The sequence below is a fragment of the Schistocerca nitens genome, chromosome 12 (genome assembly GCF_023898315.1).
Source record: "Schistocerca nitens isolate TAMUIC-IGC-003100 chromosome 12, iqSchNite1.1, whole genome shotgun sequence".
In the NCBI taxonomy this organism is placed as follows: domain Eukaryota; kingdom Metazoa; phylum Arthropoda; class Insecta; order Orthoptera; family Acrididae; genus Schistocerca; species Schistocerca nitens.
In genome coordinates, this window is record NC_064625.1 from 94,687,567 (window position 1) to 94,975,924 (window position 288,358).

Here is a 288,358-nt window from a genome sequence, read left to right on the forward strand (position 1 = left end):
ATTTTGTCAGTCGAACAGTAGCGTTTGCGCGCCTTAGCCGACAACTGCCGCTGGAGAGCACTGCAATAGCAAATGGTGATGAGGAGCACGTTACGTGTGATGAAGCACTTCTTTTCTAAGCGTGCATCAGCCACGGTGTAGACCACGCCTTGACGCGTGTAACTACGAGAAACACGTCCCGTGAGAGCACGGCTTTACGGAAGTAGCAGCGCCCTGAAGTGCAGACACACGCCTGCAGGCGGCGTCTTGTGAGAATCTGAGTGAGCCGGCGCATCCACATCCACACTAGAGTCGAGCAAACTCGTTCATCCTTGGGAACTAGTTCACTGCTGATCGTTCTTTTTTGGGACCCGTTCATTTTTACTCGTTCACCGTTCATTTGTGCTTGGCATATGGTTCTTACGAAAAACTGAAAACTAGTAGTGTAGGTGACTGAAGGATGGAGGGCACCAAGAGGGGACACTTGCCTCCCCCCTGGAGTATAGAGTTTTTATTCATTACAGAATTCTTACACACTTTTAGAAGTAATTTCTGTGATTCTGCAGAACCTCTCGTTTAGCCAACCGTAGCCTTGTGTGGCTGATCGCAGGGAAATAATATAGGGTGGCGCACGGGAAACCGGCCCCGAGTACCGCTCGCCAATTACGGACGATGTATTACCCGTTACGAGCAGATACAACAAACAGACATACATGTAATAATCAGGCAGTGAAGAAATAACAAGCTAATGCAAGCAACAATTGCGAAACAATCGATGACAGATGTGTAGAGAGCTGGAGAAGAGAACATGGAAATCTCACGGGACGCGCATGGGCTATAGTTCACGTAGTCTTGTAAACCTGTTGGTGGCTGTTTCCCAACTTCATAGACCACAAATGTCTTGTATAAAATTCTTCGTTTCGACTTCCACTACATAGCTATGCAACGTTGTAAACAATAATCGTTTACACCCTATATATACTTCACGTTGTCTCTGAGTTCGTAGGCGAAATAGAGACTTCATGGAAGCATAAAATAAAATGTGGTTTTCTCATACTTGCGTCACACGCTTAATGAAAATTAGGTTTTTATGTTGCATTATTAAATATTATTAATAATATTAATAATAATAATAATAATAATAATTAAGTTCGCAGTAATAAAGTTCGAAACAACCAAACTTAAAAATAATTAGAACCTTCCTAAATGTAATATTTTATATATGAAAGATACACGAAAATCGTTTTATATGAATTTTCTTACACTAAAAATTAAGCAAATTATTGGAAGTTAGCTGCTAAATCAAGTCGATGAAACCAAAAAATATATGAATAACAAAAAAAAAAAAACTTGCCTTCTTATAAGTATGCATTCTGCTGTTCATCGATATAATAAAGTGAGTTAATATGCCCTTTTGTTACCTGAAAAGACGTACCTATTACATACAACGTAATTTTTATGTAATTTACGTAATTGTAAAATACGTTTTGATTACCGGTCGTGGACGCTGAATAGCCAGAACTAAATGCAAGAACAGTTTGGAACACATGTAAAATGGGCGAGCGCAGTGAACGAAACGAATAACTGGATGCTGAACTAACTAGGAGCAGTCGGCAGTGGAACTGAGACAGGTGGTCATGCGAAGAACGACGAGTGCGGCCGAGGGAGACCGAGACAGACGAGCACGCGACCGAGGCTGGAACGAGAACTGCCGAAGTGCCCGCCGAGACCGACGTGAACTAGTGAACTATGAACCGATCGTTCCTGGTTCCCGGGAACTGTAAGTAGACCGCCGCGACCGAAGTGAACTACGAACCGATCGTTCCTCGTTCCTGGGAACTGTAAGTAGAGCGCCGCGACTGAACTATGAACCGATCGTTCCTTGGAATTCGTTCCTCGGTCCTTTCGTTCATCTTGGTGAACCGTTCCTTTGCACCCGCTCGTTCGCGAACTACCCATCTCTAATCAACACCTGTATCCAGATTGTAATGGATGGAGTCGTCGGGTCGGCACGGTGCCAGCTAGATGCCCGGACTCAAAATCGTCCCGTTGAGCCACGTGGGTTGCTTTGTCTATAAATAACACAGATGTGTCCTCCAGCTGCGCCATGCGTCAGACTTTTACGATGTCCTGTGCCTGCGGAAGACTCTTCGAAGCCATTCCATCAACCGTACATCAACTACGAAAGCCACAGTACAGGGTGATTCAAAAAGAATACCACAACTTTAAAAATGTGTATTTAATGAAAGAAACATAATATAACCTTCTGTTATACATCATTACAAAGAGTATTTAAAAAGGTCTTTTTTCACTCAAAAACAAGTTCAGAGATGTTCAATATGGCCCCCTCCAGACACTCGAGCAATATCAACCCGATACTCCAACTCGTTCCACACTCTCTGTAGCATATGCCGGCCGAAGTGGCCGTGCGGTTAAAGGCGCTGCAGTCTGGAACCGCAAGACCGCTACGGTCGCAGGTTCTAATCCTGCCTCGGGCATGGATGTTTGTGATGTCCTTAGGTTAGTTAGGTTTAACTAGTTCTAAGTTCTAGGGGACTAATGACCTCAGCAGTTGAGTCCCATAGTGCTCAGAGCCATTTGAACCATTTCTCTGTAGCATATCAGGCGTAACAGTTTGGATAGCTGCTGTTATTTCTCGTTTCAAATCATCAATGGTGGCTGGGAGAGGTGGCCGAAACACCATATCCTTAACATACCCCCATAAGAAAAAATCGCAGGGGGTAAGATCAGGGCTTCTTGGAGGCCAGTGATGAAGTGCTCTGTCACGGGCTGCCTGGCGGTCGATCCATCGCCTCGGGTAGTTGACGTTCAGGTAGTTACGGACAGATAAGTGCCAATGTGGTGGCGCTCCATCCTGCTGAAATATGAATTGTTGTGCTTCTTGTTCGAGCTGAGGGAACAGCCAATTCTCTAACATCTCCAGATACTGTAGTCCAGTTACAGTAGCACCTTCGAAGAAAAAGGGACCAAAAACTTTATTGGCTGAAATGGCACAGAAAACGTTCACCTTAGGCGAGTCACGTTCATACTGAGTCGTTTGCCGCGGATTCTCAGTGCCCCATATACAGACATTGTGACGGTTGACTTTCCCGTTAGTGTGGAAAGTTGCTTCATCACTAAACACCATCTTTGAAACGAAAGATTAATCTGTTTCCATTTGAGCAAGGATAAAATCACAGAAATCGATTCTTTTAATCTTATCAGCTGCAGACAGTGCTTGAACCAATTTCAGACGATAAGGTTTCATAACTAACCTTTTTCGTAGGACTCTCCATACAGTTGATTGTGGAATTTGCAGCTCTCTGCTAGCTCTGGGAGTCGATTTTCCTGGGCTGCGAACAAATGCTTGCTGGATGCGTGCTAGATTTTCATCACTCGTTCTCGGCCGTCCAGAACTTTTCCCTTTGCACAAACACCCATCCTCTGTAAACTGTTTATACCAACGTTTAATACACCACCTATCAGGAGGTTTAACACCATACTTCGTTCGAAATGCACGCTGAACAACTGTCGTCGATTCACTTCTGCCGTACTCAATAACACAAAAAGCTTTCTGTTGAGCGGTCGCCATCTTAGCATCAACTGACGCTGACGCCTAGTCAACAGCGCCTCAAGCGAACAAATGTACAACTAAATGAAACTTTATAGATCCCTTAATTCGCCGACAGATAGTGCTTAGCTCTGCCTTTTGTCGTTGCAGAGTTTTAAATTCCTAAAGTTGTGGTATTCTTTTTGAATGACCCTGTATTGTGTGTAACAGATGGTACACCACTGTAACTTAGAAAGTGGGGATGAGGCGGTACATTTACGATGGAAAGTCAAGGCCCCTGTAATGTCACTCCTTAGACGACAACTACCAAATTCATTGTTGATTCAAACTGGAAAGACAATCAACTTGGCCACCTTTTATAAAATATCACAGATATCTTGTTTCTCATTCAAGATAACGCCATGTAGCGCTCTGTATGAAAATCACTCGCTGTGCTGTGTGCAGTCTGTGGCTGGTTGGTATTGTTGGAATATTCGCTAGTGTAGTGTTGGGCAGTTGGATGTGAATAGCGCATAGCGTTGCGCAGTTGGAGGTGAGCCGCCAGCAGTGGTGGATATGGGGAGGGAGATGGCGGAGTTTTGAGAGCGGATGATCTGGACGTGTGTCCATCAGAGAGAGTAAATATATTATGACTTTTGAACACTATTAAGGTAAACACATTGTTTGTTCTCTATCAAAATCTTTCATTTGCTAACTATGCCTATCAGTAATTAGTGCCTTCAGTAGTGGCAGTGGTGGCGCTTACTGTATTGCAGTAGTTCGAGTAACGAAGATTTTTGTGAGGTAAGTGATTTGTGGAAGGTATAGGTTAATGTCAGTCAGGGCCATTCTTTTGTAGGGATTATTGAAAGTCAGATTGCGTTGCGCTAAAATTTTTGTGTGTCAGTTTAGTGTTGATCAGAATAAGTAAAGAGAGAAATGTCTGAGTACGTTCAGTTCTGCTCAGCTGTTTAAAGATCAAATAATGTAAGAGGTTTATCAGCAGAGTAATTCACTAAATTTTTCTAAGGGGACGTTTCAAAGACAGCAGATAACAATAACCAACAGACTTAAAGAGATGACCCACAGAGATTGCAAATAAATTACAGTCTGATGCTGATTTAAAGAAATGACACAATTTTTTTTTTTAAGTTTACAATATGAAGGTGATTTACGAAAAGCATCAGTTCGTTTAGTACACCCAAAGTCAATCAGCACAACACGTGACTATAATTACAATTCATTCTCAACTAATTTAAAACTTTTTTCTAAAAAAAAACAATACATGAAATAAGTTAAATTTTTATCAAACGGGCAGTGACCTCATGCTGCCCTGGGCAAAGGTGACTTAAATGCCTGAAGGAGCAGTAGCCGGCCGGGGTGGCCGAGCGGTTCTAGGCGCTACAGTCTGAAACCGCGCGACTGCTACGGTGGCAGGTTCGAATCCTGCCTCGGGCATGGATGTGTGTGATGTCCTTAGGTTAGTTAGGTTTAAGTAGTTCTACGTCTAGGGGACTGATGACCTCAGATTTAAAGTCCCATAGTGCTCAGAGCCATTTGAACCATTTTTGAAGCAGCAGACCAGCCGTCCAAGCAACACCTTAACTCCGGGGCCCAACCGGGAGTCACTTCCCATTAGACGACACGTCACAGCTTCTGTGCACCGAAGCAGAATGTGGCGCCACACCCTCACACCCCAACTAGCAGAAACTGGAATACAAATAGACCGCAGAAGACATGGCAAACACCAACCAAACATCAATCAATATACGTCAAGAAATGGATGAACAATAAAATACACAAACCAACTACTGTTGAGTGAGTGCATTCAATAAGTGCACGTACATACGGAAGTACATATAAATGACTAGCTTTACAAAATACAAGTTTTACTAATAACAGAATAACTGGTTGCAATAATTTTTTTTTTTAATACCAGGTACGTCGCTTGATGGCAATAACCCAAAATCACACGCACGCCTACGTGCTAATCTGCTTCCTAATAGTACTCCAACCAGCGGATTTTAAACGTAGTAGTAGTAACTGCTGGTCTCCTTAATAAGTTCACGCATACTAAGAAGTACATATAGATGACTAGCTTTACCAAATACAAGTTTTACTACACTACTGGCCATTAAAATTGCTACACCACGGAGATGACATGCTACAGACGCCAAATTTAACCGACATGAAGAAGATTCTGTGATATACAAATGATTAGCTTTTCAGAGCATTCACACAAGGTTGACGCCGGTGGCGACACCTACAACGTGCTGACATGAGGAAAGTTTCCAACTGATTTCTCATACACAAACAGCAGTTGACCGGCGTTGTCTGGTGAAACGTTGTTGTGATGCGTCGTGTAAGGAGGAGAAATGCGTACCATCACGGTTCCGCCTATCTCGACATTGCTCCTCGCGTTGGTCGAGATACAATGACTGTTAGCAGAATATGGAATCGGTGGGTTCAGGAAGGTAATACGGAACGCCGTGTTGGATCAAAACGGCCTCGTATCACTAGCAATCGAGATGACAGGCACCTTATCCGCATGGCTGTAACGGATCGTGCAGCCACGTGTCGATCCCTGAGTTAAATGATGGGGACGTTCGGAAGACAACAACCATCTGCAAGAACAGTTCGACGACGTTTGCAGCAGCGTGGATTATCAGCTCAAAGACCATGGCTGCGATTACCATTGACGCTGCATCATAGACAGGAGCGCCTGCGAAGGTGTACTCAACAACGAACCTGGGTGCACGAATGGCAAAACGTTATTTTTTCGAATGAATCCTGGTGCTGTTTACAGCATCATGATGGTCGCATCAGTGTTTGGCGACATGGCGGTGAACGCACATTGGAAGAGTGTATTCGTCATCGCCATACTGGCGTATCACCCGGCGTGATGGTATGGGGTGCCATTGGTTACACGTCTCGGTCACCTCTTGTTCGCATTGACGGCACTTTGAACAGTGGACGTTACATTTCATATGTGTTTCGACCCGTGGCTCTCCCCTTCATTCGATCCCTGCGAAACATTTTATATCCTCTCTACTTCCACCATCATCAGTTATTTTGCTTCGCAAACAGCAAAACTGCTTTACTACTTTAAGTGTCTCATTTCCTAATCTAATTCCCTCAGCATCACCCGACTTAATTCGACTACATTCCATAACTCTCGTTTTGCTCTCGTTGATGTTCATCTTATACCCTTCTTTCAAGACACTGTCCATTCCGTTCAACTGCTCTTCTAAGTCCCTTGCTGTCTCTTACAGAATTACAATGTCACCGGCAAACATCAAAGTTTTTATTTCTTCTCCATGGCTTTTAATACCTACTCCGAATTTTTCTTTTGTTTTCTTTACTGCTTGCTCAATATACAGATTGAAAAACATCGGGGAGGGGCTACAACCCTGTCTCACTCCATTCCCAACCCCTGCTTCCCTTTCATGTCCCTCGACTCTTATAACTGCCATCTGCTTTCTGTACAAATTGTAAATAGCCTTTCGCTCCCTGTGTTTCAGTCCTGCCACCTTCAGAATACCACATAAGCACTGAAAATTGTTCGTGTACTGTGTAACATACTGGTCAGTCTCCACAATCAGCGAGCCGATATGTCTCTGACTCGACTCGCTCCGGCCGTGGCTACTCGCGGGAAGATCTTACGGCACTCGGCTTCCCCCCTGTAAGTAACGCCCATATCGACATTCATGGCAGGTCCGTAGTCGCCTGCCCTGACAAATGCCGGCGATCGCGCGCGGTGACCGATGGGAGTTGTGCGAGGGAGGGAGGGACAGAGGAGCCAGCACAGCACAGGGAGGGTGGGGGAGGGTCTGGCCGGCCCTGATGGATCGCCGCCCACGTGGCTCCATCTCCACGTGTCCCAGCGACTATCGTTGCAATTTGTCCTGTGAGTCGCCCCCACGACACAGCATCACGCGATACGTCGCCACGACCGCTCTTAAACTGCGGCATCCGACTTCCTAACCTAGCGTTCTCCGGCACAGCACTTTCTGTTACGTCCAGGGGCACTGAACACGGCTCGCAGCCGAGGAATGCGTTTTTGGGTCGCCCTTGATCAACGTCACTTCTAAAAAACCGGACAAGAGGGTGAGGACGCACGCTCTGAATGTTCCGTACAAACTTATTCTATACGTATAAAAGGCCATGTCCCCACTGATTGACCCACTCACTAACTAATTACTGCCCAGCAGTGATCGCTAAGGATATAAACTTGAAATTTGCAAAGGGTGTTGATCATGAACGAGATTTTCACTCTGCAGCGGAGTGTGCGCTGATATGAAACTTCCTGGCGGATTAAAACTGTGTGCCGGACCGAGACTCGAACTCGGGACCTTTGCCTTTCGCGGGCAAGTGCTCTACCAAGTCAGCTACCCAAGCACGACTCACGCTCCGTCCTCTCAGCTTTGCTTCTGCCAGTATCTCGTCTCCTATGCTGCAGAGTGGAAATGTCATTCAGGAAACATCCCCCAGGCTGTGGCTAAGCCATGTCTCCGCAATACCCTTTCTTTCAGGAGTGCGAGTTTTGCAAGGTTCGCAGGAGAGCTTCTGTAAAGTTTGGAAGGTAGGAGACGAGATACTGGCAGAAGTAAGGCTGTGAGGACCGGGCGTGAGTCGTGCTTGGGTAGCTCAGTTGGTAGAGCACTTGCCCGCGAAAGGCAAAGGTCCCGAGTTCGAGTCTCGGTCCGGCACACAGTTTTAATCTGCCGGGAAGTTTCGATGTTGATATTATCCGTAGCCGTCGTTTAACAAGGGTAGTTGGAACGCCCTACCCCTCAGTGTTAAATTTAGTAACTTGGCTTCCCTGATTTCTGGAACCAATGTAGCCATTGCATGAAACTTCTACAAGACATTAAACTGTATGTTCTGAGTCTGCTGAACTACAGTAACTGCATTTCAGCCACTGCTTTCGGAATTACAGTTTTTTAATTACACAGTTTAAAAAATGGTTCAAATGGCTATGAGCACTATGGGACTTAACATCTCAGGTCAGCAGTCCCCTAGAACTTAGCACTAATTAAACCTAACTAACCTAAGGACATCACACACATCCATGCCCGAGGCAGGATTCGAACCTGCGACCGTAGCGGTCTCGCAGTTCCAGGCTGCAGCGCCTAGAACCGCACGGCCACTTCGGCTGGCAGTGTTTGGACAAAACACCATTCTTTCGTGTGAGTAATTCTCACTACGTTCAATAGAAAACGGCTGAAGAAAAAAATGCGGTGCATTACCTTCTGGTCAACACTTGTGTATAGATCCTGCTATGGATATTTTGCCTTGAGAATCTTATCGGTTTCCTTAAGACGTTAAGATGCTCTGACATTTCAAAATGGCTCTGAGCACTATGGGACTAACACCTAAGCTCATCAGTCACCTAGAACTTAGAACTACTTAAATCTAACCAACCTAAGGACATCACACACAACTATGGCCGAGGCAAGATTCGAATATGCGACCGTAGCGGTTGCGCAGTTCCAGACTGAAGCGCCTAGAACCGCTCGGCCACAACGTACCGGTCCCAGACTCAAACCCAAAAGCCTGTCTCATCGGTTAAGCTACCCACACACGATTCGCGACCTGAGCTCACAACTTTATTTCCGCCACTATCTCATCTCCTACCTGCTAAAATTCACAGAAGTTCTCTTTGATACCTTGAAGGACTAAGCGCGCCTAGAAGAAATGATGTCGCTGACAAATTGCGTAACCACTGCATGGGGAATAGTTTCCAGATCGAAATTTTGACTATATAGCGAGATGTGGGCTGCTTTAAAGAAAAGCTGGGAAAAACTCATCGATTCTGATTAACCGGTATTTTTCGGTATTTATTTGGTCTCGGTTACGATAATTTTTTTAAATTTTTTAAAATTAATAACCGGGTACAAAAAGTGGCATATCAATTTGCCACACCTTCAGAGCTACAATTTTTAGTTTTTTTAATAAATTGTTTTTAAACGGGTAATGTTTGCTGATAATATTTCTATTGCATTGAAATGTTGGGCTATAATAAAAAATGGGAAAGGCGAACAGCGCAATTTTGATTACAGCGCCGACCGTCATAAACTAGGAATAATGTTATGACGTAATGACTAGTGCTGCATAAAATGTGTCTGCTGCGGTGTGGGTTAACCTATTAGACGGTACGTGAGCACGTGCAATGAGCTAGACTTGTCTCCACCTGGTCTATACGGCAGTATCTAGATATTATTCTCAGACATCGGCTGTATTACAGAATGGCACCATCGCAATTTTGGAAATATTTTACGATGTGTGGTAGCAATGAAGTACTGTACTCCATTTACTTTAAAAGAACGGGACGAGGTGTAACAAACCTGCAACTCATGTAAGGAGGAAACATCCCCACTGTTCCCTGGCGAAGACTAACTGATATACCTCTGTTAACTTGGGGTAATAAATTCTCTGTCCGAAAAGGCATCGGAAGGCCCAACGAAACCGACCGACCGCCATGTCATCCTTAGGCGATAGGTGTTATTGGATGCTTATATGGAGGGGCACGCGGTTAGCACATCGCTCTCCAAGCCGTTGTCAGTTTCAGTGACCGGAGGCGCTGCTTCTCTACCAAGTAGTTGGCCTCAAAGGGCTGAGTGCACTCATTTTGCCTACATCATTCAGCGGAGTCGGACGGTCACCCATCCAAGTGCTAGCCAAACCCGAAAGCGCTTAACTTCTGTGGTCTGACGGGATCCGGTGTAAATCACTGTGGCACGACCGTAGGCAACGAGTGATAATAAATCAACCATTAATTTTGGTGTTGCTTCAGGGTGAAGAATTGTTACGTTTCCAAAGAGACGATGCAGGAAAATCATCAACTTGAGAGCTTCCGCCCTCGTTCTCGCCGCAACCATTTCCTTCACCTTCGTCAGCCTCGACCCCATATTGGTCGAGATCTTTTGCTAAATCGCTTTGATCAGAATTTTTCAGTATTTATTCGAAATCTAGGTTTCATACTTTGGTGTGTAGAATATGAGTCTGGCGATATACCATCTGACTTTCGGAAAAGCATCATCCACACAATTCCGAAGACGGCAAGAGCTGACAAGTGCGAGAATCATCGCACAATCAGCTTAACAGCTCATGCATCGAAGCTGCTTACAAGAACAATATACAGAAGAATGGAAAAGAAAATTGAGAATGCGCTAGGTGACGATCAGTTTGGCTTTAGGAAAAGTAAAGGGACGAGAAAGGCAATTCTGACGTTACGGCTAATAATGGAAGCAAGGCTAAAGACAAATAAAGACACTTTCATAGGATTTGTCGACCTGGAAAAAGTGTTCGACAATATAAAATGGTGCAAGCTGTTTGAGATTCTGAAAGAAGTAGGGGTAAGCTATAGGGAGAGACGGGTCATATACAAAATGTACAACAACCAAGAGGGAATAATAAGAGTGGAAGATCAAGAACGAAGTGCTCGTATTAAGAAGGGTGTAAGACAAGGCAGTAGCCTTTCGCCCCTACTATTCAATCCGTACATCAAGGAAGCAATGATGGAAATAAAAGAAAGGTTCAGGAGTGGAATTAAAATACAAGGTGAAAGGATATTAATGATACGATTCGCTGATGACATTGCTATCCTGAGTGAAAATGAAGAAGAATTAAATGATCTGCTGAACAAAATGAACAGTCTAATGAGTACACAGTATGGTTTGAGAGTAAATCGGATAAAGACGAAGGTAATGAGAAGTAGTAGAAATGAGAACAGCGAGAAACTTAACATCAGGATTGATGGTCACGAAGTCAATGAAGTTAAGGAATTCTGCTACCTAGGCAGTAAAATAACCAATGACGGACGGAGCAAGGAGGACATCAAAAGCAGACTCGCTATGGCAAAAAAGGCATTTCTGGCCAAGAGAAGTCTACTAATATCAAATACCGTCCTTAATTTGAGGAAGAAATTTCTGAGGATGTACGTCTGGAGTACAGCATTATATGGTAGTGAAACATGGACTGTGGGAAAACCGGAACAGAAGAGAATCGAAGCATTTGAGATGTGGTGCTATAGACGAATGTTGAAAATTAGGCGGACTGATAAGGTAAGGAATGAGGAGGTTCTACGCAAAATCGGAGAGGAAAGGAATATGTGGAAAACACTGATAAGGAGAAGGGACAGGATGATAGGACATCTGCTAAGACATGAGGCAATGACTTCCATGGTACTAGAGGGAGCTGTAGAGGGCAAAAACTGTAGAGGAAGACAGAGATTGGAATACGTCAAGCAAATAATTGAGGACGTAGGTTGCAAGTGCTACTCTGAGATGAAGAGGTTAGCACAGGAAAGGAATTCGTGGCGGGCCGCATCAAACCAGTCAGAAGACTAATGAAAAAAAAAAAAAAAGGTTTCATACTGGAAATAGCAGCAATTAAAATACCGAAAAATCGGGTATTTCAGAAACCGGTTGTATTGAGCGGTTTTTACTATCAGGTTAAACTGGAGACATAAGAAACCGGTACAACCGAAAACCGGTTATTTCAGAGATAACTGCCACAGCTACTTTGAAGCTTGTGCTGGAAGCTTTGTGCTGGAGCAGGATTCAAACCTGGCACTTTTCTCGTCACTCGTCCTCAGGGGTTCACTTCCGCCAGTACGCTTTGCATACTTCACAGGTAACTTCACCAGCATACCTTGCGGGACTAGCGCTCCTGTACGGCATCTACATCTGTACTTACATCAACATGAATACTCTGCAATCAGCAGTTAATCACAAGCAGACGGCTTATCGCACCACCTTCAAACTATGTCTCTTCCACTCTCGAACAGCGCGCGGCAGAATCTCCGTGCAAGCTCTGCTTCCTTTTATTTTATTACTCTGAACCGCCAAAGAAACTGGTATAGGCACGCGTACTGAAATACAGAGGTATGTAAACAGGCAGAATACGGAGCTGCGGTCGGCAACGCCTGTATAAACAAGTGTCTAGCGCAGTTGTCAGATCGGTTACTTCTGCTGCAACGGCAGTTTATCAAGATTTAAATATTACAGTTGGAGCACGAGCGATGGGACACAGCATCTCCGAGGTAGCGATCGAGTAGGGATTTTCCCGTACAACCATTTCACGGGTGTACCGTGAGTATCAGAATTCCCATATAACACAAATCTCCGACGTCGCTGCGGCCGGAAAAAGATCCAGCAAGAACGCGATCATCGACGACTGAAGAGAATCGTTCGACGTGATGGAAGTGCAACCCTTCCGCAAACTGCTGCAGATTTGAGCTTTGCGCCGAGCGTCAGCGTGCGAACCATTCAACGGAACATCATCGATATGGGCTTTCGGAGCCGAAGGTCCAATCGTGTATGCTTGATGACTGCACGGCACAAAGCTTTACGCCTCGCTTGGGCCCGTCAACACCGATATTACACTGTCGATAACTGGAAACTTGTTGCCTGCTCGGAAAAGTCCCGTTTCAAATTGTACCGAGCGGTTGGACGTGTACAGGTATGGAGACAGCGTCATGAATTCATGGACCCTGCGTGTCAGCAGAGCACTGTTCGAGCTGGTGAAGGCTCTGTAATGGTTTCGGGCGTGTGCAGTTGGAGTGATATGGGACCTCTGATACGTCTAGATACGACTCTGACAGGGCCGGTCGCGGTGGCCGTGCGGTTCTGGCGCTGCAGTCCGGAACCGCGGGACTGCTACGGCCGCAGGTTCGAATCCTGCCTCGGGCATGGGTGTGTGTGATGACCTTAGGTTAGTTAGGTTTAAGTAGTTCTAAGTTCTAGGGGACTTATGACCTAAGATGTTGAGTCCCATAGTGCTCAGAGCCATTTGAACCATTTTTGACTCTGACAGGTGACACGTGTGTAACCATCCTGTCTGATCACCTGCATCCATTCATGTCCATTGTGCATTCCGACGGACTTGGGCAATTACAGCAGGACAACAGTCCAGAATTGCTTGAGAGTGGCTCCAGGAACACTATTCTGATTTTAAACACATTCGCTGACCACCAAAGTTCAGGAAAGCTAACTGGCCGAAGTTTACAGAAACGCTGGACGCTGCAGTTCTCAATATTGAACCTTCACCTGACTCGTATGATACTTTTGTGAGGGCTGTAAAGAGGTGCTTCAGAATTGCAATTCCTCGGGGTTGTCGAACATCATACATTTCTGGTCTAACGGCAGAACTCAGTGCTCAATTTACAGAGTATAAGGTACTATTCGAAGAAGATCCATTCGGCGAGACAACGCAATCGGCTAGGAATAAACTTATTGCATCTCTGAAAGAATCCAAAAGGAACTCTTGAGTTAAAACTGTGGAAGAACTTGATCTCACCAGAAACAGTCATAAAGCGTGGAGGTTACTGAGACGCCTCAATAATGACCCAACCAGATCCACAGCACACTGCAACATTAGTGCAGATCAGATAGCACACCAACTGCTCATGAATGGGAAAGGAAGCCATAGAATCAAACTTCCAAAAGTACAGCAAGAGGCCCAAGAACAAACGAGGGATCTGACTCTCCCATTCGAGATATCTGAATTAAACAAGGCTATTAAGGAGAGTAAAAATGGTAAAGCATCCGGTCTAGATGACATCCGCATGGAGCAAATCAAGACTTTCGGCCCAGAAACAAGGGTGGATCCTGCAGCCTTTCAACAACTGCATGAACCAGTGCCAAATACCAAAGATCTGGCGAAAGAGAAGGGTGATAGCTCTTCTGAAACCTGGAAAGGAAGCAAATCATCCAAAGAATTTCAGACCAGTTAGCCTTTTGAGTCACCTTTATAAACCGTTCGAACGTTGTTGTTGTTGTTGTTGTGGTCTTCAGTCCTGAGACTGGTTTGATGCAGCTCTCCATGCCACTCTATCCTGTGCAAGCCTCTTCATCTCCCAGTACCTACTGCAACCTACATCCTTCTGAATCTGCTTAGTGTATTGATCTCTTGGTCTCCCTCTACGATTTTTACCCTCCACGCTGCCCTCCAATGCTAAATTTGTGATCCCTTGATGCCTCAAAACATGTCCTACCAACCGATCCCTTCTTCTAGTCAAGTTGTGCCACAAACTTCTCTTCTCCCCAATCCTATTCAATACCTCCTCATTAGTTACGTGATCTACCCACCTTATCTTCAGCATTCTTCTGTAGCACCACATTTCGAAAGCTTCTATTCTCTTCTTGTCCTTCGGCCGAAGTGGCCGTGCGGTTAAAGGCGCTGCAGTCTGGAACCGCAAGACCGCTACGGTCGCAGGTTCGAATCCTGCCTCGGGCATGGATGTTTGTGATGTCCTTAGGTTAGTTAGGTTTAACTAGTTCTAAGTTCTAGGGGACTAATGACCTCAGCAGTTGAGTCCCATAGTGCTCAGAGCCTCTTCTTGTCCAAACTATTTATCGTCCATGTTTCACTTCCATACATGGCTACACTCCATACAAATACTTTCGGAAACGACTTCCTGACACTTAAATCTATACTAGATTTCTCTTCATCAGAAACGATTTCCTTGCCATTGCCAGTCTACATTTTATATCCTCTCTACTTCGACCATCATCAGTTTTATTACTCTCTTTACTACTTTAAGTGCCTCATTTCCTAATCTAATTCCCTCAGCATCACCCGATTTAATTTGACTACATTTCATTATCCTCGTTTTGCTTTTGTTGATGTTCATCTTATATCCTCCTTTCAAGACACTGTCCATTCCGTTCAACTGCTCTTCCAAGTCCTTTGCTGTCTCTGACAGAATTACAATGTCATCGGCGAACCTCAAAGTTTTTACTTCTTCTCCATGAATTATAATACCTACTCCGAATTTTTCTTTTGTTTCCTTTACTGCTTGCTCAATATACAGATTGAATAACATCGGGGAGAGGCTACAACCCTGTCTCACTCCTTTCCCAACCACTGCTTCCCTTTCATGCCCCTCGACTCTTATAACTGCCATCTGGTTTCTGTACAAATTGTAAATAGCCTTTCGCTCCGTGTATTTTACCCCTGCCACCTTCAGAATTTGAAAGAGAGTATTCCAGTTAACGTTGTCAAAAGCTTTCTCTAAGTCTACAAATGCTAGAAACGTAGGTTTGCCTTTTCTTAATCTTTCTTCTAAGATAAGTCGTAAGGTTAGTATTGCCTCACGTGTTCCAACATTTCTACGGAATCCAAACTGATCTTCCCCGAGGTCCGCTTCTACCAGTTTTTCCATTCGTCTGTAAAGAATTCGCGTTAGTATTTTGCAGCTGTGACTTATTAAACTGATAGTTCGGTAATTTTCACATCTGTCAACACCTGCTTTCTTTGGGATTGGAATTATTATATTCTTCTTGAAGTCTGTGGGTATTTCGCCTGTCTCATACATCTTGCTCACCAGATGGTAGAGTTTTGTGATGACTGGCTCTCCCAAGGCCATCAGTAGTTCTAATGGAATGTTGTCTACTACCGGGGCCTTGTTTCGACTCAGGTCTTTCAGTGCTCTGTCAAACTCTTCACGCAGTATCTTATCTCCCATTTCACCTTCATCTACATCCTCTTCCATTTCCATAATATTGTCCTCAAGTACATCGCCCTTGTATAAACCCTCTATATACTCCTTCCACCTTTCTGCCTTCCCTTCTTTGCTTAGAACTGGGTTGCCATCTGAGCTCTTGATATTCATACAAGTGGTTCTCTTCTCTCCAAAGGTCTCTTTAATTTTCCTGTTGGCAGTATCTATCTTACCCCTTGTGAGATAAGCCTCTACATCCTTACATTTGTCCTCTAGCCATCCCTGCTTAGCCATTTTGCACTTCCTGTCGATCTCATTTTTAAAACGTATGTATTCCTTTTTGCCTGCTTCATTTACTGCATTTTTATATTTTCTCCTTTCATCAATTAAATTCAATATTTCTTCTGTTACCCAAGGATTTCTATTAGCCCGCATCTTTTTACCTACTTGATCCTCTGCTGCCTTCACTACTTCATCCCTCAGAGCTACCCATTCTTCTTCTACTGTATTTCTTTCCCCCATTCCTGTCAATTGTTCCCTTATGCTCTCCCTGAAACTCTCTACAACCTCTGGTTCTTTCAGTTTATCCAGGTCCCATCTCCTTAAATTCCCACCTTTTTGCAGTTTCTTCATTTTCAATCTGCAGTTCATAACTAATAGATTGTGGTCAGAATCCACATCTGCCCCTGGAAATGTCTTACAATTTAAAACCTGGTTCCTAAATCTCTGTCTTACCATTATATAATCTATCTGATACCTTTTAGTATCTCCAGGATTCTTCCAGGTATACAACCTTCTTTTATGATTCTTGAACCAAGTGTTAGCTATGATTAAGTTATGCTCTGTGCAAAATTCTACAAGGCGGCTTCCTCTTTCATTTCTTCCCCCCAATCCATATTCACCTACTATGTTTTCTTCTCTCCCTATTCCTACTGACGAATTCCAGTCACCCATGACTATCAAATTTTCGTCTCCCTTCACTACCTGAATAATTTCTTTTACCTCGTCGTACATTTCATCAATTTCTTCATCATCTGCAGAGCTAGTTGGCATATAAACTTGTACTACTGTAGTAGGTGTGGGCTTTGTGTCTATCTTGGCCACAAGAACGTATGATTCTGAATAGAATCCTACCTGTAATAGACCCTCTTCTCATACCCGAACAAGCAGGATTTCGACCAAACAGAAGCTGCACAGGGCAACTTCTGAATCTCACTCAGTTTATAGAGGATGGTTTTGAAACCCGTCAAGTAACGGGCGTGGTCTTCGTGGATCTCACAGCAGCGTATGATACTGTCCATCAGCGGTTACTCCATGCCAAAGTATACAATATGATCAACAACGCCCACCTCGTTAGACTATTCAGCACCCTCCTCCAAAACCGCAGGTTTTTTGTTAAATTTCAAGGACAACGCAGTCGCTCGAGAGCGCAGAAAAATGGTCTACCTCAGGGAAGCGTCTTGGCTCCACTTCTTTTCAACATCAATACCAACGACCAGCCATTGACCCCAGGCACAAGGAGATTCTTATATGCACATGACCTAGCCCTTGCTACACAGAGCTCATGCTTTGAAAGAGTGGAAAGAAACCTGACAACAGCACTTAGAACACCACCAAAGTCCCCAGAAATGAGAACATAATTGACTACATCTGGGATGCCTTGCAACGTGCTGTTCATAAGTGATCTCCACCCCGTCCTACTCTTACGGATTTATGGACAGCGCTGCTGGATTCGTGGTATCAGTTCCCTCCAGCACGACTTCAGGCATTAGTTGAGACTACGCTACGTCCTGTTGCGGCACTTCTGCGAGCTGGCTGTTGCCCTGAACTACACTCCTGGAAATTGAAATAAGAACACCGTGAATTCATTGTCCCAGGAAGGGGAAACTTTATTGACACATTCCTGGGGTCAGATACATCACATGATCACACTGACAGAACCACAGGCACATAGACACAGGCAACAGAGCATGCACAATGTCGGCACTAGTACAGTGTATATCCACCTTTCGCAGCAATGCAGGCTGCTATTCTCCCATGGAGACGATCGTAGAGATGCTGGATGTAGTCCTGTGGAACGGCTTGCCATGCCATTTCCACCTGGCGCCTCAGTTGGACCAGCGTCCGTGCTGGACGTGCAGACCGCGTGAGACGACGCTTCATCCAGTCCCAAACATGCTCAATGGGGGATCCGGAGATCTTGCTGGCCAGGGTAGTTGACTTACACCTTCTAGAGCACGTTGGGTGGCACGGGATACATGCGGACGTGCATTGTCCTGTTGGAACAGCAAGTTCCCTTGGCGGTCTAGGAATGGTAGAACGATGGGTTCGATGACGGTTTGGATGTACCGTGCACTATTCAGTGTCCCCTCGACGATCACCAGTGGTGTACGGCCAGTGTAGGAGATCGCTCCCCACACCATGATGCCGGGTGTTGGCCCTGTGTGCCTCGGTCGTATGCAGTCCTGATTGTGGCGCTCACCTGCACGGCGCCAAACACGCATACGACCATCATTGGCACCAAGGCAGAAGCGACTCTCATCGCTGAAGACGACACGTCTCCATTCGTCCCTCCATTCACGCCTGTCAAATGGTTCAAATGGCTCTGAGCACTATGGGACTCAACTGCTGAGGTCATTAGTCCCCTAGAACTTAGAACTAGTTAAACCGAACTAACCTAAGGACATCACAAACATCCATGCCCGAGGCAGGATTCGAACCTGCGACCGTAGCGGTCCTGCGGTTCCAGACTGCAGCGCCTTTAACCGCACGGCCACTTCGGCCGGCTCACGCCTGTCGCGACACCACTAGAGGAGGGCTGCACGATGTTGGGGCGTGAGCGGAAGACGGCCTAACGGTGTGCGGGACCGTAGCCCAGCTTCATGGAGACGGTTGCGAATGGTCCTCGCCGATACCCCAGGAGCAACAGTGTCCCTAATTTGCTGGGAAGTGGCGGTGCGGTCCCCTACGGCACTGCGTAGGATCCTACGGTCTTGGTGTGCATCCGTGCGTCGCTGCAGTCCGGTCCCAGGTCGACGGGCACGTGCACCTTCCGCCGACCACTGGCGACAACATCGATGTACTGTGGAGACCTCACGCCCCACGTGTTGAGCAATTCGGCGGTACGTCCACCCGGCCTCCCGCATGCCCACTATACGCCCTCGCTCAAAGTCCGTCAACTGCACATACGGTTCTTTTTTCCATTTCCAGGAGTGTATATTAGGCAGGTGGAGCAGCTCTTCAGTGTATTTGGAACACGTACCTATACGAGGTGCATTCAAGTTCTAAGGCCTCCGATTTTTTTTCTCCGAACTGGAAAGAGATAGAAACATGCGCATTGTTTTAAAATGAGCCCGCGTTCATTGTCAATACGTCCCAGAGATGGCAGCACCGTACGGCAGATGGAATTTTACCGCCAGCGGCGAGAATGAGAACTGTTTTAAATACTTAAAATGGCGACGTTTTCCTTACTTGAACAGCGTGCAATCATTCGTTTTCTGAATTTGCGTAGTGTGAAACCAATTGAAATTCATCGACAGTTGAAGGAGACATGTGGTGATGGAGTTATGGATGTGTCGAAAGTGCGTTCGTGGGTGCGACAGTTTAATGGAGGCAGAACATCGTGTGACAACAAACCGAAACAACCTCGCACAAACCGGTCTGACGACATGATCGAGAAAGTGGAGAGAATTGTTTTGGGGGATCGCCGAACGACTGTTGAACAGATCGCCTCCAGAGCTGGCATTTCTGTGGGTTCTGTGCATGCAATCCTGCATGACGACCTGAAAATGCGAAGAGTGTCATCCAGGTGGGTGCCACGAATGCTGACAGACGACCACACGGCTGCCAAGCAATGTTGACGCGCAACGACGGCACGAATGGGACTTTCTTTTCGTCGGTTGTGACAATGGATGAGTTGTGGATGCCATTTTTCAATCCATAAACAAAGCGCCAGTCAGCTCAATGGAAGCACACAGATTCACCGCCACCAAAAAAATTCCGGGTAACCGCCAGTGCTGAAAAAATGATGGTGTCCATGTTCTGGGACAGCGAGGGCGTAATCCTTACCCATTGCGTTCCAAAGGGCACTACGGTAACAGGTGCATCCTACGAAAATGTTTTGAAGAACAAATTCCTTCCTGCAGTGCAACAAAAACGTCCGGGAAGGGCTGCTCATGTGCTGTTTCACCAAGACAACGCACCCACACATCGAGCTAACGTTACGCAACAGTTTCTTCGTGATAACAACTTTGAAGTGATTCCTCACGCTCCCTACTCACCTGACCTGACTCCTATTGACTTTTGGCTTTCTCCAACAATGAAAGACACTCTCCGTGGCCGCACATTCACCAGCCGTGCTGCTATTGCCTCAGCGATTTTCCAGTGGTCAAAACAGACTCCTAAAGAAGCCTTCGCCGCTGCCATGGAATCATGGCGTCAGCGTTGTGAAAAATGTGTACCTCTGCAGGGCGATTACGTCGAGAAGTAACGCCCGTTTCATCGATTTCGGGTGAGTAGTTAATTAGAAAAAAAAAATCGGAGGCCTTAGAGCTACACTCCTAGAAATGGAAAAAAGAACACATTGACACTGGTGTGTCAGACCCACCATACGTGCTCCGGACATTGCGAGAGGGCTGTACAAGCAAAGATCACACGCACGGCACAGCGGACACACCAGGAACCGCGGTGTTGGCCGTCGAATGGCGCTAGCTGCGCAGCATTTGTGCTCCGCCGCCGTCAGTGTCAGCCAGTTTGCCGTGGCATACGGAGCTCCATCGCAGTCTTGAACACTGGTAGCATGCCGCGACAGCGTGGACGTGAACCGTATGTGCAGTTGACGGACTTTGAGCGAGGGCGTATAGTGGGCATGCGGGAGGCCGGGTGGACGTACCGCCGAATTGCTCAACACGTGGGGCGTGAGGTCTCCACAGTACATCGATGTTGTCGCCAGTGGTCGGCGGAAGGTGCACGTGCCCGTCGACCTGGGACCGGACCGCAGCGACGCACGGATGCACGCCAAGACCGTAGGATCCTACGCAGTGCCGTAGGGGACCGCACCGCCACTTCCCAGCAAATTAGGGACACTGTTGCTCCTGGGGTATCGGCGAGGACCATTCGCAACCGTCTCCATGAAGCTGGGCTACGGTCCCGCACACCGTTAGGCCGTCTTCCGCTCACGCCCCAACATCGTGCAGCCCGCCTCCAGTGGTGTCGCGACAGGCGTGAATGGAGGGACGAATGGAGACGTGTCGTCTTCAGCGATGAGAGTCGCTTCTGCCTTGGTGCCAATGATGGTCGTATGCGTGTGTGGCGCCGTGCAGGTGAGCGCCACAATCAGGACTGCATACGACCGAGGCACACAGGGCCAACACCCGGCGTCATGGTGTGGGGAGCGATCTCCTACACTGGCCGTACACCACTGGTGATCGTCGAGGGGACACTGAATAGTGCACGGTACATCCAAACCGTCATCGAACCCATCGTTCTACCATTCCTAGACCGCCAAGGGAACTTGCTGTTCCAACAGGACAATGCACGTCCGCATGTATCCCGTGCCACCCAACGTGCTATAGAAGGTGTAAGTCAACTACCCTGGCCAGCAAGATCTCCGGATCTGTCCCCCATTGAGCATGTTTGGGACTGGATGACGCGTCGTCTCACGCGGTCTGCACGTCCAGCACGAACGCTGGTCCAACTGAGGCGCCAGGTGGAAATGGCATGGCAAGCCGTTCCACAGGACTACATCCAGCATCTCTACGATCGTCTCCATGGGAGAATAGCAGCCTGCATTGCTGCGAAAGGTGGATATACACTGTACTAGTGCCGACATTGTGCATGCTCTGTTGCCTGTGTCTATGTGCCTGTGGTTCTGTCAGTGTGATCATGTGAAGTATCTGACCCCAGGAATGTGTCAATGAATTCACGGTGTTCTTATTTCAATTTCCACGAGTGTAGAATGAACCTCGTATGTCCATACGTTATGAACAGCCCTAGTTCTGGGTTCGAGGCCCCAGTGTGAATCTGCTAGCATGTTCCAGAACGGGGCACAGTGCGCCTCAGAGAGGCAGATTCACTCTCGATTCAGACACTTTGTTTCGCGCGCCTGGGCCGTCTCAGACAGCCCCACTTGCTGGAGGAGACGTCAGCGAGGAAACTGGGCGCCGTCAGAAGCGGCGTCCTCCGCGCTGATAAATGATGCGCAGGCACCCTCCGCCAGGCACCGGCGCAGCCTTTGGAAGGCCCGGCTGGCGTCATCTGAATTTCTAATGCCCGGCCTTCCTTCCACTGCTCCGGGCGCTGAGTCATCCCCGCGCGGGCTGCTCAGCTCCTCAGCCGCCAACAGACTGCACCGGCGGACGGCCACCTACAACGGCGCGCTCATCCAGCCGCCAACCCCCGGCCGGCTCTTAATTTGTCATCGCGCGCGCAGTCAAAGGGGGCGACAGCGCGGCCACTACTGTTGGCCAGGTCCTTTTCTCCTGGAGATCTGTCCCAGACAGTACCGAGAAAAACAGTCCCCTGGCAGAAGCGGTACGTCTTTGATGTGGACCTGTCCCAAAACAAATCGGGGCGTCTATGAAACTTGACGCTAGGGGTAAGCTATAGGGAGAGACGGGTCATATACAATATGTACAACAACCAAGAGGGAATAATAAGAGTGGACGATCAAGAACGAAGTGCTCGTATTAAGAAGGGTGTAAGACAAGGCTGTAGCCTTTCGCCCCTACTCTTCAATCTGTACATCGAGGAAGCAATGAAGGAAATAAAAGAAAGGTTCAGGAGTGGAATTAAAATACAAGGTGAAAGGATATCAATGATACGATTCGCTGATGACATTGCTATCCTGAGTGAAAGTGAAGAAGAATTAAATGATATGCTGAACGGAATGAACAGTCTAATGAGTACACAGTATGGTTTGAGAGTAAATCGGATAAAGACGAAGGTAATGAGAAGTAGTAGAAATGAGAACAGCGAGAAACTTAAGATAAGGATTGATGGTCACGAAGTCAATGAAGTGAAGGAATTCTGCTACCTAGGCAGTAAAATAACCAATGACGGACGGAGCAAGGAGGACATCAAAAGCAGACTCGCTATGGCAAAAAAGGCATTTCTGGCCAAGAGAAGTCTACTAATATCAAATACCGGCCTTAATTTGAGGAAGAAATTTCTGAGAATGTACGTCTGGAGTACAGCATTGTATGGTAGTGAAACATGGACTGTGGGAAAACCGGAACAGAAGAGAATTGAAGCATTTGAGATGTGGTGCTATAGACGAATGTTGAAAATTAGGTGGACTCATAAGGTAAGGAATGAGGAGGTTCTACGCAGAATCAGAGAGGAAAGGAATATGTGGAAAACACTGATAAGGAGAAGGGGCAGGATGATAGGACATCTGCTAAGACATGAGGGAATGACTTCCATGGTACTAGAGGGAGTTGTAGAGGGCAAAAACTGTAGAGGAAGACAGAGATTGGAATACGTCAAGCAAATAATTGAGGACGTAGGTTGCAAGTGCTACTCTGAGATGAAGAGGTTAGCACAGGAAAGGAATTCGTGGCGGGCCGCATCAAACCAGTCAGTAGACTGATGACCAAAAAAAAAAAAAAAAAAAATGAAACTTGAGCGTTTCTCGACTGCAGAAATGTGTTTTCCTGGTGTATGTCCGCTGGATATCGTGCTACGTCACAGAACAGCGTTGTAGTGGGAGGGGGGGAGGGGAGGCGGGGGCTGGAGGAGTGGCGTGGACAACATGATCGTGCGTACTGGATCACAAGGACTCATATTACAAAAAAAAGTCGCGAACCAAGACTAGTGGCACGCTAACTGGGGCACTGGAAGTACTGCAAGCCGACTGTACAATACAAGGTACGATTGTTGACTGAAAAGTAGTGCCTCCACCTTCGTAACTGTTCAACAGTTGGCAGCATTTATATGTGGCAGGTACTGGCTTGTTCCGTAGCCTCTTCTCTACAGCTCCAGTTCGCGGGAAGCCTTAGCATTGAACGGTTATGTTGTTACAAATGGCTCTGAGCACTATGCGACTCAACTGCTGAGGTCATCAGTCGCCTAGAACTTAGAACTACTTAAACCTAACTAACCTAAGGACATCACACACATCCATGCCCCAGGGAGGATTCGAACGTGCGATCTTAGCGGTCGCGCGGTTCCAGACTGTAGCGCCTAGAACCGCACGGCCACTCCGGCCGTCATATGTTGTTACAGTGTAATGTATGGAACCCTGCTCAGACGGTCGGTCTATGAGATTTAAGCAACGTGCCGTCACTGAATTCTTGACAGGAGAAGGTGTTACCCCAAAGGAGATTCACCAGAGAATGAAGGCAGTTTATCGTGACTGAGTTGATGTGAGTACTGTGCATCGTTGGGCGAGTAAGTTTAAAGATGTTGAGGCGGGACATCTGACCTGCGTGACAAAGAGTTGGACGTCCTGTGACAGCAACCACCGAGGTTCACAAGCAGAATGATGCATTTAGGACGATCGTCGTATCACTCAGAGAGAAACTGCAAGCACAATCGGCATTTCAGAAGAGCGTGTGGGTCACATTATTGCTTTGCTTGGCTATCGGAAGATCTGTGCACGATGGGTACCCCGGATGCTGACTCCTGAAATGAAAGCGCACATACTTGAAATTTGCCAGGAACTCCTTTCGCGTTACCAGAATGAAGATGACGCCTTCCTCCGTTCATTTGTGACAGGAGACGAAACGTGGGTACACCATTACGAATCGGAGACGAAACGGCAGTCTATGGAATATCGACACAAAGATTCGCCCCAGAAAAAGAAATTCGAGACGCAGCCCTCAGCTGGAATAATCATGGCCGCTGTGTTCTGGGACGCAGATGGTGTTATCCATGTTGATTTCCTTGGTCGTGGAACAACAATAAATTCAGAGCGTTACATCACTACACTGCGAATTCTGAAACGACGGCTAACAAGGGCCCGAAAAGCAAATGGAAATGTTTTCCTGCAGCATGACAATGCCAAACCACACACTTCACGTGAAGACGAAAGTGAAGACCCGAGGACGAGTTGTAAGGTGTCAGGCAAATCCAACACCTTCCATGAAAACCCTGACATGATAAGCAAATCCAGTAGTATGTCACATAGCTCCGAATAAATCGTGACATTAAATTAACCAAAGTAATACGAGTAACAAGTGAGCAAATGGAATACCACAGACTAACACAAGAATGCCTAAATGCATGTTATACCTTCCCACCGTGAGACAGACGCAGTTCCGAGGGGAGAAACGAGAACAGAAGCCGAGAGCAGAACCGTGTTAAGCTGGAAGGTCCTACGATAAGGGACGGACGGACACCCACGTCGCCAGCTAACTGCTAGGACCACACCACCCGCAAGTTTTAGCGTGAGACTTTTTCGCGTCTCTGTTACATTAGGACCACCCCCCAGCCCATGTTAAAAGGTAGAGCCCTCCAGAAGAACAGTATAGATCTTACGATAACACAAAAATGGCTACACCACCCGCAAGTTTTAGCGTGAGACTTTTTCGCGTCTCTGTTACGTTAGGACCACCCCACAGCCCATGTTAAAAGATAGAGCCCTCCAGAAGAACAGTATAGATCTTACGATAACGCTAAAAGGACCACACCAGCTGCAAGTTTTAGCGTGAGGCTTTTTCGCTTCTCTGTTACGTTGCAAACTTTAAAAACATTGCCCCACCACGAAAAGTATAACGTTTCTCATTGGATAGACAGAATTTTTGTAGGCGGAGCTTAAGGTTAACATTGAGACCCTGATTGGTCAGATGAAAACACAGCCAGACAGTTTTTTTTAAACCAACTTCGGTAAATTGTAGTAAGGAGAACTTAGAAAGAGAGTCGCTTCGGAGACGGTGAGCTGTAGGGAGCTGCGCCGGCCGCCGCCCCCTGACGAACACCGACAAGGTAATGAACGCACGCGATGCCGCATTTTTGAGCGCATGAGGCTTCACTCAGAACTGCAGAAGTCTCATCTGTTACACCCCCTTTTTGCGTAACACGTGAAGACGAATGTGAAAAAAATGGTTCAAAAGGCTCTGAGCACTATGGGACTTAACTTCTAAGGTCATCAATCCCCTAGAACTTAGAACTACTTAAACCTAATTAACCTAAGGACATCACACACATCCATGCCCGAGGCAGGATTCGAACCTGCGACCGTAGCGGTCACGCGGTTCCAGACTGTAGCGCCTTTAACCGCTTGGCCACACCGGCCGGCACGAAAGTGAAGACCTGAGGACGAGTGGACGAGTAAAGGTCAAGTTCCAGGTTTGAATGCTGCTCCAGCACAAAGATTGCATCTGAAAGGAAGCTTCAAAGTAGCTGTGGCAGTTATCTCTGAAACCGGTTTTCGGTTATACCGGTTTCTTACGTCTCCAGTTTAACCTGATCGTAAAAACCGCTCAAAACAACCGATTTCTGAAATATCCGGTTTTTCGGTTTTTTATTGCTGTGATTTCCAGTATGTAACCTAGATTTCGAATAAAGACTGAAAAAATCTGATGAAAGCGAATTAGCAGAAGATCTCGAACAATACGTAATCGAGGCTGTGACAGAACTCTGTCTCATTGTCCACAGCAAAGCTGACGAACGTGAAGGAAATGGTTGCGTCGAGAACGAGGGCGGAAGCTCACAAGTTGATGACTTCCCTGCATCGACTCTTTGGAAACGTAACAATTCTTCACCCTGAAGCAACCGCAAAATTAATGGTTGATTTATTATCACTCGTTGCCAACGGTCGTGCCACAGTGATTTACACCGGATCCCGTCAGACCACAGAAGTTAAGCGCTTTCGGGCTTGTCTAACACTTGGATGGGTGACCGTCCGACTCCGCTGAATGATGTAGGCAAAATGAGTGCACTCAGCCCTTTGAGGCCAACTACTTGGTTGAGAAGCAGCGCCTCCGGTCACTGAAACTGACAACGGCTTGGAGAGCGATGTGCTAACCGCGTGCCCCTCCATATAAGCATCCAATAACACCTATCGCCTAAGGATGACATGGCGGTCGGTCGGTTTCGTTGGGCCTTCCGATGCCTTTTCGGACAGAGAATTTATTACCCCAAGTTAACAGAGGTATACCAGTTAGTCTTCGCCAGGGAACAGTGGGGATGTTTCCTCCTTACATGAGTTGGAGGTTTGTTAGACCGCGTCCCGTTCTTTTAAAGCAAATGGAGTACAGTACTTCATTGCTACCACACATTGTAAAATATTTCCAAAATTGGGATGGTGCCATTCTGTAATACAGCCGATGTCTGAGGATGATATCGAGAAACTGCCGTATAGACCAGGTGGAGACAAGTATTGCTCATTGCACGTACTCACGTACTGTCTAATAGGTTAACCCACACCGCAGCAGACACATTTTATGCAGCACTAGGTATTATGTCATGACAATGTTCCTAGTTTCTGACGGTCGGCGCTGTAATCAACATTGCGCTGTTCACTGTTCCCATTTTTTATTGTAGCCCAACATTTCGATGCAGTGGAAATATTATCAACAAACATTACTCGTTTAAAAACAATTTATTCAAAAACTAAAAATTTTAGTTCTGAAGGTGTGGCAAATTGATATGCCAGTTTTTGACCCGGTTATTAATTTTTAAAAATTTAAAAATCTATTATAACTGAGACCAAATAAATACCGAAAAATACCGGTTATTCAGAACTACAATACCGGTATCGGTTTTAAGCGATGAGTTTTTTCCCAGCCCTACTTTAAAGCAGCCCACATCTCGCTACATAACCATAATTTCGACCTAGAAACTATTCCCTATGCTGTGGCTACGCCATTTGTCAGCGACATAATTTCTTCTAGGCGCTCTTAGTCCGTCAAGATATGAAAAAGAACTGTGAATTTTGGTAAGTAGGAGATGATATAGTGGCGGAAATAAATTTGGGAGTTCAGGTCGCGAATCGTGTGTAGGTTGCTAAATCTATGAGACAGACTTTTGGGTTTGAGTGTGGGACTGGTACGCAGTTTTAATTCGCGAGGAAATGTCAGAGAGCCGGCCGTTGTGACCGAGCGGTTCTAGGCGTTTCAGTCTGGAACCGCGCTACCGCTACGGTCGCAGGTTCGAATCCTGCCTGGGGCATGGATGTGTGTGATGTCCTTAGGTTAGTTAGGTTTAAGTAGTTCTAAGTTCTAGGGGACTGATGACCTCGGATGGTAAGTCCCATAGTGCTCAGAGCCATTTTGAAATGTCAGAGCATCTGAACGTCTTAAGGAAACCGATAAGATTCTCAAGACAAAAATGACCATAATAGGATCTACATACGAGGGTTGCCCAGAAAGTAATGCAGCGCATTTTTTCCTTCAACGGTTTTCTATTTAACTTTGTGAGACTTACTCACACGAGAGAATGGTGATCTACACACCCAATTTCTCCACGTTATCTCTATCCTGTTCTATGGCCTTCCTCCAGCGCGTAACAAGGGCGTGTATTCCCTGTCGGTACCAATCCTTCTCCAGGTGGCGGAGCCAGTGCTTCACTGTGTCAATCACTTCCTCATCGTCCTCAAAATGTGTTCCACGAATGGCATCCTTTAATGGCCCAAACAAGTAGAAGTCGAGGGGGCTAGGTAAGGGCTGTAGGGTTGATGGGGTAACACTGTCCAACGCTGTTTTGCGATGTGTTCAGCAGTCCTCAGACTTAGGTGGGGCCGAGCGTTATCGTGTTGGAGCAAAACATCTCCTGGGTTGCTGTGGCGCAGAAGTCGCCGGAAGCGCGTCTTTTGTTAATGTGTTGAATTAATGGTACCGCCTTTGGCATCACATCAATGAGAATCACACGTTCAGAGTCCCAGAACACTGTGAGCATGACCTTACCGGTGGAAGCAGTTGCTTTGAATGTTTTTTTCTGTTTTGATTAGGAATGGCGCTATTCCATCAACTGTCGTTTTGTTTCGGGCTCAAAATGGCGAACCCAGGTTTCATCCCCTGTCACAATCCGGGACAAGAAGACCTCCCCCTCAGCTTCAGAACGTTGCAACAAATCAAAACACACGTTTTTTCTGTGTGATTTCTGATCCACCGTTAGGCACCGCGCGACTCATCTTACACACACTTTTGAATATCCATTAATGCGGATAATTACACTCCTGGAAATTGAAATAAGAACACCGTGAATTCATTGTCCCAGGAAGGGGAAACTTTATTGACACATTCCTGGGGTCAGATACATCACATGATCACACTGACAGAACCACAGGCACATAGACACAGGCAACAGAGCATGCACAATGTCGGCACTAGTACAGTGTATATCCACCTTTCGCAGCAATGCAGGCTGCTATTCTCCCATGGAGACGATCGTAGAGATGCTGGATGTAGTCCTGTGGAACGGCTTGCCATGCCATTTCCACCTGGCGCTTCAGTTGGACCAGCGTTCGTGCTGGACGTGCAGACCGCGTGAGACGACGCTTCATCCAGTCCCAAACATGCTCAATGGGGGACAGATCCGGAGATCTTGCTGGCCAGGGTAGTTGACTTACACCTTCTAGAGCACGTTGGGTGGCACGGGATACATGCGGACGTGCATTGTCCTGTTGGAACAGCAAGTTCCCTTGCCGGTCTAGGAATGGTAGAACGATGGGTTCGATGACGGTTTGGATGTACCGTGCACTATTCAGTGTCCCCTCGACGATCACCAGTGGTGTACGGCCAGTGTAGGAGATCGCTCCCCACACCATGATGCCGGGTGTTGGCCCTGTGTGCCTCGGTCGTATGCAGTCCTGATTGTGGCGCTCACCTGCACGGCGCCAAACACGCATACGACCATCATTGGCACCAAGGCAGAAGCGACTCTCATCGCTGAAGACGACACGTCTCCATTCGTCCCTCCATTCACGCCTGTCGCGACACCACTGGAGGCGGGCTGCACGATGTTGGGGCGTGAGCGGAAGACGGCCTAACGGTGTGCGGGACCGTAGCCCAGCTTCATGGAGACGGTTGCGAATGGTCCTCGCCGATACCCCAGGAGCAACAGTGTCCCTAATTTGCTGGGAAGTGGCGGTGCGGTCCCCTACGGCACTGCGTAGGATCCTACGGTCTTGGCGTGCATCCGTGCGTTGCTGCGGTTCGGTCCCAGGTCGACGGGCACGTGCACCTTCCGCCGACCACTGGCGACAACATCGATGTACTGTGGACACCTCACGCCCCACGTGTTGAGCAATTCGGCGGTACGTCCACCCGGCCTCCCGCATGCCCACTATACGCCCTCGCTGAAAGTCCGTCAACTGCACATACGGTTCACGTCCACGCTGTCGCGGCATGTTACCAGTGTTAAAGACTGCGATGGAGCTCCGTATGCCACGGCAAACTGGCTGACACTGACGGCGGCGGTGCACAAATGCTGCGCAGCTAGCGCCATTCGACGGCCAACACCGCGGTTCCTGGTGTGTCCGCTGTGCCGTGCGTGTGATCATTGCTTGTACAGCCCTCTCGCAGTGTCCGGAGCAAGTATGGTGGGTCTGACACACCAGTGTCAATGTGTTCTTTTTCCATTTCCAGGAGTGTACATCACCTACAGGTGCTACTTGAAACTGTCCTGCAGCTGCGCTATCTGTCGGAAGTGGCGGAAACTTGGTGCGCTCACTGAGGAGACTTCAGATAATACGAGGCGGGTTTTTAAGTAAGGTCTGTTTGAACGAAAGGTTATTTCAGAAAAGTAAATTTATTTTCAGAAAGTACAGCCGGCCGGAGTGGGCGTGCGGTTCTAGGCGCTGCAGTCTGGAGCCGAGCGACCGCTACGGTCGCAGGTTCCAGGCCAGGTCTAAGTTCTACGCGACTGATGATCTCAGAAGTTAAGTCGCATAGTGCTCAGAGCCATTTGAACCATTTTCAGAAAGTACATACTTCACTCTGTTTTTCGACGTAGTTGCCAAATTTGTTCAAACACGTATCACACCTCTCAACCAATTTTAAAATACCGTCTTCATAAAAACTTGCCGCCTGCTCCGATAACCAAGATTTCACTGCCGTTTCCACGTCGTCGTCATCATTGTAACGGTTGCCACTGAGGTGATGTTTGAGGTGGAGGAACAGATGGTAATCGCTCGGCGCAAGATCAGGACCGTAAGGTGGGTGGTCTAAAACTTCCCAGCCAAAACTGTCCAATAAATAGCCGGTCTGATCTTCAGTGTGAGGTCTTGCATTGTCATGGAGAAGGACAACTCCCACTGCCAGCATGCCACGTCTTTTGTTTTGAATCGCTCTGTGTAGCTTTCTCAGGCTTTGGCAGTATGCTTCTGCACTGATAGTGGTTCCTAGTTGCATGAAGTCGACCAACAAAACACCATGCCTATCCGAAAACACCGACGCCAAGATTTTGCGCTGGGACAGAGTCTGTTTGGCCTTCACCTTTACGGGCGAGTGTGTGTGTGTCTCTGTGGTGTCACTGCCAGACACCACACTTGCTAGGTGGTAGCTTAAATCGGCCGCGGTCCATTAGTACATGTCGGACCCGCGTGTCGCCACTGTGTGATCGCAGACCGAGCGCCACCACACGGCAGGTCTCGAGAGACGTACGAGAACTCGCCCCAGTTGTACGACGACGTTGCTAGCGACTGTACGGACGAAGCCATTTCTCTCATTTGCCGAGAGACAGTTAGAATAGCCTTCAGCTAAGTTAATGGCTACGACTTAGCAAGGCGCCATTAGCCTTAAATAGCTTGTATCTAAAGAGCCTCACTTGTATCGCTACAATCTCCAGATGTCTCATCAAGAACGATGTATACAAAGGATGGATTAAAGTGAAGTATTCGAGAAGCTACGTACTTTTCTTTATAGCATTCATTACGTATCCTGTTTCAGACCTCACTCCATCCTTCGTGAGTTAGCGCGTGCATCTTGGCCGCCTCTTTCAATTAGTGTACGTAGTGTTGGCAAGTCTGCCGACACAACATATTCCATGCTCTGTTGCTTCGATTCGAGCGTGATATGCGAAACCCATGTTTCGTCGCCAGTTACGATCTGACTCAAGAAGCCGTCACCTTCTTCGTGATAACGAGTCAAGAACTTCATCGCACACTCAAGTCTTTGGTTTATGTGGTCCTCTGTTAGGAGTTTCGGGACCCAACGGGAGCATAGTTTCCTAAACTTTAGGTGTTCAGAAACAATGTTGTAAAGCACGGATCTCGACACATCAGGAAATTCGTTTGAGAGACCTGTTACTGTGAAGCGCCTGTTCTTACGAATTCTCGCTTCAACTGAAGCCACCAAATCGTCTGTAATCAAAGAAGGGCGACCGGAGCGGTCCTCATCATGAACGTTGTCACCGCCATCTTTCAATTCTCGCACCCACTTACGCACTTTGCTTTCACTCATAACAGGCCGCGCGGGATTAGCCGAGCAGTCTTAGGCCCTGCAGTCATGGAATGTGAGGCTGGTCCCGGCGGAGGTTTGAGTCGTCCCTCGGGCATGAGTGTCTGTGTTTGTCCCTAGGATAATTTAGGTTAAGTAGTGTGTAAGCTTCGGCACTGATGACCTTAGCAGTTAAGTCCCACAAGATTTCACACACATTTGAACATTTTTTTTTCACTCGTAGCAGTATCACCGTACATTCCGCAAATCTGTCGATGAATTTCTGTAGCAGACAGGTTAAAAAAGAAATGGTTCAAATGGCTCTGAGCACTATGGGACTTAACATCTGAGGTCATCAGTCCCCTAGACTTAGAACTACTTAACCTTAACTATGGACATCACACACATTCATGCCCGAGGCAGGATTCGAACCTGCGTCCGTGGCGGTCACGCGGTTCCGGACTGAAGCGCCTAGAACCGCACGGCCACACCGGCCGGCTCGCTACGTCCACTACCCAATGAAAAGTATCCGTGCAGTTATTAATAGGGTAAGCCTGGATTCAGCTGCCAGAGACTGTTGCCATGTGTATGTGAGTTGCGTTTGCGCTGAGTGTGGGTGTGTGGATCTGTTGCTTATTTTTGGCATATGCCTTGTTGGCCGAAAGCTTATTGTGTGACAGCCTTTTAGTCGTGCCTAACTGCGACTCAGCATCTGCGCTACATGGTGAGTAGCAACTATCCTCTTCAACATATTGTTACATTCCATCCTGGATTTCCCATTGCTTAAAATGAAATAAAGTTTCGTTATATCACTCTGTTAATGACCAACTCACAGCATTAAACAGCGCGGATGAATCGCGTCCCAGACTCGATTACTTTCTATCTCGTGGGAAACTGCCTCATTATGGGATTGTGCCGCTAGCTCGTAATGTGAGTCCATTTCTTTCAGGGATTGTAATTTTTTTTCTCAGCTAGGCAGCTGTTTATTTTGTATTACTGCTGCTCACTTGGACGTATGACCACATAATTTATCATTCTATTAGCTGAAGCAGTAATGAAGGAATAGTTATGGGTTCGCAGTTGTGAAACAACAGTAGAATGTTTCAAAAAAAATTATTTCTGTTTGGCGCACTTTATACATAGACAGGCTCGCTCGAAGGTTAAATGAAAATTCTTTTCACACAATATTTTTTTTATAGTATTGACTGGTTGCATCCTAATATAAGTACTCTAACGTCAGTTGTTTGCGGGGCAAAGCTACATAAAGTTTACAAATTGTAAGTTAGAGAAACCTGAATCAAAGATTTCACAAGGTCTGTATAAGGCCTTACCTTCTGTGGATGAACTAGTGCAATCATACGTACCATACTCCTCTTTACCCTCAAGAAATTGATTTGCTTGTCTTCTTTGGTTAATCTGATTTTCAAACTGAGTAGCAATAATGTCAGCTGCAACAATTCTCCTGTTGCCGATTTCTTTTAATTTCGAGAGTATGTAAGCTCCTGGATCAAATCCTAGCCCCTGTAGAATTATTAGTCTGCCAAGATTATTAAAGTGTAGCAATTAACGCCTTACTGGACGAGGAATGCTGCAGATCGTAATAATAGAACTATTCACAACTTTCGTCAAGTTTATTCCTTTGCAACTATACTACTGGCCATTAAAATTGCTACACCAAGAAGAAATGCAGATGATAACGGGTATTCATTGGTTCAAATCGCTCTGAGCACTATGGGACGTAACATCTGAGGTCATCAGTCCGCTAGAACTTAGAACTACTTAAACCTAACTAACCTAAGGACATCACACACATCCATACCCGAGGCAGGATTCGAACCTGCGACCGTAGCGGTCTCGCGGTTCCAGACTGAAGCGCCTAGAACCGCACGGTCACAACAGCCGGCGGGTATTAATTGGACAAATATATTATACTAGAACTGACATGTGTTTACATTTTCACGCAATTTGGGTGCATAGATCCTGAGAAATCAGTACGCAGAACAACCACCTCTGGCCATAATAACGACCTTGATATGGTTGGGCATTTAGTCAAACAGAGCTCAAATGGCGTGTACAGGTACAGTTGCCCATGCAGCTTCAACACGATACCACAGTTCATCAACAGTAGTGACTGGCGTATTGTGACGAGCCATTTTCTCGGCCACCATTGACCAGACGTTTTCAGTTGGTGAGAGATCTGAAGAATGTGCTGGCAACGGCAGCAGTCGAACATTTTCTGTATGCAGAAAGGCCCGTACCGGACCTAAAACACGCGATCGTGCATTATCCTGCTGAAATGTAGGGTTTCGCAGGGATCGAATGAAGGGTAGAGCCACGGGTCATAACACATATGAAATGTAACGTCCACTGTTCAAAGTGCCGTCAGTGCGAACAAGAGGTGACCGAGACGTGTTACCAATGGCACCCCATACCATCGCGCCGGGTGGTACGCCCGTATGGCGATGACGAATACACGTTTCCAATTTACGTTCACAGCGATGTCGCCAAACACGGATGCCACCATCATGATGCTATACACAGAAACTGGATTCATCCGCAAAAAATTACGTTTTGACATTCGTGCACCCAGGTTCGTCATTGAGTACACCATCGCAGTCACTCCTGTCTGTGATGCAGCATCAAGGGTAATCGCAGCCACGGTCTCCGAGCTGATAGTCCCTGCTGTAGCAAACGTCGTCGAACTTTTCGTGCAGATATTTGTTGTCTTGGAAACGTCCCCATCTGTGGTCTCAGGGATCGAGACGTGGTAGCACGATCCGTTACAGCCATGCGGATAAGATGCCTGTCATCTCGACTGCTAGTGATACAAGGCCGTTGGGATCCAGCACGGCGTTCCGTAAAACCCTCCTGTACCCACAGATTCCAGATTCTGCTAACAATCATTCGATCTCGACCAACGCGAGCAGCAATGTCGCGATATGATAAACCACAATCGCAATACGCTACAATCCAACCTTTATCAAAGTCGTGATGGTACGCATTTCTCCTCCTTACACGAGGCATCACAACAATGTTTCAACAGGCAACGCCGCTCAATGGCTGTTTGTGTATGAGAAATCGGTTGGAAACTTTCCTCATGTCAGCACGTTGTAAATGTCGCCACCGGCGCCAACCTTGTGTGAATGCTCTGAAAAGCTAATCATTTGCATATCACAGCATCTTCTTCCTGTCGAGTAAATTTCGCGTCTGTAGCACGTCATCTTCGTGGTGTAGCAATTTTAATGGCCAGTAGCGTAATAATACATCGATTCACAACTTTCGTTAACTTTACTCCTTTGCAACTACTTGTAAACAAACACCGTAAACCATATAATACAAAGTCACTGTCAGTGACGCCATACAACAACCTTCTTGGTATACTTCACTAACCTTCCCTGCATGGTGCATGCATAAAACTAGAAGAAAATGCCACAGGTATCGGCAATACCTGGAAATACGGAACAAGTAAAGGGCGTGGGCCCATGCAAGCTTTTGCCAATCATTATTTTTGTCACATTAGAGTTGGAACGTAATAGTTCAAAAAATGGTTCAAATGGCTCTGAGTACTATGGGACTTAACATCTATGGTCATCAGTCCCCTAGAACTTAGAACTACTTAAACCTAACCAACCTAAGGACATCACACAACACCCAGCCATCACGAGGCAGAGAAAATACCTGACCCCGCCGGGAATCGAACCCGGGAACCCGCGCGTAATAGTCATGAATTGGAATTTCAGTACTGTGGAGATAATGAAGAGCCCGTTGCAGCGGGACGTTATGCGGAATCAGCTGGGGCGAGCGAAAATGTGTACCGCACCGGGATTCGAACGCGGGATCTCCTGATTACTAGGCTAGTGCGTTCACTGGTGCGCCATCCGAGACAGGGCGTTGTCGCAACTGTGCGGGCTGTCACAGCTGATCCACATTCCCACCGAAGGCCACGTAGCTACAGTCCCTCTCCATTTTGGTCGCTTTCACATGCAAACCCCCCCCCCCAACCATATTTGGACCAACCAATTTTTAGAGTCAGAGTTCCGCGTAATGTTACGAGGGTGAGTCAAATGAAAACCTTAAATTTGTAGTAACAAATCGAAATTTCGCGCCGTTGTCCTTTAAGTTGGTAAGCGTGCTACAAACAGCGTGCATAATGACCCGCAGGTGGCATCATAGTGCAGATGCACACATACCGTCGCATTATCAGTATAAATAAGGCCGCCCCACTTGCGACTTGCACCAGGGAAGAACGGCGTTCTGTTATTCGGTTTTTGCGTATTGATGGTGTGAAACCTACTGAAATTAATCGACGAATGAAGGTTCAGTACGGTGATGCATGTTTGTCACAGCAGCATGTCTACGAATGGAGCAGGAAGTTCGCAAATGCTGTGACTTCAGTGGAAGATGCTCCTCGTCCAGGTCAGGCACAACGAGTTGTGACTCCACAGAACATTTCAGCAGTTGAAGCCATAGTGAAGGAAAACCGCCAGTGACACTGAATGACACTCCAGCATGTTTACAGATTAGTCATGGGTCAGCACACCAACTTGTGCATGATGTGCTCCAGTTTCACAAAGTGTCTGCAAGATGGGTGCCACGGCAGCTGACTCCTGAAATGAGAGAACGACGTGTTGATGCTTGTGAAGAACTTCTTCGGCGCTTTGAACGAGAAGTTGATGGCTTCCTTGCAATAATAGTTACTGGGGTCGAAACCTGGATTTACTACCACCAACCGGAAACGAAGGGAGCGAGCAAGGAATGGCGCCATTCCTCATCACCAAAACCAAAGAAGTTTCGAACAGAACCATCAGCAGGGATGGTTATGCTTACTCTCTTTTGGGACGAAAAAGGCGTCATTTTGGAGCATTACATGCCTAGAGGGATGACTGTCACCAGTGCATCACACACAGATCTCCTAAAAAATCATCTGCGGCCTGCAATCAAATCAAAGCGACGTGGATTGCTGTGAGCAGGTGTCATTTTGCAACATGACAATGCAAGGCCCCACACTGCCCGTACAACAGTTGCAACAATATCAGACCTGCATTTTGAGTGTCTTCCGTATCCACCATACTCACCAGACCTTGCCACAAGTGATTTCCATGTGTTTGGATCACTCAGAGATGCAATGGGAGGAAGACGTTCCATTCTGATGAAGAGGCACCCCACGCGGTGCATGAGTGGTTGCGCGGACTACCAAAATAATTTTTTTCTAAAGGAATTTATCCACTTTGTAAGCGCTGGAAGACTTGCATTGAGCATGGGAGAGATTATGTTGAAAAGTGGTACAGATTTGTACCACTTCTGCTCAATAAATTATATTTCAAAAAATATTCAAGGTTTTGATTTGATTCACCCTCGTATAAGTGCTGCAACTTTATTGGGAGTAACACCTAATGAGACGAAAAGTAGTGGATACTGCCCAAGGAGTGAATGGCATAAACAAAAGAGTGGTCCATATGTCGTTCCTTAGGGAACTACACTGGTCGGATGGCGGCGTAGGCGACGGCGACCTCTTTATCCAGTCGCTTCAAGGGTTTTATTAACTCGCCTCTTCAGCCGCGGACGAAGTGTTGACAGCGTGCTATTAAGGGGCGAGTTAGTGTCGCCAAAGTTCTCCACTTGGGACGGCGCGAAATATGCGGTGGCGACGCGGCAGTTGCGGTACAAAATATTTGCTCTCCCGGCTCGCGGGCGGAGGGAAGACGCTGCACGAGTAAACGATGATCCCAACTCGGCCATTTTTTTTCCTCCTCCCCATCCTGCATATGAATACATTGAAATTCTCTGGCAGAGAAAGGAGCCCGAGGCCAGAAAGATGCCGTGTGCAGGCGGGTAGCGGTGGGTAGGGTTGGGAGGGGGGGGGGAGGAGCGGGGGAGGAAGCGCGGAGGCGGATGTCACCGAAAGGGGGTGAGGTCTGCGTGGAGCAGAAGGATGGCACCGGCGCACAGTAGCAGAGATATGAAGAGGAATGTTATTTGTGCGCGCCCCGTCCGCGAGATGGAGATGGATACGTCCCGCATGCACGGCGCCGCTATCAGATGATGATGATGATGATGATGCTCCCGTGTTTATATTCCGCCGGCGGGGCTACTGTGTGCGTAGCGCGCCGCGGTCGACGTCTGAAATTGTGCGTACGGGCTCGCTCGGCTGCAATCTCCGCGTCACAGATATTACGTCTCTTATTTACTTTGGCGCCACTGATGCCTCCCGAGTCGGGGGTTCCCCTCACTGTGGAGACGCGCGCGCGAGTCGCGGTCGGGGGTTCCCCTCACTCGGCCAGGACGCATCGTGAGTCGCGAACCCGCGGGTGGTTTGCATGTTCGCCGACCGAGTACTGCGCTGGGCTACTTACTTTTTTGTTTTGTTGTTTCAAGGAATGAAATAAGAAGTATTATATATTATATAAGAAAAGGGCCCTTCTTCGAGGGGAGTGTGTGATACACATCTAGTTCCCTAACAAAATGCCGAATATTGTGCACTGGGGCCACCTCAAGGGCCGGCCGCTGTGACCGAGCGGTTCTAGACGGGTCCGGAACCGCGCTGCTGCTCCGGTCGCAGGTTCGACTCCTGTATCGGGCATGGATGTGTGTGATGTCCTTAGGCTAGTTAGGTTCAGCTAGTTTTAAGTCTAGGAGACTGATGACCTCAGATGTTAAGTCCCGTAATCCTCAGAGCCATTTGAACCATTTTTGAACCACCTCAAGGGACTTTCCTGTTTCTCTGCTAACTAGGGAACCTCCCCATCGCACCCCCCTCAGATTTAGTTATAAGTTGGCACAGTGGATAGGCCTTGAAAAATTGAACACAGATCAATCGAGAAAACAGGAAGAACTTGTGTGGAACTATGAAAAAATAAGCAAAATATACAAATTGAGTAGTCCATGCGCTAGATAGGCAACATCAAGGAGAATGTGAGCTCAGGAGCGCCGTGGTCCCGTGGTTTGCGAGAGCAGCTGCGGAACGAGAGGTCCTTGGTTCAAGTCTTCCCTCGAGTGAAAAGTTTACGTTCTTTATTTTCGCGAAGTTATGATCTGTCTGTTCGTCCATTGACGTCTCTGTTCACTGTAATAAGTTTAGTGTGTGTGTTTTGCGACCGCACCGCAAAACCGCGCGATTAGTAGACGAAAGGACGTGCCTCTCCTATGGGAATCGAAAATATTTGATCGCAAGGTCATAGGTCAACCGATTCCTCCACAGGAAAACACGTCTGATATACTCTGTACGACACTGGTGACGGCATGTGCGTCACATGACAGGAAAATGTTGTCGACCCACCTAACTTGTACACTTGGCGAATGAGTAAAAAGATTCTTCTACCTTGCCCGATTTAGGTTTTCTTGTGGACGTGATAATCACTCCCAAAAAAGTGATGAAAACATAAGAGTTTGTCACATAAATTGAAAATAAAAAATTAAACATTTCACTCGAGGGAAGACTTGAACCGCGCACCTCTCGTTCCGCAGCTGCTCACGCTAACCACGGGACCACGGCGCTCCTGAGGGCACATTCTCCTTGATGTTACTTATCTTGCACATGGACTACTCAGTTTATATATTTTGCTTATTTTTTCGTAGTTCCACACAACTTCTTCCTTTTTTCTCGATTCATCTGTGTTCAGGTTTTCAAGGCCTATCCACTGTGCCAAGTTTCAACTAAATCTGAGGGGGGTGCGATGGGGAGGTTCCGTTGTAAGTAAAGGTACAATTGGCTTCTGATAAGAGCACGACAGTTTTATTACTAGTCTATTGGAGGTGATATATTTCTGCGTTTCCCTCCGATCGATCTTACTTAACTAACCAGATGTTGAGGTACCCAACATTTTCCTGGATAACATTTACGAGGGACATCGTCTCTTGGTTGACATAAGCGTACAACAACATACTTCAATCGATAAAATGATGACAATTCTTGGTTTTATCACAGCTCATTCCCATTTTTTCGCAGTTCCACATTGGATGACGGCCGGAGTGGCCGAGCGGTTCTAGGCGCTACAGTCTGGAACCGCGTGACCGCTACGGTCGCAGGTTCGAATCCTGCCTCGGGCATGGATCTGTGTGATGTCCTTAGGTTAGTTGGGTTTAAGTAGTTCTAAGTTATAGGGGATTGATGACCTCAGATGTTAAGTCGCATAGAGGTCAGAGCCATTTGAACCATTTTTTTGACTGTAGCCATCTCTTTTTCAATTTACTTACTGCTTCACTGCTTTTTAGCCAAGTATCATATTCTGATTCCTGATAACTTTCCTTCGCCTTTATAGACTGGATATTCACCTTTGACGACGGTTTTCCCAATTGAGGAAGGCTGAAAACCTTGACTAGCCACGCCAACTTTTATTCTGCGCCGTTCTATAATAGCTCCCTATACCAAATGACATACCATGTTAAGTGCCCATCTTTTGGTCTGAAATTACAAGTATTATATAAGAAAAGGGCCCTTCTTCGCGGGGAGTGTGTGATCCACATCTAGTTTCCTGCCCGCATCTCGTGGTCGTGCGGTAGCGTTCTCGCTTCCCACGCCCGGGTTCCCGGGTTCGATTCCCGGCGGGGTCAGGGATTTTCTCTGCCTCGTGATGGCTGGGTGTTGTGTGCTGTCCTTAGGTTAGTTAGGTTTAAGTAGTTCTAAGTTCTAGGGGACTTATGACCACAGCAGTTGAGTCCCATAGTGCTCAGAGCCATTTCATTTTTCTAGTTTCCTATCAAAATGCCTAATATTTTCTTCCTTGTATAATTGTAATCACTCAGTAGTTTCAGATACCTCAGACAACTTCATTTCCCCAGTATGAAAGTATTAATATGTAAAAAATTTCTGTACAGATGTTGTTGTTGTTGTGGTCTTCAGTCCTGAGACTGGTTTGATGGTTCAAATGGCTCTGAGTACTATGGGACTTAACATCTATGGTCATCAGTCCCCTAGAACTTAGAACTACTTAAACCTAACTAACCTAAGGACATCACACAACACCCAGTCATCATGAGGCAGAGGAAATCCCTGACCCGCCGGGAATCGAACCCGGGAACCCGGGCGTGGGAAGCGACTGGTTTGATGCAGCTCTCCATGCTGCTCTTTCCTGTGCAAGCTTCTTCATCCCCCAGTACTTACTGCAACCTATATCCTTCTGAATCTGCTTAGCGTATTCATCTCTTGGTCTCCCTCTACGATTTTTAGCCTCTACGCCGCCCTACAGTGCTAAATTTGTGATCCCCTGATGGCTCAGAACAAGTCGTACCAACCGGTCCCTTCTTCTTGTCAAGTTGTGCCACAAACTCCTCTTCTCCCCAACTCTATTCAATACCTCCTCATTAGTTATGTGATCTACCCATCTAATCTTCAGCATTCTTCTGTAGCACCACATTTCGAAAGCTTCTATTCTCTTCTTGTCCAAACTATTTATCGTCCATGTTTCACTTCCATACATGGCTACACTCTATACGAATACTTTCAGAAACGACTTCCTGACACGTAAATCAATACTCGATGTTAACAAATTTCTCTTCTTCAGAAACGCTTTCCTTGCCATTGCCAGTCTACATTTTATATCCTCTCTACTTCGACCATAGTCCCCGCCCGGAGATCCGAATGGGAGACTATTTTACCTCCGGAATATTTTACCCAAGAGGACACCATCACCATTTCATCATACAGTAAAGCTACATGCCCTCGGGAAAAATTACGGCTGTAGTTTCCCCTTGCTTTCAGCCGTTCGCAGTACCACAACAGCAAGGCCGTTTTGGTTAGTGTTACAAGGCCAGATCAGATGCATATATACCACAAGTTGAAACTTAAAAGTTGCAAACCTGATTGTGTGAGCGGCTAATCGACTTCGGTAAATACAGCGAGTGCGGACTATTGAACTTTTTCATTATACCTTAATGTAAACATCTGTTATTTTGTAAGAATTGCTCAGTCAATTATTTACCTATGGAGGGGACTACTGTTTAACGTGGAGTACGTACTACTGCATAACTCGGCATTTTTGACAGTAAGAAACATTGCCAGATACGAGATGAGTGTGGACATAACATTACTAGGACTGGCCATGGATCCAATCCCACATTTTTGGACCTCAACTCGGGCGCATTACCAGTGACTAACACTTCTGATTCCTGATCATTTCCACTCTCAGACGTCTTACAGACGATACATTTATGTGCGATGAAATGTCAGAAAAATGGACAAATGTAGAGTTGTGCGGAAAACTTAATAGTGAGAGTGCTCAAATTGTTCAAATGGCTCTGAGCACTATGAGACTTAACATCTGAGGTCATCAGTCCCCTATAACTTAGAACTATTTAAACCTAACTAACCTCTTCTTTTGTGGTGAATAAGGATGATGCCACTCCATGGACTGCCTTTCTGTTTTCGGCGCAAAGTGATGCAGCCAGCTTTCGTCCCCCGTAACGATCCGTGACAGAAAGGCCTCTCCTTCGGTCTCAAAACGAATCATTCAGATAAAATGGCCTTTCTTTGAATCTTGTTGTCCGCTGTGAACAATCGTCGAACGCACGATTCAGCAGTAGCTGTGACAGGACGTTCCGAGCGTGGCTGATCATGGAGCTCTGTTTCTGCATTTCCTGAGGCTGTAACTTTCTTTACCCACCACCCAACTGTACTATCAACTGCAGCATCGCCATACCCTGTAGACAATCGTTTATGGATGTGCACCACGGTTTCTTTTGCTGCACACAAGAATTCGATAACAGCACACTGCTTGTAACGTGAGTCGTATGTAGACACCATTTTGACGCTGTGCTACGTCGGTCAGAGGAGAAAGTACAAACTGGATCGGACTAGGAAAAAGGGTGAGACAAGGATGCTGTCGATCACCTACTCTTTTCAACCTCTACTTGGAAAATATGATTGACCAATGCTCATCAGATGACAAAGGCGTAGAAATTGGAGGAAGAAGAGTAGGGTGTTTGAGGTTTGCTGATGACATGGTCCTTCTAGCCACAGGGGAAGAAGAATTACAGGATTTGGTGGACACCATTGAAACTAATGGAAAAAAAAATATGGAATGAAAATTAACACAAAAAAAGCAAAAGTATTGGCACTAGGAGGAAATAAGGAAATAAAAATTATGCTGAATGGAGAAATAGTAGAACAGGTGGAAAATTTTAAGTATCTTGGAAGCAGGATAGACACCGATTGGAAGTGCACCACAGAAATTAAAACAAGGATAGCAACGGCAAAAGAGGCGTTTTATAAGAAAAGGAGAATTTTCTGCAGCGGTCTGGGCAGAGAACAAAGGAAGAGACTCATAAAATGTCTTGTGCGGAGTGTTATTCTAAATGGCGCTGAAACATGGACTATGAGGAAGAAAGACAGAGAAAGGCTGGAGGTTTTTGAGATCTGGACATGGCGGAGGATGGACAGCGTAAAAAATGAGGAGGTATTCAGAAGAGTGGCAGAGAAAAGACAGGTACTAGATGTAATAAAGGGAAGAAAAAGGAACTGGAATGGGCATATATTAAGAAAGAATGACGGACTGATAAAAACAGTTTTAGAAGGTTATGTAGAAGGGAAAAGGAAGTGAGGAAGGAAGAGATTCCAGATACTGGATGACATGATGGACGGTACAACATACAGCAGCCTTAAGAAGGAAGCAATGGATCGCAGAAAATGGAGAGGCAAAGGACGTGCTAATATAGCAGATAACTGACGTTGACTACGGCTATGCTATCGGCCAGAAGGGTTCGAAACTTCACCGACACACAGAACGAACATCAAATGTCTATGTGTAGGGTGGCGCACGAAATATGTTACCATTTTGTTTTTGAATATAAACTTTATTGTCAATACAATCTGAAAGGAACATATACTACAATGAAGAGCCGTCCATGGAGATTTGTTCTAACTCAGCACATGCTCAATATGTCCACCATTTCGTTTCCTAATTTCCTTCAAACGAACACTGAAGTTAGTGATTACCCTACGGCACATGTCTTCCATAATTTCACTGCAAGCTTGAAGAATAAGTCTTCTGAACTCCATTAAATCACGTAGACGTTTCGGGAATTTTTTTTCCTTTAGGTACCCCCAAAGAAAAAAGTCACATGGATTAAAGTCTGGACTATTGGGGGGCCCATTTTGTCCGTCATTGAAGCAACCTGCAAACCTGAGTGAAATGATACGCATGCCGAAATGCTCGTGTAAAAACTCCAACACAGTGTTTCCAGTATGTGGCCTTGCTCCATCTTGCATGAACCACTGCGTGTTGAAGGGCAAGGCAGTAGCAAGAAGCTGTGGAATGAAGCTATTGCGAAGCATGCCCAAATAATGCTCGCTGTTCACAGTTTCTTCAAAGAAAAAGGGACCAATAAGTCCATAACTGGAAATTGCTGCCCACGCTGTAATGTTGTCGTTCATGAAGCACTTGTGGGTTTTCAGTGGCCCAAAAGCGTACATTTTGTTTGTTAACCACACCGTCTAAATGAAAAGGCGCCTCGTCTCAAAACCAAACGTTGTTGAGAGTTTCTTCCCTATCCTCCGTCCACTGAGCAAACAGTAGTCTCTGCTGCTTGTGTTCTTCAGTGGGCTTCTGTGCACAGGTCATCTTGTATGGGTACATATGGAGGTCGCTTTTAAGAATGCGTTGAACGGAGCGTCTGGGTATTTCCAGTTGCACTGTTGCCTTTCTACACGATTTCCCGGGACTTCTCTGTACAGCAACTCGTACCGCTTCAATATTCTCCGGCGAACAAACAAACTTTGGCCGACGTCGCTTCGCTTCCAATACTGTTCCTTCCTGTACAAATTTATCGTACAACCGGTGGATGGTCTTCTTGCATGGGACCCAGCGTGTGTTAAACGCCTCTGAGTCACAAGGCTTTTCGTTTCATGAAAAAGTAACACAATTGCCGATCGTTGCTGTGTCGTCAGTCTTCCATTGTCAGCCACTGCTGCTTACTAGTCTCCTAGCGGCAGTATGGTGAATTACACGTCATTTCGTAACTCATTTGTTTTTCCAAGCTCTGCTGGAACTGCTGTAGAGATTAGTGATGGGGAGCTCGTGAATGAGTCGTTCAAATGAACGCTTCACTCCAGTGAAGTGTGAACTATCCACTCAATTTCAATGAACTGGTACTTCAAACTCTTCACAGATAGCACACTCCACACTTTTTTCTAGTTCACTCACTCTCTTCCCCTCTCCCACTACATCGGCGCTACGTCACTCATTCTCCCTTCACTTCAGTCCTCCCTCTACTGCCTGTCGACGAATCGCGCGGCGAAATACTCTTAGAACAACAGTTGCACTTTGCTTTCCCAACACCTAAATCGGCGAAGAAACCCCAAATTTCACTACTTTTACGCGATCGCGAGTTGCTAGCCATTGTATAAGCGCGAATAAACACAAAAACTGCTTTCCGAATAAAATAAAGAGGGACTTTACCTGAAATAGTACCAATGACTACAGGTGACAGTTTACGTTTTGAATTTTGAGGGTTATTACTCTCAACAAAAATAAAATCTACGGGAAAACTTCTGAATAATTACTTAACGTAGGTGTATAGACTTTGTGACAGTGGTAAACATACTCATTCTATTTTGTAGTTTTCAGTCCATGAATACAAAAATAAGGTTTCACTTGGCAGATAAAGACTTTTTTGGGTGCTTCGTGAGAAAATGTCGAGCTTAATTAAACGTAATACCTTCTTTATATGTGACAGGCTTCTCTGTTTATCTTTCCTTTGTCCTCTTCGACCATGCTCTGTTTAAGTTAACTCAGACGCTGTAAGTGTGTAAAACGTTGCGTGCACGTTACTGCATAGTTCGGCCATCTGTTGGTAAACTTATGAAGTATTACGAAGCTTTATTGTACGAGCGAGGCGATGCCAGCGTAGCTCCGCCTGAGCGGCGAACTGGGCAACTTCGCCAGGCTTCCGTACTTCATGAATGAACTACTTCATTTGAACGCTTCACGGCAAAGAGTGAAATGAATGAAGTAGTTCACGGGAATGAACAAGTTCGACCCATCTCTAGTAGAGATCCCAGCGGGATATCTAAAGTGCGCCGTAAATTGTGAAAGAAACAATTGGTAACACATTTCGTGCGCCACCCTGTATTTTAATGGATTTTTAAAAAAAACGTGCGGCATTATTTATTGAACGACCATCGTAGTTCCAGTGTCGGGAAGTTTCCGTATCTGACACCGCCAACAATGACCGCAACAAAGCCGTCGAGTCACGTTGATGGTACGTGTGCGGCTACCTATGCAGACTGCAGCAACCACCTGCTGTACAAGAATCGCGAGCGAGTCAACCACCGGAGGAGGACGCCCCCGCGTCCCCACCGAACGACAAAAACAACCGGCGCGGCGCGTGAGAAGACGGAACAACCGATAATTGAAGTTGTTTTTCCGGCGGCGCGGGCCGCTCTGGTCGGCTTTATTCCTCGTCCCGCGGCGGCGTCTCCTTTTATAATTTACATTTTAATCCGACCTGCAGCGCTGGTGAGTCGGCGCTCACGCCACAGTGGGTGCACGCCGGCCGGCTCCGGCGCGACACAAAGGCGTCTGAGGAAGCCGACAGAAATAATAAGGGGCCGCCACAATGGGCCGACTCTCGCGCTAGCCAGCGGCCGTTTTAATTTATTCTGTTTGCCAGCGTCCAGCGGCGGAACTTTTCACGGGAATACAGAGGGGGAGGAGGGGAGAGGGGGGCGGAGGGGCGGGAGTAGGAATGGCACCTCTCCCCCCACCCCCCTCCAAGAACCCACAATACGACGGTACAGACGCAGTCACACGAATTCTGTCGGCGGGCTGTGTTGAAACAGTATAGCGGCGCCCGCAGTGGTGAGCTGGAGAAATGCTTCCTTTTCATTTTATTTCACTTTTTTTTCGTGATCCATGCCGAGCCCCGGATAGAACCAAAACTCCGGCGTTTTGTGAGTCGCAGGCTGCCCGATTGTGACTTGTAGCCAGTCTTTAATCCGGTGTTTTCTTTCTCTAGAGCGGGGTCTTTGGCAGTCGTGCTCTCTTTTTATTTGGCTCTTTGTAACTCGGGCGTCTGCCTGCCGCTTTTGTGCCTAACGCAGTGACTCGTCGAGACACACACACACACACACACACTGTTACAAGTGAGGGTGCCCTCCAGCGGTTCGTCGCTAGCTTCAAAGCCTACACGGTGGATAAGCGTTGTACTACGCTAATCAATTTCATGTAAATTGTCTTAGGACAACAACGAGTCTATCGTCGCTCCGTCCATCTGGTTTGCCTCTCAGTTCTTCATGTAGCATTTCATTAGTCGCTGCACACAGGTTCCTTCAATTAAAGTCGTAGATTAAAAAAGTAATTAGATGAAGAATACTTTTTCCCATTGTATTGCTTATAAAATGAAGTGGAGCTTTTATTTCGCCTTTTTCTCATAGATGACTGGTGATCACCTAAAATCCTTACCTTTCTTCCTTTTCTTCACGTGACAGTCACACTGCAAAAAGCAATTCTGGTACGTGCTGCACACTAGGCACGTTGCTGTGCAGAACTTAAGGGCGAAAGTAACTTACGAAACACGTGTCACTGTCAAGACATAATGTTACAATGGCATACTGACCTCCAATCACCGGTGAAAGTTATATGACACTATTCTCGTTCCACTTACGCGGCTTTTCAGGGGTCCATTCGGCCCTGTCTTCAGGTTTATGGATGACTACGCGCCTATCTCTTCGAAAAGCGCAGGTGGAGGATCACTTCAAATAACAGGATATTCGGTGAATGGACTGGACTGCCCGGCCCCTCGACTTAAACCCATCGAGCACCTTCGGTATGCGTGGATGGGAAAACGAAATGCTCTCTCGTAAGAACTTCTTACAAATCTTGTGAGCGAGCGAGGCGGTGCAAGGGTTAGCACACTGGACTCGCATTCGAAAGGTCGACGGTTCAAACCCGCGTCCAGCTATCCTGATTTAGCTTTTCCGTGATTTCCCTAAATCGCTTCAGACAAATGCTGGGATGGTTCCTGTTAAGGGCACGGCCGACTTCCTTCCCTAATACGATGGGAACGATGACGTCGCTGTTTGGTCCCTGTCCCCCAAACCAACCATCCAACCAACCATTAGCCCAACCTCGTGGTCAGCCAACCACACATCCAGTTAAAAACTGTCCGCTTTTTCAGATGTTCATGGGACGATAATGAACCGCGGTGATTTCAGAGGAGTTATCGTCTGAATAAAAGCGTCATTTCTGTTCATCGCATTACGTGTTTCTTTCAGTGGTCTTCTGTACTGTAGTATAGCAGTTCCTTCTATGTACGGTCCAAGTTTCATCGTGGTGCGTTACTGGGCAACAACACATTACGTTAAAGTTACTTTAGCCCTTACTATCAGCACTCCTAACATTTGTATTAGTACTCCTTGGATACCACTTCGACGTTTTTAACAACGTACAGCACCACATTTTCATAATATGGTACAGCATTAATAACGATTTTGAACAGCTGACCTTATTTATTGCTTTGCAAATACATTGCTGCAAAAATGTAATACCAAGCAACTAACGCAGCTCATTAATTATTGCTAGTTATGAAACCGACTGCGAGAAACGTCACTGCTCACATTGTTCACCAATAAATCCCCGATTCTTGACGCTTTGTATGCGGAAACAATGTTCCACTTCTGAAATAAACAGCTACAACAATGGACATTTTTATGCAACAGCCGATTGTTAGCATTCTTTCGTCAGTACTGCAGTTTATTTCATCAGTGAAGTTAGACGTTTCTCTTTGCAGTTTGCAAAATCACTTTTTCGATAGAAGAAAGAATTGAAATTGTGGAAGCATATGCGAAAACAGGTTCGATTATGGGAACTCCCGAACTTTTGTGGGTCAAGTGTCCGGATAGAGCAAAGAGAGCAATACCAAGTCTGTATAAAAATTGGCGCACCTACGGCCGTGTGCAAAATGTAAAACGGCAAAGAATTCCTTCAGTTCTCACACATGAAGTTATTGTAAACATTCGCCGAATAATTATTCAGAGCTCAAAGAAGCCTACACGAAACTAACACAACAGGCGCATATAAGTAGGAGCAGTTGCCAGCGGGAGTAAAAAGTATTAATTTGAAACCATAACTTGTGACAGTTGTGGAGCAATTACAGGAGGATGAGAGCCGGAAACTTGTAGATTACTGCACGTTGCTTTTGGATAGCATCGACTATGTTTTGTTAGACCCTTTCCATTACATCATGAGTGATGAAGCATGGTTTCATCTTTATGGTCATATGAATTCACAAAACATGAGGTACTGAGCAACGGAGAACACCTAACATTGTGTGTCAGCAACCGATTGATGCGGTGTAATAGGGACGTTTGTCATTGTACCGATCTTTATTGACACTGACCTCTACACGGTTGCATGAATGGAAATCTTTGATAAGTTTTGAGCTCAACTCAGACAATAGTGCTTCATCCACAAAGATGGGACACCATGCCACACGTCTAAGGTTTCCCTGGAACCAGTCAATGATGTCTTCACTGAGGAACGAAATGTCGGCAATATGGCCATCACATACGCCAGAATCTAACATCATGTGATTTTTACCTGTGGGGACACTTGAAGAGCAATGTCAAGGACACCAATCCGCTCGCACACAATACCAGAATAGTAAGTCAACATTAGCCACAAAGTTACCGCCATCGATATCGGAACTTTACGCCGGGCGTATCTGAATATACTTAGGCGTGCACAGTTGTGTATTGATGTTGCAGGGGGGGTAACTTTCAACATCTTCTGTAAATCCATTTTCCACTGTATTTTTCAGTTTGAATAAATGGTACGTTTGTGTAAATTCACAGAATTTTCTTTATACTTACACGAGCTACTTTATCTTTGCTGCCGTGTACAAAACAGCTAAAATTGTCTGGGTGCTTCACAGATAAAGGTGTTACATACAGGGTGTTTCAAAAATGACCGGTATATTTGAAACGGCAATAAAAACTAAACGAGCAACGATAGAAATACACCGTTTGTTGCAATATGCTTGGGACAACAGTACATTTTCAGGCAGACAAACTTTCGAAATTACAGTAGTTACAATTTTCAACAACAGATGACGCTGCCGTCTGGGAAACTCTATAGTACGATATTTTCCACATATCCACCATGCATAGCAATAATATGGCGTAGTCTCTGAATGAAATTACGCGAAACCTTTGACAACGTGTCTGGCGGAATGGCTTCACATGCAGATGAGATGTACTGCTTCAGTTGTTTAATTGTTTCTGGATTCTGGCGGTACACCTGGTCTTTCAAGTGTCCCCACAGAAAGAAGTCACAGGGGTTCATGTCTGGCGAATAGGGAGGCCAATCCACGCCGCCTCCTGTATGTTTCGGATAGCCCAAAGCAATCACACGATCATCAAAATATTCATTCAGGAAATTAAAGACGTCGGCCGTGCGATGTGGCCGGGCACTATCTTGCATAAACCACGAGGTGTTCGCAGTGTCGTCTAAGGCAGTTTGTACCGCCACAAATTCACGAAGAATCTCCAGATAGCGTGATGCAGTAATCGTTTCGGATCTGAAAAATGGGCCAATGATTCCTTTGGAAGAAATGGCGGCCCAGACCAGTACTTTTTGAGGATGCAGGGACGATGGGACTGCAACATGGGGCTTTTCGGTTCCCCATATGCGCCAGTTCTGTTTATTGACGAAGCCGTCCAGGTAAAAATAAGCTTCGTCAGTAAACCAAATGCTGCCCACATCAATCGCCGTCATCAATCCTGTGCACTATATCGTTAGTGAATGTCTCTCGTGCGGCAATGGTAGCGGCGCTGAGGGGTTGCCGCGTTTGAATTTTGTATGGATAGAGGTGTAAACTCTAGCGCATGAGACGATACGTGGACGTTGGCGTCATTTGGACAGCAGCTGCAACACGGCGAACGGAAACCCGAGGCCGCTGTTGGATCACCTGCTGCACTAGCTGCGCGTTGCCCTCTGTGGTTGCCGTACGCGGTCGCCCTACCTTTCCAGCACGTTCATCCGTCACGTTCCCAGTCCGTTGAAATTGTTCAAACAGATCCTTTATTGTATCGCTTTTCGGTCCTTTGGTTACATTAAACCTCCGTTGAAAACTTCGTCTTGTTGCAACAACACTGTGTTCTAGGCGGTGGAATTCCAACACCAGAAAAATCCTCTGTTCTAAGAAATAAACCATGTTGTCTACAGCACACTTGCACGTTGTGAACAGCACACGCTTACAGCAGAAAGACGACGTACAGAATGGCGCACCCACAGACTGCGTTGTCTTCTATATCTTTCACATCACTTGCAGCGCCATCTGTTGTTGAAAATTGTAACTACTGTAATTTCGAAAGTTTGTCCGCCTGAAAATGTACTGTTGTCCCAAGCATATTGCAACAAACGGTGTATTTCTATCGCTGCTCGTTTAGTTTTTATTGCCGTTTCAAATATACCGGTCATTTTTGAAACACCCTGTACTTGCCGTTAAGCACATAAGCGGGAAAAATGTAGAGGAAGTTTGAAATTGAGTTACAAGTTTGTTAGATGTCGTTAATTGTCAAATACTGAATGAGTACGGTTTTTGATAATGAGTATAGTATCTGATACACTTAGCGACTTCCAACCAACTTGTAGCACAATTTCAAACCACTCCTAAACTTTCGCACTCTGTTTTAAGCAAACTCTAGCTTTTTTAAGGCATATCATAGTTCAAGACGCGACGCCCGCTGAACTATGCGTTGTACAGTGATATAACGTTGCTGGTATGTATAGCGATCCGTGTGCATCCTGAGTGCAAAATGTATTGCGAATATAGTAGTAATCCACACAGATTATAAAAACACTACACATCTCCGCCGAAAACAATGGATCGATTTCAACCAAACTTGGTACACATATACCTTACCGTCAGGGAACAATCGCTGTGGGGTTAGAACCTCCTATCTATCATAGGTCATAGGATATGATGTCGTAAATGCTGAGATGCGTGAAAAACACTACATCATGCATGAAGTTTCAATTCATTTATTCTTTACAACTAAGACACTCCTGCAGTCGAATCAGCTTAAGGGGCTCCGGAAAGGCTCAAAATCATGAAAAGTTCAATTTTTACTTTTTGCGTTTTAATAGATATATAATTTATTCAATTCCGAAGACTACAACTATTTTTAAATTTTTTTTTAAATGTGTTCTACATGGGCGTGACCCACTGTGGCGCTGTTAAACTGCTGTCAAATGGTGTTATTATTAACGTCCGTGTTCATCAGGTACATTTTAGTGATGTGAGATAAAGTATGTGTTGTGGCTAACCTGTGATGGTTCAATATATATCGCTGGTGTGATTGTCGATTGTTTCATGTTTATTTACTCTGTCGTTATCTCGAAAATATTCGTAATTAATTCTGTTTCTTGAGTCTCTGTTTTGTTGAAGTATAATAATGAGTAAAAGTAAAGTTATTAGAAATCCTCTGAAGGCTTTTAAGAAAAGGAGAAATGTTGGAAAGCCAAAGGTATGTGTTATTACTGTAAACAATAAAGACGATGAAAATCCCCAACATAGCTTGTGTCCCAAAGAAGGAGACAGTTGGTGTAAATATAACAAAGGATTGCTAACTGGTGAAGTGTACACTCATAAGCATAGTCTGCCTCATGCAATAATGGAGGTGATAAAACCTATTTTCAGAGACTTAGCAGCACCTGAACTGTTGAAAAAGTGTATTCAAGGAAAAACTCAAAACCCCAATGAAAGTGTAAATAGTGTTATATGGTCGAGAATCCCCAAGACTGTATTTGTTGGAATAGAAACTCTTCACTTTGGTGTGTATGATGCTGTTGCGACTTTCAATGATGGCAACGTTGTAAGGTGCAAGGTATTTAGAAATATGGGAATGAAGATAGGTTCTAACATGGTACGAGCGATGCTTGCTTTAGACAAGGAACGCCTTCGGGCTGCAGACAGGGCTGTAAAGAGTCTAGAAATACAAGCAAGAGTAAACAGGAGGAGGAACAAGAGGAAGCTGGAGGAGGAGTTTGCAGAGGATGAAGATAATCCATCCTATGGACCTGGAATGCACTAAAAAGTTAATCCAATCTTTGTCGCTCGATTTCCAAAACTTTTATTTTCTCATACTAATTACATGTTTTCTAAGGATCTTCCAAACATATTTGTTTCAAACTTTCAGTAAATGTTACACAGTACCTTCTGCATAATTTAACACAGCCGTTTTCCAAAAAACTGTATATTTTTGAATATATAAATAAAAAATTGCAAAAAAAATGTTGTGAATTTTCATTACAATTGAAAAAAAATCATCTACAATAACTGAACTAAAATTTTGTAAAATCCCTGTGTTAAGTTGTAGCCCATATTCCAATAAATAATCTATAAAAAGTTCAACTTCCTACCTCAAATACTTTGTGAGGAAAGATGTAATTTATAAGCGTTATTTTAACATTGCAAGTATAGGGCGTTCCGGAGCCCCTGAAGGAAATCCCTGACACGTGGCAGCGCTTTAAACAGCTTTCACCCGCGAAGCGCAAACGGCTGTAAGAGAAAACAGTAGTTGTCTATAAAGCTATGAAGAGTCGTTGCCAGAGAGGCGTTTACAAAATCGCGTTGTGGTTACGCGAAGCAGTTGCGCTGAGCGTGTAGAAACTGTCCGGGATCATCGTACCCCGAGTTTACTGCGTAATTTCAAAGGTGTTTCCAGGAATGCAGGAAATGAAAGTTTCTTGATATTACACTACAGAGTTCATTTTTTTGTTTTAGTTTCTAACAGAAATTCGGCGAAATGAATACCTGGGCAATGCTGGGTTTGTCAGCTAGTTGTGCATACAATTTTCACTTTCTGAAACGTATGATGTATTTTAACCTAGAAGATGACATTTATGCAGATATGCTGTGGTAAAAACCTATAGGTCTAATGCTTGACTTTTAGATGACTGAAATGTTCATTCGAAACAGTTTCTCTCGTTAGGAATGACTGGGCTGTCAGGTACTTACGACACAACCGAATGTCCTTGACATTCCGTAAAAATGCGTGCTAGAATGCACATGGTTCGCCTTGCGTTGTTATGCCGCAGTGTAGGGATGTAGTACGTTTCAAGATGTTCTGCCATATCGGCTGCACGGAATACAAAAAATGTAGTGCTGGCAGACCTATTCCATTTACATCTACATCTTCATCTACGCCTGTTGTCTACAAACTATTTTGAAGTGAATGTGGCAGAGGGTGGTTCTCATTATTTCAGTTATTAGTGCATCTTCCCGCTCGGTTCACGTACGGATGGAAGCAACAATGATTGCTCCAACGCATGTGTGCGCTCTATAATGTGTGTGTGAATTACTATGGGACCAAACTGCTGAGGTCATCGATCCCTAGACTTACACACTACCTAAACTAACTTACACTAACTTATGCGAAGAACACACACCAACCAATGCCCAAGGGAGGACTCGAACCTCCGGTGGGAGAGGCCGCGCAACTCGTGATATGGCGCTTGTAACCGAAGTACGTATTTTGAATATTTATCTGTTTATTTACTTGAAACCAAAACTTTTAGCATTTAACGTGGAGTTTTGGTTGGTTTTAAAACGATAATAACTGGTGTGGATTTTTGGTTGGGTTTAAAACGATAATAACTGGTGCTACAGTATAAATTTATGCTTAAATAAATGAAAAATTAGTTTTCGATTTAAATTTATTCAAACTCTGTCCCTCTCTTCCTATTGCTTTGCACCCATCTCGATCATTCTCTTCAGGTAACTACCGAGGTTTTTTCTTTACCATTTGGTGACTTATCACCTGCTCTTTAAGTGCATTCTGTGTCTCGTCGGAATCATTTTATTTATTTATTTTTGAGAAATGTTATTTTTCATCGTTTGTTATTTTCATTTTAATTTCTTCAATTAATGGTAGCTTCAAAATACGAATCATCTTTGCAGATATTGCGTTGAATTTATCGTGGGGATCACTTTTCATCCAGTAATAGTTCCAGTCCACGTCCATTCCATCGTTCCGACATACTGATCGAGACACAGATTTCACTATTAAGGAAAGTTCTATTCACGAATATAGAGGAAAAACTGAACTAAAAGCGACTTATTTGCACTCAATAAAAAGGAAATATCGGAAGGCCAATAACACTGACGACAGGTGACAACAGACAGCTCTCAACAATAACGATTTAACAACGCCCAAACAATGAAGCGCAATGCGTCGACTGTTCTCATACGGTTCAAAAATGGTTCAAATGGCTCTGAGCACTATGGGACTTAACATCTACGGTCATCAGTCCCCTAGAACTACTTAAACCCAGCTAAGAACATCACACAACACCCAGTCATCGCGAGGCAGAGAAAATCCCTGACCCCGCCGGGAATCGAACCCGGGCGTGGGAAGCGAGAACGCTACCGCACGACCACGAGCTGCGGACCTCATACGGTTGTTGCAACAGACTGTTTCCACTCGAAAACGGATAGGTAAAACTACAACTGCCTGACTCGAATGTTTTTTTATTTCGTTCCTCCCACACACTGGTTTCACTGAAAAGAATGAAAGAATAGTCCAACCGATACTTAATACTACAACCGAATGAGTCGATAGTTTACCAACAACTGACTTAACTGTTTTCATTGGGTTGTTCCCTTCGTTCTGCCCTTCTCTGTATGCGTTCCATATCGCCTTTTAATCCAATCTGCTGTGGACCCACACAGTTGAGCAGTATTCTAATATGGATCGCACGAATGTATTTTTAAGCAATCTTCTGTGTAGGGAGTTTGCAATCTTCTAGCGTTTACTACCGAACCAAAGTGTATTACAAGGTTTATCTACAGGGTGTTTCAAAAATGACCGGTATATTTGAAACGGCAATAAAAACTAAACGAGCAGCGATAGAAATACACCGTTTGTTGCAGTATGCTTGGGACAACAGTACATTTTCAGGCAGACAAACTTTCGAAATTACAGTAGTTACAATTGTCAACAACAGATGGCGCTGCGGTCTGGGAAAGTCTATAGTACGATATTTTCCACATATCCACCATGCGTAGCAATAATATGGCGTAGTCTCTGAATGAAATTACCCGAAACCTTTGACAACGTGTCTGGCGGAATGGCTTCACATGCAGATGAGATGTACTGCTTCAGCTGTTCAATTGTTTCTGGATTCTGGCGGTACACCTGGTCTTTCAAGTGTCCCCACAGAAAGAAGTCACAGGGGTTCATGTCTGGCGAATAGGGAGGCCAATCCACGCCGCCTCCTGTATGTTTCGGATAGCCCAAAGCAATCACACGATCATCGAAATATTCATTCAGGAAATTAAAGACGTCGGCCGTGCGATGTGGCCGGGCACCATCTTGCATAAACCACGAGGTGTTCGCAGTGTCGTCTAAGGCAGTTTGTACCGCCACAAATTCACGAAGAATCTCCAGATAGCGTGATGCAGTAATCGTTTCGGATCTGAAAAATGGGCCAATGATCCCTTTGGAAGACATGGCGGCCCAGACCAGTACTTTTTAAGGATGCAGGGACGATGGGCCTGCAACATGGGGCTTTTCGGTTCCCCATATGCGCCAGTTCTGTTTATTGACGAAGCCGTCCAGGTAAAAATAAGCTTCGTCAGTAAACCAAATGCTGCCCACATGCATATCGCCGTCATCAATCCTGTGCACTATATCGTTAGCGAATGTCTCTCGTGCAGCAATGGTAGCGGCGCTGAGGGGTTGCCGCGTTTGAATTTTGTATGGATAGAGGTGTAAACTCTGGCGCATGAGACGATACGTGGACGTTGGCGTCATTTGGACCGCAGTTTCAACACGGCGAACGGAAACCCGAGGCCGCTGTTGGATCACCTGCTGCACTAGCTGCGCGTTGCCCTCTGTGGTTGCCGTACGCAGTCGCCCTACCTTTCCAACACGTTCATCCGTCACGTTCCCAGTCCGTTGAAATTTTTCAAACAGATCCTTTATTGTATCGCTTTTCGGTCCTTTGGTTACATTAAACCTCCGTTGAAAACTTCGTCGTGTTCCAACAACACTGTGTTCTAGGCGGTGGAATTCCAACACCAGAAAAATCCTCTGTTCTAAGGAATAAACCATGTTGTCTACAGCACACTTGCACGTTGTGAACAGCACACGCTTACAACAGAAAGACGACGTACAGAATGGCGCACCCACAGACTGCGTTGTCTTCTATATCTTTCACATCACTTGCAGCGCCATCTGTTGTTGAAAATTGTAACTACTGTAATTTCGAAAGTTTGTCCGCCTGAAAATGTACTGTTGTCTAAAGTATATTGCAACAAACGGTGTATTTCTATCGCTGCTCGTTTAGTTTTTATTGCCGTTTCAAATATACCGGTCATTTTTGAAACATCCTGTACTATGCTGTCGTTACAATTTCATATCCCTACAAAATGTTACACCCAGGTATTTGTACGAGTGAACCGACGCATTGACGTCGTACTCGTACGATTCTATAGCTGTTCGTCGTGAAAGTGTACAGTTTTACATATCCGAATACTGGAAGCTAGTTGTCATTCTTTACACAACTTTTGGGACTGGGAAAACCATCCTGTTGAAACCGATGTCGGTAGTTTAGCCCTGAATAACCGGTATTTTTCTGTGTTTGGTTGCTCTCGGTTATAACAGTCGCTTTTCATTTTTGCTAACAACCGAATAAAGAAAACGGAAATATCGGTTGGCATAGCAGCAGTGATAAAATTTTTCTTTTTTTAAATAAACCTTCTTTTTAAAAAGCAGGAGTAGTTTTTATCTGTAAAATTGGTTTGAAATATCGCGATATCATAGAAAAAGGGAAAAACGAGCAGTGCTATGTTTATAGCAATGCCAACAGAAACGAACAGCTAATACACGGCGTACCAACTGATATAGCATTGCTGAGACAATAACGCCGGCCGGTGTGGCCGTGTGGTTCTGGGCGCTTCAGTCTGGAACCGCGTGACCGCTACGGTCGCAGGTTCGAATCCTGCTTCGGGCATGGATGTGTGTGATGTCCTTAGGTTAGTTAGGTTTAAGTAGTTCTAAGTTCTAGGCGACTGATGACCTCAGAAGTTAAGTCGCATAGTGCTCATTTGAACCATTTGAGACAATAACGTACCTATTTCCGTGTGTCGTGGCTTAAGGGGCTCCGGAACGCCCTATACTTGCAGTGTTAAAATAACGCTTATAAATTACATCTTTCCTCACAAAGTATTTGAGGTAGGAAGTTGAACTTTTTACAGATTATTTATTGGAATATGGGCTACAACTTAACACAGTGATTTTACAAAATTTTAGTTCAGTTATTAAAGATGATTTTTTTTTTCAATTGTAATGAAAATTCACATTTTTTTGCAATTTTTTATTTATATATTCAAAAATATACAGTTTTTTGGAAAACGGCTGTGTTAAATTATGCAGAAGGTACTGTGTAACATTTACTGAAAGTTTGAAACAAATATGTTTGGAAGATCCTTAGAAAACATGTAATTAGTATGAGAAAATAAAAGTTTTGGGAATCGAGCGACAAAGATTGGATTAACTTTTTAGTGCATTCCAGGTCCATAGGATGGATTATCTTCATCCTCTGCAAACTCCTCCTCCAGCTTCCTCTTGTTCCTCCTCCTGTTTACTCTTGCTTGTATTTCTAGACTCTTTACAGCCCTGTCTGCAGCCCGAAGGCGTTCCTTGTCTAAAGCAAGCATCGCTCGTACCATGTTAGAACCTATCTTCATTCCCACATTTCTAAATACCTTGCACCTTACAATGTTGCCATCATCGAAAGTCGCAACAGCATCATACACACCAAAGTGAAGAGTTTCTATTCCAACAAATACAGTCTTGGGGATTCTCGACCATATAACACTATTTACACTTTCATTGGGGTTTTGAGTTTTTCCTTGAATACACTTTTTCAACAGTTCAGGTGCTGCTAAGTCTCTGAAAATAGGTTTTATCACCTCCATTATTGCATGAGGCAGACTATGCTTATGAGTGTACACTTCACCAGTTAGCAATCCTTTGTTATATTTACACCAACTGTCTTCTTATTTGGGACACAAGCTATGTTGGGGATTTTCATCGTCTTTATTGTTTCCAGTAATAACACATACCTTTGGCTTTCCAACATTTCTCCTTTTCTTAAAAGCCTTCAGAGGATTTCTAATAACTTTACTTTTACTCATTATTATACTTCAACAAAACAGAGACTCAAGAAACAGAATTAATTACGAATATTTTCGAGATAACGACAGAGTAAATAAACATGAAACAATCGACAATCACACCAGCGATATATATTGAACCATCACAGGTTAGCCACAACACATACTTTATCTCACATGACTAAAATGTACCTGATGAACACGGACGTTAATAATATCATTTCACAGCAGTTTAACAGCGCCACAGTGGGTCACGCCCATTTAGAAGACATTTCAAAAAAAAATTTAAAAATAGTTGTAGTCTTCGGAATTGAAAAAATTATATATCTATTAAAAGGTAATAGTCTGCAGATTCAGAAAACGCAAAAAAGTAAATATTGAACTTTTCATGATTTTGAGCCTTTCCGGAGCCCCTTCAGGTACGCTTGTAGGTACAGTGTGCAGCACTTGCCCCCACCTGGTCTCTACGGAAGTTTCTCGCCGGACAACCGTTGTAATGCGAAATGGCATTAACCCTAGTCTGGAAATATGTTTGCGAAGTAACGTAGCAAGGAAGTAAAACGCTTCGTTTGGTTTAAAAGATAAAAAGATTTATCTGTCATTTCTGTAAATTATTAAATGAGGGAGAAAATTAATGTAACAGTAATAAATTAAAAACTTTACAACAGTTCATTCATAGTACGCAATAAAAATAGAATGAAGCTCACCTGCTAAATGTGTCTATGTAATACGCTTTTGTATACTTGTAGTCCTCGAAAACGGACAAATTAACACGAAAATGGAGTTCCTCAACCACAGTGCTCACCATTTAGCACCAACTATTCGTGATGCCCAAATAGTGGTACGATCCCCGACTACAACATGATTTTTGGGCAGAGTTTCAAAAAATTAGAATCGATAGGGGAATTCTGGTGATTCTTTTTCTTTTTTGTAGTAGTTAACCGCTTGTCAGTTTCAGAGAAAAGCAGCGAACGCTGGTCGGACTAACTTTTCTTTTATTTGTCCATTTAATATATCGTCCGCCCCTGGCAGCTGAATGGACAGCGCGACGGAATGTTATACCTAACGGCCCGGGTTCGATTCTCGGCTGGTTCGGAGACTTTCTCCGCTCAGGGACTGGGTGTTGTGTAGTCCTTATCGTCATCATTTCATCCCCATCGACACACACGTCGCCGAAGTGGCGTCAACTCGAAAGACTTGCACCAGGAGAACGGTCTACCCGACGGGAGGCCTCAGCCACATGGAATTTCATTTATTTAATATATCGACTTTGTTTGTTGTTGTTGTGGTCTTCAGTCCTGAGACTGGTTTGATGCAGCTCTCCATGCTACTCTATCCTGTGCAAGCTTCTTCATCTCCCAGTACCTACTGCAACCTACATCCTTCTGAATCTGCTTAGTGTATTCATCTCTTGGTCTCCCTCTACGATTTTTACCCTCCACGCTGCCCTCCAATACTAAATTGGTGATCCCTTGATGCCTCAGAACATGTCCTACCAACTGTTCCCTTTCTTCTAGTCAAGTTGTGCCGCAAATTCCTCTTCTCCCCAATTCTATTCAATACCCCCTCATTAGTTATGTGACCTACCCATCTAATCTTCAGCATTCTTTTGTAGCACCACATTTCGAAAGCTTCTATTCTCTTCTTGTCTAAACTATTTATCGTCCACGTTTCACTTCCATACATGGCTGCACTCCATACAAATACTTTCAGAAATGACTTCCTGATACTTAAATCTAAACTCGATGCTAACAAATTTCTCTTCTTCAGAAACGCTTTCCTTGCCATTGCCAGTCTACATTTTATATCCGCTCTACTTCGACCATCGTCAGTTATTTTGCTCCCCAAATAGCAGAACTCCTTTACTACTTTAAGTGTCTCATTTCCTAATCTAATTCCCTCAGCATCACCCGACTTAATTCGACTACATTCCATTATCCTAGTTTTGCTTTTGTTGATGTTCATCTTATACCCTCCTTTCAAGTCACTGTCCATTCCGTTTAACTGCTCTTCCAAGTCCTTTGCTGTCTCTGACAGAATTACAATGTCATCGGCGAACCTCAAAGTTTTTATTTCTTCTCCATGGATTTTAATTCCTACTCCGAACTTTTCTTTTGTTTCCTTTATTGCTTGCTCAATATACAGATTGAATAACATCGGGGATAGGCTACAACCCTGTCTCACTCCTTTCCCAACCACTGCTTCCCTTTCATGCCCCTCGACTCTTATAACTGCCATCTGGTTTCTGTACAAATTGTAAATAGCTTTTCGCTCCCTGTATTTTACCCCTGCCACCTTCAGAATTTGAAAGAGACTATTCCAATCAACATTGTCAAAAGCTTTCTCTAAGTCTACAAATGCTAGAAACGTAGATTTGCCTTTCCTTAATCTTTCTTCTAAGATAAGTCATAGGGTCAGTATTGCCTCACGTGTTCCAACGTTTCTACGGAATCCAAACTGATCTTCCCCGAGGTCGGCTTCTATCAGTTTTTCCATTCGTCTGTAAAGAATTCGCATTAGTATTATGCAGCTCTGACTTATTAACCCGATAGTTCGGTAATTTTCACGTCTGTCAACACCTGATTTCTTTGGAATTGGAATTATTATATTCTTCTTGAAGTCTGAGGGTATTTCGCCTGTCTCATACATCTTGCTCACCAGATGGTAGAGTTTTGTCAGGACTGGCTCTCCCAAGGCTGTCAGTAGTTCTAATGGAATGTTGTGTACTCCGGGGGCCTTGTTTCGACTCAGGTCTTTCAGTGCTCTGTCAGACTCTTCACGCAGTATCATATCCCCCATTTCATCTTCATCTACATCCTCTTCCATTTCCATAATATTGTCCTCAAGTACATCGCCCTTGTATAGACCCTCTACATACTCCTTCCACCTTTCTGCTTTCCCTTCTTTGCTTAGAACTGGGTTTCCATCGACTTTATGTACCTTGAAACACTGTGAGTCAAAATTTTCCACTCCCCTACATTTACTACAGGGGACAATAGGGATAAGAAACCGAAATTGCGTTATTTCCGAAACAGGTTATTTTGAGCAGCTTTAACAGCCAGGTTAAACTGGAAAAAAAAGCAATATAACCGCTACACCTCCCACCTGGAGGAGGTAATTTTAGCTAGGCTGTGTATTGGGCACAGCCTTTTTAGCCATCGTCATTTGATAAGTGGCGCTATCCCACCACTTTGTACACATTGCGCCCAAGTTTTTACTATCCCACCACGTCCTGACGGAACGCCCATTTTTTAACCGTTTACGGTCCCTCTTGGGTTTACCATCTGAGTTATCGGCCGTTTTAGCAAATGACGCACGAGCTGTCGAACGCGTTTTACTCTTTATCCGCCAAAGCAATATGGCGAAACCCATTTAATTTTTAGTTTTGGACCCGTTTCTGTATAGTGTCTTTTATAGACCTTTTCTCCACGTCCCTGTTTTTAGCTGTCTTCTCTTCTGTCAGTTGCTACTAACGTGCAGTCGTTTTTTAACTCCTCTCTGTCTTCGTGTTCTATAGTTTTGACTTGGGCGCGTATGACCCCCGTTGGTATTTTCGCCCTAAGGCAAAACGAAACCAAACCTACACCACTTTGAGGCAACGGCCTTGCTGCAATGGATACACAAGTTCCCTTGTGATCAGCGAAGTTAAGCGCTGTCGGGCGTGGTCGGCACTTGGATGGGTGACCATCCAGGCCGCCATGCGCTGTTGTCATTTTTCGGGTTGCACTCAGCCTCGTAATGCCAATTGAGGAGCTACTCGACCGAATAGTAGCGGCTTTGGTCAAGAAAACCATCATAACGACCGGGAGAGCGGTGTGCTGACCCCACGCCCCTCCTATCCGCATCCTCCTCTGAGGATGACACGGCGGACGGATGGTTCCGGTAGGCCACTCGTGGCCTGAAGACGGAGTGCTTACACCACTTTGAAATATTATCATGATTTGACTGAAAATTTTTGCAGTTTTTTTTTTTTTTAAAGCGAAAAGCGAGTATGAGTGACTGGTAACATTGTCTACAGGATCATGTACATCAAGGGTAGCAATACACTTCCCTGGGGCAAACCTGAAAGTAGTACATTTGTCGATGACTCTCCATCCAAGATAACATTCTGCGTTTTGCCCACCAACAAATCCGCAGTCCATTCACCAATTTCGTCTCGTATGCAATACGATAATACTTTCGATCGACAGCTGCGGTGTAGTTCTCAGAATTTAAGAAATACTGCCTCTACTGGACTGCCTTGATCCATGGCTTTCAGTTTGTCATGAGCGAAAGGGGCAAGTTAGGTATCACATGAACCGTTGTTTCGCAATGCCTGCCCGTTGGCATTGAGGTCATTCTATTCTCGATACCTCATTATCTATCACCACTGAGATGACAAAAGTCGTGGGGTACCTACTAATATCTTGTCGGACCTCCTTTTCCCGACATAGTGCCGCAACTCGACTAGTTGTTTACTCAATCAGTCTTTCGAAGTCCTCTGCAGAAATATTGTGCCATGCTGACTCTATAATTGACAAAGTGTTGTCGGTGCAAGATGTTTTGCAAGAACTGAGCTCTCGATTATGTCCCATAAATGATCCATGAGCTTCATGTTGAGCAATCAAATCATTCGCTCGAATTGTTGCAAATGTTTTTCAATCCAACTGCGAACAATTGTAGCCCGGTGGCATGGCGCATTGACACCCATAAAAATTCCATCGTTGTTCGGGATCATAAAGTTCATGAATAGCTGCAAACGACCTCGGATTAGCCGAACATAACCATTCCCACTCAACAGAGAAAAGTCCATTGGGCCTGAAGGGATACCAATTCGATTCTACACAGAGTGCGCGAAACAACTTGTCCCCCTTCTAACAGCCGTGTACCGTAAGTCTCTAGAGGAACGGAATGTTCCAAATGATTGGAAAAGAGCACAGGTTCTTCAAGAAGGGTCGTCGAGCAGTTGCGAAAAACTAGGTCTATATCTCTGACGTGGATCTTTTGTAGAATTTTAGAACATGTTTTCTGCTCGCGTATTGTCATTTCTGGAAACCCAGAATCTACTCTGTAGGAACCAACGTGGATTCCGGAAACAGCGATCGTGTGAGACCCAGCTCGCTTTATTTGTTCATGAGACCCAGAAAATATTAGATACAGGCTTCCAGGTAGATGCCATTTACCTTGACTTCCGGAAGGCGTTCGATACGGTTCCGCACTGTCACAAAGCAAGAGCCTACGGAATATCAGACCAGCTGTGTGGCTGGATTGAAGAGTTTTTAGCAAACAGAACACAGCATGTTGTTATCAATGGAGAGACATCTACAGACGTTAAAGTAACCTCTGGCGTGCCACAGGGGAGTGTTATGGGACCATTGCTTTTCACAATATACACTCCTGGAAATGGAAAAAAGAACACATTGACACCGGTGTGTCAGACCCACCATACTTGCTCCGGACACTGCGAGAGGGCTGTACAAGCAATGATCACACGCACGGCACAGCGGACACACCAGGAACCGCGGTGTTGGCCGTCGAATGGCGCTAGCTGCGCAGCATTTGTGCACCGCCGCCGTCAGTGTCAGCCAGTTTGCCGTGGCATACGGAGCTCCATCGCAGTCTTTAACACTGGTAGTATGCCGCGACAGCGTGGACGTGAACCGTATGTGCAGTTGACGGACTTTGAGCGAGGGCGTATAGTGGGCATGCGGGAGGCCGGGTGGACGTCCCGCCGAATTGCTCAACACGTGGGGCGTGAGGCCTCCACAGTACATCGATGTTGTCGCCAGTGGTCGGCGGAAGGTGCACGTGCCCGTCGACCTGGGACCGGACCGCAGCGACGCACGGATGCACGCCAAGACCGTAGGATCCTACGCAGTGCCGTAGGGGACCGCACCGCCACTTCCCAGCAAATTAGGGACACTGTTGCTCCTGGGGTATCGGCGAGGACCATTCGCAACCGTCTCCATGAAGCTGGGCTACGGTCCCGCACACCGTTAGGCCGTCTTCCGCTCACGCCCCAACATCGTGCAGCCCGCCTCCAGTGGTGTCGCGACAGGCGTGAATGGAGGGACGAATGGAGACGTGTCGTCTTCAGCGATGAGAGTCGCTTCTGCCTTGGTGCCAATGATGGTCATATGCGTGTTTGGCGCCGTGCAGGTGAGCGCCACAATCAGGACTGCATACGACCGAGGCACACAGGGCCAACACCCGGCATCATGGTGTGGGGAGCGATCTCCTACACTGGCCGTACGCCACTGGTGATCGTCGAGGGGACACTGAATAGTGCACGGTACATCCAAACCGACATCGAACCCATCGTTCTACCATTCCTAGACCGGCAAGGGAACTTGCTGTTCCAACAGGACAATGCACGTCCGCATGTATCCCGTGCCACCCAACGTGCTCTAGAAGGTGTAAGTCAACTACCCTGGCCAGAAAGATCTCCGGATCTGTCCCCCATTGAGCATGTTTGGGACTGGATGAAGCGTCGTCTCACGCGGTCTGCACGTCCAGCACGAACGCTGGTCCAACTGAGGCGCCAGGTGGAAATGGCATGGCAAGCCGTTCCACAGGACTACATCCAGCATCTCTACGATCGTCTCCATGGGAGAATAGCAGCCTGCATTGCTGCGAAAGGTGGATATACACTGTACTAGTGCCGACATTGTGCATGCTCTGTTGCCTGTGTCTATGTGCCTGTGGTTCTGTCGGTGTGATCATGTGATGTATCTGACCCCAGGAATGTGTCAATAAAGTTTCCCCTTCCTGGGACAATGAATTCACGGTGTTCTTATTTCAGTTTCCAGGAGTGTATATAAATGACCTAGTAGATAGTGTCGGAAGTTCCATGCGGCTTTTCGCGGATGATGCTGCAGTATACAGAGAAGTTGCGGCATTAGAAAATTGTAGCGAAATGCAGGAAGATCTGTAGCGGATAGGCACTTGGTGCAGCGAGTGGCAACTGACCCTTAACATAGAGAAATGTCATGTATTGCGAATACATAGAAAGAAGGATGCTTTATTGTATGGTTATACGATAGCAGAACAAAGACTGGTAGCAGTTACTTCAGTAAAATATCTGGGAGTATGCGTACGGAACGATTTGAAGTGGAATGATCATATAAAATTAATTGTAGGTAAGGCGGGTGCCAGGTTGAGTGAGATTCATTGGGAGAGTCCTTAGAAATTGTAGTCCATCAACAAAGAAGATGGCTTACAAAACACTCGTTCGACCTATACTTGAGTATTGCTCATCAGTGTGGGATCCGTACCAGGTCGGGTTGACAGAGGAGATAGAGAAGATCCAAAGAAGAGCGGCGCGTTTCGTCACAGGGTTATTTGGTAAGCGTGATAGCGTTACGGAGATGTTTAGCAAACTCAAGTGGCAGACTCTGCAAGAGAGGCGCTCTGCATCGCGGTGTAGCTTGCTCGCCGGGTTTCGAGAGGGTGCGTTCCTGGATGAGGTATCGAATATATTGCTTCCCCCTACTTATACCTCCCGAGGAGATCACGAATGTAAGATTAGAGAGATTCATGCGCGCACGGAGGCTTTCCGGCAGTCGTTCCTCCTGCGAACCATACGCGACTGGAACAGGAAAGGGAGGTAATGACAGCAGCGGCACGTGAAGTGCCCTCCGCTACACACCGTTAGGTGGGTTGAGGAGTATAAATGTAGATGTAGATGTAGAATGGTCGCGCGGGTAGAGGCGCCACGTCACGAATCGCGGGGCCCCTTCCGCCGGAGGTTTCAGTCCTCCCTTGGGCATGTGTTTGTGTGTGTGTATGTGTGTGTGTGTGTGTGTGTGTGTGTGTGTTGTTCTTAGCATAAGTGAGTTTAAGTAGTGTGTAAGTCTAGGGAGCGATGACCCCAGCAGTTTGTGCCCTTAGGAGTTCACACACATTTGAACAATATTGACTTCCGTAACCATTTCGAAATGGGATGTGCCATTCGTAGTATATTAATGCCCGTCGTGTAGGCATGATCACATGAACCACCTGAGTATAAATGGCAGCTTGAAAATGTTCTGTTTTTGATGGTTTTTTACGCGAAACTACCGTCACCTGTATATGTGGGTACCGCACGACTTGGGTCACGTCAGTGAAATTTTAATAAAAAATTACTTCGGGCCTTTCAGGCTCTCATAAGTCCACGAAGCGAATGATCTGCAATATTAAAGGCTCGGTACAGTATGAGGGATAGTGTCACGTAGGAATGTTATTACCTGACTGAGAAAGACGTGGTTCCAGAACATGAAGTAGTAAAGCTTTGTAATCATCTGACACCCTTAAGTTTACTACAACAAAAAAAGAGAACATTCTCTTATTAAATCACACAGCTTCTACCCTCGGAGTAATTCACTAATAGGTTAAAATTCGTCACTATTTATGCCAAATAACATCAATCAGTAAGTAAGTTCTCGTCTGGGTTGATGGTTTACTCTCTCACTTCCACACCTATACTGCTCTTGGCAGTATACGTATATTCCCGACAAGCTGACCATTTAAGTATTTACAGTCGTTCTTCCGTTGCAAACCAACTGCTTCTGCTCACAAATAACCATCGATCGAAATGAAGCCAGGTATGAACAAACTGAAAACGAAGTTTCAACTGTCTTACGGTATGTTCTTCTGAATCAGTTTTGACAGTAAAGTTTGAACATTGCTACTCTTTCATTGTATTTTTACTAAATTCAGATTCACAGTTCTCGGGTCTGTAGAACAGTGGTGTTGTGGTCTTCAGTCCGAAAAGTGGTTTGATGTAGCTCTCTACTCTATCCTGTGCAAACCTCTTCATCTCCGAATAACTACTGCAAAATATATTCATATGAACCTGCTTACTGGAGTCACAAGCCCTGGTCTCCCTCTACAGCTTCCACTCCCCACACTTCCACTTCCCTTCATTTCTAAACTGAGGAATCAAAATGGTGTCTGTTCTTTCAGCCATGTCCGAAAGAATTCATTCATATGTGTTCTTTCGACTATGTCCTAAAGAACACACACACACACATATATATATATATATATATATATACTCCTGGAAATTGAAATAAGAACACCGTGAATTCATTGTCCCAGGAAGGGGAAACTTTATTGACACATTCCTGGGGTCAGATACATCACATGATCACACTGACAAAACCACAGGCACATAGACACAGGCAACAGAGCATGCACAAGGTCGGCACTAGTACAGTGTATATCCACCTTTCGCAGCAATGCAGGCTGCTATTCTCCCATGGAGACGATCGTAGAGATGCTGGATGTAGTCCTGTGGAACGGCTTGCCATGCCATTTCCACCTGGCACCTCAGTTGGACCAGCGTTCGTACTGGACGTGCAGACCGCGTGAGACGACGCTTCATCCAGTCCCAAACATGCTCAATGGGGGACAGATCCGGAGATCTTGCTGGCCAGGGTAGTTGACTTACACCTTCTAGAGCACGTTGGGTGGCACGGGATACATGCGGACGTGCATTGTCCTGTTGGAACAGCAAGTTCCCTTGCCGGTCTAGGAATGGTAGAACGATGGGTTCGATGACGGTTTGGATGTACCGTGCACTATTCAGTGTCCCCTCGACGATCACCAGTCGTGTACGGCCAGTGTAGGAGATCGCTCCCCACACCATGATGCCGGGTGTTGGCCCTGTGTGCCTCGACCGTATGCAGTCCTTATTGTGGCGCTCACCTGCACGGCGCCAAACACGCATACGACCATCATTGGCACCAAGGCAGAAGCGACTCTCATCGCTGAAGACTACACGTCTCCATTCGTCCCTCCATTCACGCCTGTCGCGACACCACTGGAGGCGGGCTGCACGATGTTGGGGCGTGAGCGGAAGACGGCCTAACGGTGTGCGGGACCGTAGCCCAGCTTCATGGAGACGGTTGCGAATGGTCCTCGCCGATACCCCAGGAGCAACAGTGTCCCTAATTTGTTGGGAAGTGGCGGTGCGGTCCCCTACGGCACTGCGTAGGATCCTACGGTCTTGGCGTGCATCCGTGCGTCACTGCGGTCCGGTCCCAGGTCGACGGGCACGTGCACCTTCCGCCGACCACTGGCGACAACATCGATGTACTGTGGAGACCTCACGCCCCACGTGTTGAGCAATTCGGCGGTACGTCCACCCGGCCTCCCTCCCGCATGCCCACTATACGCCCTCGCTCAAAGTCCGTCAACTGCACATACGGTTCACGTCCACGCTGTCGCGGCATGCTACCAGTGTTAAAGACTGCGATGGAGCTCCGTATGCCACGGCAAACTGGCTGACACTGACGGCGGCGGTGCACAAATGCTGCGCAGCTAGCGCCATTCGACGGCCAACACCGCGGTTCCTGGTGTGTCCGCTGTGCCGTGCGTGTGATCATTGCTTGTACAGCCCTCTCGCAGTGTCCGGAGCAAGTATGGTGGGTCTGACACACCGGTGTCAATGTGTTCTTTTTTCCATTTCCAGGAGTATATATATATATATATATATATATATATATATATATATATATATATATATATATATATATATATGCGATGATTTCTACAGTGTGCTAGTGGGGATAATGGGGGAGGGACATTCCATTGGTAGTGTGTGGATAAATTGAGAATTTGGATCTGACAGGAGGCGTGCGGTTCTGATGAGCACTGTGTCCTGATATCCAGAAGACCCGAACTCGAATCCCGGTCCAGCAAAAGTGTTTAATTTTCCCCATTGTTTCAGTCAATGACCACTAGCCGTCGATGTCTTTAATTAATTTGTGTTTAGCCTTCCTTCACGTTCGTGTTATTAGGTAAGTAGTGAATGATCATAGAGTAAAATGATGGAGAAAAGAAACTTACGGCAGAATATGACCAAGAGAAGGGATCGGTTGACTGCACTCTGATGCATTAAGGAACAGTCAACCTAGCAGTCGAGGTAACTATGCGAAGTTTGTAGAAGATGGGCAACACTTAGGTACAATAAGCAGCTTCAAATGGATGTAGGCTGCAGTAAAAGAGAGCACATCAAACTAGTCTTCGGTCAGAAGACCACAACAACGATATCTTCTAACCTCTTTCAAGACATTAATCATTTCGTTCAGCTGATCTTCCAAGTACTTTCGCATCTCAGAGAGACCTATGTTGTCAATGACGTCCTGAAAAAGTTTTACAAGCAACAGTTCGAAGTCCTCCCACATACTCTTCTCGATATTCATTTCTTTAGTTTTCTGTTTATTACGTGGAAACAATTGACGGATAATATGAAAGTGCTCCCTCGCCTTTTGGCCAATACAGTAACGAAGCGTTTGGTCATCACCACTTGAAAGGCATGTTAATGGCATTGCCGTCCAATAAAACAGGCCACCACAAGCTGCTATCAAGGCGAGTGCTGACAAAAATTTGTTCTCGAAAGAGGCCTCAGAAAGGCGGGGCTCATTTCCGGTGCGCCTGGAAATGAAAAGCGGCTCTCTTTAGGCGGTCCCAGCTCCTTTATCGGTCGCCGAAGCGGCCGCGGCGCTCAACAATCCCGCAGAGATCAAACGTGCCGCCCGCGGCCACACCCGCTGTGATGGCGACCGTGACAGGACTCGCACTTCGAAGCAAGGCAGTTGAATCGTCACAGGTACATCCTTACAACACTGGACAGACACAAGTTTCCTTTTCCAAAGCAATGTTAGATAGTCAGAAGATATATCTTTCCCCTCCAACCACACGTATAAAAAAATCTCTGCAAACAGAACTTTCATCGTGCTCAGGCAAAAAGATGTATCAATTCAGTATAAATTTTTTTAAATTGAATGAATGCATGGTTTCGGGGCTATATGAATAATAAAATTTTCTCGGGCTTCCAGTCGCGTCGGGTGGTTAAAATTCCACGAGCTTTCGACCGAGCACTCCTAGGTCATTGTCAAGTGGTAAGACTGACTGCTGTGTCGCCGTGGCCGTGTCGTCATATAGCCGCACTGCTGGGGGTGACGTCACTGGTGCTCTCGTCCTCGCCATATACGGTAATGTTTTCATTCCGCGTCCGTCGCCCCCGTTTTAACCTCGCGATGGCCGGGTCCCAGGCTGTGCTGAGCTGCAAACCGCCATCCTTGTTGATGGTATTCCCAGAGGTTTTTATTTCAATAGCTTCTTTTATGACGCTATCCCAAAATCTCGTCGTCCTCATAACGAGAGATGTTTCGTCGAATAGAATTCGGTGTCCATTTTCTAAGGCATGTTCTGCCACGGTTTGCAGCTCAGCACAGCCTGGGACCCGGCTATCGCGAGGTTAAAACGGGCGCGACGTACGTGGGATGAAAACATTACCATATACGGCCAGGCAGATTACTGCTGGCTCTTAGTTATGAGCTCAGTATATATTGTTTGTTGCTAAAGTACCATCAGTAAACGCTAAATGGTATGAGATAGTGCCGATTTTCTTGTGCTTCAAATGGCGAACATGTTGCGATTTGTAATTGTATACGAAAACGTGTGTTAAATCAGGCCGTGCAAAATGTATCAATATCATTTAACTGAAAACTGATCGGTATTTTCAACTATACCATGTGTGTTACTCGATTAATTTTCAAAACAGACCACAGATTAGTTTCTTGTTCACTTGTATATATCTGCAACTACATTAATATTTCTGAGGTCATGTGCATAATTTCTCTGTCTCGGGTTTATTTTGACCATTGGTCATTATTACCTCAGGGATACAAGTACATAATTTATTTAACAGTGTTCATGCCGATGACACTGTGGAACCAAAGAATACACATATTAACCATCGAAATAGAGACGAAGGCTCATTTGTAATTGTTAACGTCTCTACAACTAAGAGAACAAATGTCAGTCATGTATTGCTCAACTTGCAAGCTTCACGCAATGATTCAGGTACAGCATGTAATGCCAAATGTCTACAGAAACAAGGAATGAAGTTTGGTTGGTGAAAAGTTCAGAAAAAAGGGTTCAAATGGCTCTGAGCACTATGGGACTCAACTGCTGTGGTCATAAGTCCCCTAGAACCTAGAACTACTTAAACGTAACTAACCTAAGGACATCACACACATCCATGCCCGAGGCAGGATTCGAACCTGCGACCGTAGCGGTCGTGCGGTTCCAGACTGTAGCGCCTTTAACCGCTCGGCCACTCCGGCCGGCAAAAGTTCAGATAATGCCTCGATAAATGAAGAGCAGATAACGTCAGTTCTAATTGTAAAGGATTTTTTGAAACGAGGATTTAGGTCTAAGATGAACAAAACTGAAGGTATTTGTCTTTTGGATCTGCAGCTCGTTTTCCTTTCCGTTTTTGTAGTTCAATTATACGATATAGGTTCCACCCTTTATGCTAAAAACACTGCCTTTTTTTTTCTTTCTACCCAAACATGTTTAGGCATATCAGTGAGTTTTGTTTATTGAAAAATGCAAAAAGTGAGCATATTTTAGGTTGTAACTGACTCAACAAAGTGAAGCCTAAAGAAAGTTTTTGTTCGTTTTTCTTTCCACCGTGATTTTACATTATATGGTTTTGCAGGACCATCTGTACTGTTTCCTGCACTAATTGCTTGTCATCAGCAAACAAAACGATGTAAATGTGAATTTCATCGGCGAGTTAGCACATCCCTTGATTTTTTAAAAAAACGTGTTTTTGGCGTGATAAAATTCAATGGCATCATATTTAAAAATATGAAATCCAGTCACAGCCTATACCACATAATGGAAGAGAATTTTCGCGTAAGGAAGACAACCGCAAAAGGCAATGAAGTTTTAGTGAAAACACTATACTCTGTAAAGGCGCTCATGTAACACATTAAAGGAACTTTACAGAAAAGGCAACACAAACAGCTAAAGTAGCTTACACACACACACACACACTCAGTAAGAGTGGAAAAGTAAACAAAATTCAAGTTCGACGCCAAACTCTCTCGGGAACAAATGAACGCCGACACGGTCAGGAAACACAACAGCATAGGGCACACCGCTTTTTGTGAAGTGAAAAGGCGTTTATAAAAAACAAAATTACACAAAGTACATAAATATGTGTGTGCAGTGCCCTCAGAGCGCAAAATAAGGATGAGTCACAACAAAACTTGAGTAATAACGAATATATAGACAAAACATTTTGCCACGCCAAAATCAATATTTTTCTAAAGTCAAGGGATGTTTTAAGTTGGCAATGAAATTCACATTTGCATCGTTTGGTTTGCAGATGAGAAGCTATCAGTGCAGGACACCATACAGATGGTCCTGCAAAACCATATAATGTAAAATCGCGGTAAGAAGACAAACAAACAAAAGCTTTCTTTAGGCCGCGCTTTGATAGATCGATTACAACCTAAAATATATTCACTTTTCGCAGTTTTTCAATAAACAAAGCCCACCGGCCGTGGTATAGAGGTACCAAAACATGTTCGGGTAAAAAGAAGAAAACAATTATTTGCATGAAAAGCGAACTGAAGGTGTTACACACAAATAAATTTGGAGCTATTATGTGGTACTCCATCTTAGTACCTCTCATTATACCTGTAATTTTGAAGAGGGATCACAGTGTTTGATTTATGTACTGTACCAGGCTTTTTTGTTGTTTTTGTAGGCTTGATAAGGCACTTAATAAAGCTCTGGATTAATGTATTTTTTGCGGATCGTCAGACTCCCATTGTGTTTTTGAAATATTGACCACAAATGGAATGGTAGCTGTCAGTTGTGGTGAAAATGTAGGTTGGTTGACGTTTTCTCAAACCTATGCTAAGTTTGACACCAACGTTTTTCCATTACTTCCTCGGCATTTTAGAAAATATGTTTGTATTAATTAGCATGTAATCCTTTCCTAAGAGCTCCTCTGTTCACTAACAAGAATATCGCGGAAGTTAAAAAAATGTCGCGATAATCACATTTGAATTTGAAAATCAGTCAACGTACACCCCTGTTCACGGTATTTTCTTCTGTGAGCGACTAAGATTTGCTTGCGTTTTAGACGGGTCAAGTTTCAAACCTATGTTCTGTACCCCCCCCCCCCCCGCCCCCTCTGATAAGGCAAGTAAATCAGTATTAGTATGCTACATGGCTGTGGATGCATTGTTGGGCTTGCCCTTGAATATAACCGAATGTCATCAGCTTATAGTTATTGTCACCTACCAGAATCGGTGCGTGGTCCATCTTTAGATGGGCTGCAGGTCTCTGGGTCCATTTGCCAGACTAGCCTTGGCAAGGTCGTAGCAGTGTAGTGTTTCATGACGAGTCATTTCTTTTCAGCACGTGCAGCATCATCTCCACTTTCACTTACTCCTCGAGGACTGCGAGTCTGAATGACGTTACGCCTGACCGAATGAACAGCAGATTATATGTCGGCCACAGTCAGAGCTATATGGGCCACGGCATGAATGTCCCCTGTAGCGTCATTTTGCATCCGTAGAGTAGATTCCAGGGGATGAAATACACTCCTGGAAATTGAAATAAGAACACCGTGAATTCATTGTCCCAGGAAGGGGAAACTTTATTGACACATTCCTGGGGTCAGATACATCACATGATCACACTGACAGAACCACAGGCACATAGACACAGGCAACAGAGCATGCACAATGTCGGCACTAGTACAGTGTATATCCACCTTTCGCAGCAATGCAGGCTGCTATTCTCCCACGGAGACGATCGTAGAGATGCTGGATGTAGTCCTGTGGAACGACTTGCCATGCCATTTCTAGCTGGCGCCTCAGTTGGACCAGCGTTCGTGCTGGACGTGCAGACCGCGTGAGACGACGCTTCATCCAGTCCCAAACATGCTCAATGGGGGACAGATCCGGAGATCTTGCTGGCCAGGGTAGTTGACTTACACCTTCTAGAGCACGTTGGGTGGCACGGGATACATGCGGACGTGCATTGTCCTGTTGGAACAGCAAGTTCCCTTGCCGGTCTAGGAATGGTAGAACGATGGGTTCGATGACGGTTTGGATGTACCGTGCACTATTCAGTGTCCCCTCGACGTTCACCAGTGGTGTACGACCAGTGTAGGAGATCGCTCCCCACACCATGATGCCGGGTGTTGGCCCTGTGTGCCTCGGTCGTATGCAGTCCTGATTGTGGCGCTCACCTGCACGGCGCCAAACACGCATACGACCATCATTGGCACCAAGGCAGAAGCGACTCTCATCGCTGAAGACGACACGTCTCCATTCGTCCCTCCATTCACGCCTGTCGCGACACCACTGGAGGCGGGCTGCACGATGTTGGGGCGTGAGCGGAAGACGGCCTAACGGTGTGCGGGACCGTAGCCCAGCTTCATGGAGACGGTTGCGAATGGTCCTCGCCGATACCCCAGGAGCAACAGTGTCCCTAATTTGCTGGGAAGTGGCGGTGCGGTCCCCTACGGCACAGCGTAGGATCCTACGGTCTCGGCGTGGATCCGTGCGTCGCTGCGGTCCGGTCCCAGGTCGACGGGCACGTGCACCTTCCGCCGACCACTGGCGACAACATCGATGTACTGTGGAGACCTCACGCCCCACGTGTTGAGCAATTCGGCGGTACGTCCACCCGGCCTCCCGCATGCCCACTATACGCCCTCGCTCAAAGTCCGTCAACTGCACATACGGTTCACGTCCACGCTGTCGTGGCATGCTACCAGTGTTAAAGACTGCGATGGAGCTCCGTATGCCACGGCAAACTGGCTGACACTGACGGCGGCGGTGCACAAATGCTGCGCAGCTAGCGCCATTCGACGGCCAACACCGCGGTTCCTGGTGTGTCCGCTGTGCCGTGCGTGTGATCATTGCTTGTACAGCCCTCTCGCAGTGTCCGGAGCAAGTATGGTGGGTCTGACACACCGGTGTCAATGTGTTCTTTTTTCCATTTCCAGGAGTGTATAAACCTTTGACGATATTACTGGCCAGGTCGACCGCTTTTTCGGTCGTGCTGAATAATTCAAACAGTGTCTGAGAGGTACAAAATTTTAGTGACTGGGGTAAAAAATCAGTAAGTAAGTCCCACCGGGATCAGTTCTGGGTCCACTACTATTCGTTATACTTACGTGAAGTAGCTAAGCGCCTTCTGCTTCGCTCGCGTAGACTGTATGACCTGCAGATTTTTAGTTTTTGTTTTTGTTTAATGGAATTTCTATGTTGTTCACAAACTGCAACGCCTTCTCAGCTTTTCACGCTAATTAAGCCATGTAAGCGTCGTCTTTTCCGAATTTACTTCTGACGAAAAAGAGATTCTGCTAGCTGGTTTCAAAGGCTTCTGTTAACATGCCTTTTGCGTTCTTGCGTATTTCGATAGCAACTTTCTTCTCCTAATAAGTATTTCTGTGTATCTAACCGAGAAGTGAAATGCTAGTTTTCATAAATTTAGCTAGAATTTTTTTTAGTGTAATTGTCTTTAAAATTTTCATCCCCTATTGCACTCTCTTAGGTGTTGAATTTCAAAAAAAAACTGAAACACGTTTTTTTTTTTTTGTTTCTAACCTGGAAGCCAAATACCAATTGTCGTAGATGTAACTTTAAAAATTCTTTAGTAGTTCTTTAGTAATTATTAATTTATTTAAAAACACGTTCACCCACTATTTTACCCTCTTAGTGGTTGAATTTCCAAAAATGCTGAAACACGTATTTATTATTTTATGATCAAGACACCAAATACCAGTTTTCATAGGACTAGCTTCAAAACTACTTTAATATCGACATACTTTCTAAAAACATTTCATACCCTATTTCACCCCCTTAGGAGTGGAATTTCGAAAATTCCCTTGTTAAACGACGCTTACAGTATAAGATCCTTAGTGGTTTGGGCTATTCGATGATGTCAGTCAGGACTTTGCCTTTATATGTAGGAATGACCTCCCACTTAACATTCAAGAAGCAAAATTCGTACTTTTTCAGAAGGTAATAGTGCTATTATAAATTCCATTAGAGAAAAAGACATTTTGCAACTGTTTGTTAAGTGGTTCTCTGAAATTAGATTCTCCCTTAATTTTGAAAAAAAAAACACACTGTATTCAGTTTTGTTAAAAAAATAGTCATTGCAACAATGAGAAGGAGTCAATAAGTAGGGTAGAATGCTCCAAATTTTTGGGTGCATACACTGATGAAAACTTGAACTGGAATAATCATATTACTGAGTTTCTCAAACAGTTACGTTCATACGCTGTTTCTCTTCGTATAATTGCTAATCTTGGAAACAAACTTTTCTTCCTCCTGCCATATTTTGCATATTTCCACTCAACAACGTCGAATGGGATAATTTTCTGGGGTAAGTAATCACTTACAAGGAAAGTATTGATTGCATAATAGTGAGCAGTAAGAATAATACACCCTGTGTGGTGTTCACCCACCGACGTCATGTAGGTACTTCTTCAAGGAGCTTGGTATTTTAACTGCACCGTCACAGTACATATAACCCCTAGTGAAATTCGTCATAAATAATCCATCACAATTATTTTAGACGAACAGTGATGTACCTACCTACAACACTAGAGGGAATAATGACCGTTATTACCCGTTGTTAAAGCTGTCAGTGGCTGAGAGAGAAGATCAATATGCAGCGACGAAAATTTTTCGTCTTTTGGCCAATAACATAAATTGTCTGGCAAGTGGCGAAGCAAGTTGTAAATCTAATTACGTAAAAATAATTTCTCTTGGACAACTGCTTCTATTTCATTGACGGTTTTCTACTTAAAAATTGACATGCAGTGAGAAAAAATAAAATAAAGAAATAAAAGGTTTTTTTAAAAAATGAAGTTACATGAGTAGGAACAAAATGATAATGTGTTCGTGAATGTTAACACTGATCATGTACACACAACCTGTAAACTGACTCGTTCCACATCATTTCGGTAACAGAATCGTTCAAATGATCTACAGAACCCGTAAGTAACGAAATAACTAACGGACATAGCCCCAGCATAGTTACCACGCCTTAAGTAACGGAAGCCATACGAGAAGCACCGATTTTTCGCAGTCTACATGTGCCAGAGGGTACTTCTGGATCCATTGTCAGCGGCTCCCTTTCTCGTTTCAGTCGCGAATGGTTGGCGCGAAAAACTATTGTCGTCGGTAACATGTCGTATTAACTCGAATCTCTTCTGATTTTACCTTCATGGTTGTTCCACGATATACGTGGTATAAATTAACTCGAAAAATAAGCTTCACACGAAAAAATGTGTAGGATACAAAGGTGATTATTTTGGAGGAGGACATCTGCTGGTGCTAAAATTAGCCCGCTACCCCAGCCCCCTGGAGTTGGGGCGGGAGGCAACTTTAAAATTTCAAATGGGAACCCCCACTTTTTATTGCAAAATCAGATTCTACATAAAAAGCTACGTACATTTTGTCTTGCTTGTTTTGATTCTTGGCAGTTAGCGCTGTAATTCAAGAACATGTTCTCATTTTTGAATGGAAAATGGTTAGGGATAAATAAAAAATACTTATTTACTTCGTATATTTTGATTCGCTAAAACCAAAACTCGCCCTCTCTCCCCTTAGGGTGGGGTTCGAGAGAGAGGAAGTAGGGTTTTACAAATGTTGACCCTCATATCAATTTTTTCCGCAGATTCGGATATGTTTTGTTTGTTTCGTGGTCATGAGGCCACACAACTTTTAACTATCAAACAAATCATCTGACTAGCTAACTAACCAATCATTCCTTTTCAGGACCACCAAATCTTACGGGAATACGTTCATCTCTTGCAGAGCGAGTGGGTCAGTCTTCTCTTTTACTTTGTTAACTCTGTTATTTAATGAGTTCATGTTCGGTTAGTTAGTTAGCTAGTCAGATGATTTGTTTGATAATTAAAAGTTGTGTGGCCTCATGACCACGAACCAAACAGAACTTACACGAATCTGCAGAAAAAATTAATGTGTGGGTCAACATTTGTAAAACTCTAATTTCTCTTTCTCAAACCACACCCTAAGGGGAATGAGGGAGCGTTTTAGTTTTAGCGAACCAAAATTTACGATGTAAATAAGTATTTTTTATTCATCCGTAACCATTTTACACGCAAAAATGAGAACATGGATTTTCTTGAATTACAGCGCCAACTACCAAGAATCAAAACAAATTTTTAAGACAAAATGTACGTAGTTTTTTTTTATGTAGTATCTGATTCTGCAATAAAAAATGGTGGTTCCCGTTTGAAATTTAAAGTTGCCTCCTGCCCCACCCCCAGGGGGCTGGGGTGGTGGGCTAATTTTAGCACCAGCAGATGTCCCCCTCGAAAATAATCAACTTTGGACTCTACACATTTTTTCGTGTGAAGCTCATTTTTCGAGTTATTCTGGTTTGTCAACTTAATATTTACACCCTGTATACACCGGGGGAAACATGTTCGTTGCCTCCTCTAAGTATGTACCGTATGCTCTCGGAATCTTAAAAGTAAACCTCACCGTGTTACACCACGCCTCTCTTGTAGTACTTGCCATTGTAGTTTGCTGAGCATTTCCGCAACGCTCCCGTGCGTCCTAAAAGAACCAGTGGGGAAACGCACCGCTCTTCTTTGGATCTTCGATACTCCCTCTCTTTTGACGTTTCTCGGCGTGGATGCCACAATAATCAGCTTCACGAAGAATCGACCCCTAGGAAACTATATCCATACTAATTATAAAAATGCATATATGCATATGCATATGGGTGTTCCGCATCTCGTCCTAAACAACTTGAATTATCCCTTACTGTCAGACAATCACTGTGGGGGTAAGAACTACCTACCTATTATAGTTCACGATATATGACGTCACAAACATATGTGTGAAAAAAATGTCGCACTGTGCAAGACATTAAATTTCTACTACGTCTAGTCGTAACATATTTCGCAAGCAGTACCGACACATACCGCTGAATGTACCAACAAAATGACATCATAGAATGACACATACAGCAGGAGATATGACGTCATAAATTCTGAGACGCGTGAAAAACTGCCGTTTCAATGCGAATATTTAGTTTCCAAACACCATTTTGTATACAAGCACAATATGACAGTTTACAGGTGATGTGTCACGACAGAGTAATGAATCAATGATCACTGGAGACAGTGCCATACTGAAACATGCTAATCCACCTGATGATGGAGGTTTCAATCTTCGAAACGGGTCGTGGATATAAATAAACAGTGACTGGTAGCAGTAAACTTGTATTTCCATTCGAAAAACTGCCGTATCATGCATGAGGCTTAAATTTATTACTTCATAATTTAGATTCATACATAATTTGTACATTTTTACATTAAGAATAAATGGAAATGAATTTTTTTCGAACTTCATGACAAAGTCATTTCTTTTTTGTTGTCGTGTATCTAAAAGAAAATTGGCAAAATGAATATCTGGGCAATGCTGAGCTTGTCAGCTAGTGCATTATAAAAATGGATGTACATATTTATGTATGTTGTTCTACATCTGTTCCTAAAGCAGTGTATCGATTTCAACCGAACTTGGTACACATATTACTTATTATCCCCAAAGAAGCAATACGGGGTTTAGAACCAGCTACCTCCGAGGGTGGAGGTTGAAAAGGGGAGTGACACAGACGAATAACTCGGAAACGCCTGGAGCAATTTTGATAAAATTTTGTACGTACGAACTTCATTATTTTTATTATTTTTTCATTTGTATAAAAATACTGTTAAGGTAATTTATCAGGTGGTTGTGAGAAGCGGCGAGGTGTTTCGACAACGGCCGATATTAGCATGAAATCAATAGTTTTCTAGGTCTCTAGACTCATTGTTGACAATCCTGATGACGTTGCAATCCTAGAAGTGGGGAGAGAGGATGCAAATACAATGATCTGTCAACATATATCATTAATACTTGAAGCAGTTTATAACACATGTGGCACTCGCATCACTTAATAACTGAAAAAATTACTATGACATCAAGACACCCATAACAAGCTGTGAGTTATGGTGGCGTTGAAAAGGGATGGTATAAAAGCACATTGGTACACACCTAACTCATTGTATATAGAAAAATGCTGTTGCTGTAAGAATCCCATACTACCCCTGTGGGCGGGATCGTCATGATAAGGACTGACGTATAAAAATGTTCGGAAGCCACCTATTGGTATTTCTTTCCTGTGTTCAGTTGACTTGTAATGAATCTAAAGTATGAAGCGCAGTTGATATCCGTTTGACCTATGGCAGCGCCATCTGGCGGGCCAACCATAACGCCACCTGGCTTCGTCCTTCAAGCTAGACGAGTTTCGTTCTTTGTAGTTTTTTTGTTTCATGATTATTTCGGGAGATATTTGGCCCGGTCACTATCAATGGACCACCCTGTATAGTCGCAGCGTTTAAATTGCCGATAAATAAAAGACAAAAGTGAACTAATGAGGTAAAGAAATAATAAAGACTAACAATCACCCTTTGTGGATCGTGTCACACGTGTTACCTACCGCCTTGACCAGTGCGTGGTGTGGTCCGCCGCAGGGCAGAAAACTTTTGTGTCGGACCCAGCGCAGCCGGCGTGGTCGGGGCGCCTGATGACGGGGATTTTTCATCCCCTTCCCCCTCCCCCGCCCCCTTTCTGCTGGCCCCGACCCCACTGCCGACCCCAGCTAGCGACCGTCTTCCGGTTTTTACCGCCATCCGTCTCCTTCCGGGCTGCCTGCGTCCTCCGCCTTGTCTGCTGTCTGCTGTCCCACGCGGAAGCTCGCCTGCTGGAAACCTTTTGTGTAGCCGCAAAGAGATTCCTTCCTTGCGGATGGAAACATTCTGACACGGGCCTGATACAGTGTACTCATCTGGGTACAGAAGTTCCAAAAAAAAATCTGCTGCTATCAGTACGAACCGGAATACAAGCGACAGTCAGTGGTGCGGTTTTCATCTTCTTCCCCTCCTACCTCGAGTAAAAATTCATGATGGACGAAGCATTTGCTACCGAAAAAGGCGATCAACATCTTCTTGCGCTTGGACTTTGTCAGGTGACTCTTTCTGGGAGGCGAGGAATTCGGATAAACACCATGCCACCGACTGTCGCTTCGTCTCCATTAGGGTCCACATCACTTCTCCGTAGTACTCGCATGTTGATCAAGTCAACCTGTAGAAAAACCTAGCGGCCTGCCTTTAAATTGCTTCGATGTCTACCTTTAATCCGACCTGGTGGGAAACTCTGACGCACTAGCGGTACTGAAGTAGCGATGCCACTAAGGCCCGTACCAGGTCGGGTTGACAGAGGAGGTAGAGAAGATCCAAAGAAGAGCGGCGCGTTTCGTCACAGCGTTATTTGGTAACCGTGATAGCGTTACGGAGATGTTCAGCAAACTCAAGTGGCAGACTCTGCAAGAGATGCGCAATGCATCGCGGTGTAGCTTGCTGTCCAGGATCCGAGAGGGTGCGTTTCTGAATGAGGTATCGAATATATTGCTTCCTGCTACTTATACCTCCCGAGGAGATCACGAATGTAGAGAGATTCGAGCGCGCTCGGAGGCTTTCCGGCAGTCGTTCTTCCCGCGAAACATACGCGACTAGAATAGGAAATGGAGGTAATGAAAGTGGCACGTAAAGTACCCTCCGCCACACACCATTGCATGGCTTGCGGAGTATAAATGTAGATGTAGATGTAGATACGGTGAAGAGCCAAACAAACTGGTACACCTGCGTAATATGGTGTGGAGCCCCCGCGAGCACGCAGAAGTGCTGCAACACGACGTGGCATGGACTCGATGAATGTCTGGAGTAGTGCTGGAGGGAACTGACACAATGAATCCTGCAGGTCTGTCCCGTAAGACTACGAGGGGGTGCAGATTCCAACACTCTCTGGGTTTGCGCGGCAAGCTCAATCGAACGCACGCCGAAGGAAGAAACGCGACGCAAATTGCTCGCTGTCAATAGCTGCATGCAGAAATCCGCAGCTCATAGTGAGAACAGGTTACGCAAATTGACGGAAACCGGAAGAATTGGCAAAATCAATTAGAATGAGTTATGTAGGATTCTTTCTTGAACTAAAGGAGAAGGGTCAATAACGGTGTAGACAACGGCGCTTAGGTTGATGTATTCCTCGACGTCTGGAATACATTTGAGACCCTCCAGCATTGCCGTTTAGTGAAAAAAATAAAAATAAAAAAACGGGCTTACCGAATGCCGAACCAGATCAGCGACTTGATGTAAGACTTCTTTGCAGACAGAACTCAAATCGACACATGTAAAGGTAATTTCGAGGGTACCCCATGGAAATGTGATGGGACCGTTACTGTTTGCGACCTACAGGGTGTTTCAAAACTGACCGGTATATTTGAAACGGCAATAAAAACTAAACGAGCAGCGATAGAAATACACCGTTTGTTGCAATATGCTTGGGACAACAGTACATTTTCAGGCGGACAAACTTTCGAAATTACAGTAGTTACAATTTTCAACAACAGATGGCGCTGCAAGTGATGTGAAAGATATAGAAGACAACGCAGTCTGTGGGTGCGCCATTCTGTACGTCGTCTTTCTGCTGTAAGCGTGTGCTGTTCACAACGTGCAAGTGTGCTGTAGACAACATGGTTTATTCCTTAGAACAGAGGATTTTTCTGGCGTTGGAATTTCACCGCCTAGAACACAGTGTTGTTGCAACAAGACGAAGTTTTCAACGGAGGTTTAATGTAACCAAAGGACCGAAAAGCGATACAATAAAGGATCTGTTTGAAAAATTTCAACGGACTGGGAACGTGACGGATGAACGTGCTGGAAACGTAGGGCGACCGCATACGGCAACCACAGAGGGCAACGCGCAGCTAGTGCAGCAGGTGATCCAACAGCGGCCTCGGGTTTCCGTTCGCCGTGTTGCAGCTGCGGTCCAAATGACGCCAACGTCCACGTATCGTCTCATGCACCAGAGTTTACACCTCTATCCATACAAAATTCAAACGCGGCAACCCCTCAGCGCCGCTACCATTGCTGCACGAGAGACATTCGCTAACGATATAGTGCACAGGATTGATGACGGCGATATGCATGTGGGCAGCATTTGGTTTACTGACGAAGGTTATTTTTACCTGGACGGCTTCGTCAATAAACAGAACTGGCGCATATGGGGAACCGAAAAGCCCCATGTTGCAGTCCCATCGTCCCTGCATCCTCAAAAAGTACTGGTCTGGGCCGCCATTTCTTCCAAAGGAATCATTGGCCCATTTTTCAGATCCGAAACGATTACTGCATCACGCTATCTGGACATTCTTCGTCAATTTGTGGCGGTACAAACTGCGTTAGACGACACTGCGAACACCTCGTGGCTTATGCAAGATGGTGCCCGGCCACATCGCACGGCCGACGTCTTTAATTTCCTGAATGAATATTTCGACGATCGTGTGATTGCTTTGGGCTATCCGAAACATACAGGAGGCGGCGTGGATTGGCCTCCCTATTCGCCAGACATGAACCCCTGTGACTTCTTTCTGTGGGGACACTTGAAAGACCAGGTGTACCGCCAGAATCCAGAAACAATTGAACAGCTGAAGCAGTACATCTCATCTGCATGTGAAGCCATTCCGCCAGACACGTTGTCAAAGGTTTCGGGTAATTTCATTCAGAGACTACGCCATATTATTGCTACGCATGGTGGATATGTGGAAAATATCGTACTATAGAGTTTCCCAGACCGCAGCGCCATCTGTTGTTGAAAATTGTAACTACTGTAATTTCGAAAGTTTGTCTGCCTGAAAATGTACTGTTGTCCCAAGCATATTGCAACAAACGGTGTATTTCTATCGCTGCTCGTTTAGTTTTTATTGCCGTTTCAAATATACCGGTCATTTTTGAAACACCCTGTATATAAACGGCCCCTTATAGTGCCCCAGAAGGTCTGTAAAGCTGTTCGCAGGTGATACGGTTGTCTGCAGGACGGTAGAAAATGAGGAAAATTTGATAAAATTCTATTTTGTCCGTATCAGTTACATGAAAATACAGTTTATTGCTTCAGTGGTGACCGGTTTCGGGTTCACTCGCCCATTCTGAAACCACAGACCTTTTTATTATCAGCCTTTTGGGTTGATGCTTAAGTTCGTAGCGCTTTTTCATAAGTTTAATGTAAATGTAAATGTCATGTGAGTAGGGCCTCCCGTCAGGTAGACCGTTCGCCTGGTGCAAGCCTTTTGATTTGACGCCACATCGGCGACCTGCGCGTCGATTGGGATGAAATGATGATGATTAGGACAACACAACACCCAGTCCCTGAGCGGCGAAAATCTCAGACGCAGCTGGAAATCGAACCCAGGCTCTTAGGATTAACTTCTGTCTCGCTGACCACTCAGCTACTGGGGGCGGACGTAAGTTAAATAAACATAAAAGATACACATAGCAGATACTTTAGTCACCAATAATCTATTCTCCTTCTCTGTTTGCAGCAGTCTGCCAATACTGCGGAAACTTTTCAATTTCGTGACTGTGAAAATTACGTTGTTTTGAGGCGGAGGACATGTCGAGCGATATTCGGGGCGCAGTTTCATCCGGAAAGACAGTTACTTGAAGGTTTTCCGATAGAGAACTGAAAAGGTGAAAATCTGAGGGTGCAAGAACAGGTGAATAAGGTGGATGCAGAATGACCTTCCAACCCAGCTCCTGTATGATGGGGTGAATTTACGTCAGTTTATCAGAAAACGGGCGGGAGTTATCGTGCATTAGCGTCACTTCACGCAGTCTTCCTGGTCGTTGTTCTTGGACTGCGTCTGCAAGACGTCTCAGTTGCTGACAGCAACCACCGTAAAATACACTCCTGGAAATTGAAATAAGAACACCGTGAATTCATTGTCCCAGGAAGGGGAAACTTTATTGACACATTCCTGGGGTCAGATCACATGATCACACTGACAGAACCACAGGCACATAGACACAGGCAACAGAGCATGCATAATGTCGGCACTAGTACAGTGTATATCCACCCTTCGCAGCAATGCAGGCTGCTATTCTCCCATGGAGACGATCGTAGAGATGCTGGATGTAGTCCTGTGGAACGGCGTGCCATGCCATTTCCACCTGGCGCCTCAGTTGGACCAGCGTTCGTGCTGGACGTGCAGACCGCGTGAGACGACGCTTCATCCAGTCCCAAACATGCTCAATGGGGGACAGATCCGAAGATCTTGCTGGCCAGGGTAGTTGACTTACACCTTCTAGAGCACGTTGGGTGGCACGGGATACATGCGGACGTGCATTGTCCTGTTGGAACAGCAAGTTCCCTTGCCGGTCTAGGAATTGTAGAACGATGGGTTCGATGACGGTTTGGATGTACCGTGCACTATTCAGTGTCCCCTCGACGATCAACAGTGGTGTACGGCCAGTGTAGGAGATCGCTCCCCACACCATGATGCCGGGTGTTGGCCCTGTGTGCCTCGGTCGTATGCAGTCCTGATTGTGGCGCTCACCTGCACGGCGCCAAACACGCATACGACCATCATTGGCACCAAGGCAGAAGCGACTCTCATCGCTGAAGACGACACGTCTCCATTCGTCCCTCCATTCACGCCTGTCGCGACACCACTGGAGGCGGGCTGCACTATGTTGGGGCGTGAGCGGAAGACGGCCTAACGGTGTGCGGGACCGTAGCCCAGCTTCATGGTGACGGTTGCGAATGGTCCTCGCCGATACCCCAGGAGCAACAGTGTCCCTAATTTGCTGGGAAGTGGCGGTGCAGTCCCCTACGGCACTGCGTAGGATCCTACGGTCTTGGCGTGCATCCGTGCGTCGCTGCGGTCCGGTCCCAGGTCGACGGGCACGTGCACCTTCCGCCGACCACTGGCGACAACATCGATGTACTGTGGAGACCTCACGCCCCACGTGTTGAGCAATTCGGCGGTACGTCCACCCGGCCTCCCGCATGCCCACTATACGCCCTCGCTCAAAGTCCGTCAACTGCACATACGGTTCACGTCCACGCTGTCGCGGCATGCTACCAGTGTTAAAGACTGCGATGGAGCTCCGTATGCCATGGCAACACGGCAACACCGCGGTTCCTGGTGTGTCCGCTGTGCCGTGCGTGTGATCATTGCTTGTACAGCCCTCTCGCAGTGTCCGGAGCAAGTATGGTGGGTCTGACACACCGGTGTCAATGTGTTCTTTTTTCCATTTCCAGGAGTGTATCTAGGAGTATATGGAGCGACCTTAAGTAGAATTATCACATAAAACAAACAGTAGTAGAAGCAGATGTGAGAATGAAATTCATAGGGAGAAACTTAAGAAAATGAAACTTCCTGGCAGATTAAAACTGTGTGCCGGACCGAGACTCGAACTCGGGACCTTTGCCTTTCGCGGGCAAGTGCTCTACCAACTGAGCTACCCAAGCACGACTCACGCCCCCACCTCACAGCCTTACTTCTGCCAGTACCTCGTCTCCTTCCTTCCAAACTTTACAGAAGCTCTCCTGCGAACCAGTCTCGGTCCGGCACACAGTTTTAATCTGCCAGGAAGTTTCATACCAGCGCACACTCCGCTGCAGAGTGAAAATCTCATTTTGGAAACTTAAGAAAATGTTTTTCACTCACTGCAGAAGTGGCTTACAAGGCGCTTGTTCGACCGATTCTTGAGTGTTGTGTATCAGTCTGCATCCCTTCCTGTCCTGACATGACGAAACTACAATCCTCTAGTCACGACTGTGTGTTCTTTGATTGTTCTACAGCCGGCCGCGGTGGTCTAGCGGTTCTGGCGCTGCAGTCCGGAACCGCGGGACTGCTACGGTCGCAGGTTCGGATCCTGCCTCGGGCATGGGTGTGTGTGATGTCCTTAGGTTAGTTAGGTTTAAGTAGTTCTAAGTTCTAGGGGACTTATGACCTAAGATGTTGAGTCCCATAGTGCTCAGAGCCATTTGAACCATTTGATTGTTCTACAATATACCTGATTGGAACTACAACATACGAAAAACTAGTTCGCTTTATTAGAAGAATGACAAAAAGTTTTACTTAACTCTATACAGTCCATTGACACATGAATGTGTGAAATATTTGCAGCTGTCCTTCAACAGTAACGCACTACTTGATGCACACAATTAGAAACTCTTCTCTTGAAAAGTAAGTTGAACCTTTAGAAAAGTACAGTTCCATCTGAGACTTGAATACCACTGGTGTTCTAACTAGTTGATGTTGACTGCTTCATCGGAGGTTCCGAACTGGGGAAGAGCGAGCCTATGCTTGGCTGAATATTGACATCCGTACGATGGCGCTGCGGTGCTGACTAAGGTACGTTGTCCAAGACGCGACGCACACTAGCGACTGCGACGGGTCGCTACGTGACGTCAGAAGTTGCCTGCTGGCGCATGCGCAGTTCGAGTTTGGGATGCGACGCGCGACTGTTGCGGCAGCTGTCGCAGCACTGCACCAGTGAGCAGTGTTGCGACGGAAGTCGCACGACACAAAGACGTACGGCTGCCAGAAAGCCACTCAAGGAAAACTGAAATGAGCCACTCACAGGATGTGATGCTCTGTGAGCTGGTCTCGCAACATCCTTGCCTTTACGATTTGAAGAACCCTAAATATAGAGACTATGTTCAGAGACAGAATTTGGGAAGAAATTGGTGCACAGTTGAAACTGGCAGGTGAGTGAAATATATAATATTTTCCCATTAATGCAAATTTTTCAGGCCTGTTATGAAAATCATATAATCCATGCAGATGTAGAATTAGAATGATGAAAATGAAGGTCAATTTTCGCATTACTCTTTTTTGTGACGATAAAAATTGAAAACGGCAAGTACATTATAAAATGAACAATCTAAAGTATAACGAGAAAGTTACATTTTACAATACCTTCACTTCGAAAGTAAACGGTAGATTGGTGTCTTGATGATACCTTCTAGTTGTGAAAAACCACCACCAGATTGTTGTACAGCTTTCTGTAATCAATAGATGTTCGTTTTTGAGGAAGGCGTTTCTCAACAGATTGCGCAAACAGTTTGCTGCAATAAGTAATTTGTCACATTCACTTCAATTCATTGGTAGAAGGTGGTGCTCAAAAAACTTGTGCCAAAAGTGCACTACTGTTTTACAAGGCCCTTCTGGTCTGACGCAGTTCACAATTGAAATTCGTCTTTTGTAAATCCTGGAGTCATCTTTTGAGTGCAGCTTGGCAAGATTAAATGTTCATGTCATCCATAACGATGTATGCTGTCAGAATATAAGAATATGGAAGTTCATTTGGATGGGAATAAAGAGTCAGTCGGCTATGAAAATTGCCTTAGCTTGTTCCAAAAGTTTCTGCATGGGAGAAACTGACAAGTATAATTTGGGGAAATTTTGTGAACAAGCACGGACATTATTTCTTCCACATTTCTGCTAGTGTATACTGTAGACGTTCAGAATGAAAATTCTAGAGATGTTTAAGTTGAAACCCTATCTTGTTGTCAAGAACTTGAAACAATGCAATGACGCTAGCGTGCGCTTATTGTTAATAAACTTATCTTTCATTGGAATTTTAGGTGAAATGTGCAAAAACACATGGAGGAATATTCGGGACTCGTATCAGAGAAATAAACGAGAAAGAAAGCTTGGAACAGGTTCAGATGCCTCAGCAAAACCAAGAAAATGGGTTCTGCTTGATCACTTGGCTTTAAGAAACCTACATTTCGTGGCATTTTAAATGAAATTGTCAAAAGCATATGGAGAAATATTAGTAACTCATACCGGAGAAATATATGACGTAAAATCGTTTCATTAGGTCCAAATGTGTCAGCGAAACAAAACAAATGCATTCTCTATCGTGTGATGACCACACGATTCTCGTTGCGCGTCGACAGAACTGGCGGCTAGTCGCGACGCTCCCGGAGATATATGAGCCCAAATCTCGGAAACGGAGATCGATATCATTCTGATCTCAACTTTAAAAATAATTTCGATATGTTAGCTTCTTTTCATCGGCAACGATGTATGACCTAACGTGAACCATACGTAAAGTAGCCAGCGACCACATTTTTCACTGTACACAATTCCAATTTTATGCAGTAGGTTACTTGTAAATTAAGTATCGGAATAACTGTGACGAATATCGGAAAAATAGACACCTCATTATCAAGCTGTGATGTGAAACTGTAAGATACGCAAACATCAATTTTTTGTGCCTTTTACTTTCCTCACAATTGATAGAGAAGTAATATACAGCGAAAAAAACACGCAAAACCGGAAGAGATACTTTTCAATTTTTTAAAGTAAAAGGAGAATCTGTATCGAAAAAGTAACTCTGGGAGCCGATGTAACTTTGTTGCATTTACATACAGTATTTTTTACAGCAAGAAAATCGGAATTCTTATTTTTCTTATGTATTAGAATCCGCCGCCGCCGACCGGAGCTTGGGAAACGGCGACGACTCCAGTCGTGTTGCGGCCGTGTCGCCGTCTGCCAGGGTGGGAAAAGAGGAGGGGGCAGCGTCGCAGTCGCAGCCAACTGTCGCGTCTTGCACAACGTAACTTTTTTAAGAGGGCATGTCTTCAGTAGCACGTCCCATTCTTCATTGCGGATTGCTGCGCGACATTGCTAATGTTTGTGGTATAGGTGCGCGTTGCGGACTTTGGTGTGACAGCACGATCTTTGGACGCTACACCCAGGTAGAACTAATACAAGGGATGAAGACAATCCGAAGAAAAGCAGCGGGTTTATTCACAGGATCGTTTACTTGGCGGGAGAGCGTTGGAGAGATGCTAAACAAATTCCAGCGATGGGGGCTACAAGAGAGGCATCGTGCATCGTGGAGTCGTTTACTATTGACATTCGTAGGCGTACATTGTAGCAGGACTGTTGATATTGTTAAAAATATCGGCAGTCCGATATCTCAATATTTAAAGAAATATCATTATTGGTCTAGATTATATCTACACCCGGAACGCTGAAACATGTCACATCAAGGTCACTCCCCAAGCGCCGTAGAGTTCGTAGTATAACTAAAAGCCCCTGGGAAGAAACTGTGTTTTTAAGTACTCGGACAAGAAAAAAAAGCCTCGTCCTGTTACAGATATATATTCTTTCCAATCCGATGCAATTCGACAGCACTTATACGGATACTATAAAAGGAAAGAATACCCCACAATACCGAAGTTGCTAATTTTAAAGTGAACTTTTCTCAGGGGGGAAAACGTCACTTAAGATGATATTAAAAAGTATGGGCTTCCGTTTTAAAAAGTTATATGGACGAAAACTAGAAAAAGCTGGTGTCATTGCAGCTCGTACCATTTTCTTACACAAAATTGTAGGAAAGGACATACACTCACTCATATGGTTAGACGAAACCTGGGTCAACGCTGGAGAATCAATTGACAAATGCTGGACAGATGATACTCCGAGCCGGCCGAGGTGGCCGTGCGGTTCTAGGCGCTGCAGTCTGGAACCGCGAGACCGCTACAGTCGCAGGTTCGAATCCTGCCTCGGGCATGGATGTGTGTGACGTCCTTAGGTTAGTTAGGTTTAACTAGTTCTAAGTTCTAGGGAACTAATGACCTCAGCAGTTGAGTCCCATAGTGCTCAGAGCCATTTGAACCATTTTTTTTTTATTTTTTTATTTTTTTTTTTTTTTTTATACTCCGAACAGAAGCGGTCATCAGCCAACAGGAAGAGGATCCCGATTAATGGTGGCCCATGCAGGATCTTCAAACGGCCTTGTGCCTGAAAGACTTCTACTTTTTCGATCGAAAAAAACCGGTGACTATCATGAGAATATGGACCACCCACGGTTTCTACAGTGGTTTAAAAATTTGTTGCTCCAGTTTAGTGTTCCGACAGTGTTTGTGATGGACAATGCACCGTATCATTCCGTGATTTTAGATAAAGCTCCCACCACTAGTGACCGTAAAGAAACTATGGTGCAGTGGTTGCAGGCGAGAGACTTTGCTGCGGACATGAGAATGACAAAGCTGCTGTTATACAGGCTCGTGAAACAAAATAAGCCTTTGACCCCTAAATACGTTGTACATGAAAGTGCAAGCGAAAAGGGTCATTTGGTAATTAGGCTACCACCTTATCACTGCCGTTTTAATCCAATTGAATTGGTTTGGAGTGAAGCCAAGGCGTACATCAGAAGTAACAACAAGACTTTTACTGTAACAGGTCTTGCTACTGTAGACGCTACCTTATGGAGGAAAAAGGTAGACCAAGTTGCTAAGCTGATACGAGAAGCACAGTCTATAGATGGGATTATAAATGAAAACGAACAATTAATGATTTCCCTTGATGATGATGATGATGATGATGATGACGACGAAGATAACGGTTTTGGCACCGATTCCTATGATAGTGAAGGATAACTGGATGGAATTACGCCATTGACATCGTAAATTGGTGAATGTAAATGTATACAGAATTAATTCCTTTTCTCTCTGCAATCGGGGAGGCTATGCTTGTTTTGCTTTATTTCTTTCTATGAGTGTGGATAGCGTGTTATTTGGTATGCTTAGATTTACATTATTATACGACGTTTTACATGCAGCTATTACTGTAACAATTTGGAACGACGTTTCATATATATTGTTATTAACTTCGGGTGTTTTTATATCCCGGTTTCATATACTATCAAACACTTAAGTCTCCTTCGTCGTTCTCTCCATTGTTAGAAAAACATACTTTGTTGCACTTCCGTATAAACGTTGATTGTAGCTTACGTTTACAAAACGTACTTCGAGTTGGGGGCGTGTGCGGTGGCAGCTATTGCAACCTCGCAATCGCAGTTTAGCCAACCATACGCGAGCTGTCAAGTGACATGTCTCACCGGCCAGGGTATAAAACTGTATAGATATATTGACGAAAGAAATGCCGACGCACCGACCTATAAAAATATCGGCTGCACGTTATAAATATACTGCCAGTTTCAGAGCTGTATATTTAAGTGTTGGTTTATAATAATAAACGAATATTCTGTACATCGAGAAACTTTGCAGCCTGCCAATCTCCCTTAGAGCAAGAATTGAAAGGAAGACGAAGAACGTTCACTCTTTACGATAGCCACTTTGCTAACAATGGTCATTGCATGTAAGTGGCACAATAAAACATGTCCGACGGACCCGTCGCACGGTTTCGTCAAGTATCTGCTTTGTCCAGAACACTTCCACGTCGACTTCACTGTTTCTTTCATTTCTGCAAACGCCAGCGATCTCGCAGTTGTAGTGTCAAACCTGCGTGGTGAAGTTAAAAGTTGCAGTTTTGTGTTGGTAGCGCCAAGCGCCGATTACGCCAGTATTTCGCCTCACACGTAACCGCCCACCGCAAAGACCAGTCTTGCCAGTTAGATTTTTGTTCATCATTTTCCAATCCCAAAGAAAGCAGGTGTTGACAGATGTGAAAATTACCGAACTATCAGTTTAATAAGTCACAGCTGCAAAATACTAACACGAATTCTTTACAGACGAATGGAAAAACTAGTAGAAGCCGACCTCGGGGAAGATCAGTTTGGATTCCGTAGAAATACTGGAACACGTGAGGCAATACTGACCTTACGACTTATCTTAGAAGAAAGATTAAGGAAAGGCAAACCTACGTTTCTAGCATTTGTAGACATAGAGAAAGCTTTTGACAATGTTGACTGGAATACTCTCTTTCAAATTCTAAAGGTGGCAGGGGTAAAATACAGGGAGCGAAAGGCTATTTACAGTTTGTACAGAAACCAGATGGCAGTTATAAGAGTCGAGGGGCATGAAAGGGAAGCAGTGGTTGGGAAGGGAGTGAGACAGGGTTGTAGCCTCTCCCCGATGTTATTCAATCTGTATATTGGGCAAGCAGTAAAGGAAACAAATGAAAAATTCGGAGTAGGTATTAAAATTCATGGACAAGAAGTAAAAAATTTGAGGTTCGCCGATGACATTGTAATTCTGTCAGAGACAGCAAAGGACTTGGAAGAGCAGTTGAACGGAATGGAAGGAGGATATAAGATGAACATCAACAAAAGCAAAACGAGGATAATGGAATGTAGTGAAATTAAGTCGGGTGGTGCTGAGGGAATTAGATTAGGAAAAGAGACACTTAAAGTAGTAAAGAAGTTTTGCTATTTGGGGAGTAAAATAACTGATGATGGTCGAAGTAGAGAGGATATAAGATGTAGACTGGCAATGGCAAGGGAAGCGTTTCTCAAGAAGAGAAATTTGTTAACATCGAGTATAGATTTAAGTGTCAGGAAGTCGTTTCTGAAAGTATTTGTATGGAGTGTAGCCATGTATGGAAGTGAAACATGGACGATAACTAGTTTGGACGAGAAGAGAATAGAAGCTTTCGAAATGTGGTGCTACAGAAGAATGCTGAAGATAAGGTGGGTAGATCACGTAACTAATGAGGAGGTATTGAATAGGATTGGGGAGAAGAGAAGTTTGTGGCACAACTTGACCAGAAGAAGGGATCGGTTGGTAGGACATGTTTTGAGGTATCAAGGGATCACAAATTTAGCATTGGAGGGCAGCGTGGAGGGTAAAAATCGTAGAGGGAGACCAAGAGATGAATACACTAAGCAGATTCAGAAGGATGTAGGTTGCAGTATGTACTGGGAGATGAAGAAGCTTGCACAGGATAGAGTAGCATGGAGAACTGCATCAAACCAGTCTCTGGACTGAAGACCACAACAACAACAACATTTTCAGCAACTGTTTTTGAGGAACGCCGATGTGAAGAATACTATTTGCGTTAAAATTGTTTTTTAACGCAACTTGTGTGCTCTTTCTTCACATCGGAAATCTTGTTATTTTATCGTAACCTCCCCTCTCCCCCCAAGTGCAATCGGACTTGCTCCACACAGTGAAAGAGAAAGATTAACATGATGAAAGCCCAATTCACATGTTGAAAGTAAAATTACGTTATACTTCAATTTCAAAGAACAGTTACAAATATTTACCGAAAATTGCGAAAAAAATAAAATAAAAATATCGGCACCCGATGTTGCCGTTTCATATCGATAAATAGTTATATCAGGGAGGAAGTTATCGTCGTCATACATCGACATTTTTTGGCAAAGTCGTTTATGTGTGAATATATCGCTGTTTTATCAACAGCCCTACTTTCTGGAAAGGGTTGGGCAAGATGCAGTCGACACCGTTTACAGGGACATCCCTTTAAACGACATATTGGCTATAACAGCGAAATCTAGCAGTTCCATCTAAATTCCGCGCAAACGCTACATTTGAAAAATCGCTGTATACTGCATTAGCGGGTTATCATATAAAACAACGTATTTTTCATTAAATTTTCGGACAAATATATAGGCTATAGTGGCCAGTATTTAGGGATTATTGTCAAGAATATAACACTAATTTTCAAACTACTGTTTTTTACAGATTGTTGGTTTCAAATTAGGCGTTAAAACGAGTTCGTCGTCAACTGCAAAATGCGAACATACATCTTAAATGCAAAAAGTGAGTAAAGAAAACTGATTACTTAAAGTAGGGCGGTATACTGTGATATGCGTTACTGTATTGTACTACATAGTTAAAGCAACTGGTTAAAAAACTAAACAACACCGTCTTTCTTTAGAGTGTAGAAAAGTAGAAAATTAATTTCCAATTTGTGTTATTTTTGAAAAATACGGGAGTGAGATACTAGTGTATTCGTTATTGATGTTTTGTTGCTATGTGTGTTAGATACAGCAGAATGGTAGAAGGAAGTGACGGGCATCGTGTAATTTATGTATAGTTTACTGCCTTTTCATTTTGTTACTGTTGGATAATTTTTGTGATGCAGTGATGGAGTTGTGTCATTCATGACTATTACACTATACAGCATTTACAGTAAGTTTTTAACGTGCTCAACATTTTACCTCATCCATTATCTGAGACTATGTTCGGCATCACCGAACAGTTTAGACGGCTGCTGCTTCTTTTTTCACTTAATACGGGCTTTTACATTTTTCTGGCCTTTAATTGGTTACACATAAGGAAAATTCCCCTTCAGTCCCTCTTCACAAATACAGTACTGTAAATACTTTACGTGTACTGTATTTATGCTACTTTTTGAAGTGTTAACTGTATAGTAGCCTATAATTTACAGATACGACATTTTTGTCAAAAAAAAAAAAAAAAAAAGCCTACGGCTATCGGCTTTAGCGACCTAAGCTGGCTGTCCCCTCGTCGTCGTTATAACTGCTCTCTACTGCACTACTTTCTCCCACATACGTCTCTCAATATGTCCACACCGAGAAAATCCGAGAAATTACTTACCGACAATCATTCCTCTCAAGCGCCATTCGCAAATGGAATAGGAAAGGATGGATCAGTTAGGTTTACCAGAAGTACCCTCTGCCACACACCGTCAGACGGCTTGCGTAGTACTGACGCAGGTGTAGAAGAAATGTTGACATGTTTAAGTGACGTGCTGGGAAAGTGTACTTCCTACTCAGGGAGATATTACGAGGCAGCCGCGTAGCAAACGCAGTGAGTCACTTTGCAGAGAAGCGGACGGTACTGTGTCGGTAAGTTGTGGGGAAATTCTTGGCCTCTCCGGCGAGGAACTCATTTCGCGCTAATACAGCAACACCCCCCACCCCCCGTCCCGCCCCCCCAGTTTTAAAGTCGCGGCTCGAGCCGTCTCCTCGTCAGCATTTATCGATTCTTGCCGTTCGACCGGGAGGCGCTGCACCCATTACTCAATGCCCGTGCTGGATAGGGGGGGAGGGAGCGCCTGCCCTAAGGAGACGGCCCTTCGCTGCCCTGCCCAGGGCGCGGCCGGCTGGCGCTCCCCACTCGGCGCTAATGACACGGACGGCAACGGGCCGTTTTATCCTGAGCGGCTAATTAACCAGTGCGACCGTCTTTGTTTCGCCGCCGCGGAATGACGTCATTTTTTAGGCTGACAGCGGCGCTACCTGTCGGGTAACCGGCCTTATGACGTCAGCGGGCAGCTCAGGTCGGTGGATTCCACAGCGCAGGACCGCAGCTCGCTTCGCACCCGAAGCAAGCGTGGATGTCAGACACAGCCTAAAACTTCAGCCGGGGTAATACAAGAACTATAAGGGAACGACAGCGATAGAAGACTGAGAGAAGAATGTCTCGATCAAAAAGTGCATAAGACAAGGATGCAGTTCAAAAAATGATCCAAATGGTTCTGAGCACTATGGGACTTAACATCTACATCTACATCTACATCTACATGACTACTCTGCAATTCACATTTAAGAGCTTGGCAGAGGGTTCGTCGAAACACAATCATACTATCTCTCTACCATTCCCTTCCCGAACAGCGCGCGGGAAAAAACGATCACCTAAACCTTTCTGTTCGAGCTCTGATTTCTCTTATTTTATTTTGATGTTCATTCCTACCTATGTAGGTTGGGCTCAACAAAATATTTTCGCATTCGGAAGAGAAAGTTGGTGACTGAAATTTCGAAAATAGATCTCGCCGCGACGAAAAACGTCTTTGCTGTAATGACTTCCATCCCAATTCGCGTATCATATCTGCCACACTCTCTCCCCTACTACGTGATAATACAAAACGAGCTGCCCTTTTTTGCACCCTTTCGATGTCCTCCGTCAATCCCACCTGGTAAGGATCCCACACCGCGCAGCAATATTCTAACAGAGGACGAACGAGTGTAAGCTGTCTCTTTAGTGGACTTGTTGCATCTACTAAATGTCCTGCCAATGAAACGCAACCTTTGGCTCGCCTTCCCCACAATATTATCTATGTGGTCTTTCCAACTGAAGTTGTTCGTAATTTTAACACCGAGGTACTTAGTTGAATTGACAGCCTTGAGAATTGTACTATTTATCGAGTAATCGAATTCCAACGGATTTCTTTTGGAACTCATGTGGATCACCTCACACCTTTCGTTATTTAGCGTCAACTGCCACCTGCCACACCATAAAGCAATCTTTTCTAAATCGCTTTGCAACTGATACTGGTCTTCGGATGACCTTACTGGACGGTAAATTATAGCATCATCTGCGAACGACCTAAGAGAACTGCTCAGATTGTCACCCAGGTCATTTATATAGATCAGGAACAGCAGAGGTCCCAGGACGCTTCCCTGGGGAACACCTGATATCACTTCAGTTTTACTCGATGATTTGCCGTCTATTACTACGAACTGCGACCTTCCTGACAGGAAATCACGAATCCAGTCGCACAACTGAGACGATACCCCATAGGCCCGCAGCTTGATTAGAAGTCGCTTGTGAGGAACGGTGTCAAAAGCTTTCCGGAAATCTAGAAATACGGGATCAACTTGAGATCCCCTGTCGATAGCGGCCATTACTTCCTGCGAATAAAGAGCTAGCTCCGTTGCATAAGAACATCTGAGGTCATCAGTCCCCTAGAGCTTAGAACTAATTAAACCTAACTAAGGACATCAATGGAGAGAAGTCTTCCGAAGTAAGAGTGATTTCAGGTGTGCCGCAGGGGAGTGTCGTAGGACCGTTGCTATTTACAATATATATAAAAGACCTTGTGGATAACATCGGAAGTTCACTGAGGCTTTTTGCGGATGATGCTGTGGTATATCGAGAGGTTGTAACAATGGAAAATTGTACTGAAATGCAGGAGGATCTGCAACGAATTGACGCATGGTGCAGGGAATGGCAATTGAATCTCAATGTAGAAAAGTGTAATGTGCTGCGAATACGTAGAAAGAAAGATCCCTTATCATTTAGCTACAATATAGCAGGTCAGCAACTGCAAGCAGTTAATTCCATAAATTATCTGGGAGTAGGCATTACGAGTGATTTAAAATGGAATGATCATATAAAGCTGATCGCGGTGAAGCACATGCCAGACTGACATTCATTGGAAGAATCCTAAGAAAATGCAATCATAAAACAAAGGAAGTAGGTTACAGTACACTTGTTCGCCCACTGCTTGAGTATTGCTCACCAGTGTGGGATCCGTACCACGCAGGGTTAATAGAGGAGATAGAGAAGATCCAACGGAGAGCAGCGCGCTTCGTTACAGGATCATTTAGTAATCGCGAAAGCGTTACGGAGATGATAGATAAACTCCAGTGGAAGACTTTGCAGGAGAGACGCTCAGTAGCTCGGTACGGGCTTTTGTTGAAGTTTCGAGAACATACCTTCACCGAGGAGTCAAGCAGTATATTGCTCCCTCCTACATATATCTCGCCAAGAGACCATGAGGATAAAATCAGAGAGATTAGAGCCCACACACAGGCATACCGACAATCTTTCTTTTCACGAACGATACGAGACTGGGATAGAAGGGAGAACTGATGGAGGTACTCAAAATACCCTCCGCTACACACCGTCAGGTGGCTTGCGGAGTATGGTGTAGATGTAGGTCACACACATCCATGCCCGAGGCAGGATTCGAACCTGCGACCGTAGCAGTCGCGCGGTTCCAGACTGAAGTCCCTAGAACCGCTCGGCCACAGCGGCCGGCCAAGGATGTGGTCTATCTCGCCCTAGGAATAGGAGAAAATCGACTGGTTAAAACTGATACCGGTACTTCAGTTATGAGTAATCGGAGTTTCTTCGGTTACAACAGGTATTTCTGTTTTTCTTTTCTTTTTTTCCTGATAACCGAGTATAAAATCGGTATACTTAGCTACCACAGCAGTGTTGCTAAAATTTTTAGTTTTTAAATAAAACTAGTTTTGTAGCGAGTTCTTCGCACCCGAAGCAAGCGTGGATGTTAGCGACGGCCTAAAGCTTCAGCCGGGGTAATACAAGAACTGAAGAACTATAAGGGAACGATAGCAATAGAAGACTGAGAGAAGAATGTCTGGATCAAAAAGTGCATAAGACAAGGATGCAGTTCAAAAAAGGTTCAAATGGCTCTGAGCATTATGGGACTTAACATCTGAGGTCATCAGTCCCCTAGAGCTTAGAACTAATTAAACCTAACTAACCTAAGGACATCACACACATCCATGCCCGAAGCAGGATTCAAACCTGCGACCGTAGCAGCAGCGCGGTTCCGGACTCAAGTGCTTAGAACCGCTCGGCCACATCATTCAGTACATTCCGAAATTCCCACGCCCGGGTTCCCGGGTTCGATTCCCGGCGGGGTTAAGAGATTTTCTCTGCCTCGTGATGACTGGGTGTTGTGTGATGTCCTTAGGTTAGTTAGGTTTAAGTAGTTCTAAGTTCTAGGGGACTGATGACCATAGATGTTAAGTCCCATAGTGCTCAGAGCCATTTGAACCAGCGATTCCGAAATTCTTGATCTCTTTCACTGCCATTAAGGAATCTTACTGGTATCCTTTCACGTTGAATTTTAATTCCATTCTTGAAACTTATTTCCGTCACTGCTCCTTCGATATGTAGCTTGAACAGTATGGGCGAAAGACTGAATCCCTTTCTTATACCATTTTTATCCGAGCGATGCCTTCTTGGTCTTGCACTATTAGCCGGCCGCTGTGGCCGAGCAGTTCTAGGCGCTTCAGTCTGAAACCGCGCGACCGCCACGGTCGCAGGTTCGAATCCTGCCTCGGGCATGGATGTGTGAGATGTCCTTTGGTTAGTTAGGTTTAACTAGTTCTAAGTTCTAGGGGACTCAGATGTTAAGTCCCATAGTGCTCAGAGCCATTTGAACCATTCAGCAGTTTCTAAACGCCGTGGTGGAGAAATGGGACACCCTGCTTACCAGTGTTATTTTATCCATGTTGAATCTTGTGAACTCAGCGGCCGTTCATGATGGTTGCTGAATGTCGCAACCAGCCACAAATATTCGTCATTTACCAACATCTTCCCAGTCTTGCGGAGACCACCCGAGCACGTTGCAGAGTTTGGACTATCGTACGTTGTTCAGAGTATTCCGATGCAATAAATCCATACTTAACAATCATATACAACCGTTCTCTCGACGAAAGATCCGTACAGAAAGACTCAAGACTCTAATTCCAAGATGCTACTCTAGGCGGGTGTAAAATGAATGTGAGCAACGGAAAATAATAAACGTGAAAATGAAGATTTGGCCCTGTCTGACTATCCCCTGAAGCTAATCTTACGATCTCTTAATTCTATAAATTACAATGTAAACATAAATGAATGATGAAGGCGCTAATCCTACTAACTGATAAACGTTGTTCCTGTTTATATATTTATTGTAGATAAAAAAAACCTTTATATTAGAGCGTTTACATTTCCTTAGTAAATTACTCTGCCCCTTATTATGACTGCGCGGTCTAATATCAATAACGTGAAATGACTGACATCATCTACGGACCAAACACTAGAAGACATTACTTTCAAAGATGACCTACGGTGGTGTGGAACCTGAGTGGAAATAAACTAACATGATCACAGCTGCTTAGCTTTTATAGCCCTAATAAGCCGAAGCAATTCGCGATATCACCGTATGTACTGCGTCCGGTGCGTCAAAGTGATGGAAGAACTCCAGCCACAAATAAACTCTTTCAGACACTAGGACGGTAGAAGGCGGTCCTCTGACTAACATACTCTAATACTGTCTTCTCCTCTCTGTGTTCTACAGACGAGAAACGCGAACTCCCAACCACAAGGACGGAGTTCAGATAACGTCTCAACGTAAGTATAGGCAGAGGAAGTGCTCTCAATTACGGAACGCTACGTACGCAACGACGACTTCCAAGCCGGAGGTGAAGTCCAGAAACGTATAGATTCGCAACATTACAGTTCCTAACTGTTCCAACTATAAACTCTCCTGAGAGCAAAGACAGCAAGTCGATCTGTACCAGCAAGAAGCTGATACCGAGCGACGTCACACACGGGCGCTCGCAACGGAAGACCTCGTCTCTCCACCGCTGGCTTCCCAGGAGGGCTCGCCTTCCCACTCTCATAATTCGGAAAACGAATCATATTCCCGAAACCACGGAATATTCTCCCTCTCTACAGATTCTTCCGAACGCCAACCATCCATATTTTAGTCTTTCGTCGTCCAGCGCGGAAAGTTTGCGAGGAAAAACATGCACTCGTACAATGGTACGCTTCTGAGTAAAAATCCTTGGAAATAACCCAGCCTGCGTGGTTTCCGAGGTGCCGCTTCTTCGTTCCTCTCACCTCCGTCCAAGATTTTCGTAAAGTATAATCCTTTCGGTTTGACTCTATTGTGCTCCAGCGCTTAGGTGCTACGACGTCCGTCTCGCTATGTCATGTGTTTCAGCAGGACCAACACACCTGTGTGGGCCTTCCACCCAGGGCTTGAGTTCCGTCTGCCGTTTCATTTCCACTGGCGTTCCAACCTCTACTAGTATGGTAATAAAGACAGTCCGTCACCTTTCATGCAATAAGCGTTAACAATTACACTGCTGGCCACCGTAAATGCAACACCAAGAAAGACAAGAGGTAGCACAACAAAATTTATTTTGTAGATAACATGTTGACCAAGTATCAAATGATTACGTTTACAGACGTCTGTGACACGTGGTTCCTGCCAGAATCAGTAGCCAGAGTAGCCGCCATTGTTGGAGATCACCGCTGCCACACGTCTCGGCATTGAGTCAAAGAGACGTTGGGTGTGTTGCTGGGGTACAGCAGCCCAAGCAGCTTCCATACGTTGCCAAAGATCATCTGGTGTGGCAGCTGGGGATGTAATCTGGGTCACTCGTTGAGCAACCATGGACCACATCTTTTCTATCGGCGAAAGATCCGGAGAGCGAGCCGGCCAGGGAAGCGATTCAATCTGGTTATTGACGAAGAACCTTTGGACCATGCGTGCCACGTGTGGTCGCGCATTATCCTGTTGAAATATGGCTGTGGCCGAGCCCTGAAGGTAAGGAAGGACAACTGGCTCCAGCACCTCGGATATGTAGCGCTGTCTATTTAAAGTACCGGCAATGCGTACTAGAGGCGTGCGAGAGTAATATCCAATACCGCCCCATACCATAATACCCGGTGCAAGACCAGTGTGGCGGTGCATAATGCAGCTGTCCAGCATCCTCTCTCCACGGTGTCTCCACACTCGAATCCGACCATCGTGGTGCTGCAGACAGAAGCGTGCCTCGTCAGTAAAGACAACGTCATTCCATTCTGCCGTCCACATCCGTCTGTCATCACACCATTGGCGACGGAGACGTCTGTGGTTCTGCGTCAATGGTAGACGAAACAATGGACGTCTTGCGGACAGACCACTCTGCTGTAAACGGCGTCGAATGGTACGCGCAGACACTGGATGATGCGTTACAGACGCAATGTGCTGTGCTATGGTTCGGGATGTCACTGAGCGATCCGTCACTGCCATGCGCACAATTTGCCTATCAGCACGTGCAGTGGTGCACCGAGGTGAATGCGATCGACCACGTCGGTCCGTCGTACCCTCCTGCATCCAACGGTCACATATCCGCATTACAGTTGTTTGGTTTCGTCCAACACGACTAGCGATTTCTCTGTATGATAATCCACAATCTCGGTAAGCCAGTATCCTTCCTCTGTTGAACTCGATCAAACGATGTTCGCTGTTGTCTACGAGGCATAACTGATCGTCTTGTGAAACAACCACAAGGTAAACACACGTGCCGAACGTACACTCGTCGAAATCGCCAAGCCTTAAATGGCGCTATGAGGTGGCGCCACAGGCGCGCGTGATGTGCGTCTGCGCTGAAATTCTAATCAGTTGCATATCTCATCGCTGCAAACCCATGGTGTAAATTTCACTCGATTCGGATGCTTCCTTCAGGTGTTGCATTTACGGTGGCCAGCAGTATATTTACAAAGTGTGTGTGACAATGTCAGTCTCCTTTAAATATTCATATATACGATGTACTACCTATCAAGTAATACCTAATGTGGTCGTAGATCACGGCAAAGTATGTGGATGAGTGCTTGTAAGGTGCGAAATTATAGCCACCTTACAAATGGACACACAGTCAACACGGATTTAGAAAACATCGTTCCTATGAAACACAACTAGCTCTTTATTCACATGAAGTGCTGAGTGCTGTTGACAAGGGATCTCAGATCGATTCCGTATTTCTGGATTTCGGGAAGGCTTTTGACACAGTACCGCGCAAGCGGCTTACAGTGAAATTGCGTGCTTATGGAATATAGTCTCAGTTATGTGACTGGATTCGTGATTTCCTGTCAGAGAGGTCGCAGTTCGTAGTAACTGACGGAAAGTCATCGAGTAAAACAGAAGTGATTTCTGGCATTCCCCAAGCCAGTGTTATAGGCCCTTTGCTGTTCCCTGTGTATATAAACGATTTAGGAGACAATCTGAGCAGCCATCTTAGGTCGTTTGCACATGACGCTGTCGTTTATCGACTACCAAAGTCATCAGAAATTGAAAACAAATTGCAAAACGATTTAGAAAAGATATCTGAATGGTGCGAAAATTTGCAGTTGACCCTAAATAACTAAAAGTGTGAGGTCATCCACATGAGTGCTAAAAGGGATCCGTTAAACTTCGGTTACAGGATAAATCAGTCAAACCCAAAGGCCGTAAATTCAACTAAATACCTAGGAATAACAATTACGAACAACTCAAATTCGAAGGAACACATAGAAAATATTGTGAGGAAGACTAACCAAAGATTGCGTTTTATTGGCTGGACACTTGTAAAAGATATAGTAAACAGACTGCCTACACTACGCTTGTCCGCCCTCTTTTAGAATACCGCTGCGCAGTGTGGGATCCTTACCAGGTAGTATTAACGGAGTACATCGAAAAAGTTCAAATAAGGGCAGCACTTTTGTATTATCGCGAAATAGGGGAGAAAGTGTCACTGAAATGATATAGAATTTGAGATGGACATCATTGAAATAAAGGCGTTTTTCGTTGCGGCGGAATCTTCTCACGAAATTCCAAACACCATCTTTCTCCTCCGAATGCGAAAATATTTTGTTAGCGCCGACCTACATAGGGAGAAACGATCACCGTGATAAATTAGAGCTCATGGGGAGAGATATAGTTGTTTGTTCTTTCCACGCGATATACGAGATTGGAATAATAGAGAATTGTGAAGGTGGGTCGATGAACAATGTAGGTGTAGATGTAGATGATCCCAGATCCTGTTAAGAACCATGTCCCGCTTTTAGTGTCCAGGGGACCATCATAAATCACGGTGACTTTAGCGTAATTGTAGTCTTTGAGTGAAAGGGTCTTCCGTTCATCTCGCTGCGTGTTTCTTTCAATTCCAATAATAATCCAAGTTCAATCGAGCTACGTTACTTGGCACTGGGGCATCTTGCGAAAGCTTCTTTCGCCGTGAAGTTTTGCCCACCAGTGTATATGGGTTAGTAAGAAGTGAGACTGTTCGAAATTAGCTGAAAAACTTTTTTTGGGTGAACTCAGTGATAGATACTTCTAAAATCATAGCACGCCGACCTCAGCTTCTTGCTTATTGTATTTGTATTTTAACTTGTTATCCATTTGCAGTACAACGAATTTTACGTAGGGTGTTTTGGTGTTCCGCCATTGATGTCCGTAACATGTGCTAACAATCCATTTTCGTTTGAAATCGCCTAGTATGACTGTTAGTGAAATTAAGGAGTAGACTGCTGTCAATCAGGTACGCTGTCATTCGAGATGTGCCAGGTAAAGTTTGGTTTCGGTTCTTTTGTCAACAGAAAACATAAAAATTTTTCAAACATCCTTTACATTAACTGGGAAATCATTTATGTAAATTAAGAATAAGTGTGGGCCGAGTACTGACCCTTATGGGACCCACATATTTTATTAGTTACTATCAGTATAGTTATCGTGTTATCAAATAATGTTTCCTTGTTTGAAATTTCATAATGTGAGTCTTTGTGCAATTCGGTCTATTTTAGTTAGTTTTAGTTATGCCATGTTCCATAGATCATTTTCCCGATTGTTTTATCGATATGATGTGGAACAGGTCAGATTCCAGGATATATATATACACACATGAATAGTGCTAATATTAATATTACTGAAATTTTTAGTTCTACACATGCAACAATATTTAGAGGTACAATCTTTTTTTTACCATTTCTGAAACAGAAACTCGTCCATGGAGTAGGAGTTCTCCAAAAGAAATGATTTTAAGCTAGATTTAAAACTTGATCTGCTACCTGCCAGACACTTTATGCTGTTGGGTAAATGATGAAAGATTTTTGTTGCTGAATAATATACTCCTTTTGGAACTTCAATAACGGATAGGGAAGGTCATTTTTCCCCTCCAGTGTCGTACGTATGAACATCACTGTTCTTCGCAAATTGAGATGGATTACTTGTAACGAATTTTATTAGCGAATATATATACTCTGATGGTGTAGTTAAAATACCTAACTCCTTCAAAGGTGTCTATATGACTTCCTTGGGTCAACACCACGAATTATTCTCACTGCTCTCTTTTGTGCAACCAATACTTTATGTCTAAGTGGTGAGTTACCCCAGAAAAGAATTCCATAAGACATTATTGAGTGGAAATATGCAAAGTACTTTAGGAGGCTGATTTGTCTATTGCCAAGACTAGCAATTACACGAAGAGCGAAAGAAGCTGAACTTACTTGTTTGAGAAGCTCAGTAATATGTTTCATCAATGTGAACACCCAAAAATTTGGAGACATCTACCCTGTTAACTGAGCCCTGTTCATATGCTACATCAATTGTCGGTAAGACTCTATTCGGTGTACGGAAATGGATATAGTGAGTTTTTTCAAAATTAAGGGAGAGTCCATTTTCTGCGAACCACTTAATAATTCTTTGAAAGACATCCTTAACAATATCTTCAGCTGAATTTTCTGGAATGGGATTTATTGTAGCACTCGTGTCACCTGCAACAAGTACTGAAACAGTATGTCACGATCCAGTTAAGCTATCATCAGAGGTGTGCCAGATGAAGTTTGGTTAGGTCCCTTTAATAGTATTGTTATGTCATCAGCAAACATAACAGTTTTTCAAACATTCTTTACAGTCACAAGAATTTGATTTATGTAGATTACGAACAAGAGTGGGCCTAGTACTGATCCCTGTGGAGCCCACATATTTTACTTAGTATACGATCAGTAACGTGTACTTCTGCTATCAAATATTATTACGCACTTTCATTGAATGTGATTCTTCGTGAGTGTGAAACTCGCCTCACATCCGCAAAACGTGTCTTTTCTGGCAACATAATGGTGCAGGCGATGCAGACAACGTGCAGGCCGAGTACGCGGGACTGCCTAGGATGATTCCTAAACACAATACCGTGCGCCTGGCATTGACGGCTCATTGAAACTCTGCCGCGCACAAAGTGGATGCATTGACGCGACGAAGAAAGGCCGCAGGGCACGGGGAGCACTAGAATAAAAAAAAAAAAAAACATAAAAAGGGAAGAGAAGGAAGGAAAGAAGTTGCATAGACGAATTAAGGGCACCGGTGTCGGCGTGAGGAAAAAAAAGGAACGAAGGGCGGGCAAAGAAAGAGCGCGAGCGATCGCGTACGGCAGCCCTCTGCGCCAACAATGCGGCGCGGAATTTGCATGGCGGCCGCGATGATGGATGGGGACGCGCGAGCATTGTTGGGTCTACCTGTCGGCAGCTGGCGACAGCCGCTGTGCGCCGGGGGAGGGGGAAGCCCCGCCGCTGACGTCACGCGGTGGAGGCGCAGCGCGGGGAATTGCTGTCCGTGTGAGCAGTCGAAGGCATGGAGCTGCGCTCTTTTTCTTACAGCTTCGGTATGGAGTTACTGTAGGGTTCTGCGGTATGAGAACACACACTGAGGTGAATGAAGCCATGGTATGACAAAAATTTAATATATTGCGAATACATGAAAAGAAGGATCCTTTATTATATGATTATATGATAGCGGAAAAAACACTGGTAGCAGTTACTTCTGTAAAATATCTCGGAGTATGCGTACGGAACGATTTGAAGTGCAATGATCATATAAAATTAATTGTTGGTAAGGCGGGTGCAACGTTGAGATTCATTTGGAGAGTCCTTAGAAGTGGTCTCGCGGTTCTAGGCGCGCAGTCCGGAACCGTGCGACTGCTACGGTCGCAGGTTCGAATCTTGCCTCGGGCATGGATGTGTGTGATGTCCTTAGGTTAGTTAGGTTTAAGTAGTTCTAAGTTCTAGGGGACTAATGACCACAGCAGTTGAGTCCCATAGTGCTCAGAGCCATTTGAACCAGCCAGTCCTTAGAAAATGTAGTCCATCAACAAAGGAGGTGGCATACAAAACACTCGTTCGACCTGTGCTTGAGTATTGCTCATCAGTGTGGGATCCGTACCAGGTCAGGTTGACAGAGGAGATAGAGAAGATCCAAAGAAGAGCGGCGCGTTTCGTCACAGGATTATTTGGTAAGCGTGATAGCGTTACGTAGATGTTCAGCAAACTCAAGTGGCAGACTCTGCAAGAGAGGCGCTCTGCATCGTGGTGTAGCTTGCTGTCCAGGTTTCGAGAGGGTGCGTTTCTGGATGAAGTATCGAATATACAGGGTGATTCAAAAAGAATACCTCAACTTTAAAAATGTGTATTTAATGAAAGAAACATAATATAACCTTCTGTTATAGATCATTGCAAAGAGTATTTAAAAAAGGTTTTTTTTCACTCAAAAACAAGTTCAGAGATGTTCAATATGGCCCCCTCCAGACACACGAGCTATATCAACCCGATACTCTAACTCGTTCCACACTCTCTGTAGCATATCAGGCGTAACAGTTTGGATAGCTGCTGTTATTTCTCGTTTCAAATCATCAATGGTGGCTGGGAGAGGTGGCCGAAACACCATATCCTTAACATACCCCCATAAGAAAAAATCGCAGGGGGTAAGATCAGGGCTTCTTGGAGGCCAGTGATGAAGTGCTCTGTCACGGGCTGCCTGGCGACCGATCCATCGCCTCGGGTAGTTGACGTTCAGGTAGTTACGGACAGATAAGTGCCAATGTGGTGGCGCTCCATCCTGCTGAAATATGAATTGTTGTGCTTCTTGTTCGAGTTGAGGGAACAGCCAATTCTCTAACGTGCTACATTTTCATCACTCGTTCTCGGCCGTCCAGAACTTTTCCCTTTGCACAAACACCCATTCTCTGTAAACTGTTTATACCAACGTTTAATACACCACTTATCAGGAGGTTTAACACCATACTTCGTTCGAAATGCACGCTGAACAACTGTCGTCGATTCACTTCTGCCGTACTCAATAACACAAAAAGCTTTCTGTTGAGCGGTCGCCATCTTAGCATCAACTGACGCTGACGCCTAGTCAACAGCGCCTCAAGCGAACAAATGTACAACTAAATGAAACTTTATAGCTCCCTTAATTCGCCGACAGATAGTGCTTAGCTCTGCCTTTTGTCGTTGCAGAGTTTTAAATTCCTAAAGTTGTGGTATTCTTTTTGAATCACCCTGTATTGCTTCCCCCTACTTATACATCCCGAGGAGATCACGAATGTAAAATTAGAGAGATACGAGCGCGCACGGAGGCTTTCCGGCTGTCGTTTTTCCCGCGAACCATACGCGACTGGAACAGAAAAGGGAGGTAATGACAGTGGCACGTAAAGTGCCCTCCGCCACACACCGTAGATGTAGATGTATAGCGATACGCACGTACACAGATCAGGGTAGTGCCGTGTGCACAAGGTATACGAGGGCAGTGCATTGGCGGAGCGGTCATTTCTGCCCAGGTGATTCATTTGGAAAGATTTCCGACGTGATTAGGGTCGAACGATGGGAAGTAATAGACTTCAACGCGGAATGGTTTGTTGGAGTTAGACGCATAGGACATTACTAGGAAATTCAACATCAAAGGTCCCCAGTGTCAACAGTGAAAATACCAGATTTCAGGCATTACCTCTTACCACGCCCAAATTTTTGAAATTTTTTTTAACAATATTTCTCATTTTACTATAGGGTGTAACAAATGTACACCAGAAATTGGCCGCGCAGGATTAGCCGAACGGTCTCACGCGCGGCAGTCATGAACTGTGCGGCTGGTCCCGGCGGAGGTTCGAGTCCTCCCTCGGGCATGGGTGTGTGTGTCCGTCCTTAGGATAATTTAGGTTAAGTAGTGTGTAAGCTTAGGGACTGATGGCCTTGGCAGTTAAGTCCCATAAGATTTCACACACATTTGAACATTTTGTAACCAGAAATTGCAGGATACATTACTCACAGTAGACGATCATACACTGCTGCCCATTAAAAGTGTTACACAACGAAGATGACGTACTACAGACGCTAAATTCAACCGACAAGAAGAAGATGCTGTGATATGCAAATGATCAGCTTTTCAGAACATTCACACAAGGTTGGCGCCGGTGGCGACACCTACAACGTGCTGATATGAGGAAAGTTTCCAACCGATTTCTCAGACAAAAACAGCAGTTGACCGGCGTTGCCTGGTGAAACGTTGTTGTGAAGCCTCGTGTGAGGAGGAGAAATGCGTATCTTCACGTTTCCGACTTTGATAAAGGTCGGATTGTAGCCTATCGCGATTGTGGTTTATGGTATCGCGACATTGCTGCTCGCGTTGGTCGAGATCCAATGACTGTTAGCAGAATATGGAATCGGTGGGTTCATGAGGGTAATACGCAACGCCGTGCTGGATCCCAACGGCCTCGTATCACTAGCAGTCGAGATGACAGGCATCTCATCCGTATGGCTGTAACGGATCGTGCAGCCACGTCTCGATCCCTGAGTCAACAGATGGGGACGTATGCAAGACAACCATCTGCACGAACAGTTCGACGATGTTTGCTGCAGCATGGACTATCAGCTCGGAGACCGTGGCTGCGGTTACCCTTGAGGCTGCATCACAGACACGAGCGCCTGCGATGGTGTACTCGAGGACGAACCTGGGTGCACGAATGGCAAAACGTCATTTTTTCGGATGAATCCAGGTTCTGTTTACAGCATCATGATGGTCGCATCCGTGTTTGTCGACATCGTGGTGAACGCACTTTGGAAGCGTGTATTCGTCATCACCGTACTGGCGTAACACCCGGCGTGATGGTATGGGGTGCCATTGGTTTACACGTCTCGGTCACTTCTTGTTCGCATTGATGGTGCATGGGGGCTTAATTATATAGAATGCAAATAATTTTAATTTTAGTAGCTGACTGTCTGATTACGCTGTCTCGTAACCGGTTGGCCCTGACTAGTATTAGTACGCAATCTGACTGCATAGAATAACAACAAGAAATGAAAGAAAACTTCCGTTAACACAATTAATTAATTAAGTCCCCAGCAACTATAAAAGCTACGAAACAAAAACTACGAACAACAAAGCACAAGTGTAACTGTTCTGTGTGTGGAAGTGTGATTCAACGTACACATCTGGCACGGTTCTTCCTCAAAAATACAAGATATCTTAAATACCATTTACACTGAATTGATTAAATAAAACTGAAATACTTTACTTGCACATAGAAACCAGAATTACGCTCTAATACATGAACACAAGCCAGATGCTTTGTTGACTGAACCTGTGACCAAGAGGCATTGTTGTTTAAGACATTTGAAATAAAAATAAAAAAAAATTATTACCATCATATATATTGACGAAACATACACTCTGATCATTACAACATCCGCAATCGAACATCATCGGCTGTCTAGCCCATCAGAACAACTGCATACAACATGCTCACAACTAGTCACGGCTACATCGGAACTCCTACTGCCCACTTCTCAATAAGCACTCTCCACCACGACTTCTCGACAAGCACTCTCCACTACGACATCTCAACAAGCACTGCCAGTGGAGGCGGCTGAATAATACTCTTTGGCGCAATCTCTGGCGCTGTGACTCAGTGTAGCCACCTTTCAATGGCACTTCGAACTGTGGACGTTACATTTCAGATTTGTTACGACCCGTGGCTCTACCATTCATTCGATCCCTGCGAAACCCTACATTTCAGCAGGATAATGCACGACCGCATGTTGCAGGTCCTGTATGGGCCATTCTATGTACAGAAAATGTTCGACTGCTGCCCTGGGCAGCACATTCTCCAGATCTCTCACCAATTGAAAACGTCTGGTCAATGGTGGCCGAGCAACTGGCTCGTCACAATACGTCTGTCACTACTCAGTTCATCAACTGTGCTATTGTGTTGAAGCTGCATGGGCAGCTGTACCTGTATACGTCATCCAGGCTCTGTTTGACTCAATACCCAGGCGTATCAAGTTCGTTATTACGGCCAGAAGTAGTTGTTCTGGATACTGATTTCTCAGTATCTATGCACCCAAATTGACTGAAAATGTAATCAAAAATGGGTCTGAGCACTATGTGATTTAAATGCTGAGATCATCAGTCCCCTAGAACTACTTAAACCTAACTAACCTTAGGACATCACACACATCCATGTCCGAGGCAGGATTCGAACCTGCGACCGTAGTGGTCGCGCGGTTCCAGACTGTAGCGCCTAGAACCGCTCGGCCACTTCGGCCGGCGAACAGAATAACAGAACGCTGTTCCTCCCTGGTGCAGGTCGCAAGTGAGGCGGCCATCTTTATACTGATACTGCGACGTTATGTGTGCTTCTGCACTATGCTGCCACCTACAGGACATTCTGCACACTGTTTGTAACACGCGTATCAACTTACAGGATGACGGCGCGACATTTCGATTTGTTATTACAAATCAAAGGTTTTCATTTGACTCACCCTTGTACACTGCTGGCCACCGTAAATGTAACACCCTGAAGGAAGCATCCGAATCGAGTGAAATTTACACCATGAGTTTGCAGCGATGAGATATGCAACTGATTAGAATTTCAGCGCAGACGCACATCACGCGCGCCTGTGGCGCCACCTCATAGCGCCATTTAAGGCTTGGCGATTTCGACGAGTGTACGTTCGGCACATGTGTTTACCTTGTGGTTGTTTCACAAGACGATCAGTTATGCCTGGTAGACAACAGCGAACATCTTTTGATCAAGTATCCGAGTTCGACAGAGGAAGGATAGTGGCTTACCGAGATTGTGGATTATCATACAGAAAAATCGCTAGTCGTGTTGGACGAAACCAAACAACTGTAATGCGGATATGTGACCGTTGGATGCAGGAGGGTACGACGGACCGACGTGGTCGATCGCATTCACCTCGGTGCACCACAGCACGTGCTGATAGGCAAACTGTGCGCATGGCAGTGACGGATCGCTCAGTGACATCCCGAACCATAGCACAGCACATTGCGTCTGTAACGCATCATCCAGTGTCTGCGCGTACCATTCGACGCCGTTTACAGCAGAGTGGTCTGTCCGCAAGACGTCCATTGCTTCGTCTACCATTGACGCAGAACCACAGACGTCTCCGTCGCCAATGGTGTGATGATAGACGGATGTGGACGGCAGAATGGAATGACGTTGTCTTTACTGACGAGGCACGCTTCTGTCTGCAGCACCACGATGGTCGGATTCGAGTGTGGAGACACCGTGGAGAGAGGATGCTGGACAGCTGCATTATGCACCGCCACACTGGTCTTGCACCGGGTATTATGGTATGGGGCGGTATTGGATATTACTCTCGCACGCCTCTAGTACGCATTGCCGGTACTTTAAATAGTCGGCGCTACATATCCGAGGTGCTGGAGCCAGTTGTCCTTCCTTACCTACAGGGCTCGGCCACAGCCATATTTGAACAGGATAATGCGCGACCACACGTGCCACGCATTGTCCAAAGGTTCTTCGTCAATAACCAGATTGAATTGCTTCCCTGGCCGGCTCGCTCTCCGGATCTTTCGCCGATAGAAAACATGTGGTCCACGGTTGCTCAACGAGTGACCCAGATTACATCCCCAGCTGCCACACCAGATAATCTTTGGCAACGTGTGGAAGCTGCTTGGGCTGCTGTACCCCAGGAACACATCCAACGTCTCTTTGACTCAATGCCGAGACGTGTGGCAGCGGTGATCTGCAACAATGGCGGCTACTCTGGCTACTGATTCTGGCAGGAACCACATGTCACAGACGTCTGTAAACGTAATCATTTGATACTTGGTCAACATGTTATCTACAAAATAAATTTTGTTGTGCTACCTCTTGTCTTTCTTGGTGTTGCATTTACGGTGGCCAGCAGTGTATATCAGTACAGTTGCTGAATCTCTCTAGACTGTTATGTCGGCTATTGCATTGTTTCTCTTTGTAGCGTACGCCGAATCGTACGGCGGTTGTGCCGCCTAGGCAAAAACTGTGTCCCGCCGTTTTCTTGCGGATGCTGTCGGCCTGCCGGTGAGTGTGTGTCGCCCTCGGAGTGGAGGGCACGGCTGCTGAGGGAGGGACGGCTGTTTGCGCAGCGCCTGGCCCTGCCGGCTGGCTTCTGCGATGATATATCGTGGCGCTGCGCCGCTCAAGGGGTGAAAGTGGCAAGTCAGCGACGTTTCAATCCCGCTAAGTGAGTGACAGCGCGGGCCGCAAACAACCCCCTGCCACGCACCGCTCTAGCCACCGCGCTGCAAGGTGCCCTGTGCGCGCACAGGAGACCGCCGAGGGGTTAACCTGGAAAAGGCTATACGCCTATACCTGCATAATTTCCCATAATCACAAACCACAACCTCACTAACTTCGAAAGTGATCTACACATTCTGAAAACCAGCAGCAGTTTATACCGAAAACTAGCAAAAGAAGAAAATTATTGCGGACAGAAGGCTGTCATAGAAGGTAAAAACGTAATAAACGAAAACACAACAGTTTGCAACAACACACTCCTTACCGCTTTAAGGTCCGCCCCCCGGTAGCTGAGCAGAGATAACTTCATTTTCACTCCCGCCCGTGACAGGATTGTCATTTACTTTATTGGTGTTAAAAAAAAAAAGAGGGCGGCCTTACATTGATTTGATGGTTTCCAAATTGCTTTTGCTGTCTCGATACTTTTCTTATCCCTAGGACAGCACACTTGCACGAATAAAGATTGTTTAGCCTGACTTCCGATTAAAAAAAGAAAAAAGAATAGTGGTCGCGTTGTTGGATCATAAAGCGGAGGAACTGCGTTTTTATTTTTATTTTATGTTTTATATGAAAATAGTTGGTAGAGTAACAGATAATATTAAAAAAGTAATGTTGTTCTTGTTGTGGTCTTCAGTCCTGAGACTGGTTTGATGCAGCTCTCCATGCTACTCTATGCCGTGCAAGCTTCTTCATCTCCCAGTACCTACTGCAGCCTACATCCTTCTGAATCTGCTTAGTGTATTCATCTCTTGGTCTCCCTCTGCGATTTTTACCCTCCACGCTGTCCTCCAATACTAAATTGGTGATCCCTTGATGCCTCAGAACATGTCCTACCAACCGATCCCTTCTTCTAGTCAAGTTGTGCCACAAACTCCTCTTCTCCCAATTCTATTCAATACCACCTCATTAGTTATGTGATCTACCCATCTAATCTTCAGCATTCTTCCGTAGCACCACATTTCGAAAGCTTCTATTCTCTTCTTGTCTAAACTATTTATCGTCCACGTTTCACTTCCATACATGGCCACACTCCATACAAATACTTTCAGAAACGACTTCCTGACATTTAAATCTATACTCGGTGTTAACAAATTTCTCTTCTTCAGAAACGCTTTTCCTGTCATTGCCAGTCTACATTTTATATCCGCTCCGACCATCATCAGTTATTTTCTACCCAAAAAGCAAAACTCCTTTACTACTTTAAGTGTCTCATTTCCTAATCTAATTCCCTCAGCATCACCCGACTTAATTCGACTACATTCCATTATCCTCGTTTTGCTTCTGTTGATGTTCATCTTATACCCTCCTTTCAAGACACTGTCCATTCCGTTGAACTGCTCTTCCAAGTCCCTTGCTGTCTCTGACAGAATTACAATGTCATCGGCTAACCTCGAAGTTTTTATTTCTTCTCCATGGGTTTTAATACCTACTCCGAACTTTTCTTTTGTTTCCTTTATTGCTTGCTCAATATAACTTTTTTAAAAGAGTAAAAAAAAATTTAAAAAAAGGAAAAAAAGCCTCGTAATCCGTGGATCGCTCGATCGATTCCGGCTCAGGCTTTTCTTTAAATAAAAAGGTGGTCAGTGCGACAGAATGTCAATCCTATGGACCCGGGTTCGATTCCCGGCTGGGTCGGAGATTTTCTCCGCTCAGGGACTGGGTGTTGTGTTGTCCTAATCATCATCATTGCATCTCTATCGACACGCTAGTCGCCGAAGTGGCGTCAAATCGAAAGACTTGCACCCAGTGAACGGTCTACCTGACGGGAGGCCCTAGAAACACGGCATTTCCATTTATTTACCGCTGACACAGGACCACACACGCGCACACACACACACACACACACGCACACACACACACACACACACACACACACACACACACACACACACACACACATAAGAACCACTACCCCATCACACGCAGAGACACAAATCAAAAACAAAAGTCGTCAGAATTGCCACTTCAATTTTTATAACTTTTTTGCAATTTGCGATACATTTCTCGCGACACACGCGAACAGCAAGATGCTGTAACGTTTTGAATGACGAAAACTGTGCGAAAGTTATGTTTTTATGTGTCTAATAGCTGATGCAAGTCGCCCAACGAACATGAGTACATGACAAACTACGTACAACGTAGCTCACACCAAAACTTTATTCACAACAATACCGCAATCCCAATTGTATTACAGTGTCATACCAAAGTTCACGTTTATATATTTGTTTACTAACAGCGACTCACACAGTTGCAGATGACATAATGTATGCCGAGAGAGAGAGAGGAAAAAAAAAATCCGGAAACAGCGGCAGCAATCGTAAAACCACGTTGTGACGTATAGTAAATAAGACACAACATAGTTGTTACAGGTAGTCCGTGAAAACCAGTTCATAGATGCTGGCCACTGGTGAACAGTGTATACGACTGGAGTTAATCCCTCAGCGTCAGTTAAGGCCTGAAGCTGGTGTAATGGAGCACCGAAACTGGTGGCTATGTAATAACATCGTAAGGACGGCTGTAGGTGTTCCATTTTATTACATAGCTACAAATTTTGTCTAAGTCATCCCGTATTCTCCGACAGTCACTCAACGACGACACTCGGTCGTACACCGCAGCACCATCAGCAAACAGCTGCAGAATTCTGCTCGCCATATCCGTCAGATCATTTTGTATACTGAGGCACACGTGTCGATACCTCTGTGTGCCATGAACACTTGCCGTCTAGCGCAACATAATGGACTCTGCTACTTAAGATGCCTTCGAGCGACTCACGTATCTGGGAATCTTTTCATTATGGTCGTGCCAACGTTAACTATATTGTTTTTGGAAATTTAGGAAATCCTTAAGAATCGTCATTGTGGAGGGGGAGCAAGGCAGTAAGTAGGTTGAAGTGAATGTGGGCTGCAGTGGTTGTGCTAAGACGAAGAGGCTTGCACAGGATAGATAGTCGTTCCTCAGAGCAGCAAAAGAACAAGAAAATTAATTGTCAGATATACCTCTCTCAAAGTGAAAACTAGAAAAAAAAATTGTGTAACTTCCACTGCAGGCAAATTATTCGAAGGTTTTAATAACTCTCGCCTACGGAAGTAATCCACGAGTGCCAGAATCTTTTACTGGCGGTCGCTGTTGTTCACTGAATAGGCACTGTAAAATAAGCGTTACATCAAACAAGTGTTAGATATGTGCGACCTCGCAGATGTATGTACGTAGACGAAAGGAAAAGGCGAAACGCAAGGCGAAGAGATAACATGTCACAAAGTAGGCTGCATAAATCGACATCTTGATATGTCTCATCATGTTCCAAAAGGACGCCATCTGGATACATTTGAAAAGCTTAAAATTGTTACCACTTTAAAAAAAAAATATCCATAGCAGTTGAAGTCCTCTCTCAAAGAAGGCTGTGTGTCACAATTTTATAATTTTTGAATCAGTACAAGTAGTTTTGTTTTCCTTTGACACTTTTTGTTTATACTTTTTATTATGTATAATCAAGTGATACATTACGTATTATGGAAGAGCAACAGATATTTAGCACATTTTACAATATTTAGAAAGTTATCTTAATCTGTATGTATCTTTCCACGTAAGAACCCTGCGTTTCTTGTAAAATTAGATTCGTAAATAATGTTGTATATAAATAGGCATTATTTTTCTGTTAAAGTGGCAAAAATAACGGAAAGTATTAACAGAGTAAATTACATGACATACTGAAATATTACGACGTATTCATTTGATTAACCCAGAAATTTAAAAAAAAATGGAAATTCTGTATAGGACAAAAACAAAAATGAAGAGAAAAATAAATATAGTATAAATAAATTGAAATTTCAGAAGGTAAATTCACATAAAATTTCCTGTACAGTCCATTAAGGTATTTACACTATCCAACAAATCCTTCATTTTCTATGTGAATAGAGCAAGTAGTTTATAATATAACAAGGCGAACCTCGTAACTGGCATAGGGATGTTAACTAGAGATTGATTTCCTCTTTTATTTTCAATAAGAGAATGACGTACCTAAACTTGAATGGCATTACGACTAGGTACACATACACTGCATTTGGATCATGCATTGATCTTCAATTATGTAACTCTGTTATTTTTCAAGTTCGGGTCACACTTCATAATTCCTAACAGAACACTCACAGCAACAAAGCCATTCTGGAACATTTCCTTTATAAAAAAATGCGTAATGCGTCACACTTCGTAATTCCTAACAGAACACTGACAGCAACAAAGCTATTCTAGACATTTCCTTTATAACAAAAGGTCGACCTAAACAAGTTTCAGATATTTCATAGATACTTTCAGAGGGAGACGGGGCATACATTAGTTTTGTACTTTTCTCGATTGATGCAAATCTACTGTCGCGGGGCAGACAGCAATGACCGGAAACAGAAACTTTTGCTTTACTGCTGCAAAAGATCCTGTCAAAACAAGATAGTTCTACAGAAGTTTCATTGCCTAGTTGTTTTGCCCAACACAGTGGTATTCTAGTTCACAGTTTTTGTATTCTAATGAGATAGAACATTCTTGTACCTATCATTTTTATATCATTTATCCAGGCCCATCTTTACCAGCTGTAGAAATATTAGATTTTCCATTGCTCCTCCTACTTTTCTTTTCATGCTGCTTCCATTTTTATGGCACAGTTTTCCTTTTTTTGCTTTCACTCAACGTTACGATAGCATTAGGAGTGAAATTTACGTGAGTCACATCCGTCATTTTCATTGGCATACAGCATTCTTCCAGGATGGTCAAATTTACAATTACGAGTAGCTCAAATTGTAAACAGAAAAATAGACATCCCTCACTATGGAAGCATGTATCATGTGCTGTACAACTTTATTTTAAAGAGAACGCAACATTGTCAAAAATATGACATACAACCTTCTTCGAGGGAGGTATTCCGTTATTAAATAAACGAAGCTAGTTCCGGAGAAAAGTCTTTTTCGAAGTATTTTCTCGCTTGTCAAATGAAAGAGGAAATGGCTACCGTATGCGATGAAACTGCCGCCACAGGTTCAGAAGAAAGCGTTGCACAAAATCTCGACGTGCAGTTTTTTGCTGTCTGGGTTGGGAAACAATAATTTGTTCGGTAGACGATAAACAAGAGTGGCTTTACACAGTCTTCCCGCCCCCCTCCCCTCCCCCATCCTCCTCCTCCTCCTCCTCCTCATCGTTTTATCTTGTGGGTCGTTTCCTCATTTTGCGCACTCAACTGCCCGAGGACTGTAGTTCCGTTTAAGGTGAACAGCTTCTGACGTAAGCGCTCATGACTCGAAGCGACTGCAGCGCGTCTGTGTAGCTAGCCAGCTAGCTGGCGTGTGATAAGCTGTGGCTGAATCAGCGCACGGCTTCCCGGAAACACTGCGCGAGAACGAGGTTGTCGGCTTTGCGTCGAGCCCTGAGTCACCGCATCGTCCCGACCAATCACAGGCGCGGCCGGTGTAAACAAAACCGCGCAGCGGACTAAACTAAGCGCGTTTCTGCACCCTTAGGAAGAGGCGGAGAGGAAGTGACGAAACCGCTGCCACTGCTGTCGCGTCGACTCAGTGGCGTGGTCCTGATAGTGCGCGCGTCCCCAGAACCTGAACTGGCGACCATGACAGCGTGGCTGTCAGTAGCGTTCTATGCTCGACCCTGTGTGGACCACAGTGGGGTCTGTCTGCGGAAGACTCCATGAGACTGTCGTAGGGAACGCGGTCGACAGAAACAAATGGCGGGGTGAAACGCGCTAAAATCGAAGGACTCTGGTCCTGAAGTAGGGATGTGAAGGAAGTGCCGAAACCCACCGACTACTGGGTCGAAGTAATGAGGAGGTCTGCAAAGGTCTCATGTCCCCAGAAAAGCGGCGAGGAAGTTATTGCAGTTGTCAGTAGTGCACTGTAATCCTCTCTGTATGGACCCTAGTGAAGTCTGCTGAAGGGCCAGTGTGACTGGCCTGACCACCTACGAGTGCGGCCAAAGTGGAACCAAGTGTCTGGGCGAAACATATCGTCCACTGGAGGACTCGTGCAACCAATCACGCTGTGATCTGTACCCCAAGGCGCGGAAAGGAAGAGCCGAAACCATCGTCCGAGTTCCAACATAGACGTAGAGGCGTGGTCTTGCCGGTGGTTGTCTTTTGAAGTGGCGTCCAAGACTTTCTGGTTGTCAGTTGCGTTTTGTACTAGCTGCTGTGAGGATCGTACTAAGCTCTGTTGGAGGTTTCTCGAGGCCGAGTTCATCGTTGATTGGCACGGTTAACAGAAGCAGATGTTGAAGTGAAAGGTGTTCAAATCGGACTCTTGAGACAAATCTGGCGGCGATCAGTGAGACCTGGAGAAGGTGCAGAAACGATGTGATGATACCACTGCTCCTGCATCAGCTGAGTGTGATGATCTAAAACGTGAAGTGATTCTCAATAGTATTCTGTACTTGCCTCTACGTAGATGTGAACTGTGTCTGTTGAAGGCTCCATAATACCATCCTACTTATTAGCGAGGCTGAAGTAAACCGTCCCAGGTGTCCATGTGGGCTGCGACCAATCTGGAGGAATGATGTCTCGAAATGGTTGTCAGCGATCTCGCGTGGATGAAGGATCAGCAGTGTGTGTGTGTGTGTGTGTGTGTGACCTTCGAGAGATCTCCAAGACACTATGCCGGTAGTGTCCTATGGACTGTGTATTTTATGGTGAGCTCTGCTTCTCAAAGGCTGCAAGAGGATGTTCTAGCGGCCTACTCGTGAGTCCGAGGTAAACGAAACCAATTGCCAAGATGAAATATGTACCGCAGAAAGGACCAATCTCCCTGCGATCTGTACCTTGAGTCTCGAAACTATTCTCAGTGCTGAATCGACTGAGTGGGACCATCTTCCTGTGACTGCGTCCCGGAAACGTGAGTTGGCGACCAGCCATATCAGCTCGTCTCTGTGTAAACCAGTGAGGTTCATCCGTTGAAGACCACATAGGACCGTCCTGGCACCCTAACATCGTGGCCGAAGTAAACAAAACCAAGTGTCGCATTGAAACTACAATACTTGCCCTGAGAAAGAGGCGGAAAGGAAGTGTCGAAGACATTGCCAGTGTTCGTGCGTCTACTGAGTTGGACAGTCTTCCAGTAACTTAATTCTGACAAAGGTTAAGTGGCGTTCGACGTATTCTAGCTAACAGTGCCATTCTCTGCTCGTCCCTAGGTAGGCCCTAGTGAGCTAGTGTCTGCTGTTGGCATCCCGTCGACGTACATCGGCTGGTGGTGTGGTGACGAACCTACGTAGCTCTGGATGAGCCTTCTGTACATGAAAACGATGCTAAACCAAAAAAAGATTGCCAGCTCTGTTTCCGTATGTCTTCTCGGAGTTTTATGGACAGAACTGTGAAATTTTGTGCTGGCCCGAAAAAAAATCTGTACTCACGCTAGAGATAAACGTAGGTATTACTTTGTCAGAGTCTGTGAGCGATGAACTGATGATGGCAGAGAGCTGCACGGATAGCGCCGGTTGCCTAGGGGATGCGCTGAGATCGATTTACGAGTACAGTTGCAGCGATGCACTGTCTGAGAACAGTGATATCTCGGCGGACGCCGCGTTGGAAGGAGACGATTTCATGTGGGGGAGGACTGACATTCAGGACATGAGTCCGCCGGTCACACCGACGTCAGAAGTTTCTCTGTTCGGGTCGGAATGCTGTAGCAGCCGAAATGCGAGGTGGACGGAGAATGTGGACCAGTCAGCTCATCGAGTTGAATACCCTGAGGACCTCAGGCGCCCCACGTTCTCCAAAGCTCGGCGCGTCAACAAGCAAGGTGAGATTACTGCTTAACTTTTCTGCGTGAGTTCTTTCCTTTTTTGTTTTTGCTGCTGTGTTTCTTATTCAATTTCAGCACCATAGGTTCTTTGTAAAAACTGTATAGACCATGATCACACCTCAAAAATGTTGTATTACCGACTTGAACTGCTGGTACAATACTTAATTTATACAACCAGTTTCAGCTGTCTCACCATCATCATGTTCATAAAAGTAGTAATCACATTGGGCGATATACAAAATCGTTACCTTTAGTCGATAAAACCATGAATAATATACCTCTCTCGTATTATAATGTAAATTATTTCGTCAGACCATAATACTTATTCTAGAGTAGTGAACATATTCAAGTTAAAACTGTTTACAACGGTTGACAAAGGTTATCATAATCATCGTTTTGACACAGGAATGATAATAATGGGTTCAGTTAACTGCAATAACAATATGACAAAATTTATTCTACACATCGTTTTGATTTAACTAAGTTAAAGGTTGGATCAATTTGCTGCAATGACAGTTTGACCGAAATTATTGTAAACATCGTTTTTCAACAATACATTAATTGTACGATGAGGAAATTGCAATGATAGTTTGACACAACAAAGCTAATGGTGCAATCAGTAGAATATAATGACATGTTGAGCAAAGTTATTATGAACGTCCGTCTGACAGACGTTACAGGCCCATATCATGAACGTTGACATGCAGCAGGATTTTAGAATATATATTGTGTTCGAACATTATGAATAACCTCGAAGAAAACTGTCCATTGACACACAGTCAACACGGATTTAGAAAACGTTGTTGTGAAACGCAACTAGCTCTTTACACACGCGAAGTGTTGAGAGCTATTGACAAGGGATTTCACAGTGATTCCGCATTCCTAGATTTTCAGAGGGCTTTTACACTGTACCACACAAGCGGCTTGTAGTGAAATTGCGTGCTTGTGGAATACAGTCTCAATTATGTGACTGGATTCTCAATTTCCTGTCAGAGACGTCAAAGTTGTGTACGCGCTGACCATGCGGAACTATGTACACAATAAGTAACGCCGGCTGTTCGAACTTAGAAAATTTTACTCTTCCATTTGCTTACTAATCCTGTATGATATGACTCTCTCCCCTATTTCTCGAAAATGCAAAACATGCTGCCCTTCTTTGAACTTTCTCGATGTGTTTTTCGTCACGCCAGAACCTTCTCACGAAATTTCTATCACCGCCATTCTCCTCCGAGAGCGAAAATAATTTTTTGGGGCCGACCTACATAGGGAGAAATGATCAGCATAATAAAATAACGGAAATCGTAGCTCGCACGGAAAAATATAGGTGTTTGTTTTCTCAGCACGCTGTTCGAGAGTGGAACAATAAAGAATTATTCTCTCCGACCAGAGGTTCGAGTTCTTCCTCGGGCATGGGTGTGTGTGTGTGTATGTTGTTCTTACAAGGGAACCTCCCCATCGCACCCCCCTCAGATTTGGTTATAAGTTGGCACAGTGGATAGGCCTTGGAAAACTGAACACAGATCAATCGAGAAAACAAGAAGAAGTTCTGTGGAACTATGAAAAAAGTAAGCAAAATATACAAACTGCGTAGTCCAAGTGCAAGATAGCCAACATCAAGGTCAATGCGAGCCTAGAAGCAACGTGGTCCCGTCGTTAGCGTGAGCCGCTGTGGACCTAGAGGTCCTTGGTTCAAGTCTACCCTCGAGAGAAAATTTTACTTTCTTTTTTTTCGCAAAGTTATGATTTGTCCGTTTGTACAATGACATCTCTGTTCACTCTAATAAGTTAAGCGCCTGTGTTTTGCGACCGCACCGCAAAACCGTGCGATTGTTATTGAAGTCGCGAGCTATATTTGCTGGATTCATATTGCCCACGAAATACATCTCACGTATTCAATGCACACTCGTCCAAAGTAGCGAACAGTCAGCTGCCAGCCAGGGAGCCTCGTTAGCAGGAGTACTCTCTCTTCCGTGTGCTGTAGTCGACTGACGTCGTGTGTTTCGATGTTTGTTTAAGTGTGGCGTCCCCAAACTACGGCGCAGTTACCTCGCATCGGACGGACAGATAATAATTGTCTGAAAATAAAAAATTAAACTTTTCAGTCGATGGACGATTTGAACACAAGACCTCTCGTTCCGCAGCCGCTCACGCTAACCACGGGACCACGACGCTTTAGAGCTCACATTGTCCTTGATGTTGCTTGTGTTGCGCATTGACTACTGAGTTTGTATATTTTGCTTATTTTTTCATAGTTCCACACAACCTCTTCCTGTTTTCTCGGTTGATCTGGATTCAGTTTTTCAAGGCCTATCCACTGTGCCAACTTATAACTAAATCTGAGGGGGGTGCGATGGGGAGGTTTCCTTGTTAGCATAAGTTTGTTTAAGTAGTGTGTAAGTCTAGGGACCGATTACCTCAGCAGTTTGGTCCCTTAGGAATTCACACACATTTGAATATTTTGAAAGAATTATTGTGAAGGTGGTTTGATAAACCCTCTGTGAGGCATTTAAGTGTGATTTGCAGAGTATCTATGTAGTCAAACTAAGTACATACAGTTTGACTGTTAATGCAGTCACTGTGTCGCCGATCTCTATGTTTCGCTATGGAGACATGTTTACAGCTGATGCTCGTGTAGATGATAGGCGTTTTCACGGGCGTAGTACTCGCAGTTTCCTCAGATGCGGCCCGTTTGACGGTGTCAAGATATTAATTTCGTGAGAAGACAGATGAGAATTTCGTGTATGACTGTGTGAGTACTAACTGACGCGAAGCTCCACGCTTGTACCGAGGCGGCAATCCAGACATAGTTCTGCAGAGTCATCCACCTCTTACGGCTGTTTATCGTCGCGTCGCCGAACAGCGATCCTCAACATCACAAACGGTGGGATCTGGTAGACCAAAGTTCGTTAGCACGCCTAAGCCGGAAGATCACAAGCTACAGACATCTTGTACAGTGTTCCTAAACAATGCACCTTACACTCAACAACGTGAAACACTATTTATCAGTAGTACATCATAAATACTGGGGCGAAACATCTACCGTGTAGTGGTTATAGCATTTCAAATCGGAGGAAAAACGAGAGAACTGACCTTGTTTTTTTTTTAATCTATAATAATATTTACATGTATCAATTTAATGAAATCAACTTTCATTAAATTCTACGGGTATCTTAAAGTCTAGTTTTGGAGTTAAAAATCGATAAAGTTTGCGTTGTTTTCCGAATTCGACAATTTTTATGCCGTATAACTCAAGAACCTTACATCGGATTTCAGTAGAGATGAATGCCTGTTGTCGGTGGAGGTATATAACAATACTTTAAAAAAATGTATTCATTTATTAAGGGGAGATGGAAGGCAATTTTTATCCCAATTCTGCCAATGCCATTTTACCCTTTGGATAGGTAAACATTTCAAAAGTGATAAAACAATGAAATTATTACTGCATATATATATATATATATATATATATATATATATATATATATATATATATATATATATATGCCTCAATTTACAAGTAAAATGAACGTAATATCTCTTATGGTTCTGAAGAAAAAAATTATTCTTTCACTACACAAATTTAACTTAATTTGTACATTAATTATTATAAAACACGTTTTGATTGTTTGGTGATCCTCAGTTAACTTGTAATAGCTTATTACCATCTGCAGTACAAATTGACCATATTTCATGTTTCTAACCCGATTAAATTATCAAATAATGCTACCTGAAAGTAAAAAAAAATGGAGTTTTGAGAAAAATCCATTTAAAGTTTAATATTGCAATTCTAGTATAGTTATTGATGAGAATTACTTACCACTAATATTTTCCTGAACCATACCGAGCAACATCTGAATCATACTGATCTTCTTTTCTTCTCTTGGTCCCTCTTCTTTCCTGTCTGGCTTCTTTTGTGCATTTTAAGTTAGCAATATCTGCTTTTCGGATTTTCTCTTTACCTATTTGCACCAAGGATTTTCCAGTATTTCCACTAGATTTTGCCGGCCGGGATGACCAAGCGGCTCTAGACGCTGCAGTGTGGAACCGTACGACCGCTACGGCCGCAGGTTCGAATCCTGCCTCGGGCATGGATGTGTGTGATGTCCTTAGGTTAGTTAAGTTTAAGTAGTTCTAAGTTCTAGGGGACTGATGACCTCAGCAGTTAAGTCCCATAGTGCTCAGAGCCATTTTTGAAAGACATTTCTTCAACAAGGTATCTTTACAAAGGTTACTGAATATGGGTTTAATTTCATTCATTATTGATGCAGGTAAAGAATGTTTGTGGCCATATCTGGCACTTCTCCTGTACTTGCAAGTGTCAGGATCATTCGGGCAAAGACTGGGCGTCAGGAAAACCATCATATCTCACGAAAAAATTGTCGTATTTATATAAAACAAAAACTGTTTCACGCAGGAAAGACCAGGCATTTCAAATATAATAAAATCTAAAACTCTAATTTTGAAGCTCACTTGCTTCCCGTCTCCCCTTAAGCATAAACACAATTTTCGTTATAGACGAACATAGATAGGCTTGAACCGCTTTTTATTACACACCGATTTCAGCTTTAAGTTCTATGAAGCCTCTTGCCTAAACGTGTAAAAAAGTTAAATAACAAATATTTAAACTCACGCTCTACTCAGGTTGCGTTGAGCTTCCATGAAACATAAGCAGAAACCGATCGACCACGGCCTTGTTATGATTCACGTGTGTTGCCACTGTTTCTGTTTATTCCTTATTTTTAACTACCGATCTCTACTGAAAATACCATAAGAAAGTCTCTTACTACTGTTCTTAAATCAAATGCTGAACAATATATACTACGATACCAGATACTATATAATTCTTCTACCGATCTTTATTGAAAATAGCACAATAAAGTTTATTAATACTGTTCTTAAATCAAATGCTGAACAATACACACACGATACTACATACAATATAACTCTTCTACCGATCTCTATTGAAGATACCATGAAAAAGAATATTAATATTGTTTTCAAATCAAATGCTGAACAATACACATAACGATACTACATACTATTTAAGTCATATACCGATCTCTATTGAAGATAACTTAAAAAAGTCTATTAATAATGTTTTTAAATCAAATGCTGAACAATATACGCAGTGATACTACATACTGTATACCTCTTCAACTGCTTTCCATGTTTTGAAAGGTGATAGTATGGACCAAAACAAGAAAAAAATTGTCTGGTAAGTATGAGCTTTAAAGTGCACACCCTAAGAGCATGAGCTTTATTTTCGCTACTACTCATAGCTATTGAGGTATACATTTTAGAGTGCATTTGTAGCAGACAGTTTTTATTGTTTTGGCCCATTCTACCCCCTTCCATAATATGGAACTGAAGAGCTTGAAGTAGATGACATTTGTTTCACAATTTCGAAGAAGTCCTGATAGCTCTCAGCTACGCGTTTTAGGGCATATGTTTACTAGAACTCTTTGCTCGGAATTATCCTTTGTGTCATGTCGCTGGGTATTGACCACTCCTGGAACATCCAATATAAACCTAAGATGAAAAAAATATTACACTTTTCGTAGTACATACACTCCTGGAAATGGAAAAAAGAACACATTGACACCGGTGTGTCAGACCCACCATACTTGCTCCGGACACTGCGAGAGGGCTGTACAAGCAATGATCACACGCACGGCACAGCGGACACACCAGGAACCGCGGTGTTGGCCGTCGAATGGCGCTAGCTGCGCAGCATTTGTGCACCGCCGCCGTCAGTGTCAGCCAGTTTGCCGTGGCATACGGAGCTCCATCGCAGTCTTTAACACTGGTAGCGTGCCGCGACAGCGTGGACGTGAACCGTATGTGCAGTTGACGGACTTTGAGCGAGGGCGTATAGTGGGCATGCGGGAGGCCGGGTGGACGTACCGCCGAATTGCTCAACACGTGGGGCGTGAGGTCTCCACAGTACATCGATGTTGTCGCCAGTGGTCGGCGGAAGGTGCACGTGCCCGTCGACCTGGGACCGGACCGCAGCGACGCACGGATGCACGCCAAGACCGTAGGATCCTACGCAGTGCCGTAGGAGACCGCACCGCCACTTCCCAGCAAATTAGGGACACTGTTGCTCCTGGGGTATCGGCGAGGACCATTCGCAACCGTCTCCATGAAGCTGGGCTACGGTCCCGCACACCGTTAGGCCGTCTTCCGCTCACGCCTCAACATCGTGCAGCCCGCCTCCAGTGGTGTCGCGACAGGCGTGAATGGAGGGACGAATGGAGACGTGTCGTCTTCAGCGATGAGAGTCGCTTCTGCCTTGGTGCCAATGATGGTCGTATGCGTGTTTGGCGCCGTGCAGGTGAGCGCCACAATCAGGACTGCATACGACCGAGGCACACAGGGCCAACACCCGGCATCATGGTGTGGGGAGCGATCTCCTACACTGGCCGTACACCACTGGTGATCGTCGAGGGGACACTGAATAGTGCACGGTACATCCAAACCGTCATCGAACCCATCGTTCTACCATTCCTAGACCGGCAAGGGAACTTGCTGTTCCAACAGGACAATGCACGTCCGCATGTATCCCGTGCCACCCAACGTGCTCTAGAAGGTGTAAGTCAACTACCCTGGCCAGCAAGATCTCCGGATCTGTCCCCCATTGAGCATGTTTGGGACTGGATGAAGCGTCGTCTCACGCGGTCTGCACGTCCAGCACGAACGCTGGTCCAACTGAGGCGCCAGGTGGAAATGGCATGGCAAGCCGTTCCACAGGACTACATCCAGCATCTCTACAATCGTCTCCATGGGAGAATAGCAGCCTGCATTGCTGCGAAAGGTGGATATACACTGTACTAGTGCCGACATTGTGCATGCTCTGTTGCCTGTGTCTATGTGCCTGTGGTTCTGTCAGTGTGATCATGTGATGTATCTGACCCCAGGAATGTGTCAATAAAGTTTCCCCTTCCTGGGACAATGAATTCACGGTGTTCTTATTTCAATTTCCAGGTGTGTACTTACATTAAAATAATAATATGTTTACAAAAACTCTTGTAATTCGTTATTGGACAACATATTTCTTTATTATGGAAGACATTTATTGTTTACAATGTTATATGACTTGTTATATAAGTTGCCAAAGTATATGAATGTAACATTAACAAATATTCACAGAATTTTTTGTCGAGTCATCGTTCACTACTGACATGATAATGGTACAAGTTTTGGACCTTTATGCGTGTGTTGATCATGGTTGTCACATCTGGGGAACTGACAGGTTAGCGCGTTGGCCAAGCGGAATAGTTCACTGTAACATATTTCATGTGGAGCGAGTCTCTACTGCAGCGGTTTTTATTTTTTTAGTCATTATTGTCACTTGGAACAAACTGTGGAGCACTTAAGATTATTCACAATGTGTTCTTTTGGACAGTATGAGGTTTGTTAATGAACGTAGGCGCAGCGTCTCTCCGTTTGGGGAAGGCACACAACAGTGCAGGTTTTACAACCGATTTGTCAAGTAGATAACTGATTGTCTAGGGATGGTGTGTTTATCAACAGATACTGACCAGCTAACACACAGTTCGCTTTATTCGCTTGTTTCCTTCACGTGTGTCGTAAGGGTTAAGGCGTCCATGCAGGTGTGCTCCTACGTTTTTTGGCGGACTCGCCCTATGGAACACCGGAGGTGTGTGTACATCTTGCCTTTTCGAGGTTATTTCAAAGCCCATGTTTACTTGTTTGCTGGACTTTTTTTCTCAATTGGTATATACTGCCACCGCACAGAATATGAAACACTTTCTTTTAACGCTTTGTGAGTAACGGGTCTTAAGAAAAAGGTTCCACATTTTGACAGCCGATATTGTGGCTCAAAGCAAGACAAAAACATTCCAGTAAAAGTGGACTCTAAAACGCATAACTTAAGACATATGAGCACTAGTTCATCTTGGCTACTGTGAAATACGTCTCTTCTACTGCAGGCTCTTTGCTATTACAAAAGACACACAAACTGCAGTAAGCAAAAGAGGCCACATTACTCCTTTATCGTGCGTAGATACAGCATGCCTTAAACATCTGTTAGTGTTGCTACTGTATACCGTATTCACAGTTATGGGTATGCGCATTGCATGTATTAGTTCTAACGGAACAGGGCTCAGTTCTATCAAGTTTGTGGAAAGTTTTTAAATTGTAGTTTTGTCTTTATTCTTATCAGTGTAGTGGAAACATATTATGCTACACAGGAAATGCCAGTCGTAATGGTTCAAAAGTGTAGGTCGTATGTAACAGCGAGCACATTACCTCAGAAACTCTGCTATTTAACAGGAACAGAATTAGTTATTTTCAATTGTTTAGCAAAGAGCTTGCAGTAGAAAACATGGGTTCCACAATAGCGAAGATGAACAAGTGGATGTAGTTCTTAAAATATGCATTTCAGAACACATGTTTACTAGACACATTTCCTTGTTTTGGTGTATACTGTCATCCATCAAAATACTGAATTCTTCTTTCAGTACTATGAATGTGTAGTGTGTCAGCTCCTAAACTGGAGGTCCGTAAACAATTAAATTCTCATGCGCAACACATTACACAAATACATCTTTTGGATTTCATAACATGAGGGTATAAAATATAGACTGGCAATGGCAAGGAAAGCGTTTCTGAAGAAGAGAAATTTGTTAACATCGAGTATAGATTTAAGTATCAGGAAGCCATTTCTGAAAGTATTTGTATGGAGTGTAGCCATGTATGGAAGTGAAACATGGACGATAAATAGTTTGGACAAGAAGAGAATAGAAGCTTTCGAAATGTGGTGCTACAGAAGAATGCTGAAGATTAGATGGGTAGACCACATAACTAATGAGGAATTATTGAATAGGATTGGGGAGAAGAGAAGTTTGTGGCACAACTTGACCAGAAGAAGGGATCGGTTGGTAGGACATGTTCTGAGGCATCAAGGGATCACCAATTTAGTATTGGAGGGCAGCGTGGAGGGTAAAAATCGTAGAGGGAGACCAAGAGATGAATACACTAAGCAGATTCAGAAGGATGTAGGTTGCAGTAGGTACTGGGAGATGAAGAGGCTTGCACAGGATAGAGTAGCATGGAGAGCTGCATCAAACCAGTCTCAGGACTGAAGACCACAACAACAACAACAACATGATGAATTAATTAACCTGGCTGCAGTCTGTTTCTGGGTTCACTTTTGGTAGCACTGTGTTAAATGTACCAAATAATAAGTGAAAACATGTTCCCGTAAGTAACATTTATTGAGCAGACACAGCTCATGTTCACAATTAAAAGCCACCAGCCATGTTTTTCCAGTGGTACCAACCTAACTCTGGTAGTCAATTATAAGAAATACACGTACGGTTATAAAACGTGTCTCACAGTTAACGCCACCCTGAAATGACACTGGTGTCACTTAACAGTCTGTATAAGCATGCCTTTCCCTACCAGTTTAAGGGCTCTGAGGTAGAAAAAACTAAGTATAAATATGTAGAAATAAGATGCCTGATGGCTATCACAGTTTTAACTGCTGTTAATTTTTACATAATAGAGTTTGTTTCTTCTTTATTAAACTATTAGTAATGTGAATTAATGAAGCAGTAACTATATATTCATCCCATAAAACGTTCTGCCGTCTTAGCGAAATAAAATATATTTAGCTTGATTTTCATGAAAGTTAAAACGACACTGAAATTTTGCGAAAATTCCACAACTGAAACGAATTTTTCAGCTAATTCCGAACACTAGTAGTATGTATTACGAACCTGTAGTACTTACATAGTTATGAAGAATGTCATATTTATTGATACTGATTCACCTGATGCGCTTAGGTTACAGCTGTTTGTATGAAACATGTCCTTTTCTTGTCTAGCATTGGTTAAATGAACATTACTTTGCAATATGGTCGTTTAACCGAAATTTTATTTTGCATCATTGATCTCTCTTTGATATTTGACACAATTTTGTAATTAACTAGAGGAATACGTCTCCCACGAAACCAATTATTCCATTATGATCTCTAGTAGTTATAGATCTTCAATTCGTTGTAGAAAAATATGGGGTGATCAATTTAAATGGTTTCAACTTTCGAAATATCGATTTTTTATGTGAATTCTAAAACACAGTTTCAGAAGGATTGTAAAGTACTTCTTGAATCAACAGACAATCATAAACGTAGTGCTGTTGTTATAAACATGTCTTATGTACAAAAATATTGAAATTTCCTCGTACCAATATACGTTACGGGCAAAGTGTCTGTTCATAGCAGTTGTGATCTACATTGCTAAATAGACGACCATGAAATTACACTACTCGCCATTAAAATTGCTACACCAAGAAGAAATGCAGATGATCAACGGGTATTCATTGGACAAATATATTATACTATAACTGACATGTGATTACATTTTCACGCAATTTGGGTGCATACATCCTGAGAAATCAGTACCCAGAACAACCACCTCTGGCCGTAATAACGGCCTTGAAACGCCTGGGCATTGAGTCAAACAGAGTTTGGATGGCGTGTACAGGTACAGCTGCCCATGCAGCTTCAACACGATACCACAGTTTATCAAGAGTAGTGACTGGCGTATTGTGACGAGCCACTTGCTCGGCCACCATTGACCAGACGTTTTCAGTTGGTGAGAGATCTGGAGAATGTGCTGGCCAGGGCAGCAGTCGAACAGTTTCTGTATCCAGAAAGGCCCGTACGTGGCCTGCAACATGCGGTCGTGCATTATCCTGCTGAAATGTAGGGTTTCGCAGGGATCGAATGAAGGGTAAAGCCACGGGTGGTAACACATCTCAAATGTAACGTCCACTGTTCACAGTGCCGTCATTGCGAACAAGAGGTGACCGAGACGTGTAACCATGGCACCCCATACCATCTCGGCGGGTGATACGCCGGTATGGCGATGACGAATACACGCTTCCATTGTGCGTTCACCGCGATGTCGCCAAACACGGATGCGACCATCATGATGCTGTAAACAGAACCTGGATTCATTCGAAAAAATGACGTGTTGGCATTCGAGCACCCAGGTTCGTCGTTGAGTACACCATCGCAGGCGCTCCTGTCTGTGATGCAGTGTCAAGGGTAACCACAGCCACGGTCTCCGAGCTGATAGTCCATGCTGCTGCAAACGTCGTAGAACTGTTCGTGCAGATGGTTGTTGCCTTGCAAACGTCCCCATTTGTTGACTCAGGGATCGAGACGTGGCTGCACGACCCGTTACAACTATGCGGATAAGATCCGTGTCATCTCGACTGCTAGTGATACGAGGCCGTTGGGATCCAGCACAGAGTTCCGTATTACCCTCCTGAACTCACCGATTCCATATTCTGCTAACAGTCATTGGATCTCGACCAACGCGAGCAGCAATGTCGCGATACGATAAACCGCAATGGCAATAGGCTACAATACGACCTTTATCGAGGTCGGAAACGTGATGGTACGCATTTCTCCTCCTTACACGAGGCATCACAACAACGTTTCACCAGGCACCGCCGGTCAACTGCTGTTTGTGTATGAGAAAGCGGTAGGAAACTTTCCTCATGTCAGCACGTTGTAGGTGTCGCCACCGGCGCCAACCTTGTGTGAATGCTCTGAAAAGCTAATCATTTGCATATCACAGCATCTTCTTCCTGTCTGTTAAATTTCGCGTCTGTAGCTCGTCATCTTCGTGGTGTAGCAATTTTAATGGCCTGTAGTGTATATCACATTGTGTGTGTGTGTGTGTGTGTGTGTGTGTGTGTGTGCATGTGTATGTGTGTGCACGCGCATAGGTGTGCGTGAGAGAAAGAGTTTTAAAAGTAATTTAAGATTTTTGGTAAAAATAAACAAAAGCATTGTCGCCAGTTGAAACAGGACGTTCCTTATGGAAAGAACCTGTGCTTGGCAGCGCCCCTTTATCGCTGGCTCAGCGAGTGAAGTACAGGTCAGGTGGCGGTTTTAAAGGCGTAAGTGAGTGCAGGGGCCGGAGGGCGCTGATTTATGGTGGTCAGCGCCAACCCCGCACCCCTTCCCCCGCAAGCAAACAGGGTTCTGACGTCATTTAATTTCCTGCCCTCCCGGAGGGGGACCCTCCAGCGGTTCCTTGACGCAGCACACTACTGCACTGGAGCTCAATTAGCGTTCGCGACTACTCTCTTCGTTGTTTGCCTTAGAAGTACCGTAAACCCTGGTGTACCACACGGTTCTGTTTTGGGTCCTCTGCTGTTTACGAAGTACAGTGTGGTTGTAATTAAAGTGCAGCTACTCGCAGAGATCCAGTGCGTGCTGTAATTATTATATGACAGCGAAATTTGGTAGATATTCTGTACGCTACTGCACCACCGATTTACTCTGAAAAAAAAATTAGTTCCAGTTAGCGCCACCAGGCACAAATCTGGCGCTGTCATGCAGGAAAGACGCAGGTAATGGAATAGCCGAAAACATCAGACAAGTGAGAAAGGCATAATGTTAATTTTATCAGTAAGTGCTGCTTGCGCAATTTGCTCAGCATGACCACCGGCATTGAAGACGAGATGCTGCATCCGTAAAGTGACACAATCAACAGCTGCTCGCAGCAGTTTTGGTGGGATCTGAGCAATGTGTACCTGTATACTGGCCTTCAGATAAGGTAGCCTGGGGACTGGGTGTTTGTGTTGTCCTCATCATTTCATCATCTTGATTCGTGACAGTGGTTAGATTGGACCGTGTAACAATTGGACTGTGTCAAAATTGGGAATTTGTACAGGCGCTGATGACCGCACAGTTGAGCACCCCACAAGCCAATCATCATCATCATCATCATCATCAGATCAGGTAGAGACTGAACGTATCCGTGGTGGAAGAATTATTTTAGATACCTCAAGAGCCAAAAGTCAGACCAGGTGATCTTGGAGGCCACGCGTCTGGAAAACCCCTAGAACACGTTTGTGGCAGGTTGTATTAAGCATATCGTCCACTGGACAAGCGACGTGAGCTGTTGCCCCGTCTTGCATGAAAACAGTCGTTCCCACACAGTTGTGCTCTTCGAAAGCAGGAATCCGTGCTGCACAAGGTGGTCTCGATAACGTGGAGACGTCACATCCGACAGGCTCTGAGTGTTTTCACTTTAAAGCAGAACGGACTGGGAATAAAGGTATTTGTGAATCCATACCACAGAGTCACCCGGCGTGTCGATGGCTTTTCGTGCACCACAGTTCAACAGTACCCAAAATTCGGCAGTTCGGTGTATTGACTTGTGTAAAATGTGCCTTGTCACTCCACAATATACTGCTCGGGCACTTGTTACCAACTTCGATCCGTGCCAGAGACCGAAGACCAAATTCAGAATGTTGCGGCGGATCATGAGGTTTCAGTTGCAGCTCTGTCTGGATCTTTTACGCGTACCAGTGTAAAATAGACGGCAAAACTTTCCGTACTGCTGAACATGGTATAGGCAATTCTCGTGACACTGCATGAGCACTAACACCACCACGCGCTGAATGGTCAGTTGTAGCAACGGCATCACAGGATCGGAAGCATTCTTCTTGCCACTCCAAATTCACCTGTGTTTTCGAATTCATTATCATCCTCTTTGAACCATTTAATGACATTGCATCCCTTGCCAGACCATTCAGTCGGCGATATTCTCTGTTCAGCAAAGTAATCGCTGCTGTTCACATAAAACAGTTTCACTAACAGCGCACGATCTCTCTTCTCTATAGCTGTAGTGTTCAGTAACGTTATGGCTTGTCAAGTGACGGCGTGGAGGTCATACCGTCATAAAAACGGTGTGCAGCGCCATAATTGCAACTGGTGGCCAAAACTGGAGCTAACTGTTTATCCATCGTAATTCGGTTCCGCATTAACGCATTTCCATTTCTACCAAGGTTCGATGCGATATGATAATTACAGCCCGCAATGCACCTCAGTGAGTACCTACATTTAAACTATAACCACCAGGCAGGGAAATACTCTTCTATGGAGAATCAGATTTTCACTCTGCAGCGGAGTGTGCGCTAATATGAAGCAGCCTAGCAGATTAAAACTGTGTGTTGGACGGAGAGTCGAACTCGGGACCTTTGCTCTACCATCTGAGCTACCCAAGCTGTGAGGACGGGGCGTGAGTCGCGCGTGGGTAGCTCAGATGGTAGAGCACTTGCCCGCGAAATGCAAAGGTCCCGAGTTCGAGCCTCGGTCCGGCGTACAGTTTTAACTGCTAGGAAGTTTTAGTCTTCTATGCAAATTGTCAGAACACGCAATTTTGGTCCTTTGCGCAATGATATAAATATATTTTGTGGCCTGGTGGTTAGGTGGCTAATACTCAGACAACAAAGCAAAAATCAGGACTTCTATCCTCAGACGGACCAACGATTTTTTCCAGTAGTTATCTCTTCTTTCATCTCCGATAGCGATTTGGGCAAGTGGAAAAACGCCTTGCTGCACCAGGGCTCTATGTCTGCTCTTGCTCTTCGATTCAGTCATAGGAGTCTCGGGGTATTATGGCGCTACTTTCACTTCCTGAAACGTCCGTGGGAAATCACCAATTGCACTCAGGCTCCGAGTGTAAATTAAACTCGGTTTCCCCCTATAACTGGCTGGGTAAGTCAGTTCAAAGGAAGGAGGAAGGCCGGACGCTGTGGCCGAGAGGTCCTAGGCGCTTCAGTGTGGAACCGCGCAACCGCTACGGTCTCAGGTTCGAATCCTGGCTCGGGCATGGATGTGTGTGATGTCCTTAGGTTAGTTAGGTTTAAGTAGTTCTAAGTTCTAGGGGACTAATGACCTCAGATGTTAAGTCCCATAGTGCCCAGAGCCATTTGATCCATTTCAATTTGATTAGAATGTTACCATAAAATCTGACTTTGCAGTAACAATAAACAACGCCCATTGGCAATGAGAGTGGGGCATTGGAGGTGGATCGGAGGATGGGAGAAAATGAAGATAGAAAGCAGAACGGACGAGATGAGCAGGAAGAGGGGACAGGGAGAGACGGAGAGAGAGGGGGGGAGGAGATTATGGATATGCAGAGAGGGGAGGAGGTGATGGACACAGAGAGGGGGAGAGAGAGTGAGCAGGAAGAGATGAAGTCGGATGGGGTGACGAGAAGATGGACAGGAAAAGGGGGAAGAAGGTGATGAACTCAGAGAGGGACAAGAGGAGATGCAAAAAAGAGAGGGGAAGGAGAAGATGGACAGCGAAAGGGGGAAGAAGGTGATGAACTCAGGGAGGGACAAGAAGAGATGCAAAAAAAAGGGGGAAGGAGAAGATGGAAGGGGGAGGTGAAGGACAGAGAAAGGGGGCAAGTAGGAGGAGAAGGACAGAGAGATGCTGAGGAGAGGATGCAAAGAGGAGGGGGGGGGGGGGGGAGGAAGAGATCTACATCTATATTTATACTCCCGAAGCCACACAACGGTGTGTGGCGGAGGGCACTTTACGTGCCACTGTCATTACCTCCCTTTCCTGTTCCAGTCTCGTGTGGTTCGCGGGAAGAACGACTGCCGGAAAGCCTCCGTGCGCGCTCGAATCTCTGTAATTTTACATTCGTGATATCCTCGGGACGTATAAGTAGGGAGAAGCAATATATTCGATACCTCATCCATAAACGCACCCTCTCGAAACCTGGACAGCAAGCTACACCGCGATGCAGAGCGCCTCTCTTGCAGAGTCTGCCACTTGAGTTTGCTAAACATCTCCGTAACGCTATCACGCTTACCAAATAACCCAGTGACGAAACGCGCCGCTCTTCTTTCGATCTTCTCTATCTCCTCCGTCAACCCGACCTGGTACGGATCCCACGGTGACGAGCATTACTCAAGTATAGGTCGAACGAGTGTTTTGTAAGCCACCTCCTTTGTTGATGGACTATAATTTCTAAGCATTAAGATTAGGAAGTATGTCCAGTTCCCGTACATATTATAAACCTGTGCTTTCTCTTTTCTTTCTTTTCCATTTAACCAGACTGAGTCACGCGAACGTTGTTAGCGAAAATGAAAATTACTTTCCATCAAAGTCATTACTGCCAGTTGATGAATCCAATCCTGCTGATGCTGCCGCTTCTCTATTCAAAATGGTTCAAATGGCTCTGAGCACTGTGGGACTTAACTTCTGAGGTCATCCGTCTCCTAGAACTTATAACTACTTAAACCTAACTAACCTAAGGACATCACACACATCCATGCCCGAGTCAGGATTCGAACCTGCGACCGTAGCGATCGCGCGGTTCCAGACTGAAGCGCCTAGAACCGCTCGGCTACAATGGCCGGCTTTCAGTTATCTTCTGTATTATTTTGTAGCAGTTCTTTCTATTTATGGTCCAGTTATTATCGAGGTACGCTGCTTGGCAGCGACACGTGTTTCGTAAGTTACTTTCGCCCTCAAGTTCTGCCCAGCAATGTGCCTACTGCGCAGCACGTACTAGAATTGCTTCTTGCAGTGCAACTGACACGTGAAGAAAAGAAAGAAACGTAAGGATTTTAGCTGATCACCACTCATCTACGACAACGGCCTTGCCGCAGTGGATACACCGGTTCCCGTGAGATCACCGAAGTTAAGCGCTGTTGCGCGTGGCGGGCACTTGGATGGGTGATCATCCAGCCGCCATGCGATGTTGCCATTTTTCCTGCACACTCTCTCTCCCCCTTTCTCTGTGCATCACCTCCTCCCCTCTCTGCATGTCCATAATCTCCTCCCCCTGTCTCTCCATCTCTCCCTGTCCCCTCTCTCTGCTCATCTCGTCCGTTCTGCTTTCTATCTTCATTTCTCCCATACTCCTATCCACCTCCAATGCCCCACTCTCACTGCCAATGAGCCTTGTTTATTGTTACTGCAAAGTCAGATTTTATGGTAGTATTCTAATCAAATTCAAATGGTTCAAATGGCTCTGGGCACTATGGGACTTAACATCTGAGGTCATCAGTCCCCTAGAACTACTTAAACCTAACTAACCTAAGGACATCACATACATGCATGCCCGAGGCAGGATTCGATCCTGCGACCATAGGGGTCGCGCGGTTCCAGAGTGTAGCGCCTAGAACCGCTCGGTCACCCCGGCCGACCTTCTCTATTCAAGCAGCTCTTCATTTAGCCTCACAATGGAGAGCGCACCTCGTTTTAGACCCACCTAAACCAGAAAAAAAAAATTGTGTCAAGATCTCAGGAATCGAACTCGGGTCCCTCCTCATCGATGAAGGCAGCGACGCTAACTTTTTTATCCTCCCATCTCCCGTAACCATTCGGCTACGGAGGCGGTCAATTAGGATTAACTTTGCTAATTTTATAGCTACTGAGTGCGTATCGTTTTCTCCAGTCAGTGGCGGTGAGTGCAATCCGCTTCCGCCGACATACCGGCGCTCTCAATCAGCGCACACTTGCCGGCGCTCTCTTCCCGGGGCGATAAGAGAGACGCGACCAGCGGCAGGGGGAGCCAAAACAAATATCCCGGCAAGCGCAGGCCCCACCGAGCTGCTCCTGGAGTCGACATTTTTCGCGACATCCTCTCCTCCTCCCGAAACCCCTCGACGCCAGAAACCAACCCCCCCCCCCACCTATCCCATCCCCCTGCCGTTTCCCACCCCTTGCGGCAGAGTCGGTCGCGGCGCCGTTCTAGCAAATCATTTCATCGCTTGCAAGCGCGTCGGATAAATGGCCGGTCATTAGTTTCCAAAAGACGAAAAGAGAGACGGAGACAGAAGTAAGAAAAAGGAAAAAAAAGAAGCAACGTCGGAGAGGAGAGGTTGCGGGAGGGGAGGAGGTGGGGAAAGAGAGGGAGGGAGTGGAAAAAAATAGCCTGCCGCGACGCAACGCAACCCCCCTCCCCTTCCCTGGCGTACGGTCTTCACCCTTAGCGAAGATACATGGCGGAAATATTCCGTAAATGGCTTAAAATCTCGGCGCCGACGTCTTTATTCAGTGCGGTCTTCCGCGGCACAACTCCTGCGGGCTCTTCCAGCCTGTCGACGAGTCGGCCTTCTTCTCCGTGCCAACGTCTTGCTATGTACTGGGTCCAAGTCCCCTGCTGACCTAATTCTTGCGTTATCTTGCAGCAAGGGTAGTCATGACAATCATAAGAAAATAATAGCATGCATTGGAAATGTAAGTCTGCAGGCTTATGTAAGTCTGATGGCTTTCGTGGCCGTTGTCACTGAAGTTAAAATCTTCTGGGTTATTAGGCCGCGTCGTGTGTCTTCTAAAATGATCGACGTTTCGACCCCTCTGCTGGGATCTTCCTCAGGATCTTCACTACTGCTAGAACACTGTCGGAGACGAGTGTCGCGCCCCCTTATAAAGGGGGAGTTTTCACGTGTTCGTGTTGGAGAAGTGACAATATTGGTTAAAATTCATATGGCTACCACTGGTGGGCCATAGTCATTGGCTAATATTCCCGCTCTGATGCAGAAGAAGGGGCGTTGGTAGCTCATCTCCTGTGGATACTATTGCGTCATTGGATAGAGAGGCACTATTCCACACTTATGCAGGAGAAGGGTTATTGGTTGAAATGCCTGCTACCGCTATTGGTTGATTGTCATCAGTGGCTAGATTCGAAACGGACAGAGAGGGGGGAATGTTTACCCAAAATATTGTTGTCCGCCGAGGTGACTTGCAGCGCGTTGTTTACACCCCGACCGCGTATTTACTTCCTTGATGGCGGGGAGCCACGATGCCGGAAGCCTATAGCCGTCCTCTCTATTGAAATTAGATGCATTTTTAGAAATTTCAACCGCTTCTCGGACCTTTCTTTTCTATAAATGTTTGTTTCTTTGGCCAGTACACGTACGTTATTACAATCGATGTCAGAGCCTCAGTTCCCGTGATGTTCCGCTACTGCCGATTTTGCACTTTGTTTTAGCCGCGTTCGTGTTCCTTAATGCGTTCTTTAACAGTTCTTCCCGTTTCGCCTATACACACTTTGCCGCAGCCACATGTCACTTGATAGACGCCTGCATTGTGGAGGCAATCAGGTGCCTCCGTTTTCTGTCGGAAAAAGTCTTTTATTTTGTTCTGACTAAAGAAAGATGTCTGAAGACCATTTTTCTTTAAAATTCTGCTTATGCGGTCCGTGACCCCAGAAACGAACGGTAACCTGACGGAGTGGGAAGGCGGTTCCTCGTCATTCTTATTAGCGGTATAAATATTCCGCATAAAAGCTCTGTCGATTGAAATAACCGTCATACGCATTTGCCTTCAATGTCCTCTTTAAAAAATTCGATTCCAAGTTGTCGCCATCACTGATACGGAAGGCACGTGAAGACAGAGTGTTGAGTACTGCTTGCTTCTGGGCTGGGTGGTGGTGCGAAGTGGCATCTAAATACCTGTTCGTGTTAGTCGGCTTTCTGTACATTGGAAATGCTGTGTGGCTAGGGCCAACTCTTTCGAGTTGACGCCACTTCTGCGACTTGCGTGACGATGGGTATGAAATGGTGATGATACGGACGACACAGCACCCAGTCTCTGAGCGGAGAAAATCTCCGACTCAGCTGGGAATCGAACCCGGGCCGTTAGGTAGACATTTCGCCGCGCTGACCACTCAGCTACCAGGAGCGGACAAAGCATTCATTGATCGAGAATGATAAGAAGCCTGGGACAGGGCAGAAACGGGGTGGAGTACGTACCAGCTCCTTCCAAGCGTACGCTGAGTCGCCAAAGAAACTGGTATAGCCTTGCGCGTTCAAATAAAAAAAGATACGTAAACTGTCAGAATACGGCACAGCGGTCGGCAACGCCTATATAAGTCTCTGGCGTAGTTGTTAGATCGGTTACTACTGCTACAATGCCAGGTTATCAAGATTTAAGTGAGTTTGAACGTGGTATTGTAGTCGGCGCACGAGCGATGGGACACAGCATCTCCGAGGTAGCGATGAAGAGGGGATTTTCCCGTACGACTATTTCAGGAGTGTACCGTGGATATCAGGAATCCGGTAAAACACCAAATCTGAAAAAGATACTGCAGGAACGCGACCAACGATGACTGAAGAGAGGTGGTGGTGGTGGTTAGTGTTTAACGTCCCGTCGACAACGAGGTCATTAGAGACGAAGCGCAAGCTCGGGTTAGGGAAGGATTGGGAAGGAAATCGGCCGTGCCCTTTCAAAGGAACCATCCCGGAATTTGCCTGAAATGATTTAGGGAAATCACGGAAAACCTAAATCAGGATGGCCGGAGACGGGATTGAACCGTCGTCCTCCCGGTGACTGAAGAGAATTGCGTGACAGAAGTGCAACCCTTCCGCAGACTGCTGCAGATTTAAATGATGGGCCATCAACGTCAGTGTACGAACCATTCAACGAAACATTATCGATCTGGGTTCAAATGGCTCTGAGCACTATGGGACTGATGACCCGGCGGAGTCACGGATTTTCTCTGCCTCGTGATGACTGGGTGTTGTGTGCTGTCCTTAGGTTAGTTAGGTTTAAGTAGTTCTAAGTTCTAGGGGACTGATGACCATAGATGTTAAGTCCCATACTGCTCAGAGCCATTTGAACAATTTTATCCTGATTGCAGAAAACAAACTTTAAAACAAAATTTTAGAGACTAATGTTTGTACATGTTAAATATTGAATAAACACGATTTGGGCAATTTGGTGTTTTATTTACCAAACGATCATTACGTTTCAGAATCCCTCCACTCCCACATAGTAAAAGTTTTGAAGTCTCATGTTTAGCGTCAAGTCGGCACGTGTGATAATAACTTAACTGTAATAATGTTTAGTATGTGAGTTATTAAGGTGAGACAGAAAAAAATAGAGGGTATGCGTTTTCGCGTCATTTGGTCATCAGTCCCCTAGAGCTTAGACATCCGTGCCCGAGGCAGGATTCGAACCTGCGACCGTAGCGGTCGCGCGGTTCCGGACTGTAGCGCCTAAAACCGCTCGGCCACTCCGGCCGGCTTATCGATGTGGGCTTTGGGAGCCGAAGGCCCACTCGTGTATTTTTGAAGACTGCACAACACAAAGCTTTGCGCCTCAACTGGGCCCGACAACACTAACAGTGGACTCTTGATGACTGGAAACAAGTTGCGTGGACGGGAGAGTCTCGTTTTAACTTGTGTCGAACGGATGGACGTGTACGGGTATGGAGACAACGTCAAGAATGCATGGACCTTGCATGTCAGCAGGGGACTGTTCAAGCTGATGGAATTACTGTGCTGATAGACCTCTTACATTATTTGATTTTCAAACAGCTGAGCAGAACTCAACATACTTAGACATTTCTCTCTTTACTTATTCCGATCAACAATAAACTGACAAACAGTATTTTTAGCGCAACGCAATCTGACTTTCAAAAATCGCTACAAAAGAATGGCCCTGACTAACAGTAACCTATACCTTTCATGATCACTTACCTCACAAAAATCTTCGTTACTCGAATTACTGCAATACAGCGAGCGCCATTGCTGCCAGCTAAATAAAAGATTCTAACTACTGAAGGCACTAACTACTGATAGGCATAGTTAGCAAATGAAAGATTTTGATAGAGAACAATCAATGTATTTACCTTAATAGTGTTCAAAAGTCATTATATATATATATATATATATATATATATATATATATATATATATATATATATATATATATATATATATCAGTTCATGACATCCAGTCCTACAAATTTACTCTTTCTGATGGACACACGTCCAGACCATCCGCTCTCAAAACTCCGCCATCTCTGTCCCCACATCCACCACTGCTGGCGGCTCACCTCCAACTGCGCAACGCTATGCGCTGTTAACAGCCAACAGCCAACAGCCAACTGCCCGACACTACAATAGCAAATTCCAACAATGCAAACCAGCCACAGACTGCACACAGCACAGTCAGTGATTTTCATATAGAGCGCTACGTGGCGTTACCAACATAAAAACCTAAGCAGCCTACTTACAATGTATATGTAGATCTAGACTGAGAAGAAAAAGGGACAGGATGGTAGAACATGTGTTAAGACATCAGAGAATAATTTGCATGGCAATGGAGGGAGGTGTAGAGAGTAAAATCTGAAAGGCAAGAAACTGATTGGAATATAATCAACAAATAATTGAGGACTCCAAAAAGAGACCAAGCGATGTGGCGCAGTGGTTAGCACTCTGGACTCGCATTCGGGAAGACGACGGTTCAAACCCGCGTCTGGCCATCGTGATTTAGGTTTTCCGAGATTTTCCTAAATCGCTTCATGCGAATGCCGGGCTGGTTCCTTTGAAAGGGAGCGGCCGATTTCCTTCCCCCTCCTTCCCTAATCCGATGGGACAGATGACCTCGCTGTTTGGTCTGCTCCCCCCAAATCGACCAATCAACCAACTCCAAAAAGAAAAGTCCGCAGCTCGTGGTCTCGCGGTCGCGTTCTCGCTTACCGAGACCCCGGCGGGGTCAGGGATTTTCACCTGCCTCGAGATGACTGGGTGTTTGTGTTGTCCTCATCATTTCATCATCATTCATGAAAGTGGCTAGACTGGGCCGAGCAAAGGTTGGGAATTTGTACGGGCGCTGATAACCGCGCAGTTGAGCACCCTACAAACCAAACGCCATCATCATCATCCAAAAACGAAAAAAAAGTAAAACTGGGCCTTTGATTTGCAGGCTGCATAACACCTCATTACCCCGGATACATGTTCTGGCAGACAAAGTAGCCACCTGACAAATATACAGGAGCGTTGTTGATAATTCTTCCGGGTTATATGGCGGTGCTCCATGGAATTCTTCTATTCCTAACGTTTCGTCCAATACTACGTTGGACATCTTCAGAGGTATGGCTGGTCCTGCTGAGTCCTGCCGGCTGACGAGTCGGGCGTCGGAGAGCGGCCTAAACACCGAGGAAAGTAGGCGTGCTCTAGCTTGCACATAGTAGCAGAGAGAAAACTAGTCAAAGATAAAATGTAACCATCGATAATAGTCCGTCATAGATAAAAATCACTTATCGATTATTAATTTCTAGGCCTCTTCTTTTCTATTAAAATTATCTTCTTGTTTATAAATTTCAATAGCCTCCCTATACAGTCGTGGATAACAGTTCGTGGTAGCACTTAAAACTGTAGTTTCAGAAAACTTAACTACATGGTCACCTGACTGAAGTGCATTTTCCGCAACGGCCGATTTGTCTATTTTTCCCAGTCGGCAAAGACTTTTATGCTCCTTTACCCTCGTATTCATACTTTTTTTCGTACTACCAATACAGACCTTGCCACAAGTACACGGGATTTTATACACACCGCTAGATCCCGTGTACTTGTGGCAAGTTCTATATTGGTACTACGAAAAGAAGTTTGAATACGAGGGTAAAGGAGCATAAAAGTCGTTGCCGACTGGGAAAAATAGACAAATCGGCCGTTGCGGAAAATGCACTTCAGTCAGGTGACCATGTCCCACTTTCCTCGGTATTTAGGCCGCTTTCCGACGCGCGACTCGTCAGTCGGCAGGACTCAGCACGACCAGCCCTACCTCTGAAGATGTCCAACGTAGTATTGGACGAAACGTTAGGAATAGAAGAATTCCCTGGACCACGGCCATATAACCCGGAAGAATTATCAACAACAGTACCATCCGGTCGTGAAAGCCTTCATTGTATGATTATACAGGAGCGGTTCGGAAACGACATGCTATAAGACAGGCCGAAGTCACGTGTGGTGGTGGTTTGGCGGTGTGGTTTTTAGCGACTTCTCGGTGCGACCAGGGTAGACCTCTCGGGTAACCTTAAGAAGCAGCGGCGGCCTCCCAAGGCGGCAGTAACGGCAGAGGCTGGGCTAACCTTTGTCTGGTAATTGCCCGCCAGCCCGGCTGGCTCTAACTAGCGACGACCTATTCGCCCGCGGCGCACGTCGCGTGTCATTTTTACTGGCGACCTGACATTTGCCCGCTCTCTGACAGGCCGCTCTGCCGCCTTTTACTCTCGGGAGCAGCGTAGTTTCTTATCTCAGTCTCGAGACCTCTCTCTTTCGACTGCCATAGCAGCATAAGCTGTGTCGTCATCGACACTGGGAGACTAGCTAGCTGCTCACATTCCAGACACTGTGTATGGGGTGAATCACCTAAAACCTGCACCGCAAATATTGCGGATGTAAAAAGTACCACTGATGTGTGATTTTCGCACAATAGACAGGTAGTCAGGGGCTCTCGGCACATTGTAATTATACTTATAAAGTTATTTTTTGTGTAAAGATATATATTTGAAATGGAAAAATGCCTATTGACATTGTTGTTGTTGTTGTTGTTGTTGTTGTGGTCTTCAGTCCTGAGAATGGTTTGATGCAGCCCTCCATGCTACCCTATCCTGTGAAAGCTTCTTCACCTCCCAGTACCTACTGCAGCCTACAGCCTTCTGAATTCCTCTCTTGGTCTCCCTCTACGATCTTTTCCCTCCACGCTGCCCTCCAGTACCAAATTGGTGATCCCTTGATGCCGCAAACATGTCCTACCAACCGATCCCTTCTTCTAGTCAAGTTGTGCCACAAACTCCTCTTCTCCCCAATTCTATTCAATACCTCCTTATTAGTTATGTGATCTACCCATCTAATCTTCAGCATTCTTCTGTAGCACCACATTTCGAAAGCTTCTATTCTCTTCTTGTCCAAACTATTCATCGTCCATGTTTCACTTCCATACAAATACTTTCAGAAACGACTTCCTGACACTTAAATCTATACTCGATGTTAACAAATTTCTCTTCTTCAGAAACGATTTCCTTGCCATTGCCAGTCTACAAATTATATCCTCTCTACTTCGACCATCATCAGTTATTTTGCTCCCCAAATAGCAAAACTCCTTTACTACTTGAAGTGTCTCATTTGCTAATCTAATTCCCTTAGCATCACTCGATTTAATTCGACTACATTCCATTATCCTCGTTTTCCTTTTATTGATGTTCATATTATACCCTCCTTTCAAGACCCTGTCCATTCCGTTCAACTGCTCTTCCAAGTCATTTGCTGTCTCTGACAGAATTGCAATTTCATCGGCGAACCTCAAAGTTTTTGTTTCTTCTCCATGGATTTTAATACCTACTCCGAACTTTTCTTTTGTTTCCTTTACTGCTTGCTCAATATACAGATTGTATAGCATCGGGGAGAGGCTACAACCCTGTCTCACTCCATTCCCAACCACTGCTTCCCTTTCACGTCCCTCGACTCTTATAACTGCCATCTGGTTTCTGTAAAAATTGTAAACAGCCTTTCGCTCCCTGTATTTTACCCTTGCCACCTTCAGAATTGACATTAACAAAGTAAAAGTAGGGGAAATTAGAATGTCAGTGGTGTTTGTTTCAGGATTCTACTGGTAATCGTTTACGAGATATCGTATTTTGAAAAGTTCCTACACTGACACTTGTTCATTACCTGTGGTAGCTCACACTGAAGAAAAATACAACTGAATATAAACTGAACAGGCAAAGAAACTGGTACACCTGCCTAATGTCGTGCAGTCTCCCCTACCGCAAGCAGAAGTGCCTAAACAGGACGTGGCATGGACTCGATTAAGTGGTGCTGCTTTTTTTCTGGCTCATTCACCAGTCATGCTTTCTACACACATCAAAAAAAGTTTTGCATCACCCCCGTACCCAGAACTCGTTGACTGTGGATCTTGTATCACAGACACAGTTCCTTTGACTGTTCAGAGATGTCATCAAACCCGCCCAAACATGTAAACAACCATGCATGAGCAGTAGGGTGTCCCAAGATATAATGGGGATTTTCTTTTCGTGAAATCGAAAACGCATACCCTCTATTTTTTTCTGTCTCACCTTAATAACTCACATACTAAATATTATTACAGTTAAATTATTATCACACGTGCCGACTTGACGCTAAACATGAGACTTCAAAACTTTTACTATGTGGGAGTGGAGGGATTCTGGAACGTAATGATCGTTTGGTAAATAAAACACCAAATTACCCAAATCGTGTTTATTCAATATTTAACATGTACCAACATTAGTCTCTAAAATTTAGTTTTAAAGTTTGTTTTCTGCAATCAGGATAAAATGGTTCAAATGGCTCTGAGCAGTATGGGACTTAACATCTATGGTCATCAGTCCCCTGGAACTTAGAACTACTTAAACCTAACTAACCTAAGGACAGCACACAACACCCAGTCATCACGAGGCAGAGAAAATCCGTGACCCCGCCGGGAATGGAAACCGGGAACCCGGGCGTGGGAAGCGAGAACGCTACCGCACGACCACGAGCTGCGGACGCAGTCAGGATAAATCTTTCGGTGTTCTTGTACGCAACGTAACAAAAATTGTTTCTGTTCCTCCTCAACTGAGATTAAACCATGGAAATCTTGCATCAACTTGAGCGCTCTTTCAGCTGTATCAGTCACTGTTCTCAGTGCTGAAATCTTATTTGTGGTTTCTTTAAAGGAAGCATTGTTTGACCACATGGCAGGACATTCGTGGAGAAAATTGACATCAGTTTTAAGCCGATGGAACAATGACTTGCTTCTGATGGAAGTCGTAGATGTTTTTCTCTGTAATTAAGAGAGAGCGAACCAGTTAAAAAAATTGTGATGTAAACAGAAAACTAAAAAAACAATGTCTCTATGCATTTATTTAACTCACCATGCAATGGACCGCAAAGTTCTCCTTTCGAAGGCATGTAACGGTTAGCATGAGCTGATAAATTATGTTTGGTTAAATTTTCAATCTTTTCACTTTAGTTTCTAGATCCAAATCATCGTCAAACAGTGACAAGACAGAAACTTCATCACTGAAATACCATAAATGCTGGCTTATCTTCTGCACATCTGCTTTTGAGATGTCTTTATCTATTCTTTCGTATGTCTTCATTGACTTCAAAAAGCACAAATCTTGGTAGGTTGCCTTTACTGCCAAAATACACTGGAGCCATGGCTTGACCTATGACGTCACGGTGAACAGGCGAACGTCAAACAGCGCTACCTTCTCCTCGCTCGAAATTTTTAACTAAGAACAAAGTAATGATATTTTTAGGCAATAGATAGCTCTCGCCATCCATCGAGCTTGGTGTATGGCACCTGGAGGCCGTATCTTGAATTTTCTGTCTGTATCTCCACCTAAAAATATAACAGAAATCTCTATCAACTCTCGGTAATCATCTCCGATTATTTCTTTCGTCAGTTCAGTGCGGTAAAACTCAGCAGAGTGTCAATTTCTGAAACAGTTAGGTGCATTGCGACCTTTCTTTGTAGCACTTTTCCAGTTATCTCGGAACTTTTTGAAGAGTGGAATATCAGGACTTGTCACTGGACTGATTTTTACCTGGAACACGTTTTTTAACACTAGTTCATACAAGTGGAAGCGGCAAGGAAAAGGAATGACACTTCTGTTACGTTTTTGTTCCAGTAGCACACAGGCACCATTGATGTGACCTTTATTTGAAGCCGTAGTATCACAACAAAGAAACTGCACTTTGTCTTCGAGATTCCCGTCCACAGTTGTGTTCCAAACAGCTTTCGCCTGTTCACATCCTGAAGAGTTTTCCAACCATGGCACAGCAATGAGTTGCTCTTTATTTCTATATGAAATAACTACCGGAAGACGTTCTTCTTTTCATTCCCGATCATGTGTAGCAGGCAACAGTTTGCCATCCCAATGAACAGTGCCGGCCGAAGTGGCCGTGCGGTTAAAGGCGCTGCAGTCTGGAACCGCAAGACCGCTACGGTCGCAGGTTCGAATCCTGCCTCGGGCATGGATGTTTGTGATGTCCTTAGGTTAGTTAGGTTTAACTAGTTCTAAGTTCTAGGGGACTAATGACCTCAGCAGTTGAGTCCCATAGTGCTCAGAGCCATTTGAACCAATGAACAGTCACAACATCCGGTACCTCGTTTTGAAAATTAACTTTTTTAGCTTCCGCACGCTCTTTCCGTTTCTCTGTACGAATTCATTGAATCGAGGACTTACTTATAGGAAATTCATCAGTATTATATCCAAGTACCTCAATGGTATCTTCAAGAATATACACTGAATCTCTCACACTCAACTGACACCTATCTAGCGCTGCTGCTAATTTTGGACTAATGAAATTTTTCCACATAGTTGTTTTGCTGGTTCCAGATTTTATGTTCTCAACCACAGTTGGGAAATTTTCTTGCAAACTCATCTAATTTTCATTACAATCTGAAGATGAGTCAGGTTTTAATGCTTCATAAGATGCTGTCGAAGGAGCTGATGTGGAAAAATATTTAGCGCGTCGGTTTTTTTCCTCAATAGTTCTGATGCGCGACCTTCCAATTTCTTGTCCACCCCAGCTAAGCGACCAGGCCAACCTGGCTCTCTCTGTCGCCGTAAAAAGACTTTATCCCCATTTATTTTCATTAAGTGAAGTGCATCGGCTCGTGCAATGTCGAACAAATCATCCAACTTGTTGACAAACTCTTGTCGGCGCTGCTCAAACACATTTTGGGTTTTTTTATGCCTTTTTTTCCAACTTCCTCCAAACTTGATATAGGTTCACTAATTTCTTCACACAATTAGGTTCACATTTGGTGGGTATATGCGCCTCTTCCCAAAAGATCATACATTCTCGAATAGTGAGATTTCCACTTTCACTGACAGTTAAATCACTTCCCGGATATTATAAAATAAAACTGCTAGAACTTGTCCATTAGATGGCAGTTTTGAACCTTTTATCTGATGTATAACCGCAAATATTAAAATATACGCGTTTTATAATTACACTGGCATTTTCACTTACTGACAACAATTTTGCCTGACAGTGTTAGAGACACACCGACACGAGGGCGCGCGCCTTCGGCTTTCTTACCAAGTACAGCCAGCCTGACATGGTTCAATGCAGGTCGGCACAGGTTGCCAACATCCTAAGGTTCTGAAGTCTTACATATAGTTGTTTTGGCATCTTATAAATAAATTGAGAGGGTATGCGTTCAAATAAAAACTACTTCGATTTTTGGGACACCCTAACGAGTAGCTCCTATTAGACGGAGGGGGTCCGACACGCGATCAGTTCCAGTCAGGAGGTACACGGCTCGTGTTGTCTGTAGTTCAACCATGCCTAGACGGTCAATACCGTGGTTCGATCGCGTCCGCATTGCTACGTTGTGCCAGGAAGGGCTCTCAACAAGGGAAGTGTCCAGGCGTCTCGGAATGAACCAAAGCTATGTTTTCGGACATACAGATGGACAGGAACTGTCGATGACATGCCTCGCTCAAGCCGCCAAAGGGCTACTACTGCAGTGGATGACCGCTACCTACGGATTATGGCTCGGAGGAACCCTGACAGCAACGCCACCATGTTGAATAATGATTTTCGTGCAGCCACAGGACGTCGTGTTACGACTCAAACTGTGCGCAATAGGCTGCAGGATGCGCAACTTCACTCCCGACGTCCATGGCGAGGTCCATCTTTGCAACCACGGCTCCATGCAGCGCGGTACATATGGGCCCAGCAACATGCCGAATGGACCGCTCAGGATTGGCATCAAGTTCTCTTGACCGATGAGTGTCGCATTTGCGTTCAACCAGACAATCGTCGGAGACGTGTTGGGAGGCAACCCGGTCAGGCTGAACACCGTAGACACACTGTCCAGCAAGTGCAGCAAGGCGGAGATTCCCTGCTGTTTTGGGGTGGCATTATGTGGGGCCGAAATACGCTATACGATACGTGAATGCCATCCTCCGACCGATAGTGCAACCATATCGGCAGCTTATTGGCAAGTCATTCGTCCTCATGGACGACAATTCGCGCCCCCATCGTGCACATCTTGTGAATGACTTCCTTCAGGATAACGACATGGCTCTACTAGAGTGGCCCACATGTTCTCCAGACGTGAACCCTGTCGAACATGCCTGGAATAGATTGAAAAGGTCTGTTTGTGGACGGCTTGACCCACCAACCAACCAATCAGTCTGAGGGATCTACGCCGAATCGCCGTTGAGGAGTGGGACAATCTGGACCAACAGTAGTGCCTTGATGAACTTGCAGGCATGCATCAATGCAAGAGGACGTGCTACTGGGTATTAGAGGTACCGGTGTGTACAGCAGTCTGGACCACCACCTCTGAAGGTCTCGCTGTATGGTGGTACAACATGCAATGTGTCGTTCTCATGAGCAATAAAAAGGGCGGAAATGATGTTTATTTTGATCTCTATTCCAGTCTTCTGCACAGGTTCCGAAAGCCTCGGAAACTAGGTGATGCAAAACATTTTCGATGTGAGTACATTTTTACGAGCATCTTTTGGGAGTACTCAATTTTATTATGACAACCCACCACTGTGGTTTGACTTTTAACGTTGATAACTTCCCGAAAGCTGGGACTATTTTTAGACTTAGCTACGATTACCCCAAATCGTAAAAGATTTTCGGTTGGCAAGGTACTGCTTTGTGTAAGTGGACTTAGGAATAACTTGGGCATGTCCTGGTTAGAGCTAGACATATGGGACAGTCCATTTCAGGAATCGTTAGGGAAAGAACGGCGAATTAGGAATTGAATTTAGCACGTGGTCTTCAGTGGTTCCGTCTTCAGCTCGTGGTCTAATGGCTAGCGTTGATGCCTCTGGATCACGGCGGCCCGGGTTCGATACCCTGCCGGATCGGGAATTTTCTGTGGGTGTTTGTGGCGAGATTGGAACTTGAAAAATTCGGAACTTGTACGGGCGCTGACGATCACGATGTTGAGCGCCCCACAAACCAACATCATCATCATGATTCAGCTGATCCACGAGAGTAGACTGATAAGCACTGTGTCAGCTCTAGTTCAAGAATTATAGTTCGGGAATAAATTGAAAGATAAATAAAAGCCGCGCGGGATAGCCGAGCGCTCTTGGGCGCTGCAGTCATGGACTGCGCGGCTGGTCCCGGCGGAATTTCGAGTCCTGCCTCGTGCATGGGTGTGTGTGTTTGTCCTTAGTATAATTTAGGTTAAGTAGTGTGTAAGCTTAGAGACTGATAACCTTAGCAGTTAAGTCCCATAAGATTTCACACACATTTGAACATTTTTTTTATATAAATAAAAAGTCTAATAATTGTGCAGTTAAGTAGTAGGAATGTGGAACAGATGAGGTGGGAGAAACCAAATCAGATAAAGGGGGGGGGGGGGGGGTGAGAGGGTGATATGTAGATAAAACAGTATGAGAGTAAATAACTGTACTAAGTTCTTTCGGCACTGTACTTGAGATTTCGCGTGTTGAATTTAAGTATAGGCCAGCCATTCTTTCCTGCAATTCGATAGTTTTGTCAACTGGAGCTCAAACACTCGCAGAGGTCCTTTAGATCCATCTATTTTCCCGCGGTCGGCCGCGCAACAGGGGCCGAGCGAAGCAGTGAAGCGGTCGGAGCGAAATAACCCGATATTGTCTTCCCGGGGCCCTCCGACACACGACCACCACCACGGAGACCGCTTCCAAGAGTCAGTAAGGGAGGACCGCAGAGCTGTTTTTACGATCCGCCCCCTCAACCCTTATGAGAACACACTCACACTTACACACACACACACAAACACATACGTGCAGCTATAAAAAGCGACACAAGCGCATCTAGAGAGTCGCAAAGTGCGGCTTATTTCCAATGTGAGGGGGCGTAGCCGCGTGTTTTTCTCTTCGAAAGTCTGCGGGCTCACCGCAAAGTGCGGCCGATTATTTTCGTATTAGTCCTGCGACCACTCCTCTGGGACCGAGGTGAACTCTTGGTCTCAGAGGAGTAAAGTGCCTCACGTTAGGGGACACTACCTCAAAGAACCACTACCACCCTTTTAACTGTCATCACCCTCTGTACTACCTTGTTGTCTTCCAGCTCCGACAGCTTTGCTGGCTAAATGCTGCAACACTACGAAAATGACATTAAACAAACTTTAAATTGGCATGAAGTATACTTGGAAACGCATCGATTAATATTTCAGTGCAGTCCCACGAAGTACGTAGGATTATTAACCTTTAACTCACGGCTGCCCTCTTGGCCGAGAGGTTCTATGCGCTTCAGCCCGGAACCACGCTGCTGCTACGGTCGCAGGTTCGAATCCTGCCTCGGGCATGGATGTGTGTGGTGTCCTTATGTTAGTTAGGTTTAAGTAGTTCTTAGTGGACTGATGATCTCAGATGTTAAGTCGCATTGTGCTTAGAGAAGCCATTTGTGATATAAAATCATTTTAACGTCGTGGTTATTATTAAGCTTTCGCTACCTCAACAAGTGTAGTGGGACAATTATTTGCCATATGTGAACATAACGATTTTAGGCTATGCAGTGCAGGGTTTGCATAGTTAGCACTGTTAGTGCCATGATCTGCCGTTGGCCGCCGCTACGACGACATAGAGCTGAAACACAAGCGTCAGTGTTCATTACAGTCGCAGATAGTCAACGTGGGTCTGGACAAGGTAAGCAGACCTTTACTCGTAAAGCTGTTTTATCAAAACAACAGAAATGACGCTACTACTGTTCCCGAGTATAAAGTATTAAATTGATATGGAAAGATGGCATGGGCTCAACTACTATCTGAAGTAGTGCTGGAAAGAACTGACACCATGAATTCTGCATGCCTGTCCACAAATCCGCAAGAGCACGAGGAGTGGAGATCTATTCTGAACATCACGTTGCAAGGTGTCCCAGATATGCTCAGTAATGTGCACATCTGGGGAGTTTGGTGGCCAGGGGAAGTGTTTAAACTCAGAAGAGTGTTCTTGGAGCCACTCTGTAGCAACTCTGAACGTGTGGGGTGTCGCATTGTCCTGCTGGAATTGCCCTAGTCCGTCGGAATGCACAATGGACATGGACGGATGCAGGTGATCGGTCAAGATGCTTACGTGCTTGTCACCTGTGAACATCACGTTGCAAGGTGTCCCAGATATGCTCAGTAATGTGCACATCTGGGGAGTTTGGTGGCCAGGGGAAGTGTTTAAACTGAGAAGAGTGTTCTTGGAGCCACTCTGTAGCAACTCTGAACGTGTGGGGTGTCGCATTGTCCTGCTGGAATTGCCCTAGTCCGTCGGAATGCACAATGGACATGGACGGATGCAGGTGATCGGTCAAGATGCTTACGTGCTTGTCACCTGTGAACATCACGTTGCAAGGTGTCCCAGATATGCTCAGTAATGTGCACATCTGGGGAGTTTGGTGGCCAGGGGAAGTGTTTAAACTCAGAAGAGTGTTCTTGGAGCCACTCTGTAGCAACTCTGAACGTGTGGAGTGTCGCATTGTCCTGCTGGAATTGCCCTAGTCCGTCGGAATGCACAATGGACATGGACGGATGCAGGTGATCGGTCAAGATGCTTACGTGCTTGTCACCTGTGAACATCACGTTGCAAGGTGTCCCAGATATGCTCAGTAATGTGCACATCTGGGGAGTTTGGTGGCCAGGGGAAGTGTTTAAACTGAGAAGAGTGTTCTTGGAGCCACTCTGTAGCAACTCTGAACGTGTGGGGTGTCGCATTGTCCTGCTGGAATTGCCCTAGTCCGTCGGAATGCACAATGGACATGGACGGATGCAGGTGATCGGTCAAGATGCTTACGTGCTCGTCACCTGTCAGAGTCATATCTAGACATATCAGGGGTCCCATATCATTCCAACTGTACACGTCTCATACCATTACAGAGCTTCCATCAGCTTGAAGAGTCCCCCAGTGACATGCACGGTACATGGACTCATGAGGTTGTCTCCATACACGTACAGCCATCCGCTCGATAAAATTTGAAACGAGACTCGTCCTACCAGGCAACATGTTTCCAATTATCAACAGACCAACGTCGGTGTCGACGGGCCCAGGAGAGTCTTAAAGCTTTGTGTCACGCAGTCATCAAGGGTACACGAGTGAGCCTCGGTTCCGAACGCCATATCGATGATGTTTCATTGAATGGTTCGCACGGTGAGGCTTGTTGATAACCAAGCATTGAAATCTGCAGCAATTTACGAAATGGTTGTACTTCTGTCACGTTGAACGATTCTCTTCAGTCGTCATTAGTCCCGTTCTTGCAGGATCTTCTACCGACCGGTGTTTTACCGGATTCCTGATATCCGCGGTTTACCCGTGAAATGGTCGTACGGGAAAATCCCCACTTATTCGCTACCTCGGAGATGCTGTGTCCCATCGACCGTGCGCCGACTGTAACACCACGTTCAAACTCACTTAAATCTTGCTAGCTTGCCAGTGTAGCAGCAGTAACCGATCTAACAACCGTGTCTTATATAGGCCTTGCCGACCGCAACGCCGTATTCTGCCTGTTAACATATCTCTGTATTTCAATACGCATGCATATACCAATTTGTTTATCGTTTTAGTGTATAACCGCGAACTCGCAGCATTCCCATTACATAGTCGACCATTTTGGAAAAAATTTCCTCCATTTAACTGTAAATTACTGTTCATTTACTTCACACACTCGCGATTCGCCTTATAGCCATTTGCAAGAGCATGTTGAAATGTCACAGAACGTCCGACTTTCCTAAATGAAAGAAGCAAGCTATACACAAATCGGTTATATAAATACATTTATATAGATAAGACTTCTAGGAGACCCGCCAGGGTAAGCGAGAGCGCTAATGCACCCCCTGGGTTCGGGTAAGCGCGCAGGCCCCGGGTGGAATTCGCCTGGCCAGCCTTGATGTGGTTTTTAGGCGGTTTTCCACATCTCACTAGGTGAATACCGGGCTGGTCGCCACGTTCCGCCTCAGTTACACGACTCGCAGACATCTGAACACGTTCACAGTATTCTATGTATTACACTTGACACAGAGAGCTGGGGTACACTATTTCCATCCCGGGGGGGATGGGGTGGCGGCAGGAAGGGCATCCGGCCACCCCTTAACATTAACCTGCTAAATCCGTTCTAACCATGCCAACCCAGCGAATCCGCGGGATTAAGGTATAAGTGAAAGAATGTAAGATAAGACTTCCAGGAAGACTACTGTGAATTTATTTTAATATTTAATATCTATTCATTTGATACTAATTACGGTGTTACACTTTCGAGGCGGTACCGAGTCTGTAATGACAGTACCAGAAAACCTGACAAGAGGAGAAATGATACGTCTAAATGGTAATTAATTATTAATATAAATTACAGAAAAACAGTTGTTCGTCTATAAGCGTAAGTTTCCACATCCAAATGAATAAAGAAATACAGTGACGTTGCTCTGAGCTGTTTTCGTTTGATGCGGCCCATGTGTTTTCTCACGGTGGAGGTGGAATAAAAAATAATACGAGGAAGATACCCAAAACAAACCGGAATAACATTGCCGTGGGCGGAGCTTTTGTAGTACGCTCTTCTGCCGCTAGGCGTGTTTATCGCAACTCATAGCTAGTTCAGTGCTGCCTGTGTTGTCGATCTGGCTTGTTCTGTACATCTGTAGTGACTGTTTTTGCTATCGCTGTTTTGTTCTTGTTTCGTTATTTACAATGGCAAGTTTAAGTGAGCACCGCGCAGCTGTGAAATTTTGTTTTATACTCGGTAAAAATGCTGCTGAAAGAGTTCTATGTTGAAAACAGCATACCAAGATGTCGCTATGGAAAGAACTCAAGTGTACGAGTGCTTTGCTCGATTTCAAAAGTGGCGACATGTCAATTGATGACAAACTTTGTTCTGTGCGTCCATCAACTGCCCGAATCGACGAAAATATTGCAAAAATTCGAGAACTTGTGCTCACAGACCGTCGACAGAGAGTGGGATATCTCGGACCATGGTTCAGCGAATTTGTGGCAAACAGGAGACTGGTTCTTCCACCACGACAACGCACCTACACGCACAGCCATCCCTGTTTGTCAGTTTTTGGCTAAAAAAGGCGTGTTTCCGCTACCCCACTCATTTTACTTGCCTGATATGTCTCTGTGCAACTTACTCTTATTGCCACGCATGAAAAGGGACATGAAAGGAGACCGATTTGACAACAGCGAAGAAGCCAAGAAAAAAACGGAGGAGCTGTCAGACATTTTTAAGATTGCTACAAAAAATGTGTCCGGCCGGTGTGGCCGAGCGGTTTTAGGCGCTTCAGTCTGGAAGCGCGCGACCGCTACGGTCGCGGGTTCGAATCCTGCCTCGGGCATGGATGTGAGTGATATACTTAGGTTAATTAGGTTTAAGTAGTTCTAAGTTCTAGGGGATTGATGATCTCAGATGTTAAGTCCCATAGTGCTCAGAGCCATTTGAACCATTTTTGAACAAAAAATGTGGCTAACAGTGAAAGCACTGGTGGGACAAATGTATTGGTTGTAATGGAGAGTATTTTGAGGGGGATAAGGTTGTTTTGTAAACAGTCTGAAAAATATATAGCTTTTAAAAATAATTCCAGTTTTTGGGTACCCTTTGTACAACTAATTTGTTTGCACTGGACGAAATTTGTATTTTTCCGTCTTCTGCTGGAGAATCACTACAGTTTACTATCAAGAACAGTCTTCATCACAATTTACTTCTTACGGTGACCGGTTTCGACCTCTACTGTGGTCATCTTCAGTCCAATGAGTAAGAATCTCCTTCTGCTGGACAATCACTACTGTAGTGATTCTCCAGCAGAAGGAGGTTCTTACTCATTGGTCTGAAGATGACCACCATAGTGGTTGAAACCAGTCACCGTAATAAATTGTGATCAAGACTGTTTTTGACAGTAAATATTTGTAACACATTGATCACTGTCACTCCCATAATGTGTTCAAAAGTCACAAAAGACAGCATCGTTAAATGCCGCCTCATCCCAAAATTTGGTCATTTCTCTTTGGCAGTGCTTCTTTACACTTGCAAGATGGCGTACTCAGCTTCTGTACTAGCTGCAAGTCACGACTAACCCCACACTCCTGCGTGGAACAGTAAGAGAGTTTGGTTGGGTGGTTGGGTGGATGGTAGGTTGACCTGGGTGAGGGGACCAAACATGGAGGCCGTAGGTCCGATTAGAGAACGATGGGGAAGTTAGCCGGCCGTGCCCTTGCAAAGGAACTCTCCCAACATTCGTCTGAAGTGATTTAGGGAAATCACTGAGAACCTAAATAAGGAATGCTGTCAGTAAGACAGGACGAGACGACGAGTGTGAAGCGAGCTCAGTGCCACACTTCTTAGAGTCGTTCTACTTGCAGAACTGCAGTAGGAACGAAGCAAGCCGTTTAGCACAGTTGTAACAGCGACGCCTCGATTTGTGAAGTATGCAACCCGCAACGCTACACTCTGACTCGCTGCGTTTCTAGTCTCTACTGCCAAACCGAGAATAAGTATTCGCCTCGATTTGTGAAGTATGCAACCCGCAACACTGCACTCTGAATCGCTGCGTTTCTAGTCTCCACTGCCGAGAATAAGTATTCCTTTTTGAAAGCTTACGAAGTCATAGCAATAGAAAAGTGATAATGATTTAAGAATTACCCGCCAGTCGCTGAGTGTGTGCTGTTTTAAAAGAAATTGCAGAGTCGTTTTGATCCCACATCACCCTGTGTGGTCTTAAACACAAGGCCACCCCGTCGCGCTTTTGTCTCATGGCGGACACACAGGGTCCCTCTCGCCGTCTTCTATCCCCTTCCCCCCTCCCCCCCACACACAGACACCACCCCCCCACCCTCTTTTTCTTCGTTTTTCCCCGTTTCCGGCGGACAGCCGCCACGCACCGCCGGCGTCGCGGCTAGGCGGACGCGCATCACACACACCGCCCCCGCCGCCTCCCCCACCGCCCCCGTCTCCGTATTTAAATGTGTGTTATGGAGATGGCCGCCGCCGCGGGCTCTCATCTGAATAACAAAATAGCGACGGTCGTTCGTCAGATTTCCATCCTGCCTGCCTCCGCCCTCGGCCGGCGTCAGATGGCAGCACCGGTCTCCCACCCCTGTATACCTCTGCGCCCCTCGCCTAGCTCGCCGGCGCCTGTATTACCGCCATCCGCACGGGGCACCCCGACGTCTAACCCTCCGTCCTGCGCGTCCCAAGTTGTCATCTCTGCCTCCTTCTTTTTCCCTCGGTTGGATTCCCGTGTCAGAAACCTCCAGATATCGCCAAAAAAAGGATGACAGGGACACATTGAAGATGTTAACCGCTCACAAATTTCTAACATTTGATTTTGGAGGTACCACTTTATTTGTATGTACACTACTGGCCATTAAAAGCGCTACTCCAAGAAGAAATGCAGACGATAAACAGGTATTCATTGGACAAATATATTATAGTAGAACTGACATGTGATTACGTTCTCACGCAGTTTGGGTGTATAGATCCTGAGAAATCAGTACCCAGAACAACCACCTCTGGCCGTAATAACGGCCTTGATACGCCTGGGCATTGAGAGCTTGGATGGCGTGTACAGGTACAGCTGCCCATGCAACTTCAACACGATACCACAGTTCATCAAGAGTAGTGACTGGCATATTGTGACGAGCCAGTTGATCGGCCACCATTGACCAGACGTTTTCAATTGGTGAGAGATCTGGATGATGTGCAGGCCAGGGCAGCAGTCGAACATTTTCTGTATCCAGAAAGGACCGTACAGGACCTGCAACATGCGGTCGTGCATTATCCTGCTGAAATGCAGGGTTTCGCAGGGATCGAATGAAGGGTAGAAAAAATGGTTCAAATGGCTCTGAGCACTATGGGACTTGACATCTTAGGTCATCAGTCCCCTAGAACTTGGAACTACTTAAACCTAACTAACCTAAGGACATTACACACATCCATGCCCGAAGTAGGATTCGAACCTGCTACCGTAGCAGTCCCGCGGTTCCGGACTGCAGCGCCTAGAACCGCACGGCCACCGCGGCCGGCAATGAAGGGTAGAGCCACGGGTAGTAACACATCTGAAATGTAACGTCCACTGTTCAAAGTGCCGTCAATGCGAACAAGAGGTGACCGAGACGTATCTCTCATCTATCCTATCTTCTTTTTATATTCTTCTTAAAAAACAACAAAATTTTATTTATATTTCAACCTAAAATTATTGTTATTTTGATAAGTATCATTCTTTGCAAATGTTGTAGATAAAACAAAAGGAAAGAAAACTGTAAAAAGATGAAAAACGAAAATTGTAAGACGTACGACCTGTTTTAAACATCAGGTAACAGGTCTATAATTTGGCAATAAATAAATAAATAAATAAAATGACCGAGACGTGCAACCAATGGCACCCCATACCATCACGCCGGGTGATACGCCAGTATGGCGATGACGAATGCACGCTTCCAATGTGCGTTCATAGCGAAGTCTCCAAACATGGATGCGACCATCATGGTCATGTAAACAGAACCTGGATTCATCAGAAAAAATGACGTTTTGCCATTCGTGCACCCAGGTTCGTCGTCGAGTGCTCCATCGCAGGCGCTCCTGTCTGCAATGCAGCGTCAAGGGTAACCGCAGCCTTGGTGTCCGAGCTGATAGTCCATGCTGATGCAAACGTCGTCCAACTGTTCGTGCATATGGTTGTTGCCTTGCAAACCACCCCATCTGTTGACTCAGGAATCGAGACGTGGCTGCACGATCCGTTACAGCCATGGGGATAAGATGACTGTTATCTCGACTGCTAGTGATACGAGGCAGTTGAGATCCAGCACGGCGTTCCGTATTACCCTCCTGAACCCACCGATTCCATATTCTGCTAACAGTCATTGGATCTCGACCAACGCGAGCAGCAATGTCGCATACGGTAAACCGCAATCGCGATAGGCTACAATACGACCTTTATCAAAGTCGGAAACGTGATGGTACGCATTTCTCCTCCTTACACGAGGCATCACAACAACGTTCCACCAGGCAACGCCGGTCAGCTGCTGTTTGTCTATGAGAAATCGATTGGAAGTTTTCCTCATGTCAGCACGTTGTAGGTGTCGCCAGCGGCGCCGACCTTGTATGAATGCTCTGAAAAGCTAATCATTTGCGTATCACAACATCTTCTTCCTGTCGGTTAAATTTCGCGTCTGTAGCACGTCATATTCGTGGTGTAGCAATTTTAATGGCCAGTAGTGTAATAACAGAATAGCCTTTTACTGTATGCATAGATAGATATTCAGTGATCACAGGCCCTGCAGATCACGCGCTGCTTCCACAAACTGCCACCATTCCCTCCTGTTTTGTGCACGGTTCCTTCAGGTGTGTTCAATTCCCAGGGCTGCTAGGTACTTCGCCAGGTCGCCCATCCAGCGCTGCCTTGGTCGTCCAATGCGACGTTTGGTGTTTGGTTTCCCCACTAGTACCATCTTCGCCTGTCTTCCATCTGGTATACGGGTTACATGGCCCACCCATTGTATTCTTGTGCTCTTCATCTTGTGTAGGATAGTTCGTTGACGCATCAGAAGGTAGAATTCCTCGTTTTTCCTCCTCCTCCTCCATTCCCCGTTACTTAAAACTGGTCCCCGTATCTTCCTCATTACACTTCTTTCAAATATTAATAGTTTTCGCTTTTCTCGATTAGTCATGCTCCATGTTTCTGAACCGTACATTACTGCTGGGCTTTTTAATATACACAATATTATTTTGCCAGTTAAAAAAAAAAAAAGAAAAGTATCACGAAATACGTACAGTGCCTCATCACAACCCGGTACAAGTGTTTTTAATTTCAGTTAATGTGCAACGATTCATTTCAAAATCTTTATCCTTTCAGTGCCATTCTTTTATTTAAAACGAAGAAAAAAGCAATAATTTTACACGTCGTGCGAGTTTTTCAATATTCTCGCGACCTCTCCGCGCAAACTGTTAGTCCTAAACAAAAAATAAATATGACCTCTTTTGTAGCAAATTTAATTTAGTTTATGTACTGAGACACGATTTCATTGGAGTGTGCGGTTTTCGAGTTATTAAAGAAAAACGTACAAAAGTGAAATTAAACGAGTTCTATCTCGGAAACAATTCGCAGTAGGGCGTATGTCCACATGAAGTTTTTTGTTCAGAATCACTAGTACTATAGCATCTCAAAGCAAGTACCTTTCCTCCTGACTCACCCTGCATACAGACACGACGAAGCCACTGAGCTCTCATCTGATTTGCCGAGTTTGTAATTGGCGTTATTCTCAGCTTCTCAAACATTGTTTTGGGTATCTTAAACTCCTTAGATCCTTTCAAACCCTCTATTTCGGATGATTAAACGACTGAAACTGTCATTTAAATTAATTCGGTATTCAGTTGCTGTCTGTCAGTTTCTAATGTTAGTCCACACCATCTGGGAAAAAAAGGAAAAAAAAATGTAGTTTGAAATCTTCTTGTGTTAGAAATGAAGGAACAGAACTGGACACTATTCCATTCTGGCCCATTCCGTTTCGCCCCAAGAGCACATTTCAGGTTCACGACCTCTATGGAGCACAGTAAACACTAGTTAACAAATTTAAACTTTTTTCTGCGCTTGATTCCTAAATGGTTGGATTTACCTAATTTTGGGGTGCTGAATACACTGGTAAAATCTTTTTTTCTCTATGACGTCACATTTCCTAGATACACAGCAGAATAAAAGAATGATAGTAGCGAAAAATATGATTAAGTCAAACAAAAATGCATAGTCAGAACGTTTGAAATCAATACTATTTTGTATGTATGTATGGGCATGATTCCAGTAAAAGGTCCAAATTAGTTCAGAAGATGTTTTCACCTTTACTCGTCTTTGGTTTTTGAAAAATGCGAGGACAGAGCTTTAGATCCTTGACGGACGTTACCGCTTCCAAAGACTGGGCATTTATTTTGTAATCGTACATTAATGGGGATTTTCGCCTTATTATACGCAGTAGATTACACTTACAAATATTGAGAGATACTGGACCCACGACCCTTAATGACGCTGTAGTCGATGTACTTCTTAATATCGCGTTTGGAAGAAGCAAACCACGTGTAAATCACACAGTATTTTAGTGATGATCTGGAAACGCAAATGTAGAATAAGTAGAACATTGCCAGTCATTACACCACGCATTTATTTTCTGTAAATCCTCATTGATTTGTTCACAACTTTTGTGTGATACCACTTTCCTGTAGACTACAGCGTCATCGACAAACAGTCTCAGGGCGCTGCCAACACCATCAACCAGACCGTTTATGTAAATCGTAAAAAGCAGTGGACCTATTTCGCTGTCCTGTGGCACACCTGAAGTTACGCTTGTTTCTGTTGAAGTCACCCCGTTCAGGACGACATACTGCTCCCTGTGTATTCTGTCCAACCGTATATGTCATGGGATAGACGGTAAGCGCGCATTTTTTGAAGCAAGCTACAGTGCGGAACTGAGTCGAACGCCTTTCGAAAGTCGAGATATGGCATCAACCTGGGAGCCGGTATCTAGAGCCTCTTATATATCACGCACAAAGAGGGCCAGCTGTGTCTCGCATGACCGCTGTTTCGTAAAACCGTGCTGGTTTCTGCATATGAACTTCCCAGAGTCTAGAAAGGTCATTATGTCTGAACACACAATATGTTCCACGATTCTGCAACAAATCGATGTCAGTGAAATTGGCCGGTAATTATGTGCATTCGATTTTCTATCCTTTTTATAGATTGCTATGACCTGGGCTTTTTTCCAGTACCGTGGAACTTTCCGCTGTTCCAATGATCTCCGATAGATGATGGATAAGAATGATGCTGTATTTCCGTTATTATTATTATTATATAATAATTCCAATGCCAAAGAAAGTAGGTGTTGACAGATGTGAAAATTACCGAAGTATCAGTTTAATAATCACAGCTGCAAAATACTAACGCGAATTCTTTACAGACGAATGGAAGAACTGGTAGAAGGCGACCTCGGGGAAGATCAGTTTGGATTCCGTAGAAATGTTGGAACACGTGAGGCAATACTGACCCTACGATTTATCTTAGCCGGCCAGAATGGCCGTGCGGTTCTAGGCGCTACAGTCTGGAAACAACCGACCGCTACGGTCGCAGGTTCGAATCCTGCCTCGGGCATGGATGTTTGATGTCCTTAGGTTAGTTAGGTTTACTTAGTTCTAAGTTCTAGGCGACTGATGACCTCAGAAGTTAAGTCGCATAGGGCTCAGAGCCATTTGAACGAATTGATCTTAGAAGAAAGGTTAAGGAAGGGCAAACCTACGTTTCTAGCATTTGTAGACTTAGAGAAAGCTTTTGACAGTGTTGACTAGAATACTCTCTTTCAAATTCTGAAGGTGGCAGGGCTAAAATACAGGGAGCGAAAGGCTATTTACAATTTGTACAGAAAGCAGATGGCAATTATAAGAGTCGAGGGGCATGAAAGGGAAGCAGTGGTTGTGAAGGGAGTGAGACAGGTTTGTAGCCTATCCCCGATGTTATTCAATCTGTATATTGAGCAAGCAGTAAAGGAAACAAAAGAAAGGTTCGGAGTAGGAATTAAAATCGATGGAGAAGAAATAAAAATTCTGAGGTTCGCCGATGACATTGTAATTCTGTCAGAGACAGCAAAGGACTTGGAAGAGCAGTTGAACGGAGTGGACAGTGTCTTGAAAGGAGGGTATAAGATGAACATCAGCGAAAGCAAAACGAGGATAATGGAATGTAGTCGAAGAAAGTCGGGTGATGCTGAGGGAATTAGATTAGGAAATGAGACACTTAAAGTAGTGAAGGAGTTTTCCTATTTGGGGAGTAAAATAACTGATGATGGTCGAAGTAGAGAGGATATGAAATGTAGACTGGCAATGGCAAGGAAAGAGTTTCTGAAGAAGAGAAATTTGTTAACATCGAGTATAGATTTAGGTGTCAGGAAGTCGTTTCTGAAAGTATTTGTATGGAGTGTAGCCATTTATGGAAGTGAAACGTGGACGATAAATAGTTTAGACAAGAAGAGAATAGAAGCTTTCGAAATGTGGTGCTACAGAAGAATGCTGAAGATTAGATGGGTAGATCATATAACTAATGAGGTATTGAATAGAATTGTGGAGAAGAGGAGCTTGTGGCACAACTTGATTAGAAGAGGGGATGGGTTGGTAGGACATGTTCTGAGACATCGAGGGACCACCAATTTAGTATTGGAGGGCAGCGTGGAGGGTAAAAATCGTAGAGGGAGACCAAGAGATGAATACACTAAGCAGATTCAGAAGGATGTAGGTTGCAGTAGGTACTGGGAGATGAAGAAGCTTGCACAGGATAGAGTAGCACGGAGAGCTTCATCAAACCAGTCTCACGACTGAAGACCACAACAACATTGCTTCTTCGATGTACAGATCGAACAGTTGAAGCGAAAGACTACATCCCTGTCTTATACAGCGTGCTAGGTGAGATTTCGGACACAGAGGGCCGAGTAATCCACTGGTAGGACGGACGGCACGTAGGCAGCGCCGCCTGAGTAATGAACAGCCGGGCAGTTGCCGAGCCTGCGTCGGCACTGCGGCCGGGGGTTCCCCGCGCTCAGGGGCAGAGGCGGGGTGTCGGCAGGGTGTCCGGGTGATGGACCGGCAACCTGTTGTCCGGCGGCGGAGCGCCCAGCCGCGGCTCGGCTCTAAAGCGGCCGGTCTGGCCCACCCCCGCAGATATGGATGGCCCGTGTTAATCCGCGCTGTCCGCGCTCCCAGCCCGGCTACCAAACACTGCAGCCAGCCGCTTCCTACCGCATCGCTCTGCTGTGCTTTCGTGCCTGGAGGCCGTCTCACTTCTGGGCCGGCAAATTCAGGCAAGCGGCGAGTGATCTGAGGACGAAATGTCTGTAGTCAGCGTTACACTGAGGCGACAAAATCGCGGAATACCTAGTAATATCGTGACGGACCCCCTCCTGCCCGGCGTACAGCCTACGGAATATCAGACCAGCTGTGTAGCTGGATTGAAGAGTTTTATCAAACAGGACACAGCCTGTTGTTCTCAATGGAGATACGTCTACAGACGTTAAAGTAACCTCTGGCGTGCCACAGGGGTGTGCTATGGGACCACTGCTTTTCACAATATACCGGGTGATTAAAAAGTCAGTATAAATTTGAAAACTTAATAAACTACGGAATAATGTAGATAGAGAGGCAAAAATAGACACACATGCTTGGAATGACATGGGGTTTTATTAGAACAAAAAGAAAAGTATTTGCTAGACGCGTGAAAGATCTCTTGCGCGCGTCGCTTGGTGATGATCGTGTGCTCAGCCGCCACTTTCGTCAAGCTTGGCCTCCCAGGTCCCCAGACCTCAGTCCGTGCGATTATTGGCTTTGGGGTTACCTGAAGTCGCAAGTGTATCGTGATCGACCGACATCTCTAGGGATGCTGAAAGACAACATCCGACGCCAATGCCTCACCATTACTCCGGACATGCTTTACAGTGCTGTTCACAACATTATTCCTCGACTACAGTTATTGTTGAGGAATGATGGTGGACATATGAGCATTTCCTGTAAAGAACATCATCATTGCTTTGTCTTACTGTGTTATGCTAATTATTGCTGTTCTGATCAGATGAAGCGCCATCTGCCGGACATTTTTTGAACTTTTGGTAATTTTTTGTTCTAAAAAAACCCCATTCATTCCAAGCATGAGTGTCAATTTGTACCTCTCTATCTACATTATTCCGTGATTTATTCAGTTTTCAAATTTATACTGACATTTTGATCACCCGGTATATAAATGACCTGGTAGATAGTGTCGGAAGTTCCATGCGGCTTTTCGCGGATGATGCTGTAGTATACAGAGAAGTTGCAGCATTAGAAAATTGTAGCGAAATGCAGGAAGATCTGCAGCGGATAGGCACTTGGTGCAGGGAGTGGCTCAAATGGTTCAAATGGCTCTGAGCACTATGGGACTCAACATCTTAGGTCATAAGTCCCCTAGAACTTAGAACTACTTAAACCTAACTAACCTAAGGACATCACACACACCCATGCCCGAAGCAGGATTCGAACCTGCGACCGTAGCAGTGCAGGGAGTGGCAACTGACCCTTAACATAGACGAATGTAATGTATTGCGAATACATAGAAAGAAGGATCCGTTATTGTATGATTATATGATAGCGAAACAAACACTGGTAGCTGTTACTTCTGTAAAACATCTGGGAGTATGCGTGCGGAACGATTTGAAGTGGAATGATCATATAAAATTAATTGTTGGTAAGTCGGGTGCCAGGTTGACATTCATTGGAAGAGTCCTTAGAAAATGTAGTCCATCAACAAAGGAGGTGGCTTACAAAACACTCGTTCGACCTATACTTGAGTATTGCTCATCAGTGTGGGATCCGTACCAGATCGGGTTGACGGGGGAGATGGAGAAGATCCAAAGAAGAGCGGCGCGTTTCGTCACAGGGTTATTTGGTAAGCGTGATAGCGTTACGCAGATTTTTAGCAAACTCAAGTGGCAGACTCTGCATCGCGGTGTAGCTTGCTGTCCAGGTTTCGAGAGGGTGCGTTTCTGGATGAGGTATCGAATATATTGCTTCCCCCTACTCATACCTCCCGAGGAGATCACGAATGTAAAATTCCAGAGATTCGAGCGCGCACGGAGGCTTTCCGGCAGTCGTTCTTCCCGCGAACCATGCGCGACTGGAACAGGAAGTGGAGGTAATGACAGTGGCACGTAAAGTGCCCTCCGCCACACATCGTTGGGTGGCTTGCGGAGTATAAATGTAGATGTAGAGTGACATCTCGGTGTGCCGTGGTCTCAACAAGTCGTTGGAAGTCCCGTGCAGAAACACTGAGTCATGTTCGCTCTTTAGCCGTCCATTAACAGAGGTGTTGCTCGCGCAATATTTTGTGCACGGCTTGACCTCTCGCTAACGTTTGTAATGCATATGTGCATTCCCTTCACGTGTTTAAGCCAAGTATCATGCATATTCATACGATCGGGAATGCTCAGTAGAGCAAGGCTACATGTACATTTGACAAGCGTCAGCAGGGAGTATTAGTGATATATAATGTCCTGTGGCTAGGGCCTCCAGTCGGGTATACCGTTCGCCTGGTGCTAGTCTGTCGACTTGTCGCCGCTTCGGCGACTTGCGCGTCAATGGGGATGAAATGATGATGATTAGGACAACACAGCACCCAGTGCCTGAGCGGAGAAAATCTCCGACCCAGCCGGGAGTCGAACCCGGGCCCTTAGGATTGACATTCTGCCACGCTGACCACTCAGCTACCGGGGGCGGACTAGTATTAGTGATGAAATCATAGGAGGCAATGTTGTGGGACGAGATCCAACTATTCGGGAGTAGAATCTTACAATCTGAGACAGTGTTCCGAGACAAACTTCCGTCACAATGTCCCCAAACGCGACATCAGATCTGTCTGACAACAGTGATCTGAAAGCTCATTGGCTGAAAGTTTGGATATATATACACTACTGGCCAATAAATTTGCTAAACAAAGAAGAAATACAGGTGATAAACGGGTATATATTGGACAAATATATTATACTAGAACTGACATGTGATTACATTTTCACGCAATTTGGGTGCATACGTCCTGAGAAATCAGTACCCAGAACAACCACCTCTGGCCGTAATAAAGGCCTTCATACGGCTGGGCATTGAGTCAAACAGAGCTGGGATGGCGTGTACAGGTACAGCTGTCCATGCAGCTTCAACACGATACCACAGTTCATCAAGAGTAGTGACTGGCGTATTATGACGAGCCAGTTGCTAGGCCAACATTGACCAGACGTTTTCAATTGGTGAGAGAGCTGGAGAATATGCTGGCCAGGGCAGCAGTCGAACATTTTCTGTATCCAGAAAAGCCCGTAGAGGACCTGCAAACATGCGGACGTGCATTATCCTGCTGAAATGTAGGGTTTCGCAGGTATCGAATAAAGGGTAGAGCCACGGGTCGTAACATACCTGAAATGTAACGTCCACTGTTCAAAGTGCGGTCAATGCGAACGAGAAGTGACCGAGACGTGTAACCAGTGGCATCCCATACCATCACGCCGGGTGATACGCCAGTATGGCGATGAAGAATACACGCTTCCAATGTGCGTTCACCGCGGTGTCGCCAAACACGGATGCGACCATCATGATGCTGTAAACAGAACCTGGATTGATCCTAAAACATGACAATCATTGGATCTCGAGCAACGCGAGCAGCAATGTCGCGATACGATAAACCGCAATCGCGATAGGCTACAATCCGACCTTTATCAAAGTCGGAAACGTGATGGTACGCATTTCTCCTCCTTACACGAGACATCACAACAACGTTTCACGAGGCAACGCCGGTCAACTGCTGTTTGTGTATGAGAAATCGGTTGGAAACTTTCCTCATGTCAGCACGTTGTAGGTGTCGCCACCAGCGCCAACCTTGTGTGAATGCTCTGAAAAGCTAATCATTTGCATATCACAGGATACTTCTTCCTGTCGGTTAAATTTCGCGTCTGTAGCACGTCATCTTCATGGTGCAGCAATTTTAATGGCCAGGAGTGTATATGTGGGAAACTAGATAAGTGTCCTTGTTGGCTGAGGGAGAAAGGTGGGGGGTCTCTCTTGTCCTTCGGGGACACAGGGCGAGTCAGTCGCGAGGAGCCACTCAAAACGCACGGTCGAGTAACCGTGGCGGCTCTAAAGGAACGGTCGCGAGTAGATATTTCAGCTGTTAAACAATCTAGAAAGTGAAGTTATTAGTTATCAGAACGCCACGTGTCGTGGGCAGTGTCTATCATCATGTAAAATCAAAAAATATTGCAAATTCTGATTCTGTGACGTGTGTGACAAAGCAATTTCTGTATTAAAACAAGTATCGTACAAACGTTGTTGACGATTAACAACTGGCATCCCTAAACACTGCACTTCAGCAGGATCACCACCCACATGGAACCTGGCGATTGAGCGCTACTACTGTGCGACGAAGCAGCAAGACACCAGGTTAGTGAGACCGCCCGGAGAAGTACTTCCTTCTCGCTACAATGCCACTGAGAGTGTTGTACGTCCCATAAGTCTTCGACTCATGTCGGGCCGTGTGGGTGGTCAAATCATTCGCTCGAAGTGTTCAGTATGTTCTTGAAACGAATCCCAAACCGTTGTAACCCAGCGATATTGGCGCATTGTCATCCATAAAAATTCCATCGTTGTTTGGGAACATGAGGTCCTTAGTGGTCTCCAAGCAGCGGAAAACAATCACTTACAGCCAATGATCGAGTTGGACCAGTGGAGCCGGCCGAAGTGGCCGTGCGGTTAAAGGCGCTGCAGTCTGGAACCGCGAGACCGCTACGGTCGCAGGTTCGAATCCTGCCTCGGGCGTGGATGTTTGTGATGTCCTTAGGTTAGTTAGGTTTAACTAGTTCTAAGTTCTAGAGGACTAATGACCTCAGCAGTTGAATCCCATAGTGCTCAGAGCCATTTGAACCATTTTTTTGGACCAGTGGATCCAGTCCATTTCACGTACACACAGCCCCCACCATAATGGAGCCACAATCAGCTTGCACAGTGCGTTGTTGACAACTTCAATTCCCTGGCTTCGTGGGGTCTGCGCAACTTTCACACCCTACCATCAGCTATTACCAACTCAAATCAGGACGCATCTGACCAGGCCACGGATTTCCAGTTGTCCAGCGTACAGCCGATATGGAGGCCAGGAGAGACGCTGCAAGCGATGTCGTGTTGTTAGCAAAGGCGGTCTCGCATCAGTCATCTGCTGCCATAGCCCATGAACCCCACATTTCGGCGCACCGAGTGACACGTTCGCCACACGCCCACGTTGGTTTCTGCGGTTATTTCACGGAGAGTTGCTTGTCTCTTACCACTGACGCCGTTGTTCTCGGTCGTTAAGTGAAGGCCGTCGTCCACTGCGTTGTCTATAGTGAGAGTTAATCCCTGAAATTCTTGACAATGTGAACCTCGGTATACTGAATTCCGTAACGGTTTCCGAAATGGGCATAGCTCAAATTACCATCCCATGTTGAAAGTCTGTTGTTGCCCATCGTGCTCCCGTTATTACATCGCAAGCCTTTTCACACGACTCTCCTGACTACAACTGACAGCTACGCCAATGCGCTGCCCTATTACAACTCATGTACGCGGTACTACCGCCATCTGTATTTGTGCATATCGCTATGCCATGACTTCTGTCAGCTTAGTGTATTTAGGCAGGTGTTTAGCGTCCCACGTGTAACTGAAAAGCGCGCCAACCTTGTAACGTTTTTGCATTAATTTGTTCTGAAAGCGGTGGTGATATTCAAGACCATAAAAGTGGGTTACAAGCTGTGAGCTATCTCAGGAAGTTAACCTTGCATTACTGCGCAACTGTTTCACCAGATATCCAGTCTAGCTTACCAAATTCCCAACCAGACTAACATCAATTATAATATTTTAGTAGTCATCTTACGATAACCGGTGATATATATATATATAAAACGACAATTTAAATAAAAAGAAATAAATCAGTTTATATTCGCACTTTTTTTTTTACATTGATCACTGTTCTGTTAAAATTTCAGCATATTAAACTTGCCCATAACTAAACTGGTGCCTTATTTAGGATTGTGAAAATGTGAGTTTGTAATCTTACGGAACACATCAAATATGGAGCCAAGATTGGGAGACTGCATACAACACTGCATTCATAAAATAACACACGAAGAACGTTGAAACATATGCAAGGCGAAATTAACCACAACCAACCGATTCAATTTTCACCCAAAGAAGTTACGTTCGTAGCGCAATACTGTCCGTCATGAAATTACCACACACTGGTATACTACATTCATACTAACTCTCTGCGAAATCTTCCCGAAAAGAATAGCTGAGGGCTACTTTGATGATTACACCACATACTTCACGTGGTCAACTTGGTTTACACAAAGAGTGTAACTCCACAATAGTTTTGATAATTAAAATAAATTACATCGAAAAGCAATTTACAAAAGAAAAACCTTGAACTGGTCACTATCGTCTTACTATTAACCTGATGGGTCAAACAATTGTATAAGCATGTGGTACTGGTCTCACGAAGTACACCCCACGTGGGTTGAACATAAAGAAAAGTACCTACATTGAAAAGTATTGTCAAGACGAGACATTATAATCTCACGCACTATTCCGAGTGACACGTTCCCCATACGCCACACTTTCGTTTCTCCAGTTATTTCACGCAGAGTTGCTTGTCTCTTAGCACTGACAACCCTAGGAAACGCCGTTGTTCTGGGTCGTTAAGTGAAGGCCGTCGTCCACTGCATTGCGCGTAGTGAGAGGTAGTTCCTGAAATTTGGTATTTTGGCACACTCTTGACAATGTGGACCTCGGAATACTGAATTCCCTAACGATTTCCGAAATGGGCCTAGCTCCAGTTACCATCTCGCGTTCAAAGTCTGTTCATTCCCATCCTGCAACCGTTATTACATCTCAAGCCTTTTCACGTCACTCTCCTGACTACAAATGACAGCTCCGCCAATGCACTGCCCTATTACAACTCGTGTACGCTGTACTACCGCCATCTGTATTTGTGCACATTGCTATCCCATTACCTCACCGTATTTAGGCAGGTGTTGAGCGTTCCACGTATAACTGAAACGCGCGCGAACCTACTCAGAAGTCTGCTTAGGCATCAAGCGCCACACAACGCAACAGTAACGGCAGATCGTTTTAACGACGAATAACCTACTCGAATTTTTATAGTCTCTAGAATCTAAAGCACTTCGCAGTGCTCTCATGGACGCACTGACGTTGTGTATTATTGTATCTACACTACTGGTCATTAAAATTGCTACACCACCAAGATGACGTGCTACTGACGCGAAAATTAACCGACAGGAAGAAGATGCAGCGATATGCAAATGATTAGCTTTTCAGAGCATTCACACAACGTTGGCGCCGGTGGCGACACCTACAACGTGTTGCCATAAGGAAAGTTTCCAACCATTTTTCATACAAAAACAGCAGTTGACCGGCGTTGCCTGGTGAAACGTTGTTGTGATGCCTCGTGTAAAGAGGAGAAATGCGTACCATCACGTTTCCGACTATGATAAAGGTCGGATTGTAGCCTATCGCAATTGCGGTTTATCGTATCGCGACATTGCTGCTCGCGTTGGTAAAGATCCAATGACTGTTAGCAGAATATGGAATCGGTGGGTTCAGGAAGGTAATACGGAACGCCGTGCTGGATCCCAACGGCCTCGTATCACTAGCAGTCGAGACGACAGGCATCTTATCCGCATGGCTGTAATGGATCGTGCAGCCACGTCTCGATCCCTGAGTCAACAGATGGGGACATTTGCAAGACAACAACCATCTGCACGAACAGTTCGACGACGTTTGCAGCAGCATGGACTATCAGCTCGGAGACCATGGCTACGGTTACCCTTGACGCTGCATCACAGACAGTGCGATAGTATACTCAACGACCAACCTGGGTGCACGAATGGCAAAACGTCATTTTTTCGGATGAATCCAGGTTCAATTCACAGCATCATGATGGTCGCATCCGTGTTTGGCGACATCGCGGTGAACGCACATTGGCATCGTGTATTCGCCATCGCCATACTGGCGTATCACCCGGCGTGATCGTATGGGGTGCCATTGGTTACACGTCTCGGTCACCTCTTGTTCGCTTTGACGGCACTTTGGACGGTGGACTTTACATTTCAGATGTGTTACGACCCGTGGCTCTACCCTTCCTTCGATCCCTGCGAAAGCCTACATTTCAGCAGGATAGTGCACGACCGCATTTTGCATGTCCTGTACGGGCCTTTCTGGATACAGAAAATGTTCGACTGCTGCCCTGGCGAGCACATCTCTCACCAATTAAAAACGTCTGGTCAATGGTGGCCGAGCAACTGGTTCGTCACAATACGCCAGTCACTACTCTTGATGAACTGTGGTATCGTGTTGAAGCTGCATGGGCAGCTGTACCTGTACACGCCATCCAAGCTCTGTTTGACTCAATGCCCAGGCGTATCAAGGCCGTTATTACGTCCAGAGGTGACTGTTCTGGGTACTGATTTTTCAGGATCTATACACCCAAATTGCGTGAAAATGTAATCGAATGTCAGTTCTAGTATAATAAATTTGTCCAATGAATACCCGTTTATCATCTGCATTTCTTCTTGGGGTAGCAATTTTAATGGCCAGTAGTGTACCTCCAGAAAACAACCATAGCTCTTGTCGTTCGTTCCTAGATATACGAAAATTGGTTGCAGGATTTTTATCGGTAAAAAAAGGAACTCTTACAGGATCACTTTGTTGTTCCTCTGTCTGTCTGTTCGAATGTTCTAAACCCTTTTCCTCAGGAACGGGTAGACGTCGCAAAGTAAAGTGTACGGTTCCTTGGCGATGTAGAAAAGTGAAGCTTCTACGTCAGTGCTATCAAAAGACACGGCCATCTATGTAAGATATGTTGATACTCGCAATCTCAGACATGAAAACCCATAGACTGCTTCCCCAGCTTTTCAGTGGTGCACAGCATCGGAGATAAGCCAGTTTCAATATTTGTGGAGGAAACTTTTTACTGCCAGATCAACAGTATTTGTGCCCACGTCTTCGATGACATTCCAAACCTGTCCGCAGTTTGATCCATCGTAAGGGGCTGTTAAGCCCGGCGGCCCTTTGATGACACTGGAGAAAGCTGTGCTATGTACAGGCACCGGATTTCACCATCTCCTTTTCCTCATCATCATCATCATCATCATCATACATTTCCAAAGTAACACTGCACTACACATGGATTCATCACCGCCAACTTACACTTCACAGGGACACTTACGGCATAAGTCCTACATATCATTTTTCCACAGTTCAGAATCCAATTCTGTACACTGATATGCTCCAGCCCTATATTCTCAAATTAAGCCCATGTTTCATGAGCTTTTTGAATGGGCTTATCTGCTGCTTATGCCCAAACACCCCCCCCCCCCCTCCTCTTGTCCATCATCCGCTATTTTGCTTACAAGTTTGCACAACTCCTTCAGTGGTATGACGTCCCCAATTCTGACGTGGATTTGAAACCTGGCAGCCAGTTCTCTATGCTGTTTTCATCACAATGAGAATGTGGTTTTGTAATTTAAAAACTGACAACAGGGTAAATCCGTATGGGGACGCATATTGATGAGATGGAATCACTCTGAATGACAGTAGCTTACTTACTGTAATTTTCACCTGTTTCCTTTTCTAACACGGTGACGGTCTCACTGGTTTGTCAAAGTTTTTGGTGCGCCTGCGAATATTTAGCGCAATGGATTTGATTTGGGCGAACAGGCAACGCTTCTATACCCATTTCCGGTTATCTACAGTTCAAAATCCCGTTCTATACACTGCTGTGCTCTAGATGTATACTGTCAGAAATTTGTTTATAAAATTAAGCTTATGTTTCATACTTGTAAACTTTCTTTCGCGATGAATACTCTTTTCGCATGTACTAGTCTGCCGTCCATGCCCTCCTTGCTTGGTCCACAGTGAGTTATTTTCCTTAGAAGGTAGCAGATCTCCTTCACTGCTATGACGTCACAAATTCTGATATGAAGTTGAAACGTGGCAACCAGCTCTGGATGACGTTTTCATCTGAATTAGAATGTAATTTTGTAATTCAGAGACTGACAACAGGGTAAATCGGTATGAGAATGCATACTGATGGGATGGAATGCAGGTAATAAAACGAGAATTAAAATACGCGAAGGATTCACAGATGAAATTATGCTAGATAAATGAATTAGACAAGGATACTCATTAAGCCCACTCCTATTCAGCTTAACATTGGACCACAGTATTGATGACGTAAGGAAGTAACTGGGCTATAAAATGAGAAATAGTTATACCGGAGCCAAGGTAGCCCCTGAGGGCCAGCAACTCATCATATTACACCACAGAGGACGAAGCTGTCTATGCCCAAAGGTGTACCCAAAAGCACCATGATAAACACCAGCTATTTACACACAAGATAATGTAAACAAACATTACGAGCGCTTTTTTCTACATGGGGGGCTCGAGCCACGGCCTGCAGAAGTGTCACTACGCCAAAACCTGATTGGCTGGAGACAGTTATTTAGGGGCTGGAACCAGGCCCGAAGTTCGGTTCACGCTGGATGCCGACCTCGTGTACTGCAACCGTCGAAGATTACGTCTTCGTCTCGGAATTGGACTGTTACTAGTGTGTGAGTGTTACCACGAACCTTTGTGGAAAATAAGAAGTGAACTTTTGTTTGCCTCAATTAGGAGACTTTTTTTTCGTTATTGTTACCTTTCGTTTGTATGTTCAGTCATCAACCTTGTGAACTAACATCAATAAAAGTTGTGTTACGAAAATTTGTGAATTGATAGTTACAACAGAAATAAAGTGGTAGATATTAAATGTTACGCTGACGATACTGTACTGACAGGAAGTAATGAGGTTAATTTACAAAGGTTGCTTCATCAGTTGAATTAAACAGTTACGCAATATATTATGGCAATCTCATCTATAAGAAATAAGAGTATGATAATAGTAAAAGTAACTGTGCAATGTAAATTAGAAGTCGATGGTAAGTCAGTTGAACAACTTGTCAGCTTTAATTATCTAGGGATTGTTATCACGACCAATGGCGACTTAACCATGGAAGCGAAAAATCAAGTGACAAAGAGAATAAGGGTAGGCAGATGGCTGCAAAATACTATATGGAGAAACAAATGTGGGCCATCTGACGGGAAAATAAAAACTGAGGAACATATTTATAGAATAAAAATCCACTTCAGGTGCCAGTCATCTATAAGAAATAAGAGTATGATAATAGTAAAACTAACTGTGCAATGTAAATTAGAAGTCGATGGTAAGTCAGTTGAGCAATTTGTGAGCTTTAATTATCTAGGGATTGTTATCACGACCAATGGCGACTTAACCATGGAAGCGAAAAATCAAGTGACAAAGAGAATAAGGGTAGGCAGATGGCTGCAAAATACTGTATGGAGAAACAAATGTGGGCCATCTGACGGGAAAATAAAAACTGAGGAACATATTTATAGAATAAAAATCCACTTCAGGTGCCAGTCATCTATAAGAAATAAGAGTATGATAATAGTAAAACTAACTGTGCAATGTAAATTAGAAGTCGATGGTAAGTCAGTTGAGCAATTTGTGAGCTTTAATTATCTAGGGATTGTTATCACGACCAATGGCGACTTAACCATGGAAGCGAAAAATCAAGTGACAAAGAGAATAAGGGTAGGCAGATGGCTGCAAAATACTGTATGGAGAAACAAATGTGGGCCATCTGACGGGAAAATAAAAACTGAGGAACATATTTATAGAATAAAAATCCACTTCAGGTGCCAGTCATCTATAAGAAATAAGAGTATGATAATAGTAAAACTAACTGTGCAATGTAAATTAGAAGTCGATGGTAAGTCAGTTGAGCAATTTGTGAGCTTTAATTATCTAGGGATTGTTATCACGACCAATGGCGACTTAACCATGGAAGCGAAAAATCAAGTGACAAAGAGAATAAGGGTAGGCAGATGGCTGCAAAATACTGTATGGAGAAACAAATGTGGGCCATCTGACGGGAAAATAAAAACTGAGGAACATATTTATACACTCCTGGAAATTGAAATAAGAACACCGTGAATTCATTGTCCCAGAAAGGGGAAACTTTATTGACACATTCCTGGGGTCAGATACATCACATGATCACACTGACAGAACCACAGGCACATAGACACAGGCAACAGAGCATGCACAATGTCGGCACTAGTACAGTGTATATCCACCTTTCGCAGCAATGCAGGCTGCTATTCTCCCATGGAGACGATCGTAGAGATGCTGGATGTAGTCCTGTGGAACGGCTTGCCATGCCATTTCCACCTGGCGCCTCAGTTGGACCAGCGTTCGTGCTGGACGTGCAGACCGCGTAGGACGACGCTTCATCCAGTCCCAAACATGCTCAATGGGGGACAGATCCGGAGATCTTGCTGGCCAGGGTAGTTGACTTACACCTTCTAGAGCACGTTGGGTGGCACGGGATACATGCGGACGTGCATTGTCCTGTTGGAACAGCAAGTTCCCTTGCCGGTCTAGGAATGGTAGAACGATGGGTTCGATGACGGTTTGGATGTACCGTGCACTATTCAGTGTCCCCTCGACGATCACCAGTGGTGTACGGCCAGTGTAGGAGATCGCTCCCCACACCATGATGCCGGGTGTTGGCCCTGTGTGCCTCGGTCGTATGCAGTCCTGATTGTGGCGCTCACCTGCACGGCGCCAAACACGCATACGACCATCATTGGCACCAAGGCAGAAGCGACTCTCATCGCTGAAGACGACACGTCTCCATTCGTCCCTCCATTCACGCCTGTCGCGACACCACTGGCGGCCGGCTGCACGATGTTGGGGCGTGAGCGGAAGACGGCCTAACGGTCTGCGGGACCGTAGCCCAGCTTCATGGAGACGGTTGCGAATGGTCCTCGCCGATACCCCAGGAGCAACAGTGTCCCTAATTTGCTGGGAAGTGGCGGTGCGGTCCCCTACGGCACTGCGTAGGATCCTACGGTCTTGGCGTGCATCCGTGCGTCGCTGCGGTCCGGTCCCAGGTCGACGGGCACGTGCACCTTCCGCCGACCACTGGCGACAACATCGATGTACTGTGGAGACCTCACGCCCCACGTGTTGAGCAATTCGGCGGTACGTCCACCCGGCCTCCCGCATGCCCACTATACGCCGTCGCTCAAAGTCCGTCAACTGCACATACGGTTCACGTCCACGCTGTCGCGGCATGCTACCAGTGTTAAAGACTGCGATGGAGCTCCGTATGCCACGGCAAACTGGCTGACACTGACGGCGGCGGTGCACAAATGCTGCGCAGCTAGCGCCATTCGACGGCCAACACCGCGGTTCCTGGTGTGTCCGCTGTGCCGTGCGTGTGATCATTGCTTGTACAGCCCTCTCGCAGTGTCCGGAGCAAGTATGGTGGGTCTGACACACCGGTGTCAATGTGTTCTTTTTTCCATTTCCAGGAGTGTAGAATAAAAATCCACTACAGGTGCCAGTAATTTCTTAAGTTATTCGACGGACGGTCTCGAAGCATAAAGCATCATCTTTAGGTGTCATAAAAATTGTGGCAACATACACTGATGTACAAAAGTCATGGGATAGTGATATGCACATATACACGGAGGCAGTATCGGATACGCGAGGTATAAGGCCGAGCATTCGCAGAAGTATCATTTGTACTCATGTGATTCATGTGAAAAGGTTTCCGATGTGATTACGGCTGTGCGACGAAAATTAAGATGAACGTCGAATGGTAGTTGGAGCTTGACGCATGGGACATCCCATTTTGGAAATTACTGGGGAATTCAGTGTTCCTAGATCCACGTCGTCAAGAATGTGCCAACAGTACCAAATTTCAGGCATTGCCTCTCACCACGGACAGAACAGTGGCTGACGACCTTCGAACGAGAGCAGCGGCGTTTGCTTTGAGTAGTCAGTGTTAACAGACAAGCAACACTGGCAGAGACATATGTGGGACGTACAACAAATGCATCCGTTAGGACAGAGAGGCGAAATCTGGCTATTCTAGCAGCCGATCGACGCAAGAGTGTTCGCTAAGAGCACAGCATCGCCTCCAGCGCCTTTTCTGAGCTCGTGACCGTATCCGTTGAACCGTGGCCAGGTCAGTTGGTAAGAGCAGTTGGTAAGAGCAGGATGGTAGGGTTCGACTGTGGCGCCGACTCCACAAAGCCACCGAGCGAGGTGGCGCAGTGGTTAGAAACTGGACTCGCATTCGGGAGGACGACGGTTCAATCCCGCGTCCGGCCATCCTGATTTAGGCTTTCCGTGATTTCCTTAAATCGCTCCAGGCAAATGCCGGGATGGTTCCTCTGAAAGGGCACGGCCGACTTTCTTCCTCATCCTTCCCTAATCCGATGAGACTGATGACCTCGCTGTCTGGTCTCCTTCCCCGAACAACCCCCCAAAAATCCACAAAGCCACGAACTCAAGTTGTCAACAAAGCACTGTGCATGTTGGTGGTGTCTCACTGACGGTATGGGCTGTGTTTAGATGGAATGCACTGGGTCCTCTGGTCAAACTCATACTTCATTCGCAGCCATTCGTGGACTTCATGTCCTGAAACAATGATAGAATTTTTATGGATGACAATTCACCATGTCACCGGGCCGCGGTTGGTTTGAAGAATATTCTGGACAATTTCAACGAATAATTTGGCAACCCTGATTGCCCAACATGAATCCGATCGAACATTGATGGATATAATCAAGATGTCAGCTAGTGCACAACATCTTCTCTGTTGTGAACGGCAGTAGAGCGGGCCGCTGTGGCCTAGCGGTTCTAGGCGCTTCAGTCCGGAACCGCGCTGCTGCTACGGTCGCTGGTTCGAGGCCTCGGGCATGGATGTGTGTGATGTCCTTAGGTTAGTTAGGCTTAAGTCTAGGGGACTGATGACCTCAGGTGTTAAGTCCCATAGTGCTTAGAGTCATTTGAACCATCTGAACGGCAGTAGAGGCACCACATCTCAGTATTTGTACAACGGACTTCCAAAGACTTGTTGAGTCCATGGCACGTCGAACTGCTGCACGACGCCGAGAAGAAGGAAGACCGACACGATATGAAGAGGTATCCCGTGGCTTTTATCACCTCAGCGTAAATGTGCGATAGTATCCCACGACTTTTCTCACCCCAGTGTAAATGATTGAAGGTCAAAGAAACGCATGGGTGCGTAGGACCAGTAACGACAGCGCCCCCCTGGACAGCATGATACGGAAGTAACTACACTCATGCTCATAAATTAAGGGTAATTGCAGAATGTGGTGCCACACAACGTGGCACTACCAACAAATGGCGCTGATAGCACAGGCACATGGGGAACACACACACGACACAGATCTGTAACTCCACGGTATTCGTGATAAGCTGAGAAAACCGTCACGAAACACATGTGCAACAAAACACCACTGTTTCCTGCACATGTACCCCGACATCAATATGGGATACGATCACCGTGCATACGTACACAGGCCGTACAACGGGTTGGCATACTCTGTATCAGGTGGTTGAGCAGCTGCTGGGGTATAGCCTCCCATTCTTGCACCAGTGCCTGTCGGAGCTCCTGAAGTATCCTAGGGGGTTGAAGACGTTAAGCGATACGTCGACCGAGAGCATCTCAGACGTGCTCAGTGGGGTTTAGGTCTGGAGAACAGGCAGGCCACTCCATTCGCCAGATCTGTCTCAAGGTACTCCTTCACGATGGTATCTCAGTGGGGTCGTGAGTTATCCATCAGGAGGAAGGTGGGACCCATTGCACTCCTGAAAAGGTGGACATACTGGTGCAAAATGACGTCCCGATACACCTGATCTGTTACAGCTTCTCTGTCAAAGACATGCAGGGGTGTACGTGCACCATTCATAATCCCACCCCACACCATCCAACCACGACCTCCATACGTGTCCCTTTCAAGGACATTAAGGGGTTGGAATCTGCTTCCTGGTTCACGCCATATGAAAACCCGACGAGAATCACTGTTCAGACTGTGCCTGGACTCGTCCGTTAACATAACCTGGTACCACTGTTCCAATGACCATGTACTGTGCTCTTGACACCAGGCTTTACGGGCTCTCCTGTGATCAGGGGTCAGTGGAATGCACCTTGCAGGTCTCCGGGCGAATAAACCATGTCTGTTCAGTCGTCTGTAGACTGTGTGTCTGGAGACAACTGTTCCAGTGGCTGCGGTAAGGTCCCAAGCAAGGCTACCGTGGCCGTCTGCGGGCACTGATGGTGAGATATCGGTCTTCTTGTGGTGTTGTACACTGTGGATGTCCCGTACTGTAGCGCCTGGACACGTTTCCTGTCTGCTGGAATCGTTGCCACAATCTTGAGATCACACTTTGTGGCACACGGAGGGCCCGTGCTACGACCTGCTGTGTTTGACCAGCCTCCAGTCGCCCTAGTATTCTACCCCTCATAATGTCATCAATACGTGTTCTTTGAGCCATTTTCAACACACAGTCACCATTAGCACGTCTGAAAACGTCTGCACACTTACTCGCTGCACCGTACTCCCACATGCACCAACACAACTCTGCGTATGTGGACTGCTGCCAGTCCCACCGTGCGATGACTGCAGGTCAAATGCACCTCATGGTCATACCCCGAGGTGATTTAAACCCGCAAATCGCCCACCAGAGCGTTGTTTCACCATGTATCAGCATTATCCTTAAATTATGAGCATGAGTATAGAATGGAGATAGTCTCGGACCCGACCGGGAATGGAACATGGGACGCCGATGATCTAGAGGCAGCATTGCTAATCACCTTATCACGAGCTGTGGATATCTAATGTTATGACTGGGATTCTTTCATCCTGAATTTTAAACCCACTCCTGAATCTTGTTTGTTTTTCATCTATGCGTGTTCGATGTTGAGGCCGAACAGTAGGACAGAAACGACTGCATCTCCGCCTTACGTCATTTCTAACCCGGGCACTTCCGTCTTTGCCATCCATTACTATTGTTCCCTGCCGGTTCCTGCCCATATCTGCCCGTATTACATGTCACCTGCCGGTCTCAGGCGCTGCTAAAAAAAGAGACATTTTTTCGTCTCCTCCCGCTATAGTATCGACACCGGGGAAACTTGCCACTCGCCGCGCGAGACGCGGAGCACCTGGCGACTGCTTCGATCCCTTCCAGCGGCTCCACCCTCGCGCTTTTTCCTCCCCCTCGGCGCGGAAATCTCGAACCGCTCCCCCCACCGTGTCCGGCGGGCGGCTTCGGCGTCGCCCCAGCGGCGTCTGCCGGAATCTGCGTTTGAGAACGCCTCGCCTCGCCTCGCAGAAATAATAACACACGGCTGCGCCCTTCCGCCCCACAGCAGGCGTGCCGTCCCCGCACAGTACGCTGGCGGGCACTCGCCCCCGCCACCCACACACGAGCGGACGGCCCCTTATTTTATTCTATGTAAATTCCGGCGCCGAAACCCTGACGGTCATCACCCCTCAGACGCAGCAGGGGTGACCACAGCGCTCCCAGTTTTACACATGTCGCCACGCACTGCTGATGTGATGCGGTGTTTCTTTATAACCTTGCCTGTCCGTGCGCAATATCCCCCCACGAGCTTCGTTTCTGGATCATTCCTTAGTATACAGTCTGTATAGCACCAGGTGTGTATGTATCTAAGGCACCACACGGAATATACCACAAGTACCCAATGCCTACTGAATATCATGTAGCGTCCCGACATATAACACTCCAAGTACTATATCAATACATGCAAACCAACAAACCTACATAAACACTATTTCAGATGAGAACAGTCCGAGAATCTACCGAGACCCTCTCACCTGTAAATTCCGGCGTAGGTAAATTGAAGAGCCAAAGAAATCTGGCTAAAACGTGTAGTACGCAGAAGTGCCACAACACGACGCGGCATGACTAATGTCTGAAGTAGTGCTGGAGGGAAATGACACCATGAATCATGCAGTGCTGACCATAAATCCGTAAGAGTGTGAGGGGGTGGAGATCTCTTCTGAACAGCGCGTTGCAAGGCATCCCAGATATGCTCAATAATGTTCATGTCTGGGAAGTTTCATTGGCAGGGACAGTGTTTAAACTCAGAAGAGTGTTCTTGGAGCTACTCTGTAGAAATTCTGGACGTGTGTGGTGTCGCACTGTTCTGCTGGAATTGCCCAAGTCCATCGGAATGCACAATGGACTTGAATGGATGCAGGTGATCAGACTGGATGCTTACGTACGTGTCACTTGTCACATCATATCTAGACGTATCAGTCCAACAGCACACGCCCCAAGCCATTAAGGGGCTCTGGAACGCCGTATACTTGCAATGTTAAAATAACGCTTATAAATTACATCTTTCCTCACGAAGTATTTGAGGTAGGAAGTTGAACTTTTTACAGATTATTTATTGGAATATGGGCTACAACTTAACACAGGGATTTTACAAAATTTTAGTTCAGTTATTAAAGATGATTTTTTTTTCAATTGTAATGAAAATTCACAACATTTTTTTGCAATTTTTTATTTATATATTCAAAAATATACAGTTTTTTGAAAAAAAGGCTGTGTTAAATTATGCAGAAGGTACTGTGTAACATTTACTGAAAGTTTGAAACAAATATGTGTGGAAGATCCTTAGAAAACATGTAATTAGTATGAGAAAATAAAAGTTTTGGGAATCGAGCGACAAAGATTGGATTAACTTTTTAGTGCATTCCAGGTCCATAGGATGGATTATCTTCATCCTCTGAAAACTCCTCCTCCAGCTTCCTCTTGTTCCTCCTCCTGTTTACTCTTGCTTGTATTTCTAGACTCTTTACAGCCCTGTCTGCAGCCCGAAGGCGTTCCTTGTCTAAAGCAAGCATCGCTCGTACCATGTTAGAACCTATCTTCATTCCCATATTTCTAAATACCTTGCACCTTACAATGTTGCCATCATTGAAAGTCGCAACAGCATCATACACACCAAAGTGAAGTGTTTCTATTCCAACAAATACAGTCTTGGGGATTCTCGACCATATAACACTATTTATACTTTCATTGGGGTTTTGAGTTTTTCTGTGAATACACTTTTTCAACAGTTCAGGTGCTGCTAAGTCTCTGAAAATAGGTTTTATCACCTCCATTATTGCATGAGGCAGACTATGCTTATGAGTGTACACTTCACCAGTTAGCAATCCTTTGTTATATTTACACCAACTGTCTTCTTCTTTGGGACACAAGCTATGTTGGGGATTTTCATTGTCTTTATTGTTTACAGTAATAACACATACCTTTGGCTTTCCAACATTTCTCCTTTTCTTAAAAGCCTTCAGAGGATTTCTAATAACTTTACTTTTACTCATTATTATACTTCAACAAAACAGAGACTCAAGAAACAGAATTAATTACGAATATTTTCGAGATAACGACAGAGTAAATAAACATGAAACAATCGACAATCACACCAGCGATATATATTGAACCATCACAGGTTAGCCACAACACATACTTTATCTCACATCACTAAAATGTACCTGATGAACACGGACGCAGTTTAACAGCGCCACAGTGGGTCACGCCCATGTAGAACACATTTCAAAAAAAATTTAAAAATAGTTGTAGTCTTCGGAATTGAATAAATTATATATCTATTAAAAGGTAATAGTCTGCAGATTCAGAAAACGCAAAAAAGTAAAAATTGAACTTTTCATGATTTTGAGCCTTTCCGGAGCCCCTTAAAGAGCCTCCACCAGCTTGAAAAGTCTCCAGCTGACATGCAGGGTCCATCGATTCATGGGGTTGTCTCCATACTCGTACAAGTCCATCCGCTCGATACAACTTGTAACGACACTCCTCCGATTAGGCAACAGTCCAATGTCGATGCTGACGGGTCAAGTTGAGGCGTAAAGCTTTGTGTCGTACTGTCATCAAGGGTACACGAGTGGGCCTTCGTCTCCGAAAGCCCATATCGTTATATTTTTTGTTTGCATTATATTAATTATATTCTCCTCAACCAAGCAGAAACAAATTGTATAGAACCACTTTAACAATCGGAAAGCATTAAATTCTCTGTAAGCTTAGAGAAATTGCAAAATGGAACCGACCCTAGTCTGGAAATATTTTTACGAAGTGACGTTGCAGTGAGGTACAACGCTCCATTTGCTGAAAATATTAGTTTGTCTGCCATTTCTATGAAATAATGAAAGAAGACGGAAGGATCGGTCCTATTCTATTCATATAGTTCCTTTTAATAATTTTGTATGGATAACTGTATTCGTCTTTTAATGTATCACAATATAGTTTCTATGATAGTTATCAATTTGAAAAGTTTGCTACACGTATTTTAGATAATGTGTTTTTATCAGATTATGTTTTTTGGGTATATGATGACTACATGTAATCCGACAGTAGCGACATCTAGGGATGATGCAGGCAAACAGATTTCTGGTAGCTACTGTACTTCAGTAGCCAGTTGCAATAATGACTGTGTGGACGATGCGGCCTATTCTACACCTTCGTTTTACCGTATTTTCTGTACATCTCCCTGGTTGTATGACAGTATATTGTGATACGTATTTGTTGTATTATGATGAAAGACACACTGCTCACTAGGTGTATATATTTGTATATTTTAGATCTGAGGATGGTCATTACGGACTGAAACCGGTCATCGTCTAAAGAATTCATATTGTGATCAAAGACTGGAATAAATAAAAACATTTGACGGAAATTATGGTGAAAGTAATAAATTAAAAACTTTACAACAATTCATTCATTGTATGCAATAAAAACAGAGAGGACGCGATCCGCTACCTGTGTCTACATAAGACGTCTTTATCTTCCTGTAGCCCTTGAAAACGGACATATTACCACGCAAAACAGGATTCTTCAATCTCAGTTTTTACCGTGTAGCACTGAATATTCGTTATGCATAAATAGTGGTATAATCTCCGATTACAGCATGATTTTAGAACAGTGTATTAAAATAAAAAAAAAAATATCGATAGGAAAACACTCGTGACGGGGTAGTTTCAGTCACTGATCAATTTTAGAGAAGATCAATTAACAATGGAGTGAGTTTTCATTTATTTGCCTGTTTAATTTTATATTTTGACTCCATGTATCTTGAAACAAAGTGAGCCAAAATTTTCAAGTATTTGTTCGATTTCTATTTTTATTATGGGAAATAATACTGATAAAATATCGAAAATCGATTGCATCAGGAATCAGTTGTTTTGAGTGGTTTTAACACTCAGGTTAAACTGGCGTGAAAAAAAAGATACACCGAAAAACGTTTTTTTTTTTTTCAGCGATAACCGCCGTGGCTGCTGGTCGTTGACTAACAGGTGAAATTTGCTAAAAACTGAATAAAGCTCCAAGGCCATATGGAATCCCTATCGGACGCTATAGAGAATTTGCGACTAAGTTAACCCGTCTTCTAACTACTAGATTCGTGTATAAGTTCGTTTCGCGTGTTGATACACTACTAGCCATTACAATTCCTTCACCAAGAAGAAATGAAGATGATAAACGGGTATTCATTGGACGAATTGATTATACTAGAACTGGCATGTGATTACATTTTCACATTTGGCTGCATAGATCCCGAGATATCAGTACCCAGAACAACCACCTCTGGCCGTAATAACGGCCTTCATACGCCTGGACATTGGGTCAAACAGAGCTTGGATGGCGTGTACATGTACAGCTGCCCATGCAGCTTCAACACGATACCACAGTTCATCAAGAGTAGCGACTGGCGTATTGTGAAGGGCCAGTTGCTTGGCCACCATTGACCAGACGTTATCAGTTGGTGAAAGATCTGGAGAATGTGCTGGCCAGGGCAACAGTCGAACATTTTCTGTATCCAGAAAGGCCCGTACAGGACATGCAACATGCGGTCGTGCATTATCCTGCTGAAATGTAGGGTTTCGGGGGGATCGAATGAAGGGTAGAGCCACGTGTCGTAACACATCTGAAATGTAACGTCCGCTGTTCAAAGTGCCGTCAATGCGGTGACCGAGACGTGTAACCAATGGCACCCCATACTATCGCGCCGGGTGATATGCCAGTATGGCGACGACCAATAAACGCTTCCAATGTGTGTTCGCCGCGATGTCACAAAACACGGATGCGACCATCATGATGCTGCAAACGGAACCTGGATTCATCCGAAAAAATGACGTTTTGCCATTCGTGCACCCAGGTTCGTCGTCGAGTACACCATCGCAGGCGCTCCTGTCTGTGATGCAGCGTCAAGGGTAACCGCAGCCATGGTCTCCGAGCTGATAGTCCTCGCTGCTGCAAACTTCGTCGAACTGTTAGTGCAGATGGTTGTTGTCTTGCAAAGGTCCTCATCTGTTGACTCAGGGATCGAGACGTGGCTGTACGATCCGTTACTGCCATTCGGATAAGATGCCTGTCATCTCGACTGCTAGTGATACGACGCCGTTGGGATCCAGCACGGCGTTCCGTATTACCCTCCTGAACCCACCGATTCCATATTCTGCTAACAGTCATTGGATCTCGACCAACGCGAGCAGCAATGTCGCGATACGATGAACCGCAATCGCGATAGGCTACAATCCGACCTTTATCAAAGTCGGGAACGTGATGGTACGCATTTCTCCTCCTTACACGAGGCATCACAACAACGTTTCACCAAGCAACGCCGATCAACTGCTGTTTGTGTATGAGAAATCGGTTGGAAACTTTCCTCATGCCAGCACGTTGTAGGTGTCGCCACCGGCGCCAACCTTGTGTGAATACTCTGAAAATCGTAGCATCTTCTTCCTGTCGGTTAAATTTCGCGTCTGTAGCACGTCATCTTCGTGGTGTAGCAATTTTAATGGCCAGTAGTGTATTTGGTTGCTACGGTGTTATGTATGGATTGTCATGTTTTATTTGTAGTTCACTGTTGATGTCTGAGTATACATGGAGTTATTTTGTCATTTGGAAGTAGTGAGTGTAGCTACGACGCTAGAAAATTGAGTGCCAAGTGGAGAAATCGAAACTTTTCCGACACATTCTTCTGTTTGAGTTGAGTACATTGGTGAGAACAGTGGAGGGAGCCAGAAACATTTGCGACATGTTTGGTGATAATGCAATTGGACAGATCACGGCAACAATATAGTTTGCTCGTGTCAAGGAGGATCTTTTCGATGTTAGTGACTCTCCACGTTCAGGAAGACCTTCAGGGTTTGATGAAGATCCTTTTAATGCATTAATCCAAAATGATGCACGTCAGTGTACTTGAGAACTGTCGTACGTGATAACTGTGATCAATCCAGCATGGTGCGACATTTGCATGCAATGGGGAAGGTTCAAAAATCGCTCTAAGCCAAAATCACAAAAATCAGCAGGCAGCCATATGTCCCTCTCTCTTCTCTCGTCATCAACTCACTCGTGAACAACACCGACCATTGCCATCCTATATCGTTACTGGTGAAGTGGTGTCTTTACACTGACTTATGGAAAAGGATGGAATGGTTCAGACCAAACAAAGCAACAAGTCACCGTACAAATACGAGGGCCGTTCAGAAAGTAAACTCCGGTTGATTTAAAAAAATACACCAAGTTAAATAAAAATATTTTAATATATACAACTACATATTTGCACTATTTTTCTACATAGTCTCCATAGCGATTGAGGCACTTATAGTATCTCTTCACAAGCTTTGAAATTCCTTCTGCATAAAAATCACCCGCTTGTGCCTGGAGCCAGCCTATGACCGCATCTTTGAGCTCTTCGTCGTCATCAAACCGCTGTGACCCGAGCCATTTCTTCAAATGCATGAAGAGGTGATAATCACTTGCCGCCAGGTCTGGGCTGTAAGGTGGATGGTTGATAACGTCCCACTTGAAGGACTCAAGAAGGGCCGTTGTTCTGCGAGCAGAGTGAGGACGGGCGTTATCGTGCAAAAAAACGATACCGGAAGTCAGCATACCACGGCGTTTGTTCTGTATAGCCCGTCGTAACTTTTTTATTGTTTCACAGTACACGTCTTGATTAATGGTCGTACCACGTTCCATGAATTCAACCAACAACACCCCTTTGGCATCCCAAAACACCGTTGCCATCATTTTTCTGGCAGAAAAATCTTGCGAGGCTTTTCTTGGTTTGGTAGGCGAATTTGAATGTGCCCACATCTTTGATTGTTCTTTTGTCTCAGGGTTCACGTACTTAATCCAGGTTTCGTCACCGGTCACGATTCTGTTTAACAATGGTTCTCCTTCGTCCTCATAACGTGACAGAAAGTCTAATGCCGAGGCCATTCTTTGAGTTTTGTGGTGGTCGGTAAGAATTTTGGGCACCCATCGTGCACAGAACATACGGTAACCCAATCTTGCTGTCACTATCTCGTACAAGAGAGTCTTAGAAATCTGTGGAAAACCAGTAGACAACTCCGACATTGAGAAACGTCGATTTTCACGAACTTTTGCATCAACTGTCTGAACGAGTTCGTCAGTCACCAATGATGGTCTACCACTCCTCTCTTCATCACGAACGTTTTCTCGTCCACTTTTAAATAAACGTACCCATTCACGGACAACTCCTTCACTCATAACTCTTGGTCCGTACACGGCACAAAGCTCACGATGAATAGCTGCTGCAGAATATCCTTTGGCTGTAAAAAACCTTATGACAGCACGCACTTCACATTTGGCGGGGTTTTCTATTGCAGCACACATTTCAAACTGCCACAAAAACTAAACTAGCGCAGGTAAGACGTTCACTCGACCACGGCTTGATGCCGACTGACCTGTTGAGTGCGTGAACGCACAGATGACGTCGCTACTCCTCCCACAACCCGCACTGTGACCAATCGGAGGTTACTTTCTGAACCGCCCTCGTACCTACGCGCATTCACAAAGGATAATGTTATACGTATGGTGGAACAGTGACCGTGTGGTGTACTACGAATAGCTTCCCCGAGGCGTAACCGTCAGTGCTGACATTTACTGTCAACAACTGAGACACGATGCAGACGCAATCCAGAACCAACGACCACGAAGACTGCGTGAAGTGGTGCTAAGCCGCGACAACGCCGGCTCGCACTCTGCTTCAATGACAAACACTATGTGGGAGTTGGGAAGTCGTTCAGCGCCCACCTTTTTCACCTGATCTTGCTCCCTCAGGTTGTCATCTTTTTCGCTCTCTCTCGAACAACGTTCAAGGAACTTCCTTTTGTGGATGAAAATGTGCTCCAAACATACGAGGGGCGTTTGAAAAGTGCGTGCAAGAATAAAAACTACTTACGTGTTTGGGGTAAATCTTTTTTATTTTTCAGCACAGTCTCCTTTTGGACTTATACACTTCGCCCAACTCTGTTCTCATTTATTGATCCCTCCCGAATAATAGGAATTGTCCAAGTCTGCAAATTACCTATTAGTTGCTGCAATCACCTCCTCGTTTGAATAAAATCTTTGTCCCACCAGCCATTTCTTCAAATTGGGGAACTGAAACGTCCCCTTTAAAAAATTATTAAATTACTGTGCTGATAAATCTCTTACATTATTTGATTTTCGAACAGCTGAGCAAAACTGAACGTACTCAGACATTTCGCTCTTTACCTATTCTGATCAACACAAAACTGACACACAATATTTTTTAGCGCAACGCAATCTGACTTTCAAAAATCCCCACAAAAGAATGGCCCTGACTAACATTAACCTATACGTTTCACAGATCACTTACCTCACAAAAATCTTCGCTACTCAAGCTACTGCAATTCAGCGAGCGCCACTCTGCCAGCTAAATAAAAGATTCAAACTACTGAAGGCACTAACTACTGATAGGCATAGTTAGCAAATGAAAGATATTGATAGAGAACAAACAATGTATTCACCTTAATAGTGTTCAAAAGTCATAATATATATAGCAGTTCATGACATCCATTCTTACAAATGTACTGTTTCTGATGGACACACGTCCAGATCATCCGCTCTCAAAAATCCGCCATCTCACTTCCCCACATCCACCACCGCTGGCGGCTCAACTCCAACTGCGCAACGCTACGCGCTTTTAATAGCCAACTGCCCAACACTACAATAGCGAGTATTACAACAATACCATCCAGCCACAGACTGCACACAGCACAGCCAGTGATTTTCATACAGAGCGCTACGTGGCGTTACCAATATAAAAACCTAAACAGCCTACTTACAGAACAAATAGCAGTCCGAGGGAGACAAGTCTGAAGAATAGGGAGGGATGTGAAACGAGTTGGAATCCTATTTCCATTAATTCTGCGACCACAACTTCTGAGGTGTGTGCTGGTGCATTGTCGTGATGGAAAAGGACTTTTTTGCGGTCCAATCGCCGGCGTTTTTCTTGCAGCTCGGTTTTAAAACGGTCCAATAACATGCACCTGTAATAGTTTTACCCTTTTCCAGATAGTCTATGAGGATTAGCGCTTGCGAATCCCAAAACACAGTCGCCATATCTTTTCCGGCAGAAGGAATGGTCTTTGCCTTGGTAACCCACTGTTTAGATTGTTGTTTGGCCTCAGGAGTATAGTAATGTATCCTTGTTTCATCAATAGTGACGAAACAACGCTTAAAGTCCTGCGGATTTTTCCTGAACAGCGGCAAACCATCCTTGCAACACTTCACACGATTCCGTTTTTGGTCAAGCGTGAGCAATCGCGGAACCCATCTTGCGGATAGCTTTCTCATTTCCAGATGTTTATGACAAATATTATGTACCCGTGCATTCGAGATGCCCACAGCACTAGCAATCTCACGCACCTTAACTCTATTGTCATCCATCACCATATCGTGGATTTTATCAATGATTTCTGAAGTTGTAAACTCCACAGGGCGTCCAGAACGTTCACCATCACTTATGCCCATATGGCACCAATTATAAACTTTGAAACAACTTATAAACTGTTCTGATCGAAGGTTCAGAGTCACCGTAATGTTTATCAAGATTCTCTTTAGTCTCTTGAGGCGTTTTGCCTTTCATAAAGTAATGTTTAATCACCACACGAAATACTTCTTCTTCCATTTTTTGACAATTACTCGACTTTCTTGATTCACACGAATGCCAAACACAAAGAAATAGACCAATATGGCCGAAAATTGGTGTGCGTTCTTTCCAAAGATGCTACTAATTAAATATGACCTCGATACGTGCCGTCGGTGCCATTTCTCGGACTTTCAACGGACTTTCAACGGACTTTTCAAACGCCCCTCGTAGGTAGACGAGCTCTTAGCCTGAAAACGACGAGATTTCTCTACAGTCGCAGAATCAAAAAGTTAACCCTGCGTTGGCGGACTGCTGTAAATAGTGAAGGAGAATATATTACTGATGCATAAAGTCCCTATTATGTGTATCTTTTGTGTTTAAACTTACAGAACAACGTTACGAACTTATGCTCCAATCGAACGTAACGTATCGTGGATCCATCGAACACAAAACCGTACCCAGTAGTTGAAACAAAGCACAGGTCACACCCACCTACAATTCAACTCTCTCTTTTCTGCGACGGTTGAGTTAAATTGACGAAAAGTCCTCAAACTAAAGTTTCACGAGACACAAAGTATTGCTATCTCGGAATAATTGACTTGGCTTAGTATTTTCGCGACCGTGGAAGATTGGTATTTCTTGAGTGCGTCAGTTTTACTCCATTGAGCAGTCGGACTTCGATAATTAAATTACAAACAGGCTCCACGTAATTACTACAATTCGCAGTTATCTCGGTAAGTTGGCTGCAATGGTGGGGAAACAAATATCGCCCATGCTGGTTATTTCCGTTCTTACGACAAGACTCACCCCAACTTTCACTTGCAAACCTGTCGTTCTACTTGAAGCGACTTTTGTTAGTTCATGATTTTTGTCTCATTGTTGCCGGCCGCGGTGGCCGTGCGGTTCTAGGCGCTGCAGTCCGGAACCGCGGGACTGCTACGGTCGCAGGTTCGAATCCTGCCTCGGGCATGGATGTGTGTGATGTCCTTAGGTTAGTTAGGTTTAAGTAGTTCTGAGTTCTAGGGGACTGATGACCTAAGATGTTAAGTCCCATAGTGCTCAGAGCCATTTGAACCATTTTGTCTTATTGTTAAGATATGATTCGTGTTTATGTACTGTGTGATGAAGGAAGAAAACGTTCTGAGCGGTGAAATGAAGCATACTGTCCGTGTACACCCCTGGCTCTAAAGCTATCGTTCTGTTTGCTACGAGCGCTGGCCGGGTTTGCCGTACAGATGTGGGGAGCGTTATTTGTTACTTATGCAGCGCGGTTCGGTTCGGCGATAAGTGCATAAAAGACGAATAAAGAGGGCAGTCGCCCAAGGAGCGAGGAGAGGGTCCGAAAAGGGGGTGGACGGATAGCGTCCTGCGAGAGGGAGCAAAATAGCTGCGACAGTGGCGCGGCGACAATGCACGCTTATCTCCTCCGTATGGAGGGTCCTCCCAAGGGCAGTGCGCTCGTGCCGTTATAGATTTAACCGCGAGGACACGAATCAAGCGTAACATTATGTGAGTGAATTCGTACTGCCTAAGGAAGCCACAATAACGACAGCGAATGCATAGAAAGAAGGATCCTTTATTTTATGATTATATGATAGCGGAACAAACACTGGTAGCACTTACTTCCGTAAAATATCTTTGAGTATGCGTACGGAACGATTTGAAGTGGAATGATCATAAAAATTAATTGTTGGTAAGGCGGGTGCCAGGTTGAGATTCATTGGGAGAGTACGTAGAAAATGTAGTCCATCAACAAAGAAGGTGGCTTACAAAACACTCGTTCGACTATACTTGAGTATTTCTCATTAGTGTGGGATCCGTACCAGGTCGGGTTGACAGAGGAGATAGAGAAGATCCAAAGGAGAGCGGCGCGTTTCGTCACAGGGATATTTGGTAAGCGTGATAGCATTACGGAGATGTTTAGCGAACTCAAGTGGCAGACTCTGCAAGAGAGACGCTCTGCATCGCGGTGTAGCTTGCTGTCCAGGTTTCGAGAGGGTCCGTTTCTGCATGAGGTATCGAATATATTGCTTCCCCCTACTTATACCTCCCGAGGAGATCACGAATGTTAAATTCGAGAGATTCGAGCGCGCACAGAGGCTTTCCGGCAGTGGTTCTTCCCACGAACCATACGCGACTGGAACAGGAAAGGGAGGTAATGACAGTGGAGAACAATAGGACCTACGTCGGAACAGGTAGCTACGCTTTGCAAAAGCAGAGAGGTTTCTATTCTTAGTATGGTCCCGTCCATCCCTTGTCATGTTGGTATAGGAAGCTGTCTCTCTGGTCACTTCCGTTTTGTATCTGTGAAGCACCCTCGGTAGGGGCCCACGCTAGTCTGTCCGCGGCGAGCGTCTGAAGTGGTAAGATCTCCGGCTAAGCACGTCTCTGCTAAGTCCGTGGGACAGTAGAGTTCTTAAATTTAGCCTAACTGAAAATTTAATCACCTTCATTTCAGGCTTAGATCTAAAATATCTTATGTTATCTTAAATTGCAACGCAGTGTAATTCGACTGTGAAGTTCAGAATATCTTCCAGTAGTTGCTCTGTCACTACTTTGTGAGTAAAGTGGAACCACGTGTTGATGATCTGTAACTCTAACTAAGATCATCAATCTTAAATGCGAATGTGCGTGAGATTATAATGTCTCGTCTTGACAATACTTTTCAATATAGGTACTTTTCTTTATGTTCAACCCACGTGGGGAGTACTTCGTGAGACCAGTACCACATGCTTATACAATTGACCAATCAGGTTAATAGTAAGACGATAGTGACCAGTTCGAGGTTTTTCTTTTGTAAATTGCGTTTCGATGTAATTTATTTTAATTATCAAAATTATTGTGGAGTTACGCTCTTTGTGTAAACCAAGTTGACCACGTGAAGCATGTGGTGTAATCATCAAAGTAGCCCTCAGCTATTCTTTTCGGGAAGATTTCACAGAGAGTTAGTTTGAATTTAGTATACCAGTGTGTGGTAATTTCATGACGGACAGGATTGCGCTACGAACGTAACTTCTTTGGATGAAAATTGAATCGCTTGGTTGTGGTTAATTTCCTCTTGCGTATGTTTCAAAGTTCTTCATGTGTTATTTTATGAATGCAGTGTTGTATGCAGTCTCCCAATCTTGGCTCCATATTTGATGTGTTCTGTAAGATTACAAACTCACATTTTCACAATCCTAAATAAGGCACCAGTTTAGTTATGAATCAAGTTTAATATGCTGAAATTTTAATGGAAGAATGATCAGTGTTAAAATAAATGTCCAAATATAAACTGATTTATTTCTTTTTATTTAAATTCTCTTTATATATATATATATATATATATATATATATATATATATATATATATATATATATATATATATATATATATATATATATAATCACAGGTTATCGTAAGGTGACTACTAAAATATTATAATTAATGTTCGTCTGGTTGGGAATTTGGTAAGCTAGACTGGATACCTGGTGAAACAGTTGCTCAGTAATGCAAGGTTAACTTCCCCAGATAGCTCACAGCTTTTAACCCGCTTTTATTGTCTTGAATATCAGCACCGCTTTCAGAACAAATTAATGCATCAACATTACAACATATTTTCTTTCTACAAGCAGTAGATGTTGCTAGACAACGTCTACCACACGGTGCACTATGTCCCATTAAATTAAAAGTTTAACAAAGTGTCGGAACAAGATACTCTTGACGACTGTTATTCTCGAACTGGGATAAATCTGCCGTTTGTCTAGGTCTATGCAAGGCAATTTCAAAGTATTCAGGTGGACATTGCAAAGAATACAGTTCCTCCTTTTCAGAAGAAATTACATCTTCTCCTTGACTCACCCTCTGTGACTGTTGCTGATGTTGGTGTGCCAGATCGTTGTCCTCCAGCTCTTACTGGCGCTATGATGGAGCACAAATTTGCAGGGGTCACCCACTGCTGGGCTCGACACCCGCTACTGTTTTCTCAGAATGCAGACCATCATTAGACTCAATAAAACAGTATTCAAGATTGAAACTTCCTGGCAGATTAAAACTGTGTGCCCGACCGAGACTCGAACTCGGGACCTTTGCCTTTCGCGGGCAAGTGCTCTACCACTGAGCTACCGAAGCACGACTCACGACCGGTACTCACAGCTTTACTTTCGCCAGTATCTCGTCTCCTTCCTTCCAAACTTTACAGAAGCTCTCCTGCGAACCTTGCAGAACTAGCACTCCTGAAAGAAAGGATATCCTTTCTTTCAGGAGTGCTAGTTCTGCAAGGTTCGCAGGAGAGCTTCTGTAAAGTTTGGAAGGTAGGAGACGAGGTACTGGCAGAAGTAAAGCTGTGAGTACCGGTCGTGAGTCGTGCTTCGGTAGCTCAGTGGTAGAGCACTTGCCCGCGAAAGGCAAAGGTCCCGAGTTCGAGTCTCGGTCGGGCACACAGTTTTAATCTGCCAGGAAGTTTCATATCAGCGCACACTCCGCTGCAGAGTGAAAATCTCATTCTGGAAACATCCCCCAGGCTGTGGCTAAGCCATGTCTCCGCAATATCCTTTCTTTCAGGAGTGCTAGTTCTGCAAGGTTCGCAGGAGAGCTTCTGTAAAGTTTGGAAGGTAGGAGACGAGGTACTGGCAGAAGTAAAGCTGTGAGTACCGGTCGTGAGTCGTGCTTCGGTAGCTCAGTGGTAGAGCACTTGCCCGCGAAAGGCAAAGGTCCCGAGTTCGAGTCTCGGTCGGGCACACAGTTTTAATCTGCCAGGAAGTTTCATATCAGCGCACACTCCGCTGCAGAGTGAAAATCTCATTCAGTATTCAAGATTATTCCACTTACTGCTGTGTGTTCCGTAACAGCTGGTGTCTACATAATCAGGGACCTTTGCCTTTCGCGGGCAAGTGCTCTGTCATCTGAGCTACCCAAGCACGACTCACGCCCCGTCCTCACAGCTTTACTTCTGCCAATACCTTGTCTCCTACCTACCAAACTTGTTGAGGCATTGCCACGTCCAGCTGCCGGGAAAAAGGAGGTCCGGTACTATATTAGGTGGTACCCCATGACTTTTGTCATTTCAGTGTAAGCAGTCACTACGCAATAAATCGCGTTCCGTTGTGAAAGACTTCGGCATCACAGCTGGCACTGCACCACGCAGTATACTTGACAATACCGTTCGCAGAGCGCCGGAGTGAAATAGCTGCAGCTCGGAGTCAGCGTCTTTAGTGGTCACCCCTGCCGCGCCGCGGCTATCGTTTTGTTTGCGTGGGGTCGCGGCGCCGCGCCGTCCAGATGTGGGTGGGAATGGTGGGGGGGGAGGGGGGGAGGCTGGTATTTGTTGCGTATGCAGAGCGCGCTGCTCCCGACGATAGGTGCATAAAAGACGAATAAAGAGCACAGTCGCCAAGGAGCGGCGAGGGCGCTGGAAGAGGGGGCTGGATGGCGAAAATAGGGGGAGGCGCGTTGTCGTGTGCGTGGGGGGCGAACGCAAGGTCCGCGTGGGCAGGGTGCGGGTATTTACATCTGGACTACGAGCGGCCAACGTCATGCCTCCTTAGAATAGCAAGTAGGCCTGTAAATCGCAGAGAGAGCCGTTGCTCTGTCACTCCTCCAAATGACGGACTTCTCGCGCCGCTGTTGAAATTGTGTAGCACGACGTCTTTGTCAAAAATTCTGATGAAAATTGAAATAAATTTAGGATAAGTTTCACCCTGATTTTTATTGTTGTTGTTGTTGTTGTTGCTGTGGTCTTCATTCCTGAGACAGGTTTGATGCAGCTCTCCATCTATCCTGTGCAAGCTTCTTCATCTCCCGGTATCTACTGCAACCTACATCTTTCGGAATCTGTTTAGTGTATTCATCTCTTGGTCTCCCTCTACGATCTTTACCCTCCACGATGCCCTCCAATACTAAATTGGTGATCCCTTGATGCCTCAGAACATGTCCTACCAACCGATCCCTTCCTCTACTCAAGTTGTGCCACAAATTTTTCTTCTCCCCAATTCTATTCAATACCTCCTCATTAGTTATGTGATCTCCCCATCTAATCTTCAGCATTCTTCTGTAGCACCACATTTCGAAAGCTTCTATTCTCTTCTTGTCTAAAATATTTATCGTCCACTTTTCACATCGATACGTGGCTACACGACATACAAATACTTTCAGAAACGACTTCCTGACATTTAAATCTATACTCGATGTTAACAAATTTCTCTTCTTCAGAAACGCTTTCCTTGCCATTGCCAGTCTACATTTAACATTCTCTCTACTTCGACCATCATCAGTTATTTTGCTCACGAAATAGCATAACTCCTTTACTACTTTAAGTGTCTCATTTCCTAATCCAATTCCCTCAGTATCACCCGACTTAATTCGACTACATTCCATTATCCTAGTCTTGCTTTTGTTGATGTTCATCTTATATCCTCCTTTCAAGACACTGTCCATTCCGTTCAACTGCTCTTCCAGGTCCTTTGCTGTCTCTGACAGAATTACAATGTCATCGGCGAACCTCAAAGTTTTTATTTCTTCTCCATCAATTTTAATTCCTACTCCGAATTTTTCTTTTGTTTCCTTTACTGCTTGCTCAATATACAGATTGAATAACATCGGCGATAGGCTACAACCCTGCTACCCTTTCATGCCCCACGGCTCTTACAACTGCCATCTGGTTTCTGTACAAATTGTAAATAGCCTTTCGCTCCCTGTTTTTTACCCCTGCCACCTTCAGAATTTGAAAGAAAGTATTCCAGTCATCATTGTCAAAAGCTCTCTCCAAGATTACAAATTCTAGAAACGTAGGTTTGTCTTTCCTTAATCCATTTTCTAAGATAAACCGTAGGGTCAGTATTGCGTCACGTGTTCCAACATTTCTACAGAATCCAAACTGATCTTCGCCGACGTCGGCTTCTACCAATTTTTCCATTCGTCTGTAAAGAATTCGTGTTAGTATTTAGCAACCGTGGCTTATTAAACTGATAGTTCGGTAATTTTCACATCTGTCAACACCTGCTTTCTTTGGGACTGGATTTATTACATTCTTCTTGAAAACCGAGGGTATTTCGCCTGTCCTGATTTTTATTAGTTTGCACACATACACTCCTGGAAATTGAAATAAGAACACCGTGAATTCATTGTCCCAGGAAGGGAAAACTTTATTGACACATTCCTGGGGTCAGATACATCACATGATCACACTGACAGAACCACAGGCACATAGACACAGGCAACAGAGCATGCACAATGTCGGCACTAGTACAGTGTATATCCACCTTTCGCAGCAATGCAGGCTGCTATTCTCCCATGGAGACGATCGTAGAGATGCTGGATGTAGTCCTGTGGAACGGCTTGCCATGTCATTTCCACCTGGCGCCTCAGTTGGACCAGCGTTCGTGCTGGACGTGCAGACCGCGTGAGACGACGCTTCATCCAGTCCCAAACATGCTCAATGAGGGACAGATCCGGAGATCTTGCTGGCCAGGGTAGTTGACTTACACCTTCTAGAGCACGTTGGGTGGCACGGGATACATGCGGACGTGCATTGTCCTGTTGGAACAGCAAGTTCCCTTGCCGGTCTAGGAATGGTAGAACGATGGGTTCGATGACGGTTTGGATGTACCGTGCACTATTCAGTGTCCCCTCGACGATCACCAGTGGTGTACGGCCAGTGTAGGAGATCGCTCCCCACACCATGACGCCGGGTGTTGGCCCTGTGTGCCTCGGTCGTATGCAGTCCTGATTGTGGCGCTCACCTGCACGGCGCCAAACACGCATACGACCATCATTGGCACCAAGGCAGAAGCGACTCTCATCGCTGAAGACGACACGTCTCCATTCGTCCCTCCATTCACGCCTGTCGCGACACCACTGGAGGCGGGCTGCACGATGTTGGGGCGTGAGCGGAAGACGGCCTAACGGTGTGCGGGACCGTAGCCCAGCTTCATGGAGACGGTTGCGAATGGTCCTCGCCGATACCCCAGGAGCAACAGTGTCCCTAATTTGCTGGGAAGTGGCGGTGCGGTCCCCTACGGCACTGCGTAGGATCCTACGGTCTTGGCGTGCATCCGTGCGTCGCTGCGGTCCGGTCCCAGGTCGACGGGCACGTGCACCTTCCGCCGACCACTGGCGACAACATCGATGTACTGTGGAGACCTCACGCCCCACGTGTTGAGCAATTCGGCGGTACGTCCACCCGGCCTCCCGCATGCCCACTATACGCCCTCGCTCAAAGTCCGTCAACTGCACATACGGTTCACGTCCACGCTGCCGCGGCATGCTACCAGTGTTAAAGACTGCGATGGAGCTCCGTATGCCACGGCAAACTGGCTGACACTGACGGCGGCGGTGCACAAATGCTGCGCAGCTAGCGCCATTCGACGGCCAACACCGCGGTTCCTGGTGTGTCCGCTGTGCCGTGCGTGTGATCATTGCTTGTACAGCCCTCTCGCAGTGTCCGGAGCAAGTATGGTGGGTCTGACACACCGGTGTCAATGTGTTCTTTTTTCCATTTCCAGGAGTGTACAATCTTAACGGCTCTAGCGTTCTTAAAGTAACACTAGTGGATCAACTGATTAATTCAGGCACTGTAGCCCAACTTCAATACTGAAACACTTAATTTTTCGTTCTACGTAAGCAGCCGAAATAAAATTAAATGAAATTACTCAGAGGATGGTCAACTGAACATTATTGTTAATTTTAGATTCTTGGGCACACTACACAAGATTTTGCATCTTTATTGTCTTGCTGTGTGACTGAAATTGGTCATCGTAATAGCGAAGTTCCTTTGTTAAGTAAGTAATATATGTATTCGAGTACTTAAGCAATAATACCACCCCAGCTTCAGTTCATGAAAATAGATGACGCGTAATTAAATACCCTACTTGGAGAAGTGTCAATGAGGTGAGAGCGACGTTGTAGGAAAGTCAGGATTGTATTGAGAGTCATTCCATATGATACAAATAACTCTGTTATACGTTCTGTCTGTTCAATTAACATATCAGTGGTTCAAATGGCTCTGAGCACTATGGGACTTAACTTCTGAGGTCATCAGTCCCTTAGAACTGAGAACTACTTAAACCTAACTAACCTAAGGACGTCACACACATCCATTCCCTAGGCAGGATTCGAACCTGCGACCGTAGCGGTCGCGCGATTCCAGACTGTAACACCCAGAACCGCTCGGCCACTCCGGCCAGCAAACATATCAGTGGATTACAAGACCTCCTGCCTATGTGTTTCTCCACCAAATGAGTATTGCTTACGGCAGAATGTAAGATCTTTGCTGCGGCGAAATCGAGTTGCCATTAGAGATTTCCGGTGTGTATTTAAACGTACTTGTGCATCGGACATGTCTTCTTGATATCGTATGCCACCTGATCTACCCATCCTACTTATGTCTGTTAGTAATGCCCCTTACATCTCCTCACCACAGCTCGTGACATTCATTGTGAACAACCTGTTGCAGACCTCACGAAGGAATAGCGAAATGAGCTTCACGCGACCTGTGTTTGCGGCGTCCGTGTTAATTCCAACACGGGAGTTGGTAACCCTGCAAGTGACGCCACCGCCAGCCGCTCTCGCGCTGCGACAGAGCTGGGGGATTCCCCAGAGAGCCTCCTTGGCGCGAGTGGCGGCAATGGGCTTCTTTGGCACAGGGCTTTCTTCCAGGAGTAGGCGTGGCGCCGTACGTCACCACCTCTGGAAGCCGTCCAGCAAAAATACATTATTTCCCCTGGGGTGTCACTGTGGAGGGGTAAGGGTCGGTGGAGGGGGGGGGGGGGAGGGAATTTCCGATCAAAAGCCAGTCCTCACGATGATCTGGATAGCAGAGGTAGGAGAGGAAGAGCGGTGTGAATGGAAAAGTGTGCACAATAAGAGGATTGCGGAGAGAGGAAGACGACATCATTACACACCTTGGGGTCCAATTTATGCAAGAGTGGCAATGGAAATTTATAGGAATAATAATGAAACTACAGGAAGATAAATGTCCGAAAAATAAAGTAGTTTCGAACAATCGTAATGACTGTCGCAGTTGGTGGTCTTTTCTCGTCGTAAAGTACACTACTGGTCATTAAAATAGCTAGACCACGAAGATGACGTCCTAGAGACGTGAAATTTAACCGACAGGAAGAAGATGCTGTGACACGCAAATGATTAGCTTTTCAGAGCATTCACACAAGGTTGGCGGCGGTGGCGACACCTACAACGTGCTGATATGAGGAAAGTTTTCAAACGATTTCTCATACACGAACAGCAGTTGACCGGCGTTGCCTGATGAAACGTTGTTGTGATGCCTCGTGTAAAGAGGAGAAATGCGTACCATCACGTTCCGACTATGATAAAGGTCAGATTGTAGTCTATCCCGATTGCGGTTTATCGCATCGCGACATTGCTGCTCGCGTTGGTCGTGATCCAATGACTGTGATATAGAATGGGTGGGTTCTGGAGGGTAATACGGAACGCCGTGTTGGATCCCAACGGCCTCCTATCACTAGCAATCGAGTCAACAGATGGGGACGTTTGCAAGACAACAACCATCTGCACGAACAGTTCGAGGACGTTTGCAGCAGCACGGACTACCAGCTCGGAGACCGTGGCTGCCGTTACCCTTGACGCTGCATCACAGACAGGAGCGCCTGCGATGGTGTACTCAACGACGAACCTGGGTGCACGATTGGAAAAACGTCAGTTTTTTCGGATGAATCCAGGTTCTGTTTACAGCACGTTGATGGTCGCATCCGTGTTTGGCGACATCGCGGTGAACGCACATTGGAAGTGTGTATTCGTCATCGGCATAGTGGCGTGATGGTATGGGGTGCCATTGGTTACACGTCTCGGTCACCTCCTGTTTGCATCGACGGCAATTTGAACGGTGGACGTTACATTTCAGATGTGTTACGACCCGTGGCTCTACCCTTCATTCGATCCCTCCGAAACTCTACATTTCAGCAAGATAATGCACGACCGCATGTTCCAGGTACTGTACGGGCCTTTCTGGATACAGAAAATGTTCGAGTGCTGCCCTGGCCAGCACATTCTCCAGATCCCTCACCAATTGAAAACGTCTGGTCAATGGTGGCCGAGCCACTGGCTCGTCACAATACTCCAGTCTTGACGAACTGTGGTATCGTGTTGAAGCTGCATGGGCAGCTGTACCTGTACACGCCATCCAAGCTCTGTTTGACTCAATGGCCAGGCGTATCAAGGCCGTTATTACGGCCAGAGGTGGTTGTTCTGGGTGCTGATTTCTCAGTATCACGCCATCCAAGCTCTGTTTGACTCAATGCCCAGGCGTATCAAGGTCGTTATTACGGCCAGAGGTGGTTGTTCTGGGTACTGATTTCTCAGTATCTATGCACCCAAATTACGTGAAAATGTAATCACATGTGCAGGCCGGCGTTGCCGAGCGGTTCTAGACGCTACAGTCTGGAACCGCGCGACCGCTATGGTCACAGGTTCGAATCGTGTCTTGGTAATGGATGTGTGTTATGTTACTTAGTTTTAGGGGAGTGAAATCCTCAGATGTTAAGTCCCGTAATGCTCAGAGCCATTTGAACCATTTTGTAATCGCATGTCAGTTCTAGTATAATACACCCCTGGAAATTGAAATAAGAACACCGTGAATTCATTGTCCCAGGAAGGGGAAACTTTATTGACACATTCCTGGGGTCAGATACATCACATGATCACACTGACAGAACCACAGGCACATAGACACAGGCAACAGAGCATGCACAATGTCGGCACTAGTACAGTGTATATCCACCTTTCGCAGCAATGCAGGCTGCTATTCTCCCATGGAGACGATCGTAGAGATGCTGGATGTAGTCCTGTGGAACGGCTTGCCATGCCATTTCCACCTGGCGCCTCAGTTGGACCAGCGTTCGTGCTGGACGTGCAGACCGCGTGAGACGACGCTTCATCCAGTCCCAAACATGCTCAATGGGGGACAGATCCGGAGATCTTGCTGGCCAGGGTAGTTGACTTACACCTTCTAGAGCACGTTGGGTGGCACGGGATACATGCGGACGTGCATTGTCCTGTTGGAACAGCAAGTTCCCTTGCCGGTCTAGGAATGGTAGAACGATGGGTTCGATGACGGTTTGGATGTACCGTGCACTATTCAGTGTCCCCTCGACGATCACCAGTGGTGTACGGCCAGTGTAGGAGATCGCTCCCCACACCATGATGCCGGGTGTTGGCCCTGTGTGCCTCGGTCGTATGCGGTCCTGATTGTGGCGCTCACCTGCACGGCGCCAAACACGCATACGACCATCATTGGCACCAAGGCAGAAGCGACTCTCATCGCCGAAGACGACACGTCTCCATTCGTCCCTCCATTCACGCCTGTCGCGACACCACTGGAGGCGGGCTGCACGATGTTGGGGCGTGAGCGGAAGACGGCCTAACGGTGTGCGGGACCGTAGCCCAGCTTCATGGAGACGGTTGCGAATGGTCCTCGCCGATACCCCAGGAGCAACAGTGTCCCTAATTTGCTGGGAAGTGGCGGTGCGGTCCCCTACGGCACTGCGTAGGATCCTACGGTCTTGGCGTGCATCCGTGCGTCGCTGCGGTCCGGTCCCAGGTCGACGGGCACGTGCACCTTCCGCCGACCACTGGCGACAACATCGATGTACTGTGGAGACCTCACGACCCACGTGTTGAGCAATTCGGCGGTACGTCCACCCGGCCTCCCGCATGCCCACTATACGCCCTCGCTCAAAGTCCGTCAACTGCACATACGGTTCACGTCCACGCTGTCGCGGCATGCTACCAGTGTTAAAGACTGCGATGGAGCTCCGTATGCCACGGCAAACTGGCTGACACTGACGGCGGCGGAGCACAAATGCTGCGCAGCTAGCGCCATTCGACGGCCAACACCGCGGTTCCTGGTGTGTCCGCTGTGCCGTGCGTGTGATCATTGCTTGTACAGCCCTCTCGCAGTGTCCGGAGCAAGTATGGTGGGTCTGACACACCGGTGTCAATGTGTTCTTTTTTCCATTTCCAGGAGTGTATATTTGTCCACTTGAATACCCGTTTATCATCTGCAATTCTTGTTGGTGTAGCAATTTTAATGGCCAGTAGTGTACTTTTTCAGTACCACAGGATGCTTTTTTCGAATAGCCACCTGCACAACGGAGAAATCGACAAAACTGCCTTCTCAGAGCAGTTGAGCAGAGTGAGCTGTGACGTCAATAGTAAACAGCAACTCTGCCAGAATGCCATATAAGGTGAATTCAAGCTTAGACTGCGTGCAGTTCGTCACTTGTCGGAAGAAACTGTCGTCAGCACTGGATATTACACCACAGCTACCTGTCAAAATGTAATGCGCATTTCACCTCTAAATGTATTGAGAGGGGCACCCGAGAGTACAAGTAGGGATTACTGCGTTGTCGATAGAGAAGCAGAAAACGTCGATCAGGAGACCTCAATGACCTAGAAAGTGGTCTAATCATTGGATGCCACCTGGATGACAAATTCTGCAGAGACATTTCAGCTCTTCTGAAGCTGCTCAAGTAAACGACTGGTGAAGTGGAAAAGCGAAGGAGTACCTCTGTCAAACCAAGATGAGGTGAATCTCACGTATTGACGAACTGAGATAATCGAGCATTACAGAGGGTGGTTGTAAAAAATCTCATGAAAGTAGTGGAAGAAATCTCTGGTGAGTACGAAAGTGCTTACAGCAATTTAGCTAGCACAACAACTGTGCATAGGGAGTTAAGCAGAATGAGGCACGGGCAGCCTTCTACATACATTCCTTGAGGGGATTTCTCGTTCAGCCGGCCGGGGTGGCCGAGCGGTTCTAGGCGCTACAGTCTGGAACCGCGCGACCACAACGGTCGCATGTTCGAATCCTGCCTCGTCCATGGATTTGTGTGATGTCCTTAGGTTAGTTAGGTTTAAGTAGTTCTAAGTTCTAGGGGACTGATGACCTCAGAAGTTGACTCCCATAATGCTCAGAGCCATTTGAACCATTTATCGTTCACAGTATTGACTCATTCAGAAGAAACTGCAACATTTATACAGTGAAGAGCCAAAGAAACTGGTACACCTGTCTAACGTCGTGTAGGGCCCCCGCGAGTACGCAGAGGTGCCACAACAAGACGCGGTATGGACTCGTCTAACGTCGGAATTAGTGATGGAGAGAATTGACAGCATGAATCCTGGCAGGGCTGTCAATATATCCGTAAGAGTATGAGGGGATGGAGATCTCTTCTCAACAGCAGGTTGAAAGCCGTCCTAAATATGCTCAATAATGTTCATGTCTGAGCAGTTTGGTGGCCAGAGGAAGTGTTTAAACTCACAAGGGAACCTCCCCATCGCACCCCCTCAGATTTAGTTATAAGTTGGCACAGTGGATAGGCCTTAAAAAACTGAACACAGATCAATCGAGAAAACAGGAAGAAGTTGTGTGGAACTATGGAAAAATAAGCAAAATATACAAACTGAGTAATCCATGCGCAAGATAGGCAACATCAAGGATAATCTCAGCTCAGGAACGCCGTGGTCCCGTGGTTAGCGTGATCAGCTGCGGAACGAGAGGTCCTTGGTTCAAGTCTTCCCTCGAGTGAAAAGTTTACTTTCTTTATTTTCGCAAAGTTATGATCTGTCCGTTCGTTCATTGACATTTCTGTTCACTGTAATAAGTTTAGTGTCTGTGTTTTGCGACCGCACCACGGAAGGACGTGCCTCTCCAATGGGAACCGAAAACATTTGATCGCAAGGTCATATGTCAACCGATTCCTCCATAGGAAAACAGGTCTGATATATTCTATACGACACTGGTGACGGCATGTGCGTCACATGACAGGAATATGTTGTCGACCCACCTAACTTGTACACCTGGCGAATGGGTAAAAAGATTCTTCTACATTGCACGATTTAGGTTTTCTTGTGGATGTGATAATCACTCCCAAAAAAGTGTGTTTCGATGTTTGATTAGGTGTAGCGTCCCCATACTACGCCTCTTTTATCTCGCATCGGACGGACGGACGGACAGATAATAATTGTCTGAAAATAAAAAATTAAATTTTTCACTCGAGGGAAGACTTGAACCAAGTGCCTGCTCACGCTAATCACGGGACCACGGCGCTCCTGAACTTACACTATCCTTGATGTTACTGGCAGAAGTAAAGCTGTGAGTACCGGGCGTGAGTTGTGCTTCGGTAGCTCAGTTGGTAGAGCGCTTGCCCGCGAAAGGCAAAGGTCCCGAGTTCGAGTCTCGGTCGGGCACACAGTTTTAATCTGCCAGGAACTTTCATACCTGCAGTTGTTCCTGAGATTAATCTTTACACACAGAGAAAAGTAAAAATTTTATTTATAAGAGGTGTGGAAAAAAAATCATGTGTGTAGATACACGGATTCTGGTAACAATAATTTCGTGTCGATTAACGGCCTGGTGTAAATCTTTCAATTGGACTCCACTTCACCGTCTTGCGTGTCCCTAACGTACATCAGTTAATCGAACTGGGGAAATTGGATCTACATGTTAATGTGGAATCCGAACTGCTTGTCGTTTCTTAAATAATGATAGCAAAATCAGTCGCTGTATTTGAATCTATATCGTTTATTCTTTGTGACACATGGAACCAGTTTCGACACCAAATGGTGTCATCTTCGGGCTCCAAACACAGTTTGTCATCCAATACCGTTGTGATGTGCAATGAACAGAATTCGTGTGCAGTGTCTCAAAATTATCTGGATTCCGTATCTTCCGTAGCAATAATAAGCTCAGCATGGTCAGACGACAACTATGGTGTCGTCTGAACTTTCTGGGTCCTGAAGAAGACACCATTTGCGTCGAAACTGGTATTATGTGTTTCAAAGGATAAACGACGTAGATTCAAATACAGCCGCTGTTTTTGTTATCAATATTGAAGTAATTCGTGTCCAGCTGCAGTCACATTTTAGTTGACTACCAGAAACTTGTCGCTCCTGCCCAATCTCCACAACACTGACAGGGTGAATTCTGCGTTAGGGGACGTACATTACCGAGTTTTCTTTAAAATTTGGACCCCCCCTTTCCACTTGGAGAGTTTTGGTGCGATGTGTATAGGACCCCCCACCCCCCACCCCACCACTCCTCCCTTCATGTGAGTTTTCAAAAATTGAGTAAAACACCTTAGTAAAACAATGTTTTATTTCTAAAGTGTATTAAACATACATCGGCAAGTATTCTATCTGTGGTGTCACCGCCAGACACCACACTTGCTAGGTGGTAGCTTTAAATCGGCCGCGGTCCATTAGTACATGTCGGACCCGCGTGTCGCCACTGTCAGTGATCGCAGACCGAGCGCCACCACACGGCAGGTTTCGAGAGACTTACTAGCACTCGCCCCAGTTGTACGGACGACGTAGCTAGCGATGCACACTAACGAAGCCTCGCTCATTTGCAGAGCAGATAGTTAGAATAGCCTTCAGCTAAGTCAATGGCTACGACCTAGCAAGGCGCCATTAGCATTACATAGCTTGTATCTAAAGAGTCTCACTTGTATCGTCAAGAGCGATGTACCACAAGGGTGGATTAAAGTTAAGTATTCCAGGAGCTACGTACTTTTCTTTATAGCATTCATTACGTATCCTGTTTCAGACCTATCTACTAGCCTGCGTGAGTTAACGCGTGCCTTTCGGCTACTTCCGAGTGGCGTGGCTGTCTTGTTACGCCACAACACTGTCAATATGATCTCCAGCGAATTAAAGCCTTCAACAATGCAGTCTTTCCTCCTAGGGAGAATTTCTGCCAGTGGGTGCAACAACAGTGAAGCCTGAATCTCCTATTTGCAAGCAGTATTCTGTTCATGGATAAGGCTGGATTTAGCCGTGACGGTATTTTTAATTACCTTAACTGTCACATTTGGGCCGATGTCAATCCTAATGCAACACACGTATCACGACATCAGCAGCGTTATTCGTTGAACGTCTGGGCAGGACAGCTCGGAGACCGCATAATTGGACCATACTTTCTACCACAGAGACTAACCGAACAGGAGTACATGAGGTTTCTGCGGACTGAAGGGTTGCAGGGTTGATTTGGGGAACGAGACCAAACAGCGAGGTCATCGTTTTGATTGGATTAGGGAAGGAAGTCGGCCGTGCCCTTTCAGAGGAACCATCCCGGCATTTGCCTGAAGCGATTTAGGGAAATCACGGAAAGCCTAAATCAGGATGGCTGGACACGGGATTGAACCGTCGTCCTCCCGAATGCGAGTCCAGTGTGCTACCACTGCGCCACCTCGCTCGGTTCTGCAGACTGTACTTCCAGATGTACATGACGATTCCACCACACTCAATCAACGCTTGAACATGTGGTTCATGCATGGCAGTGCTCCAGCACATTTTCATTTAAGAGTGCGACGGCCTCTAACTTGGACATATGGTCAAAACTGGATAGGTAGAGGAGAACCTGTGCCATGGACTCCAGTGTCTTCGGATTTAAATCCCATGGATTTCGGTGTGTGTGTTCACGTCAGAAGCCTGCCCTACACTACCAAGGTCAACTCTCGTGAGGAATTACGCTTGTGGATTCAAATAGCCTTTCAGCATTTACAGAATTCCCCTGCCTGAGAGGAGTCGCAACTCATTTCAGAGACAACATTTGTAACACCTAATTTAGCTTTCAGAGATGCCATGTGTTCCTAGCTACTGATGAACTGTAACAGAAAATGTGTTGTTTCTCGACAACGATTGATTTAAGCATCCATGTTTATGTGTGTGTGAAATCTTATGGGACTTAACTGCTAAGGTCATCAGCCCCTAAGCTTACACACTACTTAACCTAAATTATCCTAAGGACAAACACACACACACCCATGCCCGAGGGAGGACTCGAACCTCCGCCGGGATCAGCCGCACAGTCCATGACTGCAGCGCCGTAGACCGCTCTGCTAAACCCCGCGCGGCGGACCCATGTTTATTGCAGCTTTTTAACAAGTTTTCGCCTGTACTTTCCACGTGTGAATTATTGACCATCACTTCTGAAACACTCTATATATAACCAAGATACACGTATCTGCCACGTGCTAGACTCAAGTAGTGATCTAACACATCAAAAAAGTTTTGCATCACTTCGGTTCCGAGTGTTCCGGAACCTGCACAGAAAATTGGAACAGAAATCAACATAAACATCATTTCCGCCCTTTTTATTTCTCATGCTAACCATACGTTGCATGTTGTACCGCAATACAGCGAGAACTTCAGAAGTGCTGGTCTAGAGTGCTGTACACACCGCTAGCTCTTACAACCAGTAGCACGTGGTCTTGCATTGATGCATGCCTTTATTCGTCGTGGTATACTATCCACAGGTTCATCAAGGCACTGCTGGTCCAGATTGTCTCACTCCTCAACGGCAATCCGGCGTAGATCCCACAGAGTGTTGGTGACTCACGTCGTGCATAAACAGCCCTTTTAAATATATCACAGGCATGTTCGATAGGGTTCGTGTCTGTAGAACATGCTGGTCACTCTAGTCGAGCGATGTCTTTATCCTGAAGGAAGTCATTCACAAGATGTGCACGATGGGGGCGCGAATTGTAGTCAAATGGTTCAAATGGCTCTGAGCAGTATGGGACTTAACATCTGAGGTCATCAGTCCCCTAGAACTTAGAACTACTTAAACCTAAGGACATCACACACATCCATGCCCGAGGCAGGATCCCCAACCTGCGACCGAAGCGGTCGCGCGGTTCCAGACTGAAGCGCCTAGAACCAAACTGTAGTCGATGAAGACGAATGTCTCGCCAATAAACTGCTAATATTGCTACACTGTCGGTCGGAGGATGGCATTCACGTATCGTACAGCCGCTACGGCGCCTTCCATGACTACCAGCGGAGTACGTCGGCCCCACAAAATGCCACCCCAAAATAGCAGGGAACTTCCACCTTGCAGCACTCGCTGGACAGTGTGTCTAAGGCGTTCAGCCTGACCGGGCTACCTCCAAACACGTCTCCGACGATTGTCTGGTTGAAGGCATATGCGACACTCATCGGTGAAGAGAACGAGATGCCAATCCTGAGCGGTCCATTCGCCATGTTGTTGAGCCCATCTGTACTGCGCTGCATGTGTCATCGTTGCAAAGATGGACCTCGCCATGGATTTGGATTGGACTGTTTGGGGGAAGAGACCAAACTGCGAGGTCATCGGTCTCATCGGATTAGGGAAGGATGGGGAAGGAAGTCGGCCGTGCCCTTTCAAAGGAACCATCCCGGCATATGCCTGGACGGATTTAGGGAAATCAGGTTGGCCGGACACGGGATTGAACCGTCGTCCTCCCGAATGCGAGTGCAGTGTGCTAACCACTGCGCCACCTCTCTCGGTCCTCGCCATGGACGTCGGGAGTGAAGTTGCGCTTCATGCTGCCTATTGCGCACAGTTTGAGTCGTAACACGACGTCCTGTGGCTGCACGAAAAGCATTATTCAACATGGTGGTGTTGCTGTCAGGGTTCCTCCGAGCCGTAATTAGCCCTGAGCGGCCAGAGCGAGGCATGTCATCGACAGCTCCTGTCTCTCTGTATCTCCTCCATCTCCGAACAACATCGCTTTGGTACACTCTGAGACACCAGGACACTTCCCTTGTTGAGAGCCCTTCCTGGCACAACGGGCGCGACCAAATCACGGTATTGACCGAGCCGTGTGCCTCCTTCCTCGTGGGATGACTGGAACTGATCGGCAGTCGGACCCCATTCGTCTAATAGGCGCTGCTCATGCGCGGTTGGGCGGGTTTAGTGACACCTCTGAACAGTCTAAGGGACTGTGTCCGTGATACAATGTCCACAGTCAACGTCTATCTTCAGTGTTAAAAATATATCGGCTCAACCACTTGTTTATAGTGTAAAACACTAAGATTGACGCGTTTCGGACGTCAGGCTTCCATCATCAGAATAATAAAAAGTAAAAGAACCTGTTAAAACTCGCTAAAATGGAACATGCACCAGGCACAATAAAACTGATAATAAAATTAAAACATAGTGGCTACTTCCCTTGTTGCAGCCGTGTCTTCCAAGGTGCATCTCCACATAGTCGTCAAAATAAAAAAAAAAAAAAAACTGTAAAATGGTGTCGCCTATGGTGTTCAACATCTAACCACATGGGCTCTCTCCTCTATCGTCGTAAACCGCCCGTAACGTCTTCGTCAAACGTGGTGTGTGGTATCAACGAAGATGCACGTGCGGTTTACGACGATAGAGGAGAGAGCCATGTGGTTATATGTTGAACACCATAGGCGACACCATTTTAGAGTTTTTATATTTTGGCGACTATGTGGAGATGCACCTTAGAAGACACGGCTGCAACAAAGGAAGTAGCCACGATGTTTTAATTTTATTATCAATTTTATTGTGCCTGCTGCATGTTCCACTTTAGCGAGTTTTAATAGGTTCTTTTACTTTTTATTATTCTGATGATGGAAGCTTGACTTCCGAAACGCGTCAATCTTAGTGCTTTACACTATAAACAAGTGGTTGAGCCGATATATTTTTGAAATTGACAACCACGACCTCTGATCCACTATGGATAAAATCAAAGCCTATCTTCAGGACTTCTGCAGTTCTAGAGACGGGATGAGCAGACTGCTGGGAGAAGGGACGCGTTCCGCAGTCCTGGGCGAGCAGCGTCCGGGCGCGCAAAGCGCAGTTTAATAAGCGGGACGTGAGAGAGATATACGCAGCCCACATTCTGGCGCCGCCAGCCGGGCTGGCGCGCGCGCGCGGTGAGTTATGCCCTGCGGGGTCAGGCCGGCAAGCAGTGCGCCGTGAGTTGTGAGGTGTCACATTAGGGCCCGTTTGTCGTCTCGCCGAGGGAGCCGACACGGGTTTGCGGTTGTCCGGGGGCGGCGGCGGAGACACCCGAGGAGGAGGAGGAGAAGAAGGGCGGCGCGCAGCCTGGGCTCCCACAAGGGTCCTTCCCGGGTCCCGCGCTTTCTCGCCGGCGTTAATGAGCTCCGTCGCGCGCGGCAAAAACAAGGCGCCGGAATGGACACGGCGGCCGGCGGCTGACCGCAGGGCATACATCACGCGGCCGGCCGGCCGGCTCCACCCCCGCCGCCCCCGCGAGGGGTCCACCGCTCCTTCCTAAACACATCTGCGCGGCGCCGGGTTAACTCTTTTGAGGCGGTCCCGGCGCCCCTTTTACTGGAGACAGAGGTTATTAATGGGCGCTTCCTTCCGCGGCCGGTCACTTCCTGCACGTGCGCGGCCACCGCCGCCCCCGCAGCCGCCCCCGCCCGAGACCACCCCCTTCTTGCCTGGGCCGCGACATTCCTCGCCCGCCCCGGACAACGGTGGCGACTTGCGCACGCAGCGGTGTGCGCCCAGACGTAAACGGGCCCCGCCTGGAGAATATATCGCGGCTGGAACAGTTTCTGGAGGGTCTGGAGCCACCACCGCCTGTCAGCTGAGCGGGGCGGCTGACCGCACACTGTGTGCTGTGCACCGCAACGCCGACACTGCCGAGGTTAATGGCTCGGCTGGATGTGAGTGCCATAATAGCGCTCTCATAAACACGTCAGCTTCCCCCTTTTGATCGGAATCTATTTGATATACACTTTACTCTGTGTTTCTCCGGTCGTACGGTGGTCTAGCGGTTCTAGGCGCTCAGTCCGCAACCGCGGGACTGCTACGGTCGCAGCTTCGAATCCTGCCTCGGGCATGGATGTGTGTGATGTCCTTAGGTTAGTTTGGTTTAAGTAGTTCTAACAAGGGAACCTCCCCATCGCACCCCCCTCAGATTTAGTTAGAAGTTGGCACAGTGGATAGGGCTTCAAAAACTGAACACAGATCAATCGAGAAAACAGGAAGAAGTTGTGTGGAACTATGGAAAAATAAGCAAAATATACTACCTGAGTAGTCCATGTGCAACATAGGTAACATCAAGGAGAACTTCAGCTCAGAGGCGCCGTGGTTAGCGTGAGCAGCTGCGGAACGAAAGGTCCTTTGTTCAAGTCTTCCCTTGAGTGAAAAAATTTTTTTCTTTATTTTCGCAAAGTTATGATCTGTCAGTTTGTTCATTGACGTCTCTGTTCACTGTAATGAGTTTAGTGTCTGTGTTTTGCGACCGCACCGCAAAACCGTGCGATTAGTAGACGAAAGGACGTGCCTGTCCAATGGGAACCGAAAACATTTGATCGCAAGGTTATAGGTCAACCGATTCCTCCACAGGAAAACACGTCTGATATATCCTATACGACACTGGTGACGGCATGTGCGTCACATTGCGAGGTGCCGGGGCTAGTAGTGTATTAATCACTAAATTCTACTAGAATCCACATGTGTAAATCATGCTCTAAGCCCCCCCTATTCTAACTCCGACTTTTGCTGTTGCACAAGGATAAAACAAATATGCGAACTGACTCTAATCAACCCTGCTAGTGGAGTAGAAGAGAGTTTGGCACCTGCAATAATTTAATTTGATAAATAAGTTAAATAAACAAAGGTTTCATTAGCATAGTGAGGAATGATAGGGTTGCTCTATTGATTAACAGAAAGAAAGTTCTGTCCAAAATAACAATATGATTTATTAAGATTAAACGCAGAATAGTAAAAGAGACACAGGAAATATAAAACATCAAATTGGCTAAAATTGGAGATTCATACAAACACAGTAAAGGTGAAGTTGTCCCTAACTTAGATCGTGAGGTTTAAGACGAAATGGTATGTGGAGCCAATTCCTTTCCACTCAAATCTCAAGAGAGACACACAGCTAACCCAATAGTAATTGCTGCTACTCGAAACTGAACAAAGTTAGAAAAGGATGAACAGGCGCGCTCTGCTGAGCTCTGATTATCACCTAGGAAAATCCCTATCTGCCGGTGCTGCGGACGTACATTACCAACAGTCTTCTTATCTCCCAGAACACGATCTGGCGTACCGCAGGCGAGGGCTGGTTGCTCCGACGTCCTCGACCGAAAGGCGACTGCCGACTACCCAGAGCACCCGTACAGGCCGAACACACAACCTTCCCGCCCCCACGACAGTGGTCGTGGTTACGTTCCAATCAGCAACTCGAAAACCGGCGGAAATTCCACTCCATTGCCGGAGCACTACCATTCCACCAATGGAGATTCTTGGCGCCAATTTCTGTGCTGATTTTGCAGAAAGTGCGGGAATTTTCCCGCCACAACTGCGTGGGTACACAAGTCATTCCCACGCCTCGCTGGTAGCCCGCCAGAAAGTGTTTTCGCAAAGTTTCTCTGAAGTAACGGAACCTCTAGCCCAGCCGCTACTTCACACCCCAGCGGGCGTGTCTCTTGACAATGTCGGCGTCTGAAAAGCATTCACTCGACTGCCTCACACACGTCGGCTTAACTCTCTCCAGTTCCACAGAGCCCGCCTGTCACCGGCCCACCCGGGTGACGAGAGACGCTGCGTGGGAAGTACGCGTGTTAAGGAAAAGCAACCCTCCACCGCATGCAACTAGAGAGGAGAATCGTAAGATAGAAATATGAGAGGGGGCTCATGCCACCTCTCATTGCCCCTACGCCATTTTAGATTGTAATTGGTGAGCGGTTGGCTCACTTAGGAGCAAGGTAGTGAGTCAATCGCCCAAGAACAATCTTACAAAGTGACTCCACATACCGCACTCTATAAAAAAGATCATTGCAACTGAAAAATGCAACTCATAGAGGGAGGATTATTTATGATGTAGCCAACTTCACCTTCTTAATATGGAACACTAACACTCACATCACACATCCATACCCAGGGAGCCCCTTCCAAACACCGATTCACGCAGACATTCACGCTCTAAACATGGCCCGGGCATCTGAGCCAAATATGGAGCAGTTTATTCTTTACAATCAGAGTTGGAGTGCTCCGCAATTAAATGCCCAAGATGTTACAACAATTTTAATCATTAAACTAACCTGACCTCACTCACACATGATAATATTTAAGTTAACAATCTCTTTGTGAGTTTTCAGAATCTAGTTACAACCTCCGATTCATTCTGTCTCCCTGCAGCAAGAATAACCTTTACAAAATGTTCCCTGAACTGATGGTCCATTCACAATGACAGTGGTGGTATCTGCTTCAGTTTATGGGGACTTCAGGCACACTGTTAGCATACACACAACAATAAACACAAAATACAAAAAAAACATGATGTGGAGAACAATACAGTAATCTGTAATAAGAATTACAGTGTAAAACACAAACGCATACAAGGTATAACATACATTACAGAAACAACATAAGAGAAAGAAATTTAAGAAAAACAAAAAAAACAAGGTTCATGGGGCATCAAATTGTGCGTGCACATTGCACAAAGTTCACGACTGTGCTGAGAATGAGGCACTAAATCACATTGTTAGAAATATCCGTGGCACTGCACTGATTCCACTGTACTGACATCACATAAGGCTAAACGTCGGTTGTAGTTGCTACGTTGTGGCAACAGCAATAGGGAGTTCTGGAGTGTCTGCAGTACGCTGTTGAGATTGTAGTCAGACCCACGCATATGATCACGGCCGTATGGTAGGAAGACACAGTGATAGGCTCTCCTCACGTCGATTAATTGTCTCTGAGGTCTACTCGTTGGGATACATCACTAGTCTAGGTCTCTTCTCTCGCTGGACAGAACTTTATGTTTCCCAATATTGCAGTTCGACGAGGGATGATGGCACGTGGAGTGACTCCACAAGTGTGTGAGGTCATCCATACAGGATCGAACTAGGAGCGACTATTGTTAAAAACTGCTCTCTAATAGAGAGGAGAAGTAAGACATGAGACCATACATTTGTTGGTGTGGCACGATACTGCTTTGTGTATGCAGATCGGCCAATGCTAGTGAGTTGTAAAAACCCAAACAGGTGAGTATAGAGCGTCCCTTTCTGTCCTGAGGCACATGAGGCGCAGGTTCTGACACGATATGTGATCTTCTTCGTGTACTCACGACAACGTGGTCTGCCGCAGGGAATCCCTCCAAGCGGCTGCCGCGTCCGGAGAGCTAGCAGGCTGTCGCGTGTCAGGGTCAACGGCCAGCCCCACTTTCGCTTGTGGCGGGGCAAGGGTCCCGTGTAATCCCTCAGGTAGGCAGCCGGGTGACTGTCAGCGTGTAGGACGGGACGCTCGCCCTCTATCAGGTAGCCGAAGACCTCTTGTTTTTGCGCTGGCTGGCCTCTGCATTGCCACGTTCCTCGTCATCTGTACAATTCTTACAAAAGTCTTATGCCTAACTTTTTCCCATGACCTTCTATGTTATAATAAATTTACCTAATGAAACATTGATGGTCTGTCATTTCAGACACTCTTATTTTACTTTTATAGTTATTAATCTATGGCAATCATTATAACATCTAATCTAGACATAGAAATAATTTATTTTGATATATGTGTAGAGACCGATCTCAGTATGTACATGGTGTGTGATAACTGATGCTTTGTAATGGATGAACAACTAAATGTGCGGGCCCGCACTAATATTACTATTAATTATATAGATCGACAGTAGACATGCTTCAAGAATTAACTACCATATCCCAACGATCTACATTCTACGTCTTTTAATTAAATTATGTTGTTATGCAGGTCTAAGTTTTACTGTGCTATAAAGAACATGCAACTACGCTACTTTCGCTCGCCCGTCGTCCCTCCATCTCGGGTCTGTGGATTGGTGACCTGAAAAATAGCAACTCAACAGGCGCGCGCCACACTTGTGGTAGAAAACCCCCACAATATTAATCTAGTTATTGTTAAATCCTACAGTTTAACTTATCCTAGTATCGTACTTTCCCTTTTATTTATTTATTTATTTATTTTATTTTATTTATTTATTTATTTATTTATTTATTTTTTTTTTATTTACCTTATACAATACCCTTACATAGTTCCTGTTACGCTGAGATGTCTTGCTGCTCGCCGCTATTGACGACGGTGATGTGCGCGCCGTACGACATGACCTCCGAGTTTTCATTACGCCTCACTGAAACTCCAGAGACTGGGTTAGCCATGGCTATACACGACAATAAATTTATAGTTGCAACTTCCTTCTCTATGTGAAGCGGTTTTCGCGATCGAAGTACACCTTTCCAGAAGCAATGTAATATGACCAAGCCAGGACTGGTTCCTGTTGAGGATTCAGACACCCAACACACGCCAGCTACACAGTATGTCACGAATATCCAAGTACAATTCCTTGGTGATTCATCTGTGACAAAAACGAGCAGCACGCTAAATCCCCAACCAGCACATTAGCATGGTAGGCTTTTATGCCCTCATTTCTCTCGTCTAGGGCACCATTAGAGTCAAATGCTCACAGGTTCACCCCGACTTGCAAGACAACGATACCGGCGCAGCTCTGCAAAAACTATACTGCCCATATTCACCCTCGAAATCGCGCAATATACCACAATCGTGCAGTGCACTGACGCGTGCCTGCAAGCATTGGTATGAACGTCTCACGAACTGGTTGTGGCCGCTATGGAGCGTATCACGACCTCTCAGAACGCTTCTAAGAGCACGTTCTTGTATGCGCCCGTTTGTGCGACGTCTCGTCACTCATCCTTATCCCTTAACATGGACACCAGATAGGAAAGGACAAAAACATTGCTCATGAAAAGGTAGTGTCTCCTACTCCATCGACATTGGAGATCGCAAACATAAACAAAAAGAGGATAGCAGCAGTAAATTCTTATGCAAGACAACGCAGCGTGTTAACACTTTAGCAATCTTAATCTATTAATGCAACGGTTATTGTTCCCCGAAAAAAGGTTCATATCTTTGCCTATTCTACTATGTACATTTCTTACACTACTACTATTCTACGAACTCCTTTATGTGAGAGAAGTGGTGGAGTCCTATGGACTAGCGTCAATCCCTTCTTAGACTCCCCCTCCTCTGACGTGCATTAGGATTTGAAGGTCTAATTTCAATCTCCTGGCTCTCCTGTTGTCCTTGATTTCGCTCCCTCCAATTACGGTCGCTTTGCCGTTCGTCATTCCTCCTGTCCCAGATTGCTTGTCTGGATTGACCCTGTTCCCTGACGTTCTGGTTTCCGTGTCTCTGGTTTCCATAACCTTGAATAGCGTAACCTTGATCTCGGTAACCCTGGTTTCCTAACTGACCAGTGCGATTATGCGATCTGTTGTCGTCTTCCCTTGCTGGCCCGTGGTATTTGTTATTTTGCGCCTTCTTCCTGTCCTTTGCGTCTTGTTTATCGAAGACTACTTCGAGTTCGCGCAGTAGACTCTTGAATGCATCTATGTCAGATCCACACTTCCCGACAAGTGTCTGTTGATACCTAACTGGCAATTTCGAAAAGCAAAATTTAATAATTTCTCCGTTGCTGTATGGACTATCTAAAAACTGATTCTTCTTGAGTAAATCATCAAAAAATTTGGTTGCGCTCTTATGCCCGGACACTTCCAGTTCAGGACAAAATATTATTTCCTCTTTAATCCTGTCTTGCGTTTCCTTTGACCAGTAGGTCCGCAGGAATGCACCAACAAATTCCTGATAAGTCCGACACGTCGCTGCCACGCCCCGCATCTTTTCCGCGGCTTGGCCTTCGATGTGTCCACACATGAATTCTAATTTGGCCTGGGTTGGCCATGACGACGGTAATGAATTAGTAAATTGCATCACCCAGCTCTTCGGATGCATCGACCCTCCATTATCTTTGAACTTCTGGAATTTGAGTATCGACAGGAAGTGATTGTGATCAAAATTCTGTCCGATCCTCGCACTGGTGTTGTCAGACGTTTCCGATACTTGCACGTCTGCGGAGTGTCCTGATCTATCTTGCTGATAACTGTGATGTGCTACGTCTGTATCACAGTGGAAGTGGCATTCAGCATTCACTCTTCTAAGTGGGCTGCAATTATTGGAGCTATTACTCGCTGTTTCTGCGTGTGCATTGTTTGTTCCGCACGCTGTCACTGGGCTAGAGCACGGCGGGCTTTTCCTCGGAGACACAATCCTGTGTGCTCCATCATTGGTATCCGAACGCGCAGTGCTCGTGTGCCCATTTCGCTCTAGTTTTGCTATCCGACTCTCTACTTCTTTCATTCGTTTCGTGATGTTCGTAACCGCAATATTACCTTGAGTCTTTAAGGCCGCTAGGGATTTCGAGTGGACTTGTGTCGCACGTCGCAAGCGCCCTGCGAGTTTAAGAGTTACTCTTGCGATTTTCATTGCCCCTGTTGCTGCAGTTTTGGCTAGGCCTGCTACTTTTTGTGCTACCATTGACATTTGTTTTGCTTCTCCACATTCTTTCTTTATTGTTAATAATTCCCCACGAATTGCCCCTATATGCGAGATTATTGCCTCAGTGTCCCTCTTACGCTGTTCGTCGGCTTCTTCCTTCTCCTTCTTACGTTGTTTCTCCTCTTCTTCCTTCTCCCTCTTACGCTGTTCGTCAGCTTCTTCCTTCTCCTTCTTACGTTGTTTCTCCTCTTCTTCCTTCTCCCTCTTACGCTGTTCGTCAGCTTCTTCCTTCTCCTTCTTACGTTGTTTCTCCTCTTCTTCCTTCTCCCTCTTACGCTGTTCGTCAGCTTCTACCTTCTCCTTCTTACGTTGTTTCTCCTCTTCTTCCTTCTCCCTCTTACGCTGTTCGTCAGCTTCTTCTTTCATTGATCGTAGGAAGCTCAGTATTGGGTTTACGTCATCTTCTTGATCCTCTTCAAACATGGGCGATGTAACTCTGGACACCTGGGCGCTAGAGCTCTGACGTGACCGAGCTGGCCTCTGTCTGCACTCGTTCGTTTGACTATAAACTTCTGCTACCGTCTCGACCTGTGTGCCTGTCTCTGTTTCATCCTCTACTTCACTATCATAATCACGGCCGCAACGCTGCTCTGAGATCGCGTCCAAATCACCTTCCTCATCAATGCCCCTGGCGTCCTGTCCTGCTAAAAATGTGCCCATCTCATCTCCGAACCTATTCCCGTCAGTAAACTGCCCCTTATCCATTATGCTATCCTCTTTTGTTTTAGCTTCGCCCGATAATAGTCGTGCCTTACTTCTCGTTATCATTCATAAAAACAAATTCATCTAAAATGCACAATAAAATTAATCTACTCCATATATTTTTTTTTTACACATAAACATAAAATTTCAACAACGCTGTTCCAACGCTGTAATCACAAACACAATTTGATGTGGTACAGAAACCGCCCACAAATCCGACAAGGTGCGATGCGGTACAGACACCACATCAGCGAAACACAAAAAAAACAATGAACAAAAAAAATATATACACTGAAAACAAAAACTGTAGTCATGCGCCGCTACTTAAAACTAAACGCGGAACTACCAAAAAAAACTTGGGTATTAATCATTAAAAAAAATAGAGAGAAAAAAAATTGAATGTTCCTACTAAGAATCCTGTTTGTTTATCAGAGATTCACAGGAAAGATCCGAGGCCAAGGGTCGCCATATTATGCGAGGTGCCGGGGCTAGTAGTGTATTTATCACTAAATTCTACTAGAATCCACATGTGTAAATCATGCTCTAAGCCCCCCCTATTCTAACTCCGACTTTTGCTGTTGCACAAGGATAAAACAAATACGCGAACTGACTCTAATCAACCCTGCTAGTGGAGTAGAAGAGAGTTTGGCACCTGCAATAATTTAATTTGATAAATAAGTTAAATAAACAAAGGTTTCATTAGCATAGTGAGGAATGATAGGGTTGCTCTATTGATTAACAGAAAGAAAGTTCTGTCCAAAATAACAATATGATTTATTAAGATTAAACGCAGAATAGTAAAAGAGACACAGGAAATATAAAACATCAAATTGGCTAAAATTGGAGATTCATACAAACACAGTAAAGGTGAAGTTGTCCCTAACTTAGATCGTGAGGTTTAAGACGAAATGGTATGTGGAGCCAATTCCTTTCCACTCAAATCTCAAGAGAGACACACAGCTAACCCAATAGTAATTGCTGCTACTCGAAACTGAACAAAGTTAGAAAAGGATGAACAGGCGCGCTCTGCTGAGCTCTGATTATCACCTAGGAAAATCCCTATCTGCCGGTGCTGCGGACGTACATTACCAACAGTCTTCTTATCTCCCAGAACACGATCTGGCGTACCGCAGGCGAGGGCTGGTTGCTCCGACGTCCTCGACCGAAAGGCGACTGCCGACTACCCAGAGCACCCGTACAGGCCGAACACACAACCTTCCCGCCCCCACGACAGTGGTCGTGGTTACGTTCCAATCAGCAACTCGAAAACCGGCGGAAATTCCACTCCATTGCCGGAGCACTACCATTCCACCAATGGAGATTCTTGGCGCCAATTTCTGTGCTGATTTTGCAGAAAGTGCGGGAATTTTCCCGCCACAACTGCGTGGGTACACAAGTCATTCCCACGCCTCGCTGGTAGCCCGCCAGAAAGTGTTTTCGCAAAGTTTCTCTGAAGTAACGGAACCTCTAGCCCAGCCGCTACTTCACACCCCAGCGGGCGTGTCTCTTGACAATGTCGGCGTCTGAAAAGCATTCACTCGACTGCCTCACACACGTCGGCTTAACTCTCTCCAGTTCCACAGAGCCCGCCTGTCACCGGCCCACCCGGGTGACGAGAGACGCTGCGTGGGAAGTACGCGTGTTAAGGAAAAGCAACCCTCCACCGCATGCAACTAGAGAGGAGAATCGTAAGATAGAAATATGAGAGGGGGCTCATGCCACCTCTCAACATGACAGGAATATGTTGTCGGCCCACCTAACTTGTACACTTGGCGAATGGGTAAAAAGATTCTTCTACCTTGCCCTATTTAGGTTTGTCTTGTGGATGTGATAATCACTCCCAAAAAATAGATGAAAACATAAGAGTTTGTGACATAAACTGAAAATAAAATATTAAACATTTCACTCGAGGGAAGACTTGAACCACGCACCTTTCGTTCCGCAGCTGCTCACGCTAACCACGCGACCAGGCACTGCTTAGCTGATATTGTCCTTGATGTTGCATACCTTCCACATGGACTACTCAGTTTGTGTATTTTGCTTATTTTTTCATAGTTCCACACAACTTCTTCCTGTTTTCTCGATTGATCTGTGTTCAGTTTTTCAAGGCCTATCCACTGTGCCAACTTATAACTAAATCTGAGGGGGGGTGCGATGGGGAGGTTCCCTTGTAAGTTCTAGGGGACTGATGACCACAGATGTTAAGTCCCATAGTGCTCAGAGCCATTTGAACCATTTGAATCTCCGGTCGTACTTGACAAATCCTTCATTTGGTTTAAAATCGTACACACTATACGAGGTTGAGGGTGTAAATACGAGGGCTATCCACAAAGTACATTACGTTTTGGAATTAAAAATAAATAAAGTATTGGAAATTTTTTTTATTATATACAGATGAAAGCCACACTTAAATACTACTTTTCTACATAGTTGCCATTTAAATTAAGGCACTTATCGTAGCGATGGACGAGCTTGGAAATTCCTTCGTCGTAAAATTCGGCCGCCTGCGCCTTCAACCACGTGGCGACTGTCTTTTGGGACAGAAAAGGTGTGATTTTTGTGGATTTCCTGGAAAGAGGCACTACAATAAACTCTCAAAGGTATTGCCAAACTCTGCACAACCTCAGAAGAGCAATACAAAACAAGCGCAGGGGAAAGTTGGGCTCAAAGATGTTGCTGATTCACGAGAACGCCCGGGCCCACACGGCAAATGCCACTCGTGAAGTTCTCGAATCTTTTAAGTGGGAGTTGTTTCCTCATCCGCCGTACAGTCCCGCCGTGGCATCGAGCGACGTCCACTTATTCCCAGCAATGAAGAAGTGGTCGGCTATGCAGCGTTTTGATGAAGACGCACAGCTTCAAGAAGAGGTAACCACGTGATTGAAGACGCAGGCGGCCGAATTTTACGACGAAGGAATTTCCATCGCTACGATAAGTACCTTAATTTAAATGGCAACTACGTAGAAAAGTAGTATTCAAGTGTGGCTTTCATCTGTATATAATAAAAAAAACTTCCAATACTTTATTTATTTTTAATTCCAAAACGTAATGTACTTTGTGGATAGCCCTCGTATCATCTTCAGGCGCTACGAAAAAAAAGCAAAACTGAAGGGGGATTCTACATTACTTAACGTTAAAAGGCCGCTTCAAATGTAAACATATGGTTATGTTTGACTGCTTACGAGAAAGACGTACCAGGTTCTTATTTTTTATTTTGTTAGCTCCTGAGGGTGGGATTTACATTCTGAAACCCGGATCGTGTGGACGAATTTATCCAAATAAAGGCTTTGTCCACTACAACTGATGCGGCTTTATTCCTAATGACAAATTTCAGCAACACTTGTGAATATCCCATATCAGAATGAGGTACTATTGACAAGGAATTTCAGATCGATTCCGTATTTCTGGGTTTCCGGAAGGCTTATGACGCTGTACCATACAAGCGACTCGTAGTGAAATTGCGTGCTTATGGAATATCGTCTCAGTTATGTGACTGGATTTGTGATTTCCTGTCAGAGTGCTACGGTCGCAGGTTCGAATCCTGCCTCGGGCATGGATGTGTGTGGTGGTGTCCTTAGGTTAGTTAGGTTTAAGTAGTTCTAAGTTCTAGGGGACTGATGACCTAAGCTGTTAAGTCCCATAGCGCTCAGAGCCATTTAAACCATTTTTTTTTTCCTGTCAGAGAGGTCACAGTTCGTAGTAACTGCCGGAAAGTCATCGAGTGAAACAGAAGTGATTTCTGGCGTTCCCCAAGGTAGTGTTATAGTACCTTTGAAACGTCCCCTTAGAAAAATTAATGAATTACTGTGCTGATAAACCTCTTACATTATTTGATTTTCAAACAGCTGAGCAGAACTGAACGTACTCAGACATTTCGCTCTTTACCTATTCTGATCAACACTAAACTGACAGCCGATATTTTTAGCGCAACGCAATCTGACTTTCAATATTCCCTACAAGAGAATGGCCCTGACTAACAATAACCTATACCTTTCATGAATCACTTACCTCACAAAACTCTTCGTTACTCGAACTACTGCAATACAGCGAGCGCCAATACTGCCAGCTAAATAAAAGATTCTAACTACGGAAGTCACTAAGTACTGATAGGCTTAGTTAGCAAATGAAAGACTTTGGTAGAGAACATACAATGTATTTAATAGTGTTCAAAAGTCATAATATATATGTCAGTTCATGACATCCAGTCTTGCAAATTTACTGTCTCTGATGGACACACGTCCAGATCATCCGCTCTCAAACCCCCGCTATTTCTCTCCCCACATCCACCACTGCTGCCGGCTCACCTCCAATTCTGCAACGCTACGCGCTGTTAACAGCCAACTGCCCAACACTACACTAGCGAGTATTACAACGCCAACCAGCCACAGACTGCACACAGCACAGCCAGTGATTTTCATACAGAGCGCTACGTGGCGTTACCAATATAAAAACCTAAACAGCCTCCTTACAAGACGAACCGAGGTTCAGGATGTAAATATCATCTTGAGGCGCTACGAAAGACAAGCAAGGGAATTTACATTACGTAAGGGGAGGTTTACTATCTTTTTCTCGAAAAAAGCATGTTCTCTGAGAATTTGTTTTTCGCGATGTGTTATACATATCAATGTCAAATTTAGTGAAAATGTTTATTGATATTTCCTCTACAAACTGGAATTTTTTCGACCGGAAATGTCGAAGAGCAAAGGCGGAAGTGCCGTCGGAACGAAACAAAATTTTGATGTAGACCTCGACGCCCGGTGTGTCACAGGTCAGCCGGGTCGTCTGAAATCGAAATTGAGTTGACATTAGCGAAGTATATAAGATTCTTTAGGAGTTGTACCTCGCCTAACTTATTCGGACCATTGGAAACAAAATGGCGGCCATTTGAAGAAAAAAGGTTTTTTCATCGATTTTTCGACTTCGTCGGCTAATTTAAAATATTTATAGTTCATGGACCGGAATAAAAGTGGTACAACTCCTAGACAATTTAGTTAGCTTCGGCGGAAACAAAGAATCATGCTAATCAGTTCGGTAGATTTGAAGTTACCATACCGCGAGATAAACAAAAGTCATTTCGAGAAAAACGCGTTTGAAGTTTTACTACATATAAATGCAATAATATGCAAGTTACGTTTAATCTGCTATTCCGGTTTCATAAACTAGTCCATCCTGAGGGCGTTCTGCTCGATCCGGGCCATCCTGCGCTGCTCCAGAGCTGCTCGTATGGCCGGTGACAAGCGGTTTTCGGCCGATTGAATCCGGTGGTCGTCCGAATGCTTGGTGAACTGCGTCAAATAGAGTCCCAGGGTGACGTCCATCGTTGTCATGGTCTTCAGAATTGCTGAAGCTGCTCACTGCCAGGAAAGTCGCAATCTCCACAGTTTTCGCACCAGAATGCGAAACACGCGTTCAAACTTTCATTTGAATTTTGTGCGTTTCCTCCCAAGCACGTGTACAATATCTTGTCCTCCGAAAAAAAACCGTTGGTGTGAAAAAGTACGATTTCAGGCAGGTGCATTTTTTTTCAACCGGGAATAACAAACATTTCCGTTTCGCATTCGGAAAAACCGTTTCAGCGGTGGATTATAAACACTTTTATGGATCCAAAAATGCAATTTTAAAAAATCGATTTTTTTAACCAAAAGATACTAAACCTTCCCTTGACGTTAACGGGTCGCTTCGAATGTAAACATCAGGTTATATTTGACTGCGTACGAGAAAGAAGTACCAGTTTTTTTATATACAGCTCCTGAGGATAGGATTCACATCCTGAAACCCGGGTCGTGTGTACGATTTTATCCAGATAAAAGCTTTGTTCAGCACAACTGGTGCGGATTTATTCCTAACGAAAAATTTCGGCAACAGTTGTGAATATCCCATATCAGAGTGAAGTCGGCAGTCGGTGGTCAACCACCGTTGCTGCCTCTACACCCTGGTGTCCAGCGTTCGATTGCCGATGGAGTCGTTCCCATCTCATCTTGATCGACGCGCAAGTCGCCGAGGTGCTGTCAGAATCAGTCGGTCGAAAATTATCCTAATCTGTGCCTCGCGTCCAATAACACCGCACGAGAATTCCATTTCCATTAGAACGAAGCTAATTCTTTGTTCGTTTTTCCCTAGATCAGGAGTGCGTCAAAATTTGGCAGTTAGCTTGATGGTTTCTGCCAGAACGAAGTGCTCCGATTAAAATGGATGCAAGACACAGTCTTTCGTCCCTGATGTTAAATCTATACATGGAAGAAGCAATGATGGAAATTAAAAGAAAGGTTAAAAAGTGGAACTGAAATTTAAGACGAAAGGATATGATACATAAGATTCGACGATGCCATTGCTATCTTCAGTGCATATGAAGAAGAATTATAAGATCTGCTGAATGGAATGATCCACTGAGTGTAGGATGTAGATTAAGCCGGCCGGGGTGGCCGAGCGGTTCTAGGCGCTACAGTCTGGAACCGCGCAACCGCTACGGTCGCAGGTTCGAATCCTGCCACGGGCATGGATGTGTGTGATGTCCTTAGGTTAGTTAGGTTTAAGTAGTTCTAAGTTCTAGGGGACTGATAACGTCAGATGTTAAGTCCCATAGTTTTCAGATCCATTTCACCGATAGATTAGAGTAAATCGAAGAAAGACCAAAGTAATGAGGAGTAGCAGTAAGAATGATGGTGAGGAAGTAGATGAACTTAAAGGGTTCTGCTACATAGGCAGTAAAATTACCTATCAGAAGCAGACTAGCACTCGCTAAGAGGGCATTCCTGGCTAAGAGATATCAAAAAAATGGTTCAAATGGCTCTGAGCACTATGGGACTCAACTGCTGTGGTCATAAGTCCCCTAGAACTTAGAAATACTTAAACCTAACTAACCTAAGGACAGCACACAACACCCAGCCATCACGAGGCAGAGAAAATCCCTGACCCCGCCGGGAATCGAACCCGGGAACCCGGGCGTGGGAAGCGAGAACGCTACCGCACGACCACGAGATGCGGGCAAAGAGATATCAAATATGGGCTTTAATTTGAGGAAGAAATTTCTGAGAATGTACAGTACGTTTGCAGAACAGCATTGTATGGTAATGAAACAAGGATCGTGGGACAATCGGTACGAAGGAGAATCGGTGCATTTGAGATGTGGTGCAACAGAAAAATAGTGAAAATTAGGTGGACTTATAATTATGAGGATATTCTGCGCAGAATCTACGAGGAAAGGAATATATGGAAAACACTGACAAGAAGGAGTAACAGGATGGTAGACATCTCTTAAGACATCAGGGAATAATTTCCTTGGTACTACAGACAGCTGTAGAGGGTAAAAACTGTAGGGGTAGACAGAGATTGGAATATATGTAGCAAATAATTGAGGACGTAGGTTGCAAGTGCTACTCTGAGATGTTGGCACAGGAGAGGAATTCGTAGCGGGCTGCTTCAAAACAGTCAGAAGACTGAAAAAAAAGAAACACGTAGTATTTTATTCTAACATCTTTCGGCGTGTGACCGGCGTAGTATTATTCGTTCTTCACTTGTATCTCTCAGCTGGTCGTAGGTTTTGTTCTAAAACTGAACAGCATAGAGACAGAAGTGATGACACTTTCTGCAGGACCTGACCATCATTTTACAATGGTTCAAATGGCTCTGAGCACTATGGGATTTAACATCTGTGGTCATCAGTCCCCTAGAACTTAGAACTACTTAAACCTAACTAACCTAAGGACATCACACACATGCATGCCCGAGGCAGGATTCGAACCTGCGACCGTAGTGGTCGCGCGGTTCCAGACTGTAGCGCCTAGAACCGCTCGGCCATTCCGGCCGGTCCTGGCAGAAAATCCAAAGAGATTCTGGTCGTACGTGAAGTATGTTAGCGGCAAGAAACAATCGATGCCTTCTCTGCGCGATAGCAATGATGATCCTGTCGAAGACAGTGCTGCCAAAGCAGAGTTACTAAACACAGCCTTCCGAAATGTCTTCACAAAAGAAGACGAAGTAAATATTCCAGAATTCGAATCGAGAACAGCTGCCAATGTGAGTAACGTAGAAGTAAATATCGTCGAAGTAGTGAAGCAACTTAAATCACTTAATAAAAGCAAGTCTTCTGGTCCAGACTATATACCAATTAGGTCCCTTTCGGAGTATGCTGTCCTCCATACTTAACAATCATATACAACCGTTCGCTCGACGGAAGATCCGTACCCAAAGACTGGAAAGTTGCACAGGTCACACCAATATTCAAGAAAGGTAGTAGGAGTAACCCAATTAATTACAGGCCCATATCATTAACGTCGATATGCAGCAGGATTCTGGAAGATACATTGCTTTCGAACATTATGAATTACTTCGAAGAAAACGGTCCATTACACACAGTCAACATGGGTTTAGAAAACATCGTTCCTGTGAAACACAACTAGCTTTTTATTCACACGAAGTGCTGAGTGCTATTGACAAGGGATTTCACATCGATTCCTTATTTCTGGATTTCCGGAAGGCTTTTGACACTGTACCACACAAACGGCTAGTAGTGAAATTGCGTACTTATGAAATATCGTCTCAGTTATGTGACTGGATTTGAGATTTCCTGTCAGAGACGTCACAGTTCGTAGTAATTGACGGAAAGTCATCGAGTAAAACAGAAGTGATTTCAGACGTTCCTCAAGGTATTGTTATGGGCCCTTTGCTGTTCCTAATCTATATAAACAATTTCGGAGACAATCTGAGCAGCCGTCGTTAGTTGCTTACCGATGACGCTGTCGTTTATCGATTAATAAAGTCATCAGAATATCAAAACAAATTGCAAAACGATTTAGAAAAGATGTCTGAATGGTGCGAAAATTGGCAGTTGAACCTAAACAAAAAAAGGATGAGGCCATCCACATGAGTGCTAAAAGGAGTTCGTTAAACTTCGGTTATACGATAAATCAGTCAAATCTAAAGGCCGTAAATTAAACTAAATGCCTTGAAATTACAATTACGGACAACTTAAATTGGAAGGAACACATAGAAAATGTTGTGGGGAGGCTAATCAAAGACTGTGTTTTATTGGCACGACACTTAGAAAATGTAACAGACCTACTAAGGAACTACTTACACTACGTTTGTCCTTCCTCTTTTAGAATACTGCTGCGCAGTGTGGGATCCTTACCAGATAGGACTGACGGAGTGCATCGAAAAAGTTCAAAGAAACGCTGCACGTTTTGTATTATCGCGAAATATGGGATAGAGTGTCACTGAAATAATACAGGATTTGGACAGTACATCATTAAAAGAAAGGCGTTTTTCGTTGCGACGCTATCTTCTCACGAAATTCCAGTCATCAACTTTCTCCTTCCAATGCGAAAATATTTTGTTGACACGGACCTACATAGGGAGAAACGATCACCACGATAAAATAAGGGAAATCAGAGCTCGTACGGGAAGATGTAGGTGTTCGTTCTTTCCGGGTGCTATACGAAAAATTGTTCAAATGTGTGTGAAATCTTATGGGACTTAACTGCTAAGGTCATCAGTCCCTAAGCTTACACACTGCTTAACCTAAATTATCCAAAGGACAAACACACACACACATCCATGCCCGAGGGAGGACTCGAACCTCCGCCGGGACCAGCCGCACAGTCCATGACTGCAGCGCCCTACACCGCTCGGTTAATCCCGCGCGGCTTGCTATACAAGATTGCAATAACAGAAAATTGTGAAGGTGGCAGGCACTTAAATGTGATTTGCAGAGTATCCATGTAGATGTGTATGATTGTTAAGTATGGAGCTATTGCGTCAGCATGATCTGAGAGGAACCTAACTGGTACACATTCTGGACCGGAAGACTGCTTCACTGTTCCGAGGATAACTACTTATAATTTGCTCATGCTGGCAGCTGTTCTTGATTCGAACTGGGTGGAATACATGAAGTGACAAAATTGTCCGGCGAAGGAAAACGAAGTTAGAAATGTGCGCTAAACACTTGTATAAAGAGAGAGAGAGAGACGTCGCCGCGCCGGCAGCCGTGCATCAGCCGGTGGCAGCGCCTTCGCCCCCGGCGGCTTGCCACTTCACCGCCCCAAACTCCACCACCCCTCCGCCCCCGCCGCCGCCGCTGCCGCCTCCGCCACTAATACTCCCCCAGGGAGACACAGTAGGAGCGGCGACGCGAACGATACCTCGATCGATAGTCGTCCGTCGCTACGGCGATAAGCAAAAACCTCGCACCCGCCTCTTCGGGCGCGCACGTGATGGAAGGCGGCAGGGAAGAGGCGGCAGCTAGCTAGCCGCGTGTCCGCGGGGGCGGGAGGGCTGGGGGGGAGGCAGGCAGGAGGAGAGGGTCACACTTCATGCTGATGCGCCCCGCCTCTCCAACTACTTAACCACAGAGCTCTGTGCAGGTGTCTTCTCTAGACCTATAAATCTACAGTCTGCAAACGACTGTGAAGAGCGTGGCGGAGGGTACTTTTCATTGTGTCACGTATTAGGGTTACTTCCCGTGTCATTCACTTGTTGGAGCGCGGGAAGAATGACTGAAATAGCCTTTGCAATACAACTACATGTACATACGTACTCTGCAAGCCACCGTACGGTGCGTGGCGGAGGGTACCCTGTACTACCCCGCCTCTCCAACTACTTAACCACCGAGCTCTGTGCAGGTGTCTCCTCTACACCTACACCTAAATCTGCAGTCTGTAAACCACTGTGAAGAGCGTGGCGGAGGGTACTATTCATTGTGTCACTTATTAGGGTTACTTCCCGTGTCATTCACTTGTTGGAGCGGGGGAAGAATGAAAGACATAGCCTTCGCAATGCAACTACATGTACATACGTACTCTGCAAGCCACCGTACGGTGCGTGGCGGAGGATACCCTGTACTACTCCGCCTCTCCAACTACTTAAGCACGGAGCTCTGTACAGATGTCTCCTCTAGACCTACACCTAAATCTACAGTCTGCAAACCACTGTAAAAAGCGTGGCGGAGGGTACTTCTCATTGTGCCACGTATTAGGGTTACTTCCCGTGTCATTCACTTGTGGGAGCGCGGAAAGAATGACTGACATAGCCTTCGCAATACAACTACATGTACATACGTACTCTGCAAGCCACCGTACGGTGCGTGGCGGAGGGTACCTTTCACCACAACTAGTCGTTTACTTTCCTGTGGCAGTCGCAGATAGAGCGAGGGAAAAAAGACAGTCTATATGCCTCCGTTGTACTTTTAGTGGCCTTCAGTCCAGAGACTGCTTTGGTGCAGATCTCCGTGCAGCTCTATCCCGTGCAAGCTTCTTCATCTCAGAGTAACGACTGCGACCTATATCCTTCTGAATCTGCTTACTGTATTCATCTCTTGGTCTCCCTCTTTTACCTTCCAAGCTTCCCAACAATTCAAAATGGTGATCCCTTGATGCCCCATAACCTGTCATATGCCTCCGTATGATCCCAAATTTCTCGTACCTTATCTTCGTGGTCTCTACGCAAAATGTATGTTGGCGGCAGTAAGATCGTTCTGCAATCAGATTCAGATGCCGATTCTCGAAATTTTCCCAGTAGTGTTCTTCGGAATGTACGTATTGATAGTGATGGTAGGGAAAGAAACATAAATCAATGTGTGAGAGATAGACTGGGAAACAACGATTGCTGGTTTCTTTTTTTTTTCTTAATTAGAATCGCACGTCATTCATTGTTAGTCCATTGTGTGTTTTATATCCTTACAGAAAATAAATTGCACTTTATAAGTAATAAAAATTAGTTGATCGCCCAACTTTTGCGCTTTTATGTAATCAAAGCATCCACTTTTCATGCAAGTGAAATTTACACGCACAAACATAATAAATATATTTGTAATTATTGTTATTTTGTACTCAGTAGTAGATTGTTCATCATGACCCTTTTATTATTGCTAAATGCTGAAGTTGTTTGTGAATAATGCAAACATTTTTTATAAAAGTTCGACGAAGTATTGAAGCGAAGTCTGATATGTTTTTGTTTTGCGTTCATTTTATATTATTTTTCCTTTTTGTCGAGGAAATTGCGTTTTCTAGCGCTCTATGATAAATCCGTATTTTTTAAAATTCCTACTGCAACATCTGTCTGTTCAATGTTACAAATTAACGACTGTCGAATAAAGCCTGGATTAAACACTGACGATCTCAATTTCGCTATAAATAGTGCTTAGTTTTACGTAAAACACAGTAGGACAGGGCTTCACAACATACGTGCTCGCGGAGCAAGCTGTGAGCAGCAAGGCGCGAGCACGGAGCAGCGCGAGCACGCTACCCCCACTACCGGACCAGAGCGGAGAGTGGGGAGAGTCACGTAGGGCACACAACAGCTGCCGCCAGTCGATGTAAATCCGCGGCCACCTGCAGGGATATCACTCACGAATTATTACTGCTACAAATGAAACAAATAAAGTAGAATGTACACGTGCCACATAATTTCATTAGCTTAGTGTATGCCTCTACCATCTGTAGACACTGAAACTAAAGAATTCCACGACAATCCTATATTTTCAACACTACTTAAAATATCACCTCCGGTTGTAGTGTTCTTCATGGCTACTACATCGAGGAGCTCCTCCCTCACCTGAAGATCTCTATTAACACCTCTAATAAATATGGCAAGCTGCGCTGTTCCAGTGATATCAACACTTTCGTCCAGAGCTAGAGAATACACCATAAAATCTTTACAGATATTTGCAAGCTGGCTCTGGACGTCGTCTGCCATGTCCTGTATGCGACGCATAACGGTCATGTTAGATAATGGCACAATCCGAAACTGTTCAACTTCAGATGGACACAAATGCTCCGCTGCAACTACCAAACATTCTTTTATTAAATCACCATCAGTCAAGGGGCGCAGGGATTCTGCTAAAAGCAAAGCAATTTTGTAACACAATCTGAGAGCTGCCTCAGTTGATTTTTCTTCGTCGTCCAGATCTTCTTCGGATAGCTTCCTTTTAAGTTTAATAACTTCATGTGCACGATCTGGTCAATTACATTTTCCACGTCCGTAGTCTTTCGCGTGGTTCGACATATAATGTCGCTGCAAATTAAATTTCGTAAAAGAATTCAGCGTTTTGTGACATACTAAACATATTGCAACACCATCTTTTTCAGTAAACAGATAAAATTCCTCCCAATAGGGGTTGAACTGCGAAAGCATGGTTGGGGTTACACAACGGCGACTTCACATGATTCTTAACCAGCGAAGTGACTGTTAAGAGCTGATCATAGTACTTTAAACGTTACACAGTCGGCGCGAATTCAATAGGCACGCTGCGGCCCTATTCAAACGTGCGCGCCTATTTCCCCTCCCTCCCCTCCTCCCCACTCCGCGACCTTGCAGCTGCTCGCGAGCACGTGCCTGAGCAGACGCGAGTACTCGCGCTCAAAACCGGCCAGTTGTTAAGCCCTGCAGTAGGATAACTATATAGAGCAAAAATGTTCCATAGGTTACCCAGCCCTTTATACACTAAAGGCCATTAAAATTGCTACACCACGAATATGATGTGCTACAGACGCGGAATTTAACCGACAGGGAGGAGATGCTGTGATATGCAAATGATTAGCTTTTCAAAGCATTCACACAAGGTTGGCGACGGTGGCGACACCTACAATGTACTGACCTAAGTTTCCAACCGATTTCTCATACACAAACAGCAGTTGACCGGCGTTGCCTGGTGAAACGTCGTTGTGATGCCTCGTGTAAGGAGGGGAAATGCGTACCATCACGTTTCCGACTTTGATAAAGGTCGGATTGTAGCCTATCGCGATTGCGGTTTATCGTATCGCGACACTGCTGCTCGCGTTGGTCGAGATCCAATGACTGTTAGCAGAATATGGAATCGGTCGGTTCAGGGGGGTAATACGGAACATCCCTGAGTCAACAGATGGGAACGTTTGCAAGACAACAACCATGTGCACGAACAGTTCGACGACGTTTGCAGCAGCATGGACTATCAGCTCGGAGATCACGGCTGTGGTTACCCTTGACGCTGCATCACAGGCAGGAGCGCCTGCGATGGTGTACTCAACGACGAACTTGGCTGCACGAATGGCAAAACGTCATTTTTTCGGATGAATCCAGGTTCTGTTTACAGCATCATGATGGTCACACCCGTGTTTGGCGACATCGCGGTGAACGCACGTTGGAAGCGTGTATTCGTCATCGCCATACTGGCGTATCACCCGGCGTGATGGTATGGGGTGCCATTAGTTACACGTCTCGCTCACCTCTTGTTCCCATTGACGGCACTTTGAACAGTGGACGTTACATTCCAGATGTGTTACGACCCGTGGCTCTACCCTTCATTCGATCCCTGCGAAACCGTACATTTCAGCAGGATAATGCGCGAGCGCATGTTGCAGGTACTGTACGGGCCTTTCTGGATACAGAAAATGTTCGACTGCTGCCCTGGCCAGCACATTCTCCAGATCTCTCATCAATTGAAAACATCTGGTCAATGGTGGCCGAGCAAGTAGCTCGTCACAATACGCCAGTCACTACTCTTGATGAACTGTGGTATCGTGTTGAAGCTACATGGGCAGCTGTAGCTGTACACGCCATCCAAGTTCTGTCTGACGTAATGCCCAGGCGTATCAAGGCCGTTATTACGGCCAGAGGTGGTTGTTCTGGGTACTGATTTCTCAGGATCTATGCACCGAAATTGCGTGAAAATGTAATCACATGACCGGCCTGAGTGGCCGAGCGGTTCTAGGCGCTTCAGTCTGAAGCCGCGTGTCCGCTACGGCCGCAGGTTCGAATCCTGCCTCGGGCATGGATTTGTGTGATGTCCTTAGGTTAGGTGGGTTTAAGTAGTTCTAAGTTCTAGGGGACTGATGACCTCAGTCCCATAGTGCTCAGAGCCATTTGAACCATTTTGTAATCACATGTTAGTTACAGTTTAATATATTTAGTATAATATATTTGTCCAATGAATACCCGTTTATCATCTGCATTTCTTCTTGGTGTAGCAATTTTAATGGCCAGTAGTGTATAACCTCACTCGGTTTCTATGTGGTTCACCACTCTCAGTTTTTGGGGGGAATCTAGTAAGTCACTGGTCGCATACGCAGAGAAAGCGAATGTTATTAGGTAACGCCCGACAGCTATGCAACACACCTAACATACAGGTAATGCGGACACGACCTTAACTGACGAAAGGTATTAGGAAAATTACCTTAGGGTAATGTTGACTATCATAAGCAAGCATACCATAGTCTACGCTTACTTATGAAAGTCTACAGTAGACTATGGTAGTTTTAAATCTCTACCTTTAACGTAAGAAAATACACTGATGCGCCAAAACATCGCCACCTGCTTAATGGCTTGTTTGTCCGTCTTTGAACGAAATACATCACTGGTTTTGCATGTCAGGGATCCGACAGTTCGTTGGTAGGTTTGTGGAGGTATGTGGCATTAGATGTCTAAGCACAGGTCATGTAATTCGCGTAAATAATGGTTCGCTGATCTGCATACGTGGTGATAGGTCAACATGAGTTCACTATAATGCTCCTCAAACCATTGTAGCATGGTTCTGGCTGAAAGATGATATCGCCGTCGGGGGGGGGGGGGGGGGGGGACATCAAGTCAGTGTGTCTAGCACAGTTCTCATTCAAGCGCAGGAGAATTTCTCCCATACCATAATACTGCTCACACCAGCCTTCGTCCGTGGCGCGCTGCACGTTTCGAGCCGCCGTTCACCTCGATGACGGCGTTTGTGGAGACGACCATCGATCTAGAGTAGCACGTTTCCATTGATCGACGGTCGAATTCCGATGGTCCCGTGGTGACTGTAATCGTAACTGACGGTGTCGTTGGGTCGGCATGAGAAAACGCAGGGGTGGTCTGCTGCAGAGCTCCTTGGTCAACAGTGTAGGGTGAACGGTGTATTCCGAAACACTTGTGCTCGCACCAGCATTGGCCTCTTTCGGTAGAGATAGTTCAGAAATGGTTCAAATGGCTCTAAGCACTATGGGACTTAACATCTGAGATCATCAGTCCCCTAGACTTACAACTACGTAAACCTAACTAACCTAAGGACATCACACACATCGCTGCCCGAGGCAGGATTCGAACCTGCGACAGCAGCAGCTGCGTGGTTCCGGACTGAAGGGCCTAGAACCGCTCGATCACATCGGCCGGCTCGGCAGAGATGGCACGGATCCATCCTACTTTACAGAGCAGACAAGCCTTCGAACCCAACAGTCTGTGAAGAGTCGTGGATGTCCAATCATTTAGCACATAGTGGTAGTTTACTGTTCTACCTTTTTCCGTAGATGCTAACGACAGTACCACATGCACATTCGAGCAGCTACGCCGTTTTCGAGATACTCGTTCACAGGCTCTGCGTAATAACAATCTGCCCTTTCTCAAAGTTGCTTGCCTCAATGGATTTTCCCATTTGCAGCCCATATCATCGCTGGTGTGGTCCTCTGTCCATGTCGGTTCCGCTTACATACTTTTGTTACCGCGTTATGTGTGCGAAACGCCACCAGGCGGCATCCAATGTCGCGGTGGGCAGTGGCAAAACTGGTTTGGCCCATCAGTCTAGGTGGTACAATATATATATGTTACAAAAAGGTACGGCCAAACTTTCAGGAAACAATTCTCACACACAAAGAAAGAAAATACGTTATGTGGACATGTGTCCGGAATAGCTTAATTTCCATGTTAGAGCTCATTTTAATTTCGTCAGAATGTACTGTACTTCCTCCATTCACCGCCAGTTGGCCCAATTGAAGGAAGGTAATGTTGACTTCGGTGCTTGTGTTGACATGCGACTCATTGCTCTACAGTACTAGCATCAAGCACATCAGTACGTAGCATCAACAGGTTAGTGTTCATCACGAACGTGGTTTTGCAGTCAGTGCAATGTTTACAAACGCGGAGTTGGCAGATGCCCATTTGATGTATGGATTAGCACGGGGCAATAGCCGTGGCGCGGTACGTTTGTATCGAGACAGATTTGCAGAACGAAGGTGTCCCGACAGGAAGACGTTCGAAGCAATTGATCGGCGTCTTAGGGAGCACGGAACATTCCAGCGTATGACTCGCGACTGGGGAAGACCTAGAACGACGAGGACACCTGCAATGGACGAGGCAATTCTTCGCGCAGTTGACGATAACCCTAAAGCCAGCGTCAGAGAAGTTGCTGCTGTACAAGGTAACGCTGACCACGTCACTGTATGGAGAGTGCTACGGGAGAACCAGTTGTTTCAGTACCATGTACAGCGTATGCAGGCACTATCAGCAGCTGATTGGCCTCCACGGGTACACTTCTGCGAATGGTTCATCCAACAATGTGCCAATCCTCATTTCAGTGCAAATGTTCTCCTTACGGATGAGGCTTCATTCCAACGCGATCAAATTGTAAATTTTCACAATCGACATGTGTGGGCTGACGAGAATCCGCACGCAATTGTGCAATCACGTCATCAATACAGATTTTCTGTGAACGTTTGGGCAGGCATTGTTGGTGATGTCTTGATTGGGCCCCATGTTCTTCCACCTACGCTCAATGGAGCACGTTATCATGATTTCATACGGGATACTCTACCTGTGCTGCTAGAACATGTGCCTTTACAAGTACAACACAACATGTGGTTCATGCACGATGGAGCTCCTGCACATTTCAGTCGAAGTGTTCGTACGCTTCTCAACAACAGATTCGGCGACCGATGGATTGGTAGAGACGGACCAATTCCGTGGCCTCCACGCTCTCCTGACCTCAACCCTCTTGACTTTCATTTATGGGGGCATTTGAAAGCTCTTGTCTACGCAACCCCGGTAGCAAATGTAGAGACTCTTCGTGCTTGTATTGTGGACGGCTGTGATCCAATATGCCAGGGCTGCATCAGCGCATCAGGGATTCCATGCGACGGAGGGTGGATGCATGTATCCTCGCTAACGGAGGACATTTTGAACATTTCCTGTAACAAAGTGTTTGAAGTCACGCTGGTACGTTCTGTTGCTGTGTGTTTCTATTCCATGATTAATGTGATTTGAAGAGAAGTAATAAAATGAGCTCTAACATGGAAAGTAAGCGTTTCCGGACACATGTCCACATAACGTATTATCTTCCTTTGTGTGTGAGGAATGTTTCATGAAAGTTTGGCCGTACCTTTTTGTAACACCCTCTCTCTCTCTCTCTCTCTCTCTCTCTCTCTCTCTCTCTATATATATATATATATATATATATATATATATATATATATATTAAAGCACTCCATCTTCAGGCTACAAGTCCACAAGTGGCATACCGGGAGCATCCGACCGCCGTGTCATCCTCAGATGATGATGCGGATGGGAGGGGCGTGGGGTCGGCACACCGCTCTCCCGGCCGTTGCGATGGTATTCTTGACCCAAGCCGCTACCCATCGCTCGAGTAGCTCCTCAATTGGCATCACGAGGCTGAGTGCACCCCTAAAAATGGCAACAGTGCATGGCGGCCTGGATGGTCACCCATCCAAGTGCCGGCCAAGCCCGACAGCGCTTAACTTGGGTGATCTGACGGGAACCGGACACAGCATATGTAGGCAATGATTACATGAAATAATAAAAATAAAATTTTTGTTGTTCGTGGATGCTGGTAGATAGGCACGCGACATTTGGGAGCTGGTGCCATGATCCACGGATTAGCTGTTGTGTAATATAGACTGCACTGTGATGTGTGCTCGTTGGCCTATCGTTCGTTCTGCGGGTTCAGATACGCGAAAAGACAAGAGCATTTCAGAATATGCATGATCGGAATAGAGAAGCCCTTAGATGTGACAGCGCAAAGTGAGTGTCGATGGCTGATACGTGAAGTCGCGAACAGTTTGTCATACACGTTTGGAAGGAAAAGGCGAGGGAGTAAGCACGAGGTAAATTGTGTGTTAGCAGGGACCTCGCCGCTGATAGCGAGAGCATAGGGGTAGCAGTTAGGGCGGCAAGAAATGCAGATGTGTCGTTCAGGGGTGGGTGGAGAGAACCAGGCCAGCGCCTGAAGGGTTGGTGGGGGGAGGGGGGAGGGGGGAGGGGGGGAAATTAGAAGAAGCGCTCCTGCGAATCTGTTATCACGTCGGCGCGCGCGCGCAGCACATTATTATAAGCGCTTCTCCGAGATAAAACCCCCGCAGGGCGTGGAGTGGGGTAGTCGAGGGGTGGGGTGCACGGGAGAGGCGGCAGATAAAGAGGAAGAGAAGGAGGAAGAGAAAGAGGGGGTGGAGGGGGCGGGCTAATTTCGCAGCTGCGCGGCGGCTTCCCTGGAGATGTGCCCTCCTGGCTCGCTCTGATGATTTCCGGTCAGGGACGGCCGGCCGGGCCCTAAGGGCCGCGGAAAAGGGCCGAGGGCCGCCCGCGACTTGCAGAAATACTGCAGGAAGCGAGCCGCGCTCTTATCGGCGGACGAAAAGCGCGAATGTGTTCGCGTGTTTGTGTGTGAGAGGACGTACTGCACCGCCTCTGTGTGGTTTATGGCGGCAGGAAGTGCACATACACACTTGCTCACACGTACCGGTGGCGTTATCTGCCGGGAGAGTAATTTCGGAGTGTCGGTTGCAAAAATTGCCTTCCTCGGCTTAAAAAGAGTGGCGGCCATTTGTTGGATGCGATCTCCCTCTCTCTCTCTCTCCCTTTGATTGTAACTGCTTTCTCCTGCCATCCTCTCTCCCCCTCCCCCACTTTTCTCTCTCTCTGTCTCCCTACCTCTCGCATTCACTTTCTCTCGTCGACAGTTTAATGTTAGATGACTGTAATGCCAGAACATTCAGCCGACGCCTGTTGTTCCAGTTTCTATTTGTGCTGGCTTAATTCTAATCCATATGACACCTAATGACGGCTTTAGCAGAGGACGACATGGCGGTCGGTCGGACACGATTTGCTTGTATAGCGCCAGAACGCGGTACTTTACTGCCTCTAGTTCAGTACAAGTACTATTTCACTTGATTGTTGAATAATAAATGGTGATTTTATCTGAAGACATTGTGGTTTCATTTGTCCTTATAGTATCTTTACTGGGAATTGAAGAAAGTCGTTTATATCAAGTTTTCGTCCAGTTATGACCGTGGAGAGCCCCAAAGGTGACGCTATGGAATTTTCATACTGTGCTGACCGTGGTGGTCTACCGGACGGAGAACTGAAGTCTGTAAGTAGGCTGTTTAGGTTTTCTTGTTGGTAACGCCACGTAGCGCTCTATATGAAAATCACTGGCTGTGCTGTGTGCAGTCTGCGTCTGAGTGGCATTGTTGTAATATTCGCTATTGTAGTGTTGGGCTGTTGGCTGTTAACAGCGCGTAGCGTTGTGCAGTTGGAGGTGAGCCGCCAGCAGAAGTGGATGTGGGGAGAGAGATGGCGGAATTTTGAGAGCGGATGATCTGGACAGAGACAGTAAATTTGTAAGACTGGATGTCATGAACTGATATATATAATATGACTTTTGAACAATATTAAGGTAAATAGATTGTTTTTTCTCTATCAAAATCTTTCATTTGCTAACTATGCCTATCAGTAGTTAGTGCTTTCAGTAGTTTGAATCGTTTATTTAGCTGGCAGTAGTGGCACTCGCTGTATTGCAGTAGCTTGAGTAACGAAGATTTTTGTGAGGTAAGTGATTTGTGAAAGGTATAGCTTAATGTTAGTCAGGGCCATTCTTTTGTAGGGATTATTGAAAGTCAGATTGCGTTGCGCTAGAAATATTGTGTGTCTCAGTTTAGTGTTGATCAGAATAGGTAAAGAGCGAAATGTCTGAGTACGTTCAGTTCTGCTCAGCTGTTTGAAAATCAAATAACGTGAGGGATTTACCACCACAGTAATTCAATAATTTTTCCAAGGGGACGTTTCATGTCCAGCCTTGGGAAACCGGGTTAACTCTTGGATGAAGATGGGGATTTTTCCACGTTCCTGTCCCTCCAAGAGATCTTGCCGGAGTAAATAGTGGCCAGGGGGGTTGCCTAATCACATTCTCCTAGTGCCGTGACGAAAAAAGGCTGAGCTCTATCTGTGTAACTGGACTGCCGAGCACCGTTGGTAAGTGGGCTACACTCAGCCATTGTGAGGCAAACTGAGGAGTGGGCCCTAGCCGACATATCTATGCCGGTTTGCGAAAAGGGCTACACCTGAGTGTCACTGTGGCGCATCGGAGGGCACTCCCGACCATGTGGTTTACGAGTGCCCCCTTTTCGATGATGCAGCAGCTACATTAAGACAACAACTACCAAACAATAACGCATATGACGTACTAAGACACGAAAGAGGAGAAAGACTAACTGAATTCTGTAACAAGTTTCAGCTAGTAATAGCGAATACCCTGTTCAAGAATCACAAGAGGAGGAGGTATACTTGGAAAAGGCCGGGAGATACGGGAAGATTTCAATTAGATTACATCATGGTCAGACAGAGATTCCGAAATCAGATACTGGACTGTAAGGCGTACCCAGGAGCAGATATAGACTCAGATCACAATATAGTAGTGATGAAGAGTAGGCTGAAGTTCAAGACATTAGTCAGGAAGAATCAATACGCAAAGAAGTGGGATACGGAAGTACTAAGGAATGACGAGATACGTTTGAAGTTCTCTAACGCTATAGATACAGCAATAAGGAATAGCGCAGTAGGCAGTACAGTTGAAGAGGAGTGGACATCTCTAAACAGGGCCATCACAGAAGTTGGGAAGGAAAACATAGGTACAAAGAAGGTAGCTGCGAGGAAACCGTGGGTAACAGAAGAAATACTTCAGTTGATTGATGAAAGGAGGAAGTACAAACATGTTCCGGGAAAATCAGGAATACAGAAATACAAGTCGCTGAGGAATGAAATAAATAGGAAGTGCAGAGAAGCTAAGACGAAATGGCTGCAGGAAAAATGTGCGAAAAAGATATGATTGTCGGAAGGACAGACTCAGCATACAGGAAATTCAAAACAACCTTTGGTGACATTAAAAGCAACGGTGGTAACATTAAGAGTGCAACGGGAATTCCACTGTTAAATGCAGAGGCGAGAGCAGATAGGTGGAAAGAATACATTGAAAGCCTCTATGATGCTGAAGATTTGTCTGATGTGATAGAAGAAGAAACAGGAGTCGATTTAGAAGAGATAGGGGATCCAGTATTAGAATCGGAATTTAAAAGATCTTTGGAGGACTTACGGTCAAATAAGGCAGAAGGGATAGATAACATTCCATCAGAATTTCTAAAATCATTGGGCGAAGTGGCGACAATACGACTATTCACGTTGGTGTGTAGAATATATGAGTCTGGCGATATACCATCTGACTTTAGGAAAAGCATCATCCACACAATTCCGAAGACGGCAAGAGCTGACAAGTGCGAGAATTATCGCACAATCAGCTTAACAGCTCACGCATCGAAGCTGCTTACAAGAATAATATACAGAAGAATGGAAAAGAAAATTGAGAATGCGCTAGGTGACGATCAGTTTGGCTTTAGGAAAAGTAAAGGGACGAGAGAGGCAATTCTGACGTTACGGCTAATAATGGAAGCAAGGCTAAAGAAAAATCAAGACACTTTCATAGAATTTGTCGACCTGGACAAAGCGTTCGACAATATAAAATGGTGCAAGCTGTTCGAGATTCTGAAAAAAGTAGGGGTAAGCTATAGGGAGAGACGGGTCATATACAATATGTACAACAACCAAGAGGGAATAATAAGAGTGGACGATCAAGGACGAAGTGCTCGTATTAAGAAGGGTGTAAGACAAGGCTGTAGCCTTTCGCCCCTACTCTTCAATCTGTACATCGAGGAAGCAGTGATGGAAATAAAAGAAAGGTTCAGGAGTGGAATTAAAATACAAGGTGAAAGGATATCAATGATACGATTCGCTGATGACATTGCTATCCTGAGTGAAAGTGAAAAAAAAATGGCTCTGAGCACTATGGGACTTAACATCTTAGTTCATCAGTCCCCTACAACTTAGAACTACTTAAACCTAACTAAGCTAAGGACATCACACACATCCATGCCCAAGGCAGGATTCGAACCTGCGACCGTAGCAGTCGCGCGGTTCCGGACTGAGCGCCTAGAACCGCTAGACCACCGCGGCCGGCCATGAAAGTGAAGAAGAATTAAATGATCTGCTGAACGGAATGAACAGTCTAATGAGTACAGAGTATGGTTTGAGAGTAAATCGGAGAAAGACGAAGGTATTGAGAAGTAGTAGAAATGAGAACAGCGAGAAACTTAACATCACGATTGATGGTCGCGAAGTCAATGAAGTTAAGGAATTCTGCTACCTAGGCAGTAAAATAACCAATGACGGACGGAGCAAGGAGTACATCAAAAGCAGACTCGCTATGGCAAAAAAGGCATTTCTGGCCAAGAGAAGTTTACTAATATCAAATACCGGCCTTAATTTGAGGAAGAAATTTCTGAGGATGTACGTCTGGAGTACAGCATTGTATGGTAGTGAAACATGGACTGTGGGAAAACCGGAACAGAAGAGAATCGAAGCATTTGAGATGTGGTGCTATAGACGAATGTTGAAAATTAGGTGGACTGATAAGGTAAGGAATGAGGAGGTTCTACGCAGAATCGGAGAGGAAAGGAATATGTGGAAAACACTGATAAGGAGAAGGGACAGGATGATAGGACATCTGCTAAGACATGAGGGAATGACTTCCATGGTACTAGAGGGAGCTGTAGAGGGCAAAAACTGTAGAGGAAGGCAGAGATTGGAATACGCCAAGCAAATAATTGATGACGTAGGTTGCAAGTGCTACTCTGAGATGATGGGGTTAGCACAGGAAAGGAATTCGTGGCGGGCCGCATCAAACCAGTCAGTAGACTGATGACCAAAAGACAGAAAAAAAAACACACGAAGAGACTATTGAAACTTTCAGTATTTTTTTTTTTTTTTTGAAACTTTGACCGTCGCTAATGACCTCGTTGTCGACGGGACGTTAAACACTAACAACCACCACCACCACATGAAACTTTGAATAACCTGGCAAATGAGGTACCACGTAAAGTTCTGACTGCGTACCTGAGGGACTTTCGCGATTAAAACCAACTGCTGAACGTGTCCTAGTACCCTAATCCTGTACCGCCTGTGCGTGGACAGGTCGACTTGTTAGTTCGCCACTTGCAGGGCTAGGGGGACTACGGTACACGAAGATTATGACAGCACCGGATTTGACTTAGGTTAGTTAGTAGTTAGTACGATTAGAAGTACATACCAAAATAGGAACCTGCAGCGACTAGTAGTTTTGGCCTGCCCAGTTTCAGGGGCACGCTCATCGGGATTAGCTCGATGAGGAAGGCCTTGTAGTAGGTTTATATCTATACTGACACATCTGTAACGCTGCATGGCTTGTAGATTTACTAACTATTAGGTAGTAGTGTATAGTTTAACAAAAGCGTAATTTTGCCCATTAACCTGCACTGTTCACACTGTCTGTAGTTTACAAATTAACTGTAATAGCTGCAAATAACATACAACATTGTATTAACGTTGTTGTTGTTGTGGTCTTCAGTCCTGAGACTGGTTTGATGCAGCTCTCCATGCTACTCTATCCTGTGCAAGCTTCTTCATCTCCCAGTACCTACTGCAACCTACATCCTTCTGGATCTGCTTAGTGTATGCATCTCTTGGTCTCCCACTACGATTTTTACCCTCCACGCTGCCCTCCAATACTAAATTGGTGATCCCTTGATGCCTCAGAACATGTCCTACCAACCGATCGCTTCTTCTGGTCAAGTTGTGCCACAAACTCCTCTTCTCCCCAATCCTATTCAGTACCTCCTCATTAGTTATGTGATCTACCCATCTAATCTTCAGCATTCTTCTGTAGCACCACATTTCGAAAGCTTCTATTCTCTTCTTGTCCAAACTATTTATCGTCCATGTTTCACTTCCATACATGGCTACACTCCATACAAATTCTTTCAGAAAAGACTTCCTGACACTTAAATCTATACTCGATGTTAACAAATTTCTCTTCTTCAGAAACGCTTTCCATGACATTGCCAGTCTACATTTTATATCCTCTCTACTTCGACCATCATCAGTTAATTTGCTCCCCAAATAGCAAAACTCCTTTACTACTTTAAGTGTCTCATTTCCTAATCTAATACCCTCAACATCACCCGACTTAATTCGACTACATTCCATTATCCTCGTTTTGCTTTTGTTGATGTTCATCTTATATCCTCCCTTCAAGACACCATCCATGCCGTTCAACTGCTCTTCCAAGTCCTTTGCTGTCTCTGACAGAATTACAATGTCATCGGCAAACCTCAAAGTTTTTATTTCTTCTCCATGGATTTTAATACCTACTCCGAATTTTTCTTTTGTTTCCTTTACTGCTTGCTCAATATACAGATTGAATAGCATCGGGGAGAGGCTACAACCCTGTCTTACTCCCTTCCCAACCACTGCTTCCCTTTCATGTCCCCCGACTCTTATAACTGCCATCTGGTTTCTGTACAAATTGTAAATAGCCTTTCGCTCCCTGTATTTTACCCCTGCCACCTTTAGAAGTTGAGAGTATTCCAGTCAGCACTGTCAAAAGCTTTCTCTAAGTCTACAAATGCTAGAAACGTAGGTTTGCCTTTCCTTAATCTTTCTTCTAAGTTAAGTCGTAAGGTCAGTATTGCCTCAGGTGTTCCAGTATGTACGTTAGGACCCACTAATCATTGAGGTGGTGGCTTATTTTGTGAAATTATTATGTATTGCAATAATGATTTTTTTTTTAAACTGAGGAGCTACTTCACTGACAAGCAGCGCCTCCAGGAGAGTGGTGAGCAGACCACATGCCCCTCCGTATCCGCATCCAGTGACGCCTGAAGACTGAGGATGACATGGGGCCGGTCGGTACCGTTGGACTTTCACGGCCTCTTAGGACGGAGTTTATGAACCGTGTCTTATTTTCAAAGAATATTCTTAAGAATTTATTTTATTTACTAGCGATTCATCAAGAACATTAACACATTTAATCACACTATGTAAGCATGGAAGTAGTTGCCAGGGAGTAACTGATGAAATCATAACCAAATTCCTTTTAACAAATGCGAATTTTATTCTCTTTAATAGTGCCTAAAAGCATTTTTCAAAAGAAACAGGTTTAAAATTATAATCAGAAAGTACCCTCTAAATATCAAATTTACAATTTATTCAGAGGCAGAAAGAAACAAGTTTTGACTGTATGAGCTTTCGGGCAGAGAACATTGCCGCTTCCTTTTGACACGGCCTTAGTTACGACAGCTCACAACAGCCTCTGAAAGACTGCACTGGTGCTAATCTGCAACACACCAGATAACTTTAAACTAAGAGTTGTAACAATTTACACAATCGCACAAACTACGCATCCCGCCCGTAGCAGGGATGGAAATGGTACAAAACACTAACAATTGAAATATTAACCTTGCGACCGAAGGTGCAACATGATTTTAACTTCTAAGAAAAGTCTTACGGTGAAAGGGTGACAACTTTATATAGTAAAATGATCCTTTAAATACAAGCCCATGACATGCAGTCTTATATAAAATTCTACAAGGTTGGCCAAACAATAGTTAAAATGCTCTACAGTACACAGATACCGCCTCTCAAGATCATAGGTAGTAATATCAAAGATTTCAAAGATCAAAACATATTTCAGGTATTAGGCCGTTATACTCCAACCAATAACTTCGTTAACACACCAAACCCGACAAACATGACAAATGGTTGAAATGGCTCTGAGCACTGTGGGACTTAACTTCTGAGGTCATCAGTCCCCTAGAACTTAGAAGTACTTAAACCTAACTAACCTAAGGACATCACACACATCGACACCCAAGACAGGATTCGAACCTACGACCATAGCGGTAGCGCGATTCCAGACTGTAGCGCCTAGAATCGCTCGGCCACTCCGGCCGGCGACAAACATGACAGAGGCAGCTACTAACGTACGGTAGATTGATAGGGACATTACCGAACAACCCGAACCGCAGGTTGCTCTAACCCTCCGCTACTCCACAAGAGAAAAACGGACCACCCAATTTATAAACAACCACCTTCCCGCGGGTGAGCAAACGGGGAAGAATGGTGGGACGACCCCAAAGCAAAACGGCTGATGACCTCACCAAGAAAACAAGTGGAATTTAACAAGTAAATGAAACCACATATCACCAATCACTTAACTTCTAATAAACTGCGATTTCTCGAGAAGGCCTGGCGCAGCAGCCCCGGATCGCTCTTCCGAACCGTCCGCTGCCAGCCGCTTCAACGGACGCAGGAAGGCGCGTTGATCTCCCGTCTCACGGCGTCGCAGCTCGCCCCAGCCTGACAGATGTCGTGGTTTGACTCCTGTTGCTCTCGTGTCGACCGAGAAGTCACTACCCGTCGCTATACGCCGCGGCCCACTGGACTCACGTGGCGACCTCAGATGCGCCGACGCTCAAGACGGACAAGTCATCTTGTGTCTCAGTGCGCGACCGACCAACCGATCGATCCAACAGCCACTGACCATTGCCTGAACAAACTCGAGCAGACTGGCGGCCTAACGCGCAGACTCAGATGCAGGAAGTAAGCCCCGACCGGGTGACCAACCGCTGAGTTCTCTTACTGGCGCAGTGGAAAGACTCTCAGTTTTGTCGGCTTTAAAGGTCGATCCGAACGACAGACATATTAGCACTCCGAACGACAGACAGACACTAACTGCCTAACAAATGCGGACGAGAGACTGACCCAGACTGACCGACTGGCGAGTTTTTTTTTTTTTTCCTTTATTGTGATTTCATTCCCCTGCCCCATATGGGCAGGGGAGGGCTGTCAGCGGCACAATCCGCCGCTCTTCAGCCGAGAGACACGACAACTAAAACAAGATTAAAATGATACATACATAAGGAGATAAAAAAGAGGAACATAAAACAGAGTAAGGGGAGAAAATGGAGGTAAAAAGACATGGAAATGTAGACATTCATGGGGGACAGTTAAAAAAAAAAGGTCACCAGGAAGTTAAAAAACACAGTTGGCGATTCTTGAAACACAGAGAAGAAACTGAATGCGAATGCACAGGTTAAAAGTTGGCCACAGTATTAAAAACACTCCGAAACAACACACTTAAAACCCACTTCGAGCACACACGACGAAGAGTAAAACTACCAGGTGGGACCTGCCGAGGGATAGGTCAGACAGGATGGAAAAGGAGGAGAGAGCATGGGGCAGCTGAGGAAGCGGCGGGATGAAGAGAGGAGGGGCAACCATGGGTTCACGAAGAGGCAGGAGACACGTGGGGTGGGGGAGGAAAAGGGAAGACAGGGCAGGAGGGAGTGCAGAGACACTGAAAGGAGGCAGAAGAGATGGAGGGGGAGTAGGATCCGACTGGCGAGCTCATAGCGCCCCTTAAATGCACGTGAACAGGCCACCTTTCCCCATTCCCACCAGAGGGTGACATGAGAGCTGCGATTGCAACAGCGGCGCCACCGCCAGAAACGAAGGGCGACTGCTTCACACTACGCGCTGCGGCGCGCTCTTCAATACAGCAATCTTTACCACGGCTCAGTTTAGTTTACTTTTCTATCTGTAGTAAGAGCAATAGCGCGATTACTGGAATGCGGCACAGACTTTACCTTTTCCCAACAAAAATCCGCTACCTCAATTTTGGCCTGCTATATGTATCTGGTCGGATATTAAAATTAGTCTGGCTAGTCCGGATACAGGATAGTAGCCCAGACATACCAAAATTAGTTTGGATTGGTCGGATACTGTACAAAAAAATGGCTCTGAGCACTATGGGACTCAACTGCTGTGGTCATCAGTCCCCTAGAACTTACAACTACTTAAACCTAACTAACCTGACGACATCACACACACCCATGCCCGAGGCAGGATTCGAACCTGCGACCGTAGCAGCAGCGCGGCTCCAGACTGGAGCACCTAGAACCGCACGGCCACCGCGGCCAGCCTACTGTACACCTGCTGGGCCTATTCTGCAGTGGAGCAAATCATCTATCCGCCAGATTTCGACCTACTATCCGGTACCCGGCCAGCCAGTAAAATTCAGTTGGTCACCTGTGGTTTTGGGTCTCTTCTGCGCTGGAACGTACACCGCCTACGCATTCGGCGAGGAGCGTTTAGGTGCGACCTCTGCCGGCGTCCCGGGGCGCCTCATTAGCCGCTGGGAGCCGGGCTGCGGTGTTTAATAGCGCAGAAGGGCCGGGAAGGGCGGTGTTCAGAGGCGGTGGCGGAGCGCAGGTGCCACGTGGCAGGGCCGAGCCCTGGCAGCGAGCCCTGGCAGCGCAAGAACCGCTCCCTCCGCCGCTGCCAACGCGCGCCGCAGATAAGCCGCCCCGCAAGAAGACGTCTCCCTATCCTGGTGCTCAAAACGCCGCGGCGCTTGGCGTCACTGAAGCCACCCGTGCATACGCGAGCAGGAGCGCCACTTGGTCTCGCGCGCAAGGGCGGACACCAGGGGTCGTTCAAAAGCAGGATTAACAGCTACGTAGGAAGCAGTGCGGTGTGGCTCACGAGGGAAGCGAGGCACGCGTACAGCCAATCCACGAGACCTAAGCAGCAGTATTCACCAGCCCCTACCAGACCTTCAGCCCCAAACCACTGCAAACTCTCGCCGCTTGCACTGCGCTGCAAATTCAGTCTGCTTGCTTTGCAGTGGGGTCTTTTTTTTTTTTTCTTTATTGAATTTTGAATTTCGATTCCCCCACGAAGGGGGCGAGCTGGCAGCAGCTTACTATACCGCTCATCAGCCTACAGACTTTGTTTTAAAAGGGTGAAGAGAATAAATAATAAAAAACAGGCGATAAAATCGGAGAATTAAATGGTAACATGGCGGAAAAATCGTGGAACTTAAAACATCAAAGGGATGATGATGCTAATAAAATACGTATGAAGCATACAGGTAAAATAAGAGACAGACAATTAAAAAACACGGCGACAGTCTGGTTTTTGTTCGCAAAAGACATAAAATTCACACCCAGCGACAGCATGGTGTCTGTTCGCAACACTTGGAAAGACGAAACGACATTGAACATTTACTGAAACACTGCACTAAAAGGTTGGCAAATGTGACACACCACAGCCGAGAGCAGGTGGGGGGAAACTGGACAGATGATGGGAAAATAAAAAAGGGGGGAAGGAGAGGAAAAGCGAAGTGGGGGAGTAGTGGGGTCGTTCGTTGCACACTGCATATGCAGCGCTTATTTCAATAGTATTACAATTTTTGTTCATTATGAGATAGAGAGTCTTAAAGTTAAATGAGCGCTGAAAAATCTGCAGTTGAGATACCAGAAATAATCAATATACAGGGTGGTCCATCGACCGTGACCGGGCCAAATATCTCACGAAATCAGCACCAAACGAAAAAACTACAAAAAACGAAACTTGTCTTGCTTGAAGGGGGAAACCAGATGGCGCTATGGTAGGCCCCCTAGATAGCGCTGCCATAGGTCAAACGGATATCAATTGCGTTTTTTTAAATAGGAACCCCCCTTTTTTTATTACATATTCGTGTAGTACGTAAAGAAATATGAATGTTCTAGTTGGACCACTTTTTTCGCTTTGTGATAAATGGCGCTGTAATAAACATATGGCTCACAATTTTAGACGAACAGTTGGTAACAGGTAGGTTTTTTTAAATTAAAAATACAGAACTTAGGTACGTTTGAACATTTTATTTCGGTTGTTCCAATGTGGTACATGTACCTTTATGAACTTATAATTTCTGAAAACGGATGCTGTTACAGCGTGATGACATGTAAATACCACATTAATGCAATAAATGCTCAGAATGATGTCCGTCAAACTCAATGCATTTGGCAATACGTGTAACGACATTCCACTCAACAGGAATACGAGGGAGGCCAATGAAACTTATAATTCTAAAGGCACTTTTCCATAGATGTGCACAAAGAAAAGAATTAAGAGTGGTAAAACGAAGCACATGTTTTCATATTCATAACTCTAATGATACCTTCTCTATCACACACTCAAATCTCCAATAGGTGAACATCGGAAATCGAAGTGGTACCCACTTCTGCCCTGCTTACAGATCAGGTGTTGTGGTAGAAATGACACACGAAAGTAACAATGCTTCTTGAAATGGCGTTCTAGAGATGTTTACATTTACATGGTTCATTTGCAGTAATCCATACACACCCGACAGCTACAGTGCTAGGTCGTTGATGGTGTCAGCAGTGGGAAACATCATAGTCACGAAGCTGTTGGGGGCAAAACAGACTGTACATAACGCTGTTTATTGACGCCGTGTTTTGGCTTAGTTTAGTCTATAAGTAAAGAGATCTAACTACATGCTCATTTACCGCCGTTACCATAGAAACTGAAGTAATTTCCTAATTACCAGTTTCTTCATTCTGAACTGCTGTAACTTCCCTTATTACAGTCAATAAAATTCTTCTGTGTTTGAGGCCGCATTGTCATCTGTAAAATTCGGACGTTTCGGCGACTGTTGCAAGGCGCCTTCCTCAGGGTGTATTGCTAACTGGAATACACCCTGAGGAAGGCGCCTTGCAACAGTCGCCGAAACGTCGGAATTTTACAGATGACAATGCGGCCTCAAACCCAGAAGAATTTTATTGACTGTGACAAGGCCGCGGAAGCCTACGTTTACACTTCCCTTATTATGTTTTAGGCTATCACTCGAATGAAAACACTAATCTGTTGGACTGAAAGACGAAGAACTGGAGAGATGCCATTTAGGCATCAGCAGTGTGATAGCAAAAATGTGGACATTGATAATACTAACTCTGCAGCTGTTTTGAAAGACTTTCTTCAGCTAAGAACCAATAATCTACGTACGAATAAATTGCAATTAATTATTTTAAAGAATTGGAGTTTCGTTACTTTATGAACCCATTTGGTCGAATTTCGACCATAAGCGATACTAGTTCTACCGAAATATAAAAGCTTTGAAATCGAGAAATTCTTACAATTACCGTACCTGTTACATGTTATCCTACTGCATCCCAGTAATCAATACGTGCAATTACATAAAGAAGAAGTTTGATCAAAAACCAGTTAATAGTTAAATACACACTAAAGGACAAAAAAAAAATAAAAGAAAAAGAGGCACTACGAAGGAACTTTCCGAATGAGACGGAAACCGGGATATCTGATGTGCATGTATGATTTCAGTTTCAAGAAAGTTTTATGATTTGTTCAAGGGAACAAAGGAGGTTACGGATATGAAAGAATTAGGATGATTGCAGGTACTAGTAGATGGGAACAATGGCGGGAGGGTGTCCACAATGAGGAAATCAAAGAAAAACTGGGAATGAACTCTATAGATGTAGCAGTCAGGGCGAACAGGCTTAGATGGTGGGGTCATGTTACACGCATGGGAGAAGCGAGGTTACCCAAGAGACTCATGGGTTCAGCAGTAGAGGGTAGGAGGAGTCGGGGCAGACCAATGAGAAGGTACCTGGATTCGGTTAAGAATGATTTTGAAGTAATAGGCTTAACATCAGAAGAGGCACCAATGTTAGCACTGAATAGGGGATCATGGAGGAAGCAGTTATTCTGCTTGCCATTGATTGGCGTAGCTGTTGGATGTGCCTCCGAGAGATTGAGAGGTGGCATGAGCCCCCTCTCATATTTCTATCTTACGATTCTCCTCTCTAGTTGCATGCGGTGGAGGGTTGCTTTTCCTTAACACGCGTACTTCCCACGCAGCGTCTCTCGTCACCCGGGTGGGCCGGTGACAGGCGGGCTCTGTGGAACAGGAGAGAGTTAAGCCGACGTGTGTGAGGCAGTCGAGTGAATGCTTTTCAGACGCCGACATTGTCAAGAGACACGCCCGCTGGGGTGTGAAGTAGCGGCTGGGCTAGAGGTTCCGTTACTTCAGAGAAACTTTGCGAAAACACTTTCTGGCGGGCTACCAGCGAGGCGTGGGAATGACTTGTGTACCCACGCAGTTGTGGCGGGAAAATTCCCGCACTTTCTGCAAAATCAGCACAGAAATTGGCGCCAAGAATCTCCATTGGTGGAATGGTAGTGCTCCGGCAATGGAGTGGAATTTCCGCCGGTTTTCGAGTTGCTGATTGGAACGTAACCACGGCCACTGTCGTGGGGGCGGGAATGTTCGGTGTTCGGCCTGTACGGGTGCTCTGAGTAGTCGGCAGTCGCCTTTCGGTCGAGGACGTCGAAGCAGCCAGCCCTCGCCTGCGGTACGCCAGATCGTGTTCTGGGAGATAAGAAGACTGTTGGTAATGTACGTCCGCAGCACCGGCAGATAGGGATTTTTCCTAGGTGATAATCAGAGCTCAGCAGAGCGCGCCTGTTCATCCTTTTCTAACTGTGTTCAGTTTCGAGTAACAGCAATTACTATTGGGTTAGCTGTGTGTCTCTCTGGAGATTTGAGTGGAAAGGAATTGGCTCCACATACCACTTCGTCTTAAACCTCAGGATCTAAGTTAGGGACAACTTCACCTTTATAGTGTTTGTATGAATCTCCAATTTTAGCCAATTTGATGATTTATAAATTTCCTGTGTTTCTTTTACTATTCTGTGTTTAAGCTTAATAAATCATATTGTTATTTTGAACAGAACTTTCATTCTGTTAATCGATAGAGCAACCCTATCATTCCTCACTATGCTAATGAAACCTTTGTTTATTTAACTTATGTATCAAATTAAATTATTGCAGGTGCCAAACTCTCTTCTACTCCACTAGCAGGGTTGATTAGAGTCAGTTCGCGTATTTTTTTTATCCTTGTGCAACAGCAAAAGTCGGAGTTAGAATAGGGGGGGCTTAGAGCATGATTTACACATGTGGATTCTAGTAGAATTTAGTGATAAATACACTACTAGCCCCGGCACCTCGCAAGATATCGTATTAAATTCTGTCCAATAGACGTGTTACGTCCTCAGAATGCCGACCTGGTCGGTGTGCCCCGCCCACAATGCTCTGAATGTTCTCAATTGGGAAGAGATTCGGTTATGGCCAAAGTAGGGCTTGGCAAGCACGAAGACAGGCAACATGACCTTTTTGTATTTTGGTTGAACTTTGCTATCATATATATAGATATTTTTGGTAAATCAGGTACTTGTCGTGGTCTTCAGTCCTGAGACTGGTTTGATGCAGCTCTCCATGCTACTCTGTCCTGTGCAAGCTTCTTCATCTCCCAGTACTTACTGCAACCTACATCCTTCTGAATCTGCTAAGTGTATTCATCTCTTGGTCTCCCTCTACGATTTTTACCCTCCACGCTGCCCTCCAATGCTAAATTTGTGATCCCTTGATGCCCCAGAACATGTCCTACCAACCGGTCCCTTCTTCTTGTCAAGTTGTGCCACAAACTCCTCTTCTCCTCAGTTCTATTCAATACCTCCTCATTAGTTATGTGATCTACCCATCTAATCTTCAGCATTCTTCTGTAGCACCACATTTCGAAAGCTTCTATTCTCTTCTTGTCTAAACTATTTATCGTCCACGTTTCACTTCCATACATGGCTACACTCCATACAAATACTTTCAGGAACGACTTCTTGACACTTACATCTATACTCGATGTTAACAAATTTCTCTTCTTCAGAAACGCTTTCCTTGCCATTGCCAGTCTACATTTTATATCCTCTCTACTTCGACCATCATCAGTTATTTTGCTCCCCAAATAGAAAAACTCCTTTACTACTTTAAGTGTCTCATTTCCTAATCTAATTCCCTTAGCATCACCCGACTTAATTTGACTACATTCCATTATCCTCGTTTTGCTTTTGTCGATGTTCATCTTATATCCTCCTTTCAAGACACTAAAATCAGGTACAAATTTTCAAAATTTTTAAATCCGCATGTCATTGTTACACGACTGTGATTCACTATTGGAGTCCGGGATTATTTGTCCCTCATGCGGTGTGTATCAAAATGATATTGATATCTATACCAACTTGTACATTCGTCACTCTTCGTCTTTCTTCCACTTCCCCGATGATTCTTACCTGAGTTGGGTCTTCCAAATGTTGTCTCCCGAACATGTTACAGTGCCAGGCAGCCGGCCGCTGTGGCCGAGCGGTTCTAGGCGCTTCAGTCCGGAACCGCGCTGCTGCTACGATCGCAGTTCCGAATCCTGCCTCGGGCATGGATGTGTGTCACGTCCTTAGGTTAGTTAGGTGTAAGTAGTTATAAGTTCTAGGGGACTGGTGACCTCAGATGTTAAGTCCCATTGTGCTCAGAGCCATCTGAACTACACTCCTGGAAATTGAAATAAGAACACCGTGAATTCATTGTCCCAGGAAGGTGAAACTTTATTGACACATTCCTGGGGTCAGATACATCACATGATCACACTGACAGAACCACAGGCACATAGACACAGGCAACAGAGCATGCACAATGTCGGCACTAGTACAGTGTATATCCACCTTTCGCAGCAATGCAGCCTGCTATTCTCCCATGGAGACGATTGTAGAGATGCTGGATGTAGTCCTGTGGAACGGCTTGCCATGCCATTTCCACCTGGCGCCTCAGTTGGACCAGCGTTCGTGCTGGACGTGCAGACCGCGTGAGACGACGCTTCATCCAGTCCCAAACATACTCAATGGGGGACAGATCCGGAGATCTTGCTGGCCAGGGTAGTTGCCTTACACCTTCTAGAGCACGTTGGGTGGCACGGGATACATGCGGACGTGCATTGTCCTGTTGGAACAGCAAGTTCCCCTGCCGATCTAGGAATGGTAGAACGATGGGTTCGATGACGGTTTGGATGTACCGTGCACTCTTCAGTGTCCCCTCGACGATCACCAGTGGTGTACGGCCAGTGTAGGAGATCGCTCCCCACACCATGATGCCGGGTGTTGGCCCTGTGTGCCTCGGTCGTATGCAGTCCTGATTGTGGCGCTCACCTGCACGGCGCCAAACACGCATACGACCATCATTGGCACCAAGGCAGAAGCGACTCTCATCGCTGAAGACGACACGTCTCCATTCGTCCCTCCATTCACGCCTGTCGCGACACCACTGGAGGCGGGCTGCACGATGTTGGGGCGTGAGCGGAAGACGGCCTAACGGTGTGCGGGACCGTAGCCCAGCTTCATGGAGACGGTTGCGAATGGTCCTCGCCGATACCCCAGGAGCAACAGTGTCCCTAATTTGCTGGGAAGTGGCGGTGCGGTCCCCTACGGCACTGCGTAGGATCCTACGGTCTTGGCGTGCATCCGTGCGTCGCTGCGGTCCGGTCCCAGGTCGACGGGCACGTGCACCTTCCGCCGACCACTGGCGACAACATCGATGTACTGTGGAGACCTCACGCCCCACGTGTTGAGCAATTCGGCGGTACGTCCACCCGGCCTCCCGCATGCCCACTATACGCCCTCGCTCAAAGTCCGTCAACTGCACATACGGTTCACTTCCACGCTGTCGCGGCATGCTACCAGTGTTAAAGACTGGGATGGAGCTCCGTATGCCACGGCAAACTGCCTGACACTGACGGCGGCGGTGCACAAATGCTGCGCAGCTAGCGCCATTCGACGGCCAACACCGCGGTTCCTGGTGTGTCCGCTGTGCCGTGCGTGTGATCATTGCTTGTACAGCCGTCTCGCAGTGTCCGGAGCAAGTATGGTGGGTCTGACACACTGGTGTCAATGTGTTCTTTTTTCCATTTCCAGGAGTGTATTTTTGAAGTGCCAGGCAGAAGTTTCACAGAACCACTTCCGGAATTACTCAACCGTCTAACTCTCCAATAGCTCATTTTTCCTTGCAAGCTCTGATTTCTATTATTTGATTAAGACGATCATGATCCCTGCTCAGACGGGCATCGACAAAACACTTTCGCGTTCGGTGGAGAAACCTTGTAATTGTATTTTCGTGAAAGAATTTCGCCTCAGCAAAAAACGCCTTTGTGTTGATGATTGCCACCCCAACTCGCTTATCATATTCGTGACACTCTCGCCCCTCTTTGTCGATGATACGAAACGAGCTGCCCTTCTTTAGAATTTTTGGGTGTCCTCCGTCAATGCTATCCGGTAAGGATCCCATACGGCACAGTAGTACTCTAGAAGCGGACAGGCAGGCATAGTGCAGGCAGTCTCTTTGGTAGATTTGGTGCTCTTTATAAAAGTTCTGTCAAGAATACGCTGTCCGCGATTAATCTTCTACACAACATTTTAGATGTGTTGGTTCAGTTTGATGTTATTCGTTACTGTAATGCCTAGATATGCACTTGAATCAAGAACTTTTCAATTTGTGTGATTTACATTTTTAGTGCACATGTGGAGGACATCACACGTTTTATTGTTCAACGTCGGCTTCCACTTTTCACCCCGTGCAGATATCTTCTGTACGTGGGGTGCTTTATAACAGAAAAATGCTGTTATGGCCTAGAAAAAAAAATATTTCAAAATGGTTCAAATGGCTCTAAGCAGTATGGGACGAAACATCTGAGGTCATCAGTCCCCTAGACTTAGAACTACTTAAAACTAATTAACCTAACGACATCACACACATCCATGCCCGAGCCAGGATTCGAACTTGCGCCGGTAGCAGCCGCGTGGTTCCGGACTGAAGGGCCTAGAACCGCTCGACCACAACTGCCGGCTGAAGAAAAAAAATTATTTACTCAACGTATTCCCCCTCCAGCTCAACACAGTTATAGTGTCTTTGTTCCATCTTCTTTAATCCACTTAAAAAGAAAGACTTTGATTTTGCTGCAAACCACTCACCTGCTTTCCTTTCTAACTTCCTCACTGTTCAGAAATCGTCTTCGCTAGAGATGTTTCTGGAGGTTTTGTAACGGATGGTAATATGAGAGGGCCAAGTCAGGTGAACAGGGTGGATGCTTGAGGGTTTGAAAGTGAGGATCGGCTAATTTTTGTTGTGTGTGACTGTCTTGTGAGAAGGGGCGTAGTCCTGCTGAAGCAAGATTCCTTTTCTCATCTTTCATCGACTTCTGGAGACCATTTCATGCTTCTTTCTTGATGCAATAATTTACCAACAGCCGTATGTATTGTAGAAGTTTATTATATGAACTTATGTGCGCGGTAGCGTTCTCGCTTCCCGCGCCCGGGTTCCCGGGTTCGATTCCCGGCGGGGTCAGGGATTTTCTCTGCCTCGTGATGACTGGGTGTTGTGTGATGTCCTTAGGTTAGTTAGGTTTAAGTAGTTCTAGGGGACTGATGACCATAGATGTTAAGTCCCATAGTGCTCAGAGCCATTTTGAATTTATGTGCTACCAGTTTCGGCATTACATTGATGCCATCTTCAGGCCCCTGTACAATGAGTAGGACAAATGTACTATTATAAAAAAATATAGAACATGCGTTAACGATTGACAGGTATCATGTTAACAATGTAAGTGGCTCAAAAAGACATATTGTATATCATTAAAATTGTATGTAACATTAGGGCAAATATGCTTCTGCCTATGTCATGCTGTTATTAATAGTTTTCACTGTTTTACTCGAATATAGCGTAATAGATGAACATACATATATTCTGTTATTCATAAATCCGTGCCACACAGTTGTAATGGGCCATGCAACACAACAATCAAATGCACTGCATACAATCATATGTTCAGTGGAAAAATATTTTTAAATAATTAACTAATATAAATAAATAATAAAATAAATCAGAATGCAAGAAAATGTGCCATAACCATGTCAGAATACGTAAGTTACATATGTGTAGCCTAGGTCGTATTATGTGTGTATGCACTGCATACAATCATACGCCCAGGTGAAAAATATTTTTTTTAATAATTAACTAATACAAATAAATAGTAAAATAAATCAAAATATAAGAAAATGTGCCATAACCATGTCAGAATACGTAAGTTACATATATGTAGCCTAAGTCGTATTATGTGTGGTACAACCTAGGCTACACATATATATTTGCAAAATATCGTATTTGCAAAATATCATATTACTGCCTGGAACTGCTGGTAAAATACTTTGTTTATACAGCCGATTTCGGTTGTCTCAAATATTGACAGCATCATGTTAGGCGAAATATAAAATCGTTATCGTCAGGTGATACAACAATGAGTAATATAATGTTATCATAATCGAAATATATATTACATAATCAGTCTATAAAAACTGTGCTACGGGGTGTTTTCTTTCATGTTAAAATAGTCATCAGTTTCCGAAATTTCGTGCTCACACTGTGATCCTATGCTGCAAAAAACCCGCGAAGGTTTAATTTAAATGAATACTTAGAGATGTGTTAGTAAATATAACAAGGTGTCAGCATTCATAAGTTTGGCGAGTGATTAAGGTGGTTTAGAATATTGTTCCTGATTCTCCACCCCAGTCTTTTCGATGAGGCGCAAATAAGTATCTCCCCCCATCCTCCCCCTCCCTTCCCCCTTTCCCCACATTGCAATCAGACATTCTTGATCCACTGTTGGAGGCCAGAATTACATTCTATACAACCGAGATGTAGTGTAATGCGGGAACCACGGACATCATTCTGTCCAAATGTCCAGAAAGACGGTGCATTTTCTCATGGAAGTGGGTTGATGTTGGACCGTTTTCGTGGCTGCTGGAGATCCCTGAGTATTTTGAGCGCAGCATCTGCAGTGTTTCTCTAAGTGAATAAAAGGGAGCGATTTGGCTGCGGAGTGATTCGCGAGCCCTGAAGGACGAGGTACGCAGGGTGGCAGCGTATTTGCAACCCCCTCTGCAGGCAAAACATATTTCTCCCGCCGGCGGAGGAGGAGGAGTAGGAGGGTGGGCTGAGGCGAAAAAAAAAAGAAAGGAAAAGTAAAAAGAGGGTGTAAGCGAGCGAGAAAGAAACGTAGCCAGCCAAGTCAGGGAGGGGGGCACATCAGCACTTCTTCGCAGCAGGACTTGCGGCCCGGAAGTCGTAATGCGCGGTTAGTCGGAGTTAGCATAAATCCTGCCCGCCTGCTCCGTGCTTCTGCCCGGCGATCGGGGAGGGGAGGAGAGGAGCGCGCGCGCGCCGGCAAGTTGGCTGCCCTGCGCCGGCGCCTGCACCCAGCGCGCCCGCCAGGCAGTTTGCGGAATTAAAACGTTCCCCCGCGCCGCGGGGCTTCCCCGCCGCGCGCCTCCACCTAGACCGGGCCGGCGGCACCACCACCGGCGAACACCGCCAGCAACAGCGCAGGCGGAAGAAGGCAGCCTTGGGGAAGCCGAGAAAGAACCAGCGCCACAGAAAGAAATTAAAACGGAGATTTCCAAGCGGAAAGCCGTAAATAATAGCGGCAATGGGAATCCCCTCCACAACACACCGCCCTCCCTGCACGGTGCCCGTATTTTCGTTTCCTTTTTTTCTGCTCCGTTGGCTGCACTGCTGCTTGTACTGTTAATGCGGTCGCCGCCGCGGGTGCCTTACGTCTAGGCTCCTCTCGCTGCAGAGAAAACATCTAATTTTTATCCCTTTATGTTTACTGTCCTCCTCAAAACTATACGAGTGTGTCAGTTATTCACAATATTTTTCGTGTTTTAATATTAACATGTTAGTACAGCTAAACATAGAGTGTGCTACCAAGCAATACATGGAGGTGATGTTACTGATAATCCGTCTTGATCGCAAAAATTTTTGTGTTTTTGTTATTCATATGACCGGTTTCGGTTCATCCAGAACCATCTTCAGATCTGATATTTCAGTTACAAGAGTAATCCATCCAAATCCAGCAACTTTCACATGCTGTGTCACATGTTGCTGGATTTGGATGGGTTACTCCTGTAACTGAAACATCAGATCTGAAGATGGTTCTGGATGAACCGAAATCGATCATATGAATAAAAAAAGTAAAAAAAAATTTGCAATCAAGACGGATTATAAGTAACGTTATACAATCACTGATTGCTGCTATCCCATCAGACATTATGTCTGCTTTTGCGAAACATGCAGGTGAAACAGACAGTGGGTGATAATGACTCCAGCGACTGCCCCGAGGCCAGTGAATTACAGGGGAGACGGGGACAGAATGGACTACTGGGGGAGAAGTGTCTCGGTCATCTAATTTCGTCTACAGACATAGGGTGCACTCAGATTGACAAATGTTTTAACAAACCAGTGCTATTGTTTAGTAAGACGGCAACTGCTGTCACGCGAGTTGCGTAGTTTGCCTCTAAAAGAGCCAATTTGCTGTTCTTTTATAACTTCCCTGATCATTTCCAACTGAGCTATGTCTGCCATATATATTTTTTTCACAATCAACGTTTAGTGCATCTAAACCAGAACTTTCTTAGCTATTTTTGTATGCGATGCCACTGGAAAAAAAAATTGTTTGCAGGGTTACTGAGTATTTTCTCGACAGATATCGATCAAGGGCTAAAATGTCCACTGGTATAATCCGTATATCTCCAGTCGCCTTTTGTTCTTCATTTGACAAATTCTACCATGTGGTTTGTCTTTATGGTATGCCACTGTGTACAGAAAACGGGAAAACGAAACTGGTCCACAAAAAACATGGAATAGTAATTAATTAAATGAAGGCCTATGAAAAAGCGTCGAAACTATTTGTCGTACCTTTGACTACTTAAAAATGATAAAAGGACAGTTCCCCCTCAGCAGTTGACAAAACCTGAGGAAACTATAAAGTGTGTTTTCAATCAAGAGCAAGAGTTAGAACTTATCAGAGTTCATAAGGATTTGCAAAAGATACTTTTTGATATGACTATATTAAAACTGCGTAGGTTAGCGTGTCAACTTGTAGGATAAAACGGATGCTAGCACCCATTCCACAACGAAACGAAACTGGCTGGAGAAATTGGGTCTTTGGATTTCTGGTCAGACATCTTAAGTTTCAAGTAGCAGTGCAAGCAGTGGGCTCACAACTCGTGTGCTGACATGAATATTGAGGACGATGAAGCCCAGCTTACTTGTAAGATGTGCCATTGAAGAAAGAAGAAAACTGAATCCATTCCGCTCCAGGCACATGGCGGAACAGACTTAACGACACTTGTTACGTTTATTGATGTAACAGACGAAGTATATCATTTTATGTTATTGTCATATTACAAAAATGCCCGAATAAACGGCTTCCAACTTTTCTAAAAATTTTTTCATCATTGGGACCTCCAAAATTTGGTCCTAACGTTAGGTCATCCATTCAGCCCCAATCTCCCATACGGGAGGCATACATCATAGCAAGTGACATTTACAGGTCTTACAAGTTGCAGTGGACATCTCCAGTGTGGGGCGAATTACTATATGAGACCACTTTAATACCTCATAGTGGTGTGTTTCAGTAGACTCATGCTCTCAGTAGTGTATAATGAACTTCATTGAGTACTTTTTCACTGAGTTACTGGTTTCTCCCTGGTCTCCGATGTAGCAAACAAAGATTTGGCGATATGTGTTGGGCAAGACCATTAGTGTGACGTCACAGATTCGTTGCGGAGCCCGGATTTCCCGTGGGCTGCGGACTGCCCCTGGTGACGTCACAGCCTGAGTGCTGTGCACGGAGGTGTACACATTCTGCTCTTAACTTGCCCGGGTTTGCCTGTTAGCCAGGCGCAAAAGCTGTTGCACGTTACGGACATGGTGCTTTACTTCCATCCAACCAAAGCTGTGTCCAACCCAAGCAGGCAACATGAACCTTGTTTGTCTGCATGTCTGTCTTTCCGCTGTGCTACGCTACGTAAGAGTTTATTCTGGACGCTTTCATTGTGGTGTTACGAATAGGGTTCAGAAGCTGATGAAAAGTGTTTTTCACCTGACATGGTGCACACTGAAATATATTTTGATTTCCGGTTACTGTACGCCAGAAAATAGTGATTCGTATTAGCCGGCCGTGGTGGCCGTGCGGTTATAGGCGCTATAGTCTGGAACCGCGCTGCTGCTACGGTCGCAGGTTCGAATCCTGCCTCGGGCATGGATGTGTGTGATGTTCTTAGGTTAGTTAGGTTTAAGTAGTTCTAAGTCTAGGGGACTGATGACCTCAGATGTTAAGTCCCATAGTGCTCCGAGCCATTTGAACCATTTGATTCGTATTTATCTAGTTTTCCTTTTCGGCGTATCTGAGGATTATTTATTTATTTCGATATGAGCTGTTGTGTCTGCAATTTCACCTTCTCTACACCGGTACTGAGTACTCTCAATTCGAACCGTCATCAGGTCACCTCTGATACATGTTTTCTGTAGGAAGCGGAACCATGTCTGAAAGTTGAGATCCAGTGCACTCCAGAAGCTGAAAATGTCTCTTATACTGCAACACCAACCAAGGTAAGGTTTTGTAAATCCTCTTTCTGTAACCCTAGAGTATTTCAGCCAAATATGACTCCAGTGATTCCAGTTTCAATTACTTTTTATAGGATGTGTACTGCGGTCGCGCAGAATTCATCCTAAGTAACCATAATCGTTCATTCTACATTCAGCAAATGCGTTTCAGCAAACTCGAAGTTCGTATTTTTATTATGTTATTCTAAGAAGTTCATGTCTGAAAGAAGAAACTTTCGTTTCACACTAACACCCAAACCTCCAGATGTCAGAAACTCAGCCGGCCGTTGTGACCGAGCGGCTCTAGGCGCTTCAGTCTGGAACCGCGCGAGCGCTACGGTCGCAGGTTCGAATCCTGCCTAGGGCATGGACGTGTGTGATGTTCTTAGGTTAGTTAGGTTTAAGTTCTAGGGGACTCATGACCACAGATGTTAAGTCCCATAGTGCTCAGAGCCATCTGAACAATTTGTCAGAAGCTCAGATCGGTATCAAACGTCGTCTATCGACAGAGTATCAACCAAAACATCGATTTAGTTCATGGTATGTGCTGTTGTCCACTAGAATTGCATAAAAGCAAATTAAAAGTAACACCAGAACTATGGAGCAGAGAAAAAATCTGTGGTCTGTAAATCTCTCGTCGGTGAGTTGGCAGGGCGTGTGGTAATCGTATCAATGGTCCCGCGTTCTAACCCCACTAACGACTATTTTTTTTAACTGTTTACCAGTGAAACTGTCATGTTGAGGAACATTTTCCTGACACGTAAAAGGACTTTTTGGATATTGTAGCAATATTCTGTTCTCAGTCTGCTTTGGCTTCGTTAGCTGAACGTTTATTTTTCTGTTCTGCTTGTGTATTCTGCGAAACTACAAATGTACTCCACAGATTTACTATTACAACGAAACAAAGCGAAAGAATACTGCCAAGAGAACTCCAGACAGCCCTTTTACATGTCATAAACATGCTGTCCCAATAACAGTTTCACACCTAATACAGTAGAACAGTTTGTTGTTTGTTACTACAGAGTGTCGACTTGTTGCCTTTGTCAGGTCCATAACCAGATGTATCTCCGGTCGAGGACATACGGGACGTCATCGGACGATCACTGCACCATCATCCACAAACAGCATTAACAGTCCCCGTATTGACCGACCAAGTGCAACACGCATGGAACTCTATCCTACCAACTGACATCTGGTATCTCTACAATACAATGCATGCACATAAAAGTTTTCTGGGTGTCATACCTCGTCATAATGTATAAAACTAGTGCTGCTGGAGAAAATCCAACGTTTCGGCCACGATGGCAGCGGATTTCTTCCGGGTCTGGACCACGAGACCCGGAAGAACAGCCGCTGCAACCGTGGGCGAAACGTTGGTTTTTCTCCAGAAACACTAGTTTTATACATTATGACGAGGTATGACACCCAGAAAACTTATATGTCGACTGACTAGCCGCGGAAGCCTGAGCAATTATGACATGCATGGACGCTTGCATGCTTGCAACCAACATTCTGAAATGAAACTTCCTGGCAGATTAAAACTGTGTGCCCGACCGAGACTCGAACTCGGGACCTTTGCCTTTCGCGGGCAAGTGCTTTACCAACTGAGCTACCGAAGCACGACTCTCGTCCGGTACTCACAGCTTTACTTCTGCCAGTACCTCGTCTCCCACCTTCCAAACTTTACAGAAGCTCTCCTGCGCACACTCCGCTGCAGAGTGAAAATCTCATTCTGGAAACATCCCCCAGGCTGTGGCTAAGCCATGTCTCCGCAATATCCTTTCTTTCAGGAGTGCTAGTTCTGCTAGGTTCGCAGGAGAGCTTCTGTAAAGTTTGGAAGGTAGGAGACGAGGTACTGGCAGAAGTAAAGCTGTGAGTACCGGGCGAGAGTCGTGCTTCGGTAGCTCAGTTGGTAAAGCACTTGCCCGCGAAAGGCAAAGGTCCCGAGTTCGAGTCTCGGTCGGGCACACAGTTTTAATCTGCCAGGAAGTTTCATATCAGCGCACACTCCGCTGCAGAGTGAAAATCTCATTCTGGAAACATTCTGAAAGTTACAGCGATTACTAATGTACCAGTACTTCACATTTTCAATGGCTTATTTTGCGATAGTATTGCCCTGTGAACTTACTATGTTAATCATTCAAATACGTTACCCAGACAAATGTATCCCCGAAATATCATTACATTAGCTGTTGGTGTTGCGATCTTTTCCGTCATTGTACTTGTGCCACAGACATAAAATCGGGCGCCCTCTAAGGAGGCTGACCGTAATTGTGTTGCGCCTAAGTTGGTAGGCAGCTCGCCGGTCTTTTGTCTAAGGTGAGACCCTTATCTTCGGGAAGACATACACTGAAGAGCCAAAGAAACTAGTATAGGTATACATATTCAAATACAGAGGTATGTACACAGGCAGAAAACGACGCTGCGGTCGGCAACGCCTGTATAAGACAACAAGTGTCTGGCGCATTTGTTAGATCGGTTGCTGCTGCTACATTGGCAGGTTATCAAAATTGAAGAGGGTTTGAAGGTAGTGTTATAGACGGCGCACGTGCGAAGGGACACAGCATCTCCGAGATAGCGATGAAGTGGGGATTTTCCTGTACGACCATTTCACGAGTGTACCGTGAATATCACGTATCCCGTGAAACATCACATCTCTGACATCGCTGCGGAAGGAAAAAGATCCTTCAAGAACGGGACCGACGACGACTGTAGAGAATCGTTCAGCGTGACAGAAGTGCAACTCTTCCGCAAATTACTGCAGATTTCAATGCCGTACCATTAACAAGTGTCAGCATGCGAACCATTCAACGAAACTTTGTCGATATGAGCCTGGTCGGACGAGTCACTTTTCAGAGTATATCGAGCGGATGGACGTGTACGGGTGTGGAGACATCCTCATGAATTCGTGGACCCTGAATGTCAGCAGGGGACTATTCAAGCTGCTGGGTGTTCTGTAATGGTGTGGGGCGTGTGCAGTTGGAGTGATATATGACCCCGATACTTCCAGATACGACTCTGACAGGTGGCATCTATATAAGCATCCTGTCTGATCGCCTGCATCCATTCATGTCAGTTGTGCATTCCGACGGACTTAGGCAATTCCAGCAGGACAATGCGACACCCCAGACCTCCAGAATTGCAACAGAGTGGCTGCAGGACCACCCTTCTGAGTTTTAACACTTCCGCTGGCCACCAAACTCGCCAGACATGAACATTATTGAGGGTATCTGGGATGTGTTGCAACGTGCTGTTCAGAAGAGATATGCACCGCCTAGTACTCTTAGGGATTTATTGACAGCCCTGCAGGGTTCATGGTGTCATTGTATCTGTAATGGTGCGGGGTGTGTGTAGTTGGAGTGATATGGGAGCCCTAATAAATCTGGATACGACTCAGAGGTGACACGTGCCTAAGCACCCTGTCCGACTTCCGCATTCATTCATGTCTATTAGTGCATTCCGACGGATTTGGGCAATTCCAGCAGGACAATGCGGCACCCCTAGATTCCCAGAATTGGTACAGAGTGGCTCCAGGAACACTCTTCTGAGTTTAAACACTTCCGTTGTCCACCAGACTGCCCAGACATGAATATTATTGAGCATATCTGCCTTTCGACGTGCTGTTCAGAAGAGATCTCTCCCCCTCATACTCTTACGGATTTATGGGCAGCTATTCAGGATTCATGGTACAACCCGACAGGGTAGCCGAGAGCGCCAACGTGCTGCTTCCTGGGCTCGGGTAGGCGCGCCAGCCCCGGATCGAATCCGCCCGGTGGATTAACGACGAGGGCCGGTGTGCCAGCCAGCCTTGATGTGGTTTTTAGGCGGTTTTACACATCCCGCTAGATGAATACCGGGCTGGTCCCCAAGTTCCGCCTCAGTTACACGACCCAGAGACATTTGAAAGCGTTCGCGCTGTTTCATGACTTTGTGGTGGGCATACTGTAAGACCTTCAGTACACACACAATCATATTATTTGACTTGTCGCTCTAACAAAGTAGTCGAGTGTCAGCAATATGTCTCTTGGTCTTATCGTGGCGTGTTTATCTTCTGCCGTTAGGTCAGACGATAGAAATGCCACTTGCACGCTTAGAGTAGCAGATTGGCGGTGACCAACTTTAAGTAAAACTTGATTAATTTTCACACACATTTATTAAAATAATAAAAAGCATAAAAATTACTTACCTTTGTTCTAGATGCTATTTACAATTGACAATCTGAAGTTCCTTTGGTACTGGTACGTTAATCTTATTCTCACATATATCTCTGATACTTGACAAAAGTGTCTATACATTTATCTTCATGGCTATATACAGGAATAAGGCAATCTTATTAGGCGCAGACTGAAACTTGACTATAGACTGGTACAGACAAATGTAGACTGGTACAGACTGGTGCAGACAAATGCAGACTCACTAATCGGAGGTCTGTACAGTCGTTATAATACCTCGCGCGTTCATGTACCACTGCGCGAGTGTGATCCACGGGGAGAAAAGGTTCTACGTTAGCAGCAATCTCATTGGCTGCGTTACATATTAATACGCGGATCGGCGGAAGCAGAATTTGGTCCGTCTCTAAGGCAGCGCCATCTCGTAGTGTGGAGACGGACGAGCGCTGCGCCTGCGCTGTTGTGCTTAGCGGGGCGCGCTCCAGTGGGAAAGTTGTGTACGCGCTAACTACGCGGAATCTACAGGGTGTTTCAAAAATGACCGGTATATTTGAAACGGCAATAAAAACTAAACGAGCAGCGATAGAAATACACCGTTTGTTGCAATATGCTTGGGACAACAGTACATTTTCAGGCGGACAAACTTTCGAAATTACAGTAGTTACAATTTTCAACAACAGATGGCGCTGCAAGTGATGTGAAAGATGTAGAAGACAACGCAGTCTGTGGGTGCGCCATTCTGTACGTCGTCTTTCTGCTGCAAGCGTGTGCTGTTCACAACGTGCAAGTGTGCTCTAGACAACATGGTTTATTCCTTAGAACAGAGGACTTTTCTGGTGTTGGAATTCCTCCGCCTAGAACACAGTGTTGTTGCAACAAGACGAAGTTTTCAACGGAGGTTTAATGTAACCAAAGGACCGAAAAGCGATACAATAAAGCATCTGTTTGAACAATTTCAACGGACTGGGAACGTGACGGATGAACGTGCTGGAAAGGTAGGGCAACCGCGTACGGCAACCACAGAGGGCAACGCGCAGCTAGTGCAGCAGGTGATCCAACAGCGGCCTCGGTTTTCCGTTCGCCGTGTTGCAGCTGCGCTCCAAATGACGCCAACGTCCACGTATCGTCTCATGCGCCAGAGTTTACACCTCTATCCATACAAAATTCAAACGTGGCAACCCCTCAGCGCCGCTACCATTGCTGCACGAGAGACATTCGCTAACGATATAGTGCACAGGATTGATGATGGCGATATGCATGTGGGCAGCATTTGGTTTACTGACGAAGCTTATTTTTACCTGGACGGCTTCGTCAATAAACAGAACTGGCGCATATGGGGAACCTAAAAGCCCCATGTTGCAGTCCCATCGTCCCTGCATCCTCAAAAAGTACTGGTCTGGGCCGCCATTTCTTCCAAAGGAATCATTGGCCCATTTTTCAGATCCGAAACGATTACGGCATCACGCTATCTGGACATTCTTCGTGAATTTGTGGCGGTACAAACTGCCTTAGACGACACTGCGAACACCTCGTGGTTTATGCAAGATGGTGCCCGGCCACATCGCACGGCCGATGTCTTTAATTTCCTGAATGAATATTTCGATGATCGTGTGATAGCTTTGGGCTATCCGAAACATACAGGAGGCGGCGTGTATTGGCCTCCCTATTCGCCAAACATGAGCCCCTGTGACTTCTTTCTGTGGGGACACTTGAAAGACCAGGTATACCGCCAGACTCCAGAAACAATTGAACAGCTGAAGCAGTACATCTCATCTGCATGTGAAGCCATTCCGCCAGACACGTTGTCAAAGGTTTCGGGTAATTTCATTCAGAGACTACGCCATATTATTGCTACGAATGGTGGATATGTGGAAAATATCGTACTATAGAGTTTCCCAGACCGCAGCGCCATCTGTTGTTGACAATTGTAACTACTGTAATTTCGGAAGTTTGTCCGCCTGAAAATGTACTGTTGTCCCAAGCATATTGCAACAAACGGTGTATTTCTATCGCTGCTCGTTTAGTTTTTATTACCGTTTCAAATATACCGGTCATTTTTGAAACACTCTGTATGTACACAACAGACTTACACTAGACGCAGACAGCTGGGGTACACTACTTCCATCCCTGGGGGTTCAGGGTGGCGTCAGGAAGGGCATACGGCCACCTTCTGCCATTAACACTACCAAATCCGTACGAACGACGTAGGAGCTGGACACAGGCCTCGAGAAAGAATGAAATGCAGGATTCATGGTGTCACTTCCTTCCAGCACTACAGACATCACTCGAATCCATGCCACGTCGTGTTGCGGCACTTCTGCCTGCTTGCAGGGCCCCTACACGGTATTAGGCAGCTGTACCAGTTCCTTTGGCTCTTCAGTGTAGCAGAAGCGAAGCGTTTCTACGAGCGGAATGCATGCGCTTGACGTGACGTCTCGGCCCTGAGACGTTCGATACTTCGATCTCCAGTGCCGGAGCGTGTTGGAACGCTTGTACAGGGAGCGGCGGAAGGCGGACTGGAGTGGGGGGTGTCCAGGTGGCGCGCGGAGCGGGCACTTAGCCGCAGATGACCTCTTAATTAAGGACCCCCGGGGCGCTGCGTAACGCGCCGGAGTTGCTAACTTGCGCGCTTAAGCGCCATCTGTGGCGCTGCCCGGCTATCAAAACTGAGCGCTCCGCCGAGGGAGCAGCTCTCAACAGCAACACGACAGTCCCCGCCTGAGACAGCCAGCTGCGCCTTGCGCAAACCGGCGACCGTGTCCAAGCCATGACAATGTCCCACTATGACGCTCTCCCGTCGTCCTGGAACTGTGTCTTCATTTATTATTTATTTATTTATTTATTTATTTATTTACACGTGTAGTTCCGTAGGACCAAACTGCCAGTACATGAAATTACAATGCAAAAGTATACTACTGGCCATTAAAATTGCTAACCAAGAAGAAATGCAGATGATAAACGGGTATTCATTGGACAAATATATTATACTAGAACTGACATGTGTTTACATTTTCACGCAATTTGGGTGCATAGATCCTGAGAAATCACTACCCCGAACAACCACGTCTTGCCGTAATAACGGCATTGATCCGTCTGGGCATTGAGTCAAACAGAGCTTGGATGGGGTGTACAGGTACAGCTGCCCATGCAGCTTCAACACGATACCACAGTACATCAAGAGTAGTGACTGGCGTATTGTGACGAGCCAGTAGCTGGGCCACCATTGACCAGGCGTTTTCCATTGGTGAGAGATCTGGAGAATGTGCTGGCCAGCTGTATCCAGAAAGGCCCGTACACGACCTGCAACACGCGGTCCTGCATTATCCTGCTGAAATGTAGCGTTTCGCAGGGATCGAATGAAGGGTATAGTCACGGGTCGTAACATATCTGAAATGTAGCGTCCACTGTTCAAAGTGCCGTCAGTGCGAACAAGAGGTGACCGGGACCTATAACCAATGGCACCCAATACCATCATATCGGGTGATACGCCAGTGTGGCGATGACGAATACACACTTCCTATGTGCGTTCACCGCGATGTCGCCTAATACGGATGCGACCGTCATGATGCTGTAAACAGAACCTGGATTCATCCGAAAGAATGACGTTTTGCCATTCGTGCACCCAGGTTCGTCGTTGAGTACACCATCGCAGGCGCTCCTGTCTCTGATGCAGCGTCAAGGATAGCCACAGCCACGGTCTCCGAGCTGATAGTCCATGATGTTGCAAACGTCGTCGAAGTGTTCGTGTAGATGGTTGTTGCCTTGCAAACATCCCCATCTGTTGATTCAGGCATCGAGACGTGGCTGCACGATCCGTTACAGCCATGCGGATAAGATGCCTGTCGTCTCGACTGCTAGTGATACGAGGCCGTTGGGATCCAGCACGGCGTTCCGTATTACCTTCCTGAAGCCACCGATTCCATATTCTGCTAACAGTCATTGGATCTTTACCAACGCGGGCAGCAATGTCGCGATACGATAAACCGCAATCAAACTTTATCAAAGTCGGGAACGTGATGGTACGCATTTCTCCTCCTTAAACGAGGCATCACAACAACGTTTCACCAGGAAACGCCGGTCAACTGCTGTTTGTGCATGAGAAATCGGTTGGAAACTTTCCTCATGTCAGCACGTTGTAGGTGTAGCCACCGGCGCCAACCTTATGTGAATCCTCTGAAAATCTAATCATTTGCATATCACAGCATCTTCTTCCTGTCGGTTAAATTTCGCATCTGTAGCACGTCCTCTTCGTGGTGTAGCAATTTTAATGGCCAGTAGTGTAATAGAAAGTTGATTTGAAGTCTGCAGAGCATCTGAAAAAAAAAAAAAAAAGCGAATACAAATTCCCCGTTCTTTCATTTCTCCCATAAGCACTGTGGTATCTGTGCGCCAGTTAACGTCCGCGTAATTTCTTTTTTTCTGCGTGCCCTCTCTGCGTGGAGCCACCTATTAAATATGCCGACAAGCTTCTGGCGTGCGCCGCGGGCCCCATTACAAAAGAGCCGCAGTTCGCGGCTTCCTTATGTCGCAGCGAATTTACGGAGCGGAAAAGCGAGCTCGTTTAATTCTGCGCAGGGACGGCCGCGGCGATGCGCCGGAGAGCGCGGAGAATTATGCGTGACCGCGGCGCGACCTGGAGGCCACACACCGCCGCGTCTGCATCTACATCTACAATCTGCATCCGTACTCAACAAGCCACCGTGATGTACATGGCATACTGTAATTCCAAACGTATATGGTGACAAAATAATACTGGTCTGGAAAAATATTTCATGCCCCTTCATGTAGGCAACCCAACTGGCTTACATGTGAATGATGTAATATGGGTTGCCTACCCTGACGGGCATGAAATATTTTTGCCAACCCTGTATCAAGTATTGAGGTACCTTTCTGTTCCATTCGCGTTTGGAACATGGGAAGGATGTTTTGCCTAACGCCTCTGTGTGCAAGGAAATTATAGTCCGATCCACGAGCGATGATAGTTGTCACAGTTCTAGACACCTGTTAAGCGCTCTGCACTTGAAAGACGTTCATAGACTACAAATTACAGTAGAGTCTCGATTATCCGACCTAAACCGGCCGTGGCAAGGTCGGATAAGCGGGGAGGTCGGATAACACGGAAAATAACATAAAAAAACACACAAATTAAACTAAACTAGGCCAAATGAGTTAAACATTTAATACAATACAAATCGATTTAGACTGAATAGATATTTGCTGTGTGAAGAAGTTAGTAATTGTCTTCTGCTTGCCTGCTGTTTGCCCCCCCCCCCTTTTTTTTCCCGCTACATCACGTGGTCTCTTAAGAAGTAAAACCTCGGTGGACTATGTTTCCTCCAGTTGCTCTACATATTTCAAAGCAGTTTCTAAGGCCTTGTGTCCTTCGTTGTGAGGAATCTTGGGCGCACTTTCCTCCACTATATCCGCTTCTTCGTCTTCTTCTTTTTCGTTTACCATGTTGACTATTTCTTCATCTGTCACTTCAAATTCTTCATCTTGGAGAATCCATTCATGTATGTCATCTTCTGTGGCGTCAGTACATCACGGAACTCGTAACAATGAAAGCAGGGTAGTATTTTCTGGTTCGGTCTGCTGCTGTAGATTTTCAGCATATGGAGAATTTTCTTGATTTTCCCGCAGCAAAAGTTTCCAGGATTTTGCAATTATATTTGCTCCAACACTCTCCCAAGACTGGGTCATGTCATAAGCTACGTCTTTCAAATTAATACGGCGCAAATGCTCTAGCATGTCTTCCACCTTGTCCATTGTTGTTGTTGTTGTGGTCTTCAGTCCTGAGACTGGTTTGATGCAGCTCTCCATGCTACTCTATCCTGTGCAAGCTTCTTCATCTCCCAGTACCTACTGCAGCCTACATACTTCTGAATCTGCTTAGTGTATTCATCTCTTGGTCTACCTCTACGATTTTTACCCTCCACACTGCCCTCCAATGCTAAATTTGTGATCCCTTGATGCCTCAAAATATGTCCTACCAACCGATCCCTTCTTCTAGTCAAGTTGTGCCACAAACTTCTCTTCTCCCCAATCCTATTTAATACCTCCTCATTAGTTACGTGATCTACCCACCTTCAGCATTCTTCTGTATCACCACATTTCGAAAGGTATTCTCTTCTTGTCCAAACTAGTTATCGTCCATGTTTCACTTCCATACATGGCTACACTCCATACAAATACTTTCAGAAACGACTTCCTGACACTTAAATCTATACCCGATGTTAACAAATTTCTCTTCTTCAGAAACACTTTCCTTGCCATTGCCAGTCTACATTTTATATCCTCTCTACTTCGACCATCATCAGTTATTTTACTCCCTAAACAGCAAAACTCCTTTACTACTTTAAGTGTCTCATTTCCTAATCTAATTCCCTCAGCATCACCCGATTTAATTTGACTACATTCCATTATCCTCGTTTTGCTTTTGTTGATGTTCATCTTATATCCTTCTTTCAATACACTGTCCATTCCGTTCAACTGCTCTTCCAAGTCTTTTGCTGTCTCTGACAGAATTACAATGTCATCGGCAAACCTCAAAGTTTTTACTTCTTCTCCATGAATTTTAATACCTACTGCGAAATTTTCTTTTGTTTCCTTTACTGCTTGCTCAATATACAGATTGAATAACATCGGGGAGAGGCTACAACCCTGTCTCACTCCTTTCCCAACCACTGCTTCCCTTTCATGTCCCTCGACTCTTATAACTGCTATCTGGTTTCTGTACAAATTGTAAATAGCCTTTCGCTCCCTGTATTTTACCCCTGCCACCTTCAGAATTTGAAAGAGGGTATTCCAGTTAACGTTGTCAAAAGCTTTCTCTAAGTCTACAAATGCTAGAAACGTAGGTTTCGTTTTCTTAATCTTTCTTCTAAGATAAGTTGTAAGGTTAGTATTGCCTCACGTGTTCCAACATTTCTACGGAATCCAAACTGATCTTCCCCGAGGTCCGCTTCTACCAGTTTTCCATTCGTCTGTAAAGAATTCGCGTTGTCCATAGCATTAATTAAAGAGGAAAGCACGTTTCTGCGGTAGTTTGTCGTCAGTGTCTCTAAGGTCCCTTCGTCCACAGGCTGACATATGGATATGACATTTGGAGGCAAAAACATGGCCTTTATATTTGGATAAGTTCATCTTCATTAGGATGACAAGTGGCTTTGTCTAGAAGCAACAGTGCTTTGCGGGGCTAGTTGTTGGCTTCCAAAAACTCTTCAGATTGTGGCACGAACTCGTTAAAGGACCATTCTTTAAAAACGTCTGAGCTCATCCAAGCACTTTTTTTTTTTTTTTTTTGGTTGTAATATTTCATCGGTAAAGCATTTTTAGATACATTTTTAAATGCTCTTGGTTTTTCTGACTTACCTATCATAGACAGTTTCATTTTCAGATTTTCTGTGGCGTTACTGCATGCAAGAATTGTCACTCTTTCTTTGATACGTTTGTAGCCTGGCGCTGCCTTTTCGGCCTTTGACGCTAATGGTTGTTTTTCCGGTAACATTTTGTAATTGAGACGAGTCTCGTTGCAGTTAAAAATTTGATCGCCTGTTAAGTTTTCGCCGGCCGAAGTGGCCGTGCGGTTAAAGGCGCTGCAGCCTGGAACCGCGAGACCGCTACGGTCGCAGGTTCGAATCCTGCCTCGGGCATGGATGTTTGTGATGTCATTAGGTTAGTTAGGTTTAACTAGTTCTAAGTTCTAGGGGACTAATGACCTCAGCAGTTGAGTCCCATAGTGCTCAGAACCATTTGAACCATTTGTTAAGTTTTCCTTGTCCAATACCTTGTGAAGTTTATTCCTAAACAAGTGAACTGCTCCAAAATTTGCTCAAAGCATTTCACCACAGACATGAATTTGCCGAATTCCGTATCTTTTCTTCCATCTATCGAGCCAGCCTACACTAGCTGTGAAATCAGGTTCACCTCCGTTTAGTTCGTTACGAAACTTTGAGGCTTTTTCTGCAAAATATGTCCCGACAGGGGTACACCTTTATCTCTATGTTGAGTAAACCACAGGAACAAAGCTTCACTTACTTGTTCATAATCACATTGTTTCATGGTTTCCCGATCTTCCAAAACAGCCGAGGTTGCACGCTGAGAACACCACTTCTCAATTTCATTGCGGTTCCTTTTCCAGTCTCCAACTGTTGTCTTCCCGACGTTGTAATCTTGCGCCACTTTTAACAAAGCTTCACCAATGTCTAATCTTTTTAAAGCTTTGTTTTTCTTCCATTGAAACTACCACCATCTTCCGTTTTGAAGCCATCACCACAAATTTTTACAATAAACAAAGTGCAACACGTCCGCTCCACTACATTTCTAAGTTAGCACTGAGGAGTGAGGAGTAGCAGACGGCGACAATGAACTGAGTATCAACAAACAACACGTTAGTCGTTGACTTGCCGTCGGCTGGCGCACGGCTGGAGCGGTGAAAGGGTCGGATAACACAGAAGGTCGGATAACCAAGAACGGATAATGGAGACTCTGCTGTATGTCTCTCACTCGCTTGTGTAGAATTTGTCGCTTACCACCACCACCAGCCGTTACAACTCGCAACAAATTGAATAAAAATTCGCTGAATAACTCGCTACGATCATGCCTAATGCTCGCATTGGCTGCGACATTCACAACAGAACGCTGAGAACACTACTGAACTCTGATTGGTCGTCGGAGAATGCGTGACGTTGGTGCGCAAAACTGTCCTAAACTCGACCGCCATGGCTCCTGACTCCAAATATTGTTTTTCCTTCGCACTCCCCGCAGCGCTGATACGTAAGGGCCTGTATTATAATCCTGGATTACTCCATACTCGTCCTTGAAAATATATAAGTAAACTTTCGTGGCATTGTCTATGTTCATCTTCAGCTGTCTAAAATTGTGGGTTTTTCCAACATTTCCGCATGGCTCTTATGTTGGCTGAACAACCCTGTAACAATATATGCTATCCTTCTTTGTATATCTTGAACAACCCTGCTACGACAAAAGCGATTTGCTTCCATTGTGATAACAGACTGATCTCTGGAAGTCTGTATTTATGACTCACATCTTAACCACAACAACTACTCTGATATCCACGCTTTTAATATTGTACCTCACATAAACTGCCGCTGAATAAACGAAGTAATCTCATGCAAAGAGTTTGTTGATTCGCGACTCCATGGAGTGCTGTGTGCACAACGACCAATATGTTAAATTAAATGGAAGGTTCAGCGTTGGCCGTAATATTGATGTTTTATTGATAGCAGAATCGACTTTCGATCACAAAGTGATCATCTGCAGTGCTGGAAGCTGTGGTGTACAAATTAAACTCAGACACTGGTATCAAGTTACCGATAACCAAAACTGAGAAGCGATCACCCAATGATCGCTTCTCAGCTTTGGTTATCGATAACTTGATACCAGTGTCTGAGTGCAACGATCCCATCACTTCTACATCTACATCTACATCCATACTCCGCAAGTCACCTGACGGTGTGTGGCGGAGGGTACCCTGAGTACCTCTATCGGTTCTCCCTTCTATTCCAGTCTCGTATCGTTCGTGGAAAGAAGGATTGTCGGTATGCTTCTGTGTGGGCTCTAATCTCTCTGATTTTATCCTCATGGTCTCTTCGCGAGATATACGTAGGAGGGAGCAATATACTGCTTGACTCTTCGGTGAAGGTATGTTCTCGAAACTTTAACAAAAGCCCGTACCGAGCTATTGAGCGTCTCTCCCGCAGAGTCTTCCACTGGAGTTTATCTATCATCTCCGTAACGCTTTCGCGATTACTAAATGATCCTGTAATGAAGCGCGCCGCTCTCCGTTGGATCTTCTCTATCTCTTCTATCAACCCTATCTGGTACGGATCCCACACTGCTGAGCAGTATTCAAGCAGTGGGCGAACAAGCGTACTGTAACCTACTTCCTTTGTTTTCGGATTGCATTTCCTTAAGATTCTTCCAATGAATCTCAGTCTGGCATCTGCTTTACCGACGATCAACTTTATATGATCATTCCATTTTAAATCACTCCTAATGCGTACTCCCAAATAATTTATGGAATTAACTGCTTCCAGTTGCTGACCTGCTATTTTGTAGCTAAATAATAAGGGATCTATCTTTCTATGTATTCGCAGCACATTACACTTGTCTACATTCAGATTCAATTGCCATTCCCTGCACCATGCGTCAATTCGCTGCAGATCCTCCTGCATTTCAGTACAATTTTCCATTGTTACAACCTCTCGATACACCACAGCATCATCTGCAAAAAGCCTCAGTGAACTTCCGATGTCATCCACAAGGTCATTTATGTATATTGTGAATAGCAACGGTCCTATGACACTACCCTGCGGCACACCTGAAATCACTCTTACTTCGGAAGACTTCTCTCCATTGAGAATGACATGCTGCGTTCTGTTATCTACGAACTCTTCAATCCAATCACACAATTGGTCTGATAGTCCATATGCTCTTACTTTGTTCATTAAACGACTGTGGGCAACTGTATCGAACGCCTTGCGGAAGTCAAGAAACACAGCATCTACCTGTGAACCCGTGTCAATGGCCCTCTGAGTCTCGTGGACGAATAGCGCGAGCTGGGTTTCGCACGATCGTCTTTTTCGAAACCCATGCTGATTCCTACAGAGTAGATTTCTAGTCTCCAGAAAAGTCATTATACTCGAACATAATACGTGTTCCAAAATTCTACAACTGATCGACGTTAGAGATATAGGTCTATAGTTCTGCACATCTGTTCGACGTCCCTTCTTGAAAACTGGGATGACCTGTGCCCTTTTCCAATCCTTTGGAACGCTACGCTCTTCTAGAGACCTACGGTACACCGCTGCAAGAAGGGGGGCAAGTTCCTTCGCGTACTCTGTGTAAAATCGAACTGGTGTCCCATGAGGTCCAGCGGCCTTTCCTCTTTTGAGCGATTTTAATTGTTTCTCTATCCCTCTGTCGCCTATTTCGATGTCTACCATTTTGTCATCTGTGCGACAATCTAGAGAAGGAACTACAGTGCAGTCTTCCTCTGTGAAACAGCTTTGGAAAAAGACATTTAGTATTTCGGCCTTTAGTCTGTCATCACTTTGTGGGACATGGAGGGTTCGTGCTACGACCTGCTGTGTTTGACCAGTCTCCAGTCGCCCTAGTATTCTACCCCTCACAACGTCACCAATGTGTGTTCTTTGAGCCATTTTCAACACACAGTCACCATTGGCACGTCTGAAAACGTCTGCACACTTACTCGTTGCCCCGTACTTTGACACGCACCAACACACCTCTGCGTATGTGGACTGCTGCCAGCGCCCCCGTGCGACGACCGCAGGTCAAATGCACCGCATGGTCATACCCCGAGGTGATTTAAACCCGCAAACCGCCCACCAGAGCGTTCTTTCACCATGTATCAGCATTATCCTTAATTTATGAGCATGAGTGTAGTATTGCATGACCTGGGTATTTACGCGCTACTGACCATAGACTTCTTTGAATGACTCTAGAACTGTCACAGCAGTATCGCGTGTCCGATAGAAACGTCCAACAATTAATTTGATTTTACCTACACCTCTTATACGCGACCCAGATAACTTGGCTGCCACGTTTAACTTTGACCTCAATAAGGACAATCTTTTTGTCAACTGTAATGAACACTCCTTCTCCTAAGGGCTCTAGTCTGTCTTTCCGATATACGTCCCATGACTCGCTAAATACACTCCTGGAAATGGAAAAAAGAACACATTGACACCGGTGTGTCAGACCCACCATACTTGCTCCGGACACTGCGAGAGGGCTGTACAAGCAATGATCACACGCACGGCACAGCGGACACACCAGGAACCGCGGTGTTGGCCGTCGAATGGCGCTAGCTGCGCAGCATTTGTGCACCGCCGCCGTCAGTGTCAGCCAGTTTGCCGTGGCATACGGAGCTCCATCGCAGTCTTTAACACTGGTAGCATGCCGCGACAGCGTGGACGTGAACCGTATGTGCAGTTGACGGACTTTGAGCGAGGGCGTATAGTGGGCATGCGGGAGGCCGGGTGGACGTACCGCCGAATTGCTCAACACGTGGGGCCGTCTTCCGCTCACGCCCCAACATCGTGCAGCCCGCCTCCAGGGGTGTCGCGACAGGCGTGAATGGAGGGACGAATGGAGACGTGTCGTCTTCAGCGATGAGAGTCGCTTCTGCCTTGGTGCCAGTGATGGTCGTATGCGTGTTTGGCGCCGTGCAGGTGAGCGCCACAATCAGACTGCATACGACCGAGGCACACAGGGCCAACACCCGGCATCATGGTGTGGGGAGCGATCTCCTACACTGGCCGTACACCACTGGTGATCGTCGAGGGGACACTGAATAGTGCACGGTACATCCAAACCGTCATCGAACCCATCTTTCTACCATTCCTAGACCGGCAAGGGAACTTGCTGTTCCAACAGGACAATGCACGTCCGCATGTATCCCGTGCCACCCAACGTGCTCTAGAAGGTGTAAGTCAACTACCCTGGCCAGCAAGATCTCCGGATCTGTCCCCCATTGAGCATGTTTGGGACTGGATGAAGCGTCGTCTCACGCGGTCTGCACGTCCAGCACGAACGCTGGTCCAACTGAGGCGCCAGGTGGAAATGGCATGGCAAGCCGTTCCACAGGACTACATCCAGCATCTCTACGATCGTCTCCATGGGAGAATAGCAGCCTGCATTGCTGCGAAAGGTGGATATACACTGTACTAGTGCCGACATTGTGCATGCTCTGTTGCCTGTGTCTATGTGCCTGTGGTTCTGTCAGTGTGATCATGTGATGTATCTGACCCCAGGAATGTGTCAATAAAGTTTCCCCTTCCTGGGACAATGAATTCACGGTGTTCTTATTTCAATTTCCAGGAGTGTATATGAGAGCCATTTTCACATAACTGTACTTCACATTCGGCGGCAGAACATTTCGGAATGTGTACGCCAGGCTCACAGTGACCCTTCAGAAATTGTTTGTTTTAATTTAATTAACCAACAATGTCTCACAACATTTAACATCCATCCTCTACTAGGTCTCGCTCAATACAATGGTGGCAGCAGGCTGCTTATGTGCGGTGGGGCCTCTACAATAACAAACAAAGACCTCCAGGGTTTGACTGGCCCTGGTGTAAACTTACAGAGTTAAGGCTCTTTGTCATTTTGTTGTTCACCTTTACTTTCGTCTTTGTGTCTTTTACTGTTGACGCAAGCAACCTTAGAAATTCTTCCAATGCATATGTGACATACAGCAAACCAGTGCTTAACAGTATTAGTTAAAAACAGTCTTGGTTGCAATTTTAGTTTTTTATTTTTCAACGACGCGTTTCGCCTTATTTAGGCATTTTCAGGTTATCTTTTGTAGATGGACACGAGAGGCACCAAGATCTGCATTGCGTTATGCGCATCTTGGTGCCTCTCGCGTCCATCTAGAAAAGATAATGTGAAAATGCCTAAATAAGGCGAAACGCGTCGTTGAAAAATAAAAAAACTAAAATTGCAACCAAGACTGTTTTTAGCTAATACTGCAAGTCACCTTCCTAACTTGTCACAGATGTCCAGCTCTGTAATTTCGTTACACACTACTGGCCTGTTAATGCTGTTGGAAGCTTACTTAAAATCAGCAAAGTGGAGAACTGTGTCGTATCTGTAAAAATAATAACAAACAACTGGTCGGAATTGCATTTGTTTGGCCGGAGACCGCATTAGTATTTTCCAAGGATATTTTCAGCTCACTTTTTTTTCACATTTCGCTCAGTATAACTGAAAATATCTCTCAGGCTGTATGCAATAAAGTTACTCCTCCATAATTTTCCCATGGTGAGATTCCTCTTTTGTTATGTATGGTGTAACCTAACCCCTCCTTCCTACTTGCAGCTATTGTCCACATTAATCTTTTATGAGGATTTGAGAGGGGCGAAGATTGCAATAAACTTTCTAGTTTACTTACCTTTTCATGTAGAGTTAGCTCCAGTTCTTCTTGTGTAGGGGTCTGATTCTTGAAGCTGAAATTCTCACATTTTAGGGCCTCATGGTTCAATTGATCTGAATAAATTTGAAGATTGCTGTTCTAGAAATTTTGTTGTTACGTTAATACATTTTGTCACATTTTAGCAGGTTCTAGGCGCTACAGTCTGGAACCGCGCGACCGCTACGGTCGCAGGTTCGAATCCTGCCTCGGGCATGGATGTGTGTGATGTCCTTAGGTTAGTTAGCTTTAGGTAGTTCTAAGTTCTAGGGGACTGATGACCTCAGAAGTTGTCCCATAGTGCTCAGAGCCATTTGAACCATTTTTGTACATTTTAGCATATCATACAGTCTTTTGATTTTTCACATTAACAAAGCAAAAAATACAAAAATACATCCGATCACATGAAAGACATGCTTACTACTGTCTCAGAGGAAATAACAATATCCCAAAGGGGTTAGAATTTTTCTTGACAAATGAAATTCTCTGAGTTTCGATTATTATTTCATAAATGCATCCGTAAATAAACATGGTAAACAGTACTAGATTGCGCAATTTATAGTGGAAATTTTAAGCGTGCCAAATAATTCGTAATTTCTAATGTTTCTAAAAAAATTAGTATTAACTATACATTCAGCCGCGATAGCTGAGAGTCCACCCCGAAAGCTGAGTGGTCAGAGCGGCGGTCTGTCACGCCAAGGGACCCGAGTTCGATTCCCGGCTGGGTCGGAGATTTTCTCCGCTCAGGGACTGGATGTTGTGTTGTCCTCATTATCATTTCATCGTCATCAGTGGAAGGCAACGGGAAACCAGCACTGGAAACACTTCCCTAGACGCTCATGCGGTGGACCTCTCTGACGAGGCTTGCCCCATGACAAGACCTGCCGGAAGGCAGAACACAAGGTATTCAGAACTAATGTTTATTATAACATCCAGAATAAAGTAATTCCGTTTCATAAATTTTAGCTTGAAATAGGACTTACTTCGCATAGAATTATATGAAAGTTTTCAGAAAAGCAGCTGAGATAATACTGACCTGTCCAAAATTCGAAAAATTATACTGGTATCGACAACTACTGTCGATAGAAATAATACTAGAGCAGGATGTCCCGTTACAATAGGACATACGAGGTGCGGCTAGAAAAAAACCGGACTGATGCTGGAAAAACATTTATTTACAATTATTTACAATTTCATGTTATCTCCTTCAATGTACTCTCCTCCTCCGTCTCTACACCGCTCCATACGAATTTTCCACTTTTCATAGCAATGCTGCAGATCATTTTCGGTAAGTCCATACATTACTTCCGTCGCTTTGTCTTTTACTGCTTCAACAGTCTCAAATATAGTTCCTTTCAAAGCTGACTTGACTTTAGGGAAAAGAAAAAAGTCACAGGGGGCCAAATCAGGTGAGTAGGGTGGACGATCTAAGATGGGAATGTTGTGTTTTGCCAAAAACGTCTTCACTGACAACGCACTGTGAGCTGGGGCATTGTCTTGGTGAAGGATCCATGACTTTTTTCTCCACAAATCGTTCCGTTTTCTCCGTACTAGCTCGCGTAGGGTAGCCAGGACGCTAATGTAGTAATGCTGATTCATTGTTTGTCCCTCTGGTGCCCATCATTGCCTTGAATTTCGATTTTGACATTCGTGCTTTTTTTTTGTTGTGGAGAACCAGGAGTTTTCCAATGCATCGATTGGCGTTTAGTTTCGGGATCGTAAGTAAAAAACCACGATTCATCGCAAGTAATAACATTTTGTAAGAAGGTGGGATCACTTTCAATGTTTTCCAGGATGTCAGAACAAATCATTCTTCGGCGTTCCTTCTGTTCAATTGTGAGACACTTTGGAACCATTTTTGAACACACTTTGTTCATGTTGAAACTTTCATGAAGAATCTGCCTAACACTTTCCTTGTCAACTCCTGTTAACTCAGACACTGCTCTGATTGTTAAACGGCGATCTTGTCGAACATGTTTACCGATTTTTTCTTAGTTTGCATCAGTTTTTGCTGACAATGGGCTGCCAGTGCGAGTGTCATCACTGGTGTCTTCGCGGCCATCTTTAAATCGTTTAAACCACTCAAACACTTGTGTTCGCGATAAACAATCATCGCCGTACACTTGTTGTAACATTACAAACGTTTCACTTGCAGATTTTCCTAGTTTGAAACAAAATTTGATGTTAACACGCTGTTCTTTCTGTACACTCAACATTTTCCGACGCACAGACAAAACGTCAACTACTTAAAACAGACGCCATGGGCAGACTGAGTGCAGGACGCAGATGAAACTCGAGCAGTAGGCGGAGCGAGAGTCACGTGACAGGCCACGCGACTTTCAGCCATATTGCATTCGTTTTATTGTTTCACGAGTACTAGCCCGGTTTCTTTCTAGCCACACCTCGTATACCACTGCTGCGTCGAGAACTCAGCCGGCCGCGGTGGCCGAGCGGTTTTAGGAGCTGCAGTCCGGAACCGCGGGACTGCTACGGTTGCAGGTTCGAATCCTGCCTCGGGCATGGATGTGTGTGATGTCCTTAGGTTAGTTAGGTTTAAGTAGTTCTACGTTCTAGGGGACTGATGACCTAAGATGTTAAGTCCCATAGTGCTCAGGGCCATTTGAACCATTTCGGGAACTCATTAAACAGCATACCTGCAAGTTTGTTTGCGTCGCCATCCTCCACAACAAGCACAGAAATACTTGTTTTGTAAATAAAACCGCCTGTTCTTTCTGAAACTTAATGTACCTTTCCCAGAAAAAAGCTGGAAAAAATAAATTAAGTTGCAGCAAGAAAATGCGCTTTTATTTACAAAACAAGCACACCTGCAATTTGTTGCAATTTCTTCCTGCCGAATTCAGCTCTCATCACGCGCTCTATCAGCCAGAAAACAGCATAAGGAATTGCGACTACAGCGCCGCTAAAAGTTCCGTGGTATCTCCCTCACAACTTTATCTCTCTATTACTTCTTTCGCTTCTCTCCTCCTCACACCTAATACCCAGACTGTGCCTCTCTCTCCCCCACATTTTGCTCTCCCTAATTTTTCTCCCTTTTCTTATTTTTACAGAACATACATATGCTAACTCTCCCTCTCTCTCTCTCACACACACACACAAACACACACACGTACTCACGCACACCACTCTGCGCCGTTCCCGAGAGATTTGCATCCGCTTCCTGAGCTCCAGGCACGATTCCGGCCGCTCCTCGGAGCAAGTAGTTTTCGCCGGGAGATAAAGCTCTGCTCCAGGGTCGTACCGCAGCTCCTTTACTTTTCCGCGGCGCGGGGTGGGGGTTGAATCGGGAGGTTTGTGGGCTGGGGTTGCAGTGGCAGATTAGTACCACGAGATTAAAGCAAAGTTGCTGGCCGGCGTTCCTTCTGGCGGGACAGTCCTTTTTTTTTCTTATTCCTCGTGCGGCCTCCTAGCAGACTCATTCTTCGTCTTTATTTTACCCCCGCCGTCGTATTTCCTGGCGGCGGCAAACATTTCCGCGGGCCGCCGGCACGATGCGCTAAGTCGCAGCCACCCCCGCTCCGCTACCCCCTCCCAGTACCACCCACGCAGAAGCCGTTCCGCAGCCGGCGCCAATCTGTTACGAGGTCGGCGGCGCCGAGTTCACCCTCGGAATTATCAAGAAATTAGCTTCCCCCCCCCCCCCCCCCCAGGAGCCATCCCGCCCCATCCCGCCATCTGTTCGGGCGAGACGCACGTGGCTGCCGCGCGCTCTGTTCTCCAGCTCAGTAACTGCCGCCGCATTCAGAATTCACACTCGAGACGTGCGGACGTGAAAGACTGCAGGAGAGGTAGTTTCCATGTCGAATTCTTGTAGAGTTAAGTGTGCCAGACTAAAAGTATAATCTGGTTTAATACGCCACTCCAAAGTTGAAGCTTAAAATAAACCGGCGTAACGGTATAGGTGATCTGTCGGATAGTACAATAGTGAATGAAGTAATGTATATGTGGTGTGCGTACTGTAAGACCTTCAGTACACACACCATTAGATTATTTCACTTGTCGCTCTAACGAAGTAGGCGAGTGTCAGCAATACGTCTCGTGGTCTTATCGTGGCGTGTTTATCTTCTGCCTTTAGGTCAGACGATAGAAATGCCACTCATAGAGTAGCAGATTGACGGTGACCAACTTTAAACAGAACTTGATTAATTTTCACACACATTTATTAAAATAATAAAAAGCATAAAAATTACTTACCTTTGTTCTAGATGCTATTTACAATTGACAATCTGAAGTTCCTTTGGTATTGATACGTTAATCTTATTCTCACATATATCTCTGATACTTGACAAAAGTGTCTATACATTTATCTTCATGGCTATGTACAGGAATATGGTAATCTTATTAGGTGCAGACTGAAACTTGACTATAGACTGGTACAGACTAATGCAGACTGGTACAGACTGGTGCAGACAAATGCAGACTGACTAATCGGAGGTCTGTACACTCATTATAATACCTCGAGCGTTCAGGTATCACTGCGCGAGTGTGATCCGCGAGGAGAAAAGGTTCTACGTTAGCAGCAATCTCATTGGCTGCGTTACATATTAATACGCGGATCGGCGGAAGCAGAATTTGGTCCGTCTCTAAGGCAGCGCCATCTCGTAGTGCGGAGTCGGACGAGCGCTGCGCCTGCGCTGTTGTGCTTAGCGGGGCGCGCTCTAGTGGGAAAGTTGTGTACGCGCTGACTACGCGGAACTATGTACGCAACAGTATAGGATGGTGCAATACTCTTTGCCATGTATCAGGTAGTATACTTCAACTTTGCAAGCAATATCAGGAATCAACACACATCTGAATACTATCTTAGACATTTATATCTGCACTGAAGAGTCCAATAAACTGGTACACCTGCCTAATATCGTGTAGGGTCCCCGCATGTACGGAGAAGGGCTGCAACATGATGTGCTATGGAATCGACTAATGTCTGAAGTTATGCTGCAAGGAATTTGCACCTTGAATCATATGGTTTGTGGAGCACTCAAATGCGCAGTTATCACCGCCAACGCTGGAGGGCTGTCCATAAATCCGTAAGAGTACA